The 280,645-nt window shown below is 48.3% G+C and overlaps 11 protein-coding genes, 1 long non-coding RNA gene, 2 other non-coding genes and 2 pseudogenes across 40 annotated transcripts in view; 5 read left to right on the top strand and 11 right to left on the bottom strand.

Moving 5' to 3' along the window:
- Positions 1-572: 572 nt before the first annotated feature.
- On the bottom strand, positions 573-15,887 carry LOC124991511 (14-3-3 protein epsilon-like; annotated as a pseudogene).
- Emid1 (EMI domain containing 1) lies at positions 15,801-59,612 on the top strand. 7 transcript variants are annotated; one of them, XR_007109875.1, is made up of 17 exons: positions 15,801-15,986; positions 23,453-23,566; positions 23,917-24,020; positions 32,736-32,819; positions 33,799-33,860; positions 35,396-35,516; positions 35,796-35,846; positions 35,931-36,020; positions 36,538-36,684; positions 37,587-37,685; positions 37,800-37,852; positions 38,250-38,312; positions 38,417-38,461; positions 49,466-49,510; positions 54,206-54,290; positions 55,234-55,324; positions 58,808-58,859. XR_007109875.1 is itself a non-coding variant. In XM_047561861.1 (16 exons), exons 1-16 carry the CDS (start codon positions 15,886-15,888, stop codon positions 58,930-58,932), a joined length of 1,389 nt encoding a protein of 462 aa, XP_047417817.1. In that variant the 5' UTR covers positions 15,801-15,885; the 3' UTR covers positions 58,933-59,612. The 7 variants fall into 7 exon arrangements, 5 of the variants coding, with proteins under 5 accessions (XP_047417817.1, XP_047417816.1, XP_047417820.1 ...); XR_007109876.1 differs by lacking the exons at positions 55,234-55,324; positions 58,808-58,859 and adding an exon at positions 50,901-51,034; XM_047561861.1 differs by lacking the exon at positions 55,234-55,324 and having other exon boundaries at positions 58,808-59,612.
- A 304-nt stretch (positions 59,613-59,916) lies between these two features.
- Positions 59,917-65,689, bottom strand: Rhbdd3 (rhomboid domain containing 3). Of its 6 annotated transcripts, XM_047560307.1 has the most exons (8): positions 65,214-65,467; positions 64,885-65,044; positions 63,034-63,222; positions 61,879-62,262; positions 60,712-60,874; positions 60,506-60,623; positions 60,339-60,398; positions 59,917-60,258 (listed from the first exon to the last, which is right to left on the bottom strand). In XM_047560307.1, the coding sequence occupies exons 3-8, from the start codon at positions 63,179-63,181 to the stop codon at positions 60,160-60,162; spliced, it is 972 nt and encodes a 323-aa protein (XP_047416263.1). In that variant the 5' UTR covers positions 63,182-63,222; positions 64,885-65,044; positions 65,214-65,467; the 3' UTR covers positions 59,917-60,159. The 6 variants fall into 6 exon arrangements, with proteins under 6 accessions (XP_047416263.1, XP_047416259.1, XP_047416262.1 ...); XM_047560303.1 differs by lacking the exon at positions 65,214-65,467 and adding an exon at positions 65,553-65,682 and having other exon boundaries at positions 60,339-60,623; XM_047560306.1 differs by having other exon boundaries at positions 59,917-60,398; positions 65,214-65,470.
- A 4,067-nt stretch (positions 65,690-69,756) lies between these two features.
- On the top strand, positions 69,757-93,352 carry Ewsr1 (EWS RNA binding protein 1; the record flags this gene model as incomplete). The annotated part of the gene is made up of 16 exons (XM_047562185.1): positions 69,757-69,813; positions 70,887-71,010; positions 71,454-71,471; positions 76,085-76,271; positions 78,142-78,309; positions 79,942-80,153; positions 81,308-81,488; positions 84,281-84,318; positions 84,861-84,893; positions 85,134-85,252; positions 89,903-90,032; positions 91,059-91,181; positions 91,717-91,879; positions 92,238-92,335; positions 92,607-92,859; positions 92,987-93,352. Coding segments are annotated over 16 exons (1,944 nt in total), but the record flags the coding sequence as incomplete, so codon positions are not given.
- A 3,472-nt stretch (positions 93,353-96,824) lies between these two features.
- Positions 96,825-102,510, top strand: Gas2l1 (growth arrest specific 2 like 1). Of its 2 annotated transcripts, XM_047562471.1 has the most exons (7): positions 96,827-96,983; positions 97,068-97,315; positions 98,061-98,712; positions 100,135-100,242; positions 100,332-100,428; positions 100,513-100,684; positions 101,184-102,510. In XM_047562471.1, the coding sequence occupies exons 3-7, from the start codon at positions 98,080-98,082 to the stop codon at positions 102,214-102,216; spliced, it is 2,043 nt and encodes a 680-aa protein (XP_047418427.1). In that variant the 5' UTR covers positions 96,827-96,983; positions 97,068-97,315; positions 98,061-98,079; the 3' UTR covers positions 102,217-102,510. The 2 variants fall into 2 exon arrangements, with proteins under 2 accessions (XP_047418426.1, XP_047418427.1); XM_047562470.1 differs by lacking the exon at positions 97,068-97,315 and having other exon boundaries at positions 96,825-96,983.
- On the bottom strand, positions 102,346-105,440 carry Rasl10a (RAS like family 10 member A). Its single transcript, XM_047562474.1, has 3 exons — positions 104,702-105,440; positions 103,509-103,633; positions 102,346-103,226 (listed from the first exon to the last, which is right to left on the bottom strand). The coding sequence occupies exons 1-3, from the start codon at positions 104,918-104,920 to the stop codon at positions 102,959-102,961; spliced, it is 612 nt and encodes a 203-aa protein (XP_047418430.1). The 5' UTR covers positions 104,921-105,440; the 3' UTR covers positions 102,346-102,958.
- Positions 104,958-105,876, bottom strand: LOC124991719 (translation initiation factor IF-2-like). Its single transcript, XM_047562472.1, has 2 exons — positions 105,845-105,876; positions 104,958-105,690 (listed from the first exon to the last, which is right to left on the bottom strand). The coding sequence occupies exon 2, from the start codon at positions 105,663-105,665 to the stop codon at positions 104,958-104,960; it is 708 nt and encodes a 235-aa protein (XP_047418428.1). The 5' UTR covers positions 105,666-105,690; positions 105,845-105,876.
- Positions 105,877-112,723: 6,847 nt separating this feature from the next.
- Positions 112,724-166,207, bottom strand: Ap1b1 (adaptor related protein complex 1 subunit beta 1). 7 transcript variants are annotated; one of them, XM_047561476.1, is made up of 23 exons: positions 166,076-166,207; positions 147,958-148,020; positions 144,585-144,690; positions 141,070-141,205; positions 140,026-140,271; positions 138,728-138,918; positions 137,534-137,755; positions 134,348-134,468; positions 133,646-133,741; positions 132,515-132,630; positions 132,008-132,173; positions 126,518-126,616; positions 125,609-125,868; positions 124,760-124,961; positions 123,916-123,936; positions 123,254-123,397; positions 118,750-118,895; positions 116,409-116,538; positions 116,076-116,160; positions 115,318-115,404; positions 115,070-115,224; positions 114,445-114,453; positions 112,724-113,653 (listed from the first exon to the last, which is right to left on the bottom strand). In XM_047561476.1, the coding sequence occupies exons 2-23, from the start codon at positions 147,992-147,994 to the stop codon at positions 113,579-113,581; spliced, it is 2,850 nt and encodes a 949-aa protein (XP_047417432.1). In that variant the 5' UTR covers positions 147,995-148,020; positions 166,076-166,207; the 3' UTR covers positions 112,724-113,578. The 7 variants fall into 7 exon arrangements, with proteins under 7 accessions (XP_047417432.1, XP_047417429.1, XP_047417430.1 ...); XM_047561473.1 differs by having other exon boundaries at positions 114,445-114,570; XM_047561474.1 differs by having other exon boundaries at positions 114,445-114,570; positions 166,012-166,121.
- Positions 117,735-117,831, bottom strand: LOC124992039 (small nucleolar RNA SNORD125). Its single transcript, XR_007110043.1, has one exon. It is a non-coding gene; the product is annotated as a small nucleolar RNA SNORD125 (small nucleolar RNA).
- Positions 166,208-170,949: 4,742 nt separating the features above from the next.
- On the top strand, positions 170,950-175,677 carry LOC124991513 (40S ribosomal protein SA-like). Its single transcript, XM_047562186.1, has 2 exons — positions 170,950-170,971; positions 174,859-175,677. The coding sequence occupies exons 1-2, from the start codon at positions 170,950-170,952 to the stop codon at positions 175,611-175,613; spliced, it is 777 nt and encodes a 258-aa protein (XP_047418142.1). The 3' UTR covers positions 175,614-175,677.
- A 27,508-nt stretch (positions 175,678-203,185) lies between these two features.
- LOC124990124 (uncharacterized) lies at positions 203,186-210,830 on the bottom strand. Of its 2 annotated transcripts, none has more exons than XR_007109704.1 (3): positions 210,742-210,830; positions 207,585-207,626; positions 203,186-203,322 (listed from the first exon to the last, which is right to left on the bottom strand). It is a non-coding gene; the product is annotated as an uncharacterized LOC124990124 (long non-coding RNA). The 2 variants fall into 2 exon arrangements; XR_007109705.1 differs by lacking the exon at positions 210,742-210,830 and adding an exon at positions 209,723-209,825.
- A 1,023-nt stretch (positions 210,831-211,853) lies between these two features.
- Positions 211,854-221,358, top strand: Nefh (neurofilament heavy chain). Of its 3 annotated transcripts, none has more exons than XM_047559839.1 (5): positions 211,854-212,779; positions 214,601-214,800; positions 215,844-215,968; positions 218,770-219,325; positions 219,488-221,358. In XM_047559839.1, exons 1-5 carry the CDS (start codon positions 211,906-211,908, stop codon positions 220,757-220,759), a joined length of 3,027 nt encoding a protein of 1,008 aa, XP_047415795.1. In that variant the 5' UTR covers positions 211,854-211,905; the 3' UTR covers positions 220,760-221,358. The 3 variants fall into 3 exon arrangements, with proteins under 3 accessions (XP_047415795.1, XP_047415796.1, XP_047415794.1); XM_047559840.1 differs by having other exon boundaries at positions 219,530-221,358; XM_047559838.1 differs by having other exon boundaries at positions 218,770-221,358.
- A 4,860-nt stretch (positions 221,359-226,218) lies between these two features.
- Positions 226,219-228,151, bottom strand: LOC124991514 (interleukin enhancer-binding factor 2-like; annotated as a pseudogene).
- A 2,761-nt stretch (positions 228,152-230,912) lies between these two features.
- Thoc5 (THO complex subunit 5) lies at positions 230,913-265,361 on the bottom strand. Of its 5 annotated transcripts, none has more exons than XM_047562576.1 (21): positions 265,271-265,359; positions 263,052-263,154; positions 260,749-260,892; positions 259,494-259,607; positions 259,254-259,351; positions 257,724-257,870; positions 256,650-256,764; positions 253,006-253,138; positions 252,245-252,280; positions 249,902-249,979; positions 249,239-249,279; positions 248,952-249,051; positions 246,795-246,903; positions 242,442-242,543; positions 241,282-241,378; positions 240,410-240,524; positions 238,674-238,777; positions 238,455-238,542; positions 236,091-236,206; positions 235,224-235,414; positions 230,913-232,447 (listed from the first exon to the last, which is right to left on the bottom strand). In XM_047562576.1, exons 2-21 carry the CDS (start codon positions 263,145-263,147, stop codon positions 232,384-232,386), a joined length of 2,088 nt encoding a protein of 695 aa, XP_047418532.1. In that variant the 5' UTR covers positions 263,148-263,154; positions 265,271-265,359; the 3' UTR covers positions 230,913-232,383. The 5 variants fall into 5 exon arrangements, with proteins under 5 accessions (XP_047418532.1, XP_047418533.1, XP_047418534.1 ...); XM_047562577.1 differs by lacking the exon at positions 265,271-265,359 and adding an exon at positions 265,092-265,263; XM_047562578.1 differs by lacking the exon at positions 265,271-265,359 and adding an exon at positions 265,039-265,263.
- Positions 261,997-262,117, bottom strand: LOC124992031 (small nucleolar RNA SNORA40). Its single transcript, XR_007110037.1, has one exon. It is a non-coding gene; the product is annotated as a small nucleolar RNA SNORA40 (small nucleolar RNA).
- An 865-nt stretch (positions 265,362-266,226) lies between the features above and the next one.
- Nipsnap1 (nipsnap homolog 1) overlaps positions 266,227-280,645 on the bottom strand; it is a 15,102-nt gene continuing 683 nt past the window's right edge. Inside the window, exons 1-10 of one of the 2 annotated variants that reach the window (XM_047562771.1) lie at positions 274,222-274,334; positions 273,551-273,678; positions 273,304-273,349; positions 272,939-273,033; positions 272,595-272,665; positions 272,308-272,448; positions 271,954-271,985; positions 271,509-271,603; positions 270,099-270,182; positions 266,227-267,330 (exon numbers count right to left, since the gene is read on the bottom strand). In XM_047562771.1, coding sequence (XP_047418727.1) covers positions 267,266-267,330; positions 270,099-270,182; positions 271,509-271,603; positions 271,954-271,985; positions 272,308-272,448; positions 272,595-272,665; positions 272,939-273,033; positions 273,304-273,349; positions 273,551-273,678; positions 274,222-274,283 — 819 coding nt within the window. In that variant the 5' untranslated portion in view covers positions 274,284-274,334 and the 3' untranslated portion in view covers positions 266,227-267,265. Of the gene's footprint in view, positions 267,331-270,098; positions 270,183-271,508; positions 271,604-271,953; positions 271,986-272,307; positions 272,449-272,594; positions 272,666-272,938; positions 273,034-273,303; positions 273,350-273,550; positions 273,679-274,221; positions 274,335-280,645 lie in introns of those variants that run through there. The other variant, XM_047562769.1, reaches the window with a different exon arrangement.

Genomic DNA, 280,645 nt, shown 5'->3' on the forward strand with positions numbered 1-280,645 from the left:
CACCCAATTAAGTTTAAACATTGGTGTAAAATTCAAACAATTAGGGGCTGGGGAGATGGCTCAGTTGGTAGAGTACTTGTCTTGCATGCCCAAGGCCCTGGGTTCGATCCCCAGCACTGCAAAAAAAAAAAAAAAAAAAAAAATTCAAACAATTAGAAAAAGGGAAAAAAAAATAATGATACCACATATACCTCTAAACATCACCTAGAAGTCTAAAGGCTTTCAAATGTAATTTCCATTTCTAATGGTGATCTTGCCACTTCTGGTGCAGAGACAATACAGTAATGCCGAAAAAGCCTCTACCAGTCCTGTTAGGGCCTTAAAGAACCTAAAGGCTGGGACCAGTAAATCCACAGAAATTCGCTCTTGCCTTTAAGAACTTTTGAAAACTGTTAAAAAAAAAAAAAAAAAAAAGGCAGGGAGGGGGAAAAAACAGGGCAGGAACCTAAATTCTGAGACCAAATGTAAAAGTCAGATTTGGTGATTCTCAGTGACAATGGGGAACTTCCAAGGGGTGGGACAGGGAGGAGTGGGGTAGTCAGAAGATGGTTTCTCTGGTTGGCTTTTATGGCTCACTGATTTTCATCTTCCACATCCTACAGTGCTTCTTCTTTTCTTTTTTTTTTTTAATTTTTAAGTTGTCAATGGATCTTTTATTTTATTTGTTTATTTCCATGCGGTGCTAAGGCTCGAACCCAGGGCCTCACCCATGCAAGGCAAGTGCTTTACCACTGAGCCAAAGCCCCAGCCCAGCCCGGCCCTTCTTTATTCTGCTCTTCACCGTCACCCTGCATGTCTGAAGTCCATAGTGTCAGGTTATCGCGTAACAACTGCATGATAAGCGTAGAGTCCTCATAACTTTCTTCACTCCGTGTATCCAGTTCTGCAATTGCATCATCAAAAGCTGCTTTGGGGGCTGGGGAGATAGCTCAGCTGGTAGAGTGGTTGCCTCGCAAGCGTAAGGACCTGAGTTCGATCCCCAGCACCGGAAAAAAACAAAAAACAAAACAAAAAAAATGCTGCTTTTGCCAACCTGCAGGCACGGTCAGGGGAATGAAGAATTTCACAGTAAATACGGAAAAATTGAGAGCAAGACCTAAACGAGTGGGGTGCGTTGGTGGAAGTTCTGTCCTTGGAATATCACTAGCAGCTTTATAAGCCACTAGGCTGTTCTCTGCAGCCTCCTTCCTGTCATTTCCTGTGGCGAATTCAGCCAGATACCTGAGGTAGTCCCCTTTCATTTTATAGTTATCTGCTGGAACAAGGTGTTTGTCCAGTACATGCAGAATGTCACAACAGATTAACTTTAACAATTTTTTTTTAATGGTACTGGGGATTGAACTCAGGGGCACAACCACTGAGCCACATCCCAGTCCTATTTTGTATTTATTTAGAGACAGGGTCTCACTGAGTTGCTGAGGCTGGCTTTGAACTCGCGATCCTCCTGCCTCAGCCTCCGGAGCCGCTGGGATGCCATGTGTGCCCTGCTCGTTTTACAAATTTATAAGCAAAGTCACCGCGTACTGAATGCTTGCTTCGTGCCAGGCACTCCCGCCACACACTCCCAAGCCTCAGCTGCAGGGTGGCTGTTACCATGACAGTCTTCAGGTGAGTCTTGTCTGTTCACCTGGGAGGAGGCCCTGGCCCAGTCTCATGGCTGATCATTCCCATCTGTGGGGTCCAAATTCTCCCCATTGCCTCCCACAGCCTCTTTAAGCAGCAATCCTGATTCCTGAATTTCCTCCCATCCCTGAACACACTCCCCACCCTTGGCGCCTTCCCTCAGTCCCAAACAACTCCAAGGAGGAGGAATGAGACTCAAATCTATTCAGTGGAGCTAAAGGCTCAGCTGCGCTAGGCGTGGTGGCGCACACCTGCAATCCCAGGGGCTCCGAGGCTGAGGCAGGAGGGTCGAGAGTTCAAAACCAGCCTCAGCAACTTAGCAAGGAAGCTGGGCATTCGGGCAGGAGAACAGGCGGTGGGGGAGAGTATTTCCACTTCCAAAACCTCTCTAGCCTCCGATGACTTCCTTCTACCCTGATTCATTCCCTAGGGCTGCTGTAACAAATTACCACAAACAGAGAGGCTTCAAAGAGCAGAGATTGCTCTCTCACGATTCTGGAGGCCAGAAATCTGAAATCTGGGTGAAACCTGCAGGGGAGGATCCTTCCTGGTCTCTTACAGTTTCTGGTGGTTCCAGGTGTCCTTGCTTTGTGGCCACATCATGCCAATCTCTGCCTCCATCTTCTTCATCTGCCCCTCTCCTCTGCCTGTCTGTCCTCTGTCAGTCAGTCAGTCTGTCTGTCTGGCTGGCTTTCTAGATACTAGAGATTAAATTCAGGAGCATTCTAACATGGAGCGACATGTCCAGTCCTTTTTTATTTTATTTTGAGACAGGGTCTCACTAAGTTGCCCAGGCTGGCCTCCAACTTGCAATCCTCCTGCCTCGGTCTCCCAGGTAACTGGGATTATGGACATGCGCTGTCACGTCCAGCTCTGCCATTGGATCTGGGGTACGCCCAGGTAATCCAAGATGGTTATGTCTGCAAAGACCCTTTTCTCAAGGTGACATTCACAGGTTCCAGGACATGAACCTGTCCTTTGGGAGGCCGCCATTCAGTTCAGCGCACCTCCCTAACCCCAACCACCGTCATCCGGGCTGGGACACTGCGACCGCGTTCTCTGCTCTCCAGACCTCCAGGCCCTACAGACAGAGGGTACCAGACCCACATCCCCCACTACTCAAAGTCTCATAGTGGCTCCTGGGGCCTCAGGAAGCAGCTCAGCCTGGCCCTGCTGTCCTCCTCCCTGGGCCTGCCCGTCCCACCACACTGACCTGGACTTGGCCCCTGCGGGGTCTCAGCTTCCTCTGGCCTCCAGGCCTCCCCCATGCTGTTCCCTCTGCCTGGCCCTCTTGCCTCGAGCTTCACCTGGAGGCCTTCTGCTACCTGCCAAGCCTCAGTGTGGAGGCCACTCAGCCTCCAGTGACAACCTGAACTGTTGGGCATCCCCTGGGGCTGTCACCATCGCTGGCTATCACAGCAGGGTATAACGGGGACTCGTGATAATGAGCTCTCAGGACGGGGCGCTCAGATCTCAGTGCCCACTTCCAAGTTGCTCACCACAGAACAGACGCTGCACTGTTGGTACTCGGGGGTGTTCTGGCCAGGGGACATGAAGGTCCAATGTGGCTGGGCCTTTTCCTCTACCTCCGCCCCTGCCCGTCCTCCTCCCTCAAAGTCTTGGGGAGCACTTTTTTCTCACCTTTAAGAATTTTAGGGGCTGGGGAGATAGCTCAGCTGGTAGGGTGCTTGCCTTGCAAGCACAAGGCCCTGAGTTCGATCCCCAGTACCGCAAAAAAAAAAAAAAAAAAAGAATTTTAAAGTTCTGTTTGAATGTATATGTCTTTTTAAAATATATTATTAACATCTTTATTAGGATACAACTCACATACTGTTCAAGCCACACATTTAAAGGATACACTTTAATAGTACACAATCAACTTTAGGACATTTTCAGCATCCCAAAAGAAACCGTTTAGCCAGCTTTTATGCTGCTGTGACTGAAAGACCTGAAAAGAACAATTTTAAAAGAGAAGTTTATTTGGGGCTCACAGTTTCAGAGGTCTCAGTACATAGACGGCGGACTCCATTGCTCTATGCCCAAGGTGTGGCAGAGCGGAAGTTTGTAGTAGTGGAAAGTGGCTCCGGACGTGGCCACCAGGAAGCACAGAGAGAGAGAGAGAGAGAGAGAGAGAGCTCCCCTCACCATGGACAAAATATAAACTCCAGGGTCATGCCCCCAGTGACCACCTCTGGCTACATCCTGCCTGCCTGCAGTTACAACCCAGTTAATCCCTAGCAGTGGATGAAGACACTGTTTAGGTTCAGAGTCTCATAACCCAATCGTTTCATCCCTAAACCTTCTTGCACTGTCTCACACGTAAGCTTTTGGGGGACACCTCGTATCTAAACTGTAAAAGAAACCCTCTACCCATTAGCAGTCACCTCCTATTCTCCTGACCTCTCCCACCCAATGGCAACCACCAATCTGTGTTTTATCTTCGTAGATTTGCCTATTCTGGATATTTCATATAAATGGAATCACATGTGGCCTTTTATGCATGGCTTCTTTGACTTACTATAGTTTTCAAAATATGTCCATATTTTGCATGTATCAGGACTTTGTTCCTTTTTATGACTGAATACTATTCCATTGCATGGATAGGTCCCATTGTCTATTCCATTCATCTGTTGATGGACATTTGGTTTGCTTCCATTCTTTTGACTATTATGAATAATACTTCTCTAACCATTCATTCACATGCAAGTTTTTGTGTGACCACATTTTCATTTTCTCTCAGGTGTATATAGCAGTGGTGAATGTATTTGGGGGAGGGGTACAGGGTGAATATATTTTTAAAGTTAAAAATAACTTACATTCTTTGGTGTGTGTGTGTGTGGTGCTGGGTATGGAACCCAAGGACTCCTGTATGCTAGGTAAGTGCTCTACCCGTGAGCTACATCCCTAGCCCCAAATAACTTACATTCTTTTTGGTGGGGGTGGGTACCAGGGATTGAACTCAGGGGCACTTGACCACTGAGCCACCTCCCCAGCCCTATTTTGTATTTTATTTAGAGACAGGTCTCACTGAGTTGCTCAGGGCCTTGCTTTTGCTGAGACTGACTTTGAACTGGAGATCCTCCTGCCTCAGCCTCCTGAACCACTGGGATTACAGGCGTGCACCACCACGCCTGCTATATTCTTAATTAATTATAGAAGTGATACATTAGAGATCACCAAAGTGACACACTGGAAATAAGAAAATGTTGACATGCCTGTAGTGTCACAGAGATATCTGTGTCCGACCCTGCAGATATTCCTTTGCACACGGAGTGGGACAGAGCAGCATGTATATGGAAACTGTGACAACTCATGCCCTGTGCAGAGGGCAGCCCTCTGATCCCCTGTGTGACTATCAAGAAACAGCCATCTCGGAAGCTAGGTACAGTGCCACACGCCTGTCATCCCAGCAGCTCGGGAGGCTGAGGCAGGAGGATGGCGAGTTCAAAGCCAGCCTCAGCAATAGCGAGGCGCTGAGCAACTCAGCGAGACCCTGTCTCTAAATAAAATACAAAATAGGGCTGGGGAGGTGACTCCGTGTCTAGTGCCCCTGAGTTCAATTTCTGGTACCAAAAAAAAAAAAAATTGCCACTCGATGCAGATTAGAAATAAAATCAGCTTTGACTTTGAAGAAGAAACAGCTAAGAGTTAAGAAAAGGAAGGAGGATCTTCAGCAGTGTGGAGTGGGGAAAGATATCCAAAGGGCTTGGTCCTCCTCTTTCATTGGCAAGAAAGAAAAAAAAAAAAAGAACAAAACCCTGAGAAATCATTATATTAAGGTGGAAGGATTACGGATGAGTCATTTTCTTTTTAAAAACTGTTTTAGTGATATTATATTGTTATTATAATGTTTTACCATTGAAAAGATTCTAAGAAGCCACTGAGGGATTACTGATGAGAAAGAGTGATTTTGTGGAACTCAGCAATTCTTAAGAAGAGATCAGCCAAAAGGGCTTTTTTACTCCTTTATAGTTTCTTCCAAGAAGAGGCTCCATAAGACAGAGGCTGAGCCGGCAGACGGCCGCAGACTCGAGTTAATCGTCTCATCTCTGAGGTTGAGGTTTGCTGAGGAGCTCAGAGGAAAAAGCAGGTAGGAAGAGGCAGAGGCAGCTTCTCTCTTTAAAATAATTGTGAAGGCACCTGAGATTCTGCTCAGCTTGGGGATGCACACCTGTCTCCCACCTACTGGGGAGACTGAGGCAGGAGGATCACTTGAGCTTGGGCAACATAGTGAGACCCCATCTCAAACACAAACAAGTACAAATCTGAAATGCTCCACCATTTATGATTAGTAAGAATTCCTGTAGCTCAATATTTGCTTTCTTAAACATCTTTCTGCATACTCATTCATAAGCAAACTATATGTTCAGTATTACAAAAACTATTTTTGAGGGGGTTACTGGGGATTGGATCTAGGGGCACTCTGCCACTGGGTGACATCCCCAGCCCTCTTTTAAAGTTTTATTTTGAGATAGGGTCTTGATAAGTTGTTAAGACTGGCCTCAAACTTGCAATCCTCCTGCCTCAGCCTCCAGTCTGCTTGGATTCCAGGCGAGTCCTGCCACATCCAGACAAAAATAATTTTCTTACACAGTGGTTGATAATTCTACGTTCAAGTGTTTTAAAAAGAGGTCCACTTATTCTAAAAAGTATCATTTAATGGACAAACACACTTGTCTACACATTCTGAAGGTGCCAGAATGCCTGACGTAGAATATGCAGCTTTCTGCTCCTTTGCAGACATCACTAGCTGATCCCAGCTCTTTTTCACCAATCTAACGAGTGTCTCTGAATCCCTTTCTAGTCTCAAAAGGCAGTTTCTAGAAGTGGATCAGAGCCAACCCACTGGGTAGGAAAGGAAAAAAAAGAATCATTTTGTTGCAAGACAAAGACGCCACCTCGTGGCAGAGATTCCTAATTGCAGGCACAGGACCATTTCCTGTACTGCTTTGCAAAGCCAGAGGAAAGAAAGGATGATAACTGAGAAAATGATTAGGCAGACAAGATCTGCCAAGAGAAGAGTTTTGCATTTCAGCTTGGGTTTTCCTTGCTTTAGTCCAAGAAACTAACAGAAGCACTTCAGGGAACAGTTGGTAGCAAAGGGCCTTTAGAAAGCCTCAGAATGTTCCCCAATATTCTTTTTGACAAGGGCTGATGCTCTCAGTTCCAGACTACTTCACTCTGCCCACGACGCAATTTTCACTTTGACTTCAACCTGGGTACTATTTCCTGAGCCGTATATGAGCAGGCTCTGGGCAAGATTTTCATGCCTTATTTAAACACTCCTCAAAGCAACCTACCTGGAGACAAGGGTTCTTATCCCCATCTTTCAGGTAAGAACATTAAGGCTCAGAGAGGGAAAGCAACTTGGCCAATGTCACACAGCGAGGAGAACACAGATGGAATTAAAATCTCCTTTTGGCCAAGTAGGACCTATGTTGGGACCCTCTCTGACAACAGGCCACCCTGGTGGAAGCAGGCCAGGTGTGCCCCTGGGAATGTCCCACCAGGGCTGGGCACAGCAGCTCAGATGGGCCAATGGGCCCTTGTCCAGCTGGAAATGGGCACCATGCAGGGTCTCAGAGTCGATTCTGGACTTGGACTTTCCTGACTACCTGCCTGAACCAGTTTGAATCCAGTTCTTCAACTACTGACTATGCAATGGCATATGGTCCTCCTGGACCTCCCTTTCCCTGGCAAAAGACCCCGTCAGGATGGCCATGATAATGCACGCAGCAGAGGGACACAGGCTAAGCCAGCAGGGTAGGAAGCGGGTGGGCGTTGGCCCCTCTCCTGCCCCCGCTCTTTCCTCCCCGCTCCACCCACCTCTGGTGCTGCTGTTAGGGCTCAGCCTCTCTCTCCTTCTCTTCCTTTCCCCTCCTCCTCCTTTTCTTCCCTCCCTGGGATCAGGGGAGACACAGTCAACTCCATGTGACTCCGACTTTCAGACGTGGGGCGGGTGGAAGAGCCTTGGCTCCCTGCTGGCCCAGTTCTTGGGGACAGACCCTTCCCTCCAGCCATGGCTCCCACCTCCCACCCGCCTCTGAACAGCCTCCACTCTGCAAGCAACCGGGAGCCCAGGGCCAGGCCCGCTGAGCGCAAGGGCCCAGGGTCCTTGCTGGGAGAGCCTCCCCTGAGGCCTGCCATGGCCTCCGCCCCATCTGGAGGGACAGCGCCTGAGTCAGTCCTGGCACTGCCCACGCCCTGCCCACCCTTCCTGTCCTCCCTGGAGGTGGAGATCTACCTAGACGCCTCATCCCAACACCCAGGGGCTGTCCCAGGCTGCTGGCGACCACAGCCAGGCTGCCATCTTACACATACACACTCTCTCTCTTTCTCTCTCAAACACAGAGGTTCATTCTTATGGCTCAGGGTGACCGTGCGATGCATACTTTTTGGTATTAACTTACACAATCTGTGCAAAAGGAGTCACAAAATGAGAAGCGCCCTCAGTCCTCCAGCTGGCCTTCCCGGAGGTAGGTGGCCACTGACTTCTTGTGAGTTCTTCCAGACCAAGCGAGCGCACGATTCCACCATCTGTTCCCGGAATTCCCTCACCAGGAGCACTGTCCTTGAAGCTCGGTGGCACCGGCTGCTTCAGCTTTTCTTCGCCTAACCCCCGACCTTGCGGGCTGAGGATGCAGCTCGGTGGAGGGTCTGCTGAGCACGCGCAGGCCCTGCGTTCCTCCTCCAGCACCCAACGCCCAAGCCAGACCCAACCTAACCTAAAAATGCTCTCGGAAAGCAGCTCCGCCTAACGCAGCGAGCATTTTTAAGAAGTAGGAGTAAGATCATGATCATCTAACGCCAGGAAGAAAACTCTAGAGAATCTACAGAGCCAGGACCGGCTGCGGGCCGTCGCATCGAGCGTGCGGAGCTCACCACAGCCGCGCAGGGGTGGGTCTTCGCCAGTGTCACCAGGATCGTCCCGGTAAGTGCTGCGCTGCCGCCACTGGGTGGCGGGGACTTTTCAGCTCCATTTGCATCTTACAGGACCTTCGTGGTACCTGCAGTCCGGTGGCGACAGAGGTGGTGTTAGGTGGTGCGTTATGGTTTGGAGGTGGGGCGTCTCCAAAGCTCACGTGCGAGACGGTGCAAGAGGGTTCGGAGGAGAGGCGCTGGGGTCCTGAGAGGCTCGACCCAACAGCGAGTTAATCCACCTGGATGGATTGGCTCGGTGGCCACGTGGACAGGTAGGCTGTGGCTGGAGGAGGTGGGTCACCGTGGGCGGCCTTGGGGACACGTATTGGGTACCTGATGAGCAGAGATCGCCCACTGCTCCTGGGGTCACATCCTGAGCGGCTGTCCTCCACCTTGGCCTCCGCCAAGAAGTCCCTCCTCACTCAGGCCCAGAGCACCACGCCCGCTGCCTGTGGACTGAGACCCTGAAACCGTGAGCCCCAGATAAGCTTTTCCTCCTCTAAAACTGTTCTTGTCGGGTCTGTTGGTCACACTGGCCAAAAAGCAGGTTGAAACATGGCGGGGGGCTGCGTGTATGAGGATAGTCACGCACCGCAAAACTCACCCTTTCCGTGCGCACGAGTCAACTCAGGATAGTCAGGGGGTGCGACTATCACCAGGATCGCAGAACATTTTCATCACCCTAAAAAGAACCCACCTGAAGTCACCGCTCACCCACTACCCCAGCCCCCGGCAACCGCCCCGCATCTGTTTTCTGTCTGCATTTGCTCATTCTGAACATTTCACGTAAGTTTTCTGTGACCGGATTCACGCAGCATAGTGTTTTCAAGACTCATCCGTCCTGTGCCACTTATTGGTTCTCAGTACTTGTTCCTTTTGTGTGTGTGTGGTCCTGGGGATTGAACCCAGGGGTACTTTACCACTGATCTACATTTCCGGCCCTTTTAATTTTTTTTCTTTGAGACAATCTCACTAAGTTGCAGAGGCTGGCCTCAGACTTCGATCCTCCTGTCTCAGCCTCCAAAGTCGTTGGGATTACAGGCATGAACCATTTCATCCAGCCACTTGTTCCTTTCTATGGCTGGCTGTTCTGTGTATGCATATACTACATGTTGTTTGTCACATCATTATTTTTAACAGTGATATGGTAGTCCACTGATTGATGTAATTGCCCAGGCATTTTGATAGGCAGCTAGGTTGTTTCTAGTCTTTTGCTGCTACAAATAGTGCTGGAGTTCATTTTCTTGTGTCCTCTGTAAATAAACCTGTGAGAAACTTTCTGGATGTGAAATTACTAGATTAAGGGGGGGTGTACATTTTACATTTTGTTACTTATTGCTAACTAATCTCCAAAGAGAACCCAGGTGGAAGTGACATTTTCCCACACCTGTACCAAAAATGTTAAGTCCCTACCACCAGTTTTGCAAGGTGCTGTCTCATGATTTTCATCTTCATTGCTTTTCTTCTGGGTGAAGTTGACTGCCTTTTCATTCTGAGCTAGTTGTCTGTTCACAATTTCTGTCCATCTATCAGACGAGATTGGGCGCATTCAGGGTGATATGGCTGTAGGCCTGTCCATTTATCTATTGGGTCATTGATCGGATACTATTGATTTGTAAGAGCTCTTTACATATGGAGGAAGTTAGCTTTTTTATCTGATCCATATGTTGCAAATTTCCCCACAGATTAGAATTTCTTTCTGTGCAGAAATTTTATAGACCCCAAAATGTCTTGTATGGATTCTGGATCTATATTTTTCCCAGAACTCTTAGAAAGATTATGAAAAGGACGTGGTATCTGGGTCTATTTATGCTCCCTCAGGGGAAGCAGATAAATCAACAGATCGCTCCGGCACAGAACGCTGTGACTGGAGAGGCCCCATGCACACACAACCCATCCTTGGGGATGGGGGACACTTTCCTAGAGGGAGGGGGAGAGGTCTGAGCTGAGACTGAAGGGGGAGTGGGTATCGGTAAACAGAAGGACAGGAAAGCCCTGCGGTCAGCTGGAGAGCATGGGGACAGGCAGTCCTCAACCTGAGGGAGACGAGACTGCAAAGGTGGCCTCACAGGGCTCCATTTGCCTCTGGGAGGCCTTGCCACACTGGAAGGGTGAGCCGCGAGGTGAGCAGGGCACCTCCCACAAGGGCACACAGAGACAGACAGCGCCGCAGAGCTGGGCAGGAGCGGGAGGCAGGGGCACCTTGAGTCCAGGGAGGAGCCCCCGGACAGCTGTGTATCCACTGAAGAGCAAGTCTTGGGCTAGGAGCCCATTTCTCCTGGGCCCAGTGACTGTCTGCTGACCGGGGCTGCCCAAGCGTGATTTATGCCAGCTCCAAGCAGCCCAGAGCCCAGCGAGCAGCCAGTGTCAGGAAGAGAAGGGGAGGGGAGGACAGGCTCCCGCCTTAGGGGGCATGGGTGGGCATCTGAAAGGCTGGAGCCTGTATGGAGCCTGGAAGGTGCTTGGCTGGCACCCTGGTCCTGCCCTTCTTCCTGGTTCCCAGGGGAGCAAGAAATCAACAACTGGGGTCCTCTTCCCAAAGTACCCCTTTTCTGTGTCTGTCTCTTTTTCTGTCTCGTGTCTTCCCATCTTCCTTCCAGATCCATCTAATCTCAGGAACTCACGACCACCGATCCAGATGCATCAAGTAGGGAATGGCCTTCAATTCATAGAGGCTGGGACCCTACAGACCATGTTTCTAGGCCCCCTGGTCACCAGACATCCCCCTTATCAGCCTGAAAGTATAGTACCAGCAGTTTAGGGTTTCAAGGAGGAGGAATCTCTATTATCACCCACTCCTCCCAACAGTAAACACCACCCAACATATCAGTCATCCACACTTTAGTATGAATGAACCTACTCCCTAGCTAGACGCATGCTGCATGAGACCTCACTAGTCCATTTTTGCAGGAGAGGTGTGGAAAGAGAAGCAGGGTAAAGGACCCCAGAGAAGCCTGCTAGTGCAGGGGTGCCAGGGGAAGGATTTCGTAGAAGGTACTCAAGGAAGGGAAGTGGAAACAGACAGTGTTAAGAGGACCTCTGATTTCTCCTTCCTTCAGAGACAGGCAACAAAGCATCGTCACATTAAAGTCCCCACGTCCTCCTAGCATTTTCCAGATGGGAAAACTGAGGCCCAGAGAGAAAGGACTCTCTAGAGGACACAAACATCATCCAGGGTCACCTAACTGCACACACAGTCACCCTGTCCTGCCACACTGGCTTGCGCCTGGCCCCGTTGCTTTGGAGTCCCCCGCCCTGCCACCCCAAAGACTCTCAACTGTCACCCCCAGGATTCCTGAGGAGGGCGGGAGGGCCCTCCCAGAGCCCTAATTTATGATTTTCCCGACAGCTTCCTTCCTCCCTCTCCTTCCAGCCCCAGTCCCAGCGCTGAGGAAGGAATGAGCTGGGTGAGGGGGGCAGATCCGCGGAGCATAAATAACTAACGCTGCCCGGCAGCTGCCCGCTCCTGGGTCTCCCGGCGGCGCTGCCCCAGCGGGGTGTCTCCTGCGGAGGGGCCGCAGGGCCAGCCCCCGATCAAAGGCGCGGAGAGCAGCCTTTGTTCCCTAACCTGGAAGCAGCGAGCTGGGGAGGCCCTGCCCTCGGGTCTGCCTTTGTCTGGGGCCTTTGAAGGCTGCTTCCAGGGCGTCCAGGGCTGCCCCTGCCACAGGCCTGGGCCCCCGGGCTGCTGCTAGGGGCTCTGGGCAGCGCTCGGCCCCCTTGGTTGCTTCCCACTCTAGACGGTGGGTGCAGATCTGATGGGACCGTGGGCACAGGAGCCGGCGCGTGACCAGTCTGGGCCGTCCAGGGCACCTCCACCCGGGAGGCTGTCCTGTGGGACATGGCGGGAGGAGAGGGGACCAGAGGGAGTCACTGGGAGGGAGGCTGTGGCCCAGCTTTGTTTGTTAGGGGGAGAGAAGCATTTCCTGTTTGGACTAGGCCAGGGTGGAGGGGTCAGCGAATCTGTACCAGAAACCTGTTTCCCAGACCCCACGGCCTGCTGAGGGCACATGTGTGCGTCCCTGTGTGGACACCAGTGTGCCGGTCCAGGTCCGTGCCCGTGTCCTTGTGTTCTCTCCGGCCTCTTCAGCCCCCAGATGGAAGCCCACATCGGAGCCAAGTTCTCTCATGCCCCAAAGAAGCCCCCCAGTGGGGCTCAGCCAGAGGGTGGCAGTGATGCCTAGTGGGTAGCGCCCCTCGAGAGAGCCCCTTGACCCCTGAACTCCACACCTGGGGACATTCAGGCAGCCACCCCTGTGGCAGAGAGGAGTATAAAGACAATGCAAGCAAAATGCTTAGCACAGCGATCCGAGCGGAAGCTGTTGCTGCTACTGGCCACTGAGGTTCGGTCTTGGCAGTAGAGGGGGCCGGGCCCCCAGCGGGGAGGCCTCGCCTGCAGGGACAGGCTCTGAGACCTCAGGCCAACCAACCCCTCTCCTCCCTGGCTCAGCAACACCGAAACCTCAAATGACCAAAACCCAGGCCCCCGCGGCATTTCCTGCCTTTCCCCTCAGCCGGCGAGGAGACAGGACCAGAAAGCAGGCTGCCGCCTACCAGGAGAGCGAGCCCTTCTCAAAGGGGGCTTCGGCTGTGTCCTGGACCACTACAGCAAGACCAGAAGCTTTTACACTTTCCCAGGAGTGTGGACTGTGGAGACAGAAGGATCCCCAAAAGACCCTGTGGGATTGGATGTGTTGGCGCATGCCTGCAATCCCGGAGACTGGAGAGGCTGAAGCAGGAGGATGACAAGTTAGAGGCTAGCCTCAGCAACTTAGCAAGACCCTGTATCAAAATAAAAAATAAATAAAAGGGCTGGGGTGTAGCACAGTGGTAGAGCACCCTTGGGATTAATCCACAGTACCACAAAGGAGAAAAAAAGAAAAGAAAACTCTATGGAATAGTCTTGTTTTTTTCAGTAAAGGAAATGAGGATCAGAGAGGGGAAGTGACTTATCTCAGGTCATACAGTTCTAGGGGTTGCTTTGGAATTGATACTGAGGACTATGGGGCACCAAGCCTGTGTGGTGGTAAACCCCAGTGGCATTGAGCCCGGGGTCTGGTTTGGTTCTAAGTAAATATCCTGGACAGGGGTTCCACCTTAGCAAGGGTAGGTCCCTCTTTGCTGTTGAAATGTTGACAAGTGCTTTCACAAAGAGGGCCACTCACAAAGAAAGGGATCTTCTGCAGAAGCCGGAAGCTCCCACACATTTGGTGGCTTTGGTTGCGGGACGCCATTAACCACAGGAGCATCTCAGCCTTTTGTTAACTGCCTCCTCGGGTTGTGGTACCCAACTGGAGTCTCAGATGCCTCTCAGACCCTCCAAGGCACCCCAGGACAGAAGCCACTGCCTATGACCTCCCCCTTCTCAGCAGCTGCATGGTCTTCAGAGTGTCCCTTGGGGTGATGGACTTTGCTGTGGACCACTGGACTGGGGTCTTAAGTAGGCCTAGGCCCTCTTGGGACATGACCTTTCAAGAGTGACATGTGAAGCAGGGATGGGGTAAAGTTGCTGATCTAGCCGTGTCAGAACCAAGGGCTCACCAAAGAGGCACGGGACTGCAGCACCTCAGGATCAGTGAGACGGCACACAGCAGGTGCCCAGAACGGCAAAGTTGGCATGGGGGGAAGCTACTGGGAGTGAGGAGCCCTGGGGAGGCCATGTGAGGCAGGGGACATCTCCAGCCTGCCCATACCCCTGTAAGAAACATCTACCTATCCTCCTTAAAAAGAGAAACTGAGGCTCAGAGGTGGGCAAGACTTGCCCACACTAACCTGGGCACAATTGGCAGAGCAGGGTTGAATGCAATTTTTTTTTCTTTGTGGTACTGGGGATTGAACCCGGGCTTCCCATGCACCAGGCAGATGCTCTACCCTCGAGCTACACCCTCACTCCCAGTCTGCCTGCCTGCCTGCCTGCCTTTTTCTTGCTTTGGTCAGGGTCCTGCTAGGCTGCCCAGGTTGACCTTGAACTTGCAGTGCTCCTGCCTCAGCCTCCCGAGTCGCTGGGATTACAGGGATACATCCCTGCTCCACTCCCTGTGAACCCAGCTCCTATTACTGCCCCCCACCCCAAGTTCAGGGACTCGGCTGCCTCATGAGGGTAATGACCGCCACCCAGACTCAGGTCCAGAACCTGGTGCTCCCACCAGTGAGTCCAGGAAGGACAGCCCCCAGGAATCAGAGTGGGACTGAGAGATCCTTCCAGCACAGAGTTTGGACCTGGACAAGCAACAGCAAGAACAGCATACAGCTGAGGGCAGCGAGGAGTTCACCCGTGCGAGACTGCCTTGCACAAGCCAATTCAGACAGGTGGTGGGGCGGGCAGTAGGGATTGTCCCGGGAGGCTGGGGGTGCTGGGTCTCCTGGTGATCAGAGCTCTAGCCCTGCCCCCCAGATCACACACACACACCGAGACGTGCACACAAACATTCAAACACGTCGACCCCACACGTGCACAAACATACGTCATGCATGCACGCACCCACAAACTTGCATACACCTTTGTTGGACACAGCTCTCCTCCCAAAAGCCCAACATGTCCCCAGATGCAAAAAGCACGCTCTAAGAGAATCCTAACTTCGTTACAGATAGCAAAACCCAGATCCAAGTGCTGTCTGGGCTCTTGCTGAACAGTGATTGAGAGCTGCTACACCTTCCCAAGTCAGGAGATTTGGGTTCAAGTCATAATTCAGCCAACCACTGCCAGGGTGTGTTAGGTAGATGACGTCTCTCCGTGACTCGGTTTCCCCATCTGTAAAGTGGGAATAAGAGTGGGCACGGGACCTATGGGGTCAACCAAGGGTGATTAGGAGTGTCTGCACCTCAGTTTTCTCATCTGTAAAATGGGGACAATTGTACCCACCTCGCACAGCGTGATTTGAAGATTCAACGGAATTTGCCTGATAAGATAAGAACGGAGGTGAGGTGCCCACGCAATGGTACAGGCTGCTTAGGAAGCCGTTGAGGGACGGATGGACGCGTCACCAGTGTCTCGGGCTCAGGCACGGTGGGTTCGGGGGCCGGCTCTGTCTGGGACGGTGGCCGGGTCCCAGCTTCCCAATTTCCAACCCGAGGGCGCCCCGCCCCCAAAGGGCCGCGCGGTGCCAGGCGCCCTGCGCGGGGTTCAGGTGGGCACCGGCGGGCCTCCTGGAGGCGGCGCCGGCCCCCAGGGCTCCTTCCGGGTTGGCGACGAGGGCGGCGCCGGGGGCGGGGGGCCGCGCCGAGGGGCGGGCGAGGCCGGGAGCGCGCGCCGCCCTCGCGCCGCGCTGGGAGCCGATCGGCGCGTCCGGGGCGCAGGCTGGGGGCGGCGAGGAGCGCGCGCTGAGGGCGCCGGGCGGGCGCAGCATGGGCGGCCCGCGGGCCTGGGCGCTGCTCTGCCTCGGGCTCCTGCTCCCCGGAGGCGGCGCCGCGTGGAGCGTCGGAGGCGCCCCGTTTTCTGGACGCAGGTAAGGGCTCCCCCCTCCGCGCACTGCCAGCCCGGCTTGGGGGCCGGGAGTGCGGGCACACCCCCGTTTCCGTGCAATCCCGGCATCGGAAGGCCACCCGGTTCCCCACCTCAGTACCAGCCCGGGACAGTGGGGCAGGGACCCCGGCCGCCCCGCTATCTGAGCTATCTGGCCGAGGCTCTCGGGAGTGCGGTGTCTCCTACCCAAGTGTCAGGAGCCCGCAGCGTCCCCACGCACTCCCTTTCAGCCCAAGAGCCCGACGGGAGCGGTGAAGGGAGCAGGGATGGCGAAGAGGCCCCCCAGGACTTCTGTCGCCCTGGCCCCCCCTGCACATGGGAGAGGACCAGGACACCCCCCCTTGGCTAGCCCTTCGGGACCCCCTTCCCTTTTCTCCTCCTCTGGGCTTTTTTTAGTGCCCCGGTTATTTATTTCCCTTAGAGGAAGGACTAGGGTGGAGTTTCAGCCCAGTGGGTCAGTGTCAGAGGCTCCCTGGGGACCTGGCATTTTGGACAGAGACAGGACAGAGCATGCTGTCTTCCTGCTGCTCTTCTAACGGCCCCTAAGAGCCAGGGACATTCTTTCCGCCAGCTTTACAGAGTATCTCCCAGTATCTGGTACTGTGGGGCCCTTTATATAGTGTCCCCACTAATTCTTCAAGGACTGAAGGAGCTAGGGAAAACTGTCCCCATCCAACAGATGACCAAACTGAGGCCAGAGGACTGACAGAGTCTGCTAGGCTCATGAGCTAGTCATTGAAGAGTGGCAATTCAAATCTGTCTTTCTGGCCTTCGTGTCGGTGTTTGAACCTGCCCCTGCCCCTGCCCCGGCCCGGGGTCCCCTCTCGAGGGCCAGCTGCCGTTGTCCAAGGAAGACAATGTGGACTAGCCAGGCCTCTCCAGGCCTTTTCATCCCATTCAAAGGCCAGCCCGGCCCCCGGCCCCTATGGCCTCAATTCTTTAATTCTTTTCAGAAATTCCCCTTTCCCAGTGGTCAGGGGCCAGCAGGCCCCTGCTGGGCTAGCAAAAGTAGGTGACATGGGCAGGCCTGGAGGATGGAGGAGCCCCAAGCATTCAGAGGCCAGAAGAGCAGTTGTCTGAGACAGGGACAGACATGTGTCAGCATGTCACAACCACCACCTACCGCGTGCTAACCACGACTGGCTCGGTTGGGGCACTTGGCCTGTCTCTGTTGCTCCCAGATCTTCCCGGCTGCCTTTGGACACACACTGTTAATGATCCCTGTTTCACAGAGGAGGAAGCCAAGCCCAGCATGGATGTGAGCTCTCAGGGTCCCAGATGTTGGGATGACAGTGCTAATGAACTTGCAATTCCCAGTGTCAGACGCAGGCTGGTGGTTGAGGGAGCGTACGGCCCCGAGTCCCCTCCAGCCAGGCCAACACAGGGTCCTCCAATCTGAGCTCTTCGCCCCCTAGGTTTTCCTGGGTTTGGAAGAGGACATTGGCTCTGGACAGGTATCTGGCAGTTGCTGGGGACTATCACCCCATCTGCTCCAGGAGGTGTCACAGCAGCCTGAGTGTCACAGTAACCCTGAGTGCAGGGTCTTGCTCCTATTTTTCCAACAAGGAAACTGAGGCCTAAAGACGCCCTTCTGGAAGAGAGAGAGTTATCAGCTTGGGGGACTAGGAAAATCTCTAAGTCACGGTTAGGGGTTAGGGGCTCTGGCTTGGGACAGAACAGGGTTTTATTCCTGGCTCTGTCACCCACTTGCTGCATGACAAAACATAGGTTACCTCATGGCCCTTGGTCTCAGCTTTCCTGGGTCCCATCCCCAGCCTGGGGTGTGTTCTGAGAGTGAACCCTCTGTCGTGGGACCATGGGGGCCTCACATACAGGGGTTCCACTGTCGCCAACATGAAGTAGAGTGGGACCTGGTGCCCGAGGAGTCTGTGGTCCTTGGCTGCAGGACCTTCCCTTGTGGTCCCATCAGCCCTGCTTCCACCCCAGCCAGGCGGCCCCCGGCATCCCTTGGCAGCCAAGGGACCAAAGGCAGAAAAGAAGCTTTGTGCCTGGGGAGGGGGAGGCCCAGGAAGGCATCCAAGCGGCTGCCCCTGGTCCCAGGAGTGTGGGGAGACTTTGAGACCCTAACCCGGGGTGCCCAGGAGCTCTGCAGATCTGACTTAGTTCATAGAGGCCTCTGCGACGCCCGGCCCCGCCGTCCCTCATGGGGCTGCGTCCTGCCCCTCTGTGCCCTCCCAGCCAGAATCCCCATTTCTTTGAACTACTTCTGTCAGCACCGTGGCTCTAGAGTTCAAGCCGTCACTGTCATCGTCACCAGTGTCCTGCCCCAGAACTCTAACCTCTGCAGTCCTGGCTTCCTTTGGGCAAGCCCTAGGATCAGAGAGAGTAGAGGGCTCTAAAATGGGTGGCATCTGCTGTAGCTCCTCTCCAGGGGCTCCGATCCCAGCCCTGTGGCCCATGGGTAATGGGCAGGTGCCTTCTCTCAAGGCTTCAGTTACCCGCTGTGAAAAAGGCAGAGCCTAACACTCTATTCCCACAGTCCAGGGGAGAACCTTGTGAAAAAGGTACTGTGCTGATGTCCTTGAGCCCCGGGGAAGCCCCTGGCCACAGCTGCTGGGCACGGGGCCCAGGTCTGCCTGTGGCATCCCAGTCCAGGAACAAGAATGAACAATGGCAGCGGGCGCCGCACTCCGCGCCCTGCCTGAGACCTCCCCGGCCGCAGGATGTTCTGCTCTCCCCATTTGCAGATGGACAAAGCAAGGTCAGAGAGGGTCAGGGCCTGGTCCACGGTCACCAGCTGAAGCAGCAGCAGGGCCAGGACTGGAACTTGGCCCCCAGTGTGGGGCTCTGACTCTCATCAGCCCGCCCCGCCCCCGCCTGTCTCCGTCCTTTCCTCTCCTTTTCATAACGGCCCTTGGCCCTGGGCCCGCTTGGCTGCCTCCTGAAATTAGTCCCTATCACTGTTCCGGATCACAGTCCCAGGCCCGTGGAGACAAAGTCCCCGGGGCCCCTGGTGGCAGGGAGTGAAGGGCGGGTGTAGGGGGGACCCTCGAGGGGGTGGCCAGTGCCAGGCTCAGCTGGTCTGGCCTGTTTTCTCCCCTCCCAGCAGCCTCTAGGGGCCCAGGAGGTGCTGAGTGGGCAGAAGTGGCAGGCCCAAGAGGGACCTGCTCCTGCCCTGGCCCCACCTCACTGCCCAGCCCTGACAGCTTACGGCTGATCACAACCCCGGGGAAGGAAGCCCTTGGGGGCAGCAGGGATAGAAGCAGGTGTCCAGGTACCATGCCCGTTTCTGGAATCCTCAGGGCCACTGTCTTTTCTGGGTCATTCAGTCATTCAGCAGCTATCCTGAGCGCCCTTGGACTGATTCACGAACTCACTTGGACCCTGCCCATGCCCTCCTCCCAGCCAGAGAGGGAAAAGCTAAGGGCTACTGTGAGTGGCCCAGGGGGCTTTTGGGGACACACAACCCAGCCTGGGCCTCTGGACTGGGTTTTAAAGGGTGAATAGAATTTGTCAGGACTAGGGGCAGGGCTTTTTAGGCAGAGGGATCCCCATTTGCAAAGATCAGAGGTGGCCATGGGGTGTGGTGGCACACGCCTGTCATCCCAGTGGCTCTGGAGACTGACACCAGAGGATGAAGAGTTCAAAGCCAGCCTTAGCAAAAAGCAAGGTACTAAGCAACTCAGTGAGACCCTGTCTCTAAATAAAATACAAACTAGGGCTGGGGAGGTGGCTCAGTGGTCGAGTGCCCCTGAGCTTAATCCCTAGTACCTCCCTCCCGCAAAAAAAAAAAAAAAAAAAGATCAGAGGTGCCAGAAGGAGCAACGCAAGTGTGTGGTAGCATGAAAGATGAAAGATGGACAGGCAGGGCTTGGAGGGCAATGGGGAGCCATGGCAGACTCCAGACTCCATGGTGGTCAGCGCCACATTAGGTGGGTGTTTTAATGAAAAGCTTCCTGCAGCCCATGGAAAGTGGACCCTACCGAGGAGCTTGGGCTAGTGCTGGGAGTTGTGGGTAAGAGGAGTGATAACTGGTGGTCCCCAGTTGGAGGGGCGACTGACTGACCTTGAACCCCACCTGGCTTAACTGTCCCCTCCTATATAAAAGGTCTGGCTAGCCAGCCACCACCTTCATGTCGCCTAAGCAGGGGATTCAAAGTCCAGCTTGTGGGAAAGAAACCAGGGAAGCAGGCCGGGACCTTCATAGGGGAGATTTTCATTAAGGAAGAAGAAAAAAAATGTTCTGTCCAGCTCCCCCTGGAAAAAAAGGACAGCCTGGGCAGTTGTGGACAGTCACAGGCCCACCTTCCCTCGCCTCGCCCAGGGACTGGGACTGGGGGACGTGCGCATGCGTGTGTGGGCACAGGGCTCTGCGTGTCCCCGTGTGGAGGTGGGCCACAGGGAGATCATGAGCATTTGGTGCCTTGCTGGACGTGCCTTTTCCAGGCTGTGAGTGGGAGAGCGGTGTGGGCGTGCACACGGGGGGGGGGGGGGGGGGGAGGGGGGCGGTCCGGTGTGTGCCTGTGTGCGCATGCGCACTGGCTTGGAATTTCCTTCTGTGCCCAGGAGCCCCCTCCTGCACCCGGAGCGCCCAGCTTTCCTTTACCCAGGTTGCTCTCTCCCTCCCTGTCCCCTTCCCCACCTCATGCAGCCCCGGGCCAGCCTGGGGCAGTCACACAGGCTCCAGGGAGCTTCCATACCCTCTGAACTTGCACATCAAGTATTTTGCACTTGGGGTGAAGGAATCGCAATTCACATCAATTTCCCAGAGGTTCTTATGTCCCTCCCCACCCTCCAAACAACCCCACAGGCTCAAAACCACAGCTGTAGGGACCCAGGTTCGATAGGGAGGAGAGTCGGTTTTCCTTTTCTGTTTCTGAGGTCAAGGACGGGTCTCACTGTGTTGCCAGGCTGGCCTCCAAGGCCTGGGCTCCGGCGATCCTTCTGTCCCAGCCTCCGGAGGAGTAGTGGGGACAACAGGTGTGTGACACCGTGCCTGGCTGGGGAGTGTCACAAAATGGAAACCTGTCCCTCTGTGGCTCCCCCACTCGCCAGCCAGTGGGATCTGCTGCTCACACCTGCCGTGGATCCTCCCCTCAGGCCTTTGCTTCGCTGGACTCCCCGCCTGAGCTCTCTTCCTCTCTCCCTATCTGCCACCTCCTTCCTTCAAAGCCCAGCTGTGCTGTCACCTCTTCTCTCCATCTTTTCCAACTCCCACCCCCACCTGAGCAGACCCGATGTCGTCCACCCTGGATCCCACAGCAGTTTGGTTACCCATCGTGCTGATTTCAGCTGGCGATTCGTGCCTGTCCCCCTCTGCTGGTGTGACAGGACTGGACTGTCCCCCGCCTCGGTTTTCCTCGGGTACCCTCTGTGTGATAGCTGGGAGGACTGACTTCTCAGGACGCCAGCTAACGCACACCACGCTGCACATGGGAAGCACTTACTGTCTGCTGAGAACGTATGTCGTCCTCCAGGGACGAGCGGAAAGGGGTTCAGAGGGGAACCTGAAGCTCAGGGAGATGAAAACAGCTGCCTCACGTCACAGCCAGTTCTGAACCCAGAAACGCAGACGGCCCAGCCTGGCCTCCGACTCCATCCTAGAGGCCTCGGCTCCCTTGTCCTCCTCATCTCTGTGAACCACGGTCCATGGCGCCGCGAGGTTCCCAGCCTGGGAACCTGCTGACCCTGGACTCAAGGCCATGAAGGGAGGTCTGGTGGAGTCGGGGGCCCAGGCTGGGAAAGGTCACCTGAAACCCTCCCTCCTTCCGGAGCCCCTGCAAAAAACCACAGAGCCTGTGACCCTGTGCAGGGCTGAGGGCCGCTGAGCACCTGGAATGTCCCGGCCACCACGGAGGCATCCTCACCACTGCCATCCAGCCCCACCCCCTCCCCCACGGCTCACAGAGAGAAAGTCCTGAACCGGGACCAGGACATAGTCAAATGAGTCTGGGGGACCCTGGGGAAGTCCCCTCCTCTTTCTAGGCCACACTAGAATCAGTCCAGAAGGAAGAAAAGCCTAAGCAAAGTCCTGGAGGCGGGAAACTGGCAGAAGGGACAGTTTGGTTTGGCTCATGCAATGGCAGGAGCTTGACAGAGCCCTTGGCCAGGTGTCCTGTGGCCCAGGTGATAGGTGTTTAGTGTGCGTCTTTGGGAATGGCACAAAACTGGAAGCAGGCTATAAGCAGCCATCAGAACACCAGACGCTCAAAACCATACACTGTGGTGGAGCCCACGGGCCCTGCGTGCTGACCTGAGAACCAGCTACCTCGTCTTGTCGGGGGAGGGAGGAACAAGCGTGGACCAACAGTTATAGAGTAACTGGATTTCCATTAAAATAAGAGAAAAGCCAGGCACAGTGGCCCACGCCTGTCATCCTAGTGACTCTGGAGGCCGAGGCAGAAGGATCTCAAATTCGAGGCCAGCCTCAACAACTTAGCAAGACCCTGTCTCAAACAATAAAAAGGGCTGAGGGTGTAGCTCAGTGATAAAGCACCTCTGGGTTCAATCCCCAGTACCTTAATAAATAAATGAAGGAGAAAAAGAGAGAAAGAGCCCAACAGCTGTTTGTATTTATATGCACAGGTATAAATATGTATACATAAAGTTAGGGGACAAATTACACTCTCCTATCAAAGTGCTACCTCTGGGGGCAAGGAGAGCTGTCTGTCCATCTGCTCTCTCCATTCCCAGCACTGACAGCAGCCTCCATGTACTGTATTCAGAGGGTGCTATTAGTTGCACCCCAGACTGTCCACATGTTATTTAAATTCTTGTCCTCTGAGTGCCACTTCACGGACGGGAGGACGGAGGCTCTGGGGTCTGGGATTGTTCAGAGCATTCCTGGGTAACCGAGTCATGACTGGAACTCAGGTCCACCTGACCCCAGAGTTTGCCCTCTTAACCCCAGGCAGGAAATGCTTCTAACCAGTAGGTGAGGATCTGACAAGTTTCAAAGTATGTCTCGAGAAGGCTTCTGAGCCGGGCATGGTGGCACACACCTGTCATCCCAGTGTCTCTGGAGGCTGAGGCAGGAAGATCGGAAGTTCAAAGCCAGCCTCAGCAAAGGCTAGGTGCTAAGCAACTCAGTGAGACCCTGTGTCTAAATAACATACAAAACAGGGCTGGGGACGTGGCTCCATGGTTGAGTGCCCCTGAGTTCAATCTCTGCTACCGGAAAAAAAAAAAATAAAGGCTTCAGCTCAGAGTGGGAGACAGGAAGTGTCGGTGGCCGAGGGCGGTCAAGGTGGAGAGCAGACATTGAGGAGGGAGAGCTGAGGATCCGCTGCTTCCTGAGCGCCCCAGCATAGCCACCCCTGGGAATCCACCCTGAGCTGTTCACTAGGTGCAGAGACTCCACGGGGCCCAGAGGACTGGGAGCTTGGGGTTCTCTCTGCCTGAGAAGGACCCAGATCTCCTTGTCCATCTTCTGGAGTCCTGGGCAGGGTCTACTTGCACTGGAGCTTCCTCCCTTTGGGTCTTTTTCAGGAACTGGTGCTCATACGTGGTGACACGGACCATCTCATGCCATGTTCAAAACGGCACCTACCTTCAGCGAGTGCTGCAGAACTGCCCCTGGCCCATGAGCTGCCCGGGGAGCAGGTAAGGAGGCCACGTGTAAGAGTGGATGGCTCTCCCTGAGGGCCAAGGCCTGGGAGGGGAGCGAAGGCGGCTCAGCCTTGGGAGGAAACCCTGGAGGGCTTCCTGGGGGAGGATCACATGCACCTGCGATCCCCACCTTCAGGGGCCTCCTGTCCTGTTGGTGTCCAGATCCCATTATCTGTGGGTTCAGGGGAGGAACTCAATCCCAGGCTGCAGGGGAGTGACTCCAAAGGGGCCCGGAGGTGGCAGAGGGTTGTGGAGGATCTTGGTTTGTCCCCATGGATATTGAGGGCAGTGCAAAAGGCAGTGGAGGGCGCCATGTGAACCGGGCTACCTGGACACTCTTTCAGCTACAGGACAGTTGTGAGGCCCACTTACAAGGTGATGTACAAGACAGTGACCGCCCGCGAGTGGAGGTGCTGCCCTGGGCATTCGGGAGTAAGCTGCGAGGAAGGTAGGACTTCCTGTCTGTTGCCTGGGGCCCTGTGACAGTGAGCCAAGCGGGTCTCTGGGGGGCATGGGCTCGTTGAATGGTTGCTAAGTCCAGAGACAGTGCCCATGCACGGCACCGTGCACAGAAGAGCCTGCTCACAGGGCTCTGGATGGGGCACTGCTCAGACACATTCAGTGTCTGCTGCAGCCCTCAGAGTGACTGCTTGCCTCTCGGAAGATGCTCCGGGTCCCTGGAAGAATTTCATAGCAGGTTGTGTCACTCACATTTTAAGTCACACCATCCCAAGTCTTTCTTTCAAACTCGGCACGTTAGTCAGCTTTCCACACTGTAACAAAATACGTGAGATGATCTGTTTACACAGCAAAAAGGTTTATTTTGCCTCACATTTTGGAGTATCCAGTTTATGATCAGTTTTCCCTGTGGCTTAGGGCCTCTGGCAGGAGCATACCTCATGGCCAGGAAACAAACAAACACAAAAAAAGCAAGGAGGGGTCAGGGTCACTCTGTCCCTTTCAAGGGCACAGCTCTGGCAACCTCAGGACCTCACACTAGGCTCCACCTCTTAAAGGTCTCACCACTTGCCGCCACTTGCCTTTAACACCTGGGCCTTTGGGGGGCCCTCCAGATCCAAACTCTAGTGCCTGGGGAAAGCCCATGCAGCTGTTTCCACGGGACGTGGTAACATGCTTCATCTGGAAGCACAGGGTCCCTCTAGTCAGCTCCGTGGTCAGAGAGGTAGGCTTGGTGATTCCCACCCTGCAGAGAGGAGACAGGCTCAGGAAGGTGCTGGACACTCAGTTGCTATGAGTCAGGGATGAACTTGGCTGTGCACCGTGTGTGAGCGTGTCCCCTGCAGAGGGACCCCTCCCCCACACACCCCCTCTGAGGGCAGCTTGGTAGCTTGGGGTCAGCTCTGCCCTGGAACTTGGCCACCCACTTCCCTGCGGAGCCTTCCAGCGCCTGTTGCCCTTGCTGCCTGACTGACCCCACGAGCAGCAGATTTGGGGGCACCACAAACTGAGTTCCTGAGCATGGTCCTAAGTGGATGGACTGGCCTTGAGCCAACCTAAGGACCCAGCCCGTAGGCACCTCATGGGAAGATGCATTCAGGGCCCTCAGCAGCACAGAATGTGAACATCGGTTGTAGGATGGATGTGTCCCGAATCCAGAAGCAGGGACAAGTGAAATATGACCTCTGAACCAAGGGGGCATGCTGCTAATAAGAGTGGCCGCTTCTCCGTGTTGCTTAGAGATTGAGCCCAGTTCACAGATGGGGCGACTGAGGCCCAGAGAGGCAGAGCCGAGGGCCCAGAGTCACACAGGAATGAGATGAGAACAGACCTCCCCACGAAGCGGGGAAGGCCCTGGTGCGGTGACACACCCCTGTCATCCTGGCAACTCAGATGGCTGAAGCAGGAGGATCGCAAATTCAAGGCCAGCCTCAGCAACTTAGCAAGGCCCTGTCTCAAAATAAAATAAATAGGGCTGGGGATGTAACTCAGTGGTCGAGTGGCCCTGGGTTCAATCCTCCATACCAAAGTGGGAGCAAAAAGAAGTGGGAAAGGAGGCAGTTTGGTGGTTTCTGGGGCAAGGGGCGTCCCCAGTGGACCTGGGGAGGAACAGGGTGGCCAGAGGAGGAGGGAGCCCCAGTCATGTCCTGGTGTGGGAGGCCAGGAGCTCTAGTGGGAGGAAGAGGGGAAGGCAGAGGCCCCAATGGGCAGAAGGACCAGCCAGCGGTGGCCACTGCCCAGAAGGCCACAGTGGGGCTGTGGGCGAATACCCCAGGTGTGGAGGCCCACCCGAGGCCTGCACCCGGCAGGATCTGCCCCAGACAAAGGCCACTTTGTCCCTGACTCCCCACCAAGGGCAGACGTTGTCTCTGGGGCTTTCCTGGAGGACAGAGGACAGGTGCCCTTGAATTCAGCTGCTGGGTGCCATGTGTCCAGGGCCAGGCCACCCCTGATGTCTGCCGTGGCCTCTGCAGGGACAGGGTCATCCAGGGATTCGTGGGCCTGGCCAGCTGTGTGGCCTTGGGTGGGGGACTCCCCATGTCTGGTTGTGCAACAGCGCCGGCGGGGGTGGGGGACTGCCTTCCAGGCGGCGTTCCGGCCGTGCCCACTCAGAGGGAGGAGCGCCTTCACCGAAGGGCCCCAGGCTGCCGTGCGCCCGGGGAGCAGCCTGGGCCCGCGCCGAGCCTGGGTGCCCTCAGCTGCTCAGTGGGCTGGGTGATGGTGGCCGCTTCCCAGGGAGTTGGTGGGATGGATTGAAGCAGTGAAGACCCCACGTGGTGGCGGGTGGGCGATGATGGACAGGATGGGAGGGGCCTCTGCGATGATTGACAGGATAGGAGGGGCCTCGCCTCCTCCAGTGGTTGGAGCTAAGGAAAGGGAAGTGGGGAAGCGGATGCCTAGGCCTGAATATTCTGGAAAACTGGTCTCACGAAGCCCCAGGAATGGGGGTGGGGAAGCATGGGGACATTGCTGGCCCATCCCGGACTCTGCTGCACCTGGATCCAAGCTGGATTCTCCCAGCTGCTTCCCCTACTGGTTGCTGCCCTTGTGGCCTACTTATTTCTGTGACCTGACCCCGGGACCTCAGATCTGCGTCACCAGGAGCTACAGGACCCAGAGACACCTGGGATGGGCCACAAAGGAGAGGGGACATGTGTCATTCCAGAGACCAGCCCTGTAACTGCGTTGCGCTGCATTGTGCTGTGTGACTTAAGGCATCTCACTTCACCTCTCTGAATCTTGGCTTTATCTGTAAGAATTGAGAAGTGGGTAGTTATGCCTGGCATCCAGTAGGTGATCCATGAATGTCCTCCTTTCCCCTTCAGACCCTGGTGCTGGGGATTCTGTGGTGACCCAGCAGACGGCCCTGCCTCCCACAGAGATTCGGCAAACATGCCTCCGGCCTCCAGACTGGCTGGTGAGGCTGACGGGCTCCAGGGAAGTACTTCCTCACACTTAGCCCTGGATTCCTCACCTGCGGAGTGGGGAGTGCACTCTGTGACAGTGAGTGAAGATGGCCTCGTCTGAGGTTTATAATGACCCACGAGGACGTGGCTGAAACAGGCCCTGTATTACCGATGGGGAGCCTGAGGCTCAGAGAGGTGAAGAGACTGACTTGGGGTCACTCAGCATGTGAGAGGCGGGATGGAGACCAGCTGACCATTGGCTCCTCCAGGCATTAGAAAGGGGCTGGGAGGGACTGGCTGGCGGAGGCTCTCACCTGGATGCCTGTTCATGGAAACAATAGAAGAGAAAGGGCCAAGGCCAGAGTGTACCACAAGGCAGGGCGGGGCAGGCACATGCCTGGTCTTTCTCGCAGGCAGAGCCCAACAATCACCTTCCCTGGACCTGGGCCCAGGACCTGCTGAGGGTGGGGCTGCTGCACCCACTCCCATGCCGCCCTGCCTCTGGGGACTCTTTGGCCCAGCAGCCCCATTGTCCAGATGATTAAAACGAGTCTCAGAGAGGGTGCTGGCCCCACACGAGGTCACACAGCAAGTGAGCCTTGTGGCCAGATTGCTCCCCAGGACTCTGATGCAGGTCTGTGGCAGACCCTCCTACAGGACTAATGACAAGGGAAGGGAAGGCCACCCCTCTCCTCGGCGCCAGGCACTTCAGTGCTTACCCACCTGCATCAGGCCCTCCTGTTGCGGCACGGGAGGTCCAGAGGCTGAGCTCAGGGCAGCAGCTACGAGGGAGGAGCTGGGTTCAAGGCCAGCCAGCCTGGCTCGAGCCGGGATCTCTGCTCTGAGGCCATCCCAGGGCGTGTGCTCAGAGGCCAGTGGGCCGCCATGCGGGCAGAAGCCAGTCCCAGCCCCAGCATCTCCCAGGTGGAAAGACGGGGAGGCTGGGGACTCACCCTCTTCTCCTAGGGGCGGACTGCCTCCACTTCCCCTGTCCTGTGGCCTCAGCATACATGTCCCTTCTCTGTCCCTCACAGCCCAGAGAAGGGACGTTTGCCTAAGATTGCACAGTCCAAAGCCTCAGAGCAAATGCAAGGGTGGTTCTAGCCTCCTTCCAAGGGCTCTTTGGCCTGTCCCCCCATCGGGGCTGGGGACCTCCCACACGTCTCTTGCTCTCCAGCCAGGTGCCAGGTGCAGGGCCAAGCCTGTGCTTTTCCATGCAGATCAGAACCCTGAGGGCTAACCCGTGTGTCGCGCACCGTGTGCACCACCCATTCCTGTCCGGAAGGCTCGGGTGACTGCCCTCCCTGCTTTCCCATCACAACCCAGCTCCACCCTCCCTCCATCTGACCCTCTGCCCACCCTGCTCTTCCCCCAACCCAGGTATGGACGTGGCATCCACGGCCAGGCGTCCTGACGCATGCCTGTCATCCCAGCGGCTCGGGAGGCAGAGGCAGGAGGATTGAAAGTTCGAGGCTAGCCTCAGCAGCTTAGTGAGGTCCTGAGCAATTCAGCGAGACCCTGTCTCTAAATAAAATACAAAAAGAGCTGGGGATGTGGCTCAGTGGTTAAGTGCCCCTGGGTTCAATCCCTGGTACCAAAAATAATAATGAAACATGAGCACCCACAGACTGAACAGAAACGTTAGCTACCCTGAAGAGGGAGCCAGGCCTTCCCAGAGGCCTCCGGGTCAGGCTGGAGGGTTCTTGGACCTCCCTGCTCCAGCTCGACCCTGACCCCTGCTTTCGGCCACCAGCTGGCAGGCAGCAAATATTTACATTTGGAAAGTAAATTCCCACAGTCGCGGGCTGGGCTGGGCAGACTGCATCCCTGTGACCTGTGGTCACTGAACTGTGCAGACCTGGGGGGTCAGATGAGAATGAGGGAGCCCCTCCCTTGAATCCTCTCCTGGGGGAGAAAGTCACAGGCCAAAGGGTAGGGAACCCAAAGTTCTCACACCCCCATTTCCAATCGAGGGCAGGTTTGGGGTCCCCGCTGCCCTCGTCCTGCTGGTGGACCTCATTCTCTTCCTTACCATGGTTGGTCATGAGGATCCCATGAGAAGGGACATCACCTTGTCACCGGGCGGCAGGAAGAGGGGCTGCGGTGGGGTCCTCCGTGTTCCAGCCGGTGGGGCAAATTAGAAACGCAAGGGCAGAGGCCTTGTGGAGGTCAAGACGGGGAGTGATGAGCACTTCGCTGGGGACTTTGGTACTGGTGAGTGTCCTGGAGCCTCCAGGAGGGCTTCCTGGAGGAGGTGGCCTGGGAGCCACAGCTGTAGGAATTGGGGAAGTGCGTGGTGTACATGTGAGTGTGGGGGGTGGCACCTGGGATCTCCCACGTGGTGGGACATGCCCTGGAGTGGAGCTCAGGGTCTGTGGTCCCGGGACCAACCTTCAGGGCCTCCTGGGATGCAAGGTTGGAACTGAGGACGACGCCCCAGGAGCGACCGCCAGGCCTGGATGTGGGGGGCTCTCTGCCCTCTGAGACCTGCCTCTGGGTGTGGCCAAACACCAGGGAGGGGTGTGGCATTTTTGTCCTACAGAAGGCCATCCGTGCCAGGCGCCGTGATGTGCGCCTGTCATCCCAGCAGCTCAGGAGGCTGGGGCAGGAGGATCGCGAGTTCAAAGCCAGCCTCAGCAACAGCCAGGTGCTAAGCAACTCAGTGAGACCCTGTCTCTAAATAAAATACAAAATAGGGCTGGGGAGGTGACTCCGTGGTCGAGTGTCCCTGAGTTCAATCCCCAGTAACCCCCGCCAAAAAAAGGTCATCATCGCCCAACCCACAGTTTCTTCCTTCCTGGAATTTTGTGTGCCTTTGACAACCTGATACATCTTTTAAAGGACTTTTGTGTGTTTATCAGAATTGGGGGGAGTTTGGGTTTAATGTTTATAAGTCCTGAATCCAGAATGAACGTTTCCGGGTTCTGTTTTGGTTTGGTTTGTTCTTTTGCTGGGATGGATCCTCGGACCTCCGTGCGTACTAGGTGAACTTACCCCACTGAGCTACACCCCCAGCCCCAAACCTCTTCTAACTGAAAGTCACCATCACCTGGAGCCCCTTCTGTCGGCTCTGCTGGTGCAGCTGTTTTTCTGTTCATGTTTCTAGCTTTCTCTGACTCCTGGAGAAATATCCCAAAACAAAATGGGTTGAAAAAGAATTTCCAGCCACAAGTCCACTGTCCCGTGACATTAGAACGTTTATCCTTCTTCCCCGGGCCGCTGTCTGCTTTGCACAGTATTTTGCCTTCTATTTCATTTGCTTTCTTGAAATTATTTTTCAGCCCTTGATTCATGCATTTATCAACAAAAGTTTTATTGAGGCCCTTGAGGTCCTACTGGGTGCCAAGCACTTTTCTTGGCCAGACACAAGACGGACCGAGTCCCTGCCTTGGTGAGGACGGTACTCTAGCCAGGGGGGGCAGACAGCTGGCAGTCCGCTGGGGAACTGGTCCAGTCAATAACATGTGGAAAACACTATGGGGGGGCGGGGAGGAAGTGGGAAGGGCTCGAAGAAGCCAAAGCTTCATTACAGAGAAAATTCATGCCTGCTCCGGGCCAGAGGGATGGCAGCTGCTTTGGGTCAAAAGTTTCTGCAAAGGGTAATAAAATGGCATTTTACATCTTCACCTGGGAGCCAAAATGGTGAAGCAGGGTTGGGAAGGCCACTTCTCTCCGACATCAGAACTCTTCCTGGACTCTGGGCGTCTCTGCCTGGTGGCCGCCCCCCAAAAAGAAGTCAGGCCCTGGAGTCAGACCTACCTGGGTTCCGATCCAGGATGGAGAACTCAAGGGGAATGACAGAATCGCTTCATTTCTCAATCTTGGTTTCCTTCTAGGGGAAAAGAGAGGAAGAGTCCTTAGCCAGGTTACATGGTACACGCCCGACATCCCAGCGGCTCAGGAGGCTGAGGCAGGAGGATGGCGAGTTCAAAGCCAGCCTCAGCCACAGCGAGGTGCTAAGCAACTCAGTGAGACCCTGTCTCTAAATAAAATATAAAAAAGGGCTGGGGAGGTGGCTTCGTGGTTAATCACCCCTGGGAATTAAAAAAAAAAAAAGAGTCTCATTTGCCCTTCCATTTGTCTGCATGTTCGGGACAGAGGAGAGGGGGTATCCAGTTGCTCTGTGACTCGGTGTCCCCATCTGTTAAGACTAGGTGACCCTAGCACTTTCGCAAAAAAATAAAATAAAATAAAATGGCCAGGTGTATACAGGAAGTGCTTAGAATATACCAGAGCCGGTTGGGAGTACGTGCTGAACAAGTTTGGCCTCAGGTATGTGAAGCACTTAGCACCAGGGGGCTCCCCAGCCCAGAGAGCCCCCAGTCCCTGTCCCTGTCCTGGGCTGGTAGGACTGGGGAGATCTGCCTCTGCACCCAGGCAAGTTATGGGCCCTTGGGGACAGTGTGCTAGGGAGGCAGCTCAGCTTGAGTGGGAGCCCCACGGTGGGACCAGAGCAAGGCCTGGCAGCCTCCCTGCTGGGGGCTGGCCAGAGGGACCTGTCTGGTTTGAGTTCCCGGCGCCTCTCGCTCTGCCTCAAGCCACAGCCCGGGTCTCGGCTGCCAGCCCCGTGCCTTATTTGGGTCTTGTCCCCCCGGCCCCCCCCCCAACAACACTTTGTAGCCTTAAAAGGCAGGCCCCGGGGGCAGGGGGGGCCCTCACCACTGCTGGCTCCGGAGCCCCTCCAGCTGTGCCCGCCACCCCAGGCTTGGCCAGCCCATCTCTCCAGCTGTGCTGAAGACCAAGCCCCCAAAGCCAGACCAGCCAGGGTGCGGCAGGGGTGGGCCCCTGGAACCAGCAGCCAGGACTCTCTGGTTTTCATTTAAAGTCAGAGTTGGATCCGCTTCAGTCCTTTCTGACTCGGAGGGCCAGGGAGAGAGAGAGAGAGAGGGACGGTCACAGCCTAGTTTACTGAGTGTCTCCTGTGTGTGAACAGTGGGCCCTGTGCACGTATCGCCATCCTCAGGCCTCGCACCAGGCTGGGAGGGACCGAGAGGCCTCAGTGTCCCATTTTACAGATGGGAAAGTGGGCAAATCCAGAGAGGATGTCACTCAGGTCAGTAAGTGGTGGGGCAGGAACCCAAGCTGGTGATAACCTCAAACTTTTTTCTTTCTTTTTGGTACCAGGGATTAAACCCAGGGACCCTCGACCACTGAGCCACATCCCCAACCCCTTTATTTTCTATTTTGAAACAGGGTCTTGCTAAGTTGCTTAGGGCCCTGCTAAATTGCTGAGGCTGGTCTGAATTTGCAATCCTCCTGCCTCAGCCTCCTGGGCTGCTGGAATTATAGGCATGCACCACCACGGCTGGCCAAGCCCAAACATTTTTTGGGGTGGCGGGGATACTGTGGGTTGAACCCAGGGGTGCTTAACCACGGAGCCACATCCGCAGCTTTTTTTAATGTTTTATTTTGAGACAGGGTCTTACTAAGTTGTTTAGTACCTCACTAAGTTGCTGAGCCGGCTTTGAACTTGTCCTCCTGCTTTCCACGCTGGTGGGATCACCACGCCTGGCCGATAACTCCTAACTCTTAACCAAGGTGGCCGGCAGGGGTCGTTGAGGAAGCCCCCAGCCTCCTCCTCACCCCATTGCCAGCTCCTCTCACCGGCCCATCAAGGGTCCGACTGTTCCAACTCGGCCCCCTTGGTGCTGTGTCACCTAGGGAAATAGCTCCACCTCCCTGGGCCTCCCTATCCCTCAGGGAGTAGAATCCCTGCCGGGGACACAGTGGCGGGCAGGGGCATGTGCCAAGGCAAGGGTGGCGCAGGGCAGCGGGGTCCTCACCCGGCCTTTCCTCAGTTGCAGGCACCTCTGGCTTCAGGGAGCCCGCGTGGCCGGGCAGCTCGGTGCGGCGGATGGCTCTTCAGCCTACAGCCTTCTCAGGTGGGTCTGGGGCGGCATCTTGGGTGAGACCAAGAGGGGACCCAGGGCAGCGTGGTAATTGTCCTGAAAGCCAGCAGTCCAGCAGTGGAGGGTCCAGAAAAGGCTGGAAAGAGAGCTACAAGGGGGAGGAAGGACCCCAGAGGTGGGTCTGCCTTGAGCCCAGGCACCCTGAGACCACGCCCCTGACTCCTGCAGATCCAAGCCCCCATGCCTCTCTTTACCGGGTGTCCGCGGGGTGTAAGGGCCTGAGCCGGTGCTTTCTGTCACCAGCTGTTTAAACCCCACAGCTGTGCACACCCTGCTCCCAAGACCCGATCGACCCGTTTTAAATAGAGGGAAACCAGACCAGACCGGAGACCTGCCCGGCCGGGTCCGAGTTCCCGCAGCCACCAGGGGGCAGCACTGGGCGGGACCCGCCGTGCTGTGCGTGCCGGGCGCTCGCTGCACCTTGCCGGGCTCCTGCGAGGATGGAGAGCAGCTTGCAAACCTCCGCAAGTGGCTGGAGCTGTTGGGAGTGATTCAGGGGTCTTGCTAAGGAATCTGGAGGAGCTGGACTGTGCTTCTGTGAGCGGGTCAGAGGGCGGTGCCTCTGAGGCCAGCCCTGTCTAGGCTGTGACGTGTGGGTCCCCAAAGCTGGCAGGTCCACGCCCCAGCCCCACCCCCACCCCACAGGAGACAACAGGATTGCCCGCCCTGGCTTCTGGGAAAAGGGTCATTTTGGACACCAGAGGCTGCCAGGATCAGGCCTGAGACCCTGCTCTGGAAGAGACAGGGCCACTTTGGAGGCCCCAGTGTTGAAGGAAAGCCCCAGGGGTGGTCCACCTGGGCCCGTGGCGATGCTGTAACCCCTTCCCTGCACTGGAATTCCTTCTGGGTTGGGGTCTGTCTCCTCCCTCCTCCTTAGTCTCTTCCAGGGACTACGGGCTCTTAGGGAGACCCTGGGACCCTGGACCCAGTCCCAGTCTCCTCCCTCCCACAGGTTGTCTCAATTGCAGCAAAGTATCGGAGCTGACCGAGAGGCTGAAGGTGCTGGAGGCCAAGGTGGGTGAGCAGCTCCCTGCTGACCCCCAGCCCTGGGGCCCCCTGGCCTCCTCCCCGCCCTTCCTGCACCCCCATGCCCAACCTGCAGCTCCGAGCTTCCACAGGGCTCCCCACAGACCAGGCAGGCAGTTTTCCCTTGCCGGCCACAGCCTGCCATTGGTTCCCAGCCAACTCTTCCACCTGTCCTCCGGTGCCCTCCCCAGGAAGCTCCACTCTTAGTCAGATGGTCTGGCCCGCTCTTCTTCCAGGAAGCCGTGACGCCCCCTCCCGTGCTGCCCAGTCCCAGGGCTGGCTGCAGGATCCCCCTCGCCCACCACTCCTTAGCCACCCCCATAATACCATCCTCCAGCTTCAGAGCCAAACATCTATTACTCATCTCATTATTTTGAGATTAAAAGTCTTCAAAAATTATAGAACAGGAAACAAAGATTCTAAACATGAAAAACTCAGAAATGTGGGCCATTAATATCTTTTTTTTTTTTAATTTTTTTTTTTTAAACTCAGTCTAACTCTGTTGCCCAGGCTGGTAACTCCTGGGCTTGAGCAAGCCCCCTGAGTAGCTGGGACTACAAGCATATAAGGTCACTTTTTAATCATTTTTTTCCTTCTGGATTTTTTTTTTGGTAGGGGGTATTGAACCCAGGGGCACTTCACCACTGAGCCACATCCCAGCCCTTTTTATTTTTTATTTTGAGTCAGGGTCTTGCTAAGTTGCCTGGCTAAATTGCTGAGACTGTCCTCAAACTTGCAATCCTCCTGCCTCGGCCTCCCAAGTTGCTGGAATTACAGGTGTGCGCCACGGCACCAGGCTCCTTCCAGATTTTCTGGACATATATAGATAGACGTGTACACTTTGCTTATTCTTTGCTCCACTGTTCCCTCCTCTTGGACTTCGTCTTGTGGAGATGATCAGATGTGAACATGTTTCCCTATCAGTAGGGAAATTAGAAAACCAGAGGCCAGAAATGGGTAGTTGCATAATTACAGAGCATCTGCTATGAGGACAGTCAGTGACTCAGGGGGTACCAACTGATGTTCCAGGATTATCTTCACCCTGGTCCCAAAAGCGAATTTGGGATATGCCACCTGGTCTCTCTTTTATGTCAGACCCTTCCAAACTTCCCTGCAGATTTAGAAAAAAATTCTCATGGTAGAGAGAGTGCATAGCACGCTCGAGGCCCTGGGTTTAATCCCCAGCACCAAAAAAAGAAAAATAAAAAGCAAAACTCTTCAAACCCTTGTGCCATTTCAGCAGATCAAGACAAGCTCATATTATTTATGGAGATTAGCATAGAGAAACCTGCTTGGCCAGCAAGCACCATGAGCACCGAGCTCCACTTGGGTGGCAGTGACCACGTGTGATGACATTTCTGCGGTGCGTGCTATGAACTGTACACTTTAAAAACACAGGCACTTCTCACGGAGTTCCGGGCCCCTGTGAGCCCAGGTCTCCACTCCCTGCAGGCTCCTCAACTGGTCTGTGCTTGCAGAGCCCCTGGAATCCACCCTATCCCTCTCTTCCTCCTCCTCCACAGGTGGCTGTGCTGACTGTCACAGAGCGGGCAGTGCCCTTGACCCCAGCTACCCTTGAGGACCCTTCTCCACTCTGGGGCTCCCCAGCTGCCCAGGGAAGCCCTGGAGATGGAGGCCTCCAGGGTGAGTGGATCAGGCAGGGAATAGACTCCCACGTGGGAATCGGGAGTGAGACTCTGGTCCCCACCCTTGCTCTGCCCTGCCGACCTCTGCTCAGCCCAGGTCTCCCCTATCTCCACTAGACCCAGGGGATGTTCTCAGGGGCGCCTGAGCACTGGAGTCCTGGAAGCTGAGCAACCCCAGCAGATCCTGCCTGGGTGGAAATGGTTTGGGGGACTCGGTGACTCTCCTTCCCCCTGACCCAGCAGGCTCATTGACCCCTGCCTTCCCCCTTCATACCAGGGCTACCAGGAGCCAGAGAGAGCCTGCGGGCCCCACTGCTCCCTCGAGATGGTAGGTGCCGGCAGGGGGCTCAGGGCCAGGGTGCGGGTCAAGAGCAAGTCTAGAGCTGCCAGCCTAATGCTCTCTACTCCCCAGACCTTGGGGGCACTCGGGGGCTGCCTGGGCCTACCGGTCCCAAAGGAGATGCTGGCAGCCAGGGCCCAGCAGGGATGAGAGGCCCACCAGGTAAGCACCCACAATGCCACCTGTGTCCCCCGCTTTCTTGACCATCCCTTCTGCTGGGTGGACCCAGGCTGGGCTTTCTTCCCCAACCGACACAGCCAGGGTGGCTTGGTCCCTTCTACCCACCAGCCCTCCGGGGACTGTCCTGCTCACACCTGGCTCTCTGCTGCTGCTCTCTGGGCATTTACACTCACCAGGGTCTGAGCTGGGCACTGGGTGAGGTCAGCCCAGTCCCTGGGAGCTCCCAAACCAGTGGGAGAAATACTAGTCCCCTGCCATGACCAGGGTTCCTAGGGAAACCTGGGGATCTGGGGTCCCTAAGGAGAAACCCAGATTAGACTGGGTGGGACAGAGAATGATAGGCTGTGTTCATGCCCCTCACAGGGAGCCAGGGACGGCAGGCCTGTGGGCTCCCGAGTCCTCTCTGCGCCTGCTGCCCAGGCTGCCATCCTGCCCCTCTTGAGGCCACCCTCCCTCCCTGCCTGCTGTACACCTACCAACCCCTGCGATCTCATTGCAGGTCCACAGGGTCCCCCAGGGAGCCCTGGCCAGGCTGGGGCTGTGGGAACCCCTGGAGAGAGGGGACCTCCAGGCCCACCAGGGCCTCCTGGTCCCCCGGGACCCCCAGCCCCTGTTGGACCATCCCATGCCCGGACCTCCCAACCTGGTGAGTCCCTGGGGTCCTGGCAGGTTGAGGTGGGTGATGAGGCTGCAGTAAATACTGCCATGGTGCCTGGTAGATAGCAGGCACTTGCCTGTGCCAGGGGGCCAGAGGTCACCCGTGGCCCAGCCGGTGCTGCTGTCTCTGTTCACAGATAAGGGACACTGAGGGCCAGAGAGGGGAGGTCACATGCTATGATCGCACAGCTGAGTCATGGGGGAAATGGCTTCAGGTCTAGATGCTCAGAGCCCCCAGGCATGGGGCCCTCCCCAAGCCTTGGAGCTGGCCAGAATCCAGCCCTCCAGAGCACCAGGAAGTCCAAGGCCCAACTGCAGGAAGAGAGCTCAGACTCCCAAGGCCACAGTGTGGCCCGGTGCCGATGCGGACCCCTGGCCTCCTCCCCTGGAGCCCAGCCCCACCCACACACGTGCCGCCAGCGTCGTGCGTGCGTGGAGCGCAGGACTCCACCTGTCGCCATCGCCTTGCTGAGGTGTGGCGGCCCGTTCCTTCTCCCCGTCATCCCGTCTCTGTTCACCCACCGGTCCTTCTCCCTCTCCACGCCTGAGCGTCCTCCTCTCTCCAGCGGGGATGGAGATGGTGGCAGCCTCCCAGAACTCTTAGGACCCCCCCTCCCACAGAAACCTGGGACATCGGAGGCTTTTAGGATTATTCCCGTTAGGCAAGTAACAGTCCAGGCTCAGGGAAGCAGAGTCCTTTTGGACATGACCAGCTAGAATGCAGTAGGGTCAAACCCAGGGCTCCCTCTTCTGGTCCTTCATGGCCCACACTCCCTCCTGGTGCCCATTGGCACATCCACGCCACAGGTGCCCCATAGGGCCATCAGAGCTAACTTGGCAGAGGTGGCAGGGGGACACAGCCCTGCTCATTCTTCATCTTTCCTCTCTCAGGAGACCCATTACAGTCCAACACCTTCACTGAGACCAGCAGCCACTGGCCCCAGGGACCCACTGGGCCCCCAGGCCCCCCTGGTCTTCCAGGGCCCATGGGTGAGTTGAGTCCAGGCCTGGCATGAGGGATGGGTTGGTAAATGGCGGCGGGACTAGGGCGGTTGATGGTACGGTACTCTGTTCCAGTCCTGAGGACATCCTGTCTAATTCTAGGTCCCCCTGGACCTCCCGGTCCCACAGGTATCCCCGGGAGTCCTGGACACATGGTGAGTCCTCCTCCAGGTGCTCCCACCCGTGTTCCATCCGTTCATCCATCTATTCATCCTTCCTTCAATTCATTCTTTCACTTACTGAGCATCTGATACGCAAACTCCTTTCCATAAGTTTTCTCCTTCAATTCATGTAATGAAAAGCAAGGGTTCTTGTCACCTAAGGCTGAGGAGAGTGGAGATCCCTGCCCTAGGGCTGTGGCCAGCACGCGGCAGCATCTGTAGACCCCAGGGTCAGACTTCTTAACCCTGAGCCGGATAACCTGCCCCTCGTTATGGGTGTATGGTGAGGCCCAGGCTCAGCTGGGGTCCCCTCCCTGACCCTTCTGCCCCCAAGCTCCTGCCCATTCCATCCTACCCTATCACAAAACTGAGGCCCCGTCTTATTGCTCAGGGACCTCCAGGCCCCACTGGACCCAAAGGAATCCCTGGCAATCCAGGAGAGAAGGGCGAGAGAGTGAGTACCCAGATGACCTCAGGTGGGGGATTCTGGGGAGCCCCTGGGGCCCCAGGTCAGGGCCCCCAACAGCTAACTTCAGTCTTCTCTTCCCTCCTATACAGGGACTACGTGGGGAACCTGGCCCCCAAGGCTTCATGGGGCAGCAGGTAAATGACGATATCTGCCTTGTAGCCACCCCTCCAGGATCCCATAGGCCCACACCCCTGCTCTGGTTCTGTCCCTTGCATCCATGGCCCCTGACTTTCCTGTCTGGACCTGGGCAACTCTATTCTCTCGGTTGCTCCCTGTCTCTGGAAATCATCATCATTTTATTTATTTATTAATTTTTTGGTTGTTGATGGACCTTTATTTTACTCATTTATTTATATGCTATTCTGAGAATGGAACCCAGTGCCTCACACATGCTAGGCAAATGCTCTACCACTGAGCCACACCCCAGCCCCATCATCCTTTTCGAATCAGGCAGCTGCCATCTTTCTCTGGCTACCCATGACTCCATGTTTTGTTTTTCCTCTCTCTTTCCCTACACATCTTTTTGACTCTGCACTTCTTCTTTTCACTTTCAGTCTATCCAATTCTGATTATACATTTGACCTTTTCTCCCTTTTAATTCAACTCAGCTCTTTGTATTTTGAGTCTTTGTTATTAGGCACCTACATGTTTAGGAGTTCAATGTTTCCTTGGTCTTTTTATCTTTGTGGAAGTAATATCTTTATCTCTGATAATACTCCTTGCCTTGAAATCTACTTTGCTTGCATTCTTTTATTTTAAAAATGTTTAGTTGTCAATGGACCTTTATTTTATTAATCTATATGCGGTGCTGAAAATCAAACTCTGTGTCCCACACATGCTAGGCAAGTGCTCTACCACTGAACCACAACCCCACCCCCCACATCAGCATTCTAATGCTTGGTGTTTACATGGTATATCTTTTTTGATTTTTTTTTTTTTTTTGGTTCTGGGAATTGAACCCAGGGGCCCTCAAACACTGAACCACATCCCCAGCCCATTTTATTTTTTATTTAGAGGCAGGGTCTCACTAAGTTGATTAGGGCCTTGCCAAATTGTTGAGACTGATTTTAAACTCAGGGTCCTGCTGCCTCAGGCTCCCAGGCCATTGGGATTACAGGTGTGTACCACCATGTCCAGCTTTGATCTGTTTCTTTCAAACCTGTCTGTGCTTTTATATTTAAAGTGTTTATCAGCTGGACATGATGGCGCACGCCTGTCATCCCAGCAGCTCTGGAGGCTGAGGCAGGAGGATCCCAAGTTCAAAGCCAGCCCCAGCAAAAGCGAGACCCTGAGCAACTCAGTGAGACCCTGTCTCTCAATAAAATACAAAATAGGGCTGGGGATGTGACTCAGTGGTCAGTGCCCCTGAGTTCAATTCCTGGTACCCCCCAAAAATTTTTAAAAAATAATAAAGTGCTTCTCCTATAAACAATATATAACTTGAGTCATGCTTTTTTCAAAAGTATGAGCTTTTCATTCATTTACATTTAATAATATGCATAATTATTGATATGGTTCTTTTAAGTTTTTGTTGTCCTGTTTATCACATTTTTTCTTTGTTTCTTTTTCCCTTTCTTTTCTTTCCTTCTTCTGGACTTTTTAAAAAACATTTTAGTTGTAGATGGACACAATACCCTTATTTTATTTTATTCCTTTTTATGTGGTGCTGAGGATTGAACCCAGTGCCTCACACGTGCCAGGCAAGTGCTCTACCACTGAGCCCCAGCCCCAACCTCAACTCAGTACTTTTTTAAGATTCCATTTTATCTTCACCAGTAACTTTTTAGCAATGACTGTTTATGTGATTTTTTTTCATGTTTGCTCTAAGAATTACAATATGTGTCCTAATATGTGTCCTTGTCATATCACAATTGACTTGAATGGATATTGTAGCACTTCATGTGTAAAGATGTATAATTCTGTTTTCACCTCCTGTTTTGCTTTGTGCTATTGACTGCCCCGTATTGTACTTCTACTTTTGTTATAAAACCCACAATACTTTTTTTTTTTTTCTTGGTAGGACTGGGGCTCAAACCTAGGACCTTACACATGCTGGGCAAGTACTCTACCACTGAATTATGCCCCTAGCCCAACATTAGTATTATTGTTTTAAACAACCAGTGGAAAGCTGGGTATGATGGTGCACACCTGTAATCCCAGCCACTCAGGAGACTGAGGCAGAAGGATGGCAAGTTTGAGGCCAACTTGGGTAACTTAGCGAGATCCTGTCTCAAAATAAAATAAGAAAGACTGGGAATCTAACTCAGTGGTAGAGCACTTGCCTAGCATGTACAAGGTCCTGGGTTCAATCTCAAATACCCCAAAATAATAAATAAATCATCGACTTTTAAAGAAGTTAAGAAGACAAAATTTACTTAGCCTACTGGTAGTGGTGGTACATGTCTAGAATCTCAGCAATTCAGGAGGCTGAGACAGGAGGATTGCAGGTTTGAGGCTAGCCTGGGTATCTTAGCAAGACCATCAGTAACTTAGTGAGAATTGTCTGAAAATGAAAAATAGAAAGCCTGGGGATGTAGGTTGGTGGTAAAGCAGCCCTGGTTCAATCCCCAGTACCAAAAAAAAAAAAAAAACACCTGGGGCTATAGCTCAGTAGTAAAGAGTCTCTAGGTTTGACACCTAGTACAGGAAAAAAAGAAAAAAACAAATCTAGTCAACCTTCCATATCCACGGGTTTCATGTCCCGGATTCAAACAACTGTGGAGTGAAAATATTTGGGGGAAAATTGCATCTGTATTGAACATATTCAGACATTTTTTTCCTTGACATTATTTCCTAGCCATTACAGTATAAAAGCTACTTACATAGCATTTACATTGTATTATGTATTAGAAGTAATCTAGAGATGATGTAAATAATCTCTACACATAGGAGGATATATGTAGGTTATATGCAAATATTGTGTCATTTTATGAAGCACTTGAGAAATTGTGGGTTTGGGTATCCAGAAGGGAACGCAATCCCCAGGAACCAGGGGATTGGCTCCCCCATGAATAGTGAAGGACTACTGTACTCTGATATTTACTGATGTATTTACCAGTGCTAGTACTGAGACCTGGTACTTTGTACCTTCCTGTGGATCCCAGTTTCCATCTAGTATCTTTTTCCTCTGGCCTAAAGAAATTCCTTTAGCTTTTCTGGTATTGTTGGTCTCCTGACAACAGTTTATCTAAAACTGTCTCCGGGGCCTAGGAGTGTGGTTCAATGATAGGGTACATGCCTAGTATGCTTGAGGCCCAGGGCTTGTCCTAAAACATCACAAAAATAAAAATACAAATGAAATAACTTCTATGTTATCTCAATTTTTTTGAAAGATATTTTAGCTGGGTATGAAATTATATGTTGGCAGTTTTTCCCCCTTCTAACATTCTAAAGATGTTCTTCCATGGTCCTGGCTTTTAAAAAGTTTCTCATGAGAAATTGGCTGTTGTTGTTCCCTTATATATAATGTGTGCTTTTTATATATAATGTGGCTTTTAAGATTTCTCTCTTGGGGCTGGGGTTGTGGCTCAGTGGTAAAGCACTTGCCTGGCATGTGTGAGGTCCTGAGTTCAATCCTCAGCACCATGTAAAAGTAAATAAAATAGTTGTCCATCTACAACTAAAATATATATATGTGTCTATATATGTACGAATATGTCTGAATATACACATATATATGCATATAGGAAGATTTTCTCTTTATCCTTAGTTTTCAACAGATGGATTTTAATATGGCTAGATGTGATTTTCTTCATGTTTATTCTGCTTTGGGTTTACTGAGATTCCTGGATCTAGAAAGTTTGTTTTGTTGTTGGTCATTTTTGTCGGTCATCAGTACAATGGGAATAGTAATAATGTACAATGGGGACTTTGTTTTGGTTTGTTGATTAATAATGTTGAGTGCTGTTTAGGTTCATAGCAAAATTGGTTGGAAAGAGCATCATTTGCCTGTCTCTGCACATGGACAGCCTCTCCCACCATGGAGTTTCAATCAGTCGACCAACACGGATGCTTCATTAGGGTTCATTCTTGGTTTTGTCCATTCTGTGGGTTTTGGAAAACATCCTCTGTGTGCTACTGTTCATCCTTCCCTCCTGCCTACCTGCTGGTGCCCACTAATCTTCTTACCATTTCCATGGTTTTGCCTTTTCCAGACTATCATGTAGTTGGAATCAGAGTGTAGCGCCTTTTCACGTTGGCGTCTTTCACTTAGTAGGACACATTGAAGCTTTTTCATGCTTTTTCATGGCTTAATAGCTCATTTCTTTTTAACTTCCATGAATAATATTCTATTATCTGGATGTACCAGTTTGTCCATTTACCTACTGAAAGAGATTTTTGTTGCTTCCAATTTTTGACAGTTATACATAAAGCTGCTATAAACATCCAGAGGCTCTGAGCCCAGTGGCGCACACCTGTAATCCCAGAGGCTCAGGAGGCTAAGACAGGAGGATTGCAAGTTTGAGGCCAGCCTCAGCAACTTAACCAGGCCCTGAGCAACTCAGTGAGACCCTGTCTCTAAATGAAATATAAAAATAGCACTGGGGATGTGGCTCAGTAGTTGAATGCCCCTGAGTTCAATCCCTGGTACCAAAATAAACAAACCAAACCAAAAAAAAAAACAAAAAAACAAACACACCCAGAGGCAAGTTTTTGTGTGGTCATAAATTTTCAATTCATTTGGAAAATACCAGCAAACATGATCGCTGGATCATATGTTAAGAGTATGTTTAGTTTTTTTCCTTTCTTTTCTCTCTCTCCCGCTCCGAACCTCCCTTTATTTTTTCAGAGAAAGATTCTTAGCCAGGTGCACTGGCAAATGCCTGTAATCCCAGCAACTTGGGAGGCTGAGGCAGGAAGATCACAATTTCTAAGTCAGCCTCAGCAACTTAACAAGATTCTGTCTCAAAATAAAATAAAAAAGGCTGGGGATGTAGCTCACTGGTAGAGCTCCCCTGGGTTCAATTCCCAGTTCCACCGAAGAAAGAGAGAGAGAGACAGGTAGACACAAGTCTTGCTATGTTGCTTAGGCTGACCTCAAACTCCTGAGCTCAAGAGATCCTCCTGCCTCAGCCTAATGCATAGCCAAGACTCTAGGCACAGGCATCTGCACCCAGCTTAAGAGTACGTTTAGTTTTATATGACACTGCCAAATTATCTTCCAAAGTGATTATACCATTGTGCATTCCCACCAGCAATAAATGAGGGTTGTGGTTGCTCCGTATTCTTGTCAGCATTTATGCTATTCTGTATTTTGGCCATTCTGGTAGGTGTGTAGTGGTAAATTATTCGGAGATTGTTCTTGTTTTATCTCATTGTTGTTTCAATTTGCAATTTCCTAATGATGTGTGATGCTGAACATCCTTTTATATCCTATTTGTTGTCTGTATATCTTGTTTGGTGAGAGTGTTCGTTCAAGTCTTTTGCCCATTTTGAATTGGATTTGTTTTCATATTGTTGAGTTTTAAGTTCTTTGTTCAGGCGTGTCTTTTGCGAATCTTTTCTCCTAGCCTTTGACTGGTCTTCCCATTCTCTTGACAATGTTTCGTGTAGAGCAGAAGTTTTTCGTTTAATCCAGTTATCAATTATTTCTTTCCTGGATCATGCCTTTGGTGTTGTATCTGATCATTATGCCATGTACAAGATCATCTAGGTTTTCTCCCATGGAACCATCTAGGAATTTTGTAGTCTTGTGTTTATAGTTAGGTCTGTGACCCATTTTGAGTTTATTTTTGTGAGGGTGTAAAGGATGTGTCTAGATTTTTTTGAGACAGGATTTCCTTATATTGCTCAACTGGCTTTATATTCTGGGTTCAAGGGATCCTTCCGCCTAGCCTCCCAAGTAGCTGGGACTACATGCATGCACCACCCAGCTAGATTAATTTCATTTATTTATTTGTTTTGCATGTGGATGTCCAATTGTTCTAGCACCAGTTCTGGAAAAGACTATCTTTGCTACATTGTATTACCCTTGCTCCTTAGTCAAAGATTGGTTGGCTGTGTTTATGTGAGTCTATTTCTAGGCTCTCTAGTCTGCCCCAGTGGTCTGTTTTTCTATTCTTTCACCAGTAACATGCTGTCTTGATTAGTGAAGCTTTGTAAGAAGTTATGCAGCATTAATCCTACAGCTTTATTCTTCTCCTTCAATACTGAGTTCACACCAATCATGGTGGCACATGCATATAATCCCAACTATTCAGGAGGCTGAGGCAGAAGGATCACAAGTTTGAAGTCAGCCTCAACACTTACGAAGACACTCAGCAATTTAGCAAGACTCTATCTTGAAAAATAAAAGGACTGGGTAAAATGGCCCTTGGTTCAACTCCTAGTTCCCCCTGCCCTGCAAAAAAATATACTGAGTTGTCTATTCTGGGTCCTCTTCTTCTCCATAAAGCTTTAAAATAAGTTTATTGGTACCAGCAATATTGGTATATTGCTGGGGTATACATGCATACTGGGGATTGATCCCAGGGGCACATTACCACTGAGCTACATCTCCAGCCCTTTTATTTTTTATTTTGAGACAGGGTCTCACTAAGCTGCAGAGGGCCTTGCTGAGTTGCTGAGGCAGGCCTCAAACTTGTGATCCTCTTGCCTCAGTCCAAGTTGCTGGGATTAGAGGCATGTGCCACCATGCCCAGCCCTTGCTGGGATTTTGATTGGGATTGCATTGAGTCTATAGATCGAGTTGGGGAAAACTGACATCTTGGCAGTATCTAGTCTGTCCATGAACATGTAATATCTCTATTTAGCACTTCTTTGGTATCTTTCATCAGAATTTTGAGGTTTTCCTCGTATACATCTCATACAGATTTTGTTATATTTTTGCTACCTAAGCATTTCATTTTGGGAATTGGCAAATGTTTTTTTATTTCAAATTCCACTTGGTTATTGCTGATACAGAGGAAAGCATTTGACTTTCATAATAACCCAAATCCTGCAAACATGCTCTTTTCACTCATTAGTTCTGGAAATTTTTTTTGCTAATTCTTTTGGATTTTCTGTATAGATGATCATGTCATCTGCAAATGAAAACAATTTTATTTCTTCTTTATGAGTCCATATACTTTTTAAAAATTCTTTTGTCTTGCTGCATCAGCTAGGACTTCCAGTATTGTGTGGAAAGGCAATGGTGAGAGGGAACATCCTTGCTTCATTCCTTAACAGGAAAGCTTCAAGTTTCTCACCATTAGGTATGAGTTAGTAGTAGGTTTTTTTGGCGGATATTCATTATCGAGTTCAGGAAGTTCCCCTCTATTCCTAAGTTGTTAAGTTAGTGCTGGATTTTGTCAAATGCTTTTTCTTCATCTAATGTTATGATCATATGATTTTTTTTAGCTGGTCGATGTGATGTATTACGTTAATTGATTTTTTTTTTTTTTGGTAGTGGGGATTGAACGGGGGTGCTTAACCACTGAGCCACATCCACAGCCCTTTTTAATTTTTTTTTTTTTTTTTTTTTTTTTTTTTTGAGACAGGGCCTTGCTAAGTTGCTGAGGTCCTTGCTAAATTACTAAGGCTGGCTTTGAACTTGCGATCCTCCTGCCTCAGCCTCCTGAGCCTCTGGGATTACAGACATGTGCCAGCACACCCGACTCATTGATTTTTGAATGCTAATATAGTCTTGCATAATGAGATAAATTTCATTCTCTGATGGTGTATACTTAATTTTGTACATTGTTGGACTTGATTTGCTGATATTTTGTTGAAGACTTTTTTTGTGTGTCTACATTTACAAAAGATATTGGTTTGTAGTTTTCTTATAATGTCTTTGGTTATGATATTAGGGTAATGCTGGCCTCATAAAATGAGTTAGGGGCTGAGGGTGTAGCTCAGTGGTACAGCACATGCTTAGCATGTGTGAATAATTTTCATTTAATTCAAAACATTTTTAGGGCTTGGGCTGTAGCTCAGTGGTAGAGCACTTGCATAGCACGTGTGAGTCACTGGGTTCAGTCCTCAGCACCATAAATAAATAGATAAATAAAGATATGGTATCCATCTACAACTAAAAAAACATTTTTTAAAAAACCATTTTTAGGGGCTGGGGTTCTGGCTCGGTGATAGAGCTCTTGATTAGCATGTGTGAGGCACTGGGTTTGATTCTCAGCACCACGTATAAATAAATGAATAAAATAAAGGTCTATCAACATCTAAAAAAATTTTTTTAAAAACATTTTTACCTTTCTCTTGAGATCTCTTCTTTGACCTACGTACTAAAGTATGTTAAGTAACCTCCTAGTATTTTAGAATTTTTCCAGTTATCCTTCTGTAATTGATTTCTAATTTAATTCCATTGTGGTCTGAGCGAATACATTGTATGACTTCCACTCTTAAATTTGTTGAAGTATATTTTATGGCCCTTTGTCATCCATCTGGTGAATGTTCTTAAGCTTGAGAAGAAGGTGTACTTTGCTGCCATTGGATGAAGTTGCCTATAAAGTTCAATGATATCCAGTTGATTGATGGTGCTATGGAGTTCAACTATGTCCTCAATGATTTCCTGCCAGCTGGCTCTATCCATTTCTGATAAGGTCGCGTTAAAGTCTTCAGCTGTAAGAGTGGAGACTATTCAAGGATTCATCTTTTTCTCTTTGAAGTTCTATCAGGTATTTTTTTTTTTTTCTTTTGTGGCACTGAAGGTAGAACCCAGGGCCTCTCCTATGCTAGGCAGGCACTCTGCCACTAAACTACATCCCCAGCCCTTTATTTTATTTTGAGAGAAGTTCTCACTGAGTTGTCAGCTGGCCTTGAATTTGCAATCCTCTGGCCTCCGTTTGCGAAGTCCCTGGGATTACCACCCCGCTCCATCCAGCCTTTTCTTTGTTTCCTTTTTCTTTGTTCTTTTTAGATATACGTGGCAGTAGAATGTAATTTGGCATATTATACCTACACGACTCCATATAACTTATTCTACTTAGAATCCCATTCTTGTGGTTGAATGTGATGTGGCGTTTCACTGGTCACGTACTCGTATATGAACATAGGAAAGTTATGCAGATTCCTTCCACCGTCTCTCCTATTCCCACCCCCTCCCTTCCCTTCAGTCTCCAATGAACTTCTGTTCTCCCTCCCTCCCTTATTATGTGTTAGCATCCACATATCAGAGAGAACATTCGGCCTTTGGTTTCGGGGGGCTGGCTTATTTCACTTAGCATGATAGTGTCCAGTTCCATCCATTTACCAGCAAATGCCATAATTTCATTCTTCTTTATGCCAGCCCAGTTTTTTAGAAACCCTTTTTCTGTTCATGCTTCAGTTTGAATTGTTCCATTGACCTGTCTTCAAATGATTGCTTCTGTTGTGTACAGTCTTCTGTTAATCCCATCTAGTGGATTTTTATTTCCAGAATTTCCATTTGATCTTTTTTGTAATTTATACATCTATCCCAAAATTCTCCATTGCACAAGCCATTATTATATCAATTCCAATAAATTCTTTAACATATTCGTATTTTAAACCCTTGTTCTGCTAATTATTACAACATGTTCATGGATAGGATTTGTTTCTTTTGTGTGCGTGTGTGGTACTGGGAACTGAACCCAGGGCCTGGCACAGCTAGGCAAGTGCTCTACCACTGAGCTACGACCCCAGGCCTTTTTGTTTTATTTTGAAACAAATGCAACTCTTGCTAAGTTGCTCAGGCTGGCTTTGAACTTGTGATCCTCCTGCTTCAGTCTCCCAAGTAGCAGGGACCATAAGTGGGTGCCACCATGCCCAGCTTGATCCGTTTCTGTTGACTGATTTTTCTCTTGAATTTGGGTCACATTTCCTGTTTTTTCACATCTTGTAACTTTTTTATTGCCTACTAGACAATATAGATAATATATTGAAGACACTCTGGATTCAAATATCATATTCCGAAGCGTGTTGAGTTTTGGTTTAGCACGATTAAATTCCTAATGGATCATCTTGCTCTTTGGGAGACTTGGTTTCAGGCTTCATCCGGGAAAGCCCATTTTGGTTTCGCCCTTAGTTCTAGGGAAAAAATCCCCAGTCTTGGGATATAGTCTTTATTCCTGAGGCATGACCTTGCTGGAGTTTCATTAGAAAGCCCTGGGTTTCCCAAACTCTGTCTCCTGTGTGGTTGTTGAAATCCATGCTGAGTTCCACCAACCCGTTCTCTCCAGGGCTCATTGGAATCCTGCCCTGTGGATCATCAAAGGGCTGGAGGACAGCATTTATGCAGACTTGGTTCCCTGTCTTGTGGCTCCCTGATTTCCAGGTTCCTCCACATCTCCCTCCTCTGGCAGCCTCAACTCCAGCCTCTAACTCCTCGGGCAAATGAAACCAAAGGCTGCCGCTCCAACTCTAATTTGCCAGGCCATCCCATCTCGGGAAAAATTAAATCTATGAATTTTCCAGTGTGGTTTCCTTCTTCCAAGAGTTGGATGTTCTGTTTCTGGCAGTTCTTTATCACTTTCCGTTGCCTTCGACAGTTGCTTTTTTTCTTTTCTTTTTCTTTTTTTTCTTGTGATGTTGAACCCAGGGGTGTTTTACCACTGAGCAACATCCTAGTCTTCTTCTTTTTTTTTTTTTTTTCTTTTTTTTTGGTACCAGGGATATTGTTGGACCCAGGGGTGCTTAACCACTGAGCCATATCCCCACCCCTTTTTATTTCTTATTTCGAAACAGGGTTTCCTGAAGTTGCTTAGGGCCTCACTAAGTGGCTGATCCTCCTGCCTCAGCCTCCCAAGCTGCTGGGATTACAGGCATGTGCCATTATGTCCAGTCCCTCATCCTTTTTATTTTTTATGTGGAGACAGGGTTTTGCTAAGTTGCCCAGGCTGGCCTCAAACTTGCAATCTTGCCTCTGACTCCCAAGTTATGGGGGTCATAGGCATGTGCCACCTCACCCAGCAAGAACTGTATTTGACTTTTATCTAATCTTTTATCTAGTACAATACAAGCTACTCTCTGTGGGCGTCTACGTGTTTGAAGTTCTGAGGATTAAACCTGGGGCTTCACACATTCTAGGCAGGCGATCTGCCACTGAGTGACACCCCTAGCCAATTCTGTTTCTTTAAATCTTCCGCCTTCTGTCTCCCCTCCACCCATTTCTCTTTCCTCTTCTCCCTCCCTGCCTCCCTGCTCTTTGTCCTTCCTTCCCTTACTTCTATCTCTGTCTCTCCTTGCAGGGAGAACCTGGCCCCAAAGGAGATCCTGGTGAGAAGAGCCACTGGGTAAGCTTTGGTGCAGCCTCGACCTCCCTGTCTTCTCCTGCCCTGGGTGCTAATGGGAGAATTCTCTCATCAGTAGGCCCTGGGAGCGGGGGCACCCCATCCAGATCCCCACTGCAACCTGATCTCCCAGGCAGGAGCCCTGGCAAATCTCAGCTCCTGCCCTCTCCCCCATCCTGTCACTCCCAACCGAGCAGAACCAGCCCTGTTAGCACACCCCGCGTTCTTTGTCTCTGTCACTGCCCCTGCCTCCACCTTCCCTCTGTGATCTCTCAAGGCCAAGGGTGGCCATGCCTGTTCTGCTGGGTAGTTCGGGTTGACCCACTCCAGACTGCGTCCCCCGCCTCCACGATCCCCCTGGGCAAGGACTTTGGCTTCTGCCCCTCTATCTGTGGAAGAAAAGGAGGCCTGAAGAGGGTGTCCACACAGAGGGGCAGAACAGGGGAATTTGGGGAAGCCGTGAAGCAGGCTGGGGATGCGGCTCAGTGGTACAGCACTTCCCTGGCATGAAGGAGGCCCTAGGGTTTGATCCCCAGCACTACAAAAAGGACAGAGAGAGAGAGAACATGCCATGACGCATAGGAAGGCAGGCCTAGAAGTTGAGAGGTGCACAGGAACCCTGTGGTAAAGGGGACAGGAAACCCATACGTAGGCATATGTACACATTCGACATGGTGAATGAGGTCAGCAGACCCAATCCCACAGTATCCAAGAGACCTACCAATAACACGAGATCCTAGATATCATCGCATGTGGAGGAGACCCAAGAGGAACGGTCACATGCACAGGAGGACCGTGGAAAGTGGGATGGAAGGATCCGGATGCCATTATATACAAAGACAAACTTGAAGATTAGGAAGCGAGGCCTCGTAGTTGACATGTACGGCAGGGCGCAGTGACACACCCCTGGCATGACAGCAACTCGGGGGGCCAAGGCCGGAGGATCGTGACTTTAAGGCCAGCCTCAGCAACTCAGCTAGACCCTATCTCTAAACAAAATAAATAGGCCCATCAAGATGTACAACTATAATGCTCCAATAGGATAATGTGGAGAAAAAATAAAGTAGAATAAAATAAACGGGGAGGGGGATATAGCTCAGTGGTACACCATGGGAAAAGAAGGAAGGGACTGAGGGAAGGAAGGAAGGAAGGAGAGAGTCAGAGATACCCAGAAGACAGTCCATAAAAAGGGAGCCTAGGAAGTACACTCAGAAATCGCATGATTAGGGGCTGGGGAGATACCTCAGTTGGTAGAGTGCTTGCCTTGCAAACACAAAGCCCTGGGTTCAAGCCCCAGCACCACAAAAAAAAAAAAAAAAGAAATCGCATGATTAATTTGGGGTCCTGGAAACCTTCGTAATCATTGGAGGTAATTGCAACAAATGAATTTCAGGGCCTAGAAATCTACTCCCCCAGGAGACATGTGAGGGAAGGACCAGGAGCCTAGAGCGTACCATGCCCAAAGTCCCACAGTGCGGGGACCTGGAAACCATCGCTAACGTAGGAGACCCTTGGAGAATGGACCAGGTGGGGGCAGACACCTCTGCAGGACAGACAACCGGGGTGCTCCTTTGGAGGGTGGGATTGCACCTCCCTCCCCATGCAGTCTGGCTGGGACACCCTACTTTCTCCCGGACTCTAGTGAGGATGTGGGTAGCACCCAGTGTCTGCCCCGCCCTCTCAGTTCCTGATTGTGGGGTCAGTGATGGATACAGCCGTGGGAGCCCCCCCACCCTGCACGAGTCCTCTGCCATGTTTCCCCATGACTCCTAGAGCCCTGCTACCTCTCGGGTTGCTTGCTGGCCTTCCCAGCCACCCTCCACCTGCTCCCTCCAGGACGCTTTAATTCTGCTGCGGTAATGAGCTGAGCTGGGAGTCGGGACAGCCTGGTGTGAGCCCAGTCCCCTGCCTCCCTCAGGGCCCTCACTCACCTCTCCCAGACACCCTCATTCTGGAAACACGTTTTCCAGCTGGTCCAGGGGAGGCGGCACAAGCAGGGCAGGGGCAGAATTAAACTGTGCAGCCCACCGCTGTGGGAGAGCTCTGGCAGACCAGGCCTCGAAACCAGGACCCCCTGTGAGGGGGCCCCCCCAAGAGGTAGCAGGGCCCCTGTTCGTCCATCTGCCACCCCCACCCACCTGCTCCTCGACCCCTGCTTGCTGCCTGACCGGGAGGGGGCCCGCTGGGCTGGGGGTTGCATGAGGCTTTGGGGGCTATGGGGGCAGCTCTGTTGGAAGTAGGTGAAAACAGATGCCTGGGTACATTCCACCTACCAAGGCTCCCTTACTGCATCTTTGAGATGTTGACCTAGCATAGTTGTGGCTCTGCAGTGACACCCAGTGACCAGAGAAGTACACTACAGGAGCCTGAGCCACTCCATCTAGAATGATTGAAGCCCTCACCCTCATTCAGACAGGGAAGCAGGCCCAACACTACAGAGAAAACCCCTGGCACTGCAAAAACTAGAGCCCAGGCTTTTAAGCTCCCACAGGGGCTAGAAAACCAGCTACCCTCCCCTTGTCTGTGGTACCAGGCCTGGAGCTGGGCACTCTGGACACAGATGCCATGTGGACACAGTCCCCATTCTTAGGGTGATTCGTGTGGGGTAGGGGGAAAGGCCCCTAATCACCATCCATAGGACAGAGGGAGTTCAACTGTGGTGGAAGATGATGGAGTGTCTTCTATGTGGAGATGGATTAGGCCTGAAGGCTGCATAACCAGGCAAAGGTGTTTAGATAGAGGAGCAGGAACATGTGCAAAGGCCCTGGGGCAAGAGTGAGACCTAGGTTTTTGAAGAGCTGCAAATACTTAGAGGGGGCAGGCAAGCAGCGAGACAGAGGCCAAAGAGGCTTTTAGGCCTTAAGAGGCCCTTATGAAGGAAAGTGAACTTTGCTTTGTAGGCATCCGGGGAGTTATTGAAGCATTTATAAGCAGGGGAGTGATGTGGTCGTATTTTTTCTTTGCAAAATATCCTTCTGAGTGCCATGTGGAGAACAGATGGGAGAAGGGACAACATGGGAGAGAGAGAGAGACAGGCAGAGGCCACCGTGGTCATCCTGGTGAGAGACTGCGGGGGCTGGAACTGAGGGCGTGCAACAAGAACAGACAGATGTCAGTGGAGCTAAGAGACTCTTGGTGCTGCTTTGGCTTTGAAGGGAAGTGAGGAATCCGAGACTGAAAATAGGAAAAGAGAACAGGAGGAGCAAGCGCGCTGTTTCAGGGGCAAGCAGGAGCTATCTGTGTGACAGCCCAATGGAGGTGTCCAGCGGGCCCCAGAGACAAAGCACAAAGTGCAGGCCAGGCCAGGAGGGGGCCTGAGTGTCACCAGTGAAAACAGCAAGCCACCTGTTGGGGGGCTCCAAACGGTGGATTTTTCTTAACTTTCCCCTACATTTCCATTTTGAAGTGTCTCAGCAGGGTGTGGTGGCACACACCTGTAATCCCAGCTACTTGGGAAGCTGAGGCAAGAGGACATGCCAGAATATGAACCTTCTGGGAACTCTGGACTAGCAGAGATCTGCCAGCATTTTAAGCACAGGTTGCCGGACAGCAATGTCACTCAGACATGTTATTTTTATTTTATTTTATTTTGGGGGGTGGTACCAGGGATTGAACGCAGGGGCACTGGACCACGGAGCCACATCCCCAGTCCTATTTTGTATTTTGTTTAGAGACAGGGTCTCACTGAGTTGCTTAGCGCCATGCTTTTGCCGAGGCTGGCTTTGAACTGGAGATCCTCCTGCCTCGGCCTCCCGAGTCGCTGGGGGTGTGTGGTCTTGACCTCTCAGGACTTGCTTGTTTGTCCCACCACGCCCAATTCAAACATGTTGTTTTTACTTCTTTACATTCATTTGGATGTAAATGGAGATATTGGCAACTAGCCTGATCTCGCTGATAGAGTTAATTAGGGTGAGGCTGATGGGATCATTTTGAGAAGTGGATTTAAAGAATATGAAGTAGGAGCTGAGGGTAGAGCTCAGTGGTAGAGTATTTGCTTAGTTTGTGGGAGGCTCTGGGTTTGATCCCCAGCACCAAAAAAAAACAGTAATAAAAACTTTTAAATAAAGCACATGAAGTAGCTGGATGCAGTACATACACCTGTAATTCTAGTGACTTGGGAGGCTAAGGCAGGAGACTGACATGTTTGAGGCCAGTCTGAGGGATTTAGTGAGACCTTGTCTTGAAATAAAATATCAAAAGGGTTAGGGATGTGGCTGAGGGGTCGAGGACCCCTGGGTGCAACCCCCAGTGCCAGAAGGGAAAGAAAAGAATGTGAAATAAAGGGGAGTAGAGGTGGCCCAGGGGTGTAGCAGAGATCATGCAGGTAAAGCGAGATCAACTGGGGTTGGGCAGCAGAGATCAGAGGTCAGGTGGGCTCCGTGGCGGTCTTGGGGTGAGGACCCTGGCAGGCGCCGGGACAGCAGTTCTGCCTCTCGGATTGGCATCCCCCTGCCTCCAGAGGAGCAGGATTTGCAGCCAGCTGGGACTGAACTGGACTTTCTGATGGGTCCCTCGGGGGTCGCTTTCACCTGCCTTGTGTCCTCCTGGTCTTGTTCTGGCTGTCCATGGGCCCTGGGCTACGGCAGGTGGTGAGGGGCTGCAGGTGCATGTCCTGGGTGGGGCATTGGCCACTGACAGGCTTTGCAGGGTCCCCTCCCCTCCCTCCATCACGGCTGCATCTGTCTCTTTCCTCCACAGGGGGAGGGGTTGCACCAACTACGCGAGGCTTTGAAGATTTTAGCTGAGAGGGTTTTAATCTTGGAAACAATGATTGGGCTCTATGGTGAGTAGAGACAGACAGACGGACGGACAGCCCAGCTGCTGCCTGTCAGCCTTCCCCAAGCCATCCTGGGGTGGAACTTGCCTAAGCCCATGAGGTCATGAGGCCTAAGCAAGTCCTGAGAGGCCAAGACCACACATCTCTCAATGACTGGTCCCCTCCTCCACAGGTGAAGCGGGGCCCTGGAAACCCTGGGTGCCTGACTGGGGTCAGACCTGGGCCTCTGGGCATTGTGGGTAATGTGGTTTCCAGGTGTGTGGAGAACCAGATGTGATAGATTTTGAGTTTGGAAGAAATGATGGGCAATGGAACCAAACTCTAGATCAGCAAGGGATTGTGGGTAACAGAGCCAGACTCCAGTAGTGCAGAGGTTCATGGGTAAAAGAGTCAGAGACCAGGCCCACAGGAGGATTATGGGAAAAGCTAACCTCTAGTCAGACTAGCTCTGTAGAATTCATAGGTGATAGAGCCAGTCTCCAGACCCACAGGACAGTAGGTCATGGAGCTAGACTCCAGAAGTGCAGCAGACTGTGGGTGACAGAGCCAGATTCAGGCCCCAGAGAACTCTGGGTAATACACCATCTACCATCCTGACCCTTTTCCCAGCTAACTCCCCAGAGACTCTCACACGTCAGCCCTCCTGGCCCAGGTTCCCCTGTGCAGTTTCCACTTTGGTTCTCCTAACCTGTCCTGCAGCTCCCTTTCAGGGATCAAATAGACCCTCGTCCCAGGAATTTACCCCACAATTCCCCACCCTTCTGGTCACTTGAGGAGCCAGGCAAACCCTGTTCCCGCCTTAGGAGGGGAGACCTAGGTCTCTGTGGAGACACATAATGTCCCTACCCTGAAGACACCTGGCACCTGCCCACCCCATTCGCCCCTCAGTTTCCCTGCCCAGCCCTGGAGGCCAGAGTCGCACCGTCTGCTCTTCTCAATCTCCCATCAGGCTCCTAGCTTACAGAGCTTCCTGCAGCAGCAGGCTCAGCTGCAGCTCCTGGCCAGACGGGTCACCCTGCTGGAAGCCATCATCTGGCCAGGTAATGGCAGGGTGGGCAGGCAAGGGCAGCCCCTTCCAGGAAGGGACTGGGAAGGGCCTGGGCATGCAGAAGGTGTCTCCGGATGCCTGGCCCAGGCCAGTGGACATCCATTCATCCTTCCATCCACCCAGAAGATAGCGACTGGCACGGCGAGTGCTCTGGTTCTTGAGTGGCTGAGTACCTGCACTGTGCTGGACACCTTGCTGGCATGGGCTTCAACAGATCACACGAACACAGCCCTGTCCTGATGAGCGCAGCTTACTGGGGGGCTGGGGACAGCCCTGGCATTGGCTCTGACACCCAAGACGAGATGTTCTGTGGTGGAGTGGCTGGGGTGTGGAAGGGGGTCACTCAGGGAGGGCTTCCTAGGACAGGTGATGTCTCGGGGGAGACCTAAAGGACAAAGATCAGGGGAGAGTGAACAGGCAGGAGGCCCAGAGGACTTGCTCCTAAAGGCTGCTGAGAGGTGAGTCAAGGCTGGAGAATCTGGAAGGGTCAACACTAAGGTCCCAGAACTCAGGCTGGGGGGCGTGGATGTCAGGACTCCAGGTAGGCAGTACCCTCCTGGTGCCTGGTTCCTGTGTGAAGCTGAGGGTGTCTCTGCCCCTTCAACCAGAGCCTGTGGCTGGCACTGGGGAGAGTAGGGACTGACTGCCCATGGGGCTGGGCTCTGTTCCTTCCCTACTCACCCCGCATCCCCTTGCCCACCTCAAACCACCCCACCTCACAGCCCAGTGAGCACATCAGTGCAGACTGGCCTTGACGTGATCTTTCTCACGTTTTATAAAAGGAGAAACTGAGGACCCAAGCAGGAAAGAGGGTCAGGTTAAAACCAAGCCCCCTCCGTTCAGCACAATCACAGGGAGGCTGAATGCCAGGCTCAGTGGGCACAGGGCCCTGCAGAGCAGCTGGGTTCCTGCCTTGGGAAGCTGCCCATCAGTGGCAGTAAATCCCCAGTATCTAGAGATTTGGGGATCTGAAGCATCCAAAGATGTAGGTGACAAGCAGTCACTTCCTGCTGGAGGCTGGAGAAGACTTCTTGGAAGAGGGGACACTTACATTGGGTTATGGAAGATTCCTGGGCATGCTAGGTGCAATAGGTGGGAGGGGCAATCCCATCCAAGAGTCCTGCACGGGCAAAGGCTTAGAGTCTAGAACTGTGTGTGGGGTTCACTTCCAAAGCCCACTCACCAGCCATGTGCCTCCTCTAACAATAACTCCTAGACCTCTTTCCCCACCCATTTGGCCACCTGAGGAGCCAGGAAAGCCCTGGTCTCACCTTACAAGGGGAGACCAAGACTTGCCCTGAAGCCAGTTGGTACCTGCTCCCCCATAACCCCCTGAGCTCCAAGGGATTCAAGGGACCATCGGGACCAAAGGACTAAGAACCAAATCCCAGACTCTCAACACCTTTTTAGGAAGGCCCATGGCCCCACTGAAGCCCACAAGTCCAGGAGGAAGGCCCCTTGAGTCAGTTTGGGTTAGGGCCTGGAGGACAGGTACTGGAGGAAAGAAGCACAGAAAGAGATAGGACCCGCAGGGGCTGGAGGTGTAGCTCAATGGTGAAGCCCTTCTCACCGAGCATAATGAGTCCCCAAGGCCCCTGGGTTCTGAACCCAGCACTGAAGTCAAAAAAAAAAAAAAAAAAGAAAAGAGAGAAAGAGATGGATCCAGATGGTGCTTATGTTTGGGTTATAATTTTATAATCAGTGATAATAGTAGCAGCTTCCACCTGTCCGGGACACCTGGGTTAGGGGATTTGCATAGATCATCTCCAGTCCTTACACTAAGTTTGCCAGGTGGGCAATGCCCATCTTACAGGTAAAAGGCTCAGAGGGCTCACATGCCTTCTCAGGGTCACTTTGTCCTCCAAAGCACCTCCAGCTATCCAGGTACTAAGTAGTACCCAGGGAAAATGCAGGGCCCCAAATTTGATCATGTCATGACCAATCTTAGTGACCAGACCCACAGAAGACCTGGGTCAAAGCCACAGCAATCTAATAAACCATAATAATCCAGGATTTACTGTAAAAACCACTTTTCACTCCTGCTCACATGAAAACCCATTTTATCACAAGAGTGTAACAACAGGAGGGTCATCTCCACATTCCAGATAAAGCTCAGAAGTTGGTGGCTTGCCCAAGGCCACCTAACTGGGACATGGTGGGGCCAGGACTTGCCCCAAGTGTCGGGGCTGATGCTCAGTGCCACCCTCCTCCCATGCTGCACCACAAAGCTGTCCCTCAACAGTGACTGTACATGCCCGTCTACTCCAGAGATCCCACATCTCACATGGGACACATGGCACTGGCGGTTAGGATTGCAGGCTTACAGCCCCCTCCCTGGCAGGCCCTCAGTGGGAGGCTGGTGCTCAGCAGTCCAAGTGTCTCTCCCGGAAATGCTCTGGAGGCTCAGCCATGTCCTCTACCCTGGGGCTCTCCTCGCCAAGTGTCCCTCTCCTGCTAGAAAAATAGCCTACCCTGAGCTCACTGAACGTGGGGAGAGACTGAGGTGAGAGTCACAGGCGGAAGTTCCTGCTCTGGATTTTGAAGGAAGTTTTCCAGATAGCAACAATGCCAATTATTTTTTTACTTTTGGGGTACAGCTTATATCCAGGTTGGGACATATCTCGCTATAGTCCCATCGAACCGACCTCAATAATTGCTGGAGCTGCTAGGCCCTCTCAGAGCCTTATCTGGCAGTGTCCCTGATTTCATTCTATTATTTACTTACTTGTTTATTTTTTGTGGTGCTGGGGATGGAACCCAGGGACTTGCGCATGCCAGGCAAGCACTCTACCATTGGTCCCTGATCCACCCTCATCCCTGAATCGTCCTCGATTTTTGAGATAAGACCGCCGAGTCCCTGACAAGGGTTCCACTTGCCAACAGTTGCATAGTAAATAGGTCAGTGGGGGAAACTGGCCCTCCTAAGTCCTTTCCCCCCAACTGGTGGCGTAACCCAAGGACACAGGGACAGTAAGTCTGTTCTCTAGCCTGTTTACCCAGTTTAAAATGGATATGATACAGGGCACACCTTCACTCTAAAATTAGGAAAACAGAAAAAAAAGAACTAAAGGTGTCGCTCCGTGGCAGAGCACTTGCCTAGCATGCATGAGGCCTGCGTTCCATCCCCAGTGCCACAAAAAAAAAGAAAAGAAATAGTCCTATATTTTTCATGGAGCGTTTGCACTAGGCAGAACATTTCACGTAAACACAGTGGGTCTGGGTGTTATCCCCGTTTGACAAAGCAGGAATCAAGAGGCCCTGAGTGCTCTCATTGGGCTGGAGGGCTGAGAAATCCTGGGGGAAGGCACGAATCAGCCTGTAGACACCCTTCTTTTCCTGCAGCTCTGCCTCCCAGTCCAGGGTGCATTGCGCCTGGCAGAGGGTGCCAGTCCTGCCAGACCCCCAAAGGCCAAGGGGAAGTGGGCACACAATGTGGATCCCCTAACATGGACTCTCCTTCTATTCCCTCCGGCAGAACCAGAACTGGGGTCCGGGGCAGGTGCCGGCACAGGCATCCCCAGCCTCCTCCGGGGCAAGAGGGGAGGACACACAGCCAACTACCGGATCGTGGCCTCTAGGAGCCGAGACAAGAGAGGCTGAGGGCGGTGGTGGCCCCTCTGGGTGGACTGCACCAGGTTCCCTTCCTAGGCTGGACGAAGCCAGCTCCTCCAGAGACTGCCAGTTCCTATTTATTAATGTCCTCAGGGTCTCTTCTGCCATCTAGGCCTTAGAGGTGGGCAGATCTCAGCTCTGGCACCTCACGTGTGTCTGATACAGCAGGGACTGGAGCCTTAGAGGAAAGGTGATAGCCTAGGTAACAGGTGACGTCTTACTTGATTCAGGGCCTGTTTCCCTCTGTAAAACGGGGAGACACAGGCCTCCAAGGAGAGGGTACAGGCCCTGGGTTTCCTGTCTTGCCAGCTGTCTGAGCATCTGTGCAGAGGCACCGTAGAAGCCAGGAACTGGCTTGGCCAGGCCTCACACACACAGGGATGCTGGGGGTGGGCAATCTCTACCCCCTCCTCAGCCAAACTTTGTGGGGCTCCCTCCTCTCGTTGTCTCCTGGTGCTAGGTTCCCAACCCTGAGGCCAGGCTGCCTGATCTCTGACTGGATGGTTAGGGGCTCTTTGCCTCAGATCTGCCTCCTGAGCCCCCAGCCCCTCCTGTGTCCCAGGTCAGGGGTAGGGACACAGGGAGGAAGGGGCTGCCTGTTTCCACAAGTGCCTGTGACAGACACTGGGAGGTCGATATGTACTGGCCAATAAAGGCCCGCTGCCCAAATCCCACCCAGTCTGGCTTCAGTGTGTGCTGGGACAGAGGGCAGCCAGGGAGGGTCTCTAGGCTGAGGCCTGGGGATGAAGAATGCCTGTTGACAGAGGATCCAGCCCAGCACTGAAGGACACAGCTTCCTGGAAGAAGAGGATGCACGGTGCAGGGGTGGGAGCCCTGTGTCTCAGGACACGAGGGGCTGCGCGCCCCACCTTGGCCGCCCAGTGTCAATTGACTGCTCGCTCACTCACCCCTTCGTTCATCCCGACACCCCCAACACAAAGGAGTCACATGCTGCCTCTGTTGAGGTCCAGGTTGGAAAAAGAATTGACTTTTATTCTAAAAAACTACCCGGCAGCATGCTCTGGGGCCTCTCCGGCCACCAGGGGTGCCCCGGTACCCCACTGTGGCCCTCAGTAGACAGAGCAGGGACTCAGGCTACCTGCCCTTAGCCAAGCCTGTGCCCCCACCCTCTGCCTGGGTTAGGGCGGCCCAGGGCCCTTGCAGTGGGCAGCCCCCTCCCCCTCAGCCACCAGGGACTCAGTGTCCACCTGCCCTTCAACAAGCAGTGACACAGCACCCTCCACACGGCCTGTGGCTGCCAGGGCCACCACTGCCTGCTCTGTGGGGAAGCCCATGCGCTCCAACTGCTGCAGCCTGTGGCGTGGACAAGGAGGGGGTGTCAGGGCAGTCCTGGCTGCACACCAGAGGCCCCAGCCGCCCCAACCCTGCCTTACCGCAGAGAGGAGACGGAGGACTTGGGCAGCCACAGTGGGCTCTGGGGCTCCTGGACTGGCCTGTCAAGAAGTGAGGCCTGAATCCCCTCCTGCAGCATCTGCTCATCCAGGACTGCCCACATCGGGGTCCCTGGGGTGAAGCTGAATCCAGCCCAGTCCAGGCCCACCTCCAAGTCCTCCCAGGTCAGCTGTACAGGGCCCAGGTCTGGCGGGAGCTGGGCTGTGCCATCACCATGGGACCAGGGTGCAGGGGAGACCTGGTACGGTGATCCGGGAATGGCAGACCTGCGAGGGGTGGAAGCAGAGAAGGGCCTGGCTGCCAGTCACTGCCATGGTTTCAACCACCAGGGCTGGGTCACAGCATCAGCCTCACCTCGCTCCAGCAGGAAGGGTGACAGGCAGCTGGGCCAGGCTGTCTGGGGTGGGAAGGAGCCTCAAAGGCCAGCACCTGGCCAGGGTCCTGCACAAGATGCTGTCCTGCATCACCTGCAGTCGCTGCTCCGAGAGCTCCAGCCACCTTAAGGCTCTGGCAGCGTCTGCCCAGAGCAGGGCAGTTGGTCAAGGAAAACCAAAACCAGCCAGGGAAGGGTCTGCTTTGCATGCCCAGCCCATGCCGAGAGCGCTGGGCATGCGTTCCCTTGGTGTCTCGCTCACGTGGCCCTGCAGAAATGTGTCTGCAGCCAGCAGCAGCATAAAGAGGGGGACTGAACTGAAGCCACTTGACCAGAGCAAAGCCAAAGTGCATCCTCCCAAATCTGGTTTTCCCCAGCCTCAACCACCCCAACCTGCTGCTCCCAGGGACCTGTGTGCCTGCTCACACCTGCGACTGTCAGAAAAAGTTCCACTTACCCCCTGGCCTCAGGCCTGTTCCATTCAGACAGGCCTGGGCAGCTGGTGTCAGAAATAGGCTCCTCCCTTGAAGACTGAGGGGTAGAGGGGCAGCCTGCTGCCTCGGGGGGCAGTCTTCCCCCACAGGCCTTAAGCATCTTGGGATCAAAAGCCCACTTTTTTTTTTTTTTTTTTTTTTTTTTTGCGGTACTGGGGATTGAACCCAGGGCCTTGTGCATGCAAGGCAAGTCCTCTACCAACTGAGCTACATCCCCAGCCCAAAAGCCCACGTTTAAGGCAACTGCACCTCCAGCCAGATGGTCACTCTCAGTTCCCAGAAAACCCCAGGCTTGTCCCACCCCTGTCCATTGCACTTTGTGCCCTCTGCGTGGCCCGCTGTCTTACTTCTCTTCACCTAAACCCTTCCTCCTGCATATCTTGGCATAGATGCCAGCTTCACAGCAGGACCCAAGTTAGTGCCTCCTCAGTCACCTCAGTCACCCACCCCCCACAGGCTTCCAATGGGGCCTTTTAAATTGTAACTGGCTCCTCCACCTGGCCATGAGCCCCCAAGGGAGATGCTCCCAGACTGTGTTTGCACAGCCACCCAGCATTGCTGGGGCCTGATCCCTTTGTACCATTCTTTCCCACCCAGGAGACCCAGCCACAGTAACCCCAGGCCACATGAGCCCTGGGCTCAGGCAAAGGATACAGGCCAGGCCAGCAAGGAGGCCACAGAGGAGCTGCAGGAAGGGTGGCTCAGAGCTGAGCAGCGGGGTCAGGGCAAGCAGCAGCCACGGTAGCAACCACGGTGGCAGGACCCCCTGGGAATGTCTAGGGCAGTGTCCCTGTCCTGCCAGCATGGCCAGGTGGACAGGCATGTATCCACAGCTACCAGCTGCACTGGACACCCCAAGGCCTGCCAGCAACACAGCCAGCAGCCCAGTGGCTAGGGAGAGCAGGGCAGAGGCGTGCAGGAATCGCAGCGTGCCCAGGTGGCACTCCTGCTGCCAGCCCAGAGCAGGCAGGAGCAGCAGGCTCAGGAGCAGGCCAGGCAGGGCCGTGTGGCCCAGGGCATGGGTCAGCAGCCGGTGCACTGGGAGAGAGAAGGGCTTATGTGCCTGGTTACTGGTCCCACCCTTCAAGGCTGTCCCAGGTGTGCTAGGTTGGGGGGATCAGTCTCCACCAGGACCACTAGCTAAACCAGCCTCCCCTAGTCAGGAACCACTGTGCTCACCACTGGCACCTAATCACTGGTAGAGGGGACCAAAGGCTTCCAAATGTCATGGCCACACCCCTGTTTGTTAAACAGAACGAAGGACCAACCACTCGAGTCTGCCTAATGAGCACTCACTATGCACCAGGCACTGTGAAGGTGCTCTATATAATTCATCAAATTTTTCACGCAAGGTGGGAGCACAAATTGTCATGAGACTGCCTACTTCACTCCTGGAGCCACCCCACTCCTCAGGCTGTGCGGCCTTAGACAAGTTGATTAACCTCTCTGAGCATCATTTGAGTTCCTCAAATATAAACTGGAGCTGTTGTTATTACTGGGAAACAGGTACTCAACTAGGGATCACTCTTTCAAGCCCTGGCACCTCCTCCCCATCCTCAGGCTTAGCTGAAAGCTTAGTTCTAATTTTGAGGGAAGGCTGTTACAACTCCTCTCCCACCACATCTTGCTGGCCCTTCTGCAGGGTCCCCAGCCCTCCTTGGCTATGGATGAGCTGGGCATGCTCCTAAGGCTGATCCACCCCAGGGCACTAGGTCCCATCCCAGTACAACCATGCTGCTCCCGCCAACTGGTCTCAGACCCTGCAGCAAGTCTCCAGCTCCCTCCTAGGTCCATTTGGCTACCCCTCACCCTGCCAGGGGTCCAGCAGCAACTCCGGGGCCAGGGTAAGGCTGGGGCCGGCCCCCACCAGCCACAGGCTGCTCATCAGCAGCATGAGGACAGAGGAGGCAAGAGGCAGCGCTGGAGACAGTAGGCCAGGGGGATCCCTGGCATGCATAGCTTGGCTGAGAAGGTCAAGGGTGATCCTGGGGCTCTGTGCTGTGGGAGTAAGGGAAACAACAGTTACTACTGCAGGTTTTATCTCACTGACTCCCTCTGCTTGACCAGCCTCATTTTACTGAGGTGGGAACAAAAGCTGGAGAGGCAGGCCCAGCAGCTTGGCCACGGTGGAGCTCAGACCCCAACCCATATGCTTATTATCCATCTTCCCATTCCACTTGCCCATGTGTAAGGATGGGCAGGGACACACATGGAGTCCTGAGTCCAAATGGGCCCTGAAGAGTCATCTCAGATGGGAGGTACAGGGCCAGGAAAGTTAACCGGGGCCCTGGACTGCTGAAAAGAGGGGTACGGTCCCCCAGGGCACATTCAGGGCCATCTCTAGCCACCTTCTGCCTCCTTGTTCCCTCAGGCTGCTACCTTCCTCTTCCTACCCCTCCACCTTGCCCAGCCTTAGGGCTCCAGATGGCCTCAGTTGCCCTTGATCAAGGGGTCAAAGCCAGCCAATGGGCAGACTTGGGAGGAGTTAAGGGAAGTCTCCACTGTGAGCGGTACAAAAAAGACCTGGGACTAAGGCCTCTCTTCCTCCCCAGGCCTGAGCACAGTTTCTCTGGCCCTAGCTCCTCTTTTCACAGGAAAGTTCCAGTATCTGTTCCATCTCTTTCTGCGGTGTGATTCTGGGCAACTTTTCCAACCTCTGAGTCTTCCCTTTCTCGTCTGTGAAATAGGGATTAAGAAAATCTTTTCTTCATCATATGACAAGAAAAAGGAAAAGGCTAAGTCAGGCTCCAGTCTACAGCTTCTGCTCAATAAAGTATAGCCATCCCCACTAACTGAGGGATGTGTATATAGCTACCAACTGGCCCAAGAGAAGGCCTCAATATGGAAATGGTTGCTCACACCTCTCTGATCTGGTCCAAGCTCTGGGCTCCAAACATGGCCGTTCCCTGCCCACGAAGCAAAGCTTTTTTCTCCCCCCCGTGTTCCCCTATCTCATCCAGTCTGTCCTCCAGGCCCTGCTACAGCCCCTTCACCCCTGGCCAAGCCTCTGTCTTGGAGGCCTACTGAGCTCATTCAGAGAAGAAGGTAAGATCCCAGACAGACAGGAAGGCTGCCTCGTCAGCTTCCTTGCCAAGGGCAGCCTCTGCATCTGCCAGCTCCTGCAGGGAAAATGAGAAAAACTTCTCTGCCTGCAATGTCTTTCCCTCCAACTCTCCAACAAACTCCTACCCACCCTTTGAAACCCAGCTCAAATGTCCTCTTCCTCCTCTGGCCACCTACATCATAGATCTCATCCCATCTTACGAGCACAGCTTGGCATGGCTCCCTAGATAGGTGGTTTGCATTCAGAGGGAGGAAGGCTCCTCTCATCCCCAAGTTCACCAGGGTACGTCCAGCACACGCTGGTGCTCTACGTGTGTTCACTAAAAGAAACACTAACTTGGCTCCCGATTCTCAGGAATTTAGGGTGAGCCCTGACCTGCACTGGGCCTGGGCACCCACCAGTGGGACTGGGGTGAGGTTTGGGAGAATGGGCAGGTGACAGCCTTGCCTGGGGTCACAGCAAACTTCCTTTTTCACCCTGGCACCGCCACAAGGGTGAAGGGACTTGCCCACCGACAGAGAACTGGGACTCGAGCCCTCTGGACCGGTTTCATCAATTTATCCAAAGGGGCTGAGCACCCGCAAGGCCCTGCCTACCTTAGAGGGAAGCCAGGCGCAGGCATGGGAAGTCAAGGGCAGGGAGGAGTCTTCCGGATGGCGGACAGGGTGGGGTGGGGGGCAGCCTAGGGTCTGGGCCAAACTCGGCTTTGTGACTTTGGGAAAAGCACTCAAATTTCTTCGGCCTCAGTTTCCCCTTCTGTTAAGACAAGGGTATTGGATAAGGGCTGATGAAAGGACCTTCTCAAGTCCGACCGTTACTGGGGGTTGGCTCTCGGGGACCGGCCAGGCGTTCGGGGTGTCCCACCCGGCGGACCGGCCTCGGTCCCCTCCCCCGCCGGCCCGGGCCACGCGTCCGAGGTACTCACCGCGGAGCACGCCCCCAACTCCGGCGGGCCGGGCGGGGCCCCCCGGCTGGGAGCCGGGACTCCAGCCCCGGGCGCAGGCCCAGGGGCTCCAAACCCATCGTGCGCGCACGAGGGCGCGTGACCCCAGCCGACCGACCAAAGCGCAACCCCCTCCCCCTCCCACGCCGCCCGCGGCCCGCCGATTAGTCAGCAGTTGTTCTAGGCCCTGATCCCTTCCCCCAGCCTCTCCCGCCGGCCTCCGTTTCCCTCCAGGCCAGACTCTTCAGAGACGGTCCCTTGAGCCAGCGGACGTAACCACTGCGAACGATCTAGCCTCGTGCTCTGGTTTGATACTGACACCGGTTCAACCACCGATCCGGTCCCTTCGGTGCTATATTTGGCTCCCGCGTTACGTCCGGCGCTCTGAAGGGAAGATTGGGACAACGGTTTCGGGCGTGAAGATCGAGAAACTGGTGGCTCATTCCTTTTTTCCCCACCCCCGTGGCCCGGCCCGATGGTAGTGCCCGAGGTTGCGAGTTTCGCGCCTGCGCAGTGCGGCGCCTAGAGGGAAAGCGAGAGGGAGACGGACGTTGAGAGAACGAGGAGGAAGGAGAGAAAATGGCGTCCACGGGTAAGTGTGGTGGAACTGCAGTCGCTCAGGCGACCGTCGGGAAGCCCGAACTGGGAGCTGCTCGTCTCTAGGGGTGGCCGAGATGACTAAGTGGAGTTGCCGAGAGGGGTTGGAGGCACCCGCCACGGCCCGATGAGTTCGGGGGGCCCCCGCGGTCCCGTCTTCTCCCCTCCCCCACCGGGTGGGCCGGTTCTGGAACCTTCCGGCTCCCGCGGCGCGCGGGGGGCTCGCGGCAGCGGGGGCGCGCGGGGCCCGTCTTGGCCTCCATTGTGTGGCGGTCGTCGGGCCCCGCGCTCCGGCCGCCACGTGGGCGGGGCCTGCGGCCTCGGCGGCCTCGCGTGAAGGGGGGTGCGCGGCCGGGCCTCGAGCCTGTCACCCCGAAAGAGGGGGGCTGGAGACGCCGCGGGCCCGCTGCCCTCGTGACCCCCTCCCATTCCCAGGGAGGCGGCCCAGGCTCCAGGGCGACTCTTCTCATGGAGAAATCCGGGGGGGGAAAGCAAATAAACAAAAAGGGCCTCGCGGATTTGGGAGCTGAGGGGCGCCGGCTTATGAGCGCGAGCCCCGTCATCCTTCAGGCCGGGGAACTGGGGCTGCCGAGCCGTCCGCCCGGGCGGCTGCAGCGCGAGCACAACTTCTGCCCCCTTGGCCTTGGGACGATGTATCCCCTGCTTTCAGAGCCCCCCTCCCCCCAAATTTGCTGTTCCCTCGAACTTGTTAGTTTTTATAATTCTGTGTTAATCCTACCTCCTTTCCTCCCCCAAAAAACGACGAAGTGGCTTCCCAGGGCCCCTTTTCAGCCAGTGCCGAGGGAGCTCGTTTGTATAATAAGGCCAACCTGGATCAGGAGACCAGAATTTCCACCAGAAAGAAATTTCTGGCCTCTGTGATCTAAGACAAAAAGCCCGAGCCGACATTTGAATTATGCTTCAGCCATTATGTTTGCACGCTTTTATATTCGCCAGGCTTGTTTATTTCGTGGACTGATAGAGGGAAGGGAAGGCAGCGCGTAATAAACTTTGAAAGAAAGCTGAAGGTGGGAACTCTACAATGTGATGGGTAGGGTGGTCTTTACTGCCCGGAGTGTTTGAGAGGGTAGACCAGCCTTCACCTGCAGTTTGCCGCCTGCCGGTTCTCTAATCCAGGGTTATTGGCTGTGTCCAGCATTTTTTCCTCGGGGGTATTCTTAAACGGGCCGGCCATAGGGGCGTGTGGGGAGGGAGAGATGAGAGGGAAGCAAAAGCTCTGGGTCCTTAAGAATTTAAACTGGAAAGACTCCAGCATCCAGCAAGTAAAGGACAATTTAAGAACTCTTCCCATCTGTATGGTCAGGAAAAAGGTAAATGTTTTGGTGCCAGGCTACCAAGAGTGCCCCTAGAAGAGAGGACTCAGAGATAACTATATTCCAAGACATTCTGGTGGGAAATGGTTTCCTTGGTGCCTTTCCACCTTCTCTCCTGCCTTCTAAAGCCTGAGGGGGCCAAATGTGTACATTCAGATTTTTGTGTTGCTGGACGTGTTCAGTTGCACGTGTGGTTTTCATAGACACACTATATTAGTACCTTCCGGGGAACCTTTGGGGAATAACTATAACTTAATCTGCACCTTAGGTTCCTTTCCTGCAAAATGTAGGAGTTAATGCTAGACCTTTTAAAAGTTTATTGAGCCCTTCTGACCTTACAGCAAAAGCATTTCTGCCCCAACAAAGTTGCCCCTTGCTGACTTTAATGCCTTATGTAATCTGAAGATCTAAATCTCTACAGCTCCGGGAGTTACAACCCTAAAGTATCTAACCCACTGTCTTGGGTAATGTTCGATGTTTTCCCCTCTAATTTATATCTCATGTAGTCTAAAGTACCTGCAGTATATGTCCATTTTAGCAGAATTACAGTACAAACTCCTTAACTACCATTCGTACCAAGAAATAGAACATAGCCAGCACTCTGGGTCCCCATCCCCCATCTCAGCCCTTCCTCTCAACCTGTGCTGTGTTTTTAGTGAAGTCTTCTGACTGTGCAAATTGGGGATTAAAAACAAACACAACTGGTTGTTAAATGATCTGATCAGTGTGTAACTGTAGCATGTTTGAGGCCATATGATGTTTGTGTGCTATGGTAGATAAACATAAGTTCTCATGAAACAAATTTGCTCCCACCACACAGGATCAAGTCTGAGTTTCACATTGATCTAAGGTCATTAACTGTTCCATATCAGCTTTGCCAATTTTATGCTTTACATAATTGCTCTTGTGTAAAAGTCTTTCAGCATTGAACTACATGTCATTGATTTCAAATCATTACTTCTACAGAAACCTCAGCAAAATGTAGGTTGAAATATTTGGTTTTAGATGCTTCATTGATATATTTATTTTGTGAATGCCATATAGAAGAAAATTACTTACACTTTAATTTTTATAGGACATGTAAAGAATATAAGTGCTATTGAAAATGCTTCAAGATTATCTTGATTATCTTGAACAGATCAATTTTTTTTTTCATTATAGATATCTTTTGGGCAATTGCTTTGATACTGTTGATTCAGAGTTCTGCATTAAAGTGCGGAAGGAAAGTAGTTAAGTGCAAAGAGGTAGACAAGTCAATTTAAAGAGATGAATTTAGCAAAGTACTCTCAGGCTTTGGATTGCATGGAGTGGGCTAGAATCCCTCCGTGAAGAACTGAGATGTCAACTGTTGCTTTTGGATGAGGGACTACTTTCTGACTGAAAAAGAAAGGACCCTTTTTTCTGTTTTAATGGCAGTACTGTCTTCAAGCATCGAACAGGATGTGTATTTTTGTGGAAAGGAAAGAACTGGGCAGAATTTAAGATAATTATGTTAGCTGCCTTTAGGAGGAGAAAACATCTAAACTTATGTAATTTTAATTCAGTAGTGCTGTGAAAACTTAATCATTTTATTTGCTGTTTGCTGCAAACACCTCAGTGGGCCAGAGTTTTTAGTTTCTTTTGCTGTTGTAAATTTTCTGTGGAAAGGAAAATTATAGGAGGATTTATTTAGAAGGAAGAAAATTTGTGGCTACTTTATTTTTTCCCAAATCACTTTGGGCTTTAGGAAATACAGTAGTGTTATCTAAAACCAAATTGTTCCCTGGCAGATTAAATGCTTTCTCCTCTTTGCCAGTTTTCAGGATTCTGCTTAATTTGCACTAGAATTTATACTATATGTAACTTTTAAGTTACTGATGTAGCCCTGACACAGTCAGCAAACTCTCTAAAACACTCTGATATAATGAACTATCCACTTGTTTTCTGCCATTCCATTTCAGCGACATTGTGCTAGGGAATTATGGTTGGTCTCGCTTGCCAAAGCAAGGTGTAATGATAGAAAAACTAGTTTTTGAGGAGGTGGAACTACTAATGTAATCATTCTGATGTTAAATGTGATATTTTTGCATGCTTCCTTTTCTTATAAGGTAAAACTTGTGGTCCTCCATTAACCTTAGAATGATCATGCATTTGAAATAATAGCCTGTGATTAAAGGGGCTTTATGGTCATGGGAACATGCAAAATATCCTTGCCAAATCAGCTGATCTTGATCTCATAAGCTAGCACCATATTCAAAATTTCTGAGTTTAACTTAGACTTAATTGGTTTGGTTAGTGTTGAGGAATAAAAGGACTCATTTGGACCTGTGACAGCCTGTTGTTCCCTAAATAGTTTAGGGTTCTTGCTACCTTGAATTCTTTGCACTTGTTTTTTCCTTTCATCTTGTCTTTACTGACTTTACACTATGTTCTCTTCTTATTTCCTCTAGATTACAGTACCTACAGCCAAGCTGCAGCCCAGCAGGGGTAAGTTAGTTTTTTGTGATATTTTGTCTGTGATTAATATTTCTAGAGTGTGGAGCCTCCTATAGTTGTAGAAGATATAGTAATGGAATAAGAATGTTGTTATATATTCAGTTCTTGCATTTAATTCTTTTGCAGCTACAGTGCTTACACTGCCAGCCAACTCAAGGATATGCACAACCACCCAGGTAATTTCTGACATAATTATATGTAACTGCATCTCCAAGTAAAATGTTTCTGTTGGCCATTAAAACAGTAACTAACATCTTTTTCAAAAATTTGGTAAGAGTAACATGAAATGGCAATAGTAGTATTTTTTGCGCAATCATAAATGAAACCATCTCAAAGTTGGTGATTGGCACTCAGTAACTTTCTAGATTTTTGGCCTTTCTCAAGTTACATGCCCTGCTCTGTGGTTAGTCTTTTTACAGTTTATTATGTTTAAATTTATTTAACTTAATTATCATAACAGTTCTGCAGAAAATAATAGGGCCATTTTTAAAATGAGAAAATTGTAGTGCATAGATACTATATAACTTGCCAGTGATTGCACTATAAGTAGTAGGGTCAGCTATAAAAGTCCTGGCTGCCTATCTGAGGAGCTGTTGAGCACTTTCCAGTAAGAGTCTGTATTTAAAAACTTAGAGGTTAGTCTTCTAGTGTCCTCAAGATCTCCTTGAATGCTGAAATGGCCCATGTCATAAAATGGATACTATTAACTGCCATGGATATATATTCTAGGACAGGAAGAATGTAATGTCTCTGACATATCTTACATAATTGGTCATTCAAACAAACCTGCAGCAAGACCATGTGAATACCTGAAAGAACAGCTCATTCCTTGCTGACTTTAAATATTATTGATGTGCCAACTGTAAGAGAACATAGAGTGTTCTCATTCATTGTCTTTGCAATATTGTAATAGTTTTAATCTTTGGATCTTGCTGAAAATCTGGTTTTCAAAATAGTCTGACAGATTTTTAGCTTCGTCTCCATTTTCTTTATCCATTGTTTTCCTAACATTCGTTTCCACTTATTGAAACTGCTAAGTGCTGGCAATTACACACCTGTGCCCTCCCTTATTGCTCTTCCCTTGAGAGTATCTTGTTGACCTCCTGTATAGTTAACTGGGGTTTTGCCTAATTATCTGGAAATTTTTTGTTAACTTTCATCAAACTGTAAGCAAATTAAAGTCTATCCATGTATTTATTGCTAAAATACAGTGTTTATAAGTGAAGTTCATGCATTTTCTTTGAAGCAGGCATATGGGCAACAAAGCTATGGAACTTATGGACAGCCTACTGATGTCAGCTATACCCAGGCTCAGACCACTGCCACCTATGGGCAGACCGCATATGCAACTTCTTATGGACAGCCTCCCACTGGTAAGGCCTGCCTTGGGGAGGTTTTGGGGTTGTAATGGCAAGGGCATTTGCTAAGAGTCTTGTTACTCATACTCTTGGATGTACATTCTGGTCCTTACATTGACATCTGGGGATCTTTTATACTAAGAAGGAGGTTTTTTTTGTTGGTCTTGGGGGTTCCCCCACCCACCCACCTTTTTCCCTTTCTTAAATTCTCTTAGAGGGATATTGAAAAGAATGTGGGTGGGATGAATTCCAAGGGAGAAAAGAACTTTTTAACTTTATACACTGTATTGAATAATCTCAAAACAAAATGGAGACTACGTAAAAAGATAGTACTAATGCTAATACTGAGTAAGAATGAGCCTTGTGAAACTGAGTTGCTTAAAAATCAAACTGGTTTTCCCATCTGTTTGCTTCATCTGATAGTGTACCCTCTACTTTTTGTTTTGTGCTTTCCACAGTAGAAGGGACCAGTACAGGTTTGACTATCCTGCTCATTCTTGCATGGGAAATGCTTTCCATCTTGTCTAACCCTGTAATGTTAACCCTTTTAGGTGTTTTCATTTGTTTAACCCCAAGACTTTCTAACATCACACACAAAAAGGTGCTAATGAAAAAACTGCTTCAGGTGCCATTTGCAGATCCATGTCCTTTTCTTTATATGGTTTTGGGAAAGGTTTTATTATTTAACTTTACTTTTTGTCAAGTCTTAATAATAGTTGTTCACCTTCCCAAGGGTATTTCAGATGATTACTCACCAGCTGATTTCCCCATTCCCTAAGGGATAGATTGCATGATTAGATTTATTTAGAGGAGCAGATTGCCACCTGCATGTATCATGTTTGTGTGTTGGTTTGTTTCTAGTCCAGACACATTGTTTTGTTTCAAATGTTATGAATTATTTTAATCCATAGTATGTCTTAAATATATTAATAGTATTCCATATAATAATAATAATCTAGAAAGTTAAAAAATAAACTGTTCTAAGAATTAGAATAAATTATATCCAGATACTAAGGTTAAGTGGAGTATGCGAAAAGTCTGTGATAGCTGGATGTGGTGCTACGTACGTGTAATCCCAGCAACACAGGAGGCTGAGGCAGGAGAATCGCAAGTTTGAGGCCAGCCTCCACAACTTAGGGAGACCCTGTTTCATAAATAAAGGGCTGGGGAGGTAACTCAGTAGTCTAGCACCCCTGGGTTCTATCCCCAGTTATCATTTCCCCAAAAAAGGACTGATAATTTTTTTCTTAGTGCTGTGTAATGTTTTAGGCTATTTGAATTTTTATTTTACTATCATTAAAGAAGGTTTTAACTGGGTGTGAAGACATCTGTAGTCCCAACAACTAGGGAAGTCAAGACAGGAGGATCGCAAGTTTAAGCCCATCCTGGGCAACTTAGTGAGGTCCAGTCTCAAAAAAAATTGATTGGGAGTATAACTGTAATAAAGCACCACTCCAGTACCAATATTTTTAAATAATATAAGTTATTTAAAAATTTTAAAAACTAGCTTGGCAGTGGTACATATGTATTATCCCAGTGGCTCAGGAGGATTACAAATTCAAAGCCAGCCTCAGCCACTTGGTGAGGCCCTGAGCAATTTAGCAAAACCCTGTCTCAAAAAGGACTGGGGATATGGCTAAGTAGTTAAGCACCCCGATACCAGAAAAATTAAAATTAAAAAGAAATACAAGGTTTTAATATAAAAACGTGTTAAAAATGTAAAAATTGTTTTCCAGCTATCTTCAGTTCTCCAAATTATAGTCTAATAAGAGGGAAAATAACTTGTCATTTATCTCATCAAGTACCAGTGTCATGAGTTTGGTGGGAAGTTTATGTAAACTTATGAAAAGAGCTGTAACTAAAAACTATGCATTTTAGATTGAAGCACAAAATTTGAAATGATCTTTACTATTTAAGCTGTTAAATTTTTTTTAAAAAAAATAAGCAATGGCTTAGATCTAGCCTGTGGATTCTCTTAAACCATTTTATAGGGAGGAGATAAAAGTTACTTATAGCAAAATAGTAGTCTGTTAGGTTGTTCAGAACCACGCATTCACATTTTCATTGGGAAAAATCCCATGATGATTGTAGACCCCAAAAGTGTAGGATGTTTTAATATAGAAACTAGTGACTTTGACAATCCAGAGATTGCGTTTAGTAGTAATAAGGAATGTTTGTATAAACTTCGTAGCCTATAGGGTACCCTTTATATTTCTCATAATTCCAACAACTTTTAAGGTACAGGAGCCAAAATTAAATCTGATGAGCTATGACTGAACAGAGCTAATTAACTAACCTAAGTGAGTTCACGCAGACTTAATTGTTTTTTTCTGTGCCCAATCTTTCCTTTGCATTTAAAAGTCATTGGATAATTATTGGAGGGGGATGTATAAAAAATGTACCATTCTGTGGTTTTTCAAAATTAAGCTTCAAAAGAAAAAGGCATCTCATTTACTTCATTCGTATAGAAGTCTTGAGCTGATTTTTACCATACAGGTTGAATAAAAATTTTGGTTGGTTTGTGTAATAGTTCTTACTATATTTTTACTTCAAGTCAGTAGCACATAGTTGATGTGTTGTCTTTTTTACTGTTGGTCTCTTGTCATTAAATCATTTTGCTCTGTTGAGTTTTGGCTATTTTGCTTGGCTGCTTGTGGGTACTACAGGTTAATTTTTTTTTAATTATTGATTAACTCAGTGACTGTTAATGTAATCTTTAGCACTACAAGGCTCCATTGCTGCATAGCTTTATGACATAGTTATTGCCCTGATCAGTTTTAGTTTTTGTTTTGTTTCACTTGTAGTTTTTTGTTTGTTTGTTTGTTGGCTTGTGGTGCTGGGGATTGAACCCAGGGTCTTGTGCTTGACAGGCAAGCACTCAACAAATTGAGCTATATCTCCAGCCCAACTTGAGAATCTTATAGGTAGCTATCATTAAGTAAGGGGAAATCTGTAAGAGTATAGGGTAGATGGAATTAGATCCTAGTTAATTTTGAATAAATGAATGCTTTGTATTAGGATTCTCACAAAGATTCCCCCCCCCCCCACCCGCCTCTGCTGCAGTACCAAGGGTCAACCCAGAGCCTCACATGCTAGGCATGAGCTCTACCATTGAGCCACATTCCAGCCCCATGCAAAGAACTTTTAAATTAAACATGCCAGGGATCGGGTATAGCTACTTGCCTGGCACACAAGGCCCTGGGTTTTATGCCCAGCATTACAAGAACAAAACAGAGTTCAGGTGAACACATGAACTTTAAAAGTATATTGCTTGGGCAGGTTTTATGAAGTATACTTTCATATACATTTCCACCCAACACTTTTTACAAGGAAGTCACTGTACATAATTAATTGCAGAATTTCCCATAAATGTTTGGGATAGATAAGAAAGTATTACACTTTGTTCTACCAGATGTAACACTTACATAAAAAGAAGTTGAGGGACTTGGGAGGTCACTCATTGGTAGAGTGCTTGCTTAAGCATGCGTGAAGCCCTGGATTCAATCCCTAGCACTACACACACAAAAAATAAGTGGTAGTTGATAATTGTTTTTAGCTAGTACGTTGTGAGTTTGGTGAAGACACTTTAACTATATCTTAAGGCCCTAAATGTTAACTAAAATGAGCAGTCAATTCAAGATTTGTTTTAAATATTAAAACTTTAATTTGGGGAGATTTAAATTTTCCTTTGAATGTTGACATCTAAATGAAACTTTTTGTGTGACTTACTTGTGCCCATTGACCACAAGGAAGCCAAAGAACTCTGCATCAGGAAATATACCTCTTTCAGCAGGGGGACTTAGGTTGAGACTAAGGGGACATTTGAGGTTTTGGTTATGCTTCAAGCCCAGGTCCCAAAAGGCCTAGCAGAGGCAGGAACTAGAGGGAGAATCCATCCTGGTTTACCACACACCTGTGAGAGCAGATCTTTGTAACACCTGGTTAGGGAATTAATAGAGGGAAGGAGGGATACCTTTAATATTACTGTGCAGGAAAAAGGTACTTTTGTTGTGGTAGGTAAGACAGGAATGGGTTTAGGTAACTTGATAACCTGCCTAGATTCTCATACAGCTTTATTATGTAAAAAAATTGCCTTTTAAAGGTTTGAGAAAATACTGAGATTAGTTTAAAGTGATTTTACCAAGCTGGGTACAGTGGCACCTGCCTATATCCTAGCAACTAGGGAGGCTGAGGCAGGAGGATCTCAAGTTCCAGGCCAGCCTCAGCAATTTAGTGAGACCCTAAGCAACTTAGACTCTGTCTAAAAATTTAAAAATTAAAAAGGGTTAGGGATGTAACTCAGTGGTGAAGCACCCCAGGTTCAATCCCCAGTACCAAAAAAAAAAAAAAAGATTTATCCAAAAATTAAATAGAATAAACCATTTAGCAAACATAATGTGTAGTATGATCTTTATTACTCACGCGCCATTTCCAAACATAGTGCTGATAATTGTGTAGTTGTTGCATGAAGCATAAATAGCGGTTCTTAGAGCATTCAATCAAATATTAATATCTTCCACTAAAAATTGAACACATGTTCTCTAGAATTTCCAGTTTCCTTAAAAAAAATAAATAGTCCATGATGCAGTGTTTGGGACTGAAAGTAAATAAATTCCTAAATTACTGTTTTAAGTACTTAGGCTGTTTGAAATTCCTATGTCACTTGTCATTTACCTCCATTTCTGGGACACTGTACTTCCTGCTTAAGGGTTTTTTGAGGTGCTTAAGTTTGTTAAGAAAGCTTACTAGCAAAATCAGCACTGAGTCAGCAAAAAGCAGACTTCTCTCGTGTTGAATGTGTTCAAGAGTAGGCAGAAAGAAGCCTGTTTTCCATCAGTTTTTCTGTAGCATACTCTTTCTCCCTGTTAGATTGTACTTTAAAGCAAATGAGATAGTACTTTACTAAGAACTGGGTACTCTCAGAGAACTTAGGCTTCAAATACTGGTTTGTTACTAATCTTGCTGCAGGGAAATTTTTAAAGGGATGTGATGGTTTAAAATGGGTGGTTTACAGATTTTCTTTATATAAGTGTTTAGGCAGATCTCTTGAGGAGGTCAGAAAGTCTGACCCAGCTCTCCTTTGTTCTAGGTTATACTACCCCAACTGCCCCCCAGGCATACAGCCAGCCTGTCCAAGGGTACGGCACTGGTGCTTATGACACCACCACTGCTACGGTCACCACCACCCAGGCTTCCTATGCAGCCCAGTCTGCATATGGCACTCAGCCTGCTTACCCTGGCTATGGGCAGCAGCCAGCAGCCACCGCACCTGCAAGGTAAGGTATACTCACCTACTCCTACTTCTTGAGATGCATCAACCTGCTGTTGCTTTTCCTCAGGGAAAGCAGCTGTACACATACAGAATCTGTGACTTAGTTCCCTTTTAATGATTATTACTCTCACATATGTAAGTGTTGATTGTGTACTTACAGTCATACAGTAACTAGTTAACACGATTTTTCTCTACATTGTGTAGATGCTTGATAATCTAAGTATCATAAGCAAATATAAATTCTCGACTGGGTATCCAGCTCTGAGTGAATATTAAATCCAACGAAGCTCATACCCCATGATTGGATAACAGTGTATTATTATTTAACAGATGAATTTAGGTCTTTGCTTTAGACAGTGCACTTAGTTGACTTCTGGATACAGTATTAAAGGTGCACTGAATTCTGATTTGAATGAAGATTTTTTTAGGGAATGAACAGGAGATCACCTTGTAACTTGTATTCTAGACTTTTCTTCTGTTGGAGAGGTAAGAAATTAGCTCTGATGAACACTTGTGAAATGACTTCTAAAATGCACAGTGAATAATCAGAACCGTGTAGTAGTTTACACTTGTTAGACAGCCTGTAAGTTGACTATATTAAACTGATTCCTAGAAGGGCCCATTTCATTCAACCTGGGTATTTCAGTGTATTATCAAATGTGCAAAGTCCCATTTGATGCTTGTGATGTAATAGTGTATCCAGGCCACACAGCTGGAGAGTATTATATATGATTTTTTTTTTTTTTTTTTTTTTTTTTTTTTGTACTGGGGATTGAACTCAGGGCCTTGTGCTTGCAAGGCAAGCACTCTACCAGCTGAGCTATCTCCCCAGCCCATGAATTATTTTTGATAAGTCATTCTTGTTCCATTTTTTTCTTGGGTTTTCAGTTCTTATCACTTTAAAGCAACGTTTGTCTCTCTGATCATCAGTGACATTTACTCCCTTTTCCACTGGAAAGAGGGAGCCTGTGACACATTTTAGCTCGGTATTTCTGCATCCTCTGGTCTGCCTGCTGATTCTTTGGGCTTTGCTTAAAATAACTCTATAATTTGCTCTGCCACACCCTTGGTATAAACTGATAAGAGGTAGTAGAAACCCTGGGTGTTTTCCTTGGAATTGAGGTCGATTTTCACCATTTATCAGGGGCACCTCCCATTTTGTCTGAGCATGTCTACTTCCCTGCCTTACAATCTTGATCTTTCTTTCCATTGTGGAGACTTTGAGGCAGGATTAGATAATTTATGGCAGCCCAAATTAGGAAGTGATTTTTCTTTTTTTCTTTTTTTTTGGTTTTTTTTTGGGGGTTTTTTTTTGGGTTTTTTTTGTTTTGTTTTGTTTTGTTTTTGGTTTTTTTTGGTGCTGGGGATCGAACCCAGGGCTTTGTGTTTGCAAGGCAAGCACTCTACCGACTGAGCTATCTCCCCAGCCCCAGGAAGTGATTTTTCTAGTCTGTTCTTAATAAATGAGAAACATAAACTTGAAGATTTTCCTAATTTATAATGTCATGGACTTAAAAATATTCACTCTATTCTAAAACTTGGGTTATTGTTAAAATATATTGTTTTCAGCAGTTAACTATGGGAAGTATTTTCTTCCTTGATAAACCACATCCCCTCCTAGATAACTTAAATTGGCCACAATATGGAACCTGCCTTTTATAGCTGTTAGTGTAGAATGAATGGGGCAGTATCTCTTATATACTCCCTCTGCCTTAGTGTTTTTTCAAGCAGATATAATTGGAGCAACACTGGGTTTGATATAATTTACTATTCTGTGTATTTCCAAACTCAATCCTAACTTTGCCTATCTTTCGTATATTTGTATGAAGCATTTTGTGATTGAGGAACAAACTCTATCCTATCTCTTCTTTTAGACCGCAGGATGGTAACAAGCCCGCTGAGACTAGTCAACCTCAGTCTAGCACAGGGGGTTATAACCAGCCCAGCCTAGGATACGGACAGAGTAACTACAGTTATCCCCAGGTTCCTGGGAGCTACCCCATGCAGCCAGTTACCGCGCCTCCATCCTATCCTCCTACCAGGTCAGTCTCTTTCTTGTGGTCAGTGACCTAGTGGAATAACAAGTTTTTTTCCAAGTTGTTGACCAGCCCAGCTTGCTTTGGCTTCCTCAGGTAAGGTTTGTTGTCTTGACTTTCCCAATGATAACTCTGAACATATACAGTTATAGTCAAGCCTTAGACCTAGCTTCTCATAGCAGTGCCTGGCAGCTAATAACTATTCTTTCTAAATATAGATAAGAACCTCTATAGGTTCTCTCCTTTAATTTTATTCTCCTAGTTAATCCTCAGAAGGAAGAGAAGCATAAATAATAGGAAGCATATAAATAGAACATAGAAGCCATCTTTTCCAGTGCAGCCACACTGGGTAAAGTGCAGGGCATTATAAAAGAAACTTCACCTTAATCATTTTATATTTAATTTAACACACATCATCATGGTTCAAGCATTTAAATGCAAGCTGGGCACAGTGGCACGCGCCTGTGTTTCTGGCTACCTGGGAGACTGAGGCAGAAAGATCACTTGAGCTTGAGTTTAAGCCCAGCTTAACAACATAGTAAGACCCAGTCTCAAATGTTTGTTGCAAGAATGTGCAACATTCTTTGGGGACTGGGATTGTGGCTTATTGAAGGAGACTTGCCTAACTTGTTTGATGCACTGGCTTCAATCCTCAGCACTACATAAAATTAAATAAATAAAATAAAGGTATTGTGTTTAAAAGAAAGAAAGAAAGAATCTTTGATTAGTTTTCTTGCCCTGTAATCGTCTAATTGATATAATACAATTTTTGGGGGGGGGGGTGTTTGGGATTTGAACCCAGGGCCTTGTGCTTTCGAGGCAAGCACTCTACCGACTGAGCTATATCCCCAGCCCGATATAATACAGTTAGTATGATCCTTCATACAGGGTCTTCATTTCAAAGATGATTTTTTTAAAATATTTTTAGTTGTAGATGGACATGGTATCTTTATTTTATTTATTTTTTTATGTGGTGCTGAGAATTGAACCCCATGCCTCACACATGCTAGGCAAGCACTCTACCACAGAGCCACAACCCCAGCCCCTCAAAAGATAATTTATTCATCTTTTTTTAACTGATGCTGAGATTTCATAGACGACATGGAATACTGAAATACAACAGCAGTTTTGAATACTCTCCAAGGGAAAGCTACTGTTCTGGAGTGAGACACACCCTCTTACATATGTACATACATAAGCATTTACATTTTACCACCAAGCAGCCTGGTCTCTTCAGAAAATCATTTTCATCACTTGAAAGTGGTTAGAGGCAATTTTGAAATTAACTCTTCCTACTTTCCTGAGCGTATTTTTCACTGAGTCAGGTCTTTCCTGGGTGCACATGTACAGAATTTTTCCACTAATACAGCAGTTGAGCTCTCAAATTTTCCTTGAATATCATGTATGTAACTGTTGTCTTAAATGGGGGTTAAGGATCTAAGAGGAGACAAAGTTGTACAGGAGAACTGTTAAAATAATAATTATCCCCTTCCCATTTAAAACTATTCTAGATTTTTACTGTTGACTTAGGAAGATTTTTAAGGATGTCTATGACACCCATGATTGTCTCATATTCAGGCCATGGGGAAATACAAGACTTCTTCCTAAAACTTTTTTTTTTTTTTTCTTTTCTTTCAGCTATTCCTCTACACAGCCGACTAGTTATGATCAGAGCAGTTACTCGCAGCAGAACACCTATGGGCAGCCGAGCAGCTATGGACAGCAGAGTAGCTATGGTCAACAAAGCAGCTATGGGCAGCAGCCTCCCACTAGTTACCCCCCCCAGACTGGATCCTACAGCCAGGCTCCAAGTCAATATAGCCAACAGAGCAGCAGCTACGGGCAGCAGAGTGAGTTGCTAAAGAGAGAAAAATAAGAATGATTTGTGCTTGGAGTTTTTGAACACAGGGAATATTCTTTACCATTTTTTACTTTTGGAATCCAAGGTGCATCTTTAGGCATAAGATTTCTGCAAACAGCGTAGATGTCCCAACAAAGATTTCAGTGCTTTTTTTCCTTCAGCTTAATTATTCTTAATATGCCTTTACAAAAAGAAACCAGGCACACCTGTAATCCCAGCAGTAGACTGATAACCCTGCTCTTTGGGCAGGTTATATTCCATTAGTGAAGCAGCATTCCTTTTTTTGTTGTTGTTGTTGTTGTTGTAGATGGACACAATACCCTTAATTTTATTTTTATGTGATGCTGAGGATCAAACCCAGGGCCCCATGCACACTAGGTGAGCACTCCACTACTGAGCCACAACCCCAGTCCAAAGCCAGCAATCCTGTGGCCTGCCAGTTCCAAGTCATTAAGAATCAGTGGCCAAGCACAGTAACATGCCTATAATCCCAGGCAGAGGAGGATCACAAATTCCAAGCCAGCCTGGGCAATTTAGTAAGACCCTATCTCAAAATAAAAATAATAAAATGGACTGGGGTGTCACTTAGTGGTAGAGCATCCCTGGGTTCAGTCCCCATTACCACAAAATAAAAGGTAAAAATTCCAAAATTAATTTAATTTGTACCTGAATTACTGCTCTTAAATAAAATTCCACCATGGGCAAATTTTGTTATGACGCTGAAATATGATTAGTGCTGCTTAATAGAACCTAACCCTTAGCAACATGCTTATTAAACCCCAAGAAGTCTGGTTCCTTTTTATTTCTGGAGTATAAAGAAACTGCTTTTGGAGACAATCTTAGGTTATAGAACCCTATAGACTATATTTTGTCTAGAGGAGTTCTTTTTATTTTGTTTTGTTTTTGTTTTTTTGTTTAGAAGTGTTCTATTCTAGGCTAACTATACAAAGTTATTTCAGCCTTGATGAACCAGTAATTTTATTGAAAAGATCCTACTGATTAGAGTCGCTTTATCTTGATGTAAAGAAGATGGTGCTTTGGTTAGCGCTTTGCAGTTTAAAGTTCTGTGATTCCAGGAGAAAGTACATCAGGCAGTGGTGTAAATGCTTGACCAATGGCTTACAGATGTGACTCTTTCCTCAGGTTCATTCCGACAGGACCACCCCAGTAGCATGGGTGTTTATGGGCAGGAGTCTGGAGGATTTTCCGGACCAGGAGAGAACCGGAGCATGAGTGGCCCTGATAACCGGGGCAGGGGAAGAGGGGGATTTGATCGTGGAGGCATGAGCAGAGGTGGGCGGGGAGGAGGACGCGGTGGAATGGGGTAAGAGCAAACCTTTTCTCCTTTTACCTAATTTTGTTTCATCCATAGGATTTTCAGTGGAAAGAAGGGACTGAAAGGCATAAGAAATTTATTCTGCATTTCCATGGACAATCTGTTGAGCTCAAGCCATCTTCTAAAACATGGAAATGTCATCATTGTGGCATATATTAAGTGGCAGTTTGCTTTTTTCCCTGCCAGTATACTTTGTTGGGTTGGGGAGAACAAAGAATGGTTTTGAAATCAGAGCTTTCAGTTCCCTTCATGGTTTCCAGGGGTGAAAAGCCTCTGTGGGTAATAGACTTGGGATGGAACACACACAACCCTTCTAACAACCCTAAGTTTTTAACTAATGCCTCTGAATGGTTGTCTTGAAATACCTGGTGTATATACTACAGAAAAGGAATGCAGTTGTTTTTCACAATGTTTGTCCCCAAGTTCTATTTGTACTCAGAATTGTTGAACATGATGATGAAAGTCTTGGTCCCATAACTCTTAAACTGTGGCCTGAGGTGCACCTAAAACATAGAGTTTAGTTGGAACACACAAAAAAAATCCAGTAACTTCTTTTTTCAGAGTAATGTATTTAAATATAGAGTCTCTCCCCATTGGAGATTTTGAAAGTCTAAATCGGTTTGACCATTTTGATTGATGGCACAATCTGGTTTAGAAAACTTTGTTTAGATGAATAACATGACCCTGCTACCTCTGCCTGCCCTTCCCCTCCCTTCTCCCATCCCCTCTTCCCTTTCTGGTGTCTGTACTTGATGAAGGTGAGGTATAATGTTGGTGGTTAACATAATCAGAAGGTTTAGTTCTGTGTGTGTTCTGTCCCTATATAAACAAGTAAAAAAAAGTTATGCAGAATGTATTAAGTATAAACTGGATTTGGTGCCAATGTTAAGGAAAAAGTAAATATTATTTAATTTTTGTAGAAACAGACTTCAAAATCAAATAGATAAAATGTTCTTTGAATTTCAAATCTCTTTACTATCAAAGGTAGTTAATACTGTTTTGGGTATTCTGCATAACTTTAAAAATAGTCTTCAGTGAAATCTTTATTGGAAGAAAATCATTTTATAACATGCAAAAATTTGTGGATAATTGGATATTAAAGTAAAATAAATCTTCTGATTTGGAGAATATTCCATTATAAAGGTTTCACTTCTTTATGGATGTTTTTAAAATAGACATAGACACTTGAAATTACTATCATCACGGCTCAAATCACCTAGAATTCTTAGTATTTTTCAATTTCAAAAACGATTTCAAATTTATTCATTTTAATAATACTCCAGAAGTAATGATTGTGCTGATTTTGCTAGACTACTTAATATTTAGGGAGCCCCTCTTTCTGGATGAGAAGTCACTCCTGGAGTCATAGACCATGGCCTTCCCCATAGGTTTACCAACAGACTGAAAGGGTCTGATGGATTCTGTGGGGACAGGACAGGGGTATTTCCCCCTTCCCCCTTTTTTTATTGTGGTGTGGTGATGGTTTTCAGTGTCTTCTGCAGGTAAGGCACTTAATGTTGTTAACATGCCCTTTTTCATTGCCTCAGTATTTTGATATTTTCATTGGCTGTTAAACGTGGAAACTTTTTAACATGCTTTGTCGCATTTATATGCTACAGGTTACAAAGTGAGAGCCTTGTATACACTTCAATACTTAAAAAGTACCCGTACTCAGTACTCAGCCGGCAGCATAATGAAAAGTGGGACTAGACACGGTGTCCATATGGAGAGGAAAAATATACATAGAATATTTTTAACAAAATGTATTCATTGTATAAATGGAATCCTTCTGTAACTTTGGTAACTGCATACTTGTTGTTTGGTAATGAACCAGAGGAGGTATAATACTCTAGAATTGTGTAACATTAAAGTGTAAACTTCTGTGTTAAAGAGAGAGAACATTTTATGGTGTGTACTTTTAAAAAGGAAACAAAGCTGCATGCAACAGCTTGAAATTGTATATTCAGGTATTAAAGGTGCAATACTGGTTAGAAAAAACTCAGGGTCTCCCACTGGGGAGCTGCCTTCATGTAATTTTAAAATCTAAACAAAAAAGCTGAATTCATATTCTCCCCTGCCCTCTTTAGAATATGTAATTTTATACTGCCATAGTTTTATTCTTAACCAAAATGTCTATAAAGTTGCACCCCCAGTCCATGAGCCTTGGTATTTGTTGTAAATTCTCCTTTCACAGCGATTGTTATATCCATTAATGCCCTGAACTGTATGGCTTTATGCTGAAGATTCGCTGGATGCGTCCTCTGATGTGTGTTGTAGGCATTTAATGTGGTTGTCTCCTGCTTTATTATATTGTGACTTGTTAGGAAGCCCAGGGCTCTCCCCTGGGAGAGGTTGAGGGTGCACCTTTATGAACATGGAAAGGTTCATCACAGCAGTTGCCTCCGCTTGCTCCTCCTCTGTACACCAAGCTCTCCTGGTTTTTCAACTAATGGGGGTGGGTGTTTGGGATCTAGTTTTTTTTTTGTTTTGTTTTTTGTTTTTTTCCACCCCCTTAATTTGCCAAGTATTGCACTATTAATACCAGCCCCCGAAATGAAAGGAACCAACCACACTGGTGTGTACAATCAGACAAGCAAGGTTGTATATTAAGGAAGTTTGAGCAAGCTGCCCTGAAGAAAGGCATAGTGACAAGATGAGAGAGATGCATTGTTTGGAGATGTGTTTAGCCAGTGCCCTTCTTCCCCACGAGCCCCCCCAAGGCTCAGAGCGGTACTGGCTTTTAAAGGGAAAGGCCTTCATTTCTTCGTTTATCCCCCCAGCAGCGCTGGAGAGCGAGGTGGCTTCAATAAGCCTGGTGGTAAGTTTTTGAGTATTACCATGGATAGTGTTTAAAAAAAAAAAAAAAAAAAAGTCAGTTTTTAGAAAACTATAATTTTTTATTACTTTCCTAAGTGGTTTAAAAATGATCTATGCAAAAGAGACTAATGGGTACTGCCGGCATTGTCTTAGGGGTAATAAGGTTAAACTATGGTTACAAAACAAAGGGTAACTTGAAGTATTGAGCAACTGCTTCTGTAATATGGGGGAGAATACAGTTTTTAAATTTGGTTTATTTGGAGGAAAATTTTTGACTTAAATTTAACACTTATTTGGCACATAAGCATTGAGAGTGTATTTGGTTAATGGTTTAGAAGCAAACCAGCAAAGAAAAAAGCAAACCCTAGCAAACCTTTCATCAATGTTAAAGAGGCACTGCTCCATTTTAGCAGTGCGGGTCATTTTGAATTTAATGGATCCCCATCAAATGGTGGTGTAGTAGATAGCTATGTGTGTTTGTAAGGTTTATAGCTTGCAAGACGTGCACTAATAATATATTATATGATCTTTCCTGATTGGCAGGACCCATGGATGAAGGACCAGATCTTGATCTAGGTAACTTTGAATTCTTAAACTTTATATTGTGCTTTATAAGTGAATGGCACAGAAATACGTACCTATGTGAGTTCGTCTGCCCAGTAAATCAGTATGCTATTGCTATCAAGGGTAGTTTGGAGCTTCCTTCATAGTGTTCATCTGCTTATGATTGTCTTATAATCCGTGGAATTCTTGTTAGTATTAATTGGTAGTTCTGTGATGATATCAGAGTAAACTCTCTTCTGTTCTCTCTGAAAGGCCCTCCAGTAGATCCTGATGAAGATTCTGACAACAGTGCAGTTTATGTGCAAGGATTAAATGACAATGTGACCCTTGATGATCTGGCAGACTTCTTTAAGCAGTGTGGGGTTGTTAAGGTTAGTAAAGCATTATAACTTCAGGTGTTCTGTCAGAAATTCAGTCCACAGGACACAAATTGAGAGTTATTGCCGAAGTTCCTTGACTTGACTTTTCTGGATGTGTTGTGGTTTACTCCTGAAAATGCCCCCATCCCAGCTGGGCCTGGTGTCACACACTAATCCCAGCTACTTGTGAGGCTGAGGCACTGGTCCCACAAGGTCAGTCTGGGCAACTTAATGAGACCCTGTCTCAAAATAAAGTGGTCCTAGGCTATAGGTCAATTGGTAGAGCACTCACCTAGGGTAGACTGGGCCCTAGGTTCAATCCCCATTTTGTTTGTTTGGTTTGGTTTGGTACCAGGGATTGAACCAACAGGTGCTTAACCACTGAGTCACATCTCCAGCCCTTTTTATTTTTGAGACAGGGTCTTGCCAGGTTGCTGAGGCTGGATGTGAATTCACAATCTTCCTGCCTCAGCCTCCCAAGTCACTGGAATTACAGTTGTGATCCATCAAGCCTGATAGTTAATTGTGCATTTAATAACTTTTTAAATTGCTTGACATTATGCCTAATTGAATTCCTTTCTTCTTTCCCCCAGCCTGAGTTTTATTCTCATCTCTTACAGATGCATTTTATGTAATGTTTCGTTTCGCACATAAGCTTATTGGGTACTACCATCAGATAGCACCACTCAGAGGACTGGGACTATATCAGAGGACACAGAAATAAGAACACTGGAGTTTACATTTAGTGGGAAGTGTATAGTAAAAACAGATCTGTATGCTGGGCTCTGTGACACACACGTGTAATTTCAGTTCTTAGGCTGACGCAGGAGAATCACAAGTTTCGAGGCCAGCCCAAGCAACTTAATGAGATTGTCTCAAAAAGGGCTGGGATGTAGCAATGGTAGAAGGCCTCTGGGTTCAGTTCCCTGTTACTGCTGGTGGAGGGGGGGCAGGCGGGAAGCACCTCGGATTAGTATACATTAAATGGTGAATGTTATGCAGAAAAACAAAAGGCAGGGATAAAAAGTGAGAAATGGAACCTTATAACTTATAGTGGGAATATATTTCCTCATAGTGGTGGGCAGAGCTCTTGGGGCAGGAGTATGACAAGGTCAAGGGAGCTGGTGTGACTAGGTTTTGGTCAGCTACTGGAATAAAGGTGGGGTTGTTAGGTGGGGAAAACTTGTAGAAACAGTTTTTTATGGGGTGCTAGGTCAGTAGCTCAAAAGGTTTGTATTCTCATAAGTATATCACATGGCCTTATGACACAGTATATATCACATATTTTTTTAAGTACGTAACAAATTTTAAATTCTTTGAAAAGATGACTGGGTTTCTAGGTGACAACTGCTTCAATGGACATTCTTATACATGTCTCCTGGTACCCATTGCCAGGGTTTTGCTATTGTATGTGCAGTTGATTCTTGCTATTCTTTTCTTTTTTTTTTTTTTTTTTGGGTGCTGGGGATCGAACCCAGGGCCTTGTGCTTATAAGGCAAGCACTCTACCGACTGGGCTATCTCCCCAGCCCGATTCTTGCTATTCTTGATAACTGTATAAAGTCGCAAGAAATAGTGAATGCTAAACCATTGTTCAACATTGTAGGTTCACATATACATATTTCCATAAGAGAGAATGAAATCCAGACGCATTAAGTGACTTGCTTGAGGCTGCTCTGCCGATAGATGTCCAAATGGCCCCATAGCTGGAGTTTCTTGCACTGCCCTGCCATTTCCATCCCCTACTCTGGTCATTTATGTAGAGAATTGAAACCAGAGGACCAATGTATCATCCTGTTCACCCTCAGGTGGGAAGGGCACATCAGGCATATTTTTGCCGTGATGCTTATGTCTGTGGCTACAAGAATGCCACAAGGAATGATTTTGGAGTTACAAATTAATTTTAGTGAGTAGACAGATTTACATGTACAACAAAAAATATTCACAACAAAAAATGAAGATTGACTCTCCCTAGGCAAGGAGAGGCTGGTTTTTAAGGTGTGCATGGCTCTACTTTCACAAGATGACTATATTGTTGACCAACTTCTTTAGAATGTGGCCAGCATTTCTGAACCACATTCACCTCAGCCTCACAACTGGGAACCCCTAACTTTTGCCGGTTTGATATGAGAAAATGAGAATGTGGTTTTAATTCACTTCTTCCTTGATTCCTGGTAAGATTGTTTTAATTGCATATCATTTTTGAAATATCTGTGTCTCATGCTCAGTTTTCATTGAGTTGCTTATCTTTGACTTGCAGGAATTGTCTGGATGCTAAGCCATATCTCTTCAAAATTTCCTCCCACTTTATGTCCTTTTCCCCCATCTATTTTTGCAGTACTAGGGATTGAACCCAGGGACTCATGTTCTTGCTGTACTTCCTAAGCAAGCACTTTACTGCTGAAGTACAGCCTGTCGGCCCTTATTTTCTTGTTTTGGGTGGCAGGTGTGTCAGGGATTGAACTCAGGGGCACTCAACCACTGAGTCACATCCCCACCCCTATTTTATATTTTTTATTTAGGTCTTAGTGAGTTGCTTAGTTCCTCGATTTTGCTAACACTGGCTTTGAACTCACAATCCTCCTGCCTCAGCCTTCTAAGCCACTGGGATTACAAGTGTGCACCATTTCTTTTTTTTTTTCCTCAGCACTGGGAATTGAACCCAGGGTCTTGTGCTTGCGAGGTGAGCACTCTATCTACCAAGTGAGCTATATCCCCAGCCCCCACCATTTCTTTTGATGAATAGAAGTTTTAATATAGTCGAACTTATCTTTTTCTTACAGGTCTGTCTTTAGTTTTTTTCTATTTATAAGACTGTTGAGACAACATTTATTGGAAAGTCCAGCCTTTCCCTAGTAGTAGTTAATGCTTTCCTACCACCTAGAATGTTCACTTATGCATGTTTTTGTGCATTTTGTGTACTTCGGTCGGTTTCTGTGATCTCGTGTTGATACTTAATGCTTGACTTACTTCATCTTTTTGCTGTCTTGTTAGTAGGGCATATGCCTCTGGTTTTTGTTGTTTTCAGGAATGTTTTGTTGTTTGGGGGATACTGGGAATTGAACCCAGGGGGCACTCAACTGCTGTGCCATGCCCTCTGCTGGCCGCGCCACACCCCTCACCCCGCACGCTTTTTGTGTTTTATTTAGAGGCAGGGTCTCACTGAGTTGCTTTGGGCCTTACTAAGTTACTAAGGTTGGCTTTGAACTTGTGGTCCTCCTGCCTCAACCTCCCGAGCTGCTGGGATTACAGGTGTGTGCCACCATGCCTGTTTTATTGTTCTTAATTCCTTTCTTTTCTTTGTAAATTTTTGAATCCATTTATAAACCTCTAAACTTAAAAACCCCAATTGAATGTTGACTGAATCTGTAAGACAATTTGAGGAGAGTTAACATTTTCTGATTGTTAGAGCTATAAAGAAATGCAGGGTTTTTTTCCTGCTTACATGTTTGTTCATACATGTGTGATCCATAAACTATGTGATTTTCATTTTCCTTTTATTTTTGTCAGTATTTTACCCTATTTGTATTGCTCTTTTTTAAAAAAAAAATACATACTGGTTTATCTATGCTATTATAGTGCTTCCTCTCCCCCCCCCCTTTTTTAAGCCCTGTAAATGAATAGATTCAAATATTACTTCATACGTAAACAAACATATAGATTAGACTTTGATATATATATTTAATGAACAAAATACACAGGAAGACTTTTTATACAGTGTGGCTCCTGAATTCAAACTGAATTAATTCAGCTGAAGAATAAGTCATCTCTTCTACTTCCGGCCTCATCAGCCCACTCATATCCCCATACACTGTACTTCGGGATGTAAGGAGTAATTTTTGTTTAGGGGAGGGGTCCTGTGTAGAGCTAGGAACTGAACCCACAGCCTCACACAGGCTCCATCACTGAGCTACAGTCCAGCCCCAAGGGTGATTTTCCTTATGTCTTAGGTGATGGTATGAAAGCCTGACTTGACCACTAAGGAAGGGATGACTATACTCATTGGGTACCTCTTAGGGCATAGAACTTGTTGGGCTTAGGGTCTAGTTTGTTTTTTATGGTAAAACACATTGAGGCAGGGAATCATGTAAGTACCTGTTTTAGATGCTTAGGAAGTAGTCCCTTTTTTGTACCCAGGGACACTTAACCACTGAGCCACTTCACTTTTGGTGAGGGCAGGGTACTGGGGATTGAACTCAGGGGCACTCAGCCAGTAAACCATATTCCCAGCTGTGTTTTGTATTTTAGAGACAGGGTTTCACTGAGTTGCTGTGCTTCTCCCTGTTGCTGGCTGTCATCTCACATCCTCCTGCCTTAGCCTCCTGAGCTGCTGGGATTACAAGCCTGTGCCACCACACCAGCTCCCCCCACCCTCAGGCTTTGAGACAGGGTCTTGCTGCAGTGCCAAGGCCAGCTTTGAATTTGAGATCCTTCTGTCTCAGCCTTCCTTGCTGCTGGGATTATAGTTATGTGCCCCATACCCAGTGTCAATTATAATTCTAATAATTCAGAAAGAGACTAGTAGCCTAGTGGATATGTATCTTCCTATGAAAACGACTCCTTTTGAAAGTCTTTGAGGCACTTTTTCTGAATTTCACATGGACTCTTTCCTCCCAGATTAGTATATTGCAATCACATCCTAACTGTGCTATTTTATGTGTAGATGAACAAGAGAACTGGGCAACCCATGATCCACATCTACCTGGACAAGGAAACAGGCAAGCCCAAAGGTGATGCCACAGTGTCCTATGAAGATCCGCCGACTGCCAAGGCTGCCGTGGAGTGGTTTGATGGTAGGATGTGCTCACCGTTCACTCATGCACACATTCAGCCCTAGATCAGATGTCGCCGTGTATTGGTTTGAAGGAAGAAAAGGGTCTTGCTGACTGTTAGAACATCTGAGGTTTGGGGACAACAAACAAATGTACTCTTCCTCTGTTTGACTATAGGACATGGCAAGAGAAACTTGAGACCAATAGGAGCATGAATACCTCTGTCTGCTTCTGAAGGAAGCTGTTTGCCTGTCTTCCTCCAACTTTATGAGGGCCTAGTCCCTGATCCTGGGTTGGAGCATTCCTTTATATTTAGGCACTATCATTAAAAATCTAAATTTTAGGAACTGGGGTTGTGGCTCAGTGGCAGAGAGCTTACCTAGCTTGTGTGGGGCACTGGGTTCGATCTTCAACACCACATAAAATAAATAAAAGGTATGGGTCCATCTGCAACTAAAAAAAAAATTTTTTTTAAGTTTATTTTTAAGATCCAAATTATATCTAAACTATGAGAAGATACAGAAAATCCTTCAAAAAACAAACATCTTAGGTCTAGGGGTGTAGCTTCGTGGTAGAATACTAACCTAACATGCAGGAGGCCTTGGATTCCATCCCAGGCACCTCAGAATGAAAGAAACACCTTAGCCAGTGTGCGTTTGTGTGTGTGTCTAAAAGCCTTGACGTTGCATCAGTACTGGGATTTCACTTCGGATAAAGCACCTTGAAAGTATCGAAGTCCTGGCTCTTGTCTCTTGGCTGTTTCTTATCACGATTCTCACCCTAGGTTGTACAACAATCCCAGCCCATGTTCCTCCTCCTCATTTTCTCTTCAGGGTAGAAAGGTTTTTAAGTATCTTTAAGAAACCTTTTTCACCTCATCGGTAAAATCTGGGAGGTCACAGGAGGGGCAGTCTTGATGCTTCTGGGAATGGCCAAGTTTGATAAGTGATAGGTTGAGGGGAAAGGAGTAGACTAGCTTTTTCTAGTCCTAGGGGAGGAAAGAGTTGGAGTTTGGTGGTCATTGATGTCCTGTTAATCTTTTTCCAGGAAAAGATTTTCAAGGAAGCAAACTAAAAGTCTCTCTTGCTCGAAAGAAGCCGCCAATGAACAGCATGCGGGGTGGCATGCCACCCCGTGAGGGCAGAGGGATGCCACCACCACTTCGTGGAGGTATTTACTGGACACTTTTCTGAGCTATTCTGTTCCTATAAAAGTTTCTCTCTAGCCAAGTACAGTGGCACACACCTGTAATCTCAGCATGTCGGGAGGATCACAAGTTCAAAGCCAGCCTCAGCAACTTAGGCCTTAAGCAAATAAAATCAAGGACTGGGGCCAGGTGTGTTGGTGCACACCTGTGATCCCAGTGACTCAGGAGGCTGTGAAACAGGATCACAAGTGTATATAGAATCAATACTAGACTGTTGAGTCGACAGTAAATGTTTGTAGGATGAGGATTGATTGGTTAGGGGAACCCGAAGCCCTATGGAGCCTTGCTGCCTGGGTGTCAGCTCTGCCGTTTATTCTGCTTTGGTCTCAGTGTCCCATAAAATTGTTGTGGGAACTAAATGAAGTAACACGTGGAAAGGCCCTGGTGGTTGTACAGATGAAGCTGTGAGGTCTACGGGCCTTGGACCCACAGGAGAGTTTGTTTTTCCTGTAGCAAAGCTGATCTTACAAGGAGGTGATTGGCTGTTTCTTGTTGCAGGTCCAGGTGGCCCAGGAGGTCCTGGGGGACCCATGGGTCGCATGGGAGGCCGTGGAGGAGACAGAGGCGGCTTCCCCCCAAGAGGGCCACGGGGTTCCCGAGGGAATCCTTCTGGAGGAGGAAACGTCCAGCACCGAGCTGGGGACTGGCAATGTCCCAATCCGTATGTACTTTTCTTGGCAGATTGATACCCCACTGGTCACATCACCCCTGCCTCTCCCCATTCCCAGTCTGGGATAGGACTGCTAAATTCTCTTTGCCTGAAAGGCTTAATGGTGAACTTGATGACTGTCATGGGTGGGGGCGTTGGTCACTCACTCCCTGTCTGCTCTTACTGGTTCTGTAGGTGCACCGCTGCCTGAGGTTTTGACTCTCAGGGCTCTTTCTATAGACAGCTCCTCTTAATGCTTTGTGCCCCTGGGGGCCCTGTGGTTAGGGTAGTGCTGTGTGTGCCTGCTTAAGTGTGGCCTTGCTTATTCAACTCAGTTTGGTGATTTCTGCTGTGGTATGACTTTATGCAGGGGTTGTGGAAACCAGAACTTCGCCTGGAGAACAGAATGCAACCAGTGTAAGGCCCCGAAGCCTGAGGGCTTTCTCCCACCACCCTTCCCACCCCCGGGTAGGTACAGGTTTCCTGAGCATCCCCTCAGCTTCCCGGTGCTAACTCTCTATTGTTAACTTGAGTGAGCTTGGTGAACTACATCTGCCCACGGTGATGAACCTTCAGTTATAGTTGTGTCATCATTTCTAAATTGTCACCCAGATGTTGCGACTGAGTCAAGTTTCTGCTTTGTTTCTTCTCTGAGAGGAGGAAACAGATCCCTCTGCAGCATCTCCGCAGGCTTCTGCCTCTACCCCCTGACTGTGTCTCCACCCTTTCCTCACCTTAGGTGGTGATCGTGGCAGAGGTGGCCCTGGTGGCATGCGGGGAGGAAGAGGTGGCCTCATGGACCGTGGTGGTCCCGGGGGAATGTTTAGAGGTGGCCGTGGTGGAGACAGAGGCGGTTTCCGTGGTGGCCGTGGCATGGACCGAGGTGGCTTTGGCGGAGGAAGACGAGGTGGTCCAGGGGGGCCCCCTGGACCTTTGATGGAACAGATGGGAGGAAGAAGAGGTGGACGTGGAGGACCTGGAAAAATGGATAAGTATGTGGGCAGCCCCTCCCCAGCCTTGATGGGAGCCAGTGCTGGGGATGAGTCCCAGGGCACCTTGGGCGCTATCAGAGGTGGAGAAGCTGCCCCGTTCTAACCAGAGGGCCCTCTTTGCTTGCAGAGGCGAGCACCGTCAGGAGCGCAGAGATCGGCCCTACTAGACACACAGACCCCGCAGAGCTGCATTGACTACCAGATTTATTTTTTAAACCAGAAAATGTTTTAAATTTATAATTCCATATTTATAATGTTGGCCACAACATTATGATTATTCCTTGTCTGTACTTTAGTATTTTTCACCATTTGTGAAGAAACATTAAAACAAATTAAATGGTAGTGTGCTGAGTTTTTTTTCCTTCTTTTAAAAATGGTTGTTAACTAAGATTTAACAATGGGAACCCCTGTGAGCATGCTCAGTATCAATTTGGAGAACCAAGAGGGCCTCTAACTGTAACAATGTTCATGGTTGTGATGTTTTTTTTTTTTTTTTTAAATAAAATTCCAAATGTTTATAAACAGTCATCCTTCTCAGCCTCTGTTCCACAGTTGCATGTCCCCATTGTCCCAAGGAGTAGGGTGCCATCCCGATAAACAGCTCATTTCAAGTATCAATCTGAAATGGTAGTGACATGAAAACAAGCAGAACAGCACATTCTTGGTCACAGAAACACAACCAGCCTGGCAACACCGACCCGGCACGCCCTCAGGAAAGCTGTGCCAGGGGCATTGGGATAAGGTGGAGGTGCAAGAATGTGGGGTGAATTCCTTCTGACTCTTGCTTAATGGGGGCTGGGCCTTAAGCCTGAAGGTCATCCCACTGGCGACAAGCCAGCAAGCACTCGCCTGAGCCCCCATTCCCAGCGGTGAACGTGCGTTCACTCTGCGGTCTTGGTTCTTTACTGGACCATCTGCTAGTGTGAGCCTTCCTCACCTCTAGGAAACCCTGACCCTCTCCCCTGCTGTCCCCCCATCAGAGTTCCTATCCCTTGTCTGGCCTCCTCTCCCTTCTGAGAACCCACACTATGATCACCGTGCCTTCGCTGGAGGGATACTTGAAAGATGTCTGCCAAGTTAGTGGTCAGTCAGTCGTTGCTGCCCTCTTCGTTGCAGGCCCCCATGGCTACTTTGAGGTTCCAGCACTCCCACCCTGCCCAGCTGACCTCCTCCTCCCCTGTTGTTTTATCCATTCCTGACATTGCTCCCTTCTCCCGAGTGCCACCCTTTTCTTGGGAGTCTTGATAGGTAGAAGGTAGCACTTGATCGTGTCTGTCCCAGCTCAACAAATAAGTATGTGCTCCAAACCCCGACTCACCCCCCGACCCAACCCTCCTTCCAAAGGAGCTCGCCTAGAGTTCCAGTCACAGCTCCCACTAACTCCCTGGACTTCCTGCTTCTCTCCTTGGCCCCCTAACTTTTCTCCAGAGGCCAAAGTAACCTGACACCAAACAGTTTTGAAATTCTCAAAACTGTGACCCCTCCCACAGGGCCACAGGCACTTCACCTGGGCACATGCCTCTGAGCCATACCTAAATAGCCATGTCCCCCAGTCGCCGCATGGAGCACTGTGCCAAGTGCCTCAAAATATTTAGTTCCTATTACCTGTTTCTCAGATGAGATGGGAATAAAGGTGGAGGTGCTTGCCATGGAGGGCCCAGGGTGAGAGTTGAGGTATCCTGTTTGAGGAAGGGGGGTGCTATGGCAGCGAAGGGTGCGTGACCATCCCATCTCCCAGGCCCATGGCGAACCCCCCAAAGGAAGCTGCCGCTACACCGAATGACCACATAAGGCTGCTTGGGAGGGGACGGCGGTCCTTCCCTTGAGCAGCCTTTGGCAAGTGCTTCTCTGAGCCAAAAGAAATATGGGACCGCAGAATCCAGGCAGCATGGATTCTGAGCCTTCCAGGTTGAACAAATTTGGCTGATGCCCAGAGGTCCCAGAAATTGGGCATGGTGGCTCAGGAAGCTGCGGCAGGAGGCTCGCAAGTTCAAAGCCAGCCTCAGCAACTTAGCAAGGCCCTAGGCAACTCAGCGAAACCCTGTCTCTAAATAAACTACAAAAAAAGGGCTGGGGATGTGGCTCAGTGGTTAAGCACGGCCTGGGTTCAATCCCAGGTACCGAAAAGAAAAACTGCACAGGAGGATGAGCAGGGCGGTGTGCCGGAAGAGGTGGAAGGGAGAACTCAAGTTCTTAATTAGGTGCAGCACCAGTTCAAACTCCCCAAGGGCTCCTGGTTAGTCGCACAGAGTTAAAAACTCAAACAGCCTCATGATCCCACTAGACCTGGGCAAAGGTTGTGGGGTTGATGTAGAGACTGATCTCAGCCCCACACCATGGGACAGGCCCACAGGAAGTGGCTTCATGGTGCTTGCCATGGAGCTCCTGGGCTAACAACAGTGCAACCAGGAACCAGAGTGGACATCTGGCTCTAAGCTGCTGCCCCACCCCACTGGACTCCTGACAGCCACCAGGCACAGAGGGAGCAGCCAGCACCAGGTGATGGAGGCAGGTAGGCAAGTGGGCCACTTAGGCTTTCTGGTTTCACCTCTTGGCACAGGAGGCAGCTCGAGGTCACCTGTTCCACAGCTAAGGCAGAAGCAGACCAGCAGGAATTCTGTGAATGGACACACCTGAATGGAGCCGCCTGAGGCCTCCTGCAAGCCCCTCAGTCATCCTGGACTGGGCTCTCAGGCTCAGCTTAGCCTGAGGGATTCAGGTTAACCCAACCAGTGCACCAAGTTCGGAGAGCCGCCCATCACTAAGCCACAGTCTGCCAGCACTGGCTTTGTGTTACAATTCCACGGACTCCATCAGACTTCCAGCAACCAAGGTCCAGCCAGCTGCTCTCTGGCCTCAGTAGTGGTTGCCACCCACCTGCCCATGCATACGCAGGTGCCCCTGGAGAATTCAGGAGATTTTTGAAACCACCTTCCCTAAGGTCCTGAGCTCAGACCACCGTGAGAAGAAACCGTCAGGAGTGTGGCACCAAGAGGGCTCAAAGTAGGTGCTCAATAAATGACCCTGATCCTTGAATGAGGATATTCCCTTAACTGTGGTGTTCAAAGCCCAGCTCCATCAGCTGCTCCCTGCGTGAGCTCCACTGGCAAGTGTCCCTCATAGCGGGGACTCCCCATCCCTTCAGGTCAAGGGCACAGAGCAGGCCTGGCACTTTATTAAAGCTCTGAGCATCCCAGTTGTTTGGCCCCACCCGGCAGCATGGCTGCGACCCAGGCCGGCCTGGCGACTGCGCCCAGTCCCGCCGACAGCGGCAGGGGGCAGGATTTCCCGCAGGTCCCGGCCAGGCCCTCCTCTACAGTTTGAAAAGGACCGGGCGGGGTTAACCCTCGCGGGCCTGCGGAGCCCGGCGGTCCCGCGCCTCGCCCCCTGCCCGGTGCGAGAACCTCTGCAGCACGCCGGCCACCCGCCTGCCCCGCCGCGCCTCAGTGCCTCGTCCGTGGAGCGGGCGCCCTGAACTCAGCCGGGTGCCACGGCGCCCTCACGGGAGCGCAGGGCGGACGCCGAGGGGCTGCGGTCAGCCCGCCTGCGGGGAGGGGCTCGCCGCTCGTGGCGGGTCGCCTGGGCTATCAGGCCAGCGGAGGTCCACCCGGGACGGAGGTGACTTTGCAGCCCCCGGCCCTTATCGCTTCCTGACTTGATCTCGGAAACAGGCCGTGCCGCCACCAGCCCTGGGAAGGCCACTGTCGGGGAGGGAGGACCATTATCAAGGGTCCCGGACCCCTCCCCCGAGAACGAGGAGCGGGGACGGGGCCGTGGGGACCGGCCCGGGTTTGGATGGAGCGTCTGGGCCGGGTGCGGCCGCTCGGGGACCACGTCTGGCTCCCGCTGCGCAGAGACGCCGGGTTCCGACTCGGGTCCGGAGATCCCAGCTCCTCCCCCAGCCCGCCCCGCCGCCCGGGAAAGCCGCGGCCCCTTTAAGAGCGCGCGGCCCCGCCCGCCCCCTCCGGGCCGGATCCGAATTCCAGGGAGGCGGGGCGGAGACGGCGCGGTGGCCGCGGAGGCTCCGGGATCCGCCGAGGCTCGGGCGGCGCCTCCCTGCGGCGGCCCGGCCCGGCTCCGGCCCCCGCCGGGGCGATGCTCCCCGCGGCCGCGGGATGAGCCAGGTGAGCGTGGGGACCCCCGGCACCCTCTGCCCTGCGCGCGCTGCTGCGGGACCGGCAGCCGAGTGCGCGGCCTCTGTTCCCCAGGGCTGTGTGACCTTGGGCGGCCCTGAGCCCTCTCTGGGCCAGGCCCCGAGTACCTCCAATGCGCTCGGAGGCACTTCAGAATCCTGGCCCTGCACGTACCCGCCTGGGGCGCACCCGGGAGGCTTCTGGAGGAGGCGGGACCCGGGCCAGGCAGACCGGGCTGTGGAATCGTACCCCGAAATCAGCAGCGCCGCGCCGGGAGCGCCCTGACCGCTCCACCCACTGCTCAGCGACCTTCAGGCCAGCTGGTACCCTCTCTGCGTCTCAGTTTCCTCATCTGTAAAATGGAGATACATCCCCGGTGCCCAACCCTTGCCGTTGTTGCTGTTACTGACAGGCTGGCTGCTCTGTGGTTGTAACAGTGGCACAGTCCTTAGGGGAGGGAGCCTGAGGGAGGAGCGGGGACCTTCCCTGGGCACCAGCGCTGAGCAGTGGAGACCACCCCTCCCTGAGGTCGGGACCTGAGTTCCTCTCCTGTCTGCTGGGGTCCCAGGCCATTGACTTCCGTGTCTCTAGGTCCTAGATCTTTGTGACGGGCACCAACCTGCCTGGGAGGAGGCCTCAGCCATTCCCCCACCCCCACCCCAAGAAAGAGCCAAACAGCAAACATTTAGAAACACTGTGTGTAAAGAATGTCCCGTTGAATCCATTTAGGCAGATGATGTATTTTTTATTTTTGCAGTAGTGGGGATTGGACCCAGGGCCTCACACATGCTAGGCAATTGCTCTACCACTGAGCTAAACCCCTGGTCCTTTTTATTTTACTTTGAGATGGGGTCTTGCTAAGCTGCCCAGGCTGGCCTAGAACTTGCAGTCCTGAGCTGGGTAATATTACTGTACCCATTTCACAGATGCATTAACTGAGGCACAGAGGTTTCTCACAACCTGAACCTAAACCAGGTGTTTAGCCTGAGTGATATGCAAGTACAGGTGGTCTGTACTGAACGTTTGCTGGGTCTTCACAGCCATCCTGACCTGTGTCCCTGCCCACAGTGACTCTGCTGGCCCGGGCATGGCGGACCCAGTGGTGAGCATCGCGGGCTCGGCGGCCAAGAGCGTGCGACCTTTCCGCTCAAGTGAGGCCTACGTGGAGGCCATGAAAGAAGACCTGGCTGAGTGGTTGAATGCCTTGTATGGCCTGGGTCTGCCTGGTGGTGGTGATGGCTTCCTCACAGGGCTGGCCACAGGCACGACCCTATGCCAGCATGCCAATGCCGTCACCGAGGCTGCCCGTGCTTTGGCTGCCACCCGCCCAACCCGAGGTGTGGCCTTCCAGGCACACAGCGTGGTTCCTGGCTCCTTCATGGCCCGAGACAACGTGGCCACCTTCATCGGCTGGTGCCGCGCAGAGCTGGGCGTGCCCGAGGTGCTCATGTTTGAGACGGAGGACTTGGTGCTGCGCAAGAACGAGAAGAGCGTGGTGCTGTGCCTGCTGGAGGTGGCCCGGCGGGGAGCCCGCCTCGGCCTGCTGGCTCCCCGCCTCGTGCAGTTCGAGCAGGAGATTGAACGGGAGCTGCATGCTGCACCCCCAGGCCCCAACGCGCCCACTGCTGGGGAAGACGCCACCGAAACCACCGCTGCCCCGGGGACTTCCGCCCGGGGACCCCGCATGACGCCCAGTGACATGCGCAACCTGGATGAGCTGGTGAGTCCTCCCCTGGCATACTGCGCAGCCCTGCCTCTGCCTGCACCCCTGCACAGGGAGCGGGGGGCAGAGCCGGTGCCCACACCTGTTCCTGCCCACCCTGGTACCTGCTGGACAGCCTACCCAATGCAAAGGGTGCACATGTTGAATGCCAAGTGTATACCAGGGCCTAGCGAGGGAGAGGTGCTGGGTCTGAGGTCACACGGTGCAGCTGGGCCTGGGATAGGATTCTGCATCCTGGCATTCTCCCCGACCTTTCCCCCCAGCCCCTCTGGAGCTGGGGATGGAACCCCGTGCTTCATGCATGCTAGCAAACACTCTGCCACTAAGCTACATCCCCGGCCATGATTTTCCTTCCTTTTTTGTGCTAAAGGTATACCAACCGAGTGCTGGGCATTCCTTCATCTGGGGGGGGCACCTCCCCTATGCCCTCCCTGCACTGGGGTGCCAGAGAGGTGCATCCTCAACCTCAGCGCTCAAGGTTGAGAGGCGCGCTGTCCTTGGCTGAGAGGAGGCGCGCAAAGCCCTGTGCAAGGTGTCCTGCTCTCAGTGAGCGCCTGGCCCGCTGCTGGGAAGCCCAGCCCAGCTGCAGCTGCTGCTGGGAACAGGAAGTCGTACTGGAGCTGCAGGAGTCCTGCTTGGAGCATAGGAGGTGCTGGGCAGTGTCCCCAGCCCCCTCCTCCTTTCCCAGGGCCTAGGTGTCCCTGCCACCCCCGCAGCTGGGCCAAGAGTTTCCTTTTTATCTGGAGGTTAGGACTGTGATGTGCCTGCCCAGGAGGCGGGGAAGCCGGATGGCCGTGGGCAGAGGCATGTGCCCCACCCCCGGCCTGGGCCTGGGTCACCCAAGGCCCCACCTGCTCATTTCCTCCGGCGCCGCTGTGGGCAGGGAGGCGGGCAGGGCCTCCCACACAGCCAGCCTGGCAGCTCCAGGCCTGGGGTGACATGTGTGCAGTGTGTGCCTGCCAGGTCAGTGGCCTGCATGGCACACTGGTGTGTGCCTGTGTCCCACGTCTGTGGCACTCCCCCCACATCAGTGCTCAGCCAGGGGCACGGGTCCCCTGCGCTGTGTTCTCTGACCCGGCCTTCCTGTGGACCTAGGTCCCTCTGTGATAGGGGTGAAGGGGCACTGAGGACCGGCTCCAGGGCTCCCCCAGGCTTAAGGGCTTGGAGGATGTTCCTTGTTGGGGTCCCACACCCTGACATGATCACAGTGCCATCATCTCGTCCTGGCCAGCTTTCTGGACCCTGAGACCCAAGAGGGGAGCTGGTCATGTTTGGAAGCTGCACCCATGTCTGGGGCAGCAGTCTCCAACCCCCATTCCCCGGAAGCACTTACTTCCTCCTGACCCTGCAGCTGCTGACATTAAGCCCCAGGAGGAGGGACTTGACCCCTGACCTCCAGCCTTTCCTCTCTGGCCTCAGGTGAGGGAGATTCTGGGCCGCTGCACTTGCCCAGACCAGTTCCCCATGATCAAGGTCTCTGAAGGGAAATACCGCGTGGGCGACTCCAGCCTGCTCATCTTCGTGCGGGTAAGGCCCCCAGCTGCCCGCTGCGACCAAACCAGTGGGCCGTCAGACCCCGGGATACGGCCATGACCTGCCCACTCTGGGCTCCGCAGGTGCTGAGAAGCCACGTGATGGTGCGTGTGGGTGGTGGCTGGGACACGCTGGAGCACTACTTGGACAAGCACGACCCATGCCGGTGTTCCTCCACTGGTCAGTGCCTGGGGCTGGCTGGACAGGCAGGGGCTCCTCTCCCTTCTGTGTCCCTCACATGTCGCCTGTTCTCTCTCCCCACAGCCCACAGACCTGCCCAGCCAAGGGCCTGGACCTTCTCCCCCCAGAGGGTGTCACCCACCCCAAGTCCCCGCCCTGGTAGCCCAGTCCCTGGGGGTGAGCGCCGGGGCTCTCGGACTGAGGTGACTCCTGTTACCTTACGAAGCACAAAGGAGGGGGCCGAGACCCTGCCCAGGTGAGGTGCAGGAGGACCTGGGAGCGAGCTGCCCAGCGGGTGGGGGTGGGGCTTCCGCCCTGGCGCGGATGACGGACTTGCCTTCAGCTCCAGAGTGACTCACACCCTGGGAAAAGTTCCCGTGGGTGGGGGTGGGCCCGGCTTCCCATCGCTATGGCAACCCGACCAAACCAACAACACAGCTGGGGTGGGTCCTGGGGCTTGGGCAGCGGCCAGTCGGACCAGGCTTCCTCCGACCCGCCCTGGGGGGACCGGAGGCCTGGGGAGGGGGCGGGGCCCGCAGACCTCATTTCTTCCGCTGCTGCCTTCGGGGCCCTGGGCGCCGAGTGGCCGCAGGAAGCTGCCGTGAGCCGCTCACTTCTCCCTGGAAGTCCCCAGGACAGACGTGCTCACCACTCCACAGCACGCCCTGTGTCTGCAGCCACCTGCCCTGCGCTTCCCCTCCCGCCCGTCTGCGCGCCCAGTGATGCCCCCTCTCTCTCTTGTTCCCCTGCCCCAGGCCCCGGGATCAGCTGCCCCCCATTCCCCGCTCCCGCCGCTACTCGGGGGACAGTGACTCCTCAGCCTCCTCGGCCCAGAGCGGCCCCCTGGGTGCCCGCAGTGACGACACAGGCACTGGCACCCTCCGGAGGGAGCGGCCCAGCAGGCGGCTGACCACAGGCACCCCGGCCTCTCCGAGAAGGCCGCCTGCCCCTCGCAGCCAATCCCGAGACCGGCTGGATCGGGGACGGCCCCGGGCCGCCCCGGGCGGCAGAGGAGCCCAGCTGTCCGCCCCCAGCTCCGCCCGGCGGGCCCGCAGCCAGAACCGCGAGGAGCAGGCTGTGCTGCTGGTGCGCAGGGACCGAGATGGGCAGCACTCCTGTGTGCCGCGGGGCAGGGGCGGCGGGGGCTCGGGCAGGAGCACCCCGCAGACCCCCCGTGCCCGCAGCCCTGCCGCGCCCCGGCCTCTCCAGGTCTCCAGCCCGGGGCCAGAGTTGGGCGCCACACCCGCCAGTGTCTTCCGCACACCTCTGCAGCTCGATCCGCAGCAGGAGCAGCAGCTGTTTCGGCGCCTGGAAGAGGAATTCCTGGCCAATGCCCGTGCCCTTGAGGCTGCTGCCAGCGGAACTCCCACCGGACTAGCCCCTGACCCGACTCGGGCCCCAGATCCTCCAGCTCCCGACTCAGCCTACTGTTCCTCCAGTTCCTCCTCTTCATCCCTCAGCGTCCTGGGTGGCAAGTGTGGCCAACCTGGGGACTCAGGTCGGACAGCCAATGGGCTGCCCGGGCCGCGTAGTCAAGCCCTGTCCAGCTCTTCAGACGAAGGCAGCCCCTGCATTGGCGTGGGGGGGCCTCTAGATGCACCTGGGACCCCCCTGGCTGGCCCAGAACCCTCGCGGATCTGGGCACGGGGTCGGATGGACACACAGCCAGACCGTAAACCCTCTCGCATTCCCACACCTCGGGGCCCCCGACGCCCATCTGGACCCACGGAGTTCGGGGCCTGGCATGCCCAGCCCTCGGTCACCCCAAGGGCCGAACCAGATTCCTGAATGTGATGGACCAGCCCAGCTGCTCCCAGACCCCATTCCTTCTCCTTTTCCTTTGTGGCCTTAACCTACCCTCTGCATCAGGGAGCCCCTCGCCTCTTGAGTACCAGACCTCATGGGACCAGACCCCTCGGGACCACATGGCACAATGGGACCTCTGTTGTACATTCCGGTTGGGGGATGAGCATAGCTATTTAATTACTAATATTATTGAATGCCTTAGGGGAGGCCGGGCTAGCCCGGTGTCCTGAGGACCTATGGTCCAGCAGAGCCTCTGACAGTAAAGTTTTGCTCCAGCCACATGTCTGTTTCTTGGGGACTCACCCTGGGGGCATCACACCCCTTTGACAGTCCTCAAGTTGGGATTCTGGAGTTAACTGCCAGGGGGCCAAGCTTGGCAGCTCTAGTGCAAAATCTAAGCCTTGTCCTGCCCATCCTAGAACAGAAATCTCAGGTGCTCTTTGTTTTCTTTTTATTACCTCGCGAGAGGCGGGACTTAAGGAGTGTGTCCAATGAAGCGCTAGGAGCAGTTCATGCTTCCAATCAGATCCACAGCCTAGTCCCTTCCCGACTATGACCCAATGAGGTCTTAGGAAGGACTGATCTCGTCCAATCGGGCTTTAGGCCCAATGTACTTCAAAGAGAGGCCGGTCGCCCAGGAGACTGTGGGAGCTTTCCTTATCCAATCAGGGAGGAGATTTCCTTGTCCAATCCGAGTGAAGTTGGGCAATCTTGTCCAATCCCTTCACATGATGATGCAGCGCGCTGGGTGCAGCGCCCCCTGCAGGCGCAGAGCTGGGTGTGCCGGACGTGAGCGTACCAGAGCACAGCGCAAAAGCTCGCGGAAGAGACGCAGCACGTGCCAGTTGTACTTGGCAGAGCATTCGAGGTAGCCACAGCGCCAGCCCCTGCGCACCAAGGCGGCCAGCGCACGCCGAGGTCCGAAGCGCAGCCGCTGCCGGTCCCGCTTGTTGCCTACCACGAGGATAGGTGCCTCGGGTGCTCCCGCCGGCCTGGGGGCCGGATGGGGATAAGAGACGCGGTGCTGGGGACCCCACAGCCAGAGAATCCCCCCATCCCCACCCCAATAATATACACACACAGGCGCATTCCTTCTTACGGCCAGAGACCTCCAAGAAATGCCAGGCCTGTGTGTGCCAAAGACACACTGTTGAAGACCTTCCTATAGCAAAGACCTGATCCAGCAGCCCCAAATAGGGGAGAATCTACTCACTCCCCTAGGGCAGAGCCCTTCAGGTCCCTCTCCACGCCCCCACCTCCTGCCGCGCCCCCACCTGGTCTCCGCGATGCGCTGCCGCAGGGCCTTCACATAATCGAAACTGTCCGGGCTGCAGATGTCGTAGACTAGCACGAAGGCGTCCGTATCCTGCAAGCTCCAGTCCTTAGGGTCAGGCCACTCCTGAGGGCGGGAGGCCGGGGTCTGCGGGAGCCGCTTTCCCACCCTGCAGCTCTTTAACTCTCTGCAGGAAATTGTCACTAAACCCACAGTTCATCTCAGGCCTGGGTCACTCATCCCCATCTCTAGGCGCCTTCCCACAAGCTTCCTGGGCCTTATCCTCCTTATGGTCTCCAGGGTAAAACTTTCCTGTCGGCCACCAGCCCTCTTTCAACCTCGCCTTCTTTTCCTGTTCCCCAACCCCCATTTTTTTTTTTTTTTTTTTTTTTTTTTTTTCCTCTTCCTTCCAGTTTTCCCCAGCTTAACTCCAGTCAGGCCACTCACCTCCCGAGCTGCCCTCGCAGGCTACTATTGCCTGTAAAAACTTAATTGCCGAGCCATGGAAACCCCGCCTCCCACCAGAGCCTGGAGACCACCCATCATCCCAGTTGTGCACGCTTAAGCCTTTGACCTAGGGACCTACTGTTCTTTCCGCCTGGAATGCTTTTACCACTTTTACGCAAAACCTCACTGGGCCTTGCAGATTCAGCTCAATGCCACCTGCTTCGGGAAGCCCTGTTTAAAATCCTGGCGTATTCCTCTAAACCTCTCGGAGGCATCCAGCTCCAAAGACTGGAACTCTGAACTGGAGTTAGCAAAATTACTGAATGAATCTTTGCTCCAGGTCACAGGAATGAGGGAGCAAAGAATCACCTCCTTTAAAAAGTATATCCCTATGCCTGACTCCAGTCTCTCGCACTGTGGTTCTGCTCCCGGCTCCAGACGCAGCCACAAGACCATGCAGGGACACGCGCTGATCCAGCCCCACCAATGGAGGCAGGTGAAGATAGAAACACCCACGGCAACAAGGAGAAGCCACTTGGCTAAATCGCCGGGCTGAGGGTCTGGGCTCCTCCAGATGGATGGAGAGGGCTCAAATATAACACCAGGACACACCATTTTTCCTTGGATTCCTTAACATGGTCAGGGGCCCTAAGACTATCCACGTGGACATGCACGTGTGCACCAAGCACACAAATACACACACTCCTTACACTGTCACCCGCCCCTGTCCACCCCTCAAGCCGCTACCTCGACACCTCCGGGGCTCGGGCCAGGGCCAGCGACGTCGCCGTCGCGAATGCTCAGGTCGTAGACCGCGCCGTCTAGCAGCACCGCGGGACGGTAGAGGCGGGGCCGGTCCGTGGGTCGGTGGCGTTCGGGATAGTCGCCGAACAGGAACTGGCGGATGATGGCCGTCTTGCCCACTCCTGGAGCGCCCAGAACGGCCACCCGCAGGCTGCCCCCCATGGCCGGCCCGCGCTGCCGCGCCCCGCGCCCGAAAGCTTCATGGGCCGGCGCCGCGCCGTGCGCGCCCAGCCGTGCGCCCCGCGCGCCCTGTCCGGTGCGCCCCGGCCCCGCCGCGCTCCTCGTCGCCTCGCTGAGCACCCGAGGACAGGAGAGGCCGGGCCCGAGCGCAGGGCTGGCAGCAGGAGGGCAGACAGCCGAGCGGGCAGACCGCGGCGGACGCACTAGCAGCTCGGGCGGGTGCCAAAGCTCCGGAGCGAACAGACCCGGCGCGCCGCGCGCAGACACCGCCTCCGCCCGCAGCGCCAACCGCGGCGCCGCCGGGCAGCGGGGGGCCCGGAGGTCCGACCCCCTCGCGGCACGGGTCCGGCAGCGGTGCTGCCTCTCGGCGCCTCGGCCCCTCTGTCCTCTCGCACCAGCGCCGGGAGTCACCGCCCCAGCCGCGACTGGCGGCGCGAGCCAGCGAGCCAGCGGGGCCTCCCGGAGACACGGATGAGGTAACCGCCCGCCCCTCCCGGGACGCCCCTCCCGGGAAGGATCGTGGGAAGGTGACTGGAGGGCAGGGAGCGGTGGAGGGCCTCATCCAGCTCCGCGATCCCGGCTGCTCCGAACACCTCTTGCCTGGGCTCAAGCAGGCTCCTGACAAACCCTGGCCCGCTGGAGTCAGGCCGCCCAGGACTCGGATCAGGCTCCAACTGTGACCTTGGAAGAATCGCGGTGCAGTGCCGGGTCTCTGCTCTGCATCCATCAAAGGCAGACACCTTCAAGGGCTCCTGCTGTTTCAAAGAACCTAAGTCCCAGGCCCTTTTCTGAAGGGTTCCTTACTCGATCCTTACACCTTCAGCCTCAACCCTGGTAGCTCCATTTGCGGGACGAGGAAACTGAGGCTGGAGTGAGACATCTCCAGGGTTAGAAAGGAAGTCTTACCCCTAGCTGGTGGCCTTGCTGTCTCCTCTGAGGACCCTGCCACCTTCCTCTCACCCACAGGGGTAAATGGCCAGCACTGGACAATATTTCAAACAGCAGTCCTGGAGGGAGGTGGGGAGAGAGGGGACTGAACTCAGCACACACTGAGTCACAGTCACTCAGTCCCACATCCCTGCCACCAGGCTGGAGGTGAATAGATAAAGGTCCAGAAATGGGCCAACACCACCTCTGTCACTGCTAAGGTCATCTCCTTCAGGAGCTTCCACCTGTAGCTTCCCTCAAAGGACAGTAACCTCCCAACCAGACATCCAGAGCCCAAATCCCCCTCCCTAGAACTGGACAGGAAGCTCCTACTCCCAATTTGGAAAGGTGCATTTGCTGAGCTCCCCATTCTCTGGCTCTGCACCCTCCCACTACATGGGGGATCCTGACATCTCTGCCCTCTACCAGGTACTGAGGTGGAATGCACAGATGTCTTGTTTCTACAAGGATCAAGGATCTCATTTATTTAACAAATGTTAAAAATCTTGGGGCTGGGGAGATAGCTCAGCTGGTAGAGTGCTTGCCTCGCAAACACAAGGCGCTGAGTTCGATCCCCAGTACCACAAAATAAAATAAAAAATAAAAAATCTTGCTATTTGCCAAGATGCTGACATGGATTCTTTATTTTTTTTTTGGGGGGGTGAATACTAGGAATTGAACCCAGAGGGGTTTACCACTGAACCACATTCCCCAGCCCTTTTTATTTTTTTATTTTGAGACAGGGTCTCATTAAGTTGCTTAGGGCTTCACCAAATTGCTGAGGCTGGCCTTGAACTTGCACTCCTCCTGCCTCAGCCTCCCAAGTCACTGGGATTACAGGCATGTGCCACCATGCCTGGCTGCTGACATGGAGTTTTGAAGGTGTCGGGGGAGAGAAGGAGAAGTCATCCTGCCTTAGGAAGGAAGGTTCTAGAACCCATGAGATCTAGAAACTGTAAGAGCATAGACAATATACCCTCCCCTGTCTGGGGAAAGGTGGAGGAGGGAGCAGGTGATGGCAGCGACAGGGTGTTTCTCCAACAGTGGGAGTGTTTACTTCTGCCATGCTGGGACAGCCTAATGACTCTCCTCAGCCATTAGGGAGCTCAGACCAGCTCTGGCAAGGGTTCTAGTCTTCAAGGTCTGTGACTAGGGATGATTGGGCTTCATGTATTTTTCAGCCAGCGTTTCAATTTCTTGATATCCCCTTTTACATCTTTTCTTATAAATGTTTAAAATTTTCAGGCTTCTGGATTTGTGTGCTGGTTCCCTTCCTTTGGGGAGCAAGGCAGGGAGTAAATAAATTCACCCTCTGCCTTCTTGGCGGACACCAGACTGCTCTTACTTAAGACCTGCAAGGGGTGCTCCTCTGCCCGCGCCTGGGGCCTGGTTCTGGGCTCTTCTCTTCCTTTTCTGATGGAGTGCTCTCTTCCTGGGCAGTAATTCTCTGCGAACTCCAAGCAGGGCTGTGTGTGTGGCATCTCTGGGTCCCCCCATGCTTATGGAATGATGGACACTGTGGGCTGGGAATGTCCCACAAAGTCCTGCACAATCTGCAGGGGTATCACCCTCCCTAGGGACTCTCATGTCAGCATTACCAGTAGGACTCCCCAGTTATTCAGGACTATGACGTGCAAGCCCTGACCCTAGAGTCACCTGCTCACTGAGACTCAGAGGGATGCAGTGATTTGGCCTCAGGTGATCAGTAGGAAAGGAGATTGGAAAGCAAGTCCCCTGGGCTCCTGCGTCTGACTTCTTGACAAGCCCAGCTTCACCTGAGCCCAGGGGCCAGGGGGCTTCAAGAGATGGTCAGCTGGAATCTTTGGCCCTTTGGAGAGGGACTTGGGGACGTTGCTGTCACTCACGTGGACTGTTCTGAGCTATGATGGAGTGGGCGGTCCTGTGTCAGGCTTCCCAAAGACCAGCAAGCTAGATGGCTTGAGCTGCCTGGGACATGGATTTCTGTCTGTTTCTCTCTTTGGTGCTGCTGTCGCCTGATATTCCATCCCAGCCCCTATTCCACAGTGACTCCCTGGCCCTCACGTTTGCATCCAGCATTTCAGGGACAACCCACCACACGTCCACTTCTCCTTTGGCACAGGAAACCTAGCAGTGGGCACAGACTAAGTCAGTCACTCCTGCCCTCCTGCAGCCAGGTACAAAGACATGAAGACAGGAGCCTTCGGCTGGTTAAGGCCTGTGGGGTTGAGGGGCCTCAGGGAGGCCCTAGCCTGGCTGCGGGTGATGGGCATGAGAAGGAGCCAACAACACACCTAAGCTTAGGCCTCAGGGGTCAAGCCCCGGGTGGAGGAGTGGGCCTGGGGAGGCAGGCACTGTGGAGAATTCCGCTTCCCCAGTTCTTTGCCCACAGCCTCCTAACAGCAGCCACCGGCCCCTCCCCACCCCCTCACTCTCTCTCAAGTGGCGTCCTGACAGCTGACCTGATTCTGGACCTTCCTTGGGCATTGGCCTGGCTCCAAGGTTTAATATAAATATTTGATGTGATTCAAATAAAAATGCCATCATTAAAAAAAATAGTTCTAAAGTACAAATGGAAAAAAAAAAAAAATAAAGTACAAATGGGAAAAAGAGGGTACTACTCCTAGTCATCAAAACACAAGGATACTTCTCTGTGGCCTGGCACGATGCCTATAATCCCAGCTACTCTGGAGGCTGAGGCAAGAGGATCTCAGCCCGGGCAATTTAGTAAGACCCTATGTCAAAAATAAAAATGGCTGGGGATGTAGCTCAGTGGCAGGGTGCCCCTGGGTTCAATCCCCAGTAAGGGGCTGGGGACGGGCAGGTGGGGGGGGGAACCTTGGTGTAGAAGGCAGAAACCAAGGAACAAATTCTCTGGTACAAAACAGAATTCAGAAAAACACTCAAATATATGTGAAAATTCAGTATATGATAAAAATGGCATTTCAAATCTGTGGGGGAATGATGAATTATTCAATATGTGGTGTGGAGACAACTGGGTAACCATCTGGGGGGAAGGGGAAGTTGGATCCCTACCTCATTCCTACATACAGCCCAGATGGAGCAGGAGCGAGATGCAAACACTAAGATTAGACACGCACTAGAAAGAAAAGACAAAGAAAAGTACAGTTGGTTACCGTGATGCGCCCCATAATCCCAGCCACTCAGGAGGCTGAGGCAGGAGGACTGTAAGTTTGAGACAAGCCTGGGCAACTTGGTAAGACCCCGTCTCAAAAGAAAAATAAAGAACTGAGGGGGGTCGGGGTTGTAGCTCAGGGGTGGAGTGCTCACATGTGCGAGGCACTGGGTTTGATCCTCAGCACCACATAAAAATAAACAAACAGCTGGGCGTGGTGGCACACGCCTGTCTCCCAGGGGCTGGGGAGGCTGAGGCAGGAGGATCACGAGTTCAAAGCCAGCCTCAACAAAAGCAAGGTAGTAAGCAACTCAGTGAGACCTGTCTCTAAATAAGATACAAAGTAGGGCTGGGGATGTGACTCACTGGTCCAGTGCCCCTGAGTTCAATCACAGGTACCAATAAATAAATAAATGAAAAATAAATAAATAAATAAACAAATAAAGACATTGTGTCCATCTACAATGAAAAATATTTTTAAAAAAATAAAGAACTGGGGATGTAGATCAGTGGTAGGGTGCTCCTGGGTTTGATACCCAGTAAACCCAGTAAACTCAAAACAAGACACAGGGACATTTTGCAATGAACGAATAATAGAAAAACCTCTAAGATACAAGTACAACACAAAACGGTGTGCGTTATAAGGTACAATTTGTATGTAAAAAGGGGGAAACGGAAAATGTATGCCATTTCCACAGTCATGGTTATTTGAATGGGGAGAGAACCGAGAAGGGGCCAGAAGGATCTCACTTCTATCCTTTGTTACCTTTTGGATTTTGTTTTTTTCAGTACCGGGGACCAAACCCAGGGCTTCATTCATACGAGGTATGCGCTCTAGCTTCATCCCCAGGCCCACCTAGAACTACAACTGAAAATGTAAAATGCGAATGTTTGGTGTCGCCATTCTGTAGCCCAATCCCACAGCGACATTTGTACTCACAAGCGAGGATGTATGTGGGAGGGCCTGGCCTGCAGCATTGCTGAGCCTTGCAGAAGACAGGGACAACCCGACTGTCCACCTGTCAGAGGGACTGGCTAATGGTGGCCCATTCGTCCACAGAATACTAATATGAGTCTAACTCCAGAAATTACTGTCGGGTAAAAGCAGCAACATGGGCTGCAGAGGGGACTCGTGGTAGAGCACTTGCCGGGCACGTGTGGCTTCAACTCCCAGGATCTCGATCTCTCTCTAACAACACGCGCACAGAACGTGCGGGCAGTGTCTACCTAGGCGTGCTACGGTTTCTTTAGTATATCTCTCCAGGGATTTGCTTGGACACACAGACTATCATTCCTGGAAGAAAAAAAAATCTAGCAACTCTCTATGCCTCCAGGGAAGAGGATGAGACTGAGAAAAGGTGTGCGGGAGAACTTTATCCTTTGTGTGGTTGGCCCTCCTAAGGTCCTGCATGGCTCTCTCCCTACAAACAAACACAAACCATTAGTTGAAGATTAAAAATGCCAAAGGTTTCACCACAGCCCTTAGCATGGCATGCAGGCGAACCCATCAGCCCTAAGGTACCTGTGGGACCCTCCAAAAAGATCTGGTGCTGTTGTTGAATTTCCTAACCAGCCGGGAAGGCCCAAGATGCTGGAGAATCTTCTCAAAAAGAGCCAGGGCTGGCAGGGCCTGGTGGTGCGTGCCTGGGGTGCCTGTGATTCTGGAGGCTGAGGCTTGAGGATGGCAAGTTCTGGGCCAGCCTCAGCGACTTACAAGACTGGTACAAAATAAAATTTAAAAAGTTGGGGTGTGGCTCAGTGGTAGGGCCTTTGGGTTCAATCCCCAGTACCCCACCTCCAACAAGCCATGGCAACTCCCAAGCCACTGGACCTCCAGGGCCTGAGAGGTGGGGAGGCCTGAGCTGAGGTGGCGGAGGAGGCATGTGATGCAAGGACAGGGAGGCTGAAGGGCTGGGATTGGATAGCTCCTAAAGCACTTTTTCTAAAGTGGCCTTGGGTGCCCCTGACGCAGGGTCCACATGTAGCATCCCATACTTTGGAGAACTGGGAGGCTGAAGTTCCCCTGCCTGTTTCCCCCCATGTATATTAAGCCTGAGGAATAGGCTGGGTCCCCCTTACTGGGTGCTGGGTGGGCAGATAAAGGGCAGAATCATGGGAGGGTCCTGCCCACCATGCTGAGGTTTAGGCAGACTGAATTAGGAGGGCAAGCCCAGCGACAGCACACACACCCTGTTCACAGGCCAGCTGTGTGTGGGGGGTGGTACTGGGGACTGAACCCGGGGTGCTTTACCCCTGAGCTGCATCTGCAGCCCTTGCTCTTTTTTTTTTTTAAGATAGGGACTCACTTAATTTTGCAGATTGGCCTCAAATTTGTGACCCTCCAGCTTCAGCCTCCTGAGTTTCTCAGATTACAGGTGTGTACCACCAAGCCCAGCTCAGCCTTTCTAATTTTTTTCTTTTGTTATAAATGGACACCTTTATTTTACTTATTTATTTTTATGTGGTGCTGAGGATCAAAATCACGGCCTCACACATGCCAGGCAAGCACTCTACCACTGAGCCACGACCCCAGCCTACCTTTATCAGCTGCCACCGTCTTTGTCTTGGGCTTCTGGTGACCCAGTGTCAATCCAGTGGGAACCACCATCCTGCATGTCCACTTTCCTGGCCTTGATGGTAAATGTGGGGGACTGGAGGGTCGGAGAAGCCCCAGGATGATGGAGCTGGCAGTTTGCAGAGGCAGCGACCCCTGCAGCTGCTCAGGGTGCTGGGTCTGGGTATGCAGGCAGCACAACAGGCGCAGCCAACAGCCTCTCCTCCGGGGCTCACTACCCTGAGCCTCCAGTTCAGTGGCAGGGCACAGCCTCAAGCTGCAACTGCCCAGGGCCTTCCAAACCCAGATTTTCAGGCCCTGCAATAACCAAGGCTGTACAACCAAGGGCCTAGCCTGTTCGAGGCTCTCTCTGGTCCCCAGGGTGGCACAGTAACACCTCAGCGTTCAGAGGTGGGGCAGTAAAGGGTAGGATGCCCAGCAAGAAGGGCAGGACAGTTTCCTGCAGCTGGGCGGCAGTGGTGTCTGAGGTTGGCAGGGTTTGGGGGGCGGGGGCTGAGCGGAGACAGAACAGGAGGGAGTGGCTGAAGCTGAGGTGGCTGGGGGAACCCCGGCTGCTCCTCCACCAGCCAAGTGGCAGCTCTGCCATCAGAGCCCTTCCCGGGTATTGCTGCCCTCTCCAGGTCAATGCCAGAGCTGGGTGACATGGGGTGCCTAGGCGGTTCCTGCCAGACCCCTCTGCCCGCTCCTCAGACTCTCCTGCTGCTCCCAGGAGCCTCCCAGAAGGCAGGACGAGAGGGGGCGGGGGACCCAAATGGGAACACTGGCCCTCCTGGCTGGCAGCAAAAGGTAAGACAAGGTCAGCTGGGGAGGAGTTGGGATCAGTGGCGGGAGAGGTGCCAGGGGGACCAGCAGGCCTCAGAAGTTGGTTTCCCAAGGACAGGATGGAGGGAAAACGCCGTCCTCAGTGTGGGCTGGGGGTCACGTGGGGCACAGCTCGAGCCCAGGATGCCCGCCCACAAGAGCCTCAGGACCTGACACACTGGCCAGGGACACGCTTGATGTCATCATTTTTATTCACTTTCTCTTTTTGAAAATAAGAGTAAACATACAATATATATTTTCTATTTGCATATATTAGATATAGTTACTGGGGGTCAGACATCGTCCCCGGCCACTTGGAGGCAGTTTTCAATTCCGACTTTTGTGGAGGGAAAGAAGTGTCCGTGACTGCCAAAAGCAGAATCTCTTTATTATCAAACAGCAGAGACAGGGGAACCTAGCGCCGTCAGACGTTGAGACTCGGGGGAGCCGGGGAGAGGGCAGCTGATGCTGGAGAAGCCCGGCAGGAACCCAGGCAGGAAGCTCACCGCTGGCCTGCAGCCCATCCCTCAGTCCTGTCTCTGCCCTGCCCTGGGCTCCCAAGAGGATGCCAAGGAATGTATCTGAGGCAGCAACCGTCCTCAAGGGTGGGGGGCAACGTGGCTGCTGGGGGAGCAGGAGCCCAGGCAGGGGCTCTGGGGGCTTCTGCTGGTCTTGACCATGCGGGCAGTCGCAGGGACCAACTGCTGGACATGGGTGGGTGGTGCAGGCCCAGAGCTCATCTCAGCTCAGCTCTGCCCCTCTGTCACAGCCATGAACCCCGGAGCCCCAGATCCTGATAGAGGAGCTTTTCAGGGGACCTTCCCCACACACCCAGGACAGGCTGCCAGGGCCCACCCAACCCAAGGCAGCAGTGGGAAGGCCTCTAACACCCGAGTCCGCAGGGACTGCCCAGCTGCGAGCCCAAGGAGGGAGCCCCACACTCACGCCCAGGCACAGGTGGAGGAAGGGGACCCTGCAGCCTTGCATCAACTTTTATTGCCACTCGGCTGTTCCCTTCACTCCCCTCATCCGACCACAGACGTGAGCAGCAATGGAAGAGGAGTGACCAGAGCACAGTGTGCACTGAGATCTTGCCCCCCAAGGACCTGGTGGTCCCTGGGTGGCCAAGAACCCTGCCCCATCCCTCCCACGAGGAGGAGGTGCTGCTACCCCCAGCGGCTCCTCGACAGGGCTGGCAGAAGGCTGGGGAGGCTGGATGGCCTCAGTTCTTGAGGATGGTCTCGTAGGCCTGGTACACGTGCTGGGACACCTCTGGTGCTCGACACTTCAGGGACAGCTGCAGGGAGAGGGGCAGAGGAGAGAGCACTCATCCCTGGGCTCCTCCTCAGCAGGAACACCAGGGGAGGGGAGAGAGCAGGTACCCGATGGAAGAGCGTGACGTGCCCACGTGGCCTGGTGGCAGCTGCGGCTGGGGCAGATGTGAGGTAAAGCAGAGGGGGTGGCCATCACAGCCAGCCGGGTGGGGACCAAATATACTTGCAGCCCACACACCTGCTGTCAGCCTCTCCGCCAGAGCCCTACTGGCAGCAATGTGACTCATGAGCTGGAGGCTGCCAGGAGTGCCCGGTCCTCCACAGCCCTGGAGGTCTGGGGTCCTCAGAATGAAGCCTCAGGAAGTCCTGAGGGGCAGAGGGCTGGGAGGGAACAGGCGAGGTGTGCGGGGCTTGCTCCGTGAAGACTGCATAAAGACGCTGCTGGAGGTATGCGTCCCCGATTCCCGGCAGAGAGAAACCAGCCACCCTGCCACTCAACAGCATCGGTTCTAGAGGATGCAATTAGGAAAGGGGGTATTCTGGAAGTGGGCAGCAGTGGCCCCCAGGGCTCCATGCACACGGTGTGTGGATGTGGGGGTGTCAGCCCCTCAAGGGCCACTTGCTGGGAAGCATGGGCGCATAGGCAGCCTGTACACATCTGCTCAGCTTTGGGAGCAGCAGGGTGAAGCGAGGCCAAGAGATGGGTGTGGACAGGAGAGCTGAGATGCACTGGGGCCAGGCCAAGAGACGGGGCGTGCACAGCATGGCTGGGGAGGGTGGGGTGGGAAGAGGAAGAGAAAAGCAATCTGCTAACCTCCAAGTCCTGCACCACGGGCGCCAGCAGGGAAGGTGGACATGCAGCAATCAAACACAGGGAGACGGAAATTACCACCACCGGAGCCACCACTGCACCCCTCTCCCACCACAGTGCCAAGGCCACCTGTGGGGCCCAGAGGAGGCAGTGTCTGCAGGGCCATGCCTGCCAGACCCGGGGGTGCAGGGGAGAAGCAAAGCCTGGGGCTTGTCGTGGCCGGGGACAGCAGTGCAGGCTCCAGGACAGCCAGGCACCCGTGGAAGCCATCTCCTGACTCGGGCTGACTCCAAGACTGGGGACTGTGGGCTGCTGAGAGTCAGTGTCCTCCTGGCTGGGGCACCCAGGCACTCCACGACAGCAGGGTCAGGGCCTGTTCCAGCAATGCCACTTCCCAGTTGGGGGATGCCTGGTGTCTTATCTGGATTAACTTGATGTGGTTGACTTGCAAGTTTCTAGAAAGGTCCTTTTCAGAGACAACTGATTCTAATTCACACCAGGCTCTCAGGGGACCCTTAACACAGCACCCCCATCAGAGCTATCCCCTGGCCTGGCGCGATCAGAGGCAGGCGGCCACCGGGGCAGGGTGGTGGAGCTCCAGGACTACCGACAACTGCAGGGCCCTCACCATGAAGCTGGGGTTGCCTGGCTGGATCCGGAGCTCTGCCAGGACCCAGATGCCGTTGGTCAGTTTCAGGGACTGGTAGAGCATGTCCTGGCCCTCCACATTCCTCTTGGCAATGGTGAAGATGTTGCTGCTCTGTAGCTTGCTGCTCACAGCCTCTGCGGGGTCAGACGGGGCCCTAGTCAGTGAGGGGTACAGGAAGGGCCAGCGTGGACCAAGGGGCTGGGCTCAAGGGCTTTGGGAATCCTCACCTGCATTGAGTGCACAGTCTCTGATCTGGAACTGGGCTTCATTCTCATTGGGAATATCTTTCCATGTGGCCAGGAACATTTGCCGATCTGCAGAGTGAGGGGATCGGGTAAGAGATGAGACCCTGATAAGCCTGTGGCCCCTCAATGGCATGTGGCAGGAAATGGGTCTGGTCTTTAGTGTCTGAGGACAGGCACTGGCTCCTCGATAGCCCTTCCTGCTTCTCCAAGCAAACCCGAGTTCTGTGAGAAGGGCGCCAGGGATGTTCCCAAATGACCCCAAGTTTCCTGCCTCTTTCCCGGTCCCCGGTCCCCACTCCCACTCCCACCTCCTCCTCCGGTTCTGAGCTGCCTGCCTGTTAGTCATGGCCTGCCTCCCAGGCTGCTGCTGCAGCGAGCGAGAGATGACGTGGGCCAGGCCCTCCCTACAGCCTGGGCAGGGCTGAGCCCCTCCCTCGCTGCCTTCTTCAGGTTCCGGCCCCAGCGCACAGGAGATGGGCACCAAGCACATGGCATGACCTGTTCTTCCTACAACTTGTAGAACAAGGCTGAGGGGCAAGCGGAGCACCCACAAGCAAAACAGCTGCTGTGTGGCACAGCCCATCTGCCCAGGCAGAGCTAGGGGCCGCAGCTAGGCCGCTTGCTACGGTCTCTGCAGAGGAATCCCTCATGGGGCAAGGCCATCCACAGATCCTTGGCAAAGGCCAGGTTCCCAAGCCACAGCGCACTGCAGAGACCCCAGGGGCTCCCTCACGACTCACCCATTTTCCCATCCTCCACAAAAAGGATGTGCAGCGGGTACAAGGTGCTGAAGTAGAAGACGTCAATGTTGTTTTTCACAGCCACCTAGGCATAAAGAGGTCCCCAGTCAGTCTTGGGGGCTGACACCACCTCTGAAGCCCAAAGGAGGGCGTCCCCAAACAGGTTCTCTCATATGACCCTCCCACTCATTCCCTCTGACCTGGGCCTCCCCTGGCACATGTGTAGCCCAAATCAGGACTCCACAGACCAGCCCTCTGCTGACACGGCTGGGTCCCCTCCCCAGGGCCAGCAGGCAGGGAAGCACTGAGGTGCCTGGCCCTGCTGGAACACACCTGGAGGTTGTTCAGAGGCTCCATCTTCATGACTGAGCCCACTGTGTTAAGAGGCAGGGAGATCTCCACCGTCTGGTTAGGGCTGAGCGGCGCATGCACCTGGAGGGGGGCGGCGGGGGCCAGGCCAAAGCTGGGGAGAGAGAAGCCCCCGCAGGGATGGCAGGGGGAGCAGTGCTAACACACGCCAGGTGGGCTCTTCAGGCCAGAGTGGGTACAGTGGTGAGCAAGCCTCTTCACCAAGCTGGCCTTGCCCAAACTCTAGGCTAAGGACAGGATGGGCTCCCGACCACCACGCCTCCGTGGTTGCGCAGACAGGAGGCAAGAGCCTTGGGTCTGCCACTCTGCCCTAGTCTCGCTGCAGACTGAAGCACATCTTCCTTTTTCCTCTGGGTTGGGTCCAGGTTCAGTACAGTCTTGCCCTGCTCTGCCCTTAAGGAGCTGCAACCTGATACCAGAGACTGGGATTATATTCTTTTAACTTGAAAACTCAGTGGCCACCCAAGTCTCTGCTGCCAATTTCCAGCTCCCAGGAGGGGTCTGATCTCCTGAAGTGAAAGCCAGATTTCATTGGGCCAGAAACAGCCAGGTCACATGATGGCTATAGAGATTTAGGGAAGTCCCATTTATCTGCAGAGCAGCATGTGGACAAGAGCAGTGTGTGGACAAGACCCTCCACCCTCAGTGAGAGACAGAGCCCAGCTGTAGGCTCTTGGAAGGTAAATGAGGACAGTGTGGACTAGGACCTGAATGGAGCTCTTGGCATGCCCAGGCTGAGCATGTAATAGCACAGCAGTTTCTATCCTCGTAAAAACAGACTGGTAGATATCATCCCATCTTCCAGATGAGGACATGGAACCTCAGGGTGGCAGACTCATGCCCAGAGTCTCAAAACTCAAGCTTCCCAACTCCTGCTGTGCTCTTTACCCATGAGGCCGATTAGGCCTGCCTAAGAAACAACGGGAGATGACATAGGGAAGCCCAGGCCCGCATGGTGGCTCAGCACTTCAGGCCTTCCTGGGAGCTCTGCCCCTGCCTATGTGATCTTCAGCAAGGCCCTCGCCCTCTCTGAATCTGTTAAAAAGGGGAAGTGGCATCAAGTTTACTGGACTGTCAGGTGACTCCACTGCAACAACACTCCGAAAGCACTTGGCACAGGCCCTGACACCAGGAAGCATTCAGTGCACAGGAGGTTTGTTAGGGGCAATTGTTGGGACCATCCCTAGTACTCGCAATGCCTCTGTGGCCTCCGGGGTCCTCTGAGCGGAAGTGGCAGAGCTGCTCCAGCCTTCCTGGCCTGCCCAAGAGTGGGGGTCCCAGGATCTCCCTGAGGAAGCAGCCCCTTCAGTCAACTTCTTAGAGGCTCAGTTTGCTCATCACTAGAGCTGCTCAGGAAGAAGAATCATCAGGAGGGGCTGCTCAGGTTCCCCAGAGAGCCCTGGCCTAGCTGGCCTGACCAGCCCAGCGGTGCCAGACAGCCGAGCTGCCCCACTAACATGCAGTGGGGGACCTGAGTGGAGAGGAGTCTGGAGCGGCCACCACTTATTCCCAGAGGAATCTGTCTGATCTTGTGCCACTGGGGTTGGGATGGGGTAGTGGGCAGGCCCACATCCACCTGCCTTCCTGACACAGATGTGACTAGGGTCTGGAGCAGAGGCCTGAGCTCCTGATAGTGGGGCAAGCCCCTCCTGGTGTGGAGGAAGCTTATTAAAGGCTGGTTGCTGGGTTGGAGCTGGGCTTTCTTCTTTTTTGGTGCTGGAGAGTGAACCCAGGAGTGCCTTACTGAGCTACACCCCAGTCCTTTTGTTGCCTTTTTTTTTTTTTTTTTTGTACCAGGGATTCGAACCCAGGGGGGCTTAAGCACTGAGCCATATCCCCAGCCCTTTTATTTTTTATTTCAAGACAGGGTCTTGCTAAGTTGCTGAGGCTGGCTTTGAGCTTTCAATCCTGCTTCGGCCTCCAGAGTTGCTGAGATTACAGGTGAGTGCCATTGCACCTGGCTACTTTTTAATTTTGAGACGGAATTTCACTGAATTGCTGAGATTACAGGCCTGTACCACAGCACCCTCATGGAGCTGGGATTTCTATCAGCAACACTTCTCCAGCCAAAAAAGGCAGGCAAAAGTACAGGGGGACACCCTCCCTGCTCTGCCTGGTACTCTGGAGTCTACGTGAAGCGGTCAAGGGGGAAGGGGAGGGGAGGGGATTACTGCTGTAGAGGGCTTTGGCCTGAGAGTGGTCAGACATCCAACTTCTACAGAAACGAGGCACCAGGCCCCATGTGGCTGCCAGCTCTGCTTGCAGGCCAACGTGGACTCCAGGCACGCTGGCCTTGGGAACTCACCTGTTGCGGTTGAACTGGATGGCAAAGTCTGTCATGACCTGCAGGGCCTTGTTGGTCAGTTGCAGGTCCATGGAGATGGAGCCCACCTGGCGGGTGAAGGTGCCTGAGATTTCCAGCCCCTTGGCCTTCATGGCTGGGAGCCAGACCTGCAGGGAAGAGATGAGGTGGGGCTCTTACATGCCTCTTCCTCTGACCCAAACCCACAGCCCACCTGGGGCTCCTTTTTTTCTTTCTCCTGAGGGGAACTCCCAGACTGGCCACACTGGCCTTCTGGGGAAAAGAAAGATCTCGGGGCCCACTTAGGGCCACTGCAGTGCTGTGGCCGCCCTCAGAATAGCTGGGGATGTGGACTGGTACACTCAAGGGCTTATCTAAGTATTCAGAGGTCAAAGAAAACACTTAGCAAGTACGGCTGAGAAGGCAACAAGACAGGTGAGCCCTGCCAGCCTCCTGACAAGCCAAGGACAGAGCTGAGAGCCCAACGACATCTTGGATTCTGGCCAGAAGTTGAGTCCTTCCTGGCTGTCACAGTCTGTCCTCCCTTACAGGAGGAATGGCTGGCCTTTCATTGTAGAAGTGGCCTGACCAAGGACAGTACCCAAGAGGACCTCCTCTGGCAGGCCCTTGGTGCCTGACTGCCCTTGTCAATGGAGTCTCAGCCGGAGAGCTGCCGCCTCCAGGAAGCCAGTCACCAAGATCCTTCCCCAGTGATGTCAAGGCAGATAAACTTGAGCCTGTGCGCCCATCCCTTCTGCTCCCACAGAGCTCCTGGAGGGAAGGGCTCCACTTTTCGGTCTTTACATCCTTGGTTTAGAGCCTGGTGTGGAGCTGCATTCAGGGAGTGTTTGCTGAACCAACAGCAGGAATCCCAGCTGTGCCCATTAAGGGTCCTTGACATAGGATCCTTGACGTCACACAGATGCCTCTCAGGCTTAGTCTCCCGTGGGTGGTTCACAGACCCCTTAAAATCAAAAGGTTCTGGTTGCACCTGGCAGCTTCCACAAGTGTCTGTAACTCTCACGCTGCACCGTGCAGCCCGAGTCCCGTCAATGCCACCTGCCGCCAAGATCTTCACTTCCCGACTCCTCCACAGAAACCACTTTTGTCTGTGCCATCGGACCTCCCCAGGTAGGGCAGCACCACAGGTGTCTGCCCCATGCCCCTTTCCCTAGCAGCTAGAGGCATTTTGTGAAATACAAATGTGATCATGGCACCCTCGAAAACCCCTTTCCAACTTGCAATGGCCTCTACAGCCTGGGACTACTCCAGGATCAGCGTGGCCCAGCTCCCCGGGAACCCGCACCTTCCAGTTCCTCTTTCTGGAAAGCACTTATCCACCCACACCTCATCTGGCCGAGCCCAGCACCTTTTGCATGTCCTGGATCGATCTGTGAGGGCAGAAATGAGTGGCTTCAGCTCTAAGCTCTGGGCTGTGACTAGGCACATAGGAAGCAGTCAGGCAGCGGCTGAACCTGGCCCCAAGTCCAGCTTCCTCAGGGCGGGAGGACTTCCCCAGCCCGTCCCCACAGGCCGCCTCCTGCTTTTTTCTTTTCCTTTTTGATTTTTTTAAATTCCTTTTTTAATAGCATTGAGATTCTAGCTGCTGAGCCACATACCTGGCCTTTTTAAATTTTTATTTTGAGACAGGGTCTGCTAAGTTACTCAGGTGGCCTTGAATTTGCAATTCTCCTGCCTGTCTCTCAAGTCATTGGCTGAACCAGTGAACCGTCCCAACCTGCTGACCCACGTGCTGCAGGAACTCAAAATTCTTGTACCTAGGGAGCCCCATCCTTCCTGACCAGAAGGGCTGGAGAACATATTTACCCCAGGGCAGGTGGGGAAAGCACAAGAAGCAGACAATTCCAATAATCACACTGCTGCCGGGGACAGGTAGACGAGCTGCTGCTGCTTCTGAAGGGAGAGCACATGCACATCCTCCAACCTTTCTTTGACTGAGGCAGTAGGGAAAATCCTGACCCTGTTGCAAGGACTCCTCCTCCAGGCAGGATTGATTACTTCTAATGTAGCAGTCCCCTTGCATCTCATCCCTGGCACTCACTGCTGACCAGGGACATTCCTCTGGTCCTTCACTAGGACAAAGCAGTGATGATGTGTTAAGGTTAACATACGAGTAGAGGCCAGCTCACTGAGGACCAACCCATGGCTTTATATTTTGAGTACCTTTCAGTGCCTGGCAACGGCACCCACAGGGTTGCAGGAGTCTCTGCCGGTCTGTTTCCCCATCCTGCCTTACGCCTGTCATATGGGGCCTTCAAAAGGTACAGGCCAGTCTCATGCCTCAGTGTAGACAATCTGTGTAGTAATTAGTCAGCAGAACACGGTTTACATCATACGCTATGCCCTCTGTTCGCTGATCCTGCTGATTCTGAACAACCAATGCATGACATTAAGGCAGATGCATAGGCAGTTTTCACTTTGAGGCCACCACCTTGCACTCAGTTTCAGATTGTCACCAGTTATGAGACTGTAGACAAAAACACTCAGATTTCTCAATCGCTAAATGGGAATCACTATAACATAAGGTTGCAGGAGGCCTCTGGGGACAGTGGGTGCTGGGCAAGGCTGGTGCAGAGCCTGGTATACCAGTGTGCCGCTGATGTCAGAGCTGCTGTCTGAGGGCCTTTTGGGGTCCACACACTGCTGGGGGTCCTGCCTGGGGGATCTGCAATGACCTATTAAGGGTCACACAGGACTATTATCACTGTAGGTACAGCTGGCACACTGTGAGAGAGGCCAAGTACTGACCCTTCAAAACAGGTCCCTGTGTCCCTGAAGCCTACCTGCGTTCTGCTCTGTGGAGGGAACCTCAGAAGTAAGGGGCTCTGGCAGACACAGCTTCTGTCACAGGTGTCCTGAGGGGATTAGGCCAGATACGTCCCTCTAATGCTGACGACATAGCCTGTACTGTGCTCTCCTTAGTCCCAAACTCACATGTTCTCATGCTCTAAACCCAGTTCTGCTTTCCTTGGCACCCCCTGCCCTGTGTCCCCATCTCAGCACCTCCAGTCACCTGGCTGCTCAAGTTAGAACACCCCCCCCCCCGCAAGCCCCTACACATCCTGTCCTTCCCATCTCCCAGGGAGGTCTCAAGTCCAGCCTCTGTGTCTACCCCCAAAGCCACCCCACTCATTCAGACGGTCAGTAGCACCCATCCCTCCCTGCCAGTCTCCTGAGTGGGATCTGTGCTTCTGCTTCACATCCTCCCTGGAACCAGAGCTTCTCTCTCAAGGGCAAATCAGACCATTTCATCACTCAGCTTAAAGCCCTTCCAATAGCTCCTGTTACAACTAGATCAAGAGCAAATGCTCAGCCTGGCCCTGTGGACCTTGCTCTTGCTAATCTCCCATCTAGCCATGAGCCTCAGGGGATGGTGCTGCCCAGGGTAGCACAGTGGGTACTTGTGAGGCATCTCCAGACTCTACTGGGGGACCTGCTTGAGTGATCTGGTCACTAGCACTGGCATAATAAGGGGGTCTATGATTTGTGGGCTGGAGTCAGGTGCTGGACATTCTGTCATGGGACAACAGTCCCCAGTGACAAGCAACTGTCCTGGGTATCCTTGCAGCATTTTCTGCATGGAAAGTTCTAGGACTGTAACTCAAGGGGAGCCTGTTCTTTTCTTTTTCAGTGGGACTCAGTCACTATTTCACAAATTAACAGTAGAGCTGGTCACATCACTCAGGGTGTCCAAGCTTCTAACACCAGCTACAGCTGTCACAGCCACAGTGATAACCTCAGCACATCTTCTGGGGTAGGTGGGTATACCCAAGCAGTTATACTGAAATATGGGCTTGTATTTTCATCTTTGTGTCTCCTTTACCCAGTGATAGTGTTGGATTATTTTTGAAATTCTACATGTAGACAGGTTGTAGAGTCTACCAATTTTCTTTAGGGACAGGAACGGGGCACTATAAATTGTCTTCTAGGCCAGGCACAGTGGTGCATGTCTGTAATCCCAGCAGCTCAGGTGTCTGAGAGAGGAGGATTACAAGTTCAAAGCCAGCCTCAGCAACTTAGCAAGGCCCTGAGCCACTTAGCAAGACTGTCTCAAAATTAAATAAACGAACAGGTTGGGGATGTGGCTCAGTGGTTAAATATCCCTGGGTTCAAGCACTGGTATTAAAAAAAAAGTCTTTTGTAACTGAGGCACTGGGTCTGAAGCACTGAAAAATACTGTGCCTGCTCAGTGCCCTGACAAGGTAGGGAGCACTCTCCCCGTCACCCCTCCAGGCCTTGCTGTGGGCAGTTCCCTAGCCCTGGAGCACTCTCCCTGCATTTGCTCAGCTAATTCAACCGTTCTGCAGGCCTGCACTCAGCAAGCCCTCCTCCAGGAAGCCTTCCTGGGCCCCCAGGCCAAAGTCAGCTTCTCTTCCTCTGTGCTGCTTACGGTCCCGCTTCTCTTGCACAGGACATTAAGGAAGTTACACACCATCTCTATTAATGTTTCTATGTTCCTGCTGAGTGAAGGCAAGGTATTACTTACTGCTTTGGGGGCCACGTATGATCCTGACAAGGTGCCCACACCACTGGTCAAGTCAAAGAGGTCACTAAGGCCACTGCTGATAGGTGCTCCTAGTCTGGCTGGTACTGCTGCTGCTGGGGGTGCCCCAAAGCTAGGGTCCCCAATCTGGAAAGGAAGGGAAGGAGGTCAGAGGCAGGCATCAAAAGCAGGGACATCAGGGGTATGGGAAGAATAGTCACTTGACTCTTTAGAACGGTGGAGGTGGGGGTGGGATAGCCCTCTGCATCAACTCTAAGTTGCAGAAACAGGAGAGTGAGATGGTTGAAGGAGAGAGGATAAGCCCTCCTGTGCCCTACAAGCCTTGAAACTCAGGGGTGACCCATGGATAAAAGAAGGAACCCAGACATACTACTGGGTAGATGTGCTAAGCAGACCAGAGAGCCTCAGGATGACAAGGTAATTTATCACGGGGTGGAAAGAACATAGTGAAGAATTCATAGTCTATAGGGCCCAATGGCAACTGGATGCCAGGAGGTCAAAGCAAAGGCTGCCAGGATGCTGGACCAAAGGCCAGGGCTCAGCAGGGAGAGACTTCCATGACTTCACCCACCCCTTGGGATGCTGGGCTAGTGCTCTGAGGAGGAGCAGGGAAGAAGGCTTGGTGACACAGGGTTGAACCATACCCCTTCAGGCTCATCCCCCATCTCCAAGCAGAAGCAGCAGGATGGAGAGAACAGGCAGCAACATGCAGACAGAAAAGCCAGGAAAAACAACAGAAAAAGAGAGAGGGAGAGAGAGAGAGAGAGAGAGACAAGAAAAGGGAAAGAGGAAGATTAGTCAACTGGCTCCAACCAAGGTGAATCTGTTTTGAGGCTGAGCCCTGTCCCCTTATGGGTACTACCCTCCTGGCTTCACCACCACCCTCACATCCTGGGCCACAACCCTTCCTACCCATGCCCTAGCAGTGCTGACTGCCAGACGCCTGCCCTTGTGTTGCAACCTTGGGCACCTGAGCTGAGCAGGGAAAGAGAAGAGCTTGGCTGTCCCCTGCCACCTGGCTCTACCAGCTACCTAAAGAAGCCTGGGGACACCCTGGGCCCCTGTAACCAGTCTCTCAGGGGCTCTCTCAGAGAGGCCTGCCTGGGCTGCTGACCCCAGCTGGTATAGTCTGAGGATGCATGGACACCGGCCTGGCTCCTAAAGCCAGGACTATCCCAATGTGCAAAGATAACGAGTATTCAGGGTCAAAGGAAGTGGCTACGATTGACTGAGCGGTTCAGCAAGGGGGCTGTGTCCTGCCTCTGCGGCTTAGCAGCTGTGCTGTCTTACAGGGTCAGGCTGTCTTATGGTCCCAGTTTTCTCATCTGCAAGTAGGAGCTACACAATCACCTTCAAGGGCAGACATAGGGATTTAATGTAGTGAGCCTAAGGCACTTGCCTAGTGTGGCAAAGAGTGAGTATTCAATGACTACTCCTCTGAAGATCATTGTCAACATCACCTGCGGGGGGAAGGAGGGCAGGACATACCAGACTGTCAAGGCCACCACCGAGAAGATCCACGGCTCCCATCTGCACTGAGGAGGTGACCAAGGGTGGGCCACTCACTGGGGGACCAAGGTCCAGGTTGAGAAGATCACCTAGCAGGTCACCCTGGGCGGGGATAACATCTGGCTGCTCAGCAGCTGGGGCTCCAGCAGGAGCTGTCTCAGGGCTCTCTGTGCTCTCGCTCCTGTCGGACACAGAAAGCAGAGGGTCAGCAAGCAGAGGTGTCCAAATGTCCCAGGGAGGTCAAAGAGGTCCTAGTCTTCAAGATCCTCCCCCAGGACAGGCACTGGATCTCCTCGCTGTCCCAGGGGGCCATCTACAGCCCTCCACCTCCCCATTTGTAAATCTGGTCCATCTCTGGGCTCTCCCTGGGGGTGGATGAAGGTAAAGAACCAAGTGTATTTACTCTTTGGCACACACAAGAGAAAACTGGATGCCAGTTCCCAAGGACTGTCACAGGCCAAAACAGTCACATGGGAGCAGCGGAGGTGGTAAGAACATGGTTCTGGAACCAGATAAAAATGGGTCTGAACCTCAGCTCTGCTAGCTGTTAGGTTGTTGACTGACCACTCAAACTCTCTATGCCCACTGTCCTCATCAGCTAAATTAGGAGGACATTTTCTCTTAGCTGTTGATAGGTCAAAAGAGGTCATCTGGTGAATACCTCACGTGTAGTTAAGCACTGGGTAAAAGGCTGCTAGAATCATGGCTGCCTCAGACTTAGGCCTTGCCAAGGGATGTCACATGAGGCTCCAGGGCCTATGCCATTAAATAACTGAATCGAGAAAGCAGGTGGGAGGCGCAGCCCACAGACTGGCTGGCTGCACTCACGAGGCGGTGCGAGGTGGCAGGCTCTTGTGCACCACGCCCCGGCCCCCCTCCACAAAGGCGCTGGGCGGCTTATGATAGACGGAGGCCAGCGTGCCAATGTAGCAGATGAGCTCGTCCAGCAGCGTGGGCTCGATGAGGTCCGTCTCCTCAGAGATGAGTGGCTTCTCCGCCAAAACCACCTCCTTGGCAGCCACTGGGTCCGTGGAGAGCAGGCGCCAATAGATGTAGCCACGGTCCCGCAGGTCCGGGTTATCTGAGTCCTTAAGGAGGTGAGAGGTCCATGAAGCTCCTCCCCATCATCCAGGTGTGGTCACAGGGTTGGCCAATGACATCAATCCTGAGCACGCCATAAGCCAACCCTGAATCACTTAAACAGACATGTCCCAGCTCCTGGCTCGTTCCCTGTGGTTTTCCTTTTTTGGGGGTACTGAGGATTTAACCCAGAGGCAATTTACCACTGAGTTACATTCCCAGCCCTTTAAATGTTCTATTTTGAGAGAGGGTCTCACAAGTTGCTTAGGGCCTCACGAAGTTCCTAAGGCTGGCTTTGAACTTGCAATCCTCCTGTCTCAGCCTCCCGAGCCACTGGGATTTACAGGTATGTGCCACTGCGCCCAGCCTCCCTGTCGTTTTCCACTCCAGTCCCACCACAGGTAGGCCACACCCACTCCTGTCTCAATTCCCAACTGCCCTCTGTGTCTGCCTCCTTGACCTCTGATGCCCCTAAGTCCCCTCTCCCCCTCATTTACAGTCTGTCTCAACTGCTTCACTAGATCCCCACCACTTTGATTTGTCTGTGACTCTAGGATCCTGAAGGCAGGTATCTTGAATCAATCTGAGGCCAAGTTCCCACAGAGGCTATTCTCTGGGGCAAGACTAGCTCCCACACCGGGCTCCTGGGACACCCACCTGAGTGGCCAAACTGAGGACCTGTTGTACCAGCTCCTGGGTCTCTGTTGGCTTCTTAAGAAAGAGCTTTACGATGGCTGTCAGCAGCTGCAGCTGGACCTGCAGGGAGACAGAAGGGCACAAGGGTGGGCTTCATGTGGGAGCAGAGGACCAAATGAGTGAAGGAAAACAGGGGACAAAGTCCCTGGAAGCTAGGAGCAGCCTGTGTAGGTTTGGTGCTGCCACTGAACACAGGTTAAGGCAGTAGGGATGCTGATGCTGCCGAGTGGCCGAGACCTTGGTTTACTCAGGAAGGAATTGTACTGGGCATTGTACTATTTGGCCAACCCAGGCGGGCTGGGAGCTGCAACCCAGGTTAGATTCCTGGACACGTGTCAGAGCTTCAGGCCCACAGCACCATGAGAAGCTCACAGCTTGAAAAGGTAATGATTATGGCTGGTAGGCTTCTGGGGTCCATCTGCCAACAGGGGGCAATGGTGCCATTGAAGTCCAGGGGACTAGGTCAGCAGGACCACAGAGCCAGCCTACCATGGAGAAGCTGAACTTCTATCAGAGGATAAGAACTACTCCTGGGCTGGGGATATAGCTCAGTTGGTAGAGTGCTTGCCTTAGATGCACAAGGTCTGGGTTCAATCCCCATCTGCACCAAAACAAAACAACAAAAACAAAGCTACTCCTGCCTGGTCGTCTATCAGCCCCACCTCTCACCTGAAATCCTCTTGCCACCCTCGGCCAGGCCAGCATCTCCTTACCTTCAGATCTGGTTCTGACCCCACCCCTACACCCACACTTCCATGGCCTCCTCTACCCACCTCATTGGCACCACAGGCCATCAGGTTGTCATGTGGCTGTGAGCGCCCTGTGGGCAGGAATAGTGTCTATCTTACTCACTACCTATCTCTAGTTACAGCTCCGTCTAGAGTCTAATATGTAAGTAGCCACTTAAGAAATACTTTCTGATTGAAATTACATCCAAAAAAGAGCAAGTCACTGTACATGGTCCTTCCTTAGCCACGATCTCATTTGCCAGTCCTAGGACAAGAAGGCAGGAGCAGCAGTCGTGGTGGCATCTCTCGGGCCTGTTCAATAAGACATGAAGGTCTTAATTAGCCTGGCTTGCAGGGTGGGCTGACAGCAGGAGGCAGAATGGAGGGGATGCAGTGGTTTCCTGGGATTAAGCAAGCCAGAGTCCCTGTGATCTGAGTACACTTGGGAGAATGGGAGAGGAGCAGTGAGCTGGCAGTTTCTATGGCAGAAGGCAGCTCAGGACCTGGCTTCCACACTTGGCTCCAGCTCCTGGCCAGTGGCCTATAGGATGTCATTTACCCCTAGTCTGTGAACGAGAGGTGGGAGCGAGTTCCTGTGAGCTCTGAAAATGGCAACTTATGGCAGCTGGTTTGGAGCTGGAGTCAGATCACACCTTATTTGGATTCTCATTCTATCACTTCCCAGCCAGATAACCCTGGACATGTCATTTGACTTCTCAAGTCAGATTTTCTCATCCATAAAATGGGTACAATACCACCTCACATTGTTAATGGGAAGAGACAATCAGACAAAGATGTAAAGAAGCTATTGTGTGTTCTGCTTAATACACAACAACTGTCACCACTGCTGTTATTGTCACCACTACTACCACACAGGGACTCTTTAAAAGTCCTCCCCAACCCAGTCAGCTGGCTGCCTGGAACAATTCATCACTGACAGGGCTGCTGGCTTCTGACTTAGGTCTGCCTTGGTCTCTGCCGCCAGAGGGTACGCTGTCCATAAGCCTAGGGCCTTGCTCAGCTCTCCGGACACACGGATCCCCATGAGCCTGCATATTCAAGACAGTCTTTCTGCCATGGTGCTGTAGCCCTCAACATCCAGGAAGGATGCAATGAGATGCAGGCAGGGATCATGTATCACCCTGGCCAAGGCTTTCGGAGTGCCCTCCCTGTCCATGGCTACAGAAGCCTTAGGAGCCAAGAGCAACAGGCTGACACAATCTAAGCTGAGTTCCAAAACTGTACAGCACTACAGAGGGTGGGATGGGGGAAGTACAGGGGATTGAACCTGGTACTTTACCACTGAGCTACATTCCTTTTTTTTTTTTTTTTTTTAAGTTTTTATAGTTGTAGGTGGACAGTGTGGCTTTATTTTATTTATTTATTTTTACGTGGTGCTGAGGATCGAACCCAGGTCCTCACACATACTTGGCGGGCGCTCTGCCACTAAGCTACAGCCCCAGCCCCAGCTACATTCTTTTATTCAGTCCTTTTTATTTTGAGACAGGGTCTCGCTAAGTTGCTGAGGTTGGCCTTGAACTTGAGATTCTCCTGCCTCAGCCTCCCAAGTTAATGGGATTATAGGATTGCACTGCCACACAGGGTGCAAAGGGGAAGGCCACTTAATTAAATATCATCCCCACCCCTAGCTATGGTGTAATGAGCACTGGACAGGGCACTTTACACACAGCATCCAGCAATCCTAGCAACAGCTCTGTGCTAGAGACAAGGAAATGGACTTGGCTAATTTTAAGCAACATGCCCCAGGCCGCACACCAGGAAGGAGCCTGGGTTCAAACTTTAGAGCTCCAACAGATACCTTTTCCTTTAGCTTCTCTAATCCTGGCTCTTCAGCACGCTTAGTTGATGGGGAAGAGGTTGCAAATATTTTACTGGAATATTTGGGCAGTCACCCCCTCCCCATAGGTCATCCTGTTATAACCCCAGGTAGGACTCAGTTACAGAGGCAGAAACCCTCCCAGGCCAGGCTGTGTCTCAGAGATAACAGACAAGGGGCTGGTGCTGAAGTGAAGGCAGCCTGGAGGCAGGGAGCGTAGTGACCACGGGAATTACTGCTATGATTCTGTTTTTGCTCACCCGGCATCTTCTCTGTCTTCTGGTAAGAAGCTCTCTCAGACCCTTTCAATCCACAGAGATTAAGATAAGCATCTGGGGACCTGGAGTACTGGAGCCAGGTAGCTGGCTCAGGAGAATGCAAATAGGTCCTGGGACTATGGCCGATGGAGAGGGAAGCTCTCCTTTCATGGGCATCGTTCGTCTGTAAGGACAGAGACTAGAAACGGTTGAACCCTGTAGCCCCTCTCCTGGAAGCCTGCCCGAGGTAGAAGTCACCCTAGGGGCGCAGAGACAGTCCTACTGCCACCACCCAAGCACTTGCAGCCAGGAGTGTGGGAAGGGATTGTCCTAAAAGGAAATGTCAGCGACAGGAACCAGTCAGTCCTGTTTTTCTCTGGACCAGTTTGCTTTTGAAACCAGTTCTGGCCCAAACCAATACTTCCAATAATGAGTGCTCATTATGGGCTGGGCATATTTTAAGGACATTACACAAGACATCCCATAACTTTTACAGCAACAGGATGAGGGAAAGTCTAATGTTCTTCATTTTACAAACGAAAAAACTTCGTTTTACAAATGAGAAAACTGTGGCTCAGAGAGGAAAAGGGATAAGCACAACGAGCCAGGAAGGGGCAGACAAGAGATGTGGACCCTGGGATTTTTTCCAATTCCGAGGCCTACACTTGGACCTACTGGGTTATACTGCCCCCATCAGGCACACTATTTAAAGGCACAGGTTCACAACACAGGAAATACCAATGACAAATGTCTGGCCTCATAACAGAAATGCAAACAAAACTACAAGGCTCCTCTTGTTATCTATCAATCTGACAGAAAAAGATGTGAGGATGCACTCAGCGGGTGAGGAGGTAAGGAAAGGGCAATCTCATCATCAGAGATGGGCGGTAAACCAGCACAGTCTCTGCAGCTAGGGAATTAGCAAAAGCTACCAAAATCTCAAATGCACAGCCCTTCTCTCTACGCATTCCACTTATGATTTAACTCTCCAGATTTATGTGCAGTTGTGTACCACACAGCCCAACTGTGGCAATACTGCTTAAAAGAGTAGTCAAATGCCCAGTGGCTCAGGAGGCTGAGGCAGGAGGATTGCAAGTTCAAAAGTGAGGCCCTGAGTAACTCAGTGAGATCCTGTCTCTAAATGAAATAAAAAATAGGGCTGGGGATGTGGTTCAGTGGCCAAGGGCCCCTGAGTTCAAACCCCAGTACTTAAAAAAAAGAGTAGTCAAATGGACACCTAAAGGCATTAACGAATAACAGCATGGCCTTCAGATACATTTTAAGGGAAAAAGGCAAGGTGTTGAACAACTTGAATTTGCAAAGTGTTCTGCCAGTAGTGTTTAAAAATAAACACACACACACACACACACACACAGCCAATCCTCATAATTTGCAGAGCCCATGTTTGTGAATCTGCCTGCTGGGCTAAAATCTACTTGTAGCTCCTAAACCTATATTCATGGTATTTTTGTGGACATCTGCAGATATGGACAGAGCAGTGAAAACTGAATAGCCCGACTCAAACACATGATTAGTGGAGGTGGGAAAAGGCAGTGTTCTGCCTTCTTGCTTCAGCTCTCAGACTGTAAACAGCGCCTCTCTCATCCTTAGTGCTGTTTTTCACATTTCTGAGGTTTTCATTTAAAATCGCCCCCAAATGCAGTGCTGAAGTATTTGCCTCATGTTACTATGTGCAAGAAAGGTGTGATGTGCCTCATGCGCAAAATACATGTGCCAAATAAGTTCTGTAAAGGGATGAGTTATACAGTGTTGGCCATAAATTCAATGTTAATGAAATGATAAACAAGATATCTTTAAACAGAAATGCATAAAACAATGTTATGTACTGACTGACAAAAATGTGCCCAGACACTCACGGGAACCTAACTATATTCTTTTCCAAAGCAAATGTTCGATACTTAATAATTCAGCATTCGCTATGATTAAAGAACACAAATACTGGCTGGGTGTGGTGGCGCACACCTGTAATCCCAGTAACTTGGGAGGCTGAGGCAGGAGGATCGCAAGTTCAAAGTCGAACTCAGCAACTAGTGAGATCCTGTCTCAAACTAAAAAAATAAAAAGGGCTGGGGAGGTCACTTAAGCACCACTGGGTTCAATCCCTAGAACTGAAAAAAACAAACCAATCCCCAAATACCATGAAGAGTGAGAATCAACTGTGTACGAGCACATGTTGTTTATAGAAGTGTGTATCTGCTGGTGCATTCCTAAACAATCTCTGCAAATATCCCCCAAGACACCAAGAACACTAGTGACTTCTGGGAAAACTTGTGGCGGGAAAGTGGTGGAAGGGAGACTTTTCGCTACTTATTATTCTGTACCTTTTCAATTTTAAACGGAGTCATTAATTACCTATCCAAAGATAAATAGGCAATTAAAACAAACCCAGACTTTTGTCTACCTTTCATGCACACCACTGTGGACTATCGCCCATGTCCCCTGAGGTCCTGCCATGGTGAAGAAAGGGAACCACCCCAAGCCTCCATACATCACTCTCACTGTCTGTCCACAATGGCAATGCAGTGTGAGGGGAGGGTTTCAGGGCAGGACAGGCCTCAGCTGCTAGTGATGACTCATGTCCTGGCGGGCTCGGACCACGAAAGCTCACCTGGGTGCTCTCATCATGGAAGCCCTCGAGGAAACTCTCCAGGAGCTCATCCGCATTGTCAATCCGCTCAGCATACTCTCCTACAATCCAGATCATGGCTGCCCGGGCCTCGGGCTCATCCAGGGAGTCCAGGTTCTCGCACAGCGTGGCAATTACGCTTTCATACCTGAAAGAGAAGGGTGCAGCTGATAAGTAAGCACTGAAAAAGCCTGGCTTTCCCTGTGGGGAGGACCACTGGAGCCTAGAGACAGGCCAGAAGTCATCAGGAGATGGCGAGGAATGGGGATTTGAGTTGTACCTACTATACTGTATCTCTGATTTTGGCCCAGAGAGCAGAGGAGGGCCAGCTCAGGGGAAAGAAAAAAAATAAAGGTTTCTTCCAGGAATACCCTGCAGCAGAGGCAGAAAGAGAGGAGGGGAGAGGCCCCTCCTTCCTCTACCTTCCCACCATCTTGTCCCTAAGCACAGTCAGATCACTCCCTCTCTAGGAGGGTGGGTGGTACCTACTTGTTGGGGTACTTGCGGAAGATGTCCTTAATGACCACAATGGCTTCCTGGACCACATAGTTGACCTTTGTCTGGATGAGATCAAGCAGCGTACTCACACAACGCTCCGCAGATTGCTGTGTGGGAAGAGGAAGAGGGTATGGGCAAGATCCCTACACCTTATTTCCAACAGAGCTGCCAATGACCACGCCTGGACCCAAAAGCCTAAGTCATTCCTCACCCACCTTCCTTATCACAGCACAACAACAGGAGGACAGTCTCCTACAGATAAAGGGTGGGGGTGGGGCAAAGGGTAGAGAACGAGCGTGAAATGATGGTCCTGGGACAGCGGGACAGGGAGATAGGAAGAGACTGTGAGGAGCCAGGGGCAGCACTCCTGAGAGTGTGGAGGCCTTGGAGATCTCCCAGGCCAAGCCCTCAGGGCAGAGTGACTCCACTTCAGCTTCACTTAACCACTCTTACTGGTTTCATAAAATGGACTCTTGTGGTCAAACCCACTCAGTCTGTGTGTGGGTCAGCCCTTCTGCCTTTATTCTCACACACTGTGCTAATGGCCCAGGGGAAGAGATTTCTTAGGGTGGCCATCATAAGCACCAAGGGGAAATGCCTCCAAATGACTTAAAGGTCTGGCCTGGGGGTGACCTGCTGTCCCAAGATTCTCTAGACACCAGTGTACCCATTTAAGAAGAGTCCAGCTTGGTGTCAAGAAACATCTCCCTAGGTAGAGAATGGGAAGGGGTGAAATGCTATCACACAGGGTCTGGAGTAGTCTGGGTAGCTTGGAGAAAGGTCCATGGGTTGCTGAATCAGGATATGTACAAAGGTATCTGAAAGGCAGAGACCCTACTCCAAAGCTCTGTGGAATAAAGCTAAGTCTACCAGGGCCACCACCAGCTGGTAGCTGCCCCATTGTCTTGTTGAACCAGGATTATGATGTGTTAATTTAATCTGCAGCAACTGGAAGGCTTAAAGGAGACTACAAAGAAGGAACCCAAATAGATCTGTATAATAGCACCTTGGGGGCTCCTGTGGTGACACTGAGGTCTTCCAAGACCACAAGTAGTTGATTCTGCTAGGATCAGATTGGTTTCAGCTCTCTTCTCCTCCCCCAGCTACGGAGAGAGTTCTTACCTCCACCTTGATGGCACAGCGGCCAATGGCACGTACAGCCTTCCGTACAAAATCCACATCCACTTCTGTCGCGTACTCTTTCAGTTCTGCCAGTACCTGTGACCCAAACAGAGAAAATGGATTAGGGGAATGTGATGAGGCAACTACTTGGAATACTCCTGGGTAGTAAGAATGGAGATACCCCCAGAAGGAGAGGAGTCTGTCTCCAACTTGAGATGGAACACTCAGGGAAGGGAGAGATCCAGGTGTCCCCAAAAGGAAGGCAGGGCCAGACAACCCTTGTTTTAGGATGATCTAGCTAACACATCCAACTACTACAATTTTCTGTAATTTTGGTGCTGGTGATTGAGGCATGCTAGACAAGGGTTCTACCGCTGAGATACACCTCTTTTTAAAACTTGGATTTTAAGATAGGGTCTTGCTAAGTTGCCCAGGCTAGCCTCAAAATTGCAATCCTCCTGTCTCCGCCTCCTAAGTAGCTGGGATTACAGATGTGCACTATCACGCCTAGCTTGGGAGAACATTAACAACACAATACCAGAGTTCTAAAAATTTGCTTACAAAGCACCAGGTCCCATGGTTAATATTCTCCATTAGATGAACTGTTGACAGAATTATCATCTGACGCAAACACCAGAGATAGCAGGTGAGGGAGCTGTTTGATACGGAAGCTTGTGCCTTGGACAACCACACTAAGCTCACCTGAGCAATGTTGGCCTGGGAGGCCAGGCGGATCATGATATCCAGCTTCTCCAACTTCACGTAGATAGGGTCATTGTATTTTACGAAGAAGACCTTCATCTCATGCTTCAGGATCTCAGGCCTGGTGGTGGGGCAGAATGCCCGGAGAGCAGAAAGCAAGGCATGAGTTTCATGAGAAAACCTGTTCGCATCTGCTGTGACACTCTGGGGTCTGAGGTGGAACCTGATGTTCAGGGAAGCAAAGCCATTATTGTGGCTGCACGTTCCCAGGCAGAGGACCCACTGAAGAGGCTGAGCAAAGTTCTGCCACGTTACTGCCTGTCTGTTCACATCTCAGCAAGTTCCAGAAGAGGGAGTACGGCAAGAGACAGTTCATATTCAAAGGCAGCAGCTATTAGGCAAGTGTTCCAAATCCAGCTTGTGACCTCAGGCCTGTTTCCTCTTTCATGAAGTGGGAAAGACACTGCAGGAAAGCAGTGCTGCAGGCCTGAGTCTGCCGATCTTAGAAAGGCCTGACATGTGGCAATTCAGATTTCAGGAGTGATTGTCTTGTTCTCTGAATGATAAAGGTGGTTGACTATACCTAGACCATTTGTATAAACAATATGGTTTATGCCCAACACCTGCTTTCCTTCTTGGAGTCTAAAACTGGTGGGTGTCCTCAATGAAAATCTTGTGAACTAAGTCTCAATTAGATTTCCCTGGGAAGAAACATTCCACATGTGTTCTGCACTCCCCTGACCCCTATACTGGGAATTGAACCCAGAGGCACTTAACTACTAAGTCACTTCCCCAGTCATATATATGTCTTTATTTTGAAACAGGGTCTCGCTAAGTTGCTTGGGGTCTCACTCAGTTGCTGAGGCTGGCCTCAAATTTGTGATCCTTCTGCTGATCCCAAGTTGCTAGGATTATAGGCACACACCACCAAGCCTAGCATGTGTTTCTGTACTTGGTTGCTGAGGGTGGAGTGTGCTCTTTGTGACTTGCCAAGGGAGGGAGGGACCATGAGAAGCCTCTCATGGATTCCTCCAGACTCTGCAACTTTTCTCCCTCATGATCCAGCTGTGTGTCCTTACATGCCACTCCAATAAATCTTATCCAGGAGCATAACTATATGCTGAATCCCAGGAAACCTGTTGGTAAATATCTGAACATGGTCTTGGGGACTCTGCCCCAGACACCTACATAGGGCTGGTTTTGCGAGTTATGAAGCATCTAACATGATGGATTCCTGCCTCAGAAGGCACTTGCAAGGCAGGACCTGGCACTGGCTGAACACTTCACATTTTTTTTTGTTTTGTTTTATGGTACTCGGAATTGAACCCAGGGGTGCTTAACCACTGAGTCACATTCCCAGCCCTTTTTTATTTTTTATTCAGAGCAGGGTCTTGCTGAGTTTCTTAGGGCCTTGCTAAACTGCTGAGGCTGGCTTTGAACTTGCAATTCCCCTGCCATAGGCTTCTGAGTTGTAGGATTACAGGCATCCTTCCACATTTATCGTTGCTCTCTCAAATGCAATGCTTTTTGGACCTCAACTGGCACCACCCACCGCATTTTTCTTAGACAAGGAAACGTCAGTGAGTTGTGAGGCTTATATTAGGTCACATGCTAACAAGGGTAGGAGCAGACAAGAGTCACCAACTCCTACTCCTTTGCCCTTTTTAGAAGAGAAACCAATAACATAAAAACAAAATGACAACTTGAAAACAAAACATTTTCTGTCATCAGGAAAAGGGATGAGGACAGAGGATAAAGAAGGGAGATGACAGGGCAGAGAGAGGAGGAGCCCAGGCACTCAGTGCTCCGTGCAGCCTGCTGGAGATCCTGGCCAAGCGAGCAGCCTCTGTCCTGCTCCAGAGAGGAGGCAAGACCCCACACTGGGCATCAGGAAGATTATTTCTGCAAGCAGGACTTGGCAAAAGCTGCCTAACCATTTGTCAGCATTGGGATAGGCCATGCATGCACAATAGGGACAACTTCTTAAGAGATTTACCATGTTAAATATAGCATAGGGAGCTCATCATGCTGATCTGGATCTACAAGTCCCTACAACTTACTAAATCCAGTGACCCAAGGGCTCTGATGGGTAAAGAACCATACTGCAACTTTAATGTCCTAGTCTGATGGCTTTGTTTAGGCACTTGGAAAGCTTTTCCATATTTACCTCCCAAATCTTCACAAATGTCCCAGTTCCACTGATATCTCCAGACTCCCAAGAGTGTACTAAGAACCTGATTGAAACTACAACAAAGAGGGTGCACTACCTTCTGAAAATGACTACAAGGAGCTCTTATTCTCTGTGTACCCTGCTCCCAGCAACGGGGCTGCTCTAATATGTAAATGCTCTGTAGTCATTTGCTACTGCCAAGTCCTGATTGTTGAGGGAACTATTTGACCAAAAAGGCAGGGGGTAGAACTCAGGAGGCCAATTGCACCCCTCGGGCTTCAGGACTCCTTCACTCAGAGCCACTTCAGAGAAAGGAGGACATCATTCCAGGGACCCGTCAGACCAAGTGCTGCTCAATGTGTTTCAGCTCTTGACCATTCCAAGTAGCAGAGCCCTTCCCTTGGAAGCAGTGGCTTACTGCAGTCATCCCCTCAGTGAAGAGGGAAAAGGGCTGCCCAGCATTGTGATGACTTTGCTCTGACCCTCCCCCAGGCCTGGAGGCTGATACCTCACCATCTGCAAGGCCTCCAACTTCAGAGAAATTGACTAGGTCTATGGATTCTGTCTCCAGGAAAAATGCACATACACACGCATGCACACAATCCTATACCCACTCCTGGGGGGCTTTGTGGGCTCTGAGCCATTCCACGTCTGGGAGAAGCAGCCCCATTCTAACCTCTACCTAGCCTGCTCCCTGAAGGGACAAGGGCTTCAGATCTTGGCACTGTTGACATTTTGGGCTGGACAGTTACTTGTCATGGGGGACCATCCAGCACTGTAGGATACTGAGCAGTGTTCCTAGCCTCTATCCACCAAAGGCTATTAACAGTCTCCAGTTGGGACAACCAAAAATGTCTCCAGACACTGCCAAATAGCCTCTGGAGTCAAATGTGCTTTGGCTGAGAACCCCTGGGTTAAGGAAATTTTTAGATTTTCTGCACAGTTAACAGGTCAGTTTCCCTTGAGAGCCTGTTCCCAGGAGTGCACACTGAACATGTGTGTGCAGGCGTATGTACCTTTTCTGCACGATAAGGTTGATGTTGCGCAGTGCCACGTACTGCAGCTCTGGCTCAGCTGACAGAAGTGTGACCAGGGGTGGGGCCAGCTTCTTGAGCAGCGTGCCATAATAGTCTAGGTCCTTGGACAACATCTCCATGAACTTCATGAGCACCTTCACAGCAGACAGCACCACAGCAGAGTTGGCATGGGAGAGCCTGGGTGTGACCCGCTCACAGATGCTGGGGTCCAGCAGTTCCGGCAGGCCAAAGGGTAGGGACAGACAAGGAGATAGGTTCTGTTTTTAGTTATCGAGATAGCATGTCTTCTGGAGAAGGAAGATCTAGATCATGCTGCCTGCTAACTGACCCAAGCAGCCTCAGTTTCTTCCTCTATAAAGCTGAGACAAGGATGCTTGCTTCACAGCTTTGCTTACATGAGATAATGCACATGAAGAATGAGCACAGTGCCCGGCAAACAGTAGATTAAACAAATGTCAGTTCCCTCCTTCCCCCACCAAGGATATTCAAATGGAGCAGGATGTCATGCTGGTTAGACCAGAGTCAGATATGTCCCAGTCAGGGGATCTCCACAATTCCCTCCACCTCTCTAAGCCAGAGTTGCCCCAATTTGCAAGAGAGGAGATGATAATGAGACATCCATCACAGAGTTGCTCTAAAGATTATCTAATGCGGGCTGGGATTGTGGCTCCATGGTAGAGTGCCTGCCTTGCACGTGTGAGGCACTGGGTTCAAACCTCAGCACCACAGAAAATGCACAAATAAAATAAACATTTGTGTCCAACTACAACTAAAAAAAAAAAAAAAAAAAAAAAAAAGAAAATTATCTAATGTGTGGAAAGCACCCAGCAGTGTCCAGGGCATCCTGTGAAAATGTAATGAATGGCTGATTTCTTCCATCAGGGCAGCTGACATTATCCATTATCTACCTCCTTGACTCAGCCCTGGTGACTAGGGTCCTTGTCAGCTCCCAGGTCAGGCCCTTTCTGTTCCTACAGCACGGAGTGACTTGACTGCCTATAGCCCACACTACTTACTGCCTGGCTCTGGAGAGGTGTAAAGTGGGCTGGCTCCCTCAAGGTGTATTTCAGGATGGTGCCAGGGGCAAAGCCCTGGGAAGGGGGCCACTGAGCTCATGTTTGGACACTCCACAGGATCAAGTTCAGCTGAGCTGGTAAGGGGCATGCTGCTCACCTCTGGGCCTCACGGTCATCCTTCGGTGTATAGTTGGCCAGGCAGTCCAGAATGAAAATCTGGCCCCACTCAGTGCACTCATTCAGGGCTGTCAGCAGCTTGTTAATGGACTGTGGGTTCAGGTCGAGCAGGTTGCTGCTGGGGTGAGACTCGGCGATTTCTGAGAGGGCAGCCACAGCATTTGCCACCACCTGGTTGAGAGGATGGAAAGGCAGAGCCTGGGGACACTGCTCTTGGCCAGAGGGCAGAGGGGCTAATGACACTAGGTGGTCAGAGGTGGAACAGATTGAAGGGAATGCGACCTTCATCAAGGCCCACTTCAAGCACTCACCTCTGCAAATTGCAACTAAAATAAGTGTACTGTTCATTAAACAAAACAAAACAAAAACCTCGAGCTCCAAGTGCCTGGTAGCAGAAAGCATTCCAGCCACCTAACACAGAGCCCCGTTACCAGCTGCACCAGCTCATTTCATGGTTGTCAACTGTGCTTCTCAGAAGACTCCTGAAGACCCCGTTGAGGCTACGAGAAGTGGGTAGCAGGTACAAAGAGAAGCTTGCCAGGTGATCCCCTGGGCCCTCAACCTATTTCTACCTGAAGAGCTATTTTTATGTGTGGTCTGCATTGTTTCCAAATTTCCCCTACAACAACAAACAGTACTTCCAAAGCCAATCTCTATACTGACTGCTCAGTGCCCAGAAATGATCGGTGTTCCCATGGGACACAGAGAGGAGATGGTTGGGCCAGGGCTTTGTGCTTTTGATTTCAAGAAGCCCTGCCAAACTGCTCTGTGAACTGCTGCCATCACCATGGGTGAGGAGAGGGGGGCCACACTCTGTGTTCTGTCTTCCACACTACGCTACTTTAAGGGCAACCCTCTACAATCCCTGGAAGATATGGCAAAACAGAAAAGGAACAGCTTACAGATGGTCTTGGTGAGGAGACAGTGACTGGAAAGGTAAGAGGACACTAGTACTGACTGCACTGTGCAGCAAGCCAGGACTGTTACCTTCCCAGCAGGTCTGCCAGTCACAGAGAATTAGATCCATTTTACTGATGCAGAAAAGAGGACTCCGAAATGTTAGGCAGTTTGCCCAAATTCAGGCAGCTAATAGAGGATATAGAAGAGAATCCAGGTCTAGTTTCTTGCAAAGATGGTTCCTGAACCACTACAAGGTACAAGAACAAGAGAACTCAGCAAGATTCTTGATTTCTAAGAACTGGGGACTACCCAGTGTGGGTAAAGCCAAGGTCTTCCCAAGTAACCCAGAAGGTGGCTCAGTGAATGGCACTGACTTACCATGGGATTAGAGTCAGAGATGAGGTCTTTAAGGGTGTCCAGGAAGCCTTGGTCCTCCACCAGTTGGGCGTTGATGTCATGGAGCTTGGCTACACACACAGCTGCCGTCTTGCGCACATACGGATCCTCATCCTTCAGGCACTTCCGGAGTGGCTCACACAGGTACTCAGTGATCTTGTCAACGCGAATGCAGCCCATGGTCCGCACAGCCAGGGCCCGGATGAGAGGATTGGGGTCCTCACAGTCCTGAGGGGAAGCAGTCATTGGCCAGGGGCAAGAGCTGGACAAGTCATGGGTAGCTTCCAGTTCTTTCTGGCCTACAGCTCTGAGCCTGTGGCTGAGCACCATCTAGTAATTGCTATGGGATCTCCATTAACCATAGTCAACAGCACCCAAGATAAATGTCATGCAACAGACATCAACTCCTTGCCAGAAACTGTGCAGGAGCTCTGCACATAGTCTTTTCTGATCCTCCAGCAAACACACAATATTGGCCCTTTTCACAGGTGAGGAAGTTAAGGCTCTCAGGAAGCTCACTTCAAAGTCACAGAGCACAGCTATGATTCAAATTCACATCCACTAGCACCATGACCACAGAAATCCTCATTTTCCTGTATGTGAGTATCAACAGGGTTAGTGAAGCTAAGGCTCAAGTCTCTGCTTTGCTTTCCATCTGGAGTATAAGAAATGTAGAATGGAGCAATTTAGAAGGGTTAACATAGCAGTTTTCAGACGCTCACTGAATCCTGCCCTTGCAAAGGATACAAGGCAAAGGCCCATCCCAGGGGCCTCAAGAGGGGGCCAACAGGCCAGCTAGTCTCACAGGGAATGAGCGAGGCAAGGCCTTTGGCATGGGAGTTTCCAGAAAGAGAGAGAGAGGGAGCCCTCTGCTGGAGGAAGAGGTCCTCAACCTGCACAGGAAGAAGCAGTCTGAGGATCTGGAAAGGAGTCAGAATGTTCCTATTCAGGGTCATAGGGCCACACCCCAAGGAGACTGGGGAACATGGAACAGGGAGCACCCATTGCCACCAAGCTCCTACTTACCTTCACAAAGGTGTTGACGGCCATAATGGCCATGTCAGGCTGACTCTTGGCATAATTCATCAAGTACAGGTACACCAGTTTCTTCAGCTCTAGGTTGTCAGTTTGCATGCAGTTCACCACATCGGGGAAGAGGGCACTGAAAGGACAAACTGGTGTCAGTACGGGCAGGCTGAAGACAGGAAGAGCAAGAAGGAGACAGAGCGCAAGAGGGAAGCTGAAAGATAAAACAGGACTTCTGATAAGTGAGGGTATTAGCTATGTTGGTCCTATGAACACCTGAGAGGAGAAATGGAAGCCCCAAGGGTAATACTACTAATAATAATTATTCTAACATTATTATTATTATTATTATTATTATTATTACTACTACTACTACCAGGGATTGAACCCAGGGGCACTTAATCACTGAACCACATCACCAGACCTTTTTATATTTTATTTTGAGACAGGGTCTCCCTAAGTTACTTAGGACCTCACTAAATTACTGAGGTCAACTTTGAACTCATGATCTTCCTTCCTCAGTATCAGGATTATAGGTGTGCGCCATCATGCTCAGCCTAAGCGTAATTTTTTTAAATATTTTTTTTTAGTTGTAGATGGATACAATATCTTTATTTTATTTAGTTATGTATTTATGTATTTATTTTATTTTTATCTGTGGCTGAGGATCAAACCCAGTGCCTCACACGTACTAGGCAAGCGCTTTACCACTGAGCTACCTCTCCAGCTGAAAGGGTAATTTTAAGAGCAAAGTCCTTTGTTTTTTTTCACATGAGCTCTGGAGCCTGTCAAACTTAGCTCTGCCCCCTTTCTTATTTTATTTTATTTTTCCAGTATTAGGGATTAAACCCAGGGGAGCTCTACCACTGAGTTACCCTTTTTATTTTTTGAGACAGGGTCACATTAAATTGCTGAGGCTGGCTTTGAACCTGCCATCCTCCTGCCTTAGCCTCCTGGCCTGGTATCACAGGTGTGTACCATCACACCCAGTTCCAGCTCTGCCTCTTGCTTTGTTGCTCTTTTTTTTTTTTTTTTTGGTGGCACTTGGAATTGAACCAAGAGTCCTGGGGCATTCTAGGTAAGTGCTCTATCATTAAGCTACAGCCCTATTTTTTTTTTTTTTTCCCCAGTACTGAGTTATCAAACTCAGAGTTTTGAGCAAGAGTTCTACCACTGAACTATATCCCAGCCCTCAGTTCTGCATCTTGCTAGTTGTATGACACTGGGAAGTTTCCTCCAGCCCCTGAACCTCAGTTTCCTTATTTGCAAGAAAGGTGCAACAGAAATTCACTTTGGGTCTGGGGGTATAGTTCAGTGATGGAGAGCTTGCTTAGCACACTTAAGGTCCTGGGTTCAATCCCCAACACTGAAAAAACAAACAAACAAAAACAAATCACCAAAAATCCACCTCACATCACAGGGCCCAGTGATAATTAAATGAGACAATATACTTACCATATCTGGTCCTTGATATCTAGGAGGTGCTATGTAAATGAAAACAATTCTTTTTTCCTCCCTGTACTTAACAGGGCCCCTTACATTGGGCTGCTGGTTCTGGAAGGTGATAGGGAAGCGGGGATAACTATGCTGCTTTCACAAGGGCCCGTTCTGGCGCCCACTAAGAAAGAACTAGCAAAGCATGAATGGATCACATGCTACATACCAGGATTGGTGCTAAAGTTCTGACATACTTCATTTCATTTAGCAGTCCCAATAAGTCAAGGAGTGTCACATTTAACAGATGACAATACTGAGGTTCATAAATGTCAACCTGCCTAAGGACCTAGGTCCAACTCCAAAGTGTGTGTTCATGACACCTGCTCTACTGGGTGGAGGAACCCTTCACAACAAGGTGCCCAGTGGTTCCAGATTCACAGGTCCTCTTGAGAATTCAATGTGGTTAAGAGATCAATTTTCTATCTCCGGAACTACTATCTTCCCTCTCATTTCTTAGGCTTTTACTGATAAGGACCATGACAACATTGAGACATAAAAGGTCAAAGAGAACTTCCTGAGTCCCCACAGGCAGGAGTCCTGCCAGGGCTGAAACTGATGCTAAATCTTGAGAGATGACCCATCAGGAAGAACAGGGGGGAAGGAGAGGAGGAGGAAGTGCTGATGAGCCTGCCTTACTCTTTGGTCCATAACATCAGCAAAGATAAGCTCTTTGAAGGTGGAAGAACAAAGATGTTTCCTCTGAGAGGAGGTTAGAGTAGTGTTCTAATTGAAGGAAAGCAGCTTTGTTCTGGAACAAATTGGACTTGGAAAGAAGCCCAGTTTTCCAGCAGAAAACTTATACACTCTGTCCTCAAGTCTCTGTCAGTGTTTCTGAGTGGCTGGCAGAAGGACCGTGTGGAGGGCAGCAGCAATGGGATGGGAAATCTGTGGGGAAGTCCAGAGCAGTGTCATCATGTTGTGGGATCATCATGCCAGAAGCTGCTCCACATCAGCCACAGGCCTGTGAGACATGGGGCTGGGCACCGGGAAGGCACACAGGGTTTGGGCAAAAGCAGCCTGGATTTGGATTTCAGAAGGGCTGGGATCGAGTTCTAGGTCTGCCACTAACCACACGACTATTAGGCAGTCATTTCCTTATCTTGTTTCTCTAACAAAAACATCATTGCCTACAATGAAAATTTTAAGGAACTGAGAAATCATACCCAAAAGTGTTGTGCAGACTCTCAAACACTGTACAAATATTAAGTTGTAAAATCCATCCCTGCCTTTGGGGACATCACAGTCTGATGGGCAGGTAAACACAGGTGCACACAGTATGATAACAGTCTAAATTTAGTGCTGGGTGACAGGAACAAAGAGCAAATGCTGAACTTTTAACAGTAGGCTGGGTGATGGGGAAGGCAACGGGGGAAGGGCAGACCTTACATGGGCTTTAAAAGATGGGAAGACGAGCTGAGCAAACAGGCATTCCAGGCGGGGGAAAAGCTGGAGTGAAGGTGGGGCCTATTCTACATGAGATCTGTTCCAACTCAGGTGCAAACCAGAGGTGGCACGCTGGGAGCAAATTAGTCATCCAATCTGCAGGTGGGTTTTGCTTGGACCACACTGTGTTTGTTTACTATCATTTGGTGATTTAAAATGAAATTTTAAATTGATTAAAAATGAAAACATCCAGACTTCCTGTTCTCTTTTTTTTTTTTGGGTGCTGGGGATGGAACCTGTTCTTTTTAAAAGCCAGGAGACCTGGTGACACTGGGTTCATTTTCCCTGGCCAGCAGCAATCCTCTGGAGCTTCTGTGAGTGTTCACATCACATTCACCACCTGCCACCTTTTCAACCCAGTACACTTCACTCATTCCATTATCACCTGACCCATCAGGACTAAGCTCGTGACTCCTGTGCAAACACAACCCTGTTTGGAAAGAAGGTTCATGAGGGAGCTATATGAGGGAGACATGGGTCTCTGAGTACACTAAAGGAGAAATCTGAACTGGACCCAAGTTCTACACCCTCCCGTTGGCCAGCAGCTGGCTGCCACCCAGTCTACTCCTGCACACCTGACATCTTTGCCCACAGTCATCGATGCGATCACTTTCTTTACCGCCTCCTTCTTCTTCTCCTTCTTGTCACTGTTGAGCTCTGCCTTCAGTTCGAAGATCTCCCCTAAGAAAAGTAGGCAGGCATGAGTGATCCATCCCCACCCTACCAGGGGACGATTCTGTCCCCAAACTCCCGAAGAACTGGAGGGAGGCAGAGGGCACTTTAGGCCCCTGACCTCAGGTACGATAGGTGACAGTGAGGAGTGATAGTCAGTTATCAAGATGGAAGGCTAGAGGCCACGCTGCACCAAAGCGATAGGAACTGTGCAGACTGCAAAGCTCCTGAGGGGGGAAAAAGCATGCAAGCAGGGTCTGCTCAGTCAGACTGTGGAAAATGCAGGGGAAAGCAAAGTTCTCCTCTGCTCCCTCACTGAACTAGAGGCCCTACAGGCTGGGTGCTCAGGGACTCTGAGGAGAGGAGAGGATTCGATCCCACACGTAGGCTTTTCCTGTTTTCCTAGAACCTCAAGTTCAAACAGCTTACTCAGGGTTTCATTTCCTGAGCCACAAGTGATTGCTCAGCTTGGAAAATCAGAATTCAGCTGCCCCGTGAGGCTCCAACATGTAATCAATTGTTCTTCAGAACTTGATAATAGAGAGAAAGGAAATGAGGAAGTAGGGTTGTTTTAGATGTGCCACAGAGAGCCAGGCAGGACCTCCTTGCAGGTTAGGACAGAACGTATTTCTTGAGCCTTTCCCTGAGCCCTGTGCCGCGCTAACTTTTCCCCATGCCCTTCTCATTTCACCTTCCTGCCAACTCTTCATTCCAACTTCACACCCCATTTTACAGATGGCTGTAATAGATTCGGTAATCTACACACAGCTAACAGATGGTAGGGCCACGACTTGAAACCAGGTCTGTCCCCTCTAAGTCTATTCCAAACACCTTGGTTGAGCCTACCCCAGGACACTCCTTTTGCCTCTCTCAACCTGTTTCCTGGTCTCTTTTCTCTCCCTTGTCTGGGGTGCTGAATTCTCTCTTTAACACTCAGATGTGAAACACTTGCTTGGTGCCTTGCTGGTGGGCTATGCTAAAGGTGGTAGCTGTTATTATTTTGTCACATGACCCTCTGCCTTTGGATCCCTCTTCTGTAGAATGAGAATCCTGTGCTTCCTTCTCAAGTTACTTGAGGAAGAGGTGACCATCATGTGGAAAAATTGCTGAGTGCTGAGAAAGTTCTAGGTGGATTTACAATGAGGAAAAGGAAAACCAGTAGGTTCTTTTTTTTTTTTTTTTGGGTGCTGGGGATCGAACCCAGGGCCTTGTGCTTACAAGGCAAGCACTCTACCGACTCTATCTCCCCAGCCCCACTAGTAGGTTCTTTATCATGACTGGACAATGCAGAGCTCAAAAGAGAACTTGAGATGAAAGACAGCAAACGTGATTAATTAAGAACACAATCATACAGCACAGTCCTGGGGCAAGGCTGCACTAAGGATATTGCTCAACAGAGTCAGGAAGAATCTGCAGATCTTGCAGTTCAAATTTATTAAGGAACATGTGCTTTTCTCCTGCAACAGAGTAAGGGGAGAATTTCTGGTTGTTCTGGGATTCAACAAACCATGATGATCTTGACCCGTGACTATTCTGCAGGGCTGCCCCTGATTCACTCAGTCTGTGGCCAGATAAAGTACAACAGCCATTAATTGATAGGTCTAGGCCTGAGTCAGCCCCAAGAAGGCTGATGGGGTGACCCTGGGATCTGACTACCTCTGAAATGTGTCCTTTCTCTACTGGATCCCTAAATCAAGCCTATCTCCTCAATCACATAATAGGCATTCCATTCTCTCTCTTCCCAAAGCTCCTCCCCACCACTGCCAGGCTCAGTAACCCTCAGGTCTTATCAGAGCTGTGATCTTGGTCTCCCTGCTTCCCCTCAATCCTTTATTAGAATCTGTCTTGGAATTTCCCTTGCTTAAAAACCATCACTGAAGGGCTGGGGATATAGCTCAGTTGGTAGAGTGCTTGCCTCCCAAGCACAAAGCCCTGGGTTCAATCTCCAGCACCATGAGGAAAAAAAAAATCACTGATAGTCTAGGGATATAGCTCTGTGGTAGAGTGCTTGCCTGGCACACATGAGGCCCTGGGTTGGATCTCCAGCATACCACCACACACACACAACACTGATGTCAAATTTAAGATCTGAACCCAGGAATCTCTCTCTGAACACTCTCCCCAGAAGAAAAGCCCACCACTGATACTCTGATACATGCAGTGTTAAGTTCACTGACTTCATGCCTCTCTGGCCTCTTCTAGCATGCTCCTCAGCAATGCAACTGCTTTCCTTCCCTAGATGAATCATGGGCAGAGCATTTACTCCCTCCCCTTCCCACACCCTTTTTTACCTGGAGTTCTTCCACAGCTTTCTGCACCCCCACCCTTTAGTGTGGCGGCTACTTAATAGACTGTCTTCCCAGTTCAACCTCAAGCAAAGCCAGGTCCCAGACTACCTGTCTCTTTCACTACACATGGGAGGTGTTCAATAAAAACCATCAAGTAGTTTCAGCTTTTAGGAGGCTGAGGTGGGGAGGATTACTTAAGCCCAGGACTTCAAAGTTAGCCTGGGCAACATAGCGAGAACCTGTCTCTTACAACAAAACAGAACAGGCTGGACCAATAAATAAAATGCCTGCTAAGGGGCAGACTTTAGGACCTGGCTCAGGTGATTCAACAAGACTCCTATATGGTCAGTAGGCGTGTATCAATCTCACTTAAAAGGAAGGAGTGGGAAAGGAAGGGCCAGACAGAGAGATGCTTACAGGGTTAAAGCACACTTGCCAGCCACAACGACATCCTCCACATCCTTAAAAATGGGGGAAAAACATCCCCAACAACATAAGCCTAACACAGCAAATTTTACTGCAGCAACTCCACTGCCTTAATATTGAGTCATTAGAACTGTTGGGAAATGTATATGATAATGTCAAATGAAAAACAGGATGGAACTCTGGCTACAACCATGGAAAATATGTGCCCATGCATGGATAAGGACCAGACGCACAACAGCCCCCAACCCCAGTGAGATTGCTGATAGGATTGTGTGCTCTCACCAGAAGGAAAGTAAAAAACAATATTTAAGTATTTTAAGCCAGGGGGAACAAAGAGGGCTTTTTTCCATACTTGGAGCAAATGCCCTTTCCTTCCTCAGTTTGAAAAGGAGCAATCAATTTCTTAATACCATCAGCAATTCAATTTTCTGAATCCACAGGTAAGAAGTTCTAGGCCACTCCCACTAGTACCTTCAGGCCTCCACCCTTCCCCTATTCCCCAACCCCCAAGATAGCAAGCAGAAGGGTCAGGCAGGCAAAGAGTAGGACAGGCACACAATACCTTTCTTGGTCGTGGTGAAGTATTTTGAGTCAGTCATTTTGGTCCCTTATCTGTGGCCACACTCTGTAAGACAGAAAAGAGGGGGGTGATTCGGAGCTGTGTCCCATTCCATTTTCAGTTAGGGAGTGCAGGGGGAGGAGGAAGAAGGAAAGGATCCAGCACACATGTGGCAGGGGACGATGGCGGCTGACTCTCTCTCTTTTGCAGTAGCAGGGACTGAATCCAGTACATGATAAGCACATGTGCTCTACCACATCCCCAGACCTTTTTAGTTTATTTTGAGACAAGGTCTTACTAAGTTGCCCAGGCTGGCCTTGGACTTGTGATTCCCCTGCCTCAACCTCCTGAGTCACTGGGATCACAGGTGTGCACCATGCCCAGTTAGCTACTTATCTCTTTATGGGGCAAATGAACTGTTAGACCATGGCTAATCAAATTTTGGAGGGTAATTCTAAGGAGCCTATCACTATTAATGTGCTTAGTTTTTTTTTAAAAAAGTTTGTAGTTGTATAAGGACAGAATGTCTTCATTTTGTTTGTTTTATTTTTATGTGGTGCTAAGGATCAAACCCAGTGCCTTACACGTACTCTGCAAATGCTCTGCCACTGAGCTAGAGCCCCAGCCCATAATGTGCTTATCTTCTGACCCAGCAATTCTACTTCCAGGAATCCCTCCCACAAAGTATCAGCTAGTAAGGATATCTGGGTTTTACTGCTTCACTATCCATAACAAGGCAGCACTGGAAATAACTTAAATGCCCATCAGTGGGAATAGCTGGGAACTCTGGAAGAGCTCACAGGTTAAACAGCACTGTGTTACAGTTACAGCAGTCCCTTCATGATACTCGCCATCCCCATCACAGTTCTTTTTTTAACTGGGGATTAAACCCAAGGGCACTCAACCACGAGCCACATGCCCAGCTCTTTTTTGTATTTTATTTAGAGACAGGGTCTCGCTGAGTTGCTCAGCTTCCCGCTGTTGCTGAGGCTGGTTTGAACTTGTGATCCTCCTGCCTCAGCCACCCAAGCTGCTGGGATGCCAGGCATGCGCCACTGTGCCTGGTTCTTTCTTCTTCTTCTTTTTTTATTAGAGCAGTATAGTCATACAAAGTAGTTGGGTTCATTCTGACAAAATCATACATGCATGGAATTTGATTCTGGTTCATGATTCCCCTCTTTTCCCTCCTGTCTTCCTTCCCCTCCCGTATTCTCCCTCCACTACTAGACTTCCTTTCACTCATCTATTTATTTCTATTTGATTGGTTCTTTTTACTTATAAAGGTTCAATTCCCTGTGGTATATTTATATATGCACATGATTCTTAAAGAATTCATTCTGCATTGCCTTCCCTTTCTCACCCCTCTATTCTGCCTCTTGATCTCCTCCTTCTATATTATTGATCTTCCCTTTATCTTTAATGATAACCTGCTCTTCCCTCCCCCCCTTTCCTTTATTTTACTTTAGCTTCCACATATGAGAGAAAACATTTGACTTTTGAGTTTCTGAGTTGGCTTATTTCACTTAGCATGAGTGAAATTCCATTCCAGTGGAATACCATTTCCATCCATTTACCGGCAAATGCTGTAAATGCTTTCTTTTTCATGGCTGAGCAGAACTCCATTGTGTGTATATGCATGTATCACAGTTTCTTAATCTATTCATCTATTGACAGGCACCTGCACTGATTCCACAATTTAGCTATTATGAATCGTGCTGCTATAAACACTGAGGTGGCTGTGTCACTATAATCTGACTTTAGATCTTTCAGGAAAATACCAAGGGGTAGGATAGCCCAGCACAGTTCTAAATGCTACATACAAGTTAACTCATCCAAGCTTCCTCGTGGGATACTACCATTACCCTATATATGAAAATAAATTTGGGAAAGACCAAGTTTAAGAACATAGGGAGGAGCTGGCACATTGCCATACACCTGTAATTCCAGCAGCTGAAGAGGGTGAAACAGGAGGATTGCAAGTTCAAAGTCAGTCAGAGCAACTTAGTGAGGCCCTAAGCAACTGAGACCCTGTCTCAAAATATAAAATAAAAAGGGCTTGGGATGTGGATCAGTGGGTAAGCACCCATGGGTAACCGAAATGCCTCTCTCCCGACCACTCCGAATAAAGAAGCTAGGGTGGATTTTTCTCTCCACAACTTTCCCCAAACTTCTAAATCAGTAACATGTATTCATCTCTGGAAAGGGGTACAATCAATAGCATTCTCCTAGTTTTCTTAAAGAATCTCTCAGGACATCTCTCAATGCAAAACTGACAATGCAAAGTACTTGTTATAAGGCAACAACAGGACAAGTCAAGTACCAAAGTTTCCTCATGTACTCAAGTATTATTAAGCATCTACTATATACCCGAATATTTCCTTTTTTTTTTTTTTTCATGGCTGGGGATTGAACCCAGGGCCTTGTGCAAGGTAGGCAAGCACACTCCCAGGCTTCTTGGCAAATAAGTGAAAGTTAAAAAAAAGCTTCCCAGGAGCCAAGTCACCCTGAGTACGCCACAGAGGTTTTTGGGATCATTCTGAGATTAAGAAGTGACCATTTTAAAAAACAAAACAGTGGTTGCCCTATTTGGGGGGGTGGGGGAGGTGATCACTTACTGAGTCCCTATTAAAAGTCAGGGGTTTACAGACATTATCTCATTTAATCCTACTAATAGGGTAATGGCTTTTAACACCACTTCACAAATGAGGAATGAGGCTCTGGGATTCATGTGAACTTGCTCAAGGTCACATGGCTACATGGCTAGGCTTGAAGACCTACCTGGCCTACCTGAGCTCAGTGCTTTGTGTCATCAATGAAGGAATTCTGCTTTGCTCATCTGAGAGGGAGGGCAGGGTCTTGACAGTGACTAAGGACTCAGTACAAAAAAAATCCATGAAACTTCCAGCGGTAACCTTCCAATCCACCTGATGCTACTGTTGTTGTATAGAAAAGCACAAAACCCAACAAACATTTAATGGAGCAAACTCACTTTAGTTTGTGCCCTCTGTTACCTTTATGGAAGGGACTCAAATATGTAACCCACAAACATTTCCTTTCCATTCATTACTATGCAGGGGCAACATGAAAGGTAACAGTGCGCTGGATGTGAGGGATAATGGATCATTTCATAGCTTTCAAGCCAAAGCAGCTGCTCTCCAGCCTGTATTTTTCCAGGTTCAGCTTGTACTTACAGTAGAATGGCAATGGAGATGTTCTCCAGCTGAGAATTTGTTTCAGCAATCAATGGGAAACAAGTATGGACTGTCTCAGGGTTGCCTTAAATCCTCTGTGGACACCTTTAGAATACCAGGATAAAGGATTTGCTGACAAAATGGTATAAAGAAAAAAGACACAATTCTACTCTCCTCTTGCTTTGCATAGTTGAAAGGGGATGATGTCCCTTTTCTATGGGAGCTGCAGGAAAGAGCGGAAGAGTCTGTCACATCAGATGGTGCAAGTCCCCCAGTGGGGCCTCTACCTTGCTGGTCCTCACAGTATGAGCCAGGGCTGTAGATGGATCCACAGAGGACCCACATGGGTCTGCCTCGAAGCACCATCCACTGTCCCCTTTGTGCCTGGCCCAGGCCTCCACATAAGGCAAGTGTTGAATTGACAGCTGTTGAAAGAAGGGGCCATTGGAAATCCCAGGGAAGCTCAGTAACAGAGCTCTTCAACAGCTCTGTTATGTAACGCTCAGTATTTGTTTCCAAGAAGAATTTAAACAACTCCCTACCTGCACATATAATAAAGCTGTTTTATCAGAGAAACCTCACTAACCTAGAGGTTCTTTCTGGAGCTCTGAGAAAGAGCAATGGGTTTTCTACTATACAATAATGAGCTGCAGTCACAGATCTCAGAGTATAAGTCACAGATTCGAGACTATAACTGGCAAAAGTGTCTAAAAAAGAGCTAGGTCTTAGCTCCCTTGAACAGCTGGAAATACAGGTGTGCACTACCTCTCTGTGTTATGGGCTATGCTTTTCCTTTTAATGATTTAAATATAGGCAAAAACCTTTTAGGATGGCGACACGTCTGTAATCCCAGTCGCTTGGGAGGCAGAGGCAGGAGGATTGCCAAGTTGAAGACCAGCCTGGACAACTTAGGGAGACCTTGACTCAAAATAAATAAATAAATAAACAAATAAGGCTGGGGATGTAGCTCAGTGGTAGAGCACCCCTGGATTTAATCCCCAGTATTGCAAAAGAAAAAAAAAAAAAAGTAGAATGCAGGCATGGTGGCAAGCAACTGTAGTGGCAACTACTTAGGAGGAGTCTGAGGTGGGAGGGTTCAGGAAAAACCTCTATGTTGGTGAGGTTATTCTGATAAAACAGCTTCATATATGTCATGAGTTTAGGTGAGGTCAGCCCAGGCATCAGAGTGAGACCCTGTTTTAAAAAAAATAATTTTAAAAAAGTGCTGACAGCCCTGCAGTTGAGTTTTTGGTGACACTCTTCCTTTTATACGTGTTAAGCAACTAACTAATCACAAACTTGAACTGCTCTCTAGTGTGCTGGCGCAGTCTGGTGCTTATTTTTGCAGTATCTATTTTGCAGATTCCTCTGCAGAGGGCCCTGCGGGACTGAGGATGCTGAAATGGTATCCCTCTGAAGTTGATCATACACAGGAAATTAGAGGAGGAAGGGAATACCAGGGAAAGCAAAAATGCTTCAGAAAGCCACCCCAAGGCACAGAGTAAAAAAAACACAAAACACCTCACTTAGAGCTCACCCACAGCTTGGTGATTTACTGAGGAAGGCTGTCTCTTCATTTCCTTTCTCTATTACAAGCTTCCTCACATTGGTCCTCTTAGATGCCTGTATAAAGGAGATTTTGCATTCTCTCTGCAGGAATGGAAAAACCCCTATGGTTCAGTCCTGAGGAGCTGGGACTTGCAGATGCCATGGGAAAGATATGCTTTTACTGGCACTGCTGAGCTGTCACCACGGAGGCCAAGGGAGCTAAGACCTAGCTCTTTTTTATAATCCCCCATGCTCTGCTCAGTACTGAGAATTGAACTCAGGGGTGCTTCACCAGTGAGTTACATTCCTAGTTCTTTTTAAATTTTGAGGCAGACTTTTGCTAGGTTGGCAAATGGCCTTGAACTTGCAATCCCTCTCTGCCTTGGTCTCCCAAGTAGCTGGGCATATAGGTACTGTGTCACCATGCCCCACATTCTTTGACAAATCTGATCGGGAGTACAGGCTACATTTGAAAGCAGTGGCCAGTTTGGGCAGAAAAAAGCTTAGGGTTTGGATTCTGTCTTTGGAAGTAGCAGGGAACATTTATAAAAGCAGTAATTCAAGGGAATGTTTGGCTAGAAACTGCTTTGGGCAGTATGATGAGTCACTTGTGCTAAGACGACAGCATTCTGGGCTGGGATCCCCCTCAATTTTAGCATTTACAAGCCAAAGAATACCTCAAAGGAAGAGCAAAGTCAAAATTTAAAAAGGGGCACTCCTTGAACAACTGGTTTTGCCCTTGAGGAGCCAAGGCTGCTGTCCCTACCTCAAGCCTACCTTCCCACACTCACAGATTATGACTTTGAAACCACAACTCCTTTTTAAAATAGGGAGGTGGCCAGGCATGATGGCACACGCCTATAATCCCAGTTACTTGGGAAGCTAGGGCAGAAGGATCACAAGTTCGAGGCCAGCCTCGGCAACTTAGTGAGACCTTGTCTCAAAATACAAAATAAAAAGGGCTGGGGATGTAGCTCAGTGGTAAAACACCCAGGAGTTCAAGCCCCAGCACCAAAAAATAAAAAATTTAAAATTAAAAAAGTAAAATAAAATGGAGAGATCACCACCTGTTTTTCTGTTATTTCACATAATTCTTCTGACAGAGGATAAAGTGAGAATGAAAGCTCACTGACAAGAATAAATGTAAATAAGGGCTGGGGTATAATTCAGCAGTGGAGTATGTGCTTGTCATAGGTAAAGACCTAGGTTTGATTCCCAGTACCAAATAAAAAGAATAAATGTGAACACCATAAATGTCATGGAATTTCATTTGTATGAAGTTCTAGAATAAGCAGAAGAGGCAAAACTAAGCTACGGTGATGGAAATCAGATCAGTGGATGGTGACCTGGAAGGGTGCCCAAAAGCCCTCCGGAGGGAATGGAAACCATCCCCAACCTGATGCAGACACTGGTCACACCCAAGAGTGGAGCACTACACTTGGTGTGGCTCATATAAACATTAAAAAAAATAACAAAGTAAAATCCAATGTTCCAATGTTAGGAAAGGAAAAGGGAGAATGGAACACTGTATAATCTAGAGAAAATAAAACCTTTTCTGAGAGTGGCATAAAGATCCATAAACTCAATTACAGAAAATCGGGTTTTCATGGATGGCCAAGAACATAACGAAAATATAAAAGACAAATGACAAACATGCACACGAAAATTTGCATCACATCGCAAAGTCTATTTTCCTTAATATATGAAAAGCAACTACAAATAGGAGACTAGTAAAGGATGTGGACAGTTCACAGAAAATGAAATATAATGGTTCACACTCACAGTAAAAGAAATAGAAATTACAATGGAATATCATCTATTAGCTGCTGGACTAATAAAGACCCAAAAGTCTGATAACACCCCATGTTGGTGTGGATGTGGGGAAAAAGGCATCCCCATTTGATGCCAGTGAGAAATTAAAGTGCTACAATTCATGAAGCAATTTGGCAACAGCTATCAAAACTGCAAATGTGGGATGGGGCTGTGGCTCAGTGGTAGAGTGCTTTGCCCGAGGCACTGGGTTCAATTCTCAGCACCACATAAAAACAAAACAGAGGTATTGTGGCCATCTATGACTGAACAAATTATAAAAAAAACCTGCGAATATGTGTACCCTTTGATCCAGCAGTTTTGATTCTAGGACTTTCTATGTAAAAAAAAAAAAACTATGTAAACACAAAATTATTTATGCAGCATCCTTTGTAATAGTAAAATACTGTGAACACCTTAAATGTCCATCAATACAACTGGGCAACTGAAGGAAAACTATGGAACTATGAAAAAGAACTAGGCAGCTATACATGCATTTTTTTATGCATCACTCTCCAAGATAATAAAAGAAAAAAGCAAAATGCAAAACTAATGTACTAAGCTACCATTTCCATTTTAAAAATGTCTTTATATATATATTAGTTGTAGGTGGATGCAATACCTTTATTTTATTTATATGTGGTGCTAAGAATCAAACCCAGGTCCTCACACATGCTAGGTGAGTACTCTACCCCTGAGCTACAACCCCAGCTCAAAATATGAATATTAATGAAACATAAATACTGAATGTTTACAAATGCATGAACTATTCTTAAGAGCACAAACAAGACAAATTAATAATGGTTTCCTTCAGTAAGAAAGCTGGGTGACTGACTTTCATCATTCACATTTTGGTAACTTGGTAATTTTGTCCTGTGTACATGTAGTACCTGTTTTAAACATAAAGCAGTTTAGGAAAATAGTACATCTACCCAAAACACTCTTCCTGTGTACACTCTTGTATCCGCTTAAGCTCTGCTGCCTCTGAGGAGCGTCTTCTGCATCCAAAGGGCCTGAGGCCTCTCAACATTAGACTCAATTATGCCCCAGACTTCTCCACTGCCCTCCACATGCCTCCAATGTGGGGTCTGTCCTGTTTAATGTTGTCAACCCAGTATGTGGCACTATGCCTGGCACAGAAGTTCACCAAATGTTTACTGACACAATGAACGAAAAGATGGGTTCTAGAGAAGCTAAAAACCAAGGGCCCATAACAGATCAAGACGAGACTTCTGTGACAAGTGCCAGACAGTGAGGACCAGGACAGACCTGGAACATATGGCTTTGCAGTTAACTTTCAACAAAAATAGCAAGGTTGATCCAATGCCAAGATGACTGCCAGGAAGTCTGGCTTTGCTACCAAGAGCTGTGAGACCCTGAGCAAATTCCCCCATCTCTGGGCCTTACTTTTTCCAACTGTCAAATGAAAATTCAACCAGATCAATGACTTTTCAAGTCCATCCCCATTCTTGTCTAGAACAGAGAGAAGTGTAACTACTCTGGCTGAAGTACAGCTGGGGAGCCTAGAGCCTGGGCTCACTCCACTATGCCCACACCTTCCCCTCCTCATCAGGAGTCCTTCACACAACCCATGGTTCCATGGCACAAAGTTTGAAAACAAGTTCACTAAATGACAGAAAAAAAATCCTCCTACATTTCACATGCTGCAAGTCTCTACTCATTTCCCCACCAATGGGTGTTCTTTCCTGGTATCAAACAAGAGGAAGTGGAGCACGATCATTCTAAGAACATGACAGAAGATATTTCCAATGGGACAAAAGAGAACAAGTTCAGCATGCAGCCAGATCAGTGAATCTTTTTTTTTTTTTTTTTGGTACCAGGGGTTGAACCCCTGGTTCAACTACTGTACCAGGACAGACCTGGAACATATGGCTTTGCAGTTAACTTTCAACAAAAATAGCAAGGTTGATCCAATGCCAAGATGACTGCCAGGAAGTCTGGCTTTGCTACCAAGAGCTGTGAGACCCTCAACTACTGAGCCACATCCCCGGCCCATTTTACTTTTCATTCTGAGGCAGGGTCTCACTGAGTTGCTCAGGGCCTCGCTAAGTTACTGAGCCTGGCTCTCAACTTAGATCCTGCCTCAGCCTCTCAAGACACTGGGATTGCAGGTGTGCACCACTGCACCTGGCAGGGTCGGTAAATCTTACTGGGTCTTTGGTAGGAAGGGAAACAGTAACAAGCCAAGTAGGACAGTGTTCTGATTCCCCTCAAGGCCAGACAATGGCTTACTCTGTGCCATGCCCTGATCGTGTACCTGCCCATGGAGCTTTGAGTTTGACAGGGATGAGTCTGCTCACCCCTCCTCACATGTCTGACGGTTTCTTTTATTTTTTTCTCAAAGGTACTGATTCCTGTCAGAGCAGCCCATGCCCTACAAGCAGATAAGCAGTGTGAGGCTGGCCATCCTCGCACCTGTAGGGCACACCATCAGCACTCAGTGAATCAATCAGACAGCCCACTGGTGCTGTGAGATCAGCCAGAAAAGCAGCCTTAGGAAAAGAGAGAAGAGACAATTAGACAAGGTTGATCTAGCTGCCATAACCCATCTCGGAATGCAAGGATGTTCAGGCCGGGATCTGTGAAGGTCTGTGTTGGTGGCTTCCATAGTTAAACCCTTCCCTGGTGAACACCTGTTCAGAAATCTGCTCCAAGAAGCACGGAGTTCAACGGCACTCAAGACTACGTTAGGAAAAGGTGAATAAAAGGGACTTGAGTGGTGTTACCATTTTTTCTCCACCTGGAACAGGAAAGTCACATTTTGATCATCCTAATGTTCTCCTCTTTCACTTCTGTCTCAAGGACAGAGAAAGATTCATCTCACAAATAGTCCCCTACTCTGTGCCATGCGAGTTTGACAGAGATGAAAAGTCTACTCAACACCTGCCACCACCATCTGACAGTATCCTTTTATTTTTTTATTTTTTATGGTACTGGGGGTTGAACTCAGGGGTACTTAACCACTGAACCACAACCCCAGCCCTATTTTCGTATTTTATTTAGAGAGTTGCTTAGCACCTCCCTGTCGCTGAGGCTGGCTTTGAACTCTCGATCTTCCTGTCTCAGCCTCCTGAGCCACTGGGATTACAGGTGTGCGCCACTGTGCCCAGCTGTATCCTTTTATTTTATTTATTTATTTTTTGCAGTGCTAAGGATGGAACCCAGGGTCTAACACATGCTAGGCAAGTGTTCTACCACTGAGCTACAGCCCTAGCCCAACAGTCTCTTACAAAGGAAAAGGGTCCTACAGTAAGTACTAAAGTTTACTTTACAGACAGGGAAACGGGTAAGGGCAACTTGAAGATTAAAAGATGATTCAGCAGTAGAGAAACTAGATTTCAGACTTTCTCTGAGACCATGTGGTCACCAAAACCAGACAGGCTCTTTCAAGTTAGTTCAGTTACTATGAAAAGATAAGCTCTGTGTTCTTTAGGCTCAGCATGAAAGTCAGAACAAATGTGGCAGCAGTAGCAGTAATGGCAAATGCGCAGGTGCACCATGGGCAGACGCTATGTAAAGAGCTCTAGATTTAGTTCACAAAAAATCTGTGAAAAAGGTTTCAATAACATCACAGGTTCACAGATGAGGAAACTGAAACCCCGAGAGATCAATGCCCCGCCCCCCCCTTTTTTTGAGTCACAGCTAGAAGTGTAGTGCCAACGCTTTCCACCACTGTCCCACGATGTGATCATGTGTCCTACTCCATCCAGTGAGATGACAACTCCTCTCCAAATGAAGCCCTGGCAAGAAACACACACGCTTCAAGCTAAAGGGTACGTGAAATGGACTGCCACATATCCCTACAGAATTCCTTAGATGTTGAACTGAAGGTTATTTTAAGGCCAGTCCATCTACTTTGGACAACAGGAACATCAAGTTTGGTAACATGACTAGCAAAAGCCTATTGAGAAGAGCTTGCCAAGTTATGGGTCTCCTGGGATTCAGATGAAAACTGATTAATCAAAATCAATCTCCTGAGGCCCACTAGCAATTAAAGGTCTCAAAATGAAAAGGAACCAAGGCAGACAAATGCCACATGTAAGCAAAGGTTCTTATCTCAGCATTGAGTCTCTAAAACCTCTTCTAGAATTACCTGATTGTAGAATTAGTTGCCAGTTATCAACTAATCTGCAAGCAGTGATGTGTGGAAAGGTCTGCTGCCAAGAAAAAGGAAAGTTCCTCTGCATTTGGAAAAAAATTAGTGAGCTCATCTTCTGAACAGTACTTAATCAAGACGAGGAGAAAGAGGACAAAAACTATAGAACTAGGTTTGTGATCTGTTTCTCCCACTTATATCCCAGGAACACTTTCCCGAGAGTTGTCCATTTTCATGGCCATCCATCAGCAAGTATAATGTGGAACGCCACCTGCTGCAAACCTGGGACTGTGCCCCACCCAGGAAGAAGAATGCAGTAAATAAGGGACAATCTTTTCCCATGGGGCTTTTACAGATTCAGAGGCCAGGGAAGGGACTGCAGAGGAATAATAGAGTGATTCTGCCCTCCAGATAACTAGCACCAAAGCTCAGAGGAGAAGCGTTCTGCTCCGGTGGAGTATCTCAGAAAGTTCTCTTTGATGAAGGAGGGCTTGGCTGAACATGGAAAGACAGGTTGGATTTAGAAAGAGAGGAGCTGGGGTGACAGAGAAGACCCACCAGATCATAGCACAACAAGGGAGTGAAATGAGAACAGCAGAGTCATTGCCAGTCTGGCTGGGAGCAGGCTCTGTGCTGAGTAATTTACAGCCTCTGTCTCATTGCATTCTAAGGATCATTCACTTAAAAGTAAGGGATTAGGGACATGGAGAGGAGTGGCACATTCAAGGTCCAAACCTGTGTGTTCAGAGACTTGCTGCCTGGTCGGAGGAAAGACTTGGAAGGGGGAAAGGAGCAGATGAGGTTGGGTAAGAAAGGATGAGATTCAAGGGTGTGTTGGACCCTGCCAGCAGAAGATGCAGAGTTGTTGTCAAATGACAAGTGTCCCTCTGATACGCTTTTGACAATACTGATCATCCCCTCCTTCCCGAAACATTTTCTACCTTTAAATCCCAGGAAGTCATACTCTCTGCTTTCCCTCTTACCACAAGGTCCATTCCTTCTCAGTGTCCTTTGCTCCTTCCTCCTCTTCCTCTCTTTCAACAGGGTTCAGGCCTAGTAACTCTTCTCTTCTCCATCTACACTATTTCACCTCTTTGGTGAGCTCATCCAGCATCAGAGCTTAAGTGTCATCCCCATGTGGACAACTCACCCTTTAGACTCCCTGGTCCAACCTCTCCCTGAGTGCCAGCTTCCTACACATAAACCATCTAATTGACTTCTCTATGTAATGTCTATATGACTAGCGGGCAGGTAAACTGACCATGATATAAACTGACCCCCAGCTTCCTTCCTTCCCCCAACAAGTTCATCTCGCAGTCTTCATCATCCAGTTGCTGCTAACAGGTTCTCAGGCTAAAAATCTCAGTTCCCTTTGACAACATACTGTCTCTCATACCTCACATCTCTTCTATCAGCAAGTTCTCCGTGAAGTGGCTTCTCACTAGCTCCATCACTACAACTTGGTCCCAGGTCAACCATCACCTCCCACTGAGATTGCTACCAATGCTGTATCTACCGGTCCTGACAACCCAGAATGATTCTCTTAGTCTAAGACAATGACACCCCTCTGCTCCAGTCCTAACAGATCCCAATCTTACTCAGTACAAAAGCCCAAATCCCTACCATGGCTGGACAGGCTGCTTCCCCCACCCCCACCACTTCCTCTTTGAATTCTTCTCTCCATCATTTCCTCAGCTCCAGTCACATGAGCCTCTGTGCTGATCCTTGAACACAATAGGCATGTTTCCACTGCAGGGTCTTTGCATATGCTGTTCACTTTATCAGGAAGGCTCTTATCCCAGGTAGACTATGGCTCAGATCCTTAACTCTTTTAACTCTTGGTTCAAATATCACCATCTCATTGAGGCCTTCTCTGATCACTTTATTTAAAATTGTATACCCCTCCAACCAATCCTCATTATTTCCCAGTTCTCTTTCCTCCTTTATCCCCCCCCCCCTTCAGAGTACTTATCACCTACATCCTATAAAATGTACTTAGTATTTTTCTCCCTGGGAAATACAAATTCCATGAACGCGAGGATTTTATCTGTTTTGTTCACTACTGTTTTTCTACCTATCATTTGTATACCAGGCAAAGAACAGGTGTTCAATAAATATTTTAATGACTAGTGCTCAATTCTCTTCTTGGGGAAATTTCATGTTCTGTAAACCAACCTCAGCTGAACTGGGTCTGCCAGGATCAGAGGTATCTCTACTCTGGCTGTCAAGCTGTTTTGACCATATTCAAATTGAAAATGCATATTTTACAGCAATAAATGGAAAGTAAGTGCATAAGCGATAAGAGAGAGAAGGGCAAAGGGTAGAAGAACAGATGGCAACATCTAAAAATGGGAGAAATGTTCAGGCCACTTCCTTCAGTGAAGCCAGGTTGCTGTCACTTGCTCCCATAAGCTTCTACAGCTCGGAGAGTGAGCAGACTGTAGAAGGCAGTGGGCTCTGACAGCCTCTCCTCCCCCCGTATCCCTCCAGGCCCACAGGCCTTCTGTGTTCCTTTAAGTGCCACATTCTCACTACCTCTGCACTTGCTGATCCTCCTGCCTGGATTATCCTTTCCTGCCCTAGCGTGGCTACACAAACAGCCTTCACATCTCAGCTAAGATGACCTCACTTCAAAGACACCTTCCTTGCATCTGCTGTAAGAAGGTATTTCTCTGCCCAGCCCCCAGGATTCTTAAACATTTTTCACACATTAACTAAGTGCCTGCCACATACAAGAAGCTTTGTACATACTGGGGAAGCCAGCAGTGAAGGAAACTAAAATCCTTCCCTTCATAGGTTTATTTACATCCTCACGGAGAACAGAGACTATAAGCAAGATAAATAAGGGAAATATGTAGTATCTCAGAGAGTGGCAAGTACAGTGATGGGAAGGAGGATAGGAAGTATGGAGTGAAGGTTGAAATTTAACTAGGGTGGCCACAGAAGGCCTCCTTGAGAAGGTGACCAATGACATTATGGTGGCTGGGGAGCCTTCCAGGCAAAATAAATAGCTAGAGGGTTGGGGATGTAACTCAGCGACAGAGCACTTGTCTAGCATATGAGATGCCGGGTTTGATCCCTAGCATTGCAACAAAAGGAAGAAAATTGAAAATGCCAAGGTAAAGGAGTATGCTTGCCATGTCTGAGACATATATGAGGGCAGCAGTGGATTATGAGATCAGAGAATACAGGGGCTCTGTGGTCAAGGTCAAGACTCTGGCTGTTACTTGGAGGGAGGTGAAGAGTTCTGAGCAGAGGAGACCTGAGATCTGACTGACATTTTAACAGGCTCTGGCTGCTATGCCTTTTTGTTTTCTCTCATGGCTTATCAGTTTTCCTAATCATTGCATTTTCCCCCACTATTTCTACTCCCCCCCACCCCCGCCAATGAAAAAGCAAACTGATGGCAGAAACCATGTCTGGTTTGGTTACCTATTGGCACAGTCCAGTGCCAGGCACTAGCAGGTCTCAAAAAACATTGAATGAATGAATGAGTGTTGAACTTATGAAGTCTCTGTTCTCAGTGTCTCAACAACCAACAACTAATCCTTCAAGATTAAAGAATGAAGATGACAGAAGCAGACCCAACAGCTGGTTATTCTCAAGCTGTCATTCCACCTTAAGATCCTAAAAGCAATGAGGTGTGGCTTAAAAGAACCTGCCACTCAAATCTACTTTTCTAATCTACTATAGAACTCTGCTGTTGAACTGCTGAAATAAAACACTGAAGGCTTAGTTTAAAGCTTTTGAGAACTGACTTCCAAATCTACCATTTTGTAGCTTAGTGTCCACTGGGAAGATAGATGGGGATCAATGACTAAGGCATCCTGGTTGATGATGAACTCTGGAACTTCTGGAGTCAACCAGTGACACTCACCTTACTTAGAAGGGGCCTCCCAACTTAGAGACCCTCCTGGTAGAGGTCAAGCCCAAGGTAAAGACAAGAAGATCATGATGCTTTGGAGTCTAGAACCACAGACAAGTCCCTCAGCTCCACAGAAAATCTAATGGGCTAAAATAAGTCAACACATACAAAGTCCTTGTAGTGCCCAGCACACTAAGGGGGCTGGACAAATGTTAGTCACTGTTACTACTACATAGGGGAAGTGTTTACTATTTCCCTAGGGACCTGAGGAACTCCAGTGGCTGGTGGTGGCAATGATAGTTCAAGCCTAGTTAATACCACTACTAGTCAAATTTTTCCCTATCGCCCTAGGATGATATGACAATGGATAGGACATCACCTCGAAAGTGCTTTGAATTCCACAGAAGTCAAGAAATTCTAACAAGTCAATGTAATATTCAGTCAGTAAACATTTGTGGTGCACTGACTCTGGGCCAGACAGGTGCTAGAACACAACACAGTTCAGTTCAGACAAGCTTTTGTGAAGGATCGCGAGTACTTTTTTCTAAAAAGACATCCAAGTGAACAGACACTCACATCCACAGTGTCACACACTGTGATCACAGGACATCCAGAAAGGGTATCTAACTCAGACCTGTAGGGTGGAGGTAATGATCAGAAGGGCAGCACCAAGTAGTGCTCCAGTAACAAAGGTTTGGTGCGGGGAGCAGGAAATGGTGTTCAAACAGAGAAGGAAGAGCACAAAGCAAAGGCAGAAAGGGATAAAGTATGTATACAAGGCAAGCAGCTTGAAGTATGGAGTAGGAGGGCTGAGTAGGGAGAACCAGGCGAAAGTCAAAGCCCAAAAGATCAAGGATGCCAAGCTAAGGAATATGAGTGAGTTTTAGCCTGAGGACAATGAGGAACCACTGACAGATTTTCAAGAGAATTTTTTTTTTTATTCCCCAATTGCTCAGGGGATATCTTCTCTCTGGGGTATTTACTCTTCTCTGTGAGAAGGGATAAAGAACAAGAAATTTCTTCTGGTTTGTGATAATAAAAATACCTGTCCACAAAAAAAGAAAGGCCTTCAAGGAATAGATGACCCTCAATCTTCAGAAACAGAACAAAGGGCAGTGGCACACACCTGTAATCCAGCAGTTGCAGGAGGACTGCAAGTTCAAAGCCAGCCTCTGCAATTTTGCAAGGCCCTAAGCAACTTAGGGAGACCCTGTCTGAAAATAAAATTTTTTTAAAAAAAGAGCTGGGGATGTGGTTCAGTGGTTCAGTCAGTGCCCCTGGGTTCAATCCCTGTTTAAAAAAAAAAAGAAAAGAAAAGAAAAAGAAATAGAGCAGAGCATAAAACCATATGCAAGCCATGCTTGTTTACTGTCAGCACATCATGCTCTGATGCCAGATTTGAAGGTTTTCTGGGAAGTAAGCAGTTTAGACATGCAAGTTTTGAGGGTGGCTAGACAAAGATCAAAGTCCAGGGTCAGACTCTGAAGGACCAACAAACTGAACTTATTCTGAAATACTTTTAGGAAGTGAAAGAAGGGTGAGAGAAGTCCTAAGTACATAAAGGTCCGTTTGCAGAAGGAAGCAACACCCCACAAGCCAGGGTTGCCAGTCTTCCTCAGACACAGGCCCTGGCAAGCATCAACTGGCTTAGGGTCAAAACACCCACCACTGTAACAGACTCTGCACAATTTCCTCTTCTAACAACTCTAGAATGTGGGTGGGGGAGGGGCAGGGTGGTCAGTATTATTTTGGACCTGAAGTAACGGACACAGCCCAAATAAACTGTCCAGGTTGCACTATCAGGAAGCTGCTGAGCTGGGGCTAATTGATAAGGAGTCAAGAATGCTATTTCCATTATACCTCTGAGCCCTTCAAGCTACTCAGGGTGAAGCTTCTGGTTGACTCACACTCAACAGATGATCTCTACCTATGCAACCTTTGAGGGATCTGATTATTTAAGAAATAGTGAAACTGCCCTTCATGATGGTTTCTAAGAGGTCAAAGGAGCCTGGTGGGCTAAAGCCAGGATAGGGAGCCAGATGCTCTGAGCTCTGCTCATGTTCCTACCATCTGTGACAAGTTGCTTTATCTCAAATCCTCTCCTGGAGGGATGAGGATAAGGTAACAGTATTAAGTTTCTGTGAATTCAATTGAACTAGAACAGATCATAGTTTAAAAAAAAAAGTAACGATAGTAATATTTCTATCACAGTTTTCTTCAGAAGCATGCGGAAACCTTCTTGGATTCATTAAGGCTTAAAGCACCCAGGAGTATGTAGGAGGGTGGCAGGTCTTCACCCTGTGGTCAGGGAAACTGAGTCAGAACTGGAACAAATGAATGTCTGCAAAGGAGTGAGGCTGCAACCCACAGAACCTAGACCCTTGGCCATCAAACCATCTTATCATCTTCCAGCCAAGGTATATATTCATCCCAGGCAAAATGGCACAGGCCTGAGCATTTTTCAGGGAGGCAGATTCTTCCCTTGGATACAACAGGTACATTCTTCTAGAACCTAGGGATTATATGGTTCCTCTCTCTTTACTGAGAAAGCAATGCAGCTCAACCACTCTCAAGAGAGGTGTGCAAGTAAGCTGCATGGATAGTCCTTTTCATGTCTCACAGTTCCTAACAGTCAGAGAAATTTTAAGCTCTTGTCCTGAAAGATAAATCACTTAAGCCAGTCTGCAGGACTGTTGCACCCTAAGGAAAGTGAATTAAATGCCTTTTATGATGATCAGACAAGCAATAAGGTTACACCTTGACACAGATCCAAATAATGTACCAGCAGCTTATAATACTAAACAGCTCCTACACCCAAACTCTACTTTGGCTTCTCCTTTGTCTCTGCACTTTGCTGGTCCCTGAAAACCCAGGTAAGAAAGCCAGTTCTTCTGCCTCTTCTATCTGATTGACTTTACATGTGTGATTTGACTTCTGTGCCTGTGTGTCCTGGTGCATAAAATGGGGAAGGTATCAAGAGCTACTCTACAAGGGCTGCTGAGGTTTAAATGTGGCATTATAAGTAAAGCACAGCGCATCATTCACAGTATAGCTGGCAATAGCTGTTAGTATTTTTTAGCATTATTACAGGTGTCCCCATTCCGTCAACTCATCCCTAAGGATTCAAAGGACAGACCAAGCCTTAGCCTATCAAGGCGTGGAAAGCATAGTGCCATTTCTTGGCCCGCCCCCCACCCCTCTTTTGGAAACTTGGCAAAGAGATAAGCCCCCGTACGAGGAGAAGGTCTCAGGATAGCCATGGGAGTGAGGGCAAAGGGAGAAACCAGATCCGGAAGTTTTCTCTCCGGCCAGGGGCAGGTTCCACGGGGCCTAAGTCTAGGAATCTCTCAGGGCGGGCGCTCTATGAAAGGCTGCGGACCTGGGGCGAGCCGGGTGCTGTCCGGCAGTGAAGTAGGCGCGAATGAATGAACCCGAAGTCCTTCCTCCTGATCGCGGCTGGGGACGCTGCTCGCGCCCCTCTAGCATGGCGTCCTCTCCGTGACCTCTGACCCCTGCAACCCCCTCACCTCGGACCCCCCGACTCGCCGCCCCACTTCTTTCCGGGTCTCGTCGAGCTCCCTGTTTCCTCACCCCCAGGTCCAAACGGCTCCCGGCGCCACGACTCGATTCGGTTCGGCAGCAAAATGTCCGCGGCCTCCTCCTCACCCTAACCCGGTGCGTCTGTGCAGCCAGCCGCTCCGAGCCCCGCGGCTGTCACCTGCCGGGCGGAAGTGAGCGGCCCGCGCGCGGGCACTTCCGGTGGACGCACGGCCTGGGGGCGGGATCAAGGGTACAACCCGGGCAGGGGTGGTGCCCGTGGGCGGGGCAAAGGTGGGCGGGGTCAGAAGGCGGGTCCGGACCCACAGCCATTAACCTCTCTGCAGCCCATCTGCTTCGCTCTTGTGCTCTGCAGAACGCTAAGAAAAACCAGCTAGTCGACAGCTAAGTAATTAGCGTGCTGGAACCAGAAAAGGTGGGGACTTTGAGATTCGTCCCTTTGCTACGTTATAGGCGGGGAAATCCTACTCTGAGAAGATTTCTCATTGATTCTCCCATTGGGGGAAATCCTTCTCAGAGTAGGATTTCCCCCAATGGGAGAATCAAAACTAAATGTAAATTGTCAAACGCAAGACTGAAGCTTCTCTGCTAGTCTGAAGCTGGACTTCAGGGTAGCCTTTCGAGAATTCAGAGTCCTAGGGGAAACATCGGACCCCCCAAGAAACTTTTATCCAATGGGATCTTAATAAAATGCCATTTCCTTTTGCCAGGACCTCAATTGCTATAGCCACTTTTCCCAATTCTGTTAATTTTCTCCTCCTTCTAGATAATTTCTGTTCATCTCTTTTAAAACATTATATAATCTCTACTCTTTAAAGGTGCTTTATTGGACAAATAATATTTGCATTGTAGAGAAATGGAAATATACTGGAAACCAAAAGAAAACAAAGCCTGCTGCGTAATCCCAGCAGCTCCGGAGGCTGAGGCAGGAGGAGCACGAGTTTAACGCCAACCTCAGCAAAAGCGAGGTGCTGAGCAACTCACTGAGGTCCTGTCTCTAAATAAGATACAAAATAGGGATGGGGATGTGGCTCACTGGTGGAGGGCCCCGAGTTCAATCCCCAGTACCCCGCCCCCCCAAAAAAAAGGAAAGAAAGAAAACAAGCCGGTTATGGTGGTGCAATCCTGTGATTCCAGCAATTCGGGAGGCTGAGGCAAGATGATCACAAGTTCAAAGCCAGCCTCAGCAATTTAGCGAGATCCTGTCTCAAAACAAGAAATGAAAAGGGCTGAGGATGTGATTCAGTGGTTAAGCGCCCTGGGTTCAATCCCTGGTACATCCCCCACCCCCAATCATGGGCAATCACATTGTCCTGAAACAATCACTTTTAATATTTTGGTAAATGTCTTCCTAGACTTGATATATCATCTGAAATTTAAAAAAAAATTTTTTTTTAGTTGTAGATGAACACAATACCTTTGTTTTATTTATTTTAATGTGGTGCTGAGGATGAAACCCCGTGCCCCCACGTGCTAGGTAAGCGTTCTACCACTGAGCTACAGCCCCAGCCCCATCATCTGGCATTTTAAATCACCAAGATATTGGTCAGACTTCCTTAAAACAATAAATATATCTCTACCTGGTGCTTTCCAATACTTTCATAGTACTCTAATGTATGGCTGGTATTGTGATTTTCTCAATCACCAAAAATTGTACACTTAGGTTGTTATCAATTTTAATATTATAAAAACTTTTTTTAAAAAAATTTTAGATGTTGATGGACCTTTATGAAGGAATTCTTTTTCTTTTTCTTTTTTGGTGCTGGGGATCGAACCCAGGGCCTTGTGCTTGCAAGGCAAGCACTCTACCAACTGAGCTATCTCCCCTTGATGGACCTTTATTTTATTCATTTATTTATATGTGGTGCTGAGATTCGAACCCAGTGCTTCACACATGCCAGGCAAGCGCTCTACCACTGAGCCACAACCCCAGCCCCTTATAAAAACATTTTGATAAATAAGCTCTTTCACAGTCATAGACTTATAGCAAATTATAAAAAATAGCACAAAATAGAGTCCCCTATATATACTCTTCACTCAACTTCCTTCCATGGTGAAACCATATGTGTGTGTGTGTGTGTGTGTGTGTGTGTGTTATGACATTAAGCCCAGGAAACTGGCATTAGTAAAATACCATGATCTTAATTAACTACAGACGTTATTCTGTTTTTAAATCCTTTTTTGAAGAAAGGAGAGAAGAAATCTTTTTTTTTTTTTTTGATGCAATAATAGAAATTTATTTTTCCACAGTCATGGAGGTGGAAATCTAAGATCAAGGCCAGTCTGGTTTCTTTTGAAGCCTGTCTCCTTGACTTACGGATGACCACCCTTTTGCTGTATCCTCACGTGGTCTTTCCTCTGTGTACCTAGAATAATCTTATATCTGCATGTCATCTCACATATATCTGGAGGAAACTTTTCTAATGATAAATGTGGGCAAGTGCTGTCAATCTCATTAGAAAACAAAATTGGGAATGTGACATAGAAAAAGAATAATTTAAACACCTAAAGGTACCAACAAGGAGAGTTTATGTGCAAGTGGCAGGACAGTAACAATAGAAGCAGAGCTTTAAGATTTCCAAGGAGACCAAGGTCACTGGGCCCAGCTGCTCAGGAAGGACTTCCTGGGGAAGATAGCATTTGTTCTGGGTCTTACTGAATGAGTACAAAGTTGCACAGGCTGAGACTGCAGGAAAGGGCAAACTAGAGAGGAGAGTACAGAGGCAGGTAGACTTCACAGGGCCTTCATGCAAAGGAACCAGGCATCTGAGTCCTTCAGACAGCTTGGGAAATTGGGGCTGGGGATTTGTCTCAGTGGTAGAGCGCTTGCCTGGCATGCCTGAGGCCCTGGGTTCCAACTCCAGCATGGTAAAAAAAGAAAGAAAGAAAGAACAAAAAAAAAACCTGGGAAATCACAAGCCCCCTACTCCTCACCAGGGCCTGGGCTAAGTGTTGGGTAATCTGATGGTTGAGGGCAAAGGTTCTGCTCTTGCTGAACTTACACTTTGGGGGCGGCTACAGAGCAGCAGACCCAAGTTTCTTCCAAAACCTCTCTCTTGGGCTGGGGTTGTAGCTCAGTGGTAGAGCACTTGCCTAGCATGCGTGAGGCACTGGGTTCGATTCTCAGCACCACATACAAATAAATTCCAAAAATAAAATAAAGGTCCATCAACAACTTAAAAAAAAGAAGTCCCTCTCTTTGACCTGTAGATGGCTACACTTGCAGAAGTGAGATTGGTGCTGTGATAGGGGACATGCTGGGGTTCTGGGAATCCAGAGCAAGAACAGAAGCTCCCTAGGGTTAGAGGGACCAGGGGAAGCCTGGGCAAGTGGGGGGTGGCATTTAATCCAGAACTTTAGAACAATGACTATCTACGTAGCCCCTGTGTTGTGCCAGGTGGTATGCAGGTCTCATTTGCTCTCTCCACTAGCCCCACAAGGCAGGGGCTGTTTGAACTCCATTTTATCTGGGGGGTGGGAGGGGACACAACTCTGACACTTAGGTCAAATAGCATGTGAGTGGCAGAACTGAAGTCCTGGTCCCAGAGCCCCAGCACTCATTAGTCCCAATAATTTCATCTAAAATACATTTTTGGGGCTGGGGTCGTGGCTCAGTGGTAGAGCGCTTGCCTAGCATGTGTGAGGCACGGGGTTCAATTCTCAGCACCACATATAAATACCTAAATAAAATAAAGGTTCATTTACAACAACAAAAAGTAAAATAAAATAAAATACATTTTCACTCCTATCTGAGCCAGCCATGTTGGGGATACAACAAAGAATGACACAATCCCTCCTTGGGGCTCACTGCGGAGTGTGAAAGAAAGACCAATAATGGGACAAATTATAACCGAGTGATTAGCAGTACCAGGGATGCACAGGAAACTTGGATACCAAACTCAACGTGGGAAAGGCACTGGGTTTGATCCTCAGCCCCACCTAAAAATACATAAATAAATATATTGTGTCCACCTACAACTAAATAGTATTTTTAAAATAAATAAATAAAAGGTAACCAAGGGGAGCAAATGAGGTAAGGTTTTTAATTTGGTCCATACAGAGAAGAGAATGCCTCAGAGCCCAGCATGTAATTTTGGGGGCTGGGTTTGCATGGCTCAGTGGTAAAGCACTTGCCTGGCATATGTGAGGCCCTGGGTTTGAGCCTCAGCACCACATATAAATAAATAAGTTAAAGGTCCATTGGCAACTAAAAATTTATTAAAAAAAAAAAAAAAGACTACAGCAAATATATTTTTTAAAAAAGACACTCATTTCCAGACATTAGGACCTTGAGTTTTTCTCTGTTGCTCGGTCTCTGCTCTACCTTATGGAGTGGTACTTTAACCTTCAACTTCAATAAATCTGTTCTTGGCCTGTTACTTCTATGTATTTTGTTCAGCTCTTTGTTTGGGACACCAAGGATCTGGACTCCAACTGGACACCCCAATGATAACACTGTTACCATGAGGCACCACACTAGCCTCTTCTATAGATTGATTCACTGAACTCTTCCAGTAATTCAGCTTCCCTGACTGTCCCCAAGTAGAGATGAAAGGACTGGGGATGTAGCTCAGTGGGCAAGCACTTACCTAGCGTGAGTGTTGCCCTGGGTTTGATCCCTAGTACCCCCTCTCCAAAAAAAGATGTATAGATCTAAGCATATATTAAAAAAACAGGTTGGTGGGCAGAACTCTACTTTCCCATAGGTCTGGATCTTTCCTCCCACAGTTCAACCTGGAAGGAGAGCTAAAATTATAATACTAATAAGAGGAGGCACAGGTCAATGCCTTCGGCTGCTTAATTATAGCTTGCAGAGGTGGGAGACAGTAGCTGACCACATTGCCTGAGCAAGTCACTCTCATTGTCAAATGCTGACAACTGGGCTGAGGATGTAGCTCAGAGGTACAATGCTTTCCTGGCAGGTGCGAGGTAAGGGTTTAATTTCTAAAACCAAACGGAGAAAAACTGCTGATATCTACAGCTGGAGCCCATACCTGTGGCATTTGAGCCTGCCTGGCTCTCTGGGATCCCAGGCATAGGGATACTCCTCTCTCCAGCATGAATGAAGCAGAACCAGTGATGTTCAAATCTACATGGAAAGAGAAAACCAACTTCCCCCTGCAAATACATCCTTCCTAAAAATAACATCACCCTCTAGTTGGAGGAAGAAGTTTTTTAACTTTTCTGAGTCCTACTCATTTTGTCTTTTTTTTTTATTTCGGTTAATTCTTTATTTTGTTTATATATATGCAGTGCTGAGAATTGAACCCAGCACCCCACACATGCTAGGCAAGCACTCTGCCACTGAGCTACAAACTCAGCCCTCATTTTGTCTTATTGAGTTAATTCTTTAGGCTTCAGGTTCTCCTCCCTAGGTACCCTGCCAATACCATGGGCCAAGCACCATTATATGCTCTCAACATTCATTTCTTTTCTTGGTACTGGGGATTGAACTCAGGGGCACTTGACCACTGAGCCACATCCCCAGCCCCATTTTGTATTTTACTTAGAGACAGGTCTCACTGAGTTGCTTACCACCATGTGGTTACTGAGGCTGGCTTTGAACTTGTGATCCTCCTGCCTCAGCCTCCAGAGCCACTGGGATTACAGGCGTGTGCCACCACACCCAGTCATTTCTTCATTTAGTTATCACCACTCTCAAGAGGAGGATGCTATAAGAACCCCATTTTACAGATGAGGACGTTGAGGCCCTGAGAAGCTGCAGTACTTTCCCAACTTCACATAACGGCAATGGGGTCCTAGCTGAGAGTCAAGATCAGGACAGATGACTGTAGGGTTCATGCTTTTTCTTTCTTTCTACCCTTACCTGCCTCATGAGGTTTCATGCAATCAGAAGAAGGTTGGGAGTTCTTGCTGGCATGTGGAATGACCTATAACTGTGACTGATGCTATGTGACCTACATCAAGTTCTCTCTTTCTGACACTCAGAATCTCAGAGCATGTCCTTCCCATCCTCCCATTACAATGGGTATGTAAGTATATAGTCAATGCTATATCCAATGGATCCCTCATCTATGGATTCAATCAACCACAGATCAAAAACATTTGGAGGGCTGGGTTTGTGGCTCAGTGGCAGAGTGCTTGCCTAGCATGTGTGAGGCACTGGGTTCGATTCTCAGTACCACACAGAAACAAAATAAAGGCCCATTGACAACTAAAAAATATTTTTAAAAAATTTGGAAAAACGAAAGCAGGGTATGATGTTGCTACTTAGGAGGCTGAGAAAGGAGAATCACTTGAGCCCACAAGTTTGAGACCAGCCTCGGGAACATGGCAAGAGCCCCTCTTTAAAACATTGAAAAGAGGTGGGGCATGGTAGTGCACATCCGTAATCCCAGCAGCATGGGAGACTGAGGGCAGGAGTATCGTAAGTTCAAAACCAGCCTCAACAATATAGCAAGGCCCTCAGCGACTTAGCAAGACCCTGTCTCAAAATTAAAAAATAAAAAGGGCTGGAGAGGTGACTCAGTTGGTTAAGCGACCCTGAGTTCAATCCCTGGCATCAATCAATCAATCAATCAATCAATAAAGGGCTGGGAATGTGACTTAGAGATTGAATGCCCCTGGGTTCAGTCCCTAGTACAAAAAAAATTTGCATCTGTACTGAATACATACAGACTTTTTTCATTATCATTATTCCCTCAATAATAGAACATAACAACTACCTTGTACTCGATATAAGTCATCTAGAGATGATTTATAAGAATACAGGAGGATGTATGTAGGTTCTATGCAAACACCACTCTAATTTATATACGGGTCTTGAGTATCCATGGATTTTTGGTATCCACAGGACTCCTATAACATCAGGGGTCCTGGAAGCAATCCCCTACAGGTACCAAGAGATGACTGTCCTATTGGACAAATTAAACAGTATTCTTTCCCTCTGTGACCACTAGAGGGACCACGGGTGCCGTTAACTGCCACCCTTCCCTTCAAAAGTAATCAATGCCCAGGACTTGCAACTTGTCCTTCCATATCCCAAGTTTCTAGACTCTTCTTCCTTCATGATTACTAATCCTCTATCCCAGTTCCTGTTTATTTGGTGTTTTTTGTTGTTTTTATCCTTCAAATCTCTAGAAGTTTCCACAGATCCTTTCTGGAAGGAGGTAGGAGGTGACTTTGTTCATAACCTCACTAATGCCAGCCCTCTGCCTGCTAAGGGACCTCCATACGCTTCTCACTCAAGCCAAGATGGGGACAAACTCCAGAGCAGAGGGTCCTGGAGGCTGTTGCAGACCCCCTCAGTTGCCCCCATCCCTCGCTCCCTGCTTCCAGTGATCTCTGTACATCAACCCTGGCTTTCTCAGGAGCAAAATTCTGCTCAGCCCCTCTTGACTATTGAAATTTGCCTCTGGAAGGGCTTTGCTCTCTCAGGTTACCTGGGTTCAACAATCCTCAGCTGGTGAAATCACATAGGCCAGGTTTAGCTGGGAACAGTGGTGCACACCCTGGGTACTCAGGAGGCTGAGGCAGGAGGATAGCAAGTTTGAGGCCAGCCTAGGTTAAAAAAAAAAGAAAGAAAGAAAGAAAGAAAGAAAGAAAGAAAGAAAGAAAAGACTGGGAATCTAGCTCAGTGGTACAGCACTTGTCTAACATGTATGACACTCTGGGTTCAATCCCCAGCACTGAAAAAAAAAAAAAAGAAAGAAAGAAAGAAAGAAACCTCAGGCTCTGAACCTCATTGAGGTTCCAATCCCTCAAATCCCCAGTTGTGGGACCTTAGTTTCCAATCTAGAAAAGAGAAAATTGTGCCCTCTTGAAAACTTGTTAACAGACTAAATTGTAGAATTTAAGGATAGCGCCTGACACCTTAAGGTTTCTCCTTAAATGGGGGCTACTGTTTGCATTAATATTAGTTCAGCTGAGCCACTTTCTGGGTATGTGTCCATGAGCACATGACTTAGCCTCTTTGAGTCTCAGTTTCTCCATCTGGAAAATGGGACCAAAACCCTATTGATATCAAGAGAAACTAGATATTTTCTAGCTAGGTAATGTTTTTAGGGTAACACCTAGTCTAAATACCAAACAGTAGTGATTGTAATTATTAAAGGCCACAAACTACAGTACAAAGAAAATGTCAATAAATTCCAATATAGTAGAGATCATTTGTAGATCTTTTTTTTTTTTTTTTTTTTTTTTTTTTTTAAATATTGGGATTGAACCCAGGACCTTGCTCTCACTAGGCAAGCACTCGACCACTGAGCTACATTCCCCTGTACATCATTCTTTGATCACAATCTAAATAACTAGAAATCAATAGTAAAATCATAAAACTGACCTTAAACCTTGCAAAGAAAACAGTCTCTTAAATAACTCCCTAGAGTTTTGGGTAAGTGGTGAATTCAACATGTGCACAAACTCCATTTCTTTTTCAAGTTCCACTAGAACTGCAGTAAATAAAATCTTTCTTTCTTTTTTTTTTTTTTTTTTTTGAATTTTACTTGTCAATGGACCTTTTTTAAATTTATTTATATGTGGTGCTGGAAAGCAAGCCCAGTGCCTCACACATGCTAGGCAAGACCTCAACCACTGAGCCACAACCCTAGTCCAGTAAAATAATTTTTATGGTAAAATATACATAAAATAAAATTTACAGGGACTTTAGAACATCAGCCATGGCCCCCTTCTCCCTGCCGGGAGAAGTCTGTATTATTCCCTTTAAATAAACCTGCTTAATATGCTTGCCTTGGCGTGCTTCTCTAGTGCTTAATCTTCAACATTAGAAGAAGCAGAACTCGTCACCGGTAAACGGCGGTATCAGATTTGGAGGTCCCACCGAGATTTATGCCAAGGCATATACATCATAAATCTGAAGAGAACCTGGGAGAAGCTTCTGCTGGCAGCTCGTGCCATTGTTGCCATCGAAAACCCTGCCGATGTCAGTGTCATATCCTCTAGGAATACTGGCCAGTGGGCTGTGCTGAAGTTTGCTGCTGCCACTGGAGCCACTCCTATTGCTGGCCGCTTCACTCCTGGAACCTTCACTAACCAGATCCAGGCAGCCTTCCGGGAGCCACGTCTTCTTGTGGTTACTGATCCCAGGGCTGACCACCAGCCTCTTACAGAAGCATCTTATGTCAATCTGCCTACCATTGCTCTGTGTAACACAGACTCTCCTCTGCGCTATGTGGACATTGCCATTCCATGCAACAATAAGGGAGCTCATTCTGTGGGTCTGATGTGGTGGATGCTGGCCCGAGAAGTTCTGCGCATGCGTGGCACCATTTCCCGTGAACACCCGTGGGAGGTCATGCCTGATCTCTACTTCTACAGAGATCCTGAAGAGATTGAAAAGGAAGAGCAGGCTGCTGCTGAAAAAGCTGTGACCAAGGAGGAATTTCAGGGTGAATGGACTGCTCCAGCTCCTGAGTTCACTGCTACTCAACCTGAGGTTGCAGACTGGTCTGAAGGTGTGCAGGTGCCCTCTGTGCCTATCCAGCAGTTCCCTACTGAAGACTGGAGTGCCCAGCCGGCCACTGAAGACTGGTCTGCAGCTCCCACTGCTCAGGCTACTGAGTGGGTAGGAACAACCACGGAGTGGTCTTGAGCTGTTCTGCAGAAACTTATTAAGCAAAATGGAAATAAGGTTACGGAAAATAAACACCAGTTTCTTAAAAAAAAAAAAAAAAACAAAATAAAATTTACAATTGTCTTGGTACTAGGATTGAACCCAGGGGGCACTTTGACCATGAACCGCATTCCCAGTCCTTTTTATTTTATATTTTAAATTTTATTTATTTACTTATTTAATTTAATTTTGTTAGTACCAGAGATTGAACCCAGGGGCACTTGACCACTGAGCCACGTCCCTAGCCCTTTTTAATTTTATTTTGAGACAGTCTTGCTAATTGCTTGGGCCTCTCTGTTGTTGAGGCTAGTAGCCTCAAGTTGCAATCCTCTTGCCTCAGCCTCCTAAGTTGCTGGGATTACAGGCATGCGCCACTGTGCCTGGCTAAAATTTACAATATTAACCACTTATAAGTCTATAATTCAGTGGTATTAGGCATATTCACATTACTGTGCAGCCATCACGGCCATTCATCTAGAGAACTTTATCATCTAGTCAAACTGTAGCTTTATACCCAATAAATGCTTTATATTCCATTCCCCCTCTCCTCAGTCTCTGGTAACCACTTTTTCCTTTTGTCTTTATGGGTCTGACACTAAGTACCTCATCCAAAAGGAATCATACAGTATCTTTCCTTTTATGTATGATTGATTAGCTTACCATAAATGATATCAAGTTTGATCCACCTTGTAGCATATGTCAGAATTCCATTCCTTTTTTAATTTGTTTTGTTTTTTGTTGTTTTGGTTTCTTTTTGCGGTGCTGGGGATTGAACCCAGGGCCTTGTGCATGCGAGGCAAGCACTCTACCAACTGAGCTATATCCCCAGCCCTTGTTTTGTTTTTTTAAAGTGCTGAAGATGGAACTCAGGGTCTCACGCATGCTAGAAAGTGTTCTACAACTGACCTGCATCTCAACCCTCTTTTTCTATGACTGAATAATATAAGACTGCACATATTCTATTATTTATTTTATTGCTCATTAGTCTCAGATATTTGGAAAGTGGATATTCGAAATTCCTTCATGTTTGAAACTTTCAACAAGCCTTCAACACTTTTTAGTACTTTATTACCTTCTGCTACCTCAAGATGCTCCAGGATCACTTCATATTTCTTCTGGCCCAGCATTGGAATGAACCATTTTTTCCAAATAACCTTGCTTCCTTTTATTGGAGAATGGTATTTAGAAACCAAATCAGGGCTGGGGCTGGGGCTCAGTGGTAGAGAACTTGCCTAGCGCGTGTGAGGCACTGGGTTTGAGCCTCAAAACCACATGAAAAGAAATAAATAGAATAAAGGTATTATTTCTATCTGCAACTAAATTTTTTTAATTTATTTTTTAATATACAAACTAATGTGTATAATATACAAACTAATGTGTATAATATACAAACAAATGTGTATTACAATATGTAAATATATAACACAAATATTATATAAAAAATTTAAAAATTTAATTTAAAAAATAAATTAAAAAAATAAAAGAAACCAAGATCAGGCTGGGGATGTTTGCCTAGCATGCTCAAAGCCCTGTGTTCAATCCCCAGTACCACACATACACACACACACACACACACACACACACACACACGCCAATTTGAGTGGTAGGTAAACTCATTGCTATGGGGTCTCATTGCTTTTATTTTATTTTATTTTATGGTGCTGGGGATTGAACCCAGGGTCCTGTGTGTGCAAGGGAAGCACTCTACCAACTGAGCCTGTCATTGCTTTTAGATTGCCTCAGTGAACAGAGCTGAATCTGTAGAATGTTAAACCATTTGACCACATATCCATTGTGCATTGCGTATATAAAAAACCGTATATAGTTATTACAAATATATAATATTAAATATATGATATGTATTCATTATAATTTGTAAATATATCTACTTCTCAGTGGACAAAGGTGAATCTGTAAAATGTTAAACAATGTAACTACATTGTCTATTATAATATACAAACTAATGTGTATTACAATATGTAAATATATAACACAAATATTATACAAAAATAAATATATAATAGATAAATATAGCTACTTCTCAGTGGATATAAGTGAATCTGTAAAATGTTAAACCATTTGGCTACATTATCTATTATAATATGTAGACTGAGAAAATCAAACAACTTAACAAAAAAGTTGTATTTTTTTTTTGCGGTGCTGGGGATCAAACCCAGGGACTGGCATTGCAAGCACTCTACTGACTGAGATATCTCCTCAGCCCCAAGCAACTTAACAAAAAAAGTTGTAGGTTTCCATTTAGAGCATCTCCCTGGCTATGTCCCCAGGCAACCTCATCCCTGCTACCTACGAGTACCATGCCCATCTATCATTTGGGTTATGCCCGTCCAAGAATCACCGGGAATGATCAAGTCACATTCCTTTTTATTTTTCTGATAGGTATGTTTTGTAACCAACCTGTAGACCCTAAAAAAATTCATAATGTCAGACTGGGAGCAGGGAGGGGCCCTTCCTGGGAGCTCCCAGACTTGCTTCTGGGGCCCTCTCATTAAATAGCTGTTTGATCTTGAGAAGGATGCTATACTTCTCTGAGCCACTTCATCTGGACAGTGGAAATGCTAATACCTTCCACCTCATAGCAAATCTCTGTTTTCTATTGCTGTGTAACAAATCACCACCTACTTAGCTGCTTTGAACAAAATCCATTTATTAATTCACAGTTCTCTAGACTAGAAGTTCAGCATGGCTTGACTGGGTTCTTTTTTTTTTTTTTTTTTTTTTTTTTTTTTTTTTTTTTTTTGCGGTACTGGGGATCAAACTCAGGGCCTTGTGCTTGCGAGGCAAGCACTCTACCAGCTGAGCTATCTCCCCAGCCCTTGACTGGGTTCTTTGTGGTGATCTCACTGGGCTGAAATCAAGGTGGCAGCAAGCGCTACCATCTCATCTGGTATCTCTTCTCTTCCAGGCTCATTGGTTGTGGCAACCTTCGTTTCCTTGTGTTGTAAGACTTGAACCCAGGGGTACTCAACCACTGAGCCACAATCCCAGTCTTTATTATATTTTATTTAGAGACAGGGTCCCACTAATTTGCTGAGGTTGGCTTTGAACTCGCGATCCTCCTGCCTCAGCCTCCCAAGCCTCTGGGATTACAGGTATGCGACACCACGCCCAGCCCAATTTCTTTTTGACTGTCAGCCAGGGACCTCATATCCTTGCCCTATGGCACCTCCAGCTCAGCAGTGAGGACCCTACTTCACACCAAGGCTTCCAATTGTCTTACTTCTTTTGCTTCTACCAGCTGGAGAAAATGCTGGGGTTTTTTTGGGGGGTGGGGTACTGGGGATCGAACTCGGGACCTTGTTCTTGCAAGGCAAGTACTCTACCAGCTGAGCTATCTCCCCAGCCTGCAAATCCTGTTTTTAAAAGGCTCGTATAATTAGGTTGAGCCCAAATGGATAATCTTTTTAAAGTCAACTGTGCCTTGTAACATAACCTACTTATGAAAATTATACCTCATTCTATTCAAAATTCTACCCACACTTCAAGGGCTGGGGATTAGACAAGGGCGAGGGTTATTTTAGAATTCCCCCTGTTACAAAATGAAAAGATCTGCAAATGATTTGGAGGGAGGGGTGCAGTGCTGGGTATTAAACCCAGGGCCTCGTGCTCATTAGGCAAGCACTGTACCACTGAGTTACAGCCCCAGTCCTGAAAAGATCTACATATGTGTAAAGATGAAACATCAGAACTTTGACGTTTACGTATCTTCGAAGATCAGGTCAGGAACCTGTACCCTAGAAAATCTCTATAATTCTTTTCAGAGTTCTAAGATTCCATGAGAACATTCACTGACACTATTAACCGGAGCATCTATGACTTAGCAGTTGACTTCTGGCAAACTGGGTCTACTATGTATGTATTTATGTTTATTTATTTTTCTCTTTCTATATATTTTTTGAGGGGGTGAGTACTGGGGATTGAACTCAGGAGCACTCGACCAGTGAGCCACATCCCCAGTTCTATTTTGTATTTTATTTAGAGACAGGGTCTCACTGAGTTGCTTAGCGCCTCACTTTTGCTGAGGCTGGCTTTGAAGTCATGTTCCTCCTATCTTAGCCTCCCCAGCCTCTGGGATTACAGGTATGATCCACCATGCCTTTTTTTTATGTTTTAAATATATTTATTTACCTATATGTATCAATTTCTATATGCATATGAATTACCTTGGAATTATAAATTTGTTAAGTGCAGATTAAATTTACTAATTGTATAATTTGGGTTACTACTTACTAGCTGACCAAATACACCATCCTGAGTATGTTGTGTGTGTTGGATTTAACCAACCATGAATGAAAACTATTCAGAAAAAAAAAATTGCATCTCTAGTAAACACATACAGGACTTTTTTTCTTGTCAGTATTCCCTAAATGATACAGTCTAACAACTACTTACATAGAATTTAGATTGTATTTGTTATTATATACCATCTAGTTTTAAAGTATAGGACTGGAATTGTGGCTCTGTGGTAGAGCTCTTGCCTAGCATGTGTGAGGCATTGGGTTCGATTCTCAGCACCACATATGAATAAATAAAGTTCACTGACAACTAAAAAAAATTATAAATAAATAAATAAATATATAGGGGAGGGCTGGGGATGTAGTTCATTGATACAGCACTTGGTCTAACACATGCAAGGCCATGAGTTTCATCTCCAGCACAGCAAAAAAATAAAATAAAGTATCCAGTAGGAGGTGTGTAAGTCATAGGCAAATACTCCATTCTATATAAAAGCCTTGAGCATCTGTGGATTTTGGTATCCTCCAGCCATCCTGGAACCCATTCACTGCAGATATAAAAAAATGAATATATATATATATATATATATATATATATATACACACACACATATACACACACACACACATATACGTATATGTGTGTGTGTGTATATATATATATATATATATATATTTTTTTTTTTTTTTTTTTTTTTTTTTTTTTTGTGCCAGGGATTAAGTCCAGGAGCACTTAACCACTGAATCATATCCTCAGCCCTTTTTTATTTTGAGACAGGGTCTTGCTAAGTTGCATAGGGCCTCATTAAGTTGCCAAAGCTGCCTTTGAACTCAAGATCCTCCTGCCTCAGCCTCCCCAGTCGCTAGAATTATAGATGTATGCCACCACATCTGGCCAAATGACTATATTCTTTAAAAAAATTTTTTTAGTTGTAGATGCACACAATACCTCTGTTTTGTTTGTTTATTTTTATGTGGTGCTGTGGATCGAACCCAGTACCTCACACATGCTAGGCAAGTGCTCTACCACTGAGCCACAACCCCAGCCCTGACTATATTCTTAATACTTAACATTACGTCTGCAAACTGTATTATCCCAATCTTATTGATGGAGAAACTGAGGCTTAGAGTTTAGCTAGTAAATAGCAGGTACAAATTTGAGCCCAGCTCTGTGAACCTCCAAAATCCAGGTTCTTTTCTCTAATGGATAGTGGGAGTTCAGGAGGCAGGAGGTGAAGCACTAACAAGTCTACATACAGAGCTGGAAGGATTGAGATAGATGCTTCCAAGGCTGGGGTGGATTTGTAATGTGTCATTTTGACTGGGCTGAACTACACTTCTCAGAATTCCCTTCCTTGGGTGGGACACAGTAGTTTCGTAAAAGATTTGGAGGACAGAAGTAAAAGCACAACCTTCTTTGTAGGTCACATGGTCACACTAATTCACTGGCTCACTTTGTTGGTGTGAAGCTGCAGGCAGCCTGTAACTGGTCCACCTTCCCCTGGATCAGCCTTGGGTTCTCCAACTCCCAGACCAGCAGTGTGTGTGTGTGTGTGTGTGTGTGTGTGTGTATGTAGGCCTATGAGGAGGGGCCCCACCTCCTCAAGACACCCATGCTCACCATCCAAGTCAGCAGCAATAAGAGCAGACATAGCATCCCACCCACCCACCTGGTCTTCAGCTCCTGTCTGTGGATTCTGGCATATTCTAGCTGTTCTCCACTTTGCATCCTTCTTCCCTTCCCTTCCTGTGAGCTTCAAGCTCTTGCATCAGACTCAAAGACAACAATCTTCCGGAAATTTCTTAATCACATAGATTCGAACTCCTGAGACAAAACCCTTAACCTACATGTTCTAGGGTTTCTGTTTCTCTAACTGGGAACAAAGGGGGATGTGTTGGATGTGAAGAGGTGGGTCTAGTCCCAAATCCTCACTGGTATCCAGCTTCTGTATCTCCCTGATCTCCCCCCCCCCGCCAGGGAACACCTCCTAGGCTCTGGACTTCTCCTCTGAGGAAGGGCCTGATCCAGCCCTTGCTCAACTGTTCTGCTCCATCTCCATCAGAACTGGAACTGGAATCATATTCACTTTGGTCCTGTCTCATAGCACTTGTTAGTTGGTGAATGAATGAATGAATGAATACGTGGTGTGATGGTTGCCTTTGTCCAAAGGATGGAAGGGTCCAAGGACCCAGGGAGCGGATGGAGTTCCTCAGTCTCCTCTACTTGAAATAAGACTGGGAGAATTTCATTCATTTGTTCCTTTGGTGCTGGAGATTGAACCCAGTGTCTCATGTATGCTAAGCACATGCTTTACCATGGAGCTACACTCCCAGCTCCATTCATTCTTTTTTTTTAATTTGAGACAGAGTCTCACCAGGTTGCTTAAGGCCTCACTAAGTTGCTGAGGCTGGCTTTGAACTTGCAATCCTCCTGCCTCAGCCTCCTTAGCCTCTGGGATTACAGGCATGTGCCAATGCACTTGGCCCCATTTTTGGTAAATATTTGTGGATTCTTACATTGGGCCTTGTGCCAGACTTGGCCTCCTGGGAGCAGGCCCTGACAACAGAAAACTGCTCTCTGTGAGATCCAAGCACAGAGCAGGTATGAGGGCTCCTTGAAGGAGACATATCTGAGCAGGGACTTGCCATCGTGCCCACATTTGAGCATCATACAGACCAAGGTTTCAATTTAATAGCTTTGTGACCTTGGGCAAGTCATTTCATCTCTCTGGGCCTTGACTTACTCATGTGTAAAAACTGAGTTACCTGAAAAGCGCTATTATGAGGATGCTATGAAATAATAAATGTGAACCAGGGGGTGTGATTCACAAGTGGCCCAGTGGAGATTGGGTGCATAGTAGGTGCTCAGGAAAGTTAGCCAACTACCAGGGTAGGTGGTTGGTCCTGTTTTGAGCTTTTATAATTGAGGGTACTACTACTCTTACCTGGGGATCAAACCTAGGGCCTCACACATGCTAGGTCAGTGTTCTCCCACGGAGTTACATCCCCAACCCTACTCTTATTATTTTTGGTGTTGGGGATTGAATCCAGGGCTTTGTGCATGCAAGGCCTACTCTTATTATTTTTAAAGCCATTATCACCATTGACATTAAGTAGTGGGTCAGTGGGCCCATCTCTGAGGAAACTTCAGAGACAGGAAACTCCTGCAGGACAGGAGCCCCTTACAGCCTCACTCCTGGGGCCTTCAGCGTTCAATGTCCACACCATTTGGCCCATCTTCCTCTTGAGTCCTTGTTGATTTGGTGGCATCTCTGCTCTTCAGTCATGAAGTAATTGGCCTGGACAACACTGTCAGGTGCAAGGTGAAACAGTGAAACCCCATCAATGCTGGCTATAGCCCCTAGACCTTGAGGTCACATAACTGGCACTCAGGACACACTGGGCTTGGGGTCAAAGTCATAAAGAAAATATTTATGTATTTATGCAATGGGGGAATGTCTACATTTAGACAAAGGAATGAAGCACTATTCATGCTATAACACGGATGAACTTTGAAAACATTGTGCTAAGTGAAAGAAGCCAGACAAAAAGGGCAAAATAGTACATAATCTCATTTATTGAAATGTCCAGAGTAAGAAAATCCACGGAGACAGAATGAAGATTATTGGTTGCCTGGGGCTGGAGAGGATAGGGGGAATTGGGAGTACATTAGTCAGCTATGCATTACTATAATGAAATACTTGGAGGTAATTAACTTATAAAGCAAAGAGGTTTATTGAGCTCACAGTTTGAAAGTTGAAGTTCAAGATTGAGTGGATTGATCATCTTGATCTTGCCCTATTCATTCTTTTTTTTTTTTTTTTTTGGTACTAGGGATTGAACCCAGAAGTGCTTTACCACTGAGCCACACCCCAGTCCTTTTTTATTTTTTATTTTGAGACAGGGTCTTGCTAAATTGTTTAGGGCCTTGCTAAGTTGCTGAGGCTAGCCTTGAATTTGTATTTGTCCTGTCTCAGCCTCGAATTTGCAATAGTCCTGTCTCAGCCTCCCAAGTCACTGTGATTATAGAAATGCACCACTACAACTAGCCTGCTCATTCTTTATTTTTTTTCCCTTTTTTAAAAAAAATGTTATTTGTTCCTTTTAGTTATACAGAGAGTAGAATATCATACACACATGGAGTATAACTTCCCATTCTTGTGGTTGGACATGATGCCTGCTCATTCTTTTTGATAATTATTTGTGGATTCTGTGCCAGGTCCTGTGTCAGCCCTGGCCTCCTGAGACGTTTAGCCTCTGATGAGGGCAGCATAGGGCAATGGTGGAACCTGCGGTCACATCACAAGCCAGGGAGTACAGAGAAGACAGGCAGGGTCCCACAATCCCAATCCCACATACACCCAACAACCTAAGGATCTCCCGGAAGGCTCACCTCCTAAAAGTTTACAACTCCTGATACACAAACCTGGGGACCAAACCCGTACATATGAACCTTTAGGGGACACTCAAGCCATAGCAGTGAGTGACTGTTAATAAGAATGGGACTTCCTTTTGGGGTGACAAAAATGTTCTGGAATTAGGTAATGCTTTTACAACCTTGTGAATATCCTAAAATCAATAAATTTTATACTTTAAAATGGTGAATATGCTACATGAATGATATCTCAATTTATAAAAAGAAGATATGGGTCGCAGTGCTGGTTCTAGTTGTGTGACATCACCCGTTTATTTTTTTCTTTCCTATTTTCTCTTTTTGAGACAAGATCTATGTTCCCTGGCTGGCCTTGAACTCCTGGACTCAAGAGATCCTCCTGCCTCAGCCTCCTGTGTAACTTGGGTGGCAGGGATGTACCACCAAGTCCAGGGGTCAGTCAAGTGTCTCAACTTGCCTGCTTTCCCTCCTCTATAAAAAGAGGATCATACTCTCTCCCTTTAGAAGTTGCTGGGAGGATTCAGTGTGCTGACAAACGTGGTGCAATGGCACAGTGCCAGGCCCTTGGTGGACTCCTAATAATGGGCGTGGCTGTTATGGTTCAGGTTAAGCATCTGTTTGATGTCCACCATGGTCTCAGTCAAGCCTGGTTAGGGGTGGCGGGACAGAACGACCCTTCCTGGGCTGCTCACTAGGCAGCAGGATATCAGAAGTCAGAAGATCTGGTCTGCTTATGTGACTCGGAGCAAGTCACTTACCTTCCTCTTTTTGTCTCCTCATCTGCACAGGGGGATGGTAACAGTCACCTCCTCACCTGTCAAGCCGCAAGAAGTGGACAAAAACACAAGGGTGAAAATGCCAAGGGATGCCCACATTGCATGTGGTCATGGCTGTGAACTAAGAGGGAAACAACCGGCCATGCTGGCTCCGGGCTTGTGGAGCGTCCCCCACCCCGCTCCCCTGTCCCATCAATCTCCCTCTCCTCCACCGCGGGTGCTGGCATTGCTAATAAAGCTCTAGCAACAGCCTCCATAGCCCACTGGGATCCAGGGTGTCTTAGGGACCAGTTGGGGGACTTGCATGTTGGGCTAGAGCACAGAGGAACCTCCATAAATGCTCGAGAGACTCCAACAACAGAACAGGGCTCACCTCCCAGGCTTCAGCAGGGTGACAGAGTGGCCCAAACTTGGGCCAGTGTAGGAACACCTACTGGTCCACTTCTCTGTTGGGTGATGTGTAATTCAGCTTTTTGTTATAACAAATGCCAGAGATGATCAACTGATAAAGAGAAAAGATTTATGTGGGCTCACAGTTTGAGATGTCTGTACTCAGCTGGCACCACTGCTTTGAGCCTTCAGTGAGATGACACTTCATGGTGTGTGTGGCAGGGCAAAACTGCTCAACTCACAGCCAGGGTTGAAAGAGACAGAGAAAGAGACTGGGGTCCCATAATCCCCTTGGAGGGCATGTCCCCAGTGACCCAAACACTCCTCACTGAACCTCAGCTCTTAAAAGTTTCCAGCACCTTCCAATAGCACCAGGCTGGTGACTAAATGTCTAACACATGGGCCTTTGGGGACATTCAAGATCCAAACCACAGCAGGTGACTAAGGCCAAAATCCCTTACCTCTTTGCACCTATTTCCATTCTCCCAAGCCCACTAGATAATGGAACCCCTAGGAACCTCTCCTGGAAAGATCTCACGCTGGTGTACCTCGGCTCTGGCTTCCTGCCTGGTCCCTTACTCAATTGCCCCCAAGCTGGCTCATCACCTTGCTCTACCAGATTCAGCTGTCAGGGTACCAAGTAGATGCTTTTTCAGAGGATGCTGTTGGCATCTGTTGGGTCCCTGAGCAGCAGCGTCTGGTGGGAAGTCACCAGGAGGTGGGGCTGGCAATGCCCCCAGTCTCCTCAGTTCCCCTCACCAGGCTGTCACTGAAGCTGCTGTCCTTTTGCACCTAGAGTCAAGGCTGACCCCCTGGGAGTGGAGAAGCCACTGCTGCCTGCTTACCTCAGTGCTGCTCCCTGACTCTGCCTGGGATTACGACTGGCAGATGCAATCCTTGACTGAGACTGACTCACAGGTTGGAAAATGGATGTGGATGTGCCAAGGTTCTGCCGAACAGGGACAGAACCTAGTGAAACGACCACCTTTGGATGGTCCCATGTACAGAATCAAGTGGAGAGCACTTGTTCCTGAGCCTGGTGTGGAGGCCCAAGAACACTGTGCCCAGGTTGAGAAGATCAAATACCTGATGCACGTGGCCCGTGCATCAGGTCCCCTTGCTCCCAGGATCCTACTGCTTCAGACAGCAAATTATTGCAGAGGAGCAGAGCCTTGCAAAAACACTCCTTCTGCAATAAAAGTTGAAGCTAAGAAAGTTGTTTTAAATCTCAGCATTCTTTTTTCCTGTGTCTTGATGGATTTGTTTTGTTGCAGTTATGAGTTTTAGAACTACTATAATAAAGAATTCCCGGAGCCTTAGGCATGTAAGATATTTTATGTGCTCTTTTTCCTGTTAAAAAGAAATGGAGGAACTGGGGTTGTGGCTCAGTGGTAGAGCGCTCGCCTAGCATGTGTGAGGCACTGGGTTCAATCCTCAGCACTACATGAAAATAAATAAATAAAATAAAGGTATTGTGTCTATCTACAACTAAAAAATATTTTTAAAAAAAGAGAAATGGATTTCTTTTTAAAAAATTAAAAAGAATGTATAAAAGCTAAAAGAAAACCCCAAAGACTCATCAACTGATGAATGGATTAACAAAATCTGGTATATCCAAAAACATGTAATATTGTTCAACCTTAGAAAGAAATGTTACATGCTATAACATGGATGAAACTTGGAACATGCTAAGAAAAGGAAGCCAGGCATAAAAGGACACGAATTACTGATTCCATTCATATGAAATATCCAGAATAGGTAAATCCATAGAGACAGTAAGCACAGTGGCAGAGAATGGGAGAATGGGGAACTGGTGTACTGCTAAGCTAATGGGAATAGGGTTCACTTGGAGCTAAGGAAAGTGTTTTGGGACTAGACAGAGGTGATGGTTCCAAAACATTTGTTTTAGTCAGCTTTTTCGCTGCTGTGACTAAAGGATTCAACCAGAACAACTATAAAGGAGGAAAGGTTTATTTAGGAGCTCACAGATTTCAGGGGTCTTCATCCACAGAAGGCTGGCTCCATTTCTTGGGGCTCAAGGTGAGGCAGAACATCATGGCAGAAGAGTGTGGTGGAGGGAAGCAGCTCACATGATGAGCAGGAGCACAGAGAGAGACTCCACTGGCCAGATTCAAATATATCCCTGCAAGTCACATCCCAGGTCCCACCTCCTCCAACTATACCCGATCGCTTCATTTACCAGTCAGTCAGTCCCTATCAGGATTAATTCACTGGATTAAGATTCTTACAACCCAATCGTTTCTCCTCTGCACCTTCCTGCATTGCCTCACATGTGAGCTTTTGGAGGACACCTCACATCCAAATCATAACACACTGTAAATATGTTGACTACCACTGAACACTTTACGATGGATAACTTCATAATGTGAATTTACTTTAATTTTTAAAAATGAAGACGAGCCTAGGATGTGCAGTGTAATGCAAGTTCCATGAGCATTCTTGAACACACAGATGATGACAGAGAAAAGACCTGAATGTTAGCAAGAGTGACATCATGGATAACTTTTATGTTTATATATATATTTTTCTTACATACATTTCCCAAATTTTCCATAGTGCATATGTATTACTTTCATATAAATGGTTTCATGAACCCTTTTTTCTCCCCCATACTGGGGATTGAACTCAGGATCTTGCATATGCTAGGCAACTAAAAAAATATTTAAAAAAAGAAATGGATTTCTTTTTAAAAAATGTACCTTTGAGCTGCATCTCTAGCCCTTTTTATTTTGAGACAGTGTCTGCCTAAGTTGCCAAGACTGGACTGGAACTTGCAAAATCCTCCTGTCTCCTGAGTAGCTAGGATCATAGGCACTTGCTACTATGTCTGGCTTATATATAATTTTTTAAGGTTTACAGAGACCTACTACTGTGTGCTGGGATCCACTGAACAAGAGCAATAATTTTGAATTTGGTACCACCTTGACTGCCACAGAAAATCTTTAATCCCCAAGGAGGCCACTGGGGCAGAGGTAAGCAACCCTGTTTTTCAAGTGAGACAATTAAGGCTCTGTCAGGTAAAGTTACTCAGGTCACAAAGCAAGTCAGAGGTGGAGACAGGATTTGAATCCAGTCCCCTGGTTCCAAAGTCATTGCTCCTAACTCTTCAATGGTGCCCACCTTCTGATGGGCTCAGGCCCCAGGACCAGCTGCTGTATTTGGTCAGGGGAGATCAAAGAGGCCCATATCCCAAGAACTGCATGCAAAGTAGTTTTCCCTACAAGCCCTTTGTGCAGACTGGGTCCTCTGGGGTCAATCTTTTTCCAAGAACAGCCCACACTCATGGTACACCTCTGGACCGTTTTCTAGGCTGTTCGTCTGGTTTAGGTCTTTCTGTTGCTGCCCATGGCTCCTTCTTACCCCAAAATCCTTCTCCTCTGGGAAATTGCCCTGCTTTGAGGCCAAGAACATTTTGGAAGGAGACTCTCCAGGCCCCAAAGGCTGGGTCTGAGGAAGGAGATACCTAGGAAGCTTACCCAAAACAGGAGGCCTTCTGCTTCTGAGTCAGTGGGCCCTATGTGTAAGTCAGCAAGCTGGGCAGGCTTCTTACTAATTACTATAGAAATACAGATTTTTTAAAATAGTTGTTTTCCCCCTTAATTACACAAGTGACATGTACTCATGGTTAAATTTTTTTTTTAATTTAAAAAAAAATTTGTTTTTGAACAGAGCAAAACCTCCTCCATGTCTACCTCACAGAGGTTATCCCTGAGCCAGGAGACAGCCCCTCCCAGGAAGCCCCAGGATACAACCTGAAGGTGAAGCTTGGGACTCCAGAACTGGGGATACCAGATTCAAATCTATACCCGCTGACCCCACTGGACTTGAGCAAGAATTGTGTCCTTGTTTTTGTTTGTGCTTCTGCAGTTCTGGGGATTGAACAAGTACTAGGCAAGGGCTCTACCACTTACTCACACCCCTAGACCTCTTTTGTGCAGCTTTTTTGGTCTCTCTGAGCTACTGCAAAGTGGGAAGAATTTCAGGACCTCTCCCAGGCCCTAGCATTCTTCTTTGGGGCAGGTGGGCTGAGAGAAGGCTGAAGTATGTGCGTATACGGTGCTTGGCTCACATGGGAGACCTGCTCAGTGGATGGTGTCTGTTGTTATTGGTGACATGAGGTCATCCCACTGCTGTGAGAAAAGTCTTGTGCATCCAAACTCCATAAAGCCTGCCTGACGCATTGACTAATAATATGACCAAAGAAACAGGAGTCGGGCGCTCAGCACTCAGCCCAGGGCCTGTGCACCAGGTTTCTGGATCTGTCCTCACCCATCTTCATGTGCAAGGCCTGTCCCTGGGAGGGCCTCCCGCAGCCTGGAGGAGCCAGGCCCCCGCAGGCACTGCAGGCTCCCCAGGTACTGCACCAGGCTTTTTCTCTGGAACCTTCCCAAGCTCCTGGCAGCTGTAGATCTTCTCCTGGCAGGGACTGCAGAGGCTCAGCTCGGTAGCTTGGGCAGGCTGACTCCCTTGCTCCTTCTGGTTCTGCAGGATGCAGCTCCTGTCTGAGGCCAGGGCAGGATGCCCAGGAGCAGGCAACTGCAGTATTCTTGTCCTCATCCCAAGGCCATCATGAGGGGCTGGGAGCCACATTCACCTCGCCTGGGTCCCTTCCTTTCTCAGCCTTGCTTTTCTCGTCCGTCTGAAAAACAAGGGACTTGGATCTGGATCTTTATTAAAATTCTGATAAGAGCCACAGTCACTATGTCTAAAAAATGCTCACAAACACACGACACATAAACTTTACCAGTCACTTCCCCTACCAGATCCGAGATGAATCTGCCAGGCAAGCATTTCTGCATTTTAAGAGTTTTTGTATTTTTTGTCTTGTTTTGGTTTTTGGTATAGGGATTGAGCCTAGGGTCTTGCCCATACCAAGTACATACTCTACCACTAAGCTATCTCCACAGGCCCAAGCAGCTACTGGTATTTGCAAAACGTTAAGTTACAAAGCAGAACGTATAACATGACCTGTTAAAAAATAAGCGCTGTCAGGCACTTGTAATCCCAAGTGACTCGTGAGGCTGAGGCAGGGGGAATGTTAAGTCGGAGGCCAGCCTGGGCAACTTAGCAAGACCCTGTCTCAAAATAAAAAAATAAAAAGAGCTGGGGATTTGGCTTGGAGCTAGGGCACCCCTAGGTTCAATCCCCAAACCAAAACCAAAAACAAGAACAAAGAACAAACAAAAAAAAGTATTAGCATGGACTTGTAAATGCAAAGAAAAATCCGTAGAAATCAATACAATCAATGGTTTCAGAGCTCATCTCTAGAGACTGGGATCTCAAGAGCTTTTGCTGCATGCTAGGAACATTCTGTAATTTTTTAAAATATAGTTTTTAGTTGTAGGTGGACACAATACCTTTATTTTTATGTGGTGCTGAGGATCGAAACCAGGGCCTCACACATGCTAGGCGAGTACTCTACAACTGAGCCACAACCCCAGCTCTGTATTTTTTTTTTTAACACGTGTATATTATTTTGGGAGGATACAAGCAACTGAACCCAGGAGTGATTAATCACTGAACCACACCCCCAGCTCTTTTTTATTTATTTATTTTTTAGTAGTTGATGGACCTTTATTTATTTATGTGCTGAGAATCAAACCCAGTGCCCCACACATGCTAGGCAAGTGCTCTACCACCATAACCCTAGCGCTCCCCAGCCTTTTTTATTTTTAATTTTGCTACACGGTCTTGCTGAGTTGCTTAGGGACTTGCTCAATTGCTGAGGCTGGCTTTGAACTCAAGATCCTCTTGCTTCAGCCTCCCAAATTGCTGGGATTACCAGTGCGCTCCACCACAACTGGCTTAGAAATTCTTTTCCCATTTAAAATATGATCCTGTAATATCATCAACAATGATCTCAAATTCTCCAGACCATTGGTTCTTTTGTTGTGGAAATTGAGTTGATCAGGGACCCACATGGTAATGAGGACTCAGGTTCCCAAGTCTGACCCACAGGCCCTCCACAGGATCAGAGCCATAACTTGACGTGAAACTGGCTTCCTAGGGCAAGTTAATGAACCTCTGTAGGCCTCAGTTTACCCTCTAAAGTGGGGTTAGCAGTAGTTCTTATACCTCAAAGGCTTTTGTTAAGAAAAAGAAATCATACGTTTTTATTTTTTAAAGAAAAGACTGTAGTGACGTCAGCTCACGAGCACTCTGCCTGGGTCCCCAGTAAAGTTGGTAGATTTTGGAACCGCATTCATTTGCCCTGGTCAACTTCTTCCCAGATGGTGGGTCTCCAAGAGGAGCCCCGGAAGGTACCCCAAGCCCTGGAAGCCCAGAGGACAAATGTGGCTCCTGGGATCTGCCTGGACTCTGGCGGCTGGCACCAGTTCAGCAATGGGGATATAAAAAACCCAGACATCACCTCATCGCTGTCTCATCAAAAAAAGGAGACTTTCTTCCTGCACATCCCTGTAGAGGACAAATTCCTGCTAGTGTGTGGCCTGTGAGGGAAAAGACAGAGCAGAGTGGGGGATCTGAGGAGGTCTCTTCTTGGGAGTCAGAGGGTCCCAGTACCATGTGGACACCTGACAAGCAGAAACCCCCTCCACTCCATCCTTCAACCTTTCAAGGGAGGTACTGGTATCCCCTTCTAATAAAAGGAAGTTGCTCCTCCAGTTATAGGAGGCTTGTCTGAGCTGGATGAACTAGTCAGGATTTGCACCAGTCACCAGCTTGGAGCTGTGCTCTCAGCTTCCTGGGAGCTGAGAGGCCTATGGTCTAAGCACAGCTCTCCCCAAACTCCTCATGTGGCCAGACACGGTGGTGCACGCCCCTTAGCTCAGCTACTCAGGAGGCCAAAGCAGGAGGATTTCAAGTTTGAGAACAGCCTCAGCAATTTAGCAAGACCCTGTCTCAGAAAAATAAAAGGGGCTGGGAAGGGTGGTAGAGTGCCCCTGGGTCCAGTCCCCATGACAGCAAAAGAAAACGAAAAAAGCTTAAAAGATTCAACACGCCACCTGGGGCAGGTCTGAGACCCTTCCCCAGTGCTTCCGTATCCCTCTCAGGCATGTTCCCAGGGAATTCCCAGCTTCTCCCACCTATTCCTCCAAGATGAGATTACACGTGCGGCATTTGTGGAAGATGAGGTCTGAACACAAGGCCTGGCAGCCTCAGAAAGAAAATGAAAACAAACGAAACCCCCAAGGAACCAGCCAGTCACCACAAAGTTAGAGCGCCGGGGCGCCCTCTAGTGGTCAGTTGTGCCTGGCTGGCTCCCCTGGTCCTGCCTGCTCAGTCTACCCAGCTCAGGATCCTCATGGCTTCTCCCCTTACCTCTTTCCAAAGGACAAAGAGCTCCTCCCTCCTTGGCGAGTGCTGGACAGAACACTGTGACCCTGTATAGGCTGCTCAGGTTTCCTCAGCAAGGCTCCCCAAGGCCACAGCACGACTAGGCAGAGATGGGTCTTCCAAACATTCAAGACCACCCCATCTTCCTTTCCTTTCCCCACTGTGATGGTGGACCCAAAGGAGCCTTTGGTATTTCAGGAGCTAGAAATTCAGATTTTAATGCTAAACTGCCCAGTTGTTTAACAGTGACAACGATTCCAGTCATTTGATCATTTGCCTCGTGATCGCAGACCCATTTGCTGTCCTCCCTCCGCCCTACTCAGTTTCCCGAGGGTTCACCTCTGCAAACTACATTTCCCAAGCTCCCTTGCCAACTGGTCCTTAGGTCCCGCCAAGGGGAAGCACTGAAAGATGAGAAGAGGCCTGGGTTTGCAGTGGCTGGGCCAGCTCCAAAGTTCCAGTTCCCTCCAAAGAGCACATCCTCTAGTTCCGGGTCATGGGTTTAGTACATTCACACCCCACCCACGTCTTAAGTTCTTCCAAGTTGCCCTTACTGAGGTCCTTAAAATGAGCTGTTAGTTGGGTGTGCTGGCTCACCTCCTAGACCCAACAACTTGGGAGGCTGAGGCAGGAGAATCACAAGCGCAGGGCCAGCCTGGGCAACTTAGCAAGGCCCTGTCTCAAAATAAAAAATAAGGACTGGGGATGTGGCTCAGTGGTTAGGTATCCCTGGATTCCTGGGTTCAATTCCCGGTTTATATTAAAAAAAAAAAAAAAAAAAAAGGTGAGCTGTTTTTCTGACAAACAGGGCAATTGCTTCAAATACTCCCCCCCCCCATATTAAAAAAAAATTATGTAAAAAAAGTCAGCATGATGGCATGTACCTGTAAGTCCCAGGTACTTGGGAGACTGAGATAGAGGGATTACTTGAGCCTACCAGATCAAGACCAGCCTGGGCAATAAAGTAAGACCCTCTCTCAAAAGGAAAAAAAAGTGTAAAATATGTACTGCATAAAATATACCATCTCCACTCGTTTTTATGTGTGCAGTTCAGGGGCATTAAGTACATTCACAACGTTGTACAACCATCACTACTATCTAGTTCCAAATGAAATCCTTTTAATGCCTTTTGGGGGCTAAACCACGTTAGTCCTCAGCCTGTGACTGCCTGTTTAGTACCTCTGCTTTACAGGTGGCCAATAATGGCTCATGCATTTCCTCGTCTGAGTATCCCAAATCCCACAAGGTTCATGGGGACAGAAGATCATGCCCATTTCATAGAGGAGGAAACTGAGGCTTAGGCAGGCCCAAGGCTCCCGAGTAGGGAAAAGATGGACCCAGACACCTGACTCCCGGCACTGTGCTTTCTTGTGTCCACTTCTACTTCCTGGTAGCTCCCTCCACCACCCTCCAAACTTGTGCACATATCCATTGCTGTCCTGTCTCCCAGTGAGGGAGACCTGTTAGATCGCCCATGGAGGATTACCTGGGGCGTGGAGTGGGGTCCTGGGTCTCTGCTATCTATCTACCCAAGTAAGTTCAAGGCACACACACTTCCCTCTGCATGTGGGAAGGGCAATAAGAGTCCTGAGCCCAGGCTCCCTGGGTCTGGTGAGCCTGCTTTTCAGGAGTCAGATGGGAGTTTATGATAGTGGATAAGCCGGGAGCCTCTATAATTAAAATAACCCAGCTATCACTCAGGGAGGGCTACTACATTCCCCAAGCAGTTTGACACTTTGTCTCTTAATCCTCAGAGAAAACAAAGGCTCCTGAGGGAGGCGGAACCAAGGGGAAGGGTGCAGCAAGGACTTGAGTCCAAGTTCAAGTCTGCCTGCCCCAAAGGAGGCACCCCTGCCTTGCCCTGCCTGCACCCGCATGCCCAGGCTCCTGCCCCGCCCAGGGCCCGCTCAGTCGGGCCCCTCTGCCTTTGCAGAGGCTGCTTCCCCACATCAGGCTGCCTCTGTGAGGGGCAATGGAACAGGTGTCACGTGGGCTGAAGGGACGCCTCCCTGAGCTGACGCAGTCCCTCACAGCCAGCCAGCGCTGAGGACCGGAGTCCGAGTCTGCTGCAGCCTTCGGAGCACAGACAGGCAGCCGGCCTGCCCAGCCAGCCTGTGGGACAGGGAGAAGTGAGAAGAGGACCCAGGACAGGGAAGAGCACTCCAGGTGGGGACTGAGGCCTCTGGTGGTCCCACACCTCCGCCAGGTCATAGCGGACCCTCTGTCCCAAGCCCTGATAGTCATCTCACAGGCCTGCGTTTAAACCTGGCTATGAACAGCACACACTGGGTTTGGGAACACAAAAACTGGCTTGGAAAAAGAAAAAAAAATTTTTTTTAAGTTTTTGGGAGAAGAATTAAAAACAGTTTGGATCAATAATAAACTTTTAAAAAATTTTTTTGTTTTACTTGTAGGTAGACACAATACCTTTATTTTATTTTATGTGGTGCTGAGGATCGAACCCAAGGTCTCACACATGCTAGGTGAGTGCTTTACCACTGAGCCACAACCCCAGCCCATTGAGAAGAATCTTGAGACTCAAATCATCCCAGTTGCCTCTTGGGAAGGACCTGGGTAGCTGGGGATAGAAGGGGAGGAGAAAGACTTTGAACTGTCTATTCTTTGTGCAAAGGTTTTTGGACTTTTTTTTAATGTTTTCTTTTTTAGTTGGCAATGGACCTTTATTTTATTTATTTATATGTGGTGCTGAGAATTGAACCCAGTGCCTCACACATGCTATGTAAGTGCTCTGCCACTGAGTCACAACCCTGGTCCTGGTTTTTGGACTTCTGAACCATTTATAAATAATTTTAAAAATTTAAATCCTAGGGCTGGGAATTTAGCTCAGTGGTAGAGCACTTGCCTAGCATATATGAGGCCCTGGGTTCCATCCCCAGCACCACAAAAAAACCAAAACAATTATTAAACCCTGATTTGTAAGTCATCGCTGTGTGATCTTGAGCAAGTCACACAACCTCTCTGAGCCTTTATTCTCTCAGCTATAAAACAAGGTTATAAAACATAGCACTTACCTGATAGCATAATGGTGAAGTATGATTGGAGTATGAATGTGAAGTGCTTAGTATGGTGCCTGACACACACTAAAGCTCCTAAAATAGTAGTTATTATTATCATCGTTATTATTGACCATTTGCCTGACAGACGCCAAAGAAAGGCTACCACTGTCTTCTCTGATCTTCTAGAATCTTGTTCTCAACCTGGAGGCCATTTCAACAAATGCCAGCACTGTCACCACTAGCTGTTGCTTGGAAAAATGACACCATCTCTCTATGTCTGGGTTTCCTCCTCTGTGAAACACATATTAGAATTTTCCCACTATTGCCAAGGTCATCAACAATCACGATTTGGGTATTCACCATTTCCAGTGATCTCCTTGTACTGCGATTGACAACAAGCTAGGGAAAGGTTTTGGCCTGGGGACTTCTGAGGACCATCTGGTTTCAGACCCTGGTTCTACCATTCATCGGTTGTGTGACCTTGGGCAAGTTACTTAACCTCTCTGTGCCAAATGAGGAAAACAGGTGCTGTGATCATAAAAGCAAGTTAGTACCTGGGAGGTGCTTAGGTTGACCCTTTCCAGGTATGTGGGAGCCATCAGGGGGAAGATGCTGACTAAATATTGGCTGGGAAGATGATCAGATGAGCAAAGAGATCGTCAAGGTTTTAACAGTCCCACACCCTCCCTTGTAGACCCCGTGTTGGGGCCACTCTGACCTCCCCTCTTCCTGCTCACACACGGAGCTGGGATCCTGCAGATCACCGGGAGATACCATCCCAGGTTCCCCACCACTGCTGCCTTGGCCACAGACTGCCCACCAGCAGCCAATTCCCCATCCTCCCCATGGGGACTGGAGAGCCTCTGGGAACCAGGCTGGGGGATGCAGGGTCTGGTCTCACCTGATAGAGCTCAGGTCTGACTCTCCCCAGCTTATGGATGAGGACACAGAGCCGCAGAAATGGAGGCAGCGGGCCTAGGGGGAGGTAGGAGTCCTGCCCAAGGCCTGGACTCCAAAGCTGGACTTCTCTACCACCCCCATCGCCCACTCCTGTCTCCTACTTGCCTTGGTTGCCAACGTCCTGAAACAGAACTCGGTGCCAACACAAAGACTCCGGGCGGCGGGAGGGAGCGATGGGAAATTAGAAGCCTGGTATCAGTGATGACACTTTCAAGGTCATTCCACAATGTACCGATGGGGAAACTGAGGTTCAGAGAGGTCCCACAAGCCACTCCAGGCCGCCCAGTCCAACACAGCAATGCTAGGATGGAAGCCTGTCCTTCTCGCTCCACCACCTGCTCTGATGTCCCCAGTACCCGCTGTGGCCTGAGACAACCTGACTGTCTGCAAACAGGGACCCAGACGGGAATGGCCCAGGAGTGGTGTGTAGGCAGTTTTGCTGGAAACAGCCCAGAGGGAGCCATCAATCAGGCACTGCGGCTGCTGGGCTGGAGCTGGGGAAGCAGGTCCCCATCTTCTGTCCCCACGGCGTGGCACGGGATGCTGCAGAGGCTGGGGTGGCCCTGGCTGGGTTCTGGGCCAGCGGCAGCTCTGCAGAGGGAGAGGAATGCAGCAGGAGATACTGAGCTGGGCTCCCGCGGCAGGAAGAGCAGAAGCCCAGAGAGGCCAGCAGCGGGGTGGCCTGGTGACCTTCCTCTGTAGCTGGGAGGCTTCAGTCCTTGCAGGCCACAGGGGTTGTGTCTTCTGTGGCTGGACTTGGAGAAAGAGGCACAGAGAAGAGAGCCGGGGCCTTCTTGAGCTTCTCTCGGCCACCTTAGGTTGGGGGCAGCATCTAGGCCCTGTCATGGGGAGGCTGACAGGGTGAGCAGACTGGGGAGATTTGGCCCTGACATAACTCACTGTGTGATAAGGTAGCTGGGGCGGGGTGCAAAAGGACATCCACTGGATGATGATCTCCTAATGACAGCCATCGAGAATAAGGCTTCTCAAAAAATAAAATAAAATAAGGATTCTCGGTGTACTAAGCATAGACACCATGCCAGTCACAGCGAGCCCCGGCACAAGCCCACAGGAGGGTCCTACGTAGTCCCGATTTCACAGACAGGTAACAGGCCCACAGAGGTGACATGATGGCCTCCAACCCAGCATCAGGAGAACCTTCTCTGGGGTTCTAAGCTCCAGGCAGCCTCAGACACGGGTCCCTGCTCTCTATTCCCCAGGCAGTGCCTTGAGTGAAATCCACACTCAGGACACAAGGAGTGGATGCCTGAAGCTAGTCCCTTGAGGGGTAGACAAAAGGGACACTGCAGTGGGGAAGGAAAAATAACAGAAGGAGACAAACATCATTACCCTGTGTACATGTATGACCCCCACCCCCCACTCCCTGCTCCTCCACCTTCAACCTCGTTTCTATATCCAGCTAGACCCATGGTCTCATCTGAACTTCCTGGTGTCCCTAGAGGTAGCCAATGCCTGGAAAATCACCCCCATTCTGCAGATGAGAAAACCGAGTCTCAGGGAGGTTATGTACCTTGCTTGGAGACTCCAGCCAGCCCCTGGCCAGCGGGCCCCTTCTCCTCCTTCCAGACCTTATCAGCCTTCTCTGGGGGAGGGTGGGACAAATAACAGGAACAAATAACACCAGTAGTAGCTAACATTTAGGGACACTTAGGGTGTGCCAGGCATGAAGCAGCTCCTCTGACCCTCCTGGCAACTTCTTGTTTTTTTTTTTTTTTGGTGGGGAAACAGCTTTATTGAGATATAATGAACACATCATGATTGCGGTGCAACCACCACCATGAATTCTAAGACTTCACCCCATAAGGAAGCCTCGCCCTCTTCAGCCAGCATCCCACCACTGCCTTACCCCACCCCTGCAGCTCTACATAACCACTCTCATCTACTTCCTGTCCCTCTAGATTTGCTTATTCCAGAAAGTTCATAGAAATGGAGTCGTGAAGGAATCTGACAACCTTTTGAAAGAGGTATGATGACTAAGCCCATTTCTCAGATGGAAATAACGAGGCTTGAATAGGTGAAATCCTTACCTAGGGACCCTGATGAAGCAAAGATGATGGGGACTCACCCTCGGATCCGTCTAACCCCAGAGGCCCTGATCTTTGTCATTAACGCACTAGTTAGTGAGTGCGGAGCAATGGAGCCAACCTCCCGGAGCCCCACTTCCAACCTCCTCCATCATACCCAGGGAGCCCACTGCTCAGTCCTCAGCTATGCCACCTCCTCGAGGAAGTGCCCCCCCTGCCTTGACTGCTCACCTTTCTTGGCACTTCCCCCACCTGTATGCATTTGCTCATGGCAGAATGGGCAGCCTGGTCTCCTCTGTGTAGTGGGAAACTTAGGCCCTTGGGACATGTCATGGTCACCTGGTAAGTCCAGACAGAGTGGGGACGAGGGTCAGATGTCCAATTCTCACACCAGTGCTCTTTTCCCTGGCTCATTTTAAATAGGAGCCCTTCTGGCTCCAGAGAAGGGGAGAGAGCACTGCACTGAGCTCGGCATTTGGTGGAAGTCCGTCTGCAGGGGCCAGGATCCAAGACAGGCCCTCATCTCTTCTTTTTTTTTTTTTTTTTTTTTTTGGTACTGGGTATTGAACCCAGGGGCACTTAACCCTTAACCACTGAGCCGCATCCCCAGTCCTTTTCATTTCTTGAGACACAGTCTTGCTAAGTTACTGAGGCTGGGTTTGAACTCGCAATCCTCCTGCCTCAGTCTCCTGAGCTGCTCAGGTTACAGGTGTGCACCACCACACCCGGCTCATCTCTTCCACTCTTGCCCCTTCCTGAGAAGTGGTGCCACCAGCTCATGGGAAAGAGGGCAACTGTGGCTCAGCAAGGCTGCAAGTCTTCCCAAGGTCACAAGCACTGAGCAGAGACTCATCTGCTGTCTTCCAACTTGCCTCCCACCATACACAGGCCAGGAGCTCCAGGTTTGAGGCTCCTGCGGTCCCAGGACTGGCCCCTCTATTGGTTCTTGTAAAATCGGCCTTGTACTTACTGGGGTTCTGGACAAGAGGAGTTAGAAGCCCATCTTCTTCAGGGCTATATTTCCAGTAGGGAGATGGGCCTGAAACAGGTCCCACCTGTGTGTTGCACGACGACAGGAAGGGAGAAAGGGATAAAGGAGGTCTGGAAGCCAGTTCTTCGCCTCCTAAATCAAGAATTCTTTTGACATTTGGGGGTCTTATGCCCCTGGAGAATCACCCACACAACTTGCAGTTTGGGAGCATCTGGCTGCTTGCAGCTCACCCCCAGGTCCACAGGAGTCAAGTCCCTGGTTGTAGCCAAGGCCTGGTACCACGCCACTCCTCGTAAAGGAGCAGCACACCTCGTAAAGCCCGGAGCACGTGGCCACTTCAGTTGTCTCATCTCGAACCACGAGGCCATGGTAAGTTGTGGCCCCTGGCATGCCATGCAGTAGTCCTGACACCATTTCTCTGTCCTCACTGATCCTCCCCAGGGGCTGCTGCTAAGCAGGGATGTGTGAGAACACCTGTTAAGGCCACCTGGGCCGAGCTGGGAGCACATAAAGTCTCAGGGGTGGGGGCTACTTGAGACCCAAACCTGGACCCTCCACTGTCTCAGCAGGACTCCGACTCTCCTTCCTCTCCCCAACACCATCTTGGTCCCAGGGCCTGGAGGGGAGTCAGGGGCCAAGGTTCAGGAACTTCCCCAGCATCGAGAATGGTGCTGTAGGCACAATGGGGACCACCTTTGTTTACTGAGAATTTTCTAAGCCCCCAATTATTTTGGCATGATTCCCAAATGCAGCTCGTACAATTAGCACTCCATTTTACAGAGGAAGAAACTGAGGCACAGAAAAGAGAGGTCACTTGCCTAAGGAGCCCCGCTGGGAGGCAGGAGTGCTGGCATTCAGCTTTGGGTTGGTCTGACCTCAGAGGGTGGCTCTGGACCATTCGGCGAATGCTGATGTTTAGAGGTGGCTGTTCCCCTTCACACATGTAGTGCCAAGGATCTGAGTGAGGAGGCAGATTTATGCTCATTAGAATTTCTCAAGGCTGGGAGTGTAGCTCAGTGGTAGAGCATTTATATAGCCTAAGTTTGATGGAAGGAAGGAAGGAAAGGAAGGAAGGAAGGAAGGAAGGAAGGGAGGGAGGGAAGGAGGGAGGGAGGAAAGGAAAGAGGAAAAAAGGAAGGAAATTCTCAGAGGGCTGAACACAGAGATGCACATCTTTAATGTCAGCAACTAGGGGCACTGGGCAGGAGGATCCAAGTTTGAGGTCGGCCTGGACAACTTACTGAGATCTCAGGAACTTAGTGAGACCCTGTGTCAAAGTAAAGAAATAAAATTAAATAAAAAAAAAAAAAAAAACTGAGGATGTAGCTCAGTGGTAGAGCAACCCTGAGTTCAATCCCTAGTACTGAAAAAAAAAAAAAAAAAAAAAAAAAAACTGAAGACACCCTGGTGATAAGAATTAGGAATTGCCTAGTTTCTACACTTTACTAGTGGAAAAACGAGGCCTAGGAAAGTTGGTCAAACCACGTTCAAGTCACAGATAATTTGGATCAGCACTCAAACCCAGCTCGCCCAACGTAAAGTCAAAGAGTGTCAAGAAGGTCAACTTGACCGGATGCAGTGGCACATGCCTATAATCCAGTGACTTGGGAGAGGCTGAGGCAGGAGGATCACAAGTTCAAAGTCAGCTTCAGCAAGTTAACGAGATCCTGTTGCAAAATAAAATATAAAAAGTGTGGGATGAGGGGCTGGGGTTGTGGCTCAGTGGTAGAGCGCTTGCCTAGCATGTATGAGGCACTGGGTTCGATTCTCAGCACCGCATATAAATAAAAGAATAAAATAAAGGTCCATCAACAACTAAAAAAATATTTAAAAAAAAAAGGGTGGGATGAGGCTCAGTGGTTAAGTACCCCTTGGTTTAAGCCCTGCTACCAAAAAAGAAGAAGCAAAAAAAAAAAAAAAAAGACTGTGAGGTCCTACTAATACTGACATACAGGCAAGTACAGTGCACCACTGTTGGATCTAAAAGTTCTAGGTTTTTAAACTAACAGCTTTTTAAGGTATATCAGAAGACCTCTCTCAGCCTCATCTTTGAAAATGATAGAAATAACAAAATGCAAATAACAAAATCTACAGTATAAGGCAGCTGTCAGGAGTATAAATGATGCATGGAGTGCCCTTAGGGCAGCACCCAGCAGTTAGTGGATATTCAGTTTGTGGTATCTATTATTCATGTTAGGTCCTTGTCATTTCTCCTCTCTGCCATTCTGCCTTCCAGGTCAAGCACTTCTCCGTGGAGTACATTAGGTAATACTGGGGACTACTGCTTCAGTCACTTGTTAGCAGGGTGACCATGCACTGGTTACTATTCATGGATTCGGGGTTTCATCAGTAAATTGGGAATGCATTACCAGTATCTACCAAATGGGGTTGGAATCAGGTGGAAATAATGCACGGGATGGGCTTCGTGTCCCTGTACTTCAGCTGAGAACCCTGAACACACCCTGTCCTGGGGACATGACTAATGTGAATGCACTTCATAAAGTTCACCAATTAAGTGCTTAATAAATGTGAGCTACTTCTGTTATCTGTTACTTCCGTGGCTACACCTCATCTACCAGCAGCACAGGCTGCAGAGCTCCTGGTCCACCAGGAAGAGGCTGGTTCCCAACCACCAGCCATGCAGCAAGCAAGGTATCAGCCGTCGCTGCAGGGCGCGCTATTGCCACTGCAATTCTGTCAAGTGGGGCGCTCAGGTGCCTGCTCAAGGTCAAGAAGTCTGAAAATATTTTTTTCTTTTTGGTGTTGGGGATTGAACCCAGGGGCATTTAACTACTGAGCCACATGCCCAGTCCCATTTTATATATTATTTAGAGACAGGGTCTCACCGAGTTGCTTAGGACCTCATTAAGTTGCTGAAGCTGGTTTTGAACTCGTGATTCTCCTGCTTCAGCCTCCCTGGCCAGCCTGAAAATGATTTTTGCAAGGGTGGAAGGGACCTGGAAGAGCTCCTTGGTTGCTGTCCACAGACACACAAATGCCAACACACAGGCTCAGACCTGATTCACCCATGTCCACGCTTAAGGCACGGTTCCGCAGAAAGATCCCCCTTCTTCAGCAATGGGTGCCCAAAGCAGCACACTGGCCAGCACCCTGCTACTGGTGGGAGGAGCGCGCGCTAGGTCCTTTTCAGCCCGAGGGGTGGGGCTGACCGTGACGTCGGCGTGCCCGCAGTCACCTGCAGGGCGCGCTATTGCCACTGCAATTCTGTCAAGTGGAGCGCTCGGCAGGATTCAGAGCCAGAGAGGCGGGTTCTGTAGTTCCAGAACCTCGTTTTCTTCAATGAGACCCGGATAAGTTTGTGAAAGAAAGCGAAAGACACATAAAGGAACCTCTCTATACCTCAGTTTATTCATCTGTAAAGGGAGATAACTATTCCTTCCTCCTTGTGGATATCCAAACAGGTGGAAAAAAATAAAGTGTCTGGTACCTTGGAAGCACCAGGAGGTGGTGATAAGAGAAAAAGCGTCCTGCCAAGTCAGAATATAACGTCCAAGTCTTGGTTCCTGCCTCTCGGAGCTCCAGCTGCAGAATCAGAAACAAGGCAGCTGTAAGCTACACTGAAAGCCCTGGCTGCTTCAGACCTGCCACTGACCTCTCCGGTCTCAGTTTCTTCATTTACACAACTGATGTCTCTGGTCCTATGAAACCAGTTTTCTTCAACTCGGGCTGTGCAATGCAGCCCAAGATGACTTATAATTAGATCTATGACATGGAGCACAGCCGATGGGAAGTCACTGCCGACTGGTATTTATTCATTTGACACACTCTAGCAGTCTGGATCTAAGCCCTAGGGACACACCGTTGACTAACAGGGCTCTTGTCCATGTTAGAAGATGAATACAGTGCCAGGCTAGTGAAGGATAGGCAGGAGGATGTGAGCGCCCAAAGGAAGCAGCTGTCAGATCCTTGGGCATCAGTGAAAGCACTCTGAAGAGGGAGGAAATGTGGAATATTTAAGAAATGAAAAGGAGTTCTGTGAACACTGGACAAAGGAATGGATTTCAGACAGGAAGCCCAGCATGCAAGAAGATGTGGCAGAATCAAGACTTTCATGGGGGCAGGACTGGAAGGTAGAAGAGAGTTCCACAGGGGAGGGCCCACCAGTCCTCTTGTCCACCCCTGCCTCCTCCAAAGCTACCACCAGGGAACATTCTTATCTATGCCTCAGGTGTTTATGTCCTTCCATTTGTTCATCCACTGCTCAGGTAAAAGAACCACTTCCTGCTCTCATGGGGACTCTTGGTCTAGCTGGGGTCAGAAGGCACAGGCACCAGGGATTCCATTAGCTCAAGCCATCAGCTAGGAACTAGGTGTGCACACAGGTAATGAGCAGGGTACCCAGCACCAGGCAGGAGATGTCATGGAGGATGAGGAAGGCATTTCAGGAGAGGGCCAGTCCTCAAGGGGGACCCGGTGCATTTCAGAGCCAGTCTCTGAAGTTTTGAATCCTAGTTCTATATTTGAAAAGTGATTTTTTTGGATGCTGGGGGTCAAACCTAGGGCCTTGTCCACACTAGATAAGTGCTCTACCACTGAGCATGTGTCTTGTGCTTGGCAAGTGATTTAAACCACTTCAGGACTCAACTTACCAACTTTGCTGAGAGTTGTGTGGAGACTAATTGAAATTATGTATGTAAAAGGTTTAGGCTGGGGTGGTGGCTCAGTGGTAGAGCGCTTGCCTAGCATGTGTGAGACCTTGGGTTCGATCCTCAGCACCACATAAAAACAAATGAAATAAAGGTATTGTATCTGTCTATAACTAAAAATATTTTTGAAAAAAAGATTTAACAGCAGGAGTTCAATCAGTAGGCCTGGGAAGTTAACTGAGGACAGATAGGTTGCTGTTCCTTTCTAGGGACACAGTCTCAGAAGGCACGACCCCCAGAGATTCTGAGTCAAATGATGGAGGAGTGGGGCGCGCTTGAGAATTCACACCGGCGACCAGCACTGAAACAGAATTATATATATTTAAAAAGTATGGGTTTGTAAGCACAAGGCCGTGGGTTTGATCCCCAGCACCCCCCCCCCAAAAAAAAAAAGTTTGGGCTAAGGGTCTAGCTCAGTGGTAGAGTACTTGTCTCCCACTTGGGTTCAGTCCCCAGCACTGCAAAAATTAATTAGAAAAATATACATATATGTAAAACACCCATTATGTCTACGAACTCCCCCTCACAGACAGCAAGGCCTCAAGGTCAGCTTCCTCCACCACTAACCACGATCCTCTCCAGAGGCTGGAAGGCAGGAGCAGAGTGCCTGCTCTGGTGAGTGTGACGGGTCCCTGGTCCAGGCCCACTCTGAGTTCCTGCCAATTTTCTGACCACAGCAAGTGCCTGGATCAGGGTTGAGGCAGAGGTTGCAGAAACTTTCTTGGCACAATTCTCCATGCTGGCATCTGCCACCTTTGGGTGATGGCAGGCTGCTCCAGGCCCTGTATGTCCTCATACCACCTAACTGCAGAGGGGTGGGCCACAGGACAGCTGCCCCTGAGAAGGGCAAGTTTCATGTCCTTCATGTCCACTGAGCCTGGAGATGGGTCCACTTTTTGTTGTTGTCGTTGTTCTGGGGATTGAACTTAGGGGTACTTTACCACTTAGCTACACCTCTAGTCCTTTTTATTTATTTATTTTTGTTTTTAGACAGGGTCTTGCTAAGTTGCTGAAGGCCTCCCTAAATTGCTGAGGTTGGTCTTGAACTTGTGATCCTCCTGCCTCAGCCTCCTGAGTTGCTGGGATTATGGCTGTGTGCCACTGTGCCTGGCTGGGTCCCCTTACTTGTAAGAGCCTCCTTTAGAACCCAGTCATGCCTTGTTGACCTGCCAACATTGGCCATGAGGAATGAATTTTTATCCATCTGTTAATTATCTCAAGTCCCAACATTTCAATCTAAACTCTTTGGCATAGAATCTTTCTAAAATGGACTGATTTTCTTCTCCTGTAGCAGAGAGATGAAGCATCACTAGAACCTGGCCACAGCCCCTCCAGTACCTTATCCTGTGACCTTGGCAGGTCACTTTCTCTGATCTCAAATGTCCTACTCCATAGAGACGGATGATCCTGCATACCTGGCAGAGCCACTGAAGAAACCACATATGTAAGCAGAGAGAGCACAGCAGCAGGTGCTCACCACATAGAGGCTGCCAAAACTGTTTTCTTGATGACTCAGGTTTACACTGTAACTATCAATCATCATTCCGTGACTGCTTTCTACTTATCTGACTCCTTAGCCATGGATATCCAGAAAGTTGAGTTGATCATCATTTCAACTTCCTGACTATATTGCCTGGAAAGTCTCCCTCCCTCCTCCCCCCAGAACAACCTAGAGAAAGGATAAGAACCTGGGAAAAAACCCAGAGCTAGTTCTCAGCTCCCCATGCTTCCATCAAGTTATCAGAAGTAACCCCTACGGCAAAGCTTCCGGTCAGTTCTAATGGAACTGGGAGAGTGTTAGGACCCCAGTGAATGTGACACATGATGGCAGTCTTATGCTTGAGCCTACATACTGGAAAGCCCATCAAAACTAGGTTCAAATCCCAGCTGCTTCACTTGCTAGCTGTGTGACCTGGGACAAGTGACTCAACCTTTCTGAGCCTTTATTTCCCAAACCATGAAGTAGGGATAGTAGCCATATCTACTAAATACAGTTGCAGGGATGAGAGGCCAGGCATAAAGCAGAGGCATCTTCTCCCTTCCTTAGATGAGAGCCTTTATTCCTATTGCTACTTAGCCTCTTGGTCTGGATAACGAAAGTACAACATGTGATCATGCATGTGTGATCATGTGTGATCAGCAAGTCCCACTCAGTTATGAGATAAGGGTCTCTTAGGAAAGACCAATGAACTCTCTCAGTCCCCTTCTTGGGATCAAACCACAGGCCAAGAATCATTCAACCACAGTTGCCCACAACAAGTGCTGGAGCAAACCTGTGAATCCACCCACCAGTTCCTGGCCTTTGGGGCAGGATTCAGCTTCCCACACTGTGCAGTCCCAGAGCAGCAGATGTGGGGCTGGGCAGGGCTCCTGCAGGCAGTCCCCTGTGGTTAAGTACGTGGGTGGAACCTAGGAGGGGGAGGTTTATGCAAAACTGCGGGTAGTTCAGTCTTTGATGTTTGCTTCCTAAAGGGAGGAGGGGTAGGGAGGCTGCCTCCCCTTTACTACACATCGGACTCAAACCAGGCAAAAAGAGGGCATGCTTAAGGAGGGGAAGGAGAAAGAGGAGGAGGGGGAGGAGAGGAGGGAAGGGATAAGAGGACAGAGAAACTCGGGGAGAAGGCATATGATGGAGCCGGAAGGAGAAGGGAAAGAGAAAGTGGAGAAGGCAGGGCAAAGGAAGGACAGGCAGAGAATGTGGGGCACCATGACCACTAGAGGGAGAGAGGGGAGACAGGCTCAGCGCTTCACAGATAAGTAGAAAGAACTGCTAAACCGAAGAGGCAATTCAAGGAGTGGGTGAGTTTGCAGGCAGAGCAGTGGACAGGGCTTGAGCCTTGGCAAAGGTGACCACACAGCTGGGGCTAGCAGGCTTCAGTCTGGGGACTTTCAGGACTCCCTTCCCCAGACACCCTCTTGGTGGCCTCCCTCCCAGGGCTGAGCAGGCTGGGAACTGTCCATGGCCTGGTGCTGAAATACCGGGTGATCACCAGCCTGATCACACATGATCAGGCAGAGCCTTGCAGTCATCCTACAAGTATTTGTTAAGCACCTGCTGTATGCCAGCCACTATTCCAAGCACTGAGGAAAGTAGCTGTGGATAAGAGAGACAAAAATCCCCGCCCTTATGAAACTTACCTTGTAGTGGGAGAAGTCAAGGAGGAAAAATAAAATCAAGTCCTATGGAGAAAAAGCAAGAAAAGAGAATGAAGTTTAGCAAATGCACCCCTAGCAGAGGTCATGTGCTGTTCCTCACAAAGGATACAGTGGTGTAGAGTGCCCGGGCCAGGGAGTACACCCTCAGATAGGATGGGCTGAGGGGTTGGGGTGCAGCTCAGTGATAGAATGTGCGCCTGGTATGCACAAAGTGCTGGGTTCAATTCTCTAGTACCAAAACAAAACACGGGATGTGCTGATGCTGAGTCATGCATCACAGGGAACCTCAGCTGAGCAAACTGTCAGAGGCCAGACCCCTTCCCCAATCCCAGCACCAGAAATCCCAGCTCATTCCCTTTCAGGGGACTTCCCATTCCACTATCCTCTGACTACAGAGGCCTCTACTGCACAAGAGAAATTGGTTTCCATGCTGTGTGTTCAGTATGAGCTTAGGCTTGGATGATTTGAGACACTGGGCTCTGGGCTATCACTAACTTAGATGACCCACTCCCTTACTCTGGCTTCACTTTATTTGACTATAAAAGAGGAACAATGATCCCTGACAAGTGAGGAGGTTTGAGGAGGCACCAAAGAAAATAAGGTGAGTTCTCTCTGCTGTACACAAGGGAGGAAAAGGAGTCCATCTCACTGGAGTCTCATTTCTGAGTTCCCAGCACTCATTATGGGGTCTAATCCCATCAATGTGGAATGAATGAAGTGAGTGGCAGCAACGTCTCATGGATGTTATGGTTTTATTCATTCTAGGGGAATACCTATTATATTAGTTTGCTGTCTGTTACTCTAATAAACACCTGAGACAATCAATTTATAAAGAGAAAAGGTTTCTTTGGGTTCTCAGTTCTGGAGGTTCCAATTCACAGTTGGCCCCATTGCTTTGGGCCTGTGGTGAGGCAAAACTGCTCACCTCACAATTAGGAAACAAAGGACAGAAAGAGAAAGGGACTGGAGTCACACAGTCCTCTTAGGAAACATGCCCATAATGCCTAAAGACCTCCCATTACCCACTCCATGCCACTTCCCCCAGATTGGGGATTGAACCCAGGGGCACTTAATCCCTGAGGTACATCCCCAGCCCCCACTTCTTACAATTTTTTTGAGGAAGGGTCTTGCTAAGTTGCTGAGGCTCATCTTGGACTTGTAGTCCAGAGTACCAGGACTAGCTGGCATTGCATTTAGGCCACACCTTCCAATAGCACCACCCTGGGAAGCAAGTCTTTAATACATGGGTCTTTCAGTGGCATTCAAGATCCAAACCATAGCACTTATGATCATCCTGAAAGTGCCTTAGGAAATGATAGGTTGGGATTTGGGAAGGACTCAAGAATCCAGAGAGACAATTTTAGGTGCTTGTGGGATTTTATAATCTCAAATTTAGAGTGTGCCGATCACGTAACAGGTGCTCAATAAGCAATGAAGGGAGGGATGGAGGGATGGAGGAAAAAATATGTTGTTCTACTGACTTCCAAGTGGTGAGAACCATAAGAAAGAAGGTGAAAGTGATTTGAGGCGCAAGGACTCAGGGCAGAATTATTCTTAGTTCCCTCTAGACTGAAAGTTTGTCTGGAGGACTAATGGAATTCATTCACTCATTCATCACAACGACATAGAGCATGCAATGATAAGAATTAACGCTGGGGAACATTCAGAAGGGGACAATTAACTAAATACAGAATGGGGCAGGAGGCCAAGGATGGCTTTCTGGAGGTGAGCCTGAAGGGTCTTTTGGGGGAATGACTTCAGGGGTTCAGCTCTCATGCCAATTTTTCAGCTATAAAAATCACACTTGGGTCTTGGAATCTGTAGGTGGCTGCAATCTGATGACTGTGGTCCCTGGCCCTAACAAATCTACCTTGCCCCCTCCCATTTTATCTCCATCCCTCCCATCATCCTTCCTTTCTGTCAGCTGCTACCAGCCTTCCCACACCCAGAACAAGTATCTGCATCATGCAGACAACTACGAGACTCAAAGGAACAAGGATCAAATGGCCAATTTCCAAGCAGAATGAAAAAGAATCGCGGAGTCATGTGACAGCAGGGGGTCCTGGCCAAGCACCCCTCCATCCGAGGACTTTCTCCAATGTCTCAGACCCGTCACTCACCTCATCCTCCCAGCATCACCTGCAAACCAGCCCCTCTGCCCCCTGCAAACCAAAGCATGACTGGACCTTTAAGTGGGGGAAAACTGCTTCATCATGTTCTGCTTCTCCATGCAAAGCCAGGAACTCCCTTCCCCCTCTTCCCTGCTCCCAGCGCACTCTCCTTCCAGTAAAACGTGGTTAAAGGAACAGCACCAGCACTTCCCCAGCTCTGAGGGTCTGCCTAACACCAGGGGCCTGGGAAAGAGAAAGGAACTGGAAGTGTTTTTTTCTGGGGGGATCTGTCTCTGTCCTGGGGATCCTAACAGAAGGAAAAAGAGGATAAGCTGGGGGTGCAGTGGGGGTTGAAATAACTGCCTGAGGAAGATTCAGATCTGGGAGGGGAGTCTACACTGACTTCCAGAGGCTTATAGCACCCCTGGGGGTCCTTTCGACTCCCAATGAAAAAGGAGTACAGGTCAAGTTCACGGGGAGAACTACCCAGAAGATAGGGAACTGGACCCCTAACGGAACATCCGGGAGTAGGTCCCTGGTTCCCAACTCTCTGGACCACTCACCCACCCCCTCATCAGTTCTTATCTGCATAGCACAAGAACCAGGCAAGAGACAGCTGGCACCCCTCCCTCCTCTCCAAGGTAAAGACAAAGGCAGAGATTAACCCCTTTGTCCCCAACCAGGAGCAGGCTCTGTCACTGATGCTAAAGTGCCAGCCGCAGTGCCACCCCCACTCCCAATGCATCTGACATGAAGCAAAACCAAGAAAGAGCCCCATAACAAAGCAGTTGCAGAGCCCCCAAATCCAAGCCCCTTTTCTGCCTGACTCCCCATTAGGGCTCATGGGGGTGAGGGACTTGAGTAGTATGAAAGCATCCCACCACTTCCTTGGGAGCGAGAAGGGATGCCTGGGGAGGTGTCAGCTTGTCTGTTGTGGGGGTTGGGACATGAAAAGTTGAGACAGAGGAGATGTGAAACGGAGACGAGAGAGATGGATTTTCCTAGTTGTGGGAAAGCAGTTGTCTTACCCATAGGCAATATGTGGGCTCCCCTCTGATTCACCCCACCCGGCAATGTGAAAGCTTCTGGGGCAGCTGGGTTCTGGAGTTGCAGGTGGTCCCTAAGGCAAGACCCCCTCACGGTTCAAACAGAAAAGCTAGAATGGGAGGACAGAACTTGTCCAAGGTCATTCAGCCAGCAAATTACATAGCTGATCCCAGTATACAGAATCCAGCTTAGGTGTTCTCTGCCCCTCACACTCAGCCCAGGCTCCTCCTGCCTGTTCAGGGGACCCTCTGTCCCTTCATTCACAGTCCCCCTTGTTGAGGCCGGTTGCTATTTCCCACTCCCAATCTTGGGGGCTACCGCAGAATTTTTGGAGAATACAGTTTCCCCACCACCACCCAGGGTTCCCTCTCTCCATTTTCTGCAGTGTCTCCTATACCCCTATTCAGGGTAGTAGTAGCCTTACTGTCCTTCCCAAGTCCAGGTCCTCCTTCCCTATTCTAAAGCCAGTTGCAGAGTTTCTTGAGTCCTCTCCCAGTGGCTGCTCTAGCAATTAGGGGAACACGGTAGGAGTCCCCTACCTATTCTCTGTAGCATACTCTATGCCCCCAATCAACTGCCCGGCTCCCTCACTATTTCGGACCGGCTGCAAATTCTCTGCATCTATCCCGAAGCCTTCTCTAACTATTAAGAAAACCTCGTGTCCCAATTCATGCAAGGGTCCCCTCATCCTAATAATCACAGAAAATCCCAACGCTCCATCCCAAAGGCACCCGGCCCCTATTCCTACCAAGTCTAGTTGTTCTCCCCCTATATCAGGTCCCCTCTCTTATTCTGAACACACTAGCAGGGTCTTCCCGCCCGCACTTGAAGGTCCCCATTAGTTCTCTCCGGAAGTCCTCTACCTCTTGCCCTGACCTCGGGAGACTCCTCTGTCGCTGCGACGATTCCCCTTCACTCCTTGCTCCCCCTGCCCCGCCCCTCTCACTGCGGCGGAGCCGGTCTGCCCGGGGCTGCAGGGGAGGAGGTGGAGAGGGCGGGGCCCGGCTCCCCAGCCCCCCACTGCCAAGGGGCTGGACCCGGCCAAGGCGGCTATAAAAGAGCTGGCGTTCTGGAGCTGTCGCAGTGCCGCCCACCCCGTCCCGGCCCGCGCTCCGGCTCTGCCGGCGGCCCGCACCTGCTTGGCCATGATGAGCTTCGGCGGCGCGGACGCGCTGCTGGGCGCTCCGTTCGCGCCGCTGCACGGAGGCGGCAGCCTGCACTATGCGCTGGCCCGGAAGGGCGGCTCGCGTTCGGCGGCCGGCTCCTCCAGCGGATTTCACTCGTGGGCGCGGACGTCCGTGAGCTCCGTGTCGGCCTCGCCCAGCCGCTTCCGTGGCGCAGGCGCCGCCTCAAGCACCGACTCTCTAGATACGCTGAGCAACGGGCCAGAGGGCTGCGTGGTGGCGGCGGCTGCGGCGCGCAGCGAGAAGGAGCAGTTGCAGGCCCTGAACGACCGCTTCGCGGGCTACATCGACAAGGTGCGGCAGCTTGAGGCGCACAACCGCAGCCTGGAGGGAGAGGCGGCCGCGCTGCGACAGCAGCAGGCAGGCCGCGCAGCCATGGGTGAGCTGTACGAGCGCGAGGTGCGTGAGATGCGCGGCGCAGTGCTGCGTCTGGGCGCGGCGCGGGGCCAGCTGCGCCTGGAGCAGGAGCACCTGCTCGAGGACATCGCGCACGTGCGCCAGCGCCTCGACGACGAGGCCAGGCAGCGCGAAGAGGCTGAGGCAGCGGCGCGCGCACTCGCGCGCTTCGCGCAGGAGGCCGAAGCTGCGCGAGTCGAGCTGCAGAAGAAGGCGCAGGCGCTGCAGGAGGAGTGCGGCTACCTGCGGCGCCACCACCAGGAAGAGGTGGGCGAGTTGCTCGGTCAGATCCAGGGCTGCGGCGCCGCGCAGGCTCAGGCGCAGGCCGAGGCGCGCGACGCTCTCAAGTGCGACGTGACGTCGGCTCTGCGTGAGATCCGCGCGCAGCTCGAAGGCCATGCGGTGCAGAGCACGCTGCAGTCAGAGGAGTGGTTCCGAGGTGCGCAGGCGCGCGGGGGTTGGGGCGGGGCGCCTCCTGTTGACCAGGCAGCGGGCTGCTGGCAGGGTTGACCCTATGGGGTGCTGGTGGATTCGTTGTGCAGTTAGCAGAACCAGAGGGCTCACAGTCCAGCTTTCCTTGGCAAAGTGCATGCCCCCTATTTAAGTAACTTTCACTCTGGGTTTCTTGTAGGACACCACCAACTCAGGGTTCTCCTTTGGTTGCTCTCCTTCAAATTCTTTAAGTTTGTGCTTCCACCCGGGGGCGCCTTCCTGGTCTGAGACCTTTGCCCATCAAGAGCAAAACAGTTACCTCTAGATCCAAAGTAGCATTGGCATCTGCAAGTACTGCCCATCCCCCTTTCTTGCACTCTGCAGGGTCTCCATTCTTCTGACCCCTACCAGGCTCCTCCCCACTACCTGCGCCATGCATAAAGCCTCACCATAATCTGCAGTGTACGATAAAATGGGTGGGGCATTTTCATATCCTCTCTTCCCAGGGGTGTCATCACAACCAATGGCCAAGAATGGCTGCGTCTGGCCTCTTTGCTATTTAAAATCCCCTCTCTTCAGCAGCTGGAACCCTCCCAAGTCCCCACCACCACCCAGCTCCGTGTAGTACTGAGTCAGCTAGAACTGCAGCTGACCTAAAGCTGTGCCCAGCAGCTACAGGGTGACCTTGACCAACATTATCCCTCTCTGGTTTTCATTTCTTTTTGATTGAAAGAGCTGGGTGGACCAAATGACCTTCTCAGTCTGGGAACTTACATGATCCCTACTGAAACTGCCTGTAAAACTGCATTGTTCTGGGGAGAGAGTGCAGAGATCTCAATGATTTTCAGATGAGTTTGCAGTCCACAATTGATGAGAATTCTTACCTACCTGGATGATTTCTGTCTTTGCCAGCACTAACAAGGAAAGCCAGGCATGCAGGGTTGGATGCTTGGATTTTCCCATTCCTTTTCTACCCCTCCCCCATTTCTGCAGCAAGGCCCCTCCCAGAGGGGAACTCTGTTCTTTTGAGTTTGCCCTTCACTCAGGCAAACCATCTCAGGACTTGTGGTTCAGACAACTGGCTTCTCTCCACCAAGACTCAGGCTCTGAGTGCCTTTATGTGGAGATTCAGGATGTTCATTTTCAGGAAATGTAAACCAATCTAAAGGTCTTCACTGGCCCCCACAAGGTCTTCTAAGAACCAGGAGCCTGTGGGTAGCAGGGGCCAGGGTGTGGCTGCCATCACACCCTGTGCTACAGAATGTGCAGCCAGGTGGAGGACGGAACAGAAGGGCTGACACACAGGACCTTGGACTTGCAGTGACCTTGGACTCTGCACAGAAATCTGTAAGGAAGATACCATGGCTGCATGGTGACCTGATTGCTCAGAGCTCTTATGCCTCCAGAGGTCACAGGCTCCATATCTAATTCAGCCACAAGCCTCCAGCCTTCAGCTCAGTTAAGTCTCATGGGCCAGATTTCACATCTGAGCCCCCAGCAGTGCTGGCCCCTTGCTGGGTAGCTGGACCTGGTACTGGCACCAGAAACGGGAGCTTTTTCTCCCCTGAAGTTTGCTAAATCTCTAGGTTGAGGGAGACAGAGTCTAGTCTTTGGAACCAGATAATCACTAGATTTAAATCCTTTTCTGCCACTCACTGACAGGGTGGCCTTGGGCTTGCCTTTCTCATAGGCTGGAGTGAGGTAAGCATCCAGGATGGTGCCTGGCACCCACTAACTCCCCAACCCATGTGTGTCACCTTCCAGATCTGGGCACTGGAACCCAAATCTAGATGTGTCTAACCCTGTGCCTGCTCTCTTCTCCATCTAGTGAGGCTGGACCGACTGTCAGAGGCAGCCAAAGTGAATACAGACGCCATGCGCTCAGCCCAGGAGGAGATAACTGAGTATCGGCGTCAGCTGCAGGCCAGGACCACAGAGCTGGAGGCGCTGAAAAGTACCAAGGATTCCCTGGAGAGGCAACGCTCTGAACTAGAGGACCGCCATCAGGCTGACATTGCATCCTACCAGGTAAACAGAGGGACAAATTGCCTCATCTGGTTGGGTGATCTGCACAAATCATGGCTCCTCCCTGAGCAGATATAGTGGTTAAGAGCATGGGTCTTGCAGTCCGGGGTTGTGGCTCAGTGGTGGAGCACTTGCCTAGCATGTGTGAGGCACTGGGTTCGTTTCTCAGCATCCACAAAGTCCATCAACAACTCAAAATATATATAAAATTAAAAAAAAAAAAAAAAAAAGACCATGGGTCTTGGAGTCAGACATACCAGGACTGTGTAGCTGTGTGACCCAGGAAAGTTTTCTGCCTCTCTGAACTTAAAATTTCTTCTCTGCAGAAAAGAATCAAAAATAAAAAACTAATACTTGCTTTATAGAACTTTGAAGGTTAAAGAGCGAGACAAACTTTGAAGTGCTCCTCAGGGCCCCAATTAATAGTAACCTTGGGAGGGCCTTGGCAGGTTGCTCCAATTAAAGATAACTTTCAAAGAACTTAGCTTATAAGTAATACATAGTGCTTATAGAGCTTTTAGGAAGCAGATAAATAAGAGAAAATAAAAAGCGATGATCGTTCACTTTAAGCTGTAGCTACAGTGGGCCTGGGGTGAGATGACAAGTCTCATCTTGTATTTAATATGCTTTTGTGTATTATTATCCCTGTCATGAGGTCATCAACAACAGATGTGTACCAAGCCCTGGTGATGTGTGGCAGGCACTTCAAGGCATTGGGGAAGTGGTAAGGAGAAAATGCAGATAAGGCTCTGGTCCCACTGAGCATTTTCTAAGCTTAAGAAATCTGTGAAAATTCACCCATCATCATGACCAGGCCAGTATCTGAGATGTTTCATTCTAGACCTTTCCTCAGGCTGAGATTTTTGTGTCAGATTTTTCCCTGTCCATAAAGGAGGACCCTGAAGCTTTGATAGGGTGGGTTTTGGGCCCTAGTGAACCTGACTGGGAAAGGCAGCTTGGGTTTATACACAGCCAGGCCCAGCTTCCCTTGGTGATGAGAGCCAGACACTGACTGGAGAATGACACACATGATCTGTTTTCCCCAGGAAGCCATCCAGCAACTGGACACTGAGCTGAGGAACACCAAGTGGGAGATGGCAGCCCAGCTCCGAGAGTACCAGGACCTGCTGAATGTCAAGATGGCTCTGGATATTGAGATTGCTGCTTATAGGTGAGGTGGGCCAAGAACTGCTGGGTGGTGGAGAGCCCTTGTATTCGTGTGAGGTGAAACCTTGGGTTTCAAGTCCTGTTAGGCAGTGTGGCCCTTTAGAGACAAAATCCCCTTTTATTTTTTTAATTTTGGTAAAATAAATAACCTGATATTTGCCATTGAACCATCTTAAGTATCAGCTGTATTAAGTACATTTGCATTGTCGTATAATCACCATCCATCTCCAAAACTGTTTTTATCATCTTGAACTCAAACTTCACCCCATTCTCCCCTTCCCTTAGACCCTAGTAACCACCAATCTACCCTGCCTCTGAGAGGCAGAAATCTTTTTTTTTTTTTTTTTTTTTTTTTTGCTGAGGCTGGCTTTGAACTCAGATCCTACTGCCTCAGTCTCCCAAGCCGCTGGGATTACAGGCCTGGGCCACCACGCCTGGCAAAGGCAAAAATCTTTTTTTTTTTTAAGTGGTAGATGGACACAATACCTTTATTTTATTTACTTATGTGGTGCTGAGGATTGAACCCAGTGCCCCATGCATGCGGGGTGAGCGCTTTTACACTGAACCACAACCCCAGCCCAAAGGCAGAAATCTCGATGGTGGCTTTTTTTTCATCTGACAGTGACTGAGAAGGTTAAAAATCTTTTCTTCAAATCCAGTCAGCTGGAGACCTGCTCTGGAGGGAAATAGATATTTTAAATTGTCAGAGGCTTTTATAACTCTGTTCTTCAGAGTTTCTTTTTTTTTTGTTTTTTTCTTGTTTTTGGTACTGGGAATTGAACACAGGGTACTTTGCCACTGAGCCAAACCCCCAGCCCTTTTTTTTTTTTTTTTTTTTTTTTTGCGGTGCTGGGGATCAAACCCAGGGCCTTGTGCATGCAAGGCAAGCACTCTACCAACTGAGCTATCTCCCCAGACCACCCCTAACCCTTTTTATTTTTTTATTTTGAAACAGGGTCTCACTAAGTTACTAAGACTGGCTTTGACTTTGTGTCTCAGCCTTCTTAATCTTTGAGATTATAGGCATGTGCCCCTGCACCCGGCGGCTCCTTAGAGTTCCCTTGGTTTTTGAGCATTCATTTATTGGGGAAATAAAATGGAGATGATCATAGCAGCGTCCATGTCATGGGTTATTGGGTAAGCTAATCCTGTTTAACTAATTCAAGTAGCACATGTACCTGGTAATCATAAAATGCTTAGTAAGGGGTGGCCATGAGAAAGCCAATCCCCCTGGATGAGCCCTCCCAGTTTAGCTGGTCTAAGGAACAGGGCTGACCCATGAGGACCTGTTCTAGTTGCTGCCTGATGACTTTTGACTTTCTACCTGTTGACTTTAGTCTGTAATTCCCCCTGCCCTCAAGGCTAGGGACTGAACCCAAGGGTACTTTACCACTCAGCTATATCCCTAACCCTTTTTTATTTTGAGACAGGCTTTAGCTGAGTTGCCCAGGCTGGCCTCACACTTGTGATCCTCCTGCCTCAGCCTCCCTAGTAGCTGGGATTATTGACATGGGCCACTACCCCTGGCTCTAATCTCTAATCTTGCTGTTCGGAGTGTGGTCCATGAACTAGCAGAATCAGGGTCATCCAGCAGCTTGTTAGACTTAGGCCTCACCCCTGGCTACTGGATCAGGATCTGCATCTGGCTCCCAGGTGATTTGTGTGCTGTTAAATTTGGGAAGCACTGGTCTGTAGGGGTTACCCCTACATGTTCTCTAAGGCATGCACTCTACTAAATCCTTTTTATTCACTATTTCACTGAAACAACCCCCTGAAATAGGTACTCTTATGATCCTCTTTTTGCCAATGAGGAAACAAGCCTTAAGAGTTCGAGTGGCTTGGCCAATGCAATCATCTAGTTAGTAGCAAGGCCAACAGGAGGAAGTGTCTCCACCATCTGTTCCTAAAACCTAAAGGATTATAATAAATGGTGACGAGAAATTCAAATGGCAATATTGTAAGACCTCTTAAACTGAATTTAGCAATGTAGAGTTGTTTGCTTTCTGCTTTCCCTCTTTCTGCCCATGATAATAATAATTAATAAGAATAACATTATTATTATCATTTTTATTGATTTTATTTTTTTGCAGTACTAGTGAGCAAACCCAGGGCTAGGTAAGTGCTCTGTAACTGAGATCCACTTTTACCACTTTTGTTTATTATATAGGAGCTCTCTCTTGAGGATCATTCTTCAAGGTGGGGGGAGGGTATTTTATTTCATAAATTGCAGTGTCTACTGCATCGAACACGAACAACCCCATTGAAGTATGGAGTCTGGGGGTCACTTGGATGATGTGCTGAGAGACTTTCTCCATTCTTCAAAGCGTTTGTTTATTTTTGGAGGTGTAGCTCAGTGGTAGAGTGCATGCTAAGTACGTGCAAGATTCTAGGTTCAATCCCCAGCACCTAAATAAATAAACAAATTCAAAGTGCCTACCAATAATAAAAAGGATCAAAAATTTCAGGCACAGTGACACACACTTATAAGCCCAGCAACTTGGAAGACTGAGGCAGGAGGATCTCAACTTCAAGGCCAGACTGGACAACTTAGTGAGACCCTGTCTCAAAATAAAGTTGAAAAAGGTTGTGATTTGTAGCTCAGGGGTAAAGCACCCATGGACTCAAATCCTCATTACCACCAAAAAAACAAAAAACAAAAAACAAACCTAGCATTCATTCACATTCCTTCCCTCACCAAAGTTCTTATCATTAGATGCCATGAAGCTTCAGGATACTCTAGGAAGACCCCAAACCAACAAATCTGCTCTGAGTTAATAGTAACATGTTCCATTATCCATTCTGCAGAAAACTTCTGGAAGGTGAAGAGTGTCGGATCGGCTTTGGCCCAAGTCCTTTCTCTCTTCCAGAGGCACTCCCCAAAATTCCCTCCACGTCCACTCACATAAAAGTCAAAAGTGAAGAGAAGATCAAGGTGGTAGAAAAGTCAGAGAAGGAAACTGTGATTGTGGAGGAACAGACAGAAGAGATCCAAGTGACTGAAGAAGTGACTGAAGAAGAGGAGAAAGAAGCCAAAGAGGAGGAAGGTGAGGAAGAAGAGGGAGAAGAGGCAGAAGCGGAAGAGGGAGAAGAAGAAGCAAAGTCTCCCCCAGCAGAAGAGGCTACATCTCCAGAAAAGGAAGCCAAGTCCCCTGTGAAGGAAGAGGCCAAGTCACCAGCTGAGGAAAAGTCCCCAGTGAAAGAAGAGGCCAAGTCACCAGCTGAGGCCAAGTCTCCAGAGAAGGCTAAATCCCCCATGAAAGATGAAGCAAAATCACCAGCTGAGGTCAAGTCTCCTGAGAAGGCCAAGTCCCCAGTAAAGGAAGAAGCCAAGTCTCCAGCTGAGGTAAAATCCCCAGAGAAGGCCAAGTCCCCAGTGAAGGAAGAAGCAAAGTCACCAGCTGAGGTAAAATCTCCTGAGAAGGCCAAGTCCCCAGTAAAGGAAGAAGCCAAGTCTCCAGCTGAGGTAAAATCCCCAGAGAAGGCCAAGTCCCCAGTGAAGGAAGAAGCAAAGTCCCCAGAGAAGGCCAAGTCCCCTGTGAAGGAAGAAGCAAAGTCCCCAGAGAAGGCCAAGTCCCCAGTGAAGGAAGAAGCAAAGTCCCCAGAGAAGGCCAAGTCCCCAGTGAAGGAAGAAGCAAAGTCCCCAGAGAAGGCCAAGTCCCCGGTGAAGGAAGAAGCAAAGTCCCCAGAGAAGGCCAAGTCCCCAGTGAAGGAAGAAGCAAAGTCCCCAGAGAAGGCCAAGTCCCCAGTGAAGGAAGAAGCAAAGTCCCCAGAGAAGTCCCCAGTGAAGGAAGAAGCAAAGTCCCCAGAGAAGGCCAAGTCCCCAGTGAAGGAAGAAGCAAAATCCCCAGAGAAAGCCAAGTCCCCAGTGAAGGAAGAAGCAAAGTCCCCAGAGAAGGCCAAGTCCCCAGTGAAGGAAGAAGCAAAATCCCCAGAGAAGGCCAAGTCCCCAGTGAAGGAAGAAGCAAAGTCCCCAGAGAAGGCCAAGACTCTTGATGTAAAGTCTCCAGAAGCCAAGACTCCAGTGAAGGAGGAAGTACGGTCCCCTGCAGATACCAAATCCCCTGAAAAAGGCAAAAGCCCTGCCAAGGAGGAGGCCAAGTCCCCAGAGAAGGTCAAATCACCTGAGAAGGAGGCCCCAAAGAAAGAAGAGGTGAAATCTCCCGTGAAGGAGGAGGTGAAAGCCAAAGAGCCCCCAAAGAAGGTAGAAGAGAAGACTCCAGCCACACCCAAAACTGAGGAGAAGGATAGCAAGAAAGATGAGGTGCTCAAGAAGGAGGCTCCGAAGCCTGAGGCTGAGGACAAGAAGGAAGCTGCTGTTGAGAAGCCCAAAGAATCCAAAGTTGAGGCCAAGAAGGAAGAGGCAGAGGATAAGAAGAAAGCAGCGACCCCAGAGAAGGAGGCTCCTGCCAAGGTGGAGGTGAAGGAAGAAGCTAAACCCAAAGAAAAGACTGAGGTGGCAAAGAAGGAACCAGATGATGCCAAGGCCAAAGAACCCAGCAAACCAGCAGAGAAGGAACCAGAAAAGCCAAAGAAAGAAGAGGCACCAGCAACACCAGAAAAGAAAGACACTAAGGAGGAGAAGACCACAGAAGCCAAGAAGCCTGAGGAGAAACCCAAAACAGAGGCCAAGGCCAAGGAGGATGACAAGGGTGTCTCCAAAGAGCCCAGCAAGGAGGCCCCCACACCTAGCAAATCCAAGACAGAAAAGGCTGAAAAATCCTCTAGCACAGACCAAAAAGACAGCAAGCCTGCAGAGAAGGCCACAGAGGACAAGGCCACCAAAGGGGAAAAGTAAGGCAGAGAGAAAGGAACATCCAGAGCAGCCAAAGAAACTCAGGAGGGTCCCAGAACTCAAGGGTCAGTGTAATGAATTTTCGTTTGTTTTCCTCCTTTTTTGTTCTCTAAGAAAAAAACTCTGCTTTGATGTCGGACCCTCCCTCACCAAACTGGAATTTCTGTTAACAATATGGTAGCAAGAGAGTTCACTCCCAGTCCCCGACTCCCCATGTCCCAAACCCTCCCCAGGCGATGGACAACTATGTTATGATAGCTTATGTAGCCGAATGTGATATATGCCGAATGCCACACGTAAACACTTGATTACAAAAACTGCCCCCCTCCTCTCCAAATAAGTGCATTTACTTCCTGTATGTACTGACAGATGACCGCAATAATGAATGAGCAGTTAGAAACACATAATGCTTGAGATGTCTTAACCTATTCCCGAATGCCTTCTGTTTTCCAAAGGAGTGGTCAAGCCCTTGCCCTGCGCACTCTTATTCTGGAAGAGCTGGGGCCCGTGGGGCTGGGCACTGGCCACTGAATCACAACAGGGCGCACTTTCCACTGGAGTCCACTTTCAATTGCTTCTGTGCAATAAAACCAAGTGCTTCTAAAATGAAAATGTGGCTGCCATTATTTATTTTCTTCACCTGGGAAGGCTGGGGGCAGAACATGGGAGGTCCAGATTCACATTTAAGTCTGCATGGGGACTGAGTGAGCATCAGAGTTCTCTTAGGACTCTGGGGTGAGTTGCACTAGCCTCTCTAATGCTATTTCCTGGGCACAAACCATATACCAGGTTATGTGCTAGGTGCTTTATTTTTATGATTTGTGGGCTGGTGGCCTGGGGTATGGTTTCTGAGCATGGTCCATAGACCATCTTTAGCAGCATCACCTGGGAGCTCTGTAAACTTGGAAATGCCTTGACTCCACCCTAGGCTACTGTATCACAATTTGAGATGAAGGCCTGGTAAAGTGCCTGTTTTACCAGCTCCCAGTTGATTCTAATACATCTGATCTGATATGGGTCCAGGAAGACTTTGAACAAAGTGTTTATAGGCTCTGCATGCTAGGTGGGAGGAACCTTACCATAACGGGCCATAGGTGGGTAATTCACCTGTAGAGAAAACTACAGTGACCACTCCATTAGGAATAATTTATCAATAGTCCTCTAATTGAGCTCCAAAGTGCTTCTCTGAACATGATTTTGAAATTGTGATTCTCTTGCAGATTTACAGGGGTCTTTTTACTGTAAAATGCTTGTGCAGTTTTTAAAAAATATTTTTTGTAGTTGTAGATGGATGGCATGCCTTTATTTTATTTATTTTTATGTGGTGCTGACGAGCAAATCCAGTGCCTCACACGTGCTAGGCAAGTGCTCTACTGCTGAGCTACTCACAGCCACCTCGTGCAGTTTTTAACTTTAGGACTGTCGTGATCTGTTAATTCATCACCTCCCCAGGAATCGCTTCATCTCGTGCCTCAGCCAGATGGTTTTTGGGGAGCCTCCATATTGCAAATTTCTCTATATCACTGGTCACTGATGATTGATCCAAGGAGGGCCAGCTGAGCCAATGAGAGCTCTTTCCTGGGGTTTTGAACTTGGGACCAGAGTAGCTGAGAGTCATCTGGTTGTGAAAGGCAGTTGATTGGGAACCAGGAATTTTGAGTAGCCATGTTTCTAACCTTGTGGAAAAGCTAGTCAAAACAAGTTAGACAGGTAGACAGAGACAAGGTACCTAGAAAGTCATAGTAGATTTCACGTCCTTTCCATAGATTATTGGCCATTACTTGTGCCATTAAGTCTCCCTTTGCCAAAGTTCAGTTGAGTTATGGCTCTTGCCATTTGCAACCAGAAGAGTTCTGAATAGTATAGTGACTAAAAGGAATGGTGGATATGCTAGAAATTGGTGGTGATCTCTCGGGAACAAGTGAATAACCTCCCCCAAACCTGTCCTTGGTCAACTCTTCAGGCCAGGGTCCACATGTCACCTTTGGCACCCATTTTCCATCTGTGAAGAGGTCTGAATTTTTAAGAGCAACAGGACCGTTTAGGGTGGTCACATTTAAACAGAGGGGTGTTTAAATGTTTAAATGCCACTTTAGAAATGGTTTTGATTGGATTTTGCTCCAAGTTACCAAATGTGTCCAAGGACGCTACAAAAACCTAAGGCATTAATTTTTTGAGCAGCTCTGTCCTAGAGAAATCAGAAAGACTCCATAGGTCCTAGCACATAGCTATAGCATCTGAATATCAAGCTGGTACGTTGGAACCCAGGAAATAAATTTTCATGTGTCTTGTCTGAAAAAAGTTACAGTTGTCTGAGTGCCACAAATTGCTTATAATAACAAGCTATCATTTTTTGAGATAACCGTGTTTTTACATAAATTCTTTCTAATCCACAGGGGCAGTTTCCAAGGTAGATATTTTTGCCTATTTTAAAAAGTGAGAGAACAGGTGAGGTGGCTTGCCCCAGAGCTGGCCAGCTTGTAGTTGGAGCCAGGATTTAACCCTGAACTGTCCCAATTTGCCTGGGATAGATCAGTTTCCTAGGACATAAAATTTCTCATGCTAAAACCAGGAATGTCTTAGACAAATGGGGATGAGTCTTCCCCATCCCAATGTTTGGGCAACCACTTCAGCACATTTCACAGTATTGCAGATGGCAAAGTCTGTTGGTTGGACTCAAGAATTGCAATGAAGTCAGAGGGACACCATCTTGATTCTTAACTGTTTTCCTTCTGTGATAGGCATCTTCTAAAATAACTCCAATAATCCCCATCTTCTGGTATTCATGCTCTTGTAATCCTCTTCCCTTGAATGTGGGCCTGACTTTGTGACTTGCCTCTAATGGTGAGACAATGTCAAAGGATGGGGTGTCATTTCTGAGAGCAGGTTACAAAAGCATTCTGGCTCATTCTGAACATTTTTCCATTTGGTCCCTCTGATGGAAATTAGCTTTTATGTCGTGAGCTGCCCCAAGGAGAGGCCCACATGACAAGGAATTGAAAGAAGTCTTGGCCAAAGCCAGTGAGGACCTGAGGGTCTTTGTCCAACAAAGAACTTAATTCTACTAAAAACCATGTGAAGCTGGCCCCAGTGATGCATGCTGTAATCCCAGCAGCTCAGGAGGCTGAGGCAGGAGGATGGTGAGTTCAAAGCCAACCTCAGCAACTTAGTGAGGACCTAAGCAACTTAGTGAGACTCTGTATCTAAATAAATATACAAAAAGGGAGCTGGGGTTGTAGCTCAGTGGTGGTAGAGTGCTTGCCCAGCACATATGAGGCACTGGGTTCCATCCTCAGCACCATGTAAAAATAAATGAAGATTATATTTATATGTATATATGGGGATGTGGCTCAGTGGTTAAGTGCCCATAGGTCCAATCCCAGGTACCAAACAAAACAAAACAAAATAAACAACCACATGAGTAAGTACAGAAGCAGATCCTCCCCAGTTGACCCATAAGATAAGACTGCAGCCCTAGAAACCACCCTGATTGCAGCCATGTGAGACACTAAGGAACAGCCACCCAGCTAAGCAGCATCTGGGAAAATAAATGTTTATCATTTTGAAGTCACCAGGTCTTGGGGGAATTTGTTACACAAAAATAGATGATATAGCTTCTCCTTCAGAGAGGCCTTCTCTGCATGGAGATTCTCAGTAGCTAGGGGCTTGCACCATTCCAGGTACAAACCAGGGGAGAGAGATTCTGCCCCCACCAGTTGAAACCCATAGTCAGAAGTGAACCTGATTGAATGACTGGGTCATATGCCCAAACTGAAATTAATCACTGTGGTGGAACACACTGATTGGACTTCACAGGTCACGTGCCCAGCTCTAGGCCCAGGGATGGAAACCAGCCCATCTAAATCACATAAACTGGACCTGATATTTCAAAACCTAGTTTAAGAGAGGATCCTTAAAGCTTCTGGAGGGGACAGGGACCATTCAGAAGTCTATACTGATAAACAAAATGGGAGGGTAGAAAAAGGACAATTTTGGGCATACAAAGTCTCAAAAAATGACTTCCTATAAATTACTTGGGGACATGCTCCAACAAAAGAACATAAATCATAGGCTGGGAATGTAGCTTTGTGGTAGAGTGCTTCCCTAACAGGTGTGAGGCCCCAGATTCAATACTCAGAACTACCCACACATATACAAAACAACAACAACAACAAAACAAAACCCCATATACCAGGAAATAGACTCTTTAGCAATACAGAAAACAAGGACAGCAGTCTGGGAATGTAGCTTAGTGGTAGAGTGCTTGCTTAACATGCATGTGGCCCTGGATGTGATCCACAGCTACACACACACACACACACACACACACACACACACACACAGACTACAACAAAGAAAGAAGTAGGGACTCACTGACTCTCTGGAATAATAACAAAATGTGTTGAAGGACAAAAGCTGTCCAGTTCCTATCTATCCAGACTAGGGTGGGTATAGAAAGAAGGGGGGTTCCGAGGGGGAAAAAAAATAGGATAAATTATTTGACTTGATTGACCAGGTGCAAAATTGAAGTGAAATTCCTTTACTGAAGCAATTGGAGATTGTAGGAAGATTTAGCCAAGTTCAACAAAAACAAAACAGACAATAAAAGGGAGGCAATTATCAACTCCAGGACAATCAAAAAATTATGTATAAAAGGAAGTATAATTATGATACACTAGCCAATTTAAAGATCACAACAGTTACAAAATAAATCATAAAAGCTATGAATTTGGATTATACAAAAAGTAAAATAAATATATATGAAGAACGAGGAAAGGAAAAGGAGTGTTTGTGATTGATCAAAAACATTTATCTCTCTGTGAGGCCCTGAGTTAATCCCCCAACCCCCTCCCCCATGACAAAAACAAATCACCCATCTCTCCTAACAGAAAGTTTGGGGGACATGCTTAAAATTAATAAATCAAAGAAAAGATGAAAAACCAGGCACAGTGGTGCTGCCTGTAATCCCAGCTACAGAGTGGAAGAAAACATTCTCAAGTCATATATCTGATAAGGGCCTAGTATCTATAACATTTAAAGAACTCAACAAAAGATAAATAGTTTAATCCAAAAGCAGACAAAGGATTTGTGATGACCATTTTACCTTAATCTCCTAACCGACTCAATTGTCACTGAGTTGTTCACTTTATTTTTTATTTTTATTTTTTTACTAGGCAGTAATTGTTTTTCTTAGGAAAAACAATGTTCACACACCTAACAGTTCACAACATTTCAACAACAAAATAATGGTTGAGTGGGGTTTTTAGGAGTTGGGGGTTCTGGAGTATTAGGAAGAAATGTTGGTATCCTGCTTCATTACAGATGGATGGCTTTATAAATATAAATATATAATTTATAATTTATATAAATTATAATTTATAATTTATATTTATAAATATAAATATAAATCATTACAGATGGATAGGTTTATAAATGGGAGATTTGGGGCTGCTAATCCAGTATCAAAAGTAGTGGAATGACACATCTTTCATTAGTTGCTTGCCTGCTGTTTCCTCTATCCACAGAAATGCACCATGCAAAGCCCAGTAAGCTAGCTTAGGATCTAGTCTTCCCCTTGAATCGGAAAGGGAGTGAAGGGAGTGAGTTTCCACACCTTCCCTTTCCTCACCTTGAGGTGGTTCTTCTGTATTCTCCTCCTCTTCCTTTCCTTCCTTCTTCTCAGGTGGCTGCTCATAAACCTTTTTGGAAGGTGTGGCTATCACTTCATCCCAGGTAGTTTATTTCAGAAGCAAGATAGCTGGCATCACCCTACTAGCCAAGGCTCTTCCTAAAGCTGCTGTGCGAAAGGATTCGAACCAGAGTCTGAGCTGCATAGCAGACCACATTCTGCTATTCCAGGTTCATGACCATGAGTACTCTGAAGTTGCCACTCTCACACAGAAAGGTCAGTGATACCCACTAATCCTGGAAGGAACAGTCCTGAAACCAGAATCTGCAAGCAATGCCTGAATGCCACCTTCAGGGCCAAAGGCTGGCTGGTGGGGTTATTCATCCCAGCATAGTGCCCAAGTAGGTCAAGGATTCAGGGTGTGAGGGGCTCAAAGCCAGGAAAATGAATCCGCAAGTCCTTCAGCAGTCTGATGAGAACTTTGTGGACTGAGAAGTGGCATGTGAGATAGCTGCTAAGGTACTCTGCAACATCTTAATATCCAAGTCAAGTTCTGGGTCCAATTTTTGGAAATTGGGTGGCACTGTTGTAATGAGAATCTTCACCGTAGCATCAGAAGAACTGATTTCAAAACTAGTTTCATTGGTCAGCATGATCAAAACTTCAGATGGATCCTGTGCTTTAAACTTTCCATGACTTTGTTCCCCAGGGCAGCAATGTTATGGGATGCAACTTAAGAACAGACCTATCACTGTTGAGAAGTCCAAATTCAAGAGCCTTTATTAGCCAGTTGGCTGACTGCCTCATACAACACCCCAAAAATGGCTATTGGGAGAACAGCCCCCGATCATAGGGTTGCAGGGGTTTTTATACCATAAATCAGTACATCAATCATAAGTGTCTGTTGCTATGATTTAAAATTACAAACTAACATCACGAGATCTGAAATCATTAGCAGAGGGAGAAGTGGGTCAAAATGACCTTGCTTAGGTACAAACTAAAGAATGGTTACTAACATCTAAACAATCACTGTTGACATCACTTTTAACATGGCACATTATTTAGGAAAAATAAGAATCAAAAAGAGAACAATTTTTTTTTTTGCAGTGCTGGGGATTGAACCCAGGGCCTTGTGCTTGCGAGACAAGCGCTCTACCAACTGAGCTATATCCCCAGCCTGAGAACAATTTTTCATTTTATAAGAATTGCCATTTTGTGTTGCCAAACATGTCATGCTAAGCAACTGATGATGGGTACAGAGGCGGGGTGTTCTCGTGGGAGAAGTATTTCCCACATAACATGGAGTCTCAGGGTAAAATGGAGTCTGTTTACTCTGTGCCCATATAGCCTGGCCTATAACATTTCCATGGAGTCAAATATGTCAACCTGCCACAAGCAACAGCTTCCAATGTTGGCAGAATCTTTAGTATTACTGCAAGGTCAGCTGCATTGTGTCCAGTGTCTTGTAGTCATTGTTCCCTTTTTATATGATCCTACCTGTCTGACTTCTTCAATTTGTACTTCAGATGTCTCTGGATCCACAAATTGTCAATCACATTGTTTATTTTTGTCACCAGAGAAAGGATTGAGGCCTGTTCAGCAGAACTGGGAGCAAGGTCCTGATTCCTCTTCAGCAAAGCTTCACTACTAAAGGAAGTTTTAACAAGTGCTAGCTTGACCCGAGGGAAGGCCATTTTGCACAAATAGAAATCAAATGGGATATGTGGCACAAAGGGCCTGAACCCTCCTCCTGGACTTCCTCTGGAACCAAAGCACACATCACGACCGACCCTGGCCTCTGTCACCTCCTGTGGTGCCCTTAATCCTGAACAATGGAGGCCAAACCAACCGCCCCTTTCCCAAGCGTAAGTAACTGGAAAGGAGTGAGTAACTGGAGAGGCGTCTTGCCCACTGAGTTGTTCACTTTAAAATGATTAATTTTATGTTATGTGAATTTCGCCCCCATAGGCTATTTCAAAACTCTTTATTGTGTCAAAATACACATAACAAAATTTACCATGAGTGACAACATTTAGTACATTCACCATATTGTGCAACTATCACTATTTGTTCCAAAATATTTTTATCATTTTCTCAAAAAGGAAATTCAGTACCCATTAGCACTCAGTCATTTCCTGTTTTCCTCTCCCCTAGTCCCTTGCAGTCACTAATCAGTCCATTTTCTGTCTTTATGCCTTTGCCTATTCTGGACATTTCAGAGAAATGAGATCATCATAAAATATATGACCCTTTTTGTCTGTCTTCTTTCTGGAAGTAGTCATTTTGTCTATTTCTTCCTTCAACCAAGGCAATATGGGAGGAGGGAGGTGTTTTTGTTGTTGGTATGATTTTTGCAAAATTCTAGAGATTTCTTTAATAGTCATATATAAATATAAGCCTTCTATAGTACATTAATGATTAGAACAACAATTTTCTACCTTTCTTATTTCTGGGTTTATTCATTAAATTTAACCACATTTTACCTTAATCTAACAGACTATAAATTTCATGTATCACTTCATCCAAGAAATACTTATTGCCAGGCACATTGGTGCACACCTGTAATCCAGCAACTTGGGAGACAGAGGCAGAAGAATCTCAAGTTGAAGGCCAGGCTCAGCAATGTAGTAAGACCCTCAGCAACTTAGTGAAAACCTGTCTCAAAATTAAAAAAAAAAAAAATATATATATATATATATATATATGTATGTACACACACACACACACACACACACACACACACACAAAGGTCTGAGGATGTGGTTTAGTGGTAATATTTATTGATCTGTCATTGTGCACCAACCTTGTTTAAGGCCTGAGGGGCTCTAGAGGTAAGAAAAACACAATCCAAACACTATAATCTAGTGGAAAAACAAATATTCAAGAGTACCACACAGACTGTTATGTAATTAAATGTTATGTTTCATTCTAGGGACCTCTTTGGGTTTTTACCTCTAGCTTCCGGCTCCATTTTTCTAACTATACCTTTTGTTTTCTATTTGGGAAACCACACCCCCTCACTCTTATGCCGTGTAGTACACTAAATAATGGTACCCCAAAGATATCCAGGTTCTGATTTCCAAAACCTATGTGCATGTTATCACATATGGCATATGGGACTTTGCAAAAATGATTAGGTTAAGGATCTCAAGATGTGGAGATGGTCCTAGATTATCTGGGGAGACCCAATGCCATCAGAAGGGTCTTTGTATGAGGAAGGCTGGAGGATCAGCCAGAAGAGGTGATATGCTAATGATGCACAGATTAGAGTGACGTACTTCACAGATGGAGGAAGGGGCTACAAGCCAAGGAGGCCTCTAGAAGCTGGAAAATGCAGAAAACAGATTCATCCCTAGAGCCTCCAGAAGGAACCAGTCTTGCCAAGATTTTTACTGTAGTCCAATGAATCTAATTTTGGACATATGTGTTCCAGAATTCGAAGAGATTAAATCTGTTATGTCACCAAGTTTGTGGTGATTTGTTACAGCAGCCATAAGAACCTAATATAGGCCATGTGCTGGTACAGAGGGACCAAACCAGAGAGGTAGGCTTCTAAAGTCGGAGTCTCCTGGCAGAGGAACAAGGAACCCAGTGCGAAAGGCCTTCCTCATCTGAGGCCCCTTCTCTAGGTTGAAACCTGGAGTACAGGGACAAGTCTCTCATCTGCCAAGCAATCCACCAAGAGTTGGTCCTTAACTCCCACAACCACCCTGTGAGAAAGGTTCTGTGGCTACTCCCAGGTGTAGGGAAGGGCCCCCAAAGCTTAAGACTGAGTCAAGCAACCAGGGTTATGCAGCTGCTCAGTTTTGAATGAGGACCTACGTGAGTCAGTCTGACGCTGAGTTATTAACTCCTGACCACTGTGCTACTCTGGGTGTACTGAAATGGACAACTTCTGCTGCTGAAATGAATATATGGCCCAGCAGGTGTGCCAGCCTGGATGGACACTGAGCCTGAAGCAAAGAGGAGTTGCAGTCTGGATTATGGCCCCAGCATACGAACTACAGAGAGGTCATGGACAACTTCAGCTGAGAAGAAAGTTTCTAAGCGCTCCTTCCCCACCCTTGTCATGAATGGCTCAATTAAATAGTTCAAAGGGGCTGATTGTCCTGGGTTTCTCACTTGCTTTAAGACTCTGCTCCTTAAAGCCAAAGAATTCTTTTCTTTAGCCTGCTTCTTTGAAGAAAGTCTCTTTGGGAGGGTAAAATGTACAATGAGCCTTGCTAGGAAAAAGAGCCTCCTCTTAAGTCCTCACAAGTCAAGTCCCCAGTTTCCTTTCGAGACGAGTTTTTGTGCTGAGTCAGACTGGCCGTCTTCCAGCCAAGAACAGAAGTGGAAGCTGCAATGCAGGGGCCAGTAAAGGAACTATTTTTAGGTCTTATTTTGATTTTATTCAGCACAGGCAGTGAGATACAAGGCCTGAAGGTGGCCAGACCAAGGGGATGCCCGCAGGGACAATGTCCCAGGTAAGTAGGTCAGGAAAAAAGACAAGATCTTGCTATGGGGACAGAAAAAAGCACCCAGAGGACCAAGACAAAATAAATTTTATTTTTTGTGATATTCCCAATCAAACTTTTTTTTCCTTCCACAACAATGAACTTTGGTATCCATTGTAAGCATTCAGTAAAAGTAGATGTTGACTGATTTTTGTTTCTCTTGCTCAGCTGATTACTGAGTTTCCCAGGAATAAGATTTTCTGAAGGAGAGGCCTGTCACAGAGCTCCTAAGACAGGAAACCAGCTGCAGAAGACAAAAGAGGGGAGCTGCTCAGAGAATTTAATCCTCCTGCATTATTTGAATCGCCAAGAAAAATAAGAAAGTACAGTGTCTTCCAAAAAAAGACTAGGGCACACTGCACCTGGGGAGCTTGTTAAAAATATACTTCCTTGGCCCATCTCAGGTCAACTGAGTCAGAATATTTGGAGTGGAGCTTGGAATGAGTGCTTCTGTTCAGATCCCAGGCTAGGTGACACAGGTGCAATCTGAGGGCCTTTGGGCAGGAAAGCACCTGCCTCTGGTATTCAAAGGAATTATGGAGGCCAAGGTGAAGGGGAGGCTCAGGTAGTGGTGGTCATTTGATGGTTACTTAAGGTACCATTTCTCTCTCTGGCTGGGCTCCAACTTCCATCTATAAAGCAAAGGGCCCTGATAGGCCTCTCTTTCAGGGACTATTGATTTTTTGGTTGTGGGGGGGCAGAGGTATAATTTTTCTGACAAAACTATCCAAGAATACCCTGTGCCATCTTTCATGTTGACTTCTGCTGGAGGATCACAAAGGAGGTAATTAAAAAAAATTTTTCCCAGGACTTCTCCTAATCCTAAGAGTCAAATCCTCTTGGGGGGCATTTTTCATGTTATTACCATGAAGATTCTCCACAAATGTTATCTGGTCTCATTCTGCCATTGTCTCACTGGCCAGCAGCTCTGCCTGTGATTCTCTAACATCACTCTCACTGACTTCATGAAATCTTTCAAGATTTAGAATTACGCTCTATGACGTATTTGTCTTCTATTTATACTGCATTGTCAGATATTTAAAGCATCCATCAGAGAGAATCCAGTCACTATGGAGAATGAAAGGACTAGTGAAGAGTTGGGGCAGAGGGGAGAGGAGCTTTTGCTTTTTGGGCTCTGACTTTGGTTTGTCCAGCTAATAGCTGAGACCCAAGAAAATAAATACCAAGATGATAAGGAACCCTCTGCCCCAAGCAAAAACAAATAAGGTGTGTGCGGACTAGAGGATGGCACCTCTTGACAGAATCAGAATCTCTAGTGGTTTGCTTTTCTTGGCCACCCTTTACAAACCTCTTTCACACTATGCCATGGCTCCCAGCTGCCCTTTCAGATTGTAAAACCACCTCCCCAAGGAGGTACAAACAAAGGCTATTTGTTCAGGTGACACTTTAATAAGCTAGCATCTTCAGAAAATATCAAGAGCTGCATGTGGCCAAAGCGAAAGCAGAGGCCTAATACTCAGGGCAGCAACAGGCAGAGCAGGTCAGCGATGGCTGAAGAATCCTTGAGGATGGTTATATTTAAACGGCTTCATCCTGCTTGGACCCCTAAAGAAACAGAAGGAAGAGCAGTTAATACCATGCCTTCCAGACTGATAAATTACACTTCACTCACAGAGGGAATACCATATAGCTGTTAGAAAAAAAAAAAGGGGGGACGGAGACACATGACTCAAGGCACTGTGAGAAAAACAGATTGCAAGACAGTAAGGTGTGACACTATTTTTGTAAAAATGTCTCTATGTGCTTGCAAATGTGTGAACATAAACCTGGAAAGGCCCTCAAGAAGGTGGGTACTGGACACGGATTGAGTACCCTCACTTTTTACATTATTGTTGTTTATATATATAATAACAAACATGTTTTATTTCTATTATTTACATAATGTAAAGAAAAAAAATTAAATATTTTTTATAGGGAGAGTCCCATGCAAGCAAGAGCCTGGGACTGAAAAGAATCTGCACTGTCTGCCAAGAGCCATACTGTGGATTTATACTTACTACCTCTTTTTTGGGGGGGTACTGGGGATTGAACTCAGGAGCACTCAACCACTGAGCCACATCCCCAGTCCCATATTGTATTTTATTTAGAGACAGGGTCTCAGTGAGTTGCTTAGTGCCTTGCTAGGTTGCCAAGGCTGGTTTTGAACTCCTGATCCTCCTGCCTCAGCCTCCTGAGCTGCTGGAGTTACAGGCATGTGCCACCGTGCCCTGCAAACACTTACTATCTCTTAGATGCCATTTCTATCTTTGTACAAATTTTATAGATGAATAAACAGGCTCAGGAAGGTGAAATGTCTGCCAACACTGTACGGCCAGGAGGGAGCAGAGCCAAAATTTGAGAATAAGTCTGATGCCAAAGCCTCTCTGCCACAGGAAGGCTGAGTCATGCTGGGCACAGCAAGACCTGGATCCAACGCCTTGATCCATGAAACATAGGTGCTTCAGCTATAAACTCTGGGTTGCCTAATAACACTCCAGAGAGGGGCCTCCTCCACACAACTCCACAAGGAGTAGGTGTCCAACAGTAAAGAGCTCCTTCCCCATATCTGTCTGTCTATGATTGATATTCAATGGTAAACCAAAGGCAATGTCCTGCATGTTCTGTTTGTGTGCATGTGAGTATGAATGTGTGACGGGGAAGCAAGATTCTTATTCCACCACCAGTGGCTGAGGGTGTACTCAGGTTGCAGTGCCTGGCACTTCACACCCTCCATCCCATTTCATTTCATCCTCCCAGTAACACCTGAGGCAGAAAAATGAATGAAGAAACTGGAGCTCAGAGGGGCTAAGCACAGGCCCTAATCATATAGGCAGAAGCTGGAATTTGAAACTCCCAGGGCCTCTTTCTGGTGCTAAAGTCCTGCCTCACATCTGTGACATCACTTGCCTCCCAACACCAGAAGGACAGAGTCACCTGGGCAGGTCCATGTACGGCGTTGATGGAGAAGCCTCAGCCTGGCAGTCCCTGGCCAGGAGCTAAGCTGCATCTCAGGTCTCCTGCTGCTCACACCGGCACTCTGAACTAGGTACCTTGGTTCAGTCCCAATCCCAGTGATGATCTGGACTCTGGGACAAAAGCCTCACATCTCTCATCTGCCTGTCATGGAGTTAATTAGATTTGAGTCATCAAAGGAACACCTTCCCGAAGTGTACACAGAGGAGCTAACACTTCAGGAAATGGGTCCTTTGGGAAAGATCTGAGAAGAGGAAATAGCACAGGCCACATGGGGGCTCCTACCCTGGAAATGTGCTACAGTAAGCTGGGAGAGTGGGAAGAGCTGAGGTCTCACACTGACCCACTAGGGACAGCAGGTCCTAGAAGGTACCAGCAATAGTCACCAGCTCTGCCTCCCTGCAGTCACATGGGGATTTATTATTAGACAACACAACAAACCAACCCAGTAGAGGTGCTAGGACTGCTTCCTGGGGATGGAACTGGCTATCTGAGAACAAGATAAGGGCAAGGTATGGCACCATTCAGACTGATAGGGACAAGAGGGATGGCCCAACTAGAAAGAGGTTATAGCTCAAACACCACTTGGAAGGGAGGCCTGGGCAGTGGACTCAGGTTTTAAAAAGTATAAAAACATGAGTTAGGGAATGAAAGAAAAGAGAGAAACCAATGTCAAGGAGAAAGGAAAAAGTAGCCAGAACTGACAAGAGCCTAGACACTAAATACCAAGTTGCTGGTATATTCTGAGGAGCTGTCTTGTGTCAGGAACCACTGGAAACTACATGAATTACCTCAGATTCATAATGAGCTAGAAGGGATACTTTTATCACTTTGGCCGTAAAGAAACAGTCTCAGAGCTGAGTAGCAATGACTCTTCTGTGGTCTCTGCACTCGTCTCTCACTTAGGAGCTGGCTCCTCTGTGCTGCTGACTACACATAGCCGGAATCTCCAGATAGGGAGCACCCTAGAAGACTACAGAAGACTACCTGGGGCCTACGTGATGGACATAGCTTAAAATGCTCATTCAGATAGTTAAAAGCAAACAGACCCTACTGTTTTCCGTAAAAAGTACTGGAAGTTCAGCCACATCCTCTTGGTTTGTGGCCTGGCACTGTTTCCTTGGTTGGGTGTTCATGAAGAACAGGTGAACCAGGCTGCAGGGGAAGATTCAGGAAGGAGGGCACAAGTCCTCCCCAGGAAATCTGGCAGCAGGATTTTAATTTCTGCTGTGAAAAAGGCAATGGTACCTCAAAAAGCACATACCTCCTGCCTGTCCCTGAGAGACCTAGGCTCCTGAGAGGCTCTGATCTCTGTTCCACCTTCCTGTGAGAGGTCACCAGAAGGTGGAGGCCTTGGCCCACCCCTCACCTGAAAAGTCGCAAACACATCTTCTCCTGGGGAAATTCCTTGGGCCCCTCCACACTGTCGTCGTGGCTCTCCGTTTCCAGGTAGACATCCAGCAGCACACACAGCCGCTGCAGTTGGTTGGTCAAGAGCTGGTGGCTGGGCCGGGGGCCGCATAGCTCCTTGTAGCACACATTGACCTCGCTCTCCATGGCCTGTGTGGGTGGGAAAGCCAGCGCCTCAGCACTACCTTCCTGAGGGTAGCTCACTGCATTGACCAGCCTTTTGTCCCAGGGTGGGTCTGAGGGTGCCACAGGAACTGTGGCTGTGCCTCGACAGGAGCTAGGCCCACAGGTGAAGCCAGACTGCCGCCTACTGAGGCATCCCTTTCCTCTAAACAAGATTTCCTGATTCAGACCCGTGACTTTCCCTGCCTCAAATACCCACAGCCAGGAACACATATGTACAGAGAAAGAATCTTGAAATAAGAGCCAAGTCAGAAGGTACTAGTGTTAAAGACATACTATATGGCAATAAGCGCTCTATCAAATCATATTAGCATGTGTAACCGTAATTAACAGCTACAGCGATTTCATCGGCATCTCATTCGAGAGCTTCTATAATGCTTCTGAGTTTATTCATGTATTCACCAGAAGCCCCAAACAACAAACTTTCAAAGGCAAGGATTCCTATTTTATAAATGGGGAAACCCATGAGCCCCAAGGTAGGTGAGCAAGTGAGATGGGCCTAAGCACTCTATTATTATAGACTTTAGCACACTTAGTGCCCAAGACCTCAGCTGTGACAGGTTGTGACTGCCCACCTCTCCATGAGGCTCTTCCTGTTCTTCCTGTCACCCCTCACCTCTCTTCCCCATCCCAGGGGCCTTACCCTAATGTTGTCATCATTGCTGTTGGTTTTCTCCCCTTTCCAGTTCAGACAAAGCTGGAAAATGGGCGGGATGGAAGAGTAGCCAGGGTTCAACACCACAGCAGCCTGGAGTTTGGCTGGGAAGAGAAAGAAGAGGAAAAATTAGTTCTACCACCCAGTTTCCCAGTATGGCGGCCTTCCCATGGTACCCAAGGCCAGCTCGGATGTCTCTTATTAATTCAAGTGCTGCAGAGTACACTCTAGTACTAACTGTTCTAGAATCTTCTAAGTGGAATTGCTAGATTACAGAATGTGAGGTCTGGTAACTCTGGTCCCCTTAAGGACTTTGTTCTACTTGCTGTGCCACAAAGATAAAATGAATTCCCCAGCATCTGGCCCATCTTGGGTTTGCCCCTAAGTTCCATTTGCCATTCAGAAAGAATTTTTATTGTCATTTCTTTATATACCAGCAGGTCAAGGTGTTTTGTTTTGGGGATTGAACCCAGTGCCATTTTACCAATGAGCTTCATCCCTAGACCTTTTTATCTTTTCTTTGGAGACAGGGTCTAGGTTGCTTAGGGTCTTACTAATTTGTTGAGGATGGCCTCGAACTTGTGATTCTCCTGACTCAGGCTCCCAAGCTGCTGGGATTACAATTGTCATTACCATGCCAGGCCCCCCAGTCCTTTTTATTTTGACCAGGGTCTTACTAAGTTAAGGCTTTTTCATATGAAAGCTTATTTATTGTTTTTTCTTTTCAACAATTTTGTTATAAATGTAACTGCAGTTATATCAAACATTTTGTCTAGTCTCTTCCTTTTATTTTTTATATTGTTATATAAAATTCTTTCCTTCCTTCTTTCCTCTTGCCTTCTTTCTCCAGTTCTGGGATTGAACTCAGGGCCTCACATATACTAGGTAAGCACTCTACCACAGAACTATGCTCCCAGTCCTGAAATTCTTTTAAATAGCCAACATTTGTTGAGGCCTTACTCTATTCCAGGCACGGCTAAACCCTTTAAAACTATGTTATTACATCCTAACAATGATTCTGAGATAGGTACAATAATCCTCATGTTCGGTTACACGGCAACTGGAGCTCTGACAGAAACGTCCTCACCATCAAACAGCTGCAAAGCAGCAATGCTAAGTTTAATCAGAACTGCCTGATATCAGAATTGCATCCATAATTGTTAAAATATCTGTATTTTTTACTATATTCATTTTTCCTCTGGTGACAGCCTTTGTCTTTCTCAGCAGGATGACATTTATCCTCTCCAATCATGGGCACTGTCTTAGAACTTGCTATGATTTGCATTTGATTTGACTGTGTCCCCCAAAAGTTCATGTGCTAGAAGTCTGGTCCTCAGTGGCTGTGTTAAGATGTGGTAGAACCTCTGAGAGGTAGACTTAATGGGAGATGATTAGGACTTGGGGTTGGACACTGCCCTCTGAAGGGATAATATAGTTTTGGTGGGATTCTGATTAGTTCCCATAAAAGTAAGTTGTTATAAAAAGAGTAAGCCTAGTTCATTTGTCTCTCTGGCTTCCTGTTACGCTGTGTGCTCTCTTCCACACATGCTCCTGTCCTTGTGATGCCACTGATAATATATTAAGTCCTTACCACAAACAGATTGGTCCACCTGATCTTGGGATCTCAGCCTCCAAAAATGTGAGCTAAAAAAAATCTCTTTTTTTATAAAATACCTAGCCTTAGGAATTTTGTCATAGCACCCCAAACAGACTAATACAGAACTAGAGACAACTTCTGTAGCTTGGTGATCATAGGAGCAAACCTAGGGAGTGAGATCTTATGGACAAGGCCAGGCTTGCTGAGGCTGGGGTGAGACAAATTCCTTGAGCACAGTGTTTGAGTAGCTCCGGCAGGAAGTCTTGGCAGAGCCAGATGCCAGAAGAGGTGTGAAGAATCACAGTTTTTGATGCCTCCAAGGGGCGTACAGGACTATAGAAGAGGGAGGGGGTCCTGGGCCCTGCTCTTTATAAGCTGAGAGTGACACCTCTGCCCTTCTGAGGAAAGGATCGGGGTCTGATGCTAGACAATAGTTAAGCAAAGGGTGGAGGGCTCCGGCTTAGAGGTTAGCCCAGGTTTGTGACCTCAGCTATAAAATGGGAGATACGACCACCCCCAGGACTGTCGACCACCCCCAGGACTGTCGTGAGAATTAAATGAGAAAAAGGGTGGATGTGACTGCCCTAAGGAAAAAGTCCTTGCTGAGAGTGGCTCTCACAATCACTACTATTTGCAAAGACTCCACTGACAGGATTCCAGGATCCTTTGCTCCCTTTAGGCAACCTCCAGGCATGTTTGATTCTTGGTAGTTCCCCTTGAATAGAACCACTATCATCAGCAGAGCAATCACCTACCTGTGCCCCTTTCAACAAGGGCCATGTAGTAGAGATTGGTATCCCCAGCCAGTCCTGCCTCCACAATGTCCTTGGTAAAATGCAGATCCTAGAACAGGCATGATGGACAAAGACTCAGCTGTTGGCTTCTCCAGTCAATCCGTCTGCACTGCTAGGAGTGCAAGCAGGAGCTAAAAGGTGACATGATCAGCATGTGTGACCTGTCACTCCTCCACCTACCATGTAATCCTCATGAGCAATTGTCACCCATTTCACCAGGCGAGAGACAACCTTGGCCGGGAAGAGGTACTGACAATCGCTGGTAACTGGCACAATGCCATGTTCTAAAAGACAGCAAGACAGGTGGTGTCATATGTGGAGATCAGGTACCATAGCTGGGTATCTAGCTTCTGTCTAGGGCTCTCTGGAGGGCTACGGTAACGCTCCATCTGTCCAGGTACACCTGGCACTCAAGAGAAACAGGCACACCAACATGACCTTCACCCAGAACTACATGCTTAAGGACAGACCCAGCACCAGCATTCACGGTGCTTTATTTTTAATGCAAATGATGGCCAGCAAAACAAACCCTGAGGCCAGAACCAGTTTCTGGGCCTCTGCAGCAATGATTGTTAATTAGATCAAATAGCTGAGAGGGCTGCCTTTTCACAGCTGACCTTGACAGAGGAAACGAATGAAGTGTTCTGTGTCAGTTCCTCTAAGGGAGAAGAGCTGGAAAACTGCTCCAGGGTAAATTCCTGCTGGCAACTCAATAAGCAAATATGCCAACACAGTAAATGCTGTCCTGGATGACAATCATTCAACCTTGGGACAAAACAAACTCAGCAATGCTGATGGGGAGCAAAGCCTAATGGATAGGCAATGCTGCCCTGCAGAGATCAGGGTCCAGGTGGAACCAATGAAATAGCCCACGAGGTGGGGTCTCCTAATGGGTTCTGGAAAAACAATGCCCTTTCTGACAGGGACTCAGAAAGATCTGACACTCCCCCACTGCAAGGGCTATATACTTGGTAAACTCATTAAGTATTTACCAAATGAATAAATTGAAAGTCCCATATGGCTGCCAAATAGGTCAAAGGGTCATTAGAATCACCTAAAAGCTCAGGAGAAAACATAGGGGACTCATGCCACCCTAGGGAGGACCATCTCAGTAGGTCTTGAAAAAGAGATGAGGGCTAGGTGTGGTGGCCTGAAATCCCAGCAGCTCGGGAGGCTGAGGGAGGAGAATCCTGAGTTCCAAGCTGGCCTTAGCAATGGTGAGGTGCTAATAAGCAACTCAGTGAGATCTGTTTCTAAATAAAATATAGGGGCTGGGGAGATAGCTCAGTTGGTAGAGTGCTTGCCTTATAAGCATAAAGCCCTGGGTTCGATCCCCACCACCGGGGGCGGGGAAAAAAAAAAAATCTAAATAAAATACAAAATAGGGCTGGGGATGTGGCTCAGTGGTCTAATGCCCCCAAGTTCAATCCCCCATGCCTCCCCCAGCACCCCCCCCCCCGCCAAAAAAAAAAAAGAAAGAAAAAGAAAAAGAGATGAGGGTGTGGATCAACTGTACAACTGGACTCAAATGAGCTGAAGGTGAGCTCCGTGAAGGCAGGGCTTTGCTGCTTTGAACTTCATTATGCTTGGCACCTGGCATGAAATACTTGTCAAATCACATCATAGTGATGCACAGATCTAGGATGAGCTGCCCTGATCAGTCTGTGAACTTGTGCCACTCAAAGGCTTTGAACCTCTTCTGGGGAGGCTGGACAGCCCCCTCATGGCCGCAGGGAGCTCAGACCTCTGCCTAGATGGGCCTGTAGCTCTTCCCAATGGCCCTGACAACATCCCTGCTGAGTAAAGCCAGAAATCCAGGTCTCTTTGATTAGCCATCAGGATTTAAGAATTCTGACTGAGAGTTTGTCTGGTGTTGTCTGAGTGGCCGTTAGGCCCCAGCCCCAACAGTGACTTACCCAGGGATGCAAACTGTTTGTGGAGGGCCAGACGGGACTGCACCCTGGTCTTCAGCAGTTTCATGGTGGTTTCCATGTGGCTAGCACTCAGGGAGTGGTCAGCGATCACTGTGTGCTGTGAATGACAGTGAGAGGCACACACCTGAGAGCTCCCCCACTACCCCCACTCTCCTAGGATTTGCCATCCTGCACAGCCTGAGCCACCCATGCCCCAAGGTGGATGCCACTTAGGAATGGTAGAGTTTACCCACTATGACAGGCTACACATTGAGCCCTCACAGGAAAAACACAAATTGCTGAGCTGTCAAGAGGCCGTGGCCAGCTTCTGCGAAAAGGCAGGTTTCTGCTAAGGTGCTAAGGTGCCTGCTCCCCTGGGATTCTGTCCATGCCTTGCTTTTGGCATCCTTGCATGCAAAACAGGGTGCAGAACCTGCAGTCATGCTGTACCCAGAGGAAGAATCCAAGTTACCTTTGTTTAGAAAGCTACTAGGCTCAGAGAGGGCAAAAGGCACTTTAGTAGAACAACTGAGAACAAATAAAACCAAATTAAAAAAAAAAAAACAAAAAAAAAACTCCTCTGCCTATTGTTTAAAATGGAGAAATGTTTAAATTAATTATGACCCATCAATACTATAAAACTGCTATTTAAAAACTGCAAAAAAAAAAAAAAAAAAAAAAAAAAAAAAAAAAAGGGCACTTTAATGCTTATAGCCCCAGACATTTGAGTGTCCTGGGTAGATGGAGAAGAGCTCACAGTCCCAAGTAAAGACATTCTGTTAGAATGAAGCCCCAAAGGCCACCAGAAGCCTTTCTGGAATCTATACAGGAGATACAGAGCCCATTGGCCAAGGAGACAGGGTGAGTGTACACACCTGGGGCTGCTCTTTGGGGAAGTGGAGGCCACCCAGCTTCTGTACCCACAAATAGGGGTGACCCAGATCAAGTACATAGTCTCTCAAAGTCAGGATGCTAGAGAAAAGAACACAGAATAAAACAATTTAGTCAATTCTGTTGTAGTCCCTGGATACAGCCTTCTCCCACCCTCCCATGTCCTGCAGACAGGTGGATTTCACAGGCTCAACTGTGCTCACAGCCAGGCAGCCCACAAAGCCCTTAACTCCGTCAGCTCCTTACTGGGAATTTTGTCTCTCACATTACTTTCTTCTTTTTCCCCCTGCAGCTTTCAAGTCATAAGCAAATAAAAATTTTAACCCTCAGAGAATTAAAATGTTATACATGGACTAGGGGTGAGAGTGTGATCCCCAGCACACCAAAAAAAACCCAACAAAACAAAATCAAACAAAAACACTACACAATCATAATGTATCATGTGTTTTTTTGTTATTGTTGTTTGTTTTTTTAGTACTGGAAATTGAACCCAGGGGTTCTTAACCACTGAGGCACATCCCCAGTCCTATATTGTTTTACTTTGAAACAAGGTCTCATTAAGTTTCTTAGGGCCTCACTAAGTTGCCAAGGCTGGCCTTGAACTTATGATCCTCCTGCCTCAGCCTCCCAAGTTGCTGTGATTATAGGTATGAGTCACCACACCTGGCTGTATCATGGGTTCTTTCAGTTTGTTTTTGTGGTGCTGGGGATTGAACTCAGGGCCTTGTGCATGTTAGGCAATCATGGGAAGCTATACCCGTACCCCTTATTATAAGTTTTTATGTTCTCTAAATTTTTAAAAAAATATTTTATTTAGTTGTAGATGGGCACAATACCTTTATTTTATTTACTTATTTTTATGTGGTGCTGAGGATTGAATCCAGTGTCTCACACATGCTGGGCAAGTGCTCTGCCACTGAGCTACAGCTCCAGTCCCATCTAAATTTTGATCCTTACACACTTCAACTTTTCTATGACATTCCTTTGCCTTAAATGCAAGAAAAGACAGTGTTCCCTCCTGTCCTGGGGTCTTCCTTGTCCTCTGGGTGGCTGCTGGCCCTAAAAAATATCCATCATGGGCTTGAGCCACCAGAAACACTCAGCAGTGGAGAGGCTGGGAGAGAACAAGATGCTGCAGACTCACCCAACTTTATCAAACTGATACTGATTGGCTGGATTCGGAGTTTTCTTCCCATGATCCCCAGGATACAAACAGCTCAGGACAGAGTCAGGAGATAGCAAGTCCCTGCAAAAGTGAAAAGAGGCTGCAGTGAGAATGCCAGCCAACATCTTGCCTTGAGGTAGACCTGGGCATTTGGAAGTGCTTTCTGTGGGGCAAACCTTTTATGGGTTGAAGTTACTGGATTCCCACAACCCTGTGAGGTAAGGAGAAATATTATTCCCATTCTGAAAGATATGACTTCTCCAAGCTTATGCTGCTTGTAAGTGCAGGAGCCAGGGTTTGCACAATCTGGTCAAAAGGAGTAGTTTCTTTCTTTCTTTTTTTTGGTATCAGGGATTGAACCTAAGAGTGCTTAGCCACTTAGCCACATCCCCAACTCCTTTTGAGACAGGGTCCCACTAGGTTGCTTAAAGCCTGGCTAAGTTGGTGAGGCTGGCTTCAATCCTCCGATCCTCCTGCCTCAGCCTTCTAAACCACTCGTATTACAGGAATGCACTACCACCCCTAGATAAGAGTGATATTTTTAATCACCAAGTCTTTTTTAGAAACCTATCCTTTCAAGAACTGTATGCTGGCAGGGCCTTAACTCTGGAGGAGCAAACCTGCATCACACTAGCAATAATTATAGTAATAATAATTTCTTTTGTTTACATGTGAAATTAGGTTTTCTGTTTTTCTGTGGTGCTAGGGATAAAACCCAGGGCTTTACTCATGTCAGGTAATCATTCAACCACCAAACTACATCCCAGACCTACGTGTTTATTTATATATATAAACAGTGTGTATTTATGGGGTTCAGAGTGATAATTTGATATATGCACACAATGTATAATGATCAAATCAGGGTAGTTAGCATTTCCACCTCCTTAAATGTTTATCATTTCTTTGTGTTGGGAACCTTCAAGCTCCTCTCTTCTAGTTCTTTATAAAATATAGTAAGTTATCATTCTACTATGCTGTAGAATATTAGAACTTATTCCTCCTATGTATTTTGGAACTTGTTATCCAATTTCCCTCCATCCTCCCTCCCCCTAATAATATCTAGTAAAATATAACAATTTCTAGTATAATAATAGAAATAAATATTATTTTCACAAAGCACAATAAATTCCTTTTCATCCCAGAGAGAAAAAGTATAGAGCTTTGGTGCACTCTCACTTTGACTAAATCTCATGATAATCACAGAAAAAGCCCTCCTTTAAGTTCCCAGAAAAAGATAATATTACATGTGCCAGAGACAAGGTGACCCAATGCCATAAGCAGAGAAAGACAGTTTCACTGTTGCCACCCACCTAAGATGGTTAGGGCACAGCATGTAATTCAATGTGACAAGCAAGAAGAGATGGTGCGGGGATAATGTAGTAATTTTTATCACAAAGGACAACAAGGTCATTCTTTTCTTGAACCTACAGGGGTTCTCCTTCATCTTTCTAAGGACAGCATCAGGAGCTACTCAAGTGGGACATGCTAACCATCCTCCTGAGTTGCAGGGCACTTTGGCTTCAGAATACCTTTAGAAACATAACATCAGGACAGACAGCTTCTGGCTCTTCACTGTTCTCTGTCTCACATGGAGAATTGACTAGAAAATTAAGTTTTTTTTTTTTTTTTTTTGGTACTGGGGATTAAACCCAGGGGTGCTTAAAAACTGGGTCATATCCCTAGACCTTTTTATTTTGAGACAGGGTTGCTAAGTTGCTTAGAGCCTCAATGAATTACTGAGGCTGGCTATGAACTTGCTATCCTCCTGCCTCAGTCTCCTGAGCCCCTGGTCTTATAGGCATGCGCCACTGCACCCGATTAAGTTTTTCCGTCTTTTAACCAGTGTTTATAATAGACCAAATCAACCCAAATAAAACAAAACAGCTAAAAGTACATGTCAAAGTCCCCTGCCCCACCAGTACTGAGGATTAAACCTGGGGCATCATAATATCTCATCATGCTAGGCAAGTGCTCTACCAACTGAGCTATACACCTTTTTATTTTATTTTGAGAGCGTGTCTAAATTTCCCAGGTTGGCTTTGAATCTGTAATCCTCCTGTTTCAGTCTCCTGAATGGCTAGGATTACAGACATATGCCACCATGCTGGGCATGACGGGGTTTTTTGGTCGTTGTTGTTTTTGTAGTATTGGGGACTGAATTCAGGGTTACTCTTCCATTGAGTTATAACCCAGCCCTTTTTATTTTAGACAGTCTTACTAAGTTGCTCAGGCTAGTCTCAAACTTGTAATCCTGCCTCAGCCTCCTGAGTCACTGGAATTACAGGTATGTGCCACTGTGTTGTAAAATGTTATGAAAAGGGATTAAAAAACCTTAGAAAGCTGGGCATGGTGGTGCATGCCTGTAATCCCAGTGATTCAGGAGGTTGAAGTAGGAGGATTGCAAGTTCAAAGTCAGCCTCAGAAACTCAGTGAGGCCCTAAGCAACTCAGTGAGACCCTGTCTCTAACAAAACATAAAAAAGGCTGGGGCTGTGGTGTGGTGGTTAAGTGCCCGGGGTTCAAATCCTGGTACCAAAGGAAAAAAAAAAAAAAAAAAACCCACAAAAAACAAAAAAAACCCCCAACCTTAGAAAAGTAAAAATAAAGAGTAAGAATAGTTTAATGGGGCTGGAGTTGTAGCTTAGTAGTGGAGTCAATGCTTAGCACATATGAAGCCCTGAGCTCACTCCCCAACATCCAAAACAAAAAATAGGAAAGGCAAAGAAGAAAGTGGATAATGACAAATCAGCTGTCATTTACCAAATACCTCATCTATGCTAAGCACATGACCTGCCTTTTCACTAGGGCCTTAGTGGAGGGGATATTATAATTAATGACCAGAGTGAAGAAACAGACTTTGAGGTCAGACATACAGCTTAGTGAGAAACTGGTATGAAGCATAAAATTAAGCCAGTCCACAGCCTGTCGTTAGCATGTTGGGTATCCTGGAAATAATCAAGCAGACTGTTCCTGACGAGAGCAATGGTGACACACTTGTAACCCCAGAGACTGGGGAGGCTAAGGCAGGAGTCTGAGGTCAGCTCAGCAACTTAGTGAGACCCTGTCTCAAAACAAAACTAAAAAATGGCTGGGGATATATCTCAGTGGTAGAATGCCCCTGGGTTAAATCTCCAGTTCCACATACAGAAAAAGCTTCACCCCGATCCAGGGAGCACTAGAGCTGCTCACTAAACCAAGAACCCTAGTCGAGTGGTGTTAAGTGGGCACTTGGCAGCAAGTCCTGGGCTCCCTCTGCTGGGAACAGGGTAAATTTCATTCACAGTGTCCCTAGGTAGTCCAACACTTTTTTTTTTCCCCCACCAGGGGTACTTAACCACTGAACTCCATCCCCAGCCCTTTTTATTTTTTGAGACGGGGTCTTGCTAAGTTGCTTAGGGTCTCGCTAAGTTGCTGAAGCTATTTTTGAACTTGCGATCCTCCTGCCTCAGGCTCCTGAGTCGCTGGGATTACAGGCGTGCACCCAGCCCAACAACACTCTAAATGCAGAGAATGCTGAGGCCTAAAGGGTTGTGGGCTCTAAGTACAGGGACTAAAGGAGACACCCTGAAAAATGAAATAAAAATAAATGTATATGCGAACAAATAAAAAGAGGAGTCACCCTATCATCAAGCAGAATGGGAAGGGTGGGAAGAGCCCCACTCTACCAGGTGCCAAACTTGTACCCCTGATATGGGCAGGGCCAGGAGTACTGGGCTAGGGTGGTGTTTTTGTTCAGTGGAAGCTAGTCCATCCCCAGGCTGGCCCTCTTCATCCTTCCTTCTTCCCATACTTGGCTGTAGAACAAGACTAACAAAATCAGGTGAATCCTGGGGATGCTCATTATTATGCCTCTGCTCACTCTCCTCAAAACCTCCTCTGGGATGCTTCAGTTCTCCACCCACCACCTAAGTAAGGACAAACCTGGGGACTGAGATGAAATGTTCAACAAAAATCCCAGCACCTTGGGATAGAAAGGAGAAAAGAAAGACTGGCCTAATTTGTCAACCTGGTCATGACTGCCAAATCTCATTTTTGCATTCACATGCTTTCCACTGGTTCAAGAAGCTGGTGGCTCTGCCCTACTCACTTAATTTGCAAATATGCTGTTGGCTTTTATCATCTGCTGTGTAGTAAGAGGACTTCACTAATACAAGTCAGAGAGCACTTTCTAAATCCCAGTGAGGTGCCAGGACTCCTAGGCCACAGGGACAGGACAACAGAAATCAAAGTAGCAGTGGGCCTCTTCAGGGTCAGAGGGGGAGAAATGAAGAGTAGCCCCCAGGCTGTCATCACACCCACCTCACACCCCAAACCCACAGCACCTGCCTCGTACCCTGCACTGATGGGGGTGATCAGCTCCGTGGCAGTTGTCACTTTGGCTTTCACTGTCATGATGTTGAGGTTCATGAGGTAGTAGAAAGTCAGGTGAAGCACGCTGTCATCTGGAAGGGAGGAAGAAAAGAAGGGATCATTTCTGAGTCTAACAGAGCTGAGTCTGTAGTATAGCAAAGAAGAAATTCAAAGAGGCTTTCTAATCTTTTACCATGAAAACAAAAATGCAATAGCAATACGATGTGGAGTCAAAAAGAGTAGTTGCCTACAAATTCTTTTCTATTCTTCCCTTCAAAAGGAGGAGGAGCTTCACTGCCTGGCCCTTGAGTATAGGTTGGACTTGATGATTCTGCTTCTAACAAATACAATAGTGGAAGCCAAGGTATCGAGGTGACATCATTAGTAATGAGACCCAGTGATACCATGTACCCCTGATGTGAGGTGATAATGACCACATATTTTCTACTCTTTCCCCAATTCCATAAGTTCAGTCTAATCAAGAACATAAAAGAAAAAAAGAAAAGAATGAGGAACTGTAAGCTGGGCACGGTGGTGCACATCTGTAATCCCAGTGGCTCGGGAGGCTGAGACAGGAGGATCAAGAGTTTAAAGTCAGCCTTAGCAAAAGCGAGGCCCTAAGCAACTCAGTGAGACCCTGTCTCTAAATAAAATACAAAACAGGGTTGGGGATGTGGCTCAGTGGCTGAGTGCCCCTGAGTTCAATCCCCCAGTACCAAAAAAAAAAAAAAAAAAGAATGAGGAGCTGTCACTGCCTAAAGAAGTATGACAACTAAATGTAATGTGGTATCCTGGCTTGGGTTCTGAAACAGAAAAAAGGACATTAGTAGGAAAATTACAGAATTCTGAAAAGTGAACACTCAATTTATAATAATGTCAAAATAAAAAGACTTGTAGTTAATAGTATTAAACCAATGAAATTAACACTGGTTTTGATCACTATACTGTGGTTAATTAAGATGCTAACATCAGGGGAAGCTGGATGAAGAGTAGGTGGGAAGCCTGGGGTGTAGCTCCTGGCAGAGTACATGCTTAGCATGCACAAGGTGCTGGGTTCAATCCCCAGTACCCCAAATCCCCACCTCAAAAAAAACGAAAGTATATGGGAACATTTATATATTATCTTTACAACTCTCACAATTCTACAACTACCTCAAAATAAAAAATTTTAAAAATGAAGGGCAAAGAGAGGACCATTCTACAGAGCATTCTGTCATTTTTGTACAAAATAAAGGGGTAGAGGATAAATACACAGTTTCATAAAAGCTTCCAGATGCACAGAATGTTTCTAGAAAATGGATAAGAAATCTGTATCAATGGTGGTCCTTGGAGGTAACACCAAGGATTAGCATCTGAGAGCCTGGGCAAGAAGGAAACATTTCACTGTTAACTCTTACACTGCCAGAATACTTTATCATGTTCTACTTTTTCCACACAAAACCAGTTTCAAAACATTCTCTGCAGAATACCAAGTTCTAAATACATATTTACTAAATTAAACATGTTGGTTGTATTCAAAATCTGCATACTCTTGCAACTTATTTGGATTTAGCATGTCAAATTCAGAGAGGGGTGTAGTTTTATCTTGTGTCTCTTTTATGTGTGTGTGGGGGGGGGTACCAGGGATTAAACTCAGGTACTCAACCATGGAGCCACATCTCCAGTCCTAAATTTTTTTTTTTTTTTTTAATGTGGTGCTGGGGATTGAACCCAAGGCCTTATGCATGCAAGGCAAGTACTCTACCAACTGAACTATATCCCCAGCTCCCCAGCCCTATTTTGTATTTTACTTAGATACAGTGTCTCACTGAATTGCTTTGCACCTTGCTTTTGCTGAGGCTGGCTTGGAACTCAAGATTCTCCTGCCTCAGACTCCCAAGCAGCTGGAATTACAGGCATGTGCCACCACACCTGGCTTGCCTCTCTTATATGTTTGGAATTTTGTTGGCTGTATTGTTATGGTTAAGACTTAAAAAAAAAAAAAAAAATCAAACAATGAAAGCAAAACAAAGAGGAAAAACAGAAATAGGAGACCAAAATAATTTTCAGGGCAGAGGGGCTCCTGGCTTGCTGGATCCCTGCATTTACAGTAGTCCACAATTTATGGGATTCCCCCAGGATGAGGAGAGTGCAACCAGACCTTTGCACTTCAGGTCAAGCATGACGGATAGCGGGTGCCTCTTCAGCATTTCCTTGCGCTTGTCATCCAACTGAACCCCCAGGGTGGGTCGCCGCCGTTTCTGGACAAAGGAATGAACAGAATCAATGAGCACTGATCATAGATACCTCTCCCTTCCTCCTCCCTCCTGGACCTGCTGCCTCAGTTCCTAAGGCTGCCCAGCTCCCCTTCCCAGCAGCCCTGTCTTCAATCATCTTTCTTCTGCTTTTGGGGAGAATGGCACCCCGACAAGAAGAAAGGATGCTCACCGTGGTCTGCTCCTCCTCAGCATCTGAGTCACTCTCATCATCTGCAGTCACACAGAGAAGGAAGTGAGAGGTGAGAGGCCTCCAGAGGCTCTCTGAAGCCCCTCAACCAAGAAGGACCAAGGGACCCAGACTCTGTGTATGTGCTTCTTATTCAGTATAAAAAACATGGTGATGAAAAAAAAAAAAAAAAGGTTCATAATCTTATCACCCCTGTTTTCTACAGGGCTTTTAAATGTCATTTCTATGGAGCAGAAGCACATTTCCCTGGGGCGGTGATAGCAATATCAATACAATAATAACAACTATTCAAATAATCAAGAGTTGTTGCTATGGTGCCAAGGATGATGCTAAGGGCCTTGCAACCATTACTTCCTCACCTAATCCACATGCCTACATGAGGCTACGATAAGTAAATTGAGGCTCAAAAAATGTTAAATACCTTCCCTAGGGTCAGTGAGCTAGTGAATGGCAGGGCTGAAATCCAAAGGCAGCACTGTTGAGTCTAGGAACTGAGCTCTCCTCTGTCTACCCCAAACACTGACATTATTATCAAGTTTCCTGCTACAAAGAACCAGTCCAGCTAATTCTCAAAGGACTAGGAATGCCCTTGGGTGGTAATTTGGGTGTCCCTTGGGAGGGGGGCCATCCCCACCACTATGTTACCTTGGGAGTCCTCGGGAGGCTTGAACAGAGCCTTGGCCTCGTCCACGCTGCCTTCAATAGCCACAGACAAAGTCTTATCTGGGGGCAAGAAAAAGTTTCATGGGCAAGCTGCTGGGAAGGGCACCAAGCAATGTAGGCAAGTCACCTCAGGGGCTGCATGTCTTCCGCTTCTGCCCCAGTTTCTCACTAACTGGGGGTGGAGGGCAAAAGCCCTTTTTCTCCACATGGAGATCTTTTCTCCATCATTTACCAAGTACACCAAACTTAAAGTGCAGATTCCAGACAATCATCCCAAGACTAATGGTGAATGCCTCTCTGTTTAGGCTAACACCAAGGCACAGATACTCAAACTCAGGCTAAAGCCCCATGGAACTCTTCAGTCAACTGTGCTGCAAGTCCGCATCAAAAAGTTCACACCTGCCAGGCAGGTGCAGTGGCGCACACCTGCAATCCCAGCAGCTGGGGAGGCTGAGGCAGGAGGACCACAAGTTCAAAACCAGGCTGAGCAACTTAGTGAGGCCCTAAGCAATTCAGCAAGACCCTGACTCTAAATAAAATATTAAAAAGGGCTGGGGATGTGGCTGAGGGGTTAAGTGCCCCTGTGTTCAATCCCCTGTAACAAAAACAACAACGACAAAACAAATACAAATAAAACCAGTCCATACCTGTCTACATCCCAGAAATAACAGCTCTCACCTAAGTGCTTACTCTCTTCTGCATGACACCAAGCACCTCGCTAGCATCATTTCATTTAACTGGGAGGCAGGAGAGTAAGTAGGGATTTGGATGCTATAGTCTGGTCCCACACCTAGGTCCCTCTTCCTCCAATGCCCAGACACATGGCCTAGAAAGTTAAATCACTGCTCTGAGTCTCAGATTTAGGGATTTGATAAATAGTATCTTCCCTATTGAATGGTGAAAACTATTTATAATTTTAATCATAAAATTATTTTTAAGCTGGGCGTGGTGGCGCATGTGTGTAATCCCAGTGTCGTGAGAGGCTGAGACAGGAGGATCACAAGTTCAAAGCCAGCCTCAGCAACTTAGTGAGACCCGAGCAACTCAGTGAGACCCTGTCTCTAAATAAAATATAAAAAAAGGACTAGGGATGTGGCTCAGTAGTTAAGCACCCCTGGGTTTAATCCCTGGGACCAAAAACAAATAAACAAAAAAATTTTTTTAAAAAACTCAGTTTTGAGGCTGGGGATATAGCTTTGCAGGACAGGGCTCACCTAGCATATGTGAGGCCCTGGGTTCTAACCCCAACATGGTCAAAAACAAAAAAAAGTGTTTTTGATGAAACTGAGTATGTGAGGAAGGGATTAAAAAAAGAGAGAGAGAGAGAAAGAAGTTTGTTTTTTTTTTTTGGGTGCTGGGGATCAAACCCAGGGCCTTGTGCTTACAAGGCAAGCACTCTACCGATTGAGCTATCTCCCCAGCCCCAAGAAGTTTTATTTTTATCTAATTTTTAAAAAATATTCTTTTTTAGATGTTGATGGACCTTTATTTTATTCATTCATTTACATGTGGTGCTGAGAATTGAATCCAGTGCCTAACCACATGCTAGGCAAGTGCTCTACCACTGAGCCACAATCCCAGCCCCACAAAAATGAAGTTTTTAATCTTCATAACAACCCTGTAGGAAGTTGTTATTCAACCCTATTATAGGAGAAATAATATTATTTTAACTATTTTGATATAAGAAACTTAAGGTTCAGAGAAGTTGGAAACCACAGCCAGGAAGTAGATAAACCAGGATCAGCTTCGTTCAACTCTAGCTCTAGCCTAGTCTCTCAAGGCTGAGTTAACAGCTTGTTCCACATACCTGGCCTGAGGTCTACTGAGTGACTCCTTGGGTCCTCTTTGTGGAACTCTGGGGGCCTAGTGTTATGAAGTTGGGCCTCCTTCCCTTTTTTTTTTTTTTTTGTGTGTGTGTGTGGTGTTGGGGATCAGACCCAGGGCTTGAGCTATATCTCCAGACCCTCCTCCATCCTTAAGGGTGCAGAAAGTCACATAAGTCTGAAACAGTTTGTCCAGCTGCAAACTCCCCCAACGTAGCAGACTACTGTCTTATCTCTGACAACCACATACAAACCATTACACCCCACCCCAAATAAACTGGTTAACTCCCATCAAGCAATGGCAAATGCCAGAGTATTTCTTTTTAAAAATTCTTAGTGGTACTGGAGATTGAACCCAGGGCCTCACACAAGCTAGGCAAGTGCTCCACCACTGAGTCACATCCCCAGTCCCAGAATGGTTGTTTATACTTGAATTCCATGGGGGGGAATGGGAGTGAAAACAATATGAATTTTAATCACAAAAGAAAAGAAAATTACTCACCCTGTCTAGGGGGCTGGGAGGAGGATTTCATATGAGCTGATGATGGAAACAGGAGGGAGAACAAAGGGGAGGGAGAAGATGAGAAGGACCAGGAAGACACAAGAAGAGAGACAGTAATGTGTTGGCGCCCATGGCTGGGAGGAGAGGCATGCACTGGTGCAATATAAGTCTGTCTGATGCAATGGGGTGGGATGGGGTGAGGTAGAAAAGTTTAGGCGCTGAGTGGAGGCTGCATTAGGGCAAATGCAAACATTTTCAAAACCTTAGCAGAGTCCCAGGCTGCACGTAAGCATAATGAGGACGCATCTTCCCACCTGGTAATCCACCGTAAGGACATGCAGCCTGTTTTGAAGCATAGCGGAAGCCTGGGAGAGCTGACTGGGAATTGTCTTCACCAAGCGCCACCCTTCACCACCACCCGAAGCAGAACAGGAGGCACCAATCTACCTGCCAAGCGTGCCTTGATAGAGTGAGCACCTGGGAGCCCAAACAGGCTGTCTGGGCACTGCCTGGGCCTGCATCCAGACAGGCTTATGAAAATTTCAAAGCCATCCATTCTGAAATGCCCATTAGGTTAGTCCAGCCTCAGGTCAGCTGGTCAAAGCAGCCATGCTGGGTGGTGCAGAGGGAAGGCAGCATCTGTCACCTGAGTGCTTCTGGCAAGGTTGGGGAGCTCCTTGGCAGGCAGTACTTCCAAATGACTCAATAGGCCATGGCTGCTCCTCCCATAGCCCTCCTCCTCATCCAGCCCCCATACTCACCACAGGCCTGCCCATATGCAGTAGCCTGGACAAAGAGTACGTAGAGGGGAGGCGGCAGGTGCCTAGCTGTCTCATACTGCTTGTGAGCCTGGTCAAATGGCATGAACAAGTACTCCTGCACCGGGAGGGAAGCCTGTGTGCAACAAAAAGAGGGTTTTTGTTTTTGACTTTTTTAGCCTACCCACATAGGAACACGCGGTTACTTTGTGACTGACTGTAGTTTGGGTACCAGGGACTGAACCCAGGGAAGCTCCACCACTGAGTTACATCCCCATTTCTTTCAAATTTTTATTGTGAGACAGTCTTGCTAAGTCTAAATTACCCAAGCTAGACATGAACTTGCCTCAGCTGCCTCAGCTTCCCAAGTAGCTGGGATTGTAGGTGTGCAGCATTGGGCCCACTGTATGTAGATTTTCTTTTTTTGTTTTTTTGTTTGTACTGGGGATTAAACCCAGAGACATCTTTACCACTAAATTAAATCCCCAGCCCTTTCTTATTTTGTGACAGGGTCTCACTAATTTGCTTAGGGCCACACTACCTTGCTGAGGCCGGCCTTGAACTTGTGATTCTCTTGCCTCAGCCTCCCAAGTCACTGGGACTACAGGTGTGTGCCACTGTACCTGGCCTGTACACAGTGTTTTATTCACAAAATGATACATGATAGACTAAAAGAATGTATAGGTGGAGAAAAGGTCACAGAACTGAATCAACTGTATTTTTTATACCAGTCAGAGAACAAAAATGAAATCATAAAAATATCCCATTTCCAATAGCACCAGGAAAACATCAAGGGGCTGGGAGAACAGCTCAGTGGTGGAGTGCCTGCCTGGCAGGAGTAGGGTCCTGGGTTTGAGCCCAAGCACCACCCAAAAAACGAACCAAACAAATAAACAAACTGTCATGTTCAACATCACTTGTGCCCAGACAAAAGGAAAATTAAAACAATAATGAGATACCCTCCAGAACAATATCACACTGTTGGCAAGGATGTGGAGCAATCAGAACTTTCTTATGGTGCTGGCAGGACTTTCTGTAAATCAGTATGATCGCTTTTGAAAACCGATTTCACATTTACCAAAGCTAAATATATGCACGGCCATATTCTATATGACTCAGCAATTTCATTCCTCAGTATAGTCAACAGAAATGTCTACACAGGTGCACCAAAGGACACATGTAAGAATGCTCACAGCAGCATTATTTACAAGAGCCCCAAACTGGAAATAACCAAAATCAAATACTAAACAACAATGAAAATAGATGAAATGGTACTCACAATAGCACAAACTACTATGAGTACTATTCATCTTTTTTAAAAACTTTTTTAGTTGCTGATGAATTTTTTTTATTTATTTATATGTGATGCTGAGAATCGAACCCAGTGCCTCACACACAGACTGAGATACAACGCAGTTCACTATTTATCTTTTAAAAGATAAATTTTACAAACATACTAATGAGCAAAAAAAGTCAGACACAAAAGAGTATATACAATTCTATTTGCATGAAGTTCAAAAGGAGACAAAACTAACCTATGTTAGAAGTTGAGATACTGGCTGGGGTTGTAGCTCAGAGGTAGAGCACTTGCCTAGCATGTGTGAGGTACTGGGTTTGATCCTCGGTACTACCTAAAAATAAATAAATCAAATAAAGGTATTATGTACATCTACAACTAAAAAAATATTTAAAAACATAAAGAAGTTGAGATAATAGTTATGAGTGGTAGATCGTTTCTGGGAGTGGGAATAAAGAACTCTAGAAAATTGGAAAATTCTCTCTTGAATTTGGGTGGCTATATAGATGAGTTTGCTCAGTGAATATTCATTCATTCAGCTGTACACTTATAAGTTGCACGCTTTTCTATTATTTTGGTGCTAGGGAATAAACCCAGGGCTTTGTGCATGCTAAGCATTCACTCTACCACTGAGCTGAACCCCCAACCCTATAAAATTATTATTACATTTTGAGATATGAGGCTCACTATGCTGCCCAAACTGGTCTCAAACTCATAAGCTCAAGTGATCCTTCTGCCTCTGCCTCCCCAGGAGTTTGAAAAACAAACATGCATCACTGCACCAATTATTGTTTAAAGTAACATATGTATGTTATATCAGAAAGTTGTAGGCAACTTTATAAAGCAAAACCTCCCAGTTTACAACCCCCAAAGGTAACTGTTAATGTTTTGTATAAATACAGACTCTTTCTTCTAAGCATACATAAAACACATACACACTTATAGATCCACACAGATTCTTTGTGAATCAAAATATATAAATGAGATCATGTTCTACAACTTGCATTTTTTCCTCTTAATACTAATAATAGATCTCCTTCCTGTCCAGTTATTCTGTACACCATTCCATACTTCAATCACAGCTATAAGGCCATACTACATGCCAGGTATGGTAGCATACACCTGTAATCCCTGCAACTTGGGAGACTGAGCCAGGAGGATCACAAGTTTGAGGCCAGCCTCAGCAACTTAGCAAAGCCCTAAGCAACTTACTGGGGGAGGGAGTGGTGAGTGGGGGTTGTGGTTCAGTGGTTAAGTGGCCCTGGGTTCAAATCACTGATACAAAAAAAAAAAAAAAAAAAAGAAAGGCTATACTGCATAAAAAATTATTTAACCTAGATCCTATTTACAGTGTCCAGTTAACTGAAGAAAATTTAACTATATAGAGGATTTGGAGTGTTGAGTACAACCAAATCTTTTCATTTCCATTTTCTTTTACTCTTTCTCTTGTTATTTAGTGCTACTGGAGAATATTTTGTTAACAACTCTAATTCTATGCTTACAGTTGAAGGGAGGAAATGAAGACCTTGCCAAGTCCTAGAAAAGTGAATTTATAATTTCTCTAGGGCCCTTTTACAAAGTTCCTCCGTATTAGCCATTTATCCTGCTTCATAAAACCATAAGGATTTTTAGAACAAATCTAGCTTTACAATGCAAACAAAAATCAGGTCACCTATATAGAAAGACTTCTATTTTATAGGTAAAGTGGGAGCTTTTCCTAAGGTACATAATGGATTTCAAATGAGTCAAGTTCTTTTCAGAGGAAGCAGATCTGCTGAGCAGTCTGCCCTGAGGTCTCCTCAGCAAGATGTAACAGACATCCACAGGAAGCATGTTTAGATGACCTGAGATAGGACGGGGATGTAGTTCAGTGGTAGAGCACTTGCCTAGTGCGCATGAAATCCTGGGTTAAAAAAAAAGGTTCCTAGAGACTGTAGGGGTAATGGGGACCAAGGAGGGAGGTTAACTGAATTTGTACAATCTGAAAAACTATGTGACATAGACAGGTTTCTAGATAAAAAGAAAATGCCCATTGCACGTGCATATATGTTCCTGAAGCCATCTGGTCAGCACTTCTTTCTTTTTTTTTTTTTTTGCAGTGCTGGGAATTAAACCCAATGTCTCATGCACACCAGGCAAATGCTCAACCACTGAGTTACACCATAACCCCTGGCCAGCGCTTCTTTACTGCACAACACAAGCTTGTTGTACAACCAGGGAGGAAAGCAGACAAGACCATTCATATATTGTACTCAGATTAGGGTAAAACCTGGCAAAGCCCAAAGGTAACATGGCTTCTGGCGGCCTCTGGGCAATAGTAAAGGTAAAGCAAACGGCTGGCAATCCTCACCTGCATGATGCTGTTGAGGCGAGGCTGAAGGCTGCTCAGATATTCCTTCTTCACCTCAATCTCCTTAAGAATCTTCTCCTTGTTGGACAGGCACTCTCGGTACTTCTCGGCCAGCCTGAGAGGGGAAACAACATGGTCACCTGATGCCTTGAAGGGACATCTCAACAATTAATCTAGGTCTAAAAATATGGTATAAATATTTTTTCATACTGGAATTTTCATAGTTGCTTCTCTCCTGTTGACATTTTCCCCTTTCATAATCTGTACAAGAATTCTAGGGCTTTTGATTGGCACATCTTAGGAAGGCCCTAAAGCAAGATCCTGCCTCAAAATAAAAAAATAAAAATAAAAAGGGGATGTAGCTTAGTGCCAAAGTGCCCCTGGATTCAATTCCCACTACCAAAAGAAAAAAGAAGAAAAGTTACTTTAATGGTCAGGTGTGGTGGATTCTGCCTGTACTTCCAGCTAATCAGAGGACTGAGGCAGGAGGATCACTTGAGCCCACAAGTTGGGATTAGCCTGAGAAACACAGTGAGACTCCATCTCAAAAAAAAAAAAAAAAAAAAAAAAAATCACTCCAACTTTCTATTAATAGCCTTATGCAAATACAATATTACCCATGATGAGGTTGATCAGGTTTAAAGTCTCAAAATAAAACAAAAAGGGCTAGGGATGTAGGTTAATGGAAGAGTGTTTGCCTAGAGGTCCTGGGTTCAATCACTAGTACCACAAAAAAACAAAAACAAAAACAAGATTTGGTCTTGGAGACTATTTTGCTGGTTCTACAGTGCTTGGCTCTCTGATCCCGGGTCATGAGAAAGCACTATCACTCTACAGTTAACAAGATCAGGAAGGATAAGCCAGGCATGGTGGCGCACACCTGTGATACCAGCAACTCAGGAGGCTGAAGCAGGAGGATCACAAGTTCAAGGTCAGCTTCAGCAACTTAGTGAGACACTAATTCAAAATAAAAAAAATTTTTAAAAGGGCTGGGGACGTGGCTCAGAGGTTAAGCATCCCCAGGTGCAATTCTCAGCACCAAAAATAAAAAAGCCAGGAAGAAGTAAGCACTACCTTTTCCGTTGCTCCAGTTCCCAGTCTAGACGTGCCAGGGTCTGCTGATGAGGGTCTCCCATGGTGACTTCAGCTTTACTGATGTCTGGTGGAGCCTCCTTATAAAATTCCTCCAAACTGACCAGGTCTATTTCTTCGTGCTTTGACCTACAGGAAAAAAACAGATGTCAAGCTGCTGTTCTCAGGAACACAAACTGGTACAGAGTTCCTCCATCTACACTCACTCAGCCCTACTCCACAACTACTCAAGATACTGGAATTCAATTTTAGAATATGCTCATTAGCAGATGTTTCAGTATGATGAGCGGTCACTGGTGATATGCAATAGGTTCCCTGTCCATGCTGTCCAATCTTTTTATCTATGAATTAGCTAAAGACCTGGAAAGGATGTTTACTGAATTTACAAATGTCTCCCAGCTGAGCAAGAGAGCTAACAGCTGAAAGTCAAAATCGATACAGCCTAGACCAAACTGTCAGGTTGAAACCAGGACATGTCAGGAATAAACATAAGCGTCTGCACATAAGTTTAAAATGCTAATTAGTAGCATAGGATTGGGGGGACATCCAGTATGCCAGAACAAAATGTGAAAAAGATGAAAGGTTTTAATTGTTTTATGAATAGTGACATACTGATATAAAAGAAAATAAAGACAATACTTTTTGGTCTAACTACATGATGCTGCACCCTGATATCAAATGTGTCCCCATTCATACCAAGTTTGTTACAAATAAGACCTGCCTTCTTTCAGTTTGCACAAACATGTCTGTCCAAGCAAGAATACTTTCCTTTGTCTTTCCACTTACTCTTTCCTCTATCTCATCTTTCAGCTTGGTTTTACCAAGAGGTATCACTTTCTAAGATTACTAATAAACCATAGTTTGTTCACCTGAAGACAGCTAAGGAGTAAGAGGTTCAGGTTCCAAAGAATAAGATCCATATGCAAAAATGAACTGCTGTGCCTTCCGAGAGGGAAACTGGGTCAAAGGTTAAAAGGATGTGATTGGACTGGGTGCACTGGATTACACACCTGTAATCCCAGTAACTTGGGAGGTTGAGGGAGAAGTTGGAGAGATTCTGTTTCAAAAATAAAATGTAAAAAGGGCTAGGGATGCAGTTCAGTGGTAAAGCATTTCTGGATTCAATCCCTAGTACAAAAAAACCCAAAAACCAACCAAACAAACAAACAAACGAACAAAAAAAGGTGATTGGAAGCAAGCTGCTCCCATGTAATGTGCCCAGGAATCAAATTGGTAAAGTAAAGGCTCCTGCTGGGGAGAGAGAACTGCTTTTCATCAACTGCAGAGTTCACAAACTCAAAAGGGTCAGAGAGGCTTCTGTGGTTCTTTGTGCAGCCCAAAACTACTGCTTGCAATTCTACCACTCAGAGTGATCTATTACCCTTCTCCCGATCCTGTAGTCCTTCAAACTCACTGAATTTCTTTTTAAAGAGACTGGCTCACACTGAGCTATGTAGGAAAACGCGGTTACAAGAGACCAGCTGTGTCAAAGCCCTGTGCTCCCAAACTCACTTAAACTCCAGACATTTGGTGATCTCCTTCTGCAGGTGCATCACCTCATACAGCAGGTTCTGTAGTTGCAGGTGATAGGCATCTACTTTCTGCTTAGCCTAAAGGAAAGACAAGGCTGAAGGTGAGCAGGTTAAGTTGGGGTGGGAGAGAGCATCTGTAAAATCAGAAAAGGAGAAAAGGGGATAGAGAAGGGGATGTGGAGGAGTGGGAAGAAGGATTAATTAAATCTTTCAAATATACCTCATGAGTCTGATCCCTTCCCTTCTTCAACCTGATATGGGCTAATCGGTTAAGCTTCTTCAGAGTCATGAAATGTACACAGCTCTGGATCCTTCGTTCTTCAATTTCAATTGCCTGTTGGCACAGAAAATGGTAAAGACCATTAACAAAACGTGCTGTTTCAGCTTCCTTCAGTCCCTCGCTGCCAACCCATCCCTATCCAGAACTAAAAGAAGACATCAGAGGGAACTCTAAACTATGGGTATTGTCCTAAGAGAAACACAAACAGAAGGGATGTACAAAGGAAATGCCTAAGGTTGCCAGGCAAAAACCAATTTCTACTTAGACTGGAGTGACAGGCATTGAAGATGGACCAGGTGCAGTCAATGAACAATTAGTATCTTTTCCTGCAGATCCTACAAAGAACTTCATAATAGCAGCATTGTGACATAAAATCTGACCTCTATTAATAGCATTACAGAATAATTTAAATGAAAATAACAAAAGTACATTCATAATGTTTGGATACAATAAAACAGATGCAATGTAATAAGCTTAATGACGGTGGTCAGCATAAGCACAAATAAGATTCCTAGGGAAAAAAATGGAAATAATTTTTTAATTTATCTATCTAGTTTTCAGACACATTACTTAGTTTTTCTGCCACTAGAGTCTGGCTTATTCATTTAACATTAATGATAACTTCAATTTGGTCGCTATGATTTACTTATGCATACTCATGCTATAACATCAAGGGAATTTATATGTACTATCATTTCTCAGCACTGAGCAAAATGCTGAATACTTAATAAATATTGTCAAAGAATGATGAAATCAGTTGGGTACAATGGCACATGCCTGGGGCTCAGAAGGCTGAGGCAGGAGGATCGTGAGTTCAAAGCCAGCCTCAGCAACAGAGAGGTGCTAAGCAACTCAGTAAGATCCTATCTCTAAATGAAATACAAAATAGGGCTTAGGATGTGGCTCAGTGGCCAAATGCCCCTGAGTTCAATCTCTGGTTCCCCCCCGCAAAAAATATCAAATCAAAATTACAAAAATAATTAATCATTCTGTATATGTATTACCATAATGAGTACTTGGGTAATGATGACAGGTTCCAATAAATTAATAGGCAGGGCTCTGGAGCTTCCAGGCTCCAACCATCTGATCATGGCTAGAACAAAAAACCAAGATCAAAAAGGGCCCTGGTAGGTGCAAAAAGTACCCCATCTCCACAGACCTACCAGGTTCGTGTCTGCCTGCTCCCATTCCTTACCATATCTTTGCCACCCCGGCTCTTCAGATCCTGGATCTCGGCCATCAGCCTCTGTAGCTCCTGGCACGTGTATTTATATAGCTCGTAGTCTCTGCCAGGGTCCCGCAGGTCCACTTCAGCCTCCTCGCTATAGTATTTACCTTCCTGGGGAGGCAACGAGAGAGGTCCCAGGTAGGGAATGAGTCTCCCTTATAGGGACTAGAAACACTTGGCTGAGATCTCTTATTAAACATGTACAACAACAATAAAGTCCCAAATCAGGTCACTAAAGGAAATGGTCCTCATATCAAATGTTTTTATTTTCAAAAAACAAACAAACAAAAATAAAAAACTTCTTTTACCTACTACAAAGTATGCATGTTTGGTGTCTAAAATTAAGAACGTAGAGTAATATTAAAAAGAAAACAAACATCCAGGAACAGTGGTACCTGTCTATAATCTGTGACTTGAGAGGCTCTGAGGTATGAGAATCACAAGTTCAAGGTTAGCCTCAGCAATTCAGCAAAGCCTTAAGCAACTTAGTGAGGCCTTGTCTCAAAATAAAAAAATAAAAAGGGCTGGGGATGTGGCTCATGGCTCAGTGGTTAAGTACCCCTGGGTTCAATCCCCAGTACTGAAGAAAAGAAAATAAACAGTTTCCTGTAATTTCACTTCTCAGCCCAAAACAACTCCATTGTGAACACTGAATAAATACATATTTTAAAGCAAGACAGAACTATATTGTCTATGCTGTTCAGTGCAACTTCTCATAAAAATACAGATTTCTGTCAAAACAACTGCATGATAGTCCACAGTACAGATAAACCAAATTCTACTTAACCAATTTATACTGATAGGTATTTAGATGGTCATATTAAGCTTTGGCAGACTTATATATCAAAATTGGTTTCCCCAAGGCTGGGATGCAGCTGAGCAGCAATGCATCTGCCTCGCATTTGGAAAGCCCCAGTTCCAGGAAAAAAAAAAAAAATTGATTTCCCAGTTTTTGCAGTAAACAGAAGACAAGACTTAAAAGTGCCATAATCAAAACTCAAAAAAGATAAGGTGGGGCTGGGGCTGAGGCTCCGTGGCAGAGCACTTGCCTAGCATGTGTGAAGCACTGGGTTCAATTCTCAGCACCGCATATAAATAAATGAATAAAATAAAGGTCTATCAACATCTAAAAAAGTATTAAAAAAAAAAAAAGATAAGGTTCTTCATTAATCTGATTTCCTAAATCAGAGAAAAGCATTGTTTTTATCTTTTCATAATATTCTTTCTTATATGTATCAAGACTCATACTGAATGATGAGTTTTAGATTGCAAAGAGGGGTTTTTTTCGTACCTGTTTATAAGTCTGTTCACGAGTTCAGCAATGAACACAGAAACGCAATATATATATGTGCACATATATATATATATATAAAACAATATAAAGAATTGAATATACACAAAATGCTAAAAGCTATTACTTTTTTTTTTTTTTTTTGGTGCTGGGGATTAAAACAAGGCCCTTGTGAATGCTAATACAGGCTCTACCCCTGAGCTACATCTCAGCCCATAATGTGTTTTAATTGAAATTTAAGCTAGTGTTTCATGATTCTATTTAAAACAAACAAGCAGACAAACAAACAAAAAACCAACAAGTCAAACAAAAACAGCCAAGTCATGAATTGGCTTGAAAGATTCAAGGACCGGAAAGACAAAAGGAAGAACACCCTGTTGACCACAAAAGCTCTCAGGTTCTGTGAGTTTAAGGTTCTGGTACCATCTTGGTAGCATATTTGGGGATGTAACATCTCTGAAGCTCCAGAGTTATGCTTTAGTCAAGCTTCCTTCTTCTGGCCATAGGAAAACTGGAGACACGCATCACACTGTGTAGGTACATGATGTTTAATACAGGCTTGTTGGTTCTTGGGATGCTGAAGCTAAACCTGATGTGACACACAGATTTTATGGGGCCACAGGAATTCTAGTTACCTGGTCAAACAAAGACCGCCAGGGGACTATCCCTGGTAGATGCAAACCTGAACTGATGCAAACCCTACGTAAGTGCTTAACCACAAGCTGCAATTTCTTTTTCTTTCTTTTTTTTTTAATTTTTGGTACTAGGGATTTAATCTAGGGGCACTTTACCACTGAACTATATTCCTAGCCCTGTTTATTTTTTATTTTGAGACAGGTGTCACTAAGTTGTTGAGGCTAGTCTTGAACTTGCATCCCTCCTGTCTCAGCCTCTGGAGTCACTGGGATTATAGAGTGCTCCACTGTGCCCAAAACAAGCTCCGATTTCTCAGCAGCATGGCAACCCTGGTTGATCTCACCTGCTCAGTGTCAGATCTATTCCGCTTTCCTTCAGCTGGAGCTCCATCACTTCGGATCACTTTGGGCTTCCGTTTTTTGCTGGATTCTGATGACATGATTGTTCTTCAAGGTTAGAAGAAAACAATAGAGAGTTGTTAAGAGGAGAAAGCTTTCAAGATTTTTCTGAGTTAGAATACTAAGTCTAACTAACAATTCTGGTCATTTATATATGTGGTAACTCAAGAAAAGTCACTTAGCCCTGTAAAGCTGGAGTTGAATACTCTATAAAACAGGGAATCATCCTTCAGCCTGTCCAAAATGAATCTGTCTCACATAAACTCATTCCGAGTACCGTTGACTGGTCACTGTGTGGTGGGCCTTGATCTAAGCACTTTATGCGTATGTTCCCATTTGATTATTATAACAAACTTTTCAGATAAGAACCATTAACAGGGGCTAGAGTTGTGGCTCAGTGGTGAAGCACTTGCCTGGCATGTGTGAGGCCCCGGTTTCAATATTCAGCACTGCATATAAATAAATAAAGTAGAATAATGATCCACTGACAACTAAAAAAATATATAATAATAAAAAAAAGAACCATTAACATGCTGGGCACAGTGACACATGCCTGTAATCCCAGAGACTGAGCGAGGAGAATCGTGAGTTCAAAGCCAGCCTCAGCAACTTAACGAGGCTCTAAGCAACTCAGCGAGACCCTGTCTCTAAATAAAATACAGAAAAGGGTTGAGGATGTGGCTCAGCGGTTAAGTGCCCGAGTTCAATTCCTGGTACCAAATAAATAAATAAAATAACTGCTAACATTTTACAGATGAGAAAATTGAGGCTTGTAAAGATAAATATCTTGTCTATCACACGGTTAGTACATTAAAACTTGGGTCAATGTCAATGCTCTTTACAACTATAGTATTATGCCTCCTAGTCCTGACATCATTTCATCTGGCGATGCCAGGTTAATTGACCCTAAAATTTAAAAAGAACAAAATGCACATTTCAAGGCTCACAAAATATTCTCCCTTGTCATCATCACCACAGCCTCCTGAGGTGGGCAGCACCGTCCCTCTTACCCAATCAATCTGCTGCTATACTTATTGAACGAGCCAATAGTGTGTTGAGGCAGAGTCAAAAGTGCACTGGTTGGAATCTCCACTCTACTATTTTATGGTTATGAGTCCTGGGACAAGTCACTTCACTTTTCTGTGGGTCTGTTTCCTCACAAATCTAATGAGAGTAACAGTCCCTACATTGGGGCTCATGGGGAGGGTGAGGCACTAACACAGGATGCACTCCCTGGGAAAGGTGATTACCGTGAGCTGGGACTATGGTGCACGGGTGATCTTACCTAACACTGAACGCCCAAGGAGAAAATTAATCCCTTTTCAATTCTTTTTTGAAACTTCCAATTGCTTCAAGAATATATCTTCCATAATTTAGTTTTTTAAAGTTCTTTTGGTTGTCTGGAAATCTTTATTTATTTATATGCGATGTGAGACTAGAACCCAGTGCCTCACACATGCTAGGCAAGCGCTCTACCACTGAGCCACAACCCCAGCCCCATAATTTATTTTTGACACCCATGAATACCAAAGTTCATTTGTTAAAAACAAACAAGCAAAAACAAGGTCTATCTCCGAGCCTTAGACAATGAAATCTAGGCAGAACTTGTTAACAATGGCCCGTTTTCATTATATTAAATACATTTATTTGTATCAGTAGCTTCTGCATAAGACAAATAAAAGCAATTTTCCATTCACAGTAAAGTGACGTTTTCTCTCAAATTTCTGTTTTACAAGTGGGGCTGGAAGTGTAGCCCGGTGGTAGAGTGCTTGCCTAGTATGTGCAAAGCCCTGGGTTCGAGCCCCAGGAAACCCCCCCTCCCAGATAAATAAAATAACTTTAGTAAACAACTGCACACGTGGTAAGTTGAACGCAAAACCCACAAAGGTGGGAGCCGGCACACAAAAGCGCACAAGAAACGTGAGCCGTTACCACCACCATCATCAGGAGGCTACAACGCAGGGCCTGAGGATGCTGCAACTAACTCTTTCCAGATGAGGATACAGCGCGGAGCCGGTGACAAGGAACCTCGGGAGGAGTGGGCGGAGAATTCGGCTGGTTCTCCAGCACAGAGACACCCCTTGCACGGTCTGCACCTCAGTCCGGAAGCTCCCACCCCGACTCCGCCGTGCCGCTGGCCACCCCACCACCGTCCACTCCTCACCCCGGTGCTTCTCTGACCGATCCTCGCCTGCGAGCTACTTCCGGCCGCCAGGCGATCGCAGCGCACACACCATAGAGAAGCGGAAGAAAGGAAGGAGCGGCCGGCCGGAAGTGAGGAGCAGAGACCGGAAGTAAGGGCGACGGGCCCCAGATACCCGCGGGTGGGTGCGAGAAGAAAGGAAGCTGCAGTTCTTAATCTGGAGTCGCGCCTTTTCGCTGCTCTGAAAAACCTGGTAACTTAGGCCGTGGGTGAAAACAGTCGCTCGTTTTCCCTAATTGTTTAAATGTTTGTGATATGCTGAAGATAGCACAAGAATGTGGCAGTGGCATAATTTGTGCCCTAGTGAATTTGCCTCTAAAAACGCGGCCTTTTATTTTTTTTAATAACATTGGGAGTTGAACCCAGGAGCATTCTGCCCCTGAGCTACATCCTCAGCCTTTCTTTTTGAGACCGGGTCTAAGTTGCCAAGGCCGTCCTCCAACTTGTGGTCCTCCTGCCTCAGCCTCCCCAGTCGCTTAGATTATGGACGCCGGCCATCACACCCAGCCATAACAGCACACCACACCAATGAAGGCAAGTCAGGGAGGGCATAACTCCATTTTACACTTGTTTTTTCCATAGGGGTTTTCTCCATGTTAGGCCTAATTTGCCCAGTTCAGAGTCACATCTCTAATGCATCCAATGTTTCTTACCCCCAGCATGAATTGTAAAACAGAGCCAAGGATTTTTGGTGTAGATTCCATTCATCTGGAGCTAGATTCGGTATTCCTCCTGAATCCCATGTCGTGCACAGTTCTGCCCAGGGGTAAGGATGAATGCCCTCCTTGACAGTAGCTCCTGAACACAGTACCCTCCAGGGGAACAACAGATCACCAGGTGGGACTGAAAAGCCTACAAGCTCTGCTTTGTCCTGCTTTGGGCCGACATTAGTTGCAAATAAGGAAAAGACACTGCAATTTATAGTAAATATTTAATTGGTTCCATCAGCAACTTCTGCGCATTTTCCTGGTAAGAAGGCAGACTTAAGATACCCAGGGGTTCATGAGGTATGGGGGTCACTGAGGAGGTCCCCAGAGTCACTGACCCTACTCCACAGGCTTCAGGCCCTGTTTTAAAATAAGGGTTGGGCTGACAGAATGTCAAGTACAGGAAAAGGGAATGCAGGATGAGGGAAATACAGGCCCTGTTCTGTAGTTTTGCCTGGAGGGAGGAGGGAGGGCAGGAGAAGGGCTGGGACTACATATTATAGTTCTCAACCCTAGATAAGCCTTTCTGTCTTGTATTATGAACCCTCTTGCCAAGTGGTCTTCTGTCCCCTCTATTCTATCTTTCCAGTTCTGTATTACAAATTGTGCGGTTCAAACTCAAGTTCTGACTTATAAGTTCTAATTTCTGGGTCCCTGTTTCATGTCTGTCTCTTGCCCCCAAATTGATTCTACTCCAATCCCTTTTCCCAGCCTCTCTGGGTAGATTCTGGATTTCATCCTAACCTTGCAGATTTGAGAGTATATGGCAGTACCAGGCTTTTCCTCACCAGGTGGGACTTGACTCAGTCTTTGCTTGTGTGGCAAGGATGGCACCATTGAGACCAGGGACTTACTGAGGGGCTGGCCTGGTCTGACCGCCCTTCTAACTACTTACTGGTCACGCTACCTTCTGTGTAACTATTGCTAATCCAAGGGTTTCCATGCTGACACCTGGGACTAGTGGCCTTGACAGGAGGAATCTCAGGAGAACTGTGAGAAATCCTAAAAGGTTGCTATTCTTCATTTAGGGAAATTAGAAACTACTTCCAGCAGTAAGGAAGGAGGTGAGTGGAGAAGGCTTAGGGAAGGGTCTGAACAGAGCTTAAGTCCTCAGAGCCATGTCATCTTTGTCCGAGCTGTGCACTATCCTTCAGAGTTTTCCCAGAACAAAGAGAAATCAGGGCTGGGAGCTCCTCTGTCCCTGGCTGCCTTGAGGGTGAAGGGGAAGGAGGTAGAGCCATCAGCAGCGTCATTGGAGAGGCGAAATCTTCAAGGGGATCATGATCCGAGACTCCATATGTCTCACCAAGGGGACTGTGGAGAAAGGCAGAGGTTGGGATGGGCGTGTAGATAAGCCAACAACCCCCCATACAAAAATGAACACAGGCCTTTGAAAGGAGAGGAGGCCCAGATGCTGAAACAGGAAAGTCTCATTGCTCTCCTAAAAAAGCCAATTGAAAGCATCAGGTCTCCCAAATTATGTAATGAGACAGGACTTTCAGGGTAATGAGATGAACATTTTTATTGTTTTGTTTTTTGGTACAGAACCCAAGAGTGCTTTAACACTAAGCTACCTCTCCAGCCCTTTCTGGTTTTTTATTTTGAGACAGGTTCTCAAAGTTGCTGAGGCTGGCCTCAAACTTGTGATCCTCCTGCCTCAGACTCCCAAATCACTGGATTATAGATATACACAACCGTGCCCAGTAAGATGGGACATTTTTAAAAATTTACTTTGCTGTGCATGTGAAAAAGTAAGTAGCATAGGTGATTTAGCTCAGTGATACAGACTTGACCAGCATGCATGAGGTCCTAAGTTCATCCCCAGCAGCACAGAAACAGAACAAAACTAGCATAGTTTAAAAATGCAGTCACAGATATTACTGCTAAGGACAGAGCTAGGTTAAGGGAAAAGTATGGAGATTTAAAGAAAAATACCAAGAAAATCATTGTAAGGTTGGGGGTGTAGCTCAGTGGGAGAGTGTGTGCTTATAAGCATGTGCAAGGTCCTAAGTTCAATTCTCAGCACTAAATTTTTTAAAAAAAATCATGGTAGGCCACACACAGTGGTGCACACCTGTAATCCTAGCAGCTTGCGAGGCTGAGGCAGGAGGATAGTAAGTTCAAAGCCAGTCTCAGCAATTCAATGAGGCACTAAGTAACTCAGTGAGACCCTGTCTCTAAATAAAATATATTTTTTAAAAAGGACTGGGGATGTGGCTCAGTGGTTACGTGCCCCTGTGTTCAATCCCTGGTACACACACAAAAAAAATTATGGTCGTACAATGGCTGAGCAAAAACTGAAGGGATCCTTCAGGTGCTGAGGTTTGAAAAATCCTGATTTAGTTCAACCACATCATTTTACAGATGGGGAATCTGCAACCCAGAGAGAAGAGGGTCAGCTCAAGGTTACTCAGGAGGTTTTAGACTCTTGTCTCCTGCTCAGATTTTCAGACTTTAATGTGCATACTAAATCACCTATAGTTTTCTGTAACAGTGCAGATTCTGATTCAGTAGGTTGGGGGAGGCTGATTCAGCATTTCTCACAAATGTCCAGAGGATGCCAGTACAGTCAGTTGGGACCACACTTTGACCAGCAAGGCTTCAGCTACCTCCTTCACAAGAGGCATTCTTAGCTAGGCATGGTGATGCATGCCTCTCATCCCAGTGACTCAGGAGGTGGAGGCAGGAGGATTGCAAGTTCACAGCCAGCCTCAGCAATTTAGGGAGACCCTAAGCAACTTAGTGAGACCCTGTCTCAAAATGGAAAACAAAATAGGCTGGGGATGGGGCTCAGTGGTTAAGGGCCTCTGGGTTTAATCCCTGGTATCCATTCCCACTCCCCCGGGGAAAAGTACTACTTCCTGACACTAGCTGTTAAGTGTGGAAGCTTAACTGTGCTCCTCAAGGGCAGGGACAGGCTCTTATTTATTTTGAGCCTCCACCCACCACCAGAGTTCCCCATACATAGCAAGGGCTCAGCCAACATCTACTGACTCCAGGTGGTTCTCTGGGGTTCTAGGGGCAAACACCATGAGCAAAAAACTTGCTCAAAAACTTTGCTAAATGATTTCTCTATGCCAGAGTCAGGGCATGGCATTTTTTAGCCAGGCATGATCTCAGTGACTTGGGAGGCTAAGACAGGAGGATTGCAAGTTTAAAGCCAGCCTCAGCAACTTAATGAGGCCCTGTCTCAAAATTAAAAAAAAAAAAAAACAAAGGGCTAGGGATGTGGCTCAGTAGTTAAGCACCCCGGGGTTCAATCTCCTGTATCAAAAAAAGGGGGGGGAGCACTTTTCATAAATTAGTTCATGAAGTCCTCCCTATAGCCATCTGAGGGAGACTAGTACCATCACTATATCACAGATGAGGAAGCAGCTTCAGCATGCACAGGTGGTGGGGAACGCTCAGCTACAACACATCTCCCAGGAAGGGACCACCTAGATGTATTACCATCCGCTAGGGTACTCACTTAGGACTACTTACATCACGTGGAATGTGCCACTATGATAGAAACACACTAACTTACTGTTTAAAGTGAGTTCTGAAGCCAGGTGCGGTGGCATTTTTTTTTTTTTTTTTTTTTTTTTTTTTTTTTTGTGGTGCTGGGACTTGAACCCGCGGCCTTGTGCTTGCAAGGCAAGCACTTTACCAACTGAGCTATCTCCCCAGCCCGCGGTGGCATATGTTTATAATCCTAGTGACTCAGGAGGCTGAGGCAAGAGGATCACTAGTTCAAAGCCAGCTTCAGCAATTTAGCAAAGCCCTGAGAAACTTAGTGAGATCTTATCTCAAAAAGGGTGGGGATGTTGCTCAGTGGTTAAGAGTTCCCAGGAGGCTGAGACAGGAGGAGCTCAAGTTTGAGGCTAGCCTCAGCAACTTAGGGCTGGGGATGTAGCTCAGTGGTAAGGCGCCCTTGGGTTAAATCTCCAGTACAAAAAATAAATAAGTAAAAAGAAAGCGAATTCCCCATCACTGGGCATGAAACTAGATCTCTTTGTAGAAGGAATTGCATCCTTTTATTCTTATACAGGACTCCCGCAGATGACCCAAAGGCCCCGCTGATTGCCGGAGATGGCACTCACCTGTATAGTAGACATTTTCATCCCAGCCCCTCTTCCTCCAGGCAGCATTTCGAGTCTCCTCCCGAGACTGCAGGTCTTTATAAGCTGTGGGAAAGGCACAGGCTCATTCCTCAAGTACTGAGGGTCTGATCCCCTCTCCAGCACAGGGTCCCCTTTTCCACTGCACCAAACTCTGCCCTGCTTTTTTTCTTCCCAAGATGCTCCCTTGGATATTAGCAAATACTGTCTGCTTTGTCAATCTCACCCAACCAGGTGTACAAAAAGATTAATTTCAGATGACTACAAATAATATTAGAAAAGAGGGAGATGAAGAAGACAAGAAAGGCCTCCCTGAGGGAGTAAAATGTAAGGATGAGGAGCTGGCTGTGAATTGCTGGGTGATGGCCTTCTTAAGTTGAGGGAAGAGCCCGTGCAGTGGCCCTGCAGTGGGGAATGGCCTTCAGGGTTTTAAGGAATGCACATGTATTGTCAATTCCAAAATTTATATTTTTAGCCCCAAATTCTCCTGTGGATTCCAGACTGTGTATGCAGTGCCCATGTGATACCTCCACTTGGGTGTGTCAGAATCTTAAGTGTGACATTCTGAGGGACAAAATTATACTCCTGACGCCTCTTCCTTGCTCCTCACAGAAGAGCCCTGGAACTCTTCTGGAATCCTCTTCTCCCTTGCTCCACCACAGACAATTCCTTCTCAAGTTCCAGCAGTTCAACCTCTAGACTGATGACTCTGTGGATATCTCAGCAGCCCACTGCCACTTCCTGAGGCTGAGCCCCATCCTGTTTGCATGAACTGATGTAAGCATCTCCTGCTGCCCGGCTTTCTCTTTTGCTTCCCTACCAAGCACTCTCAGTAATGCACCCGGCAGCCAGAGGAATCCTGTAAGAATGCTGCTGCAGCCTCCCCCTCCATTTATGATAAATCCCAGCTCTTCCCCATATTCTGTAAGGCTCAGCCTGATCTGGCATCTCTTCCCTCTCATATCCCATCTTACATTATTCCCCACTTATTCCATTCCAGTCTCCTTTCTCTACCTCAAAACCTCAAAGACCTTTCCCCATTGCAGGGCCTTTGCACATGCTGTTCTCACCATTCATAATGCCTTTCCCCAGCAGTTCACAGCTGGTGCCTTCTCATCCTTTAATTCTGAGCTTACATTTACCCCTCAGTGAGACCTTGTCTACCCTAGCCAATGTAGGTCCTCAATGTTTTTTTCTGTCTCTCCCAGTCTCTTTTCTACAAAGAATATTTGTAATCATCTGAAATGAGTCACTTTGACTAGTTTACGTCTGAGATAATGTCTCCCTCTACTAGACTGTAAGTTCCACAAGGGTACTAATGTATCCCCCTGGTTTACAAAGAGACAATGGAGAAAGGGGACAACAGAAGTTCCTGGAAGGACCCTGACCTACCCCAGAGATGGTGCACAACGTAGAGCTCTCCTATCTGTGAGAAGAAGCCGCCCACTGCCTCCTGGTTCTCCTGCCGGTACTTGATGGCCCGAGCCCTAGAGATGGCACAGAGTGTGGGGCAAGAGCCAGGCTGGTGCACAGGGACTCCTGAGGTGAACCCAGGCTGATTCCTTGGCCACACCTCACAGGAGGGGGCTGAGGTGGGGCCCACGGCTCTCAGAGATGCTGAGGGAATAGGATAATGGAGACACAGATTTTGGCTGCTTTCCTACAAAGGGAGGCCTCACCATTTTCTAGGACATCTGCATCTCCTGGTGGGATCCTTCTCCAGGATCTCTGAGGGACAGAGGATGCTGGGTTCCCTGTGACATGGCCCTGGGAAAGTGGCCCCTGGGGCAGGACAGCAAGGTTCCCCCCCACTCCCAGCCCTGATGCCGCCACTCACCAGTTGTTCCCCCACTCAATCATGGTTCCTGGCTGAAAGAGAACCAGAGGAGGAGGGGAATGAGCCTCCACCTTGGATTCCTAGCCTCCCAGCAGGGCAGAGAAGGAAAACTGTCCTGTCTCCCGAGCTCCAGGAGCAACTTGGAACTTGGCCCATTCATGAGTCCTGACTTCAGCCTGGTATGTAGGTATGCACGTGAATGTACACACCTCTGTTCCAAGCACATAGGAAGGAAAAGGCCAGAAATCCAGACTATGCTCTGGGGTACACGGCCCACCCACCTAGGGGCATCTCCAAAGCAACACTGCAGCAGGGAGGGTGGGGGCAGGAGGGGATCTTTTGGGAGGGAGGCACCTTGAGCTTGTATGTTCTCAGTTCATAGATGTTAGGGCCCGCTCTAGGCTGTGGCTCATTCCAGAAGCTAAACTCCAGGAGCAACTGGTTTCTCCTGGACAGCAGCATACAGCTCCGCTCCTTTCGGAACTCCAGGTACTCCTGTAGACATGGTAATATGGGCAGAGCAGCCAGGAAGTGCCCTGCACCCCAGCAGTGTGCCCCATGGGCTGGTAGGGGAGCCCCCGGCAACAGGGCTGGGCTGGAACTAATATCCAAAGAGGTTTGCCAAGTGGACACTGACGTACCTTGTTGTTTTTGAGCTTGTTCATGCAGTCCATGAGGGCTGGGTAGCCGCCTGAGAATCTCCACAGGTGCACTGTTGTGGGGAGGTACAGATCAGGGCACTTCCAGGATCCTGCCTGGCTTATGCAAGCCTGGCTAAGTGTGTGTGGTGGGGGAGACGGGGAAGGGCTCACAGGTCACAGAGGGTATAGGGGAGCCATGTCACGTGTTTCAGTAGGGTAGTGAGGCAACAAGATGTGCTCCCCCACTAGGAGCTCTTGTGAAAGGAGTACAGGGCAGAGAGATGTGAGAGGTCTAGACGCCAGGGCGGGTGGTGAGAGTGGTGCTGGGGAGGTGGGCACCTCACCTGCCTGGTCCTGCTCCCCGTACCATGTGTTCCAGTTGCCCACGAGTGAGCAGGGATAGTCCTCATCCAGGTGCAGCTTGGGCAGCACAGCCTCCCTGTGGGAGGAGCACAAAGAGAAGATGGAACTCGTGCCAGTCAACAGGGCCCTGAGAATAAGGGTTCCAAATCAGGCCCCCTGAATTGGGGCTGAGTCTCCTCATCTCTAAGATACACAGGCTGGACAAGACATCCCTAGAACTTCCAGCAGTGAAATCCACATATCCTGAATTTTGGCAAGAAGGAGGCAGAGGATGTTGTGAGGCTGTGCTGGGACTGGGGCCCCTGAAGCAGGGGCTTGGACAGGCCGATGGAGAAAAGATGCTCACGTCAGACTGTTGTAGGCATCCAGACACTCAGGCTTCACATTGTGAACTGCAACAGAGGACAGAGTGGGAGGTGAAGTGGGGTGTGTGGACGTGTGTGTATCTGTCTCTTCAGTTGGGGTGGGTGGAACCCATCAGAGCCAAAGCTCCCAGGATGGCACAGAATGTTTCCAACCCTCTCCGTGTTGGAACCTCAAAGGCCCCCAGAGGAACTAAGAGAGAAGGGCTGGCCAGCCCAGCAGCCACTCACACTGGATCTTATAGAGGTTGCTGGTCTCCTTCTTGGACAGTAGGGTGGAGTGGGCATCCTTCCGAGGATCCACCTTGTGGACAAAGAGGGACCGAAACCAGCTGCTTTCATTGTCCTTGGAATAGAAACTGTAGGAGAGAAAAGTTCAGGGAGACATGCAGGGGTAGTAATTCCAACTGCTCAGATGTCTTGCTGTGGGATGTAGCTCAGTGGTAGAGCATTTACCATGAGTGCCTGAGGCCCTGGGTTCCATCCCTAATATTTCCCCCAAAAAAGTAAAGTGTCGGATCAGATGTCTTACTTCCCCAGGCTAGTGACCTACATTTCTGGAAACAGGGCCATGGAATCCCATTGCAGCTTGGGTGTGAAATGCCACCAGCCTGGCAGACTTGGTCTCTTCTACAGAGATCCCAGCTGCCCCGTCTGCAGCTTTGTAGGACCTCGGGAGTATGGGAAAGGCATCCTTACCTCTATCCTATCTCTGGCCTTCCTTCTTATACTTCACTCTTTTCCAAGGGCTCCTCTACGTGGGCCAACAATTGTAGCCTCTTACAAGAGAACTGTCAACCCCTGCCTGATGCCCAAATCCTTGACAACCCCACCTATCTCGTTGCTCCCACCCCACCCCCACCTGTGTATGCCACTCCAGATGTGCTCTACCCTGAACACACCAGGCTCTCTTGACTTTGTTGCTTCTTTGCAAGTTCTGTCCCCTCTGACTAGAAGACTGCATTCATTGTCTTCCCCAGAGCTCATATTGCACTTGGCCTGTGGCCCCTTAGATCCTACAGAAAGACAAAGACAAATAAGCCTTGTTCTTGAGGAGGTCACAGTTCATTGTAAGAAAGAGGCCTCAGAACACAATTACAGCCGGGGTTGCTGGGAGAGTAGGTGAGCAGGCCTTCAACTCTGCCTCTGGTAGTATGGGCAGTGGGGCAATGAGCTGGTCAGTCTCTAGGGCTGACTTGGCAGTTACAGGCAGAGCAGGTTAAAAATCATTGCAAGGCATTTGTTCATTCATTCAGCTAACACTTGACCACCCAGATAGGATGCTGTGAAAAAATGAATCAATGAACATGATTATGTGTTTTGATCATGAGACAGTAGTTCAGAGCTGGGGACCCCTGCAAGATCCTACCAGTCGGTGACTGTTACTCCCTTCCCCTTACATATGCAAGGTCCCAGCAAGGGCAGGCTTATTTTGAGGCTGTCTCCTTACTCTGAGGTCTTGTGGTCTGGCCTGAAAAGCAAATGTGCTGGAGAGATGATCTGTAGCAGTGGGCAAGTCCCTTCCTTTTCAAGCCTCTCTCGAATAAAGACATTACTACTTTTGCCAGGTGTAGTGGCACACACCTGTAATCCTAGCAACTTGGGCAGCTGAGGCAGGGAGATCCCAAGTTCAGGGCCAGCCTCAGCAACTTTAATGAGGCTGTAAGCAACCTAGTGAGACCCTGCCTCAAAATAAAAAATAAAAAGGACTGGTGATGTGACTCAGTGGATAAGTGCTCCTGGGTTCTATCCCTGGTACTAAAAAAAAAAAAGAAAATTTTTCCCCAAAATATGGATTAGCCTGTGGGACTGATAAGATAAAAAGATCACAAGACCAGCACTATTGCTCAGTGGTAGAGTGAATGGTTAGCATGCCTGAGGCCCTGGGTTCAATCCCCAGCAAAAAAATAAAAAATCATCTTATATTGGTAATATATTTGTATAGTATAAAGATGAGAAATTACTTTTCCAGACTGTTCATTCAGTAGTCTCTCCTTATCTGTGAGAGATACATTCCAAGACCTCCAAACCCTATATATAATGTTTTTTCCTATATATGCATACATATGCTAAAGTTTAATTTATAAGTCAGGCACAGTAAGAGATTAACAGTGCTAATAATAAACTAGAATATAACAATATTCCGTAATAAAATCATGTGAATGTTATCTCTGTTTACTTCTGGAATTTTCTATTTAATATTTTCCAATCACTCTTGGTGGCAGGTAATTAAAATCGTGGTAATTGAAGCCTGGGATAAAGGGAGACCACTATATTACTTTCCTGGGAAAGGGAAGAGGTAGATGGTTAAATTTTTTCTCTTATTCATTGTAAATTTTTTTAAAAGGTTAAAAACTATTGGTTGGGGGGCTGGGGTTGTCTCTCAGTGATGGAGTGCTTGCCTAGCATGTATGAGGCACTGGTTTCAGTTCTCAGCACTGCATATAACTAAAGGTTCATCAACAACTTAAAAAAAAAATTATTGATTGGGAGGCTTAGGCAGGAGGATTGCAAGTTCAAAGCCAGCCTCAGCAACTTAGCAAGGCACTTAGCAATTCAGTGGGACCCTGTCTCTAATAAAATATAAAAAGGGCTACAGATGTCACTCAGTGGTTAAGGGCTATGGATGTCGCTCAGTGGTTGAGCACCCTTGGGTTCAATCCCCAGTACCAAAAACAAAAACAAACAAACAAAAAACCCAAACTGCTGGTTTAAGCATTTCTGAATTCATGGGATCTGTCAGTCACTGTACATATATTTGTTTTATTAGCAAAAAAGAAAATTCAATAGATGGACAACATGATCTGAGAAATTAGGAGCCCTAAGCCAGGGAACCCTGAAGAACTTTTCAGTTGTATAAACTCACTCAATCCATGTAATGGCCTTACATTGTTGGTAATACTATTGTCCCATTTCCAGGAGGATAAAATAGAAGCTCAGAGTTCAAGGAACTTGCCAAGGTCACCCAGAAAATCAGGGAGCAGAGTTCTTTCCTTTCTTTCCTCTTTTCTATCTATTTATTTATTTTGAGACAGGGTTTTGCTAAATTGCCAAGTCTGGCCTGAAATTTATAATCCTCCTGCCTCAGCCTCCCAAGCAGCTGGGATTACAGGCATGCAGCATTGCACTGGGCAAGAGCTCTTTTGTTGAAGGCCAGCTCTCACCTCATGTAGGCACTGAGGGACCTGACCTTTGGTTTGAATGTAGAGGGGCTGCTATTCCTGGAGGAGAGTGAACTATTATTTGTGAACCAAGATCTTTGCTCCACAGCTGGGCTTCCAGTCATTTATTAACATCAGTAGTACCAAGATAAATAGGCCTTACCTAGCCCTGAGGAAAGAGCCTGGGGGCTGGAATGCTGAGGAGAAAGGATCCAGCAGCTCTAATGAGCTCCCATCTCTTCCCACTGTCCTCTAATCCTTCCTGTCCATGGGCTTCAGTTTCTGCATCTGTCAAGTGAGCAGGGCAGAGCAACCCACTTCAAAATACCTTTTCCTATAGGTAAAATCCAACAAGTGACTTGTCCAAATTCCCAGGATGGATCTGAACTCCAGTACCCTCAAATACATATTTTGAAGAGTTCAAGTTTCACTTTCTCAGTGAATCAGCAATGTTCCACCCTTGACCTTCCCAACCCCTTTCACCCTGCTCTTTTGTCTGCAATAACTTCTAAAATACTACCTGGGTATAATAGCGTACACCTGTAATCCCAACAGCTCAGGAGACTGAAGCAAGAGGATCACAAGTTCAAGGAAAGCCTCAGCAACTTAGTGAAACCCTAAGCATCTTAGCAAGACCCTGTTTCAGAATAAAAAAGGATGTGGCTCAGTGGTTAAGTGCCTTGGGTTCAATCCAAAAACAAAATAAAACACTATACCAGGGTTGTGGGTATAGTTCAGTGGTGAATTTGCCTAGCATATACAAGACCCTGGGTTTGACACCAAACCCCCCCAAAAAATAAAAATAAAAAACTATATCAAAAACTTTTTTTTTTTTTCAGGACTGGGGTTATGGCTCAGTGGTAGAGCACTTGCCTAGCTTGTGTGAGGCACTGGGTTCACTTATATATAAGTAAATAAAATAAAGATCCATCAACAATTAATAAAAATATTAAAAAAGAAAACACTTTTTTTCCCTTTTGCTTACTATGTACTTTGTTTATTGTCTCTCTGCCCACTAGAAGCAGCCCCATTAGGCAGGGACCTGGTCTGTTCTGTTACATCCCCACTGTATCCCCAGTGTCTGAAACAGGGCTAGGCACATGGTGTCTATGACTCAGTCTGTGCTTGGGAAATGAATGAATGGGCTGAGCAGGAAGGGCTAAGATATAGTTGCAGTGAAAATGATGAAAGCTGGAAAGGAAACAAATTTTGGACCCTGGCCTAGAATACGGACTCAAGGATCCCAACAATAGCAGAATTAGCCCCTAAGAGCACAGACTCTGGATAAACCAGGTTCTAATCATAGCTCAGTTTCATCTTTCTACTCCACTTTCCTCATCTGTGAAAGAGGAGCCACTGAATGGGTCTTTAGAGAAAGGACCTAACACATAGTGCAACAATATCACTATCCCTACCTACCTACCTACCTTCCTACTGGATCTCCCAGCTCCCACTTTCCCCATCTTTTCCTAATCCGCACTTCAATCTTTATAGTGAGCTACACTCCCAGTCCTTAAGGGAAGTACCCCCAGGTACCTAGCACCATTTTTCCATATATACACATACATATATATAAATATATATATATGTATACATACACATATAAATATATATATATACACATACATATATATAAATAGATATACATACATAAATATAAATAACATAATACCATTATTTTGTGTATTTTTTATGTGGTGCTGAGGATTGAATTTAGTGCCTCACATGTGCTAGGCAAGTGCTCTACCTGAGCTACAACACCCCCCCCAAGTACCATTTTTAAGAAGCTGAATGCCTCTAAAACAAAGTCTGAATGCCTCCTCTTGGGATTCTAGCTTTAGTCTACTTTGGCGAGGGTTCCAGAGTGAACTTCTTTTTAAAGTCGGAAACTAGAGAGCCAGGATTCCCTACCTCAGTGGTTATCAAACTGTCAGCATTACCTGAGAAATTTGTGAGTTCTTAGCCCCCCGCCCCCGGACCTAGTGCAACAGAAATTCTAAGGGTAGGTTTAGCAATCTGAGTTTTTATAAGCCCATCAGGGGATTCTGATACATGCTTAAGGTTGAGGATCACTGCTCTAGAGCAATCCCAATTTTGTCTTTTCCTTCGTGTAATCTCAGTAAATCATCCCAGAAATGCCAAAAATCCTGGTATCTAAACTATTTTAAGAATGCCACTTTAGCTCAGAAAACATGATAAAGTTTTGTCCAATCTGTTAGAAGGATCTACCCCTGCTAGTCTGCTCCAGCCCTTTCCCACAAAAAATATCTCATATTTTCCCCTCAACTCTTTCACAATCTCATATGGATATGTCTTTTTTCTCAGTCACACGGGATGCCACTAGTTAATGTCTTTCAATCCCCCAGGTACCTAGCACAGTGTTTTTGACATCGTAGTTGCATAATAAATATTTGACCCAGATGAGAACTTCTCCATCTCTCTTTAGGAAAAGTTACCGTAGATGACACATTCATACTGCCAAGAGTGATCAACAGTCTGATGCCTCCCCACATGAATGTTCTAGATTCATACACTAAGAGGTCGGCTCTACCCACATTCTGAAATATCACCTCGTTTGAATCAACTGATTAATTGCTCTAGAGGGGTGTCTTCAGCTAGAAGATAAAGTTGTGTTAAACAAGATAACTGAAGCAACAGTAAGAGTAACCAGTGTTACTTACTATAAGCACTTACTAATCCTCAAAGTATATTTTTAAAATAATGAGGCTGTGACTGAGGATATAGCTCAGTGGAAGAACACTTGCCTAGCATGTACAAGGCCCTGGGTTCAATCCCCAGCACGCAAAAAAAAAAAGAAGGCTCAGAGATGTTTCCTGCCTTATTCAAGGATGGTTATTCAACGGACAACAAGATTCCAATTCAGGTCTATTGGATTTCAAGGCCCAGCCTTTGTCTCCATCCCAGCAGCCTTACTGCCCCCGAACCTCAAGAGACCAGAAGGGCTACTGATAGTCCCACTAGTGACTCCAGAAAAATCGGTGGCAGGCTGAGGTTCAGAGAAAGGTACCCAATGTGGGACCACAAACTACAAAACTGCAAAAAGTTTTTGAGGGACTTGATAAATATTAATCTAAGAGCCTTCACAGCAATCCAGTGAAAAGTGCTAAGCAGAGATCACCATGCTCACTTTACAGAGAAGGAAACTACAGTTCAATGCAACTTCAGTGACTCACCCCAAGTTACCAAATGTAACTGAGGAGCAGCAGGCTGCCTCTAAGTCTCCCATTCCTTTTATAGTCTCTGGTTATCTATCAAATGATTCTATCAAATGATTCTATAACTGATTCTGTCCCTTCCCCAATCTCAATCTCTTCACCTGGAAAATATGGGCTCATAAAAGATTATCTCTACAAGGTCTTTCAACCCTGACACTATGTGGGTCTAGAGTAGAAATTGCCTGAGATGCAGGCTTGGGCAAGGGATGACACTTGAGTGCATCAGGTAACACACACATCACAAGCGTGGCCTCTTCAGTCCTCAACACTTGATTGATATACATCCTTTTTGTCATCCTCATTTTACAGAAAAGGAACCTGAAGCTTGAAGAAGTCAAATGCTGAAGGGCACCTTTCCAAAAATGGCTGATTTTAGATTTGCTAGTGCCAGGCAAACTCCAGGCTCATTTCATGATGTCAGCTTTCATATTCATTATCAGGTAGTCCAGGTGAGGGGACATACTTTGGACACATGGGCTCCTCTCTCCCATGTGTCCAAAAGTCTTACTGCATAGTGCTCTAACATATCACAGGTCTAAAAGAACTCTGCAGCTTCACTCCTAGGCTGCTGGGCAGGAGGAAATCCTGCTTCTTTTTACAAGGGGGGAGAAAGTGTTCTCACTTCTTTGGCAAATGTTCTTGAGCATATACTGTCCTGAGCCCTGTGGGGGTGGGGAGTTTAGGAAAACAGAAAAATTAGGTAATGGTCTAATGGGACAGATAGGTAAGCACCAGGTCCTAAGTACACAGGATGATATGTGTAGAATGGGGGAAGAACAGGGCACTGAACAGAGGAGGGAGGAGTTGCCTAGAGGCACTCAGGGGAGGCCAAGCCCTGTCTCAGCCTAGGGCAAACAAAAGCCCTGGGTGAGCACATGGTCCAGCCAGCCTCCCTCCCCCAGAAGGCCAGCAGTTGTGGTGCAAAGTGC

The sequence above is a fragment of the Sciurus carolinensis genome, chromosome 8, assembly GCF_902686445.1.
Source record: "Sciurus carolinensis chromosome 8, mSciCar1.2, whole genome shotgun sequence".
In the NCBI taxonomy this organism is placed as follows: domain Eukaryota; kingdom Metazoa; phylum Chordata; class Mammalia; order Rodentia; family Sciuridae; genus Sciurus; species Sciurus carolinensis.

Bases quoted from the DNA above. Each gene is read 5' to 3' on its own strand.
- Emid1 (XM_047561860.1), top strand. From the start codon at position 15,886: ATGGGCGGCCCGCGGGCCTGGGCGCTGCTCTGCCTCGGGCTCCTGCTC. The intron at 33,861-35,395 runs GTGGGTGAGCAG...CCTCCTCCACAG, and splicing joins TGAAGGTGCTGGAGGCCAAG to GTGGCTGTGCTGACTGTCAC. The intron at 38,313-38,416 runs GTGAGTACCCAG...CCTCCTATACAG, and splicing joins CAGGAGAGAAGGGCGAGAGA to GGACTACGTGGGGAACCTGG.
- Rhbdd3 (XM_047560305.1), bottom strand. From the start codon at position 63,181: ATGCATGCCAGGGATCCCCCTGGCCTACTGTCTCCAGCGCTGCCTCTT. The intron at 60,875-61,878 runs GTATCCTTTGCC...TGCTCTGGGCAG, and splicing joins CCTCCTTGCTGGCCTGGCCT to ACGCTGCCAGAGCCTTAAGG. The intron at 60,624-60,711 runs GTGAGGCTGATG...CACCCCTCGCAG, and splicing joins ACCCTTCCTGCTGGAGCGAG to GTCTGCCATTCCCGGATCAC.
- Gas2l1 (XM_047562470.1), top strand. From the start codon at position 98,080: ATGGCGGACCCAGTGGTGAGCATCGCGGGCTCGGCGGCCAAGAGCGTG. The intron at 98,713-100,134 runs GTGAGTCCTCCC...CTCTGGCCTCAG, and splicing joins TGCGCAACCTGGATGAGCTG to GTGAGGGAGATTCTGGGCCG. The intron at 100,429-100,512 runs GTCAGTGCCTGG...CTCTCCCCACAG, and splicing joins ATGCCGGTGTTCCTCCACTG to CCCACAGACCTGCCCAGCCA.
- Rasl10a (XM_047562474.1), bottom strand. From the start codon at position 104,920: ATGGGGGGCAGCCTGCGGGTGGCCGTTCTGGGCGCTCCAGGAGTGGGC. The intron at 103,634-104,701 runs GTAGCGGCTTGA...TCCCGCCCTCAG, and splicing joins CGAGCCCCGGAGGTGTCGAG to GAGTGGCCTGACCCTAAGGA. The intron at 103,227-103,508 runs GTGGGGGCGCGG...TCCGGCCCCCAG, and splicing joins CAGCGCATCGCGGAGACCAG to GCCGGCGGGAGCACCCGAGG.
- LOC124991719 (XM_047562472.1), bottom strand. From the start codon at position 105,665: ATGGATGCAGAGCAGAGACCCGGCACTGCACCGCGATTCTTCCAAGGT.
- Ap1b1 (XM_047561473.1), bottom strand. From the start codon at position 147,994: ATGACTGACTCAAAATACTTCACCACGACCAAGAAAG. The intron at 126,617-132,007 runs GTGAGCTTTCGT...GTCTCCCTGCAG, and splicing joins TCCATGATGAGAGCACCCAG to GTCCAGCTGCAGCTGCTGAC. The intron at 115,405-116,075 runs GTGAGTCGTGAG...CTCACTCTGCAG, and splicing joins TGTGGAGGATGGGAAAATGG to ATCGGCAAATGTTCCTGGCC.
- LOC124991513 (XM_047562186.1), top strand. From the start codon at position 170,950: ATGCTTTCCTGGCAGGTGCGAG. The intron at 170,972-174,858 runs GTAAGGGTTTAA...ATTTATGCCAAG, and splicing joins GCTTTCCTGGCAGGTGCGAG to GCATATACATCATAAATCTG.
- Nefh (XM_047559838.1), top strand. From the start codon at position 211,906: ATGATGAGCTTCGGCGGCGCGGACGCGCTGCTGGGCGCTCCGTTCGCG. The intron at 214,801-215,843 runs GTAAACAGAGGG...TGTTTTCCCCAG, and splicing joins CTGACATTGCATCCTACCAG to GAAGCCATCCAGCAACTGGA. The intron at 215,969-218,769 runs GTGAGGTGGGCC...TCCATTCTGCAG, and splicing joins ATTGAGATTGCTGCTTATAG to AAAACTTCTGGAAGGTGAAG.
- Thoc5 (XM_047562576.1), bottom strand. From the start codon at position 263,147: ATGTCATCAGAATCCAGCAAAAAACGGAAGCCCAAAGTGATCCGAAGT. The intron at 249,980-252,244 runs GTGAGTAATTTT...TCTTGCCCCCAG, and splicing joins CTCCCAGCCCCCTAGACAGG to ATAAGACTTTGTCTGTGGCT. The intron at 238,543-238,673 runs GTAGGTGGAGGA...TGCCTGTTCTAG, and splicing joins TTGCTCATGAGGATTACATG to GATCTGCATTTTACCAAGGA.